The sequence below is a fragment of the Stenella coeruleoalba genome (assembly GCF_951394435.1).
Source record: "Stenella coeruleoalba genome assembly, chromosome: 8".
Lineage (NCBI taxonomy): Eukaryota > Metazoa > Chordata > Mammalia > Artiodactyla > Delphinidae > Stenella > Stenella coeruleoalba.
The window spans coordinates 98,308,308-98,541,316 of NC_137154.1; the positions used below are offsets into that span (position 1 = coordinate 98,308,308).

The 233,009-nt window shown below is 44.4% G+C and overlaps 3 protein-coding genes across 6 annotated transcripts; all 3 read right to left on the bottom strand.

Moving 5' to 3' along the window:
* Positions 1-16,174: 16,174 nt before the first annotated feature.
* On the bottom strand, positions 16,175-19,944 carry BSX (brain specific homeobox; the record flags this gene model as incomplete). Its single annotated transcript, XM_079930247.1, has 3 exons — positions 16,175-16,414; positions 17,505-17,701; positions 19,683-19,944. 3 exons carry the CDS (start codon positions 19,942-19,944, stop codon positions 16,175-16,177), a joined length of 699 nt encoding a protein of 232 aa, XP_079786373.1.
* Positions 19,945-96,210: 76,266 nt separating this feature from the next.
* On the bottom strand, positions 96,211-101,204 carry HSPA8 (heat shock protein family A (Hsp70) member 8). Of its 2 annotated transcripts, none has more exons than XM_079930854.1 (9): positions 101,063-101,204; positions 99,867-100,076; positions 99,390-99,595; positions 99,045-99,197; positions 98,402-98,957; positions 97,989-98,191; positions 97,530-97,728; positions 96,949-97,181; positions 96,211-96,643 (listed from the first exon to the last, which is right to left on the bottom strand). In XM_079930854.1, exons 1-9 carry the CDS (start codon positions 101,082-101,084, stop codon positions 96,446-96,448), a joined length of 1,980 nt encoding a protein of 659 aa, XP_079786980.1. In that variant the 5' UTR covers positions 101,085-101,204; the 3' UTR covers positions 96,211-96,445. The 2 variants fall into 2 exon arrangements, with proteins under 2 accessions (XP_079786980.1, XP_079786981.1); XM_079930855.1 differs by lacking the exon at positions 101,063-101,204 and adding an exon at positions 100,790-100,905.
* Positions 101,205-103,652: 2,448 nt separating this feature from the next.
* CLMP (CXADR like cell adhesion molecule) lies at positions 103,653-228,351 on the bottom strand. Of its 3 annotated transcripts, XM_079930192.1 has the most exons (9): positions 228,160-228,351; positions 194,760-194,971; positions 193,840-194,171; positions 124,306-124,463; positions 109,869-110,070; positions 109,010-109,177; positions 108,415-108,537; positions 107,708-107,849; positions 103,653-107,114 (listed from the first exon to the last, which is right to left on the bottom strand). In XM_079930192.1, the coding sequence occupies exons 3-9, from the start codon at positions 193,865-193,867 to the stop codon at positions 106,814-106,816; spliced, it is 1,122 nt and encodes a 373-aa protein (XP_079786318.1). In that variant the 5' UTR covers positions 193,868-194,171; positions 194,760-194,971; positions 228,160-228,351; the 3' UTR covers positions 103,653-106,813. The 3 variants fall into 3 exon arrangements, with proteins under 3 accessions (XP_079786318.1, XP_079786319.1, XP_079786317.1); XM_079930193.1 differs by lacking the exon at positions 194,760-194,971 and having other exon boundaries at positions 107,708-107,810; XM_079930191.1 differs by lacking the exon at positions 194,760-194,971.
* Between the last annotated feature and the right edge of the window lie 4,658 nt (positions 228,352-233,009).

Sequence of the window (233,009 nt, forward strand, 5' to 3'; positions counted from 1 at the left end):
CAACTTGGACTAAACACCGGTAAATTTTGCAATATCATTTCCAAAATATTTCAGAAATCTCTAAATTTAGCCAAGGGTTTGTATGTAAAATTTAACAAATGAAAGTGCTTCTAGATGTGCTACTCAAGTAAAACAAATCTCAATGTTGTTCTAACAGAGCATCAAGATATTAATTAGAAATCCACCAAGTCCAAAAGCACTCAACTCGGGCACCTCTGAGAGAGACGCTTGCTCAAAGCTGCTGACTCCAAGTACATAAATTTGCTGAACATCTTGCCCTCAAAAATATCTTAAAATATCAAACGTGTGCTTCCACACAAAAACATTAGGTAAGACAAAAACATCCCACAGAAACATCCTACTGAATGTCAATATTAATGAATATTTTTTCCCTTTTAAGGAATCTTTTGAAACCGCATAAACATTGTGAAATTCCCAGGTCTTAAAATAGTCCCTGGGACTATTTTAAATCCTATTAAATTAGGATTTAAATTTTATTTACTTGCTTGTACTAGATGGGCATTGCATTCTTAGATGGCTACATCCAGAAATGGACACATTTAACAATAATTTAGGGAAAATCTGTGTCTCTATACAGGTGGCATAAGGACTGGCTTTGGAGGTTTATTCCTATATTGTATAAATTTTACATATACCACAATGTGGTAGAAAAGCTGCCTGTACAAAACTTTTTCTTAATACTGGAAACAGCCTTGAAAGTCTGGAAAGATAACAAGTATCTGAACATAAACAGTAAACTGGAGAATCATGTTTCAGTAGTATTTGGAAAATCATAGCATATATGAGGAGTTAGTTCAGGAAAATCACAGCCCAAGCTGCTCCTAAAATGTATCTGTAAAAGAAGAGGACCCTTCAAGGTACATGTTTAAAGACTTTTCTAGAAACATGAGATAGAATGATTTTTTTCCCCTATATTTTAAAACTTCCCTATATTTTAAAACTTGCTCTGGAAGCTAAAAATAATGTGTAAGAGACATTACCATATTTTCATTTTTAAAGGGACAGGGTAAATTTTCTAAACATTCCATTTCTACTAAATTATCTTAAAGGAATTTAGAGCTTGGAAGGGGTTTATCTTGTTCAAGTGCAATCTTTCAGAAGAGGAAATGGAGATCAAGAAAGGATAAGGGACTCTGAAGTCCTTCAGTCCTACAGTGGGAGACTAGCCAGGTCTAAACTCCAATCTTTCAACAGCAAGGAGAGCACTGTTTGATTATTTGTTTGTGGGAAGAGAGTTCTTGTTTTTCTGTGTGGGCAAGGAGGATGTAATTATATATTTCAATTTGGGACGTGAACTTCCAACATTTAAGTTCCATTTTTAGAAATACGCATTACTATCTACCTTGCATTTTTAACATGTACAGTCTGGCAACTTTATTACTACATTGATGAAGTTGTAAGAGACATCTACAGTGCAACTCAAATGCTGACCAATAAAAGAGACACTATTTCAATTTTTTTTTTCAGAACATTTAAAAACCTCTCCCTAACCATTTCTCTCAGCCTAAGCACTAAATCCTTCAGGCACTTTCACACCTCCTATTAAGAACCCACACCCAGCTGAAGCAGGTTCAGTGATCCAGTTGATATCAGACAACATTTCACAGGAACTTTACACTCAAGGCAAAGCTTTACCATCCAGTATATACGACCCTAGAGCAATCAAAATTCTTTGTACACAAACACGGAAAGTGACAGGCAGCATCTAAAATGAGTTTGACTAAAGAAATAGAACATACTTGCTGAGAGCTTGGGGTTGAAATCAAAGAATAGATCAAAATAGGCTTCATCTGGCCCCAAGTCATCCCACAATGGTAAGATCCAGCAGAATGTCACTAAGGCACCATGATACTAAGACAGGGTAGAGGTTCTGCAAAAGCAGTAAATGACAAACGCTTGTCTGGCTCCTCTTTTAAAGGCAATTGTACTATCAACAATAACATTGATCTTTTATAGACCTGAGTGGATCAGTGATCAATTTTTATCATATTTCTGTTTCAGATATTTAGGAAATAAAAATAATCTGCCTATTAGAAGACAAGGAACCATGAACTTGAGTGACATAATGATGGAGGGCCTGGATTTGACCAGATGTTATACAAGCCATTGAAAGACATAGTGCCTAACTCCCTAATCTCTATGAACTGGTATAAAGGACCTTTAAATCATGTATTCTCTTATTACAGACTCCTTTTATGATGTTTTTCCATCTTGAGTTTCCAACAAGAGCATCCTCCCAGAGGCAGCTTTTGTACAAGTAGCTGAATTTAATGACAGCTGTCTTCATGATATTGCTTTGTATAGTAAGGAGTCTCTTGGGAGTTATCTAGAAACCAACTGAAGAAAAGACAATATTGAGGAACAAAATAAAAGGTCAGCCTAGCAAAGGCATCGATGTCTAATTGTTCCAATTGGGGCCTTATTATTGGTTAATGAATCATTGTCAAAACATCACAGTAAGCATGAGCGTGCACAGTCTAGTCTAGAGCGAGAAAATGACTCTTCATCCCAACAGTTATTAGCTGGGAGTTGCTTGAAAACACATCCAGTAATTAGAACAACACTGGAGCTAATTGAGAACTTTGAATTGATAGCAAATGGTCTACAATATCAGACTGGATAAACTCAGGAGGGATTCTTTTTTAATTACTTATTGAAAAATTGCATAAAATGAATTGAATTTGGGTGATAGTCTGCACATACCAGGACAAGTTTAACTAACTCTAACATGTGCTTCAAAACAGATATTACCATTATATTAGAAGTTGCACTTGAAAATATAAAGTTCTTAAGGAAAAATTAAGGTTGCTTTCCTAAATGTGCCTTTTTTTTTTTTTTTTTTTTTTTTGCGGTACGCAGGCCTCTCACTGCTGTGGCCTCTCCCGTTGCGGAGCACAGGCTCCGGACGCGCAGGCCCCCCGGCCATGGCTCACGGGCCCAGCCGCTCCGCGGCATGTGGGATCTTCCCGGACCGGGGCACGAATCCGGTCCTGCACGATGCGTTTCCTACATCGGCAGGCGGACTCTCAACCACTGCGCCACCAGGGAAGCCCCTAAATGTGCCTTTTTAAAGATCATCTTTTCCTATCAGAGTAAGAATAGGAATCTTGAATCAGAGTAAGAATAAATCTTGAATAATACACATTTCCTCTAACACGCAAGTATGCTACAGGATGTGACTATAGGGCTTCTCCCTAATGCTAAGTGAGTTTTCATAACTTTTATTCCTAATGGGTAAAAACAGAAAGACGAAAGGACACATAAATGCTGCCTTGCCTCTTTAGTTGTTTTCCCAGTGAGACAGGATTTAAACAGTAGCACAAAGTCAGTTTTTCATTATTGTGGATTTTGTCTATCCAGTATCTCTTCCCTCTGTATCCCTCATTATAAGAAATGGTCTATATTGTCAGACAAAATTTCTATATTATAAAGGCAAAAAAGGAGAATTATGTATTCTAACAAAATTTTATTTAGCTATTTATTCCACTTTTTAAAATATACTGAAGTAGGATCTCAGAATAGCTAAAAATCTGATATTCAGAACTGTCCCCACAACTCACTGCCTCCAGACTAAGTACAGTATTTGTTTCTGCTCCCCCTCTCAACTTCATGAAGCAAAGCCACACATCTTTCTCACAAAGGTACAGAGAAAATACAAAATGTCTCAATTTCCTAAGCAAACATCCATTCAATGGAAAGCAAAAGGTTTTGGATGGTAGGGTTTTTTTTCATTCAGTCAGTCATTCATTTATTCGTTCATTCATTTTATTCTCTCATCTTAAAGATTCCCATTCTTCATGTTTGGTTACTTAATTTTGGTTCAGTGGAATAACTGAAAAGTTGGGACTTTCCCAAAAGGTTATGAAAACATCACAGTGAGAGATGCAATAAGATGCAAAATGAACAGATTTTTCAGCTCTCTCTACCACTCAGTATAGGGCCTCTTTGGGTAAAATGAAGAGAAGAAAAAAGAATTTGGTGGGCAAGGTTTATCTCCCTTGCTGCCTCTCCACTGCCTTTTCATTGTCCCCTTGCAAACCTGGGCAATATAAGTAATTAATTTTCAATAAGCTGAATAAATGGTCTTCCGCTATTAAACAGCTCTAACAGGTCGAGAGGATTACAATGATATGAGCATTTCAGGCAAATAAATTTAGTGCAACCCTGAAAATATCTAGTAAGATTTCACAGACTTTCTTTACTGAGTTGACAGCTCGTAGAGACCAGACCTGATACCGGGGCTGCCAGACTGGCTTTTGAGAGTACCTCTTATGGCTAGAGTCCCAAGCTTTTGCAAGAGATGCTTAAATAGTAGATATGCTTATGGTGCGAATTTGACACTGGGAGAAATAACCTTCCGAAATTTAAAACCCACAAAGTATAATCAGTTATCCTTCGGGAAGCTGTCTATACAGGAGAAGGAAGTAGAGAACAGAATGAATGTCCAGTGAAAAAAACCACTGTAGATCTCTACACCAAATAATTTGGGCCCCAAATGGACTCTTTCCTCTGTGGCAAATTTGTCTCCTAAATTAATCCTTACGCTTTCTTTTTTGTCATGCAGACAGTGATCAAAATCACTATCATGAATCCTGGTTGGCCTTACCTTGTATCTCTAACCTGTCACCTGGCAGTGATGTCTTTTCCCATTTCCCCTGCTTCCACACAATGGTGACACTTTGAATCAGTACCAAGGATGCTGTCTCTACTTAAAATTGATAATCTATCATACAAGCCTCAAGTACCCATTTTTAATGAAACCTTTAGATGAATATCAAAGAACTATTTGCCGTGTCTAATGTTTTAATTAGATTATATTCTCAATTTAACCCATTAAACCTCCTTTGATGAGCCCCATATTTAGTGTTTAGCCTCAGATGCACGCGGTAATGAATACTGGACCTTTTGATTTAATGAGAATTTCGGCTCTTCCAGCCTGCGCCTCTTTGTGTACCTTTTATTTTGCCAGCTATAGAATTCAGTTAATTGAAGGAGTCTCTTACCCTCACACATTAAGGAGTATAAATTAGCATCCCCATTCTGACTGCAAAATGCAAGCAGACAGTTTTGCTTTGATCTGCGGATTGAGCTGAAGAAGGCAGCAGCCCTCTGAAAACGAGCTGATGGCCTGTTATCAGGGCAAAATGCAGACGCGTCCGTGCGTCACAAAACACTTAATGTCTTAACTGATCACCTTCCAATTCTCCTTGTCCTGTTTACATCATTCTCTTTATAAGCGCTTGCGTGCATGTGTGTGTGTATTGCTGTGTGGCTCTGTTTTGCTTTCTCTGTTTATCTTTTCTGATTCTCAGAGAATTACGGACCCAGGTTTTAAATTAATCTGAGACCAAGGAAAATGAAATAACATAAATTCCCTCACCTTGAAATTTCTAGGAATATCCTGCAAAACTATTCAGGACCTTTCACAGACAAAGATTCTTAAGGACTAACTAACCTCCAATGCTTTCAAATGGATAGATCCCAAGCCGTTGGTAGTACATCACTGAATATGAGGTAAGAAGGGCTATCCTGAGCTTTGGTAATGAAGTCAGCCTTTTAATATGTTCTAATGATAATGCAACTCTCTCGAACTTAACAAATTCAGTTACATAAAAGAAACATCAAGGTAAAAGATCAATACCTCCATCACTCATTGTAAAAGGCAGAATAAAATAATCTTAGATTCAAATTATGAGACATCTGGATAAATACGGTAGATTGAGCACCCACACACACATGCACACGCACGCACACATCTGTTTCCCTCCCTTGGCAAGCCCCCGCTAGAATCACAGTAACGGGTTTTTTTTAAGGCATAAACATATAAGAACAGGGAGAATAGGAAGAGGGATACCAGTGGCAACTTTTTAAAAACTGGAAAGCAGATGAATAAATTGCAAAATAATAATAATAATAATTGGAAGCCTCCAAAAACACTAAATTGTAACCAGGCAATGGGGAAATCCAAGAATCAATCTGATATACACTACAGAATGCCCAAAATGCTCTGGAACTGATGGTGTCAATTACTGCTGGAAGTAGGGGGGGAAGAGGGTGAGGGGGTTAAGTGAAGGATGACTTCCCTCCACCACCCTGGTAAAAGGCTGCTTGACCCTCTACAGAGTCTCAGGAGTGAGAAACAACGGGCTGTTAGGAGGCACCATCCTGAGAACAGAGACAACAGTGAGCACAGGTGTTCTAAATACAGAGACCTCTGGTCCTCCTCTGACACGTGGTCCCCAGAATGTTAGGCCTTCATCCTATAAGCAGGAATTTGGAAAACTCTTCTCTGGGGAATCTGACCAGCCTAAAAGAAAAGAGCTAAAAGTTCTGATTTCAGAGGTTCTCCAACTGAAGAACGCAACCATGTTATCCTATAGGAAAGTTCACAGTCAGCAGGTCGCACTGGGTATTCAGAGCTTCCTATGAGCTTTTTATTTCTCCTACTTAAATATGAGCACACAATCAAGGATTTCCAAACATCTGAGGATATTATATGCGATACCATTAAAAAGGAGGAGGAGGAAATTAAAGAGATCTTTGGAATTAGAAACATGATTGCTGAAATAAAAAATCCAAAGGTTAGAAAATAATATTCAGAATTTTTTCAGAAAGCAGAGCGAAAAGGCAAAAATATAGACAATAGGAGAGAAAGGAATAAATTTAGAGGATAAATCCAGGAGGCTGAAAAAAATCAAAATAATAGGAGTTCCGTAAAGAACATAGAAAAAAAGGAACAGAAATCATCAAAGAATTAATTCAAGAAATTTTCCCATAACTGAAAAAAATGAGTTTTCAGACTGAAAGGGTCTATTGAGTATCCAAAAGAGTGGGTGAAAACAGACCTCCAACTCAGGCATATCACTGCAAAATTTCAGTACACTGGCTCCAAAGAGAGTACCCTACAAGCTTCCAAAAAGGAAAACAAATGAATAAATGAAACAGGATATATCAAGAATCAAGAATCAAGAATCAAAATGGCGTTAGACTTCACAGCAGCAATTGGAAGCTAAAAAGCGATTGAAAGATGCCTTCAAAATCATTCAAAAGTATTCAAAAGTATTTCCAATTGAGAATTCTATACTTAGACAAAATACTAATAAAGCATGAAACTAGAATAAAGATGTTTTTATACAAGAATGATCTCAAAACATTGACTTTTCATACACCAATAAGGAAACTACAGGACCGTGTGCTCCACCAAAATGAGAGAGTAAACCAAGAAAAAGGAAGATAGAGGAAACAAGAGTAAAATGAAAGCAATGCCTGAGATGAAGAGGAAGGAAGATGCATTGACCCAGAATCCATAGGGGAGCAGACCAGGGGCCTCTGGGAGAAATCTGTTCAGGAAATCAAAATGTTAAGAGTACATGCACAGCAAAGGAAACCATAAACAAGATGAAAAAACAACCCTCAGAATGGGAGAAAACATTTACAAATGAAGCAACTGACAAAGGATTAACAAAATATACAAGCAGCTCATGCAGCTCGATATCAAAAAAACAAACAACCCAATCCAAAAATGGGCAGAAGACCTAAATAGACATTTCACCAAAGAAGACATACAGATGGTCAACAAACACATGAAAAAATGCTCAACATCATTAATTATTAGAGAAATGCAAGTCAAAACTACAATGAGGTATCACCTCACACCAGCTAGAATGGGCATCATCAGAAAATCTACAAACAACAAATGCTGGAGAGGGTGTGGAGAAAAGGGAACCCTCTTGCACTGTTGGTGGGAATGTGAATTGGTACAGCCACTATGGAGAACAGAACAGAGATTCCTTAAAAAAACTAAACATAGAACTACCATATGACCCAGCAATCCCACTCCTGGGCGTATACCCAGAGAAAACCATAATTCAAAAATACACATGCATGCCAATGTTCATTGCAGCACTATTTACAGTAGCCAGGATAGGGAAGCAACTGAAATGTCCATCAACAGAGGAATGGATAAAGATGTGGTACACATATACAATGGAATATTACTCAGCCATAAAAAGGAACAAAACTGGGTCATTTGTAGAGACATGGATGGACCTAGAGACTGTCATACAGAAGGAAGTAAGTCAGAAAGAGAAAAACAAATATCATATATTAACGTATATATGTGGAATCTGAAAAAAAATGGTATAGACGATCTTATTTACAAAGTAGAAATAGAGACACAGACGTAGAGAACAAACGTATGGATACCAAGGGAGAAGGGGGCGGTGGGATGAATTGGGAGATTGGGATTGACATATACACACTATTGATGCTATGCATAAAATAGATAACTAATGAGAACCTACTGTATAGGACAGGGAACTCTACTCAATGCTCTGTGGTGACCTAAATGAGAAGGAAATCCAAAAGGAGAGGGGATATGTGTATATGTATAGCTGATTCACTTTGCTGTACAGTATAAACTAACACAATATTGTAAAGCAACTCTACTCCAGTAAAAATTTTTTTAAAATACATGAACATTTGGGAGGGAGGTAGTGACAAATGGTGAAGAACTGGAGTTAAATTAGTCACAAGTACACTAAAAATTAAGAATAATACAATGAGCCTTAATTCCAAGAAAAACAAAAAGTCTTGCAGAAAAAGTAAAGTAATCGCAGCTGACTACCTGGCTTAGCTGAGAATTACACATGCACATCATAATAAATTACAGTTTTGAGAGGAGAGATAAGAGAGGGTGCACGTATGTGGTGGGAACAGGCGAGAAAGAGAACTACGCCTTCATCTTTTATAGCATGAAGTACTAGATAATTTCTGAAATAGAAACACCAAAAAGCAGCAATGCAGTGAAGTCATTTAGAAACGTGAAGGTGGATAAGATACCAAAACAATCAGCCCAAAACAGAAACTGGTTGCCTCTGTAGTGAAGAAAATAGGGAAGGGGACAGGGGACCGCTTCCTTTTTAAATAATCCTTGTAGAACTATTTGACTTTTTAAACACTGTGCACAGGTAAATGATAAAGCTCAAATCTTTAAAATTAAAATTAGAGAACTTAGGAACTGGAGGAAAAAAACAGATGAGAAAAGAGCAGAGCAAGCATAAAGTATTCATTATTTTGTTTTTAGCTTGTAAATTATTCCCATCTTAAACTTGGGATAAAGAGCCATCTCCTATCTTTATTCCCATTGCTTTCTATAGTTTGTTTCCCTTCCCAAGTGAAGCACTGAGAGGAATAGATTATTTGGTATGTGTATGTATGTACGTGGGTACTGATTGCCGCCCTGCAGCTTGCGGGATCTTAGTTTCCCCAACCAGAGATGGAACGCACGTCCTTGGCGGGTGAAAGCGCAGAGTCCCAACTACTGGATGGCCAGGGAATTCCCTATTTGGCCATTCTTTAACTTCTGGCTAGAAGTTAAGCTAAGTTAACTTCTGGCTAGAAGGCAAGCACACATGATTACTCCATTATCTGCAGCCCTGGAGGCTAGGGAGGGCACAGATGTTAGAAATGTTCAGCCAATTCCCAGGGACTATATTAGTTAATATTTCTAAACAACTCTTTTATTTATTCTTGTTACAGATATATATGCAAAAGGTGTGCCTTTTTTAAGCTCAAAAAAATTTCTTAAAGGCTTCAGAAGGAAGCTTAAATCCTGGATTTCCATCGTACATTCTGTATTGGAATCATAGGCAATTCTTTCTAAATTGACTCCTTATATAACATCATGTCTGTCACCAAATGGGATAAGAGAAACCTGGGGCAGAATGGGGCTGGGACAGGTAAGGGGGAGAAAAAGGAGCTTTCCAGATAAAGCATCCTCAATGACACTTTCTGACTCCTATTTCATCCAGGGCTGTCTTGTCCCCTCAGTCCACATGGGAGGTCAGTGACAAAGAGAAATTAAGATGAAGTTATAAAAAAATAAAATTCCTTGGAAAGAGACATAATATCCCCTTTGTAATGATAGTGAAGGCACACAAGACTAATACTCATCTTTTAGGTAACCATATTGCTTACAGTTGATGTCCTCTGAAGTTTGGTATCAATGAACAAACTGCTATGTTCAGATGTATACTGTAATTCGTCATCTTTCTCTAGCACTTTTCATCCAAGATATCACAGTATATACTTTTATAACTGTTATCTCACATCCCCTCCCCATTCTTAACTGATTTATAGGGTACTCTCCTCATGTTTTGGATGCCAAGTAAGAGAAATAATGTAATCATTAGCTAATGTAAGATTAGAATTGAAGTCTCTAAGCCATCTAGCCAGTGGCAATGATGCCAAATCAGATGTGGTTCCACAATATTATAAAGAGTAATAAGAGAGAGCTCACAGAATTATTATAAATGAAATCATGGAGGGACGGTTATCTAGTGTCCACACCAGGAATTCTGAGAGGGAAGGAGAAACGTGTCTTTAGGAGGTGGGATTAAAATCAGAAAATACAACAGGGAGAATCTGACTGAAGAGAAAACATGAGGGTCATTTCAAATTTTCATCTCACTTCTGAATACTTATCGGAATTATCTCTGACCTCTGCATGTATTAATTCTGTAACTCACCAAATTAATAGCCTGTATGACATTGGGCAAGTCAGTCTCTGACTCTAAGTTGCTTTGTCTGTAATTAAAGGAGATTAAGCCAAAAATTTTAGAATAGAAAAGTGGGGGGATTTGAAGTAGCTGAGACATCATCTAGCTCATCCTACAAGAGGATATATGAACCTCTTCTAAGACATCCCGGCACTATATGTTAAATGTATCCTATGATCATTCACAACATATATTAACATAGTAAAAGTTTGTAGTTAAGAAAAAAAATAAAACGTAAGCATAATATAGGGATTGGCATAAATTATAATAGTATAAATTTATTTTATGCCTTATTCAAATAAAACATCATTTTCAATTAAAAAAAGAAAAATAAAGAAAACATCCCAGCAAGTGGTTATTCAACTGTGGCTTGGATGAAAACAGGGCTAAGGGATTCAGTACATCCTAGGAATGTCAATTTAAGTTTCAGATTGCTCTTAATTAGAAGGTTTTCCATAAATTGATCTAAGAATTTGCTAGATAATTTCCAGGTAATTTTTAAAAATTTTACAACCAAAATTGCTATGCAAAACCCTCTCCTCCACATAATACAATGACAATAGCCCCACTGCCACCTTTATCACAATATGAATCAGTGGTAAGCTACGATAATTAAAATTGGCTTCTAGTCTTAATTCTGCCACTGTCTTTTTTTTTTTTTTTTGCGGTACGCGGGCCTCTCACCGTTGTGGCCTCTCCCGTTGCAGAGCACGGGCTCCGGACGCGCAGGCTCAGCGGCCATGGCTCATGGGCCCAGCCGCTCCGCGGCATGTGGGATCTTCCCAGACCGGGGCACGAACCGGGCGTCCCCTGCATCGGCAGGCGGACTCTCAACCACTGTGCCACCAGGGAAGTCCCTGCCACTGTCTATTTGACATTGGCCAGACATTCATTATATCTAGATCTTAATGTCTTCGTTTATAAAATGAAGGGCTTAGATTTTTGTCAAATGTCTCTTCTAACACTGACAATTCCTTCCTGACTATAACTTTGTCTTCAACTCAGTGGGATATCACCTTGTTTTCATTTACTTTCTAGAATGAGGTTTTGGGACTTCTTTAATGAATTAAAGTTAATATCCTTTTCTTCTTTTTCTTGTTTCCGTTAACTCTTCTAATTGTGATAGGTCTATTTATTTATTTAAATTTATTTTTGTTGATTTCTAGGTATCTTTTATGGGGGGCGGCCGGGCCACGTGGCATGTGGGATCTTATTTATTTATTTATTTTTGTCTGCGTTGGGTCTTCATTGCTGCATGCAGGCTTTCTCCAGTTGCACCACTCTTCGTTGTGGTGCGCGGGCTTCTCACTTCAGTGGCTACTCCTGTTGTGGAGCACAGGCTCTAGGCGCGCGGGCTTCAGTAGTTGTGGCACGTGGGCTCAGTAGTTGTGGTTCACGGGCTCTAGAGTGCAGGCTCAGTAGCTGTGGTGCACGGGCTTAGTTGCTCCGTGGCATGTGGGATCTTCCTGGACCAGGGCTTGAACCCATGTTCCCTGCATTGGCAGGTGGATCCTTAACCACTGCGCCACCAGGGAAGTCCTGGTCTATTTATTTAAATTAGAGTGTATGAAGTAAAATCTTATTCTTAGTAAGATGACAAATAATTTTAAATGTTTTGCCTTCCAGCTTCTGATCAAACTTTGCTAGTGAAAAGTGCTTAGTGTTTTGTGGACTTAGCCTGTTCTACTGATGGACAACACAGTACCTGGCCTATAGAAATTGCTCAAATATTGTTCCAAAATCTGCTTGCCTGGAACCATCCGTTGGTTCTGGTTCTGCCGTCTCTAGCAGGACAGACTAGACATACCCTCCCGATACGTAATTGCTCTGTAGCCATTGAAATACAGCTAACACAGCCAATCTCCTCTCCCAACCCTCTCTAAAGCCTTGCTTCTCCAAGCTGAAACGCTCATACTCCTCTGTTTCCTATACCTTTTACTATCTAGGTTCCTGTATTCATTCCTGGATGAATTTTAGTTTGTCAATATCCTCTTTAAAATGTGCTGCCAAGAATATAACATAAATATAAAATATTTCATTATTTTTGCACACACACTGAGCCCCATTCAAGAAGACCAGGGAGTCACTGCTTCAACTAAGTTTGTTTATTGCACGATTCTCTTAGCAGAAGAAAGCATTCTGCTTGCTCTGTGCCTTCACACCTCTTTATCTCTAGTTATCAAATCCATCGACAAAAGCCAGTTCTCTGTCTTTTGAAGTGGTGTCATGGATTCCAATTAATCGTTTCTTAGTGCCACTATCAGCTAATACTGGGCTGAATAACGTGTTGTCGATTTATTGTGTTCTTATGTCACGTGAGTAGAAATATTATCGAGTCCCTCTCTGAGACGCTATGAAATGAAGTCCATCAGATACAGCATTGAGAACAAATACCGAACAAATTAGTTACTACATTTGGGATTACATGTAGGATGACTTGTCCACCTTGGCTATTTTAAGATGGTTTTGCCCCTTCAGAATCAGACCTATGTATGTCTTTCTTTACTTTAATGCATCATAATGAACATGGTTTTGCAGATCTTCACCACCAATTGAAACTGAGTGGAGGCAAAAGCCTGGGTAATTCAGACAAAATATCTTTTCAGCCTATGGAGGCCTTGATCAGTATTGAAGGCCGAAACCAAAAAGTGCTATCATGTTACATTAAATTGAGACTAAATTGTGTCTATCCTCTACTATCATCACTAACTCCCTGTGTATTAAAAAAGAAAGAAAGAAAGAAAGGAAGAAAGAAAGGGAAAGAAAAGAAAAACTAGGAGAACTTTGCTATTGAGTTGTTGGCCGCCAATTTCAGGGAATACTGTCTGATGAGAAAATGATGCCACCGTCAGTGTGGCTGGCGCTGTGTATCTGAGCTCTTCCCTTCCTAACTAATCTGTTCAGGAAGAGCCACAGAGGGAGACAAGGCGAGGCAGAATGAGCATCTTTTTGTGTTTGATGCTCATAAATGAAAGACACAGCCATTCCCTGAGCCCTAGGATTCATCCTGCCTCTGATCAAGCAGAGCTGTGCCTATGCTAACAGTGTTTCCTCTTTACCTGCCTTTTCAAGACAGAGAGTCTTAAAATGTTGCTAGTCTGCTACTCTGAGACCTAGAATAAGCCCTGCCATCTTCTTGTGAAGACAAGAGAAGAAAGAAATGCCTGGTGCTTTGGGGTTTGTGTTAACCGTCTAATTTAACCGTTTTCATTTCTCCCAAAACATAGTATTTCTACTCACTTCAAAGATTCTCCCCCAAAATCCCTTTTAGTAGTTGTTCTTCCTGGGATTAGACGTATTTGAGATGTTCCCCTTGCGTAACAGTATCCACTTTCTCTCCCAGGTTACTAGGAACGTTCTTATTCACAAATTGCTTTCTTTATATAACTAAGTCTTTCACAAAGCATTTGCCAAAAACGCCTGCTTTAAAACAGTACTGTCATCATCTGAACAGGGAGAGAGAGGAGAAATCTGAACCTAGACTTGCTTTCGTAGCACATCTACACAATCTAAATAAATACAAGAGGGGTCCTTACAAAGTGTTAGAAGCAAAATGCCAACCATGTTACCAGAAGAAAGCAAAGTGTTTTGGGCAAAGAAGTGATCAAGGAGTCAGAAGAGATATTTTCTGTCCTGCTTTGGCTCTTAGCTAGTCCTGATTTCATGGGTAAATCCTTCCATCTCGCCAAGCCTCTATTTCCTTGTCTATGAAGAGAAAAATAATCCTTGCCATGACTCACAGATTGTTGACTGACAGCACTTTGGCAAACCCAAATAGTATATACAATGCTTGTGTTTTTAAAGCAATAGCTTTGCCTCCTAAATGGTGCAGATTGGATAAAGTTCTCACTCGGACGATTATCTTTGCTTAAGTTAATGTCTCCTCAAACAAGCCTACTGGAAAAAAAAAAAAATCTGCTGCTACATTAATAGAATCACAGAACTTTGACCCAGAAGGATCTTTAGGATTCATCCTCTTATTAGAGAAATAAGGAACGGAAAAGCGTAATTAAATGTAACCCAAGCTCACATCTCTGTTATTTTCATAATTACTATTAGTCATTAGAACCCAAGAGTCAGTCCTCTACCTAGCCACAGACACTCTTTTCTGGCCTTCCTGGTCTCTGTTACCTGAATACACAACCAGGGCGAAAGGAAGATGGGAAACTGAGGTCGCCTCTGGCACGGCTGCTATACTTGATAAGTGTACTGGGTATGTAGTGTCGTCACACAATTCATTACCATAATTTCACACTCCTAATATCAAGAGATCTCTGTCCTTTCAGCACTTCAGAGTCAAAAAATACTATTTGCAGAAACCTTTTTCACGTAGGTGGAACTCTAGACTATTAAACGATTAAAAACAGAAAAATCGGCGACGGGGAGACGGGAATCTGTTAAGGAAAAGTTACTAGCCCTGCTCATTCCTGCGGGGGACAGGAAACTGCCCAGGGCGGAGGGGAGGGAGCGTGCGCGTAGGAGGTCGCGGTAACAAACGATTCCCGGAAACTCGTGTCTGTTCCCAGTTTTGCCCGGCGAGCCCTTTATTATCTAAAGAGAGTGCAAACCCGGGAAAAGAATAGGAGACCTCCCAGGGGGAAAGGGAGGGGGCAACGCGCAGAGCCAATAGGACTCCTGCCGCCCCTCAAGGGTCCCCAAACAGGTGCACGCCTGTAAGGGGATGCGTATTCCCCTTTAGGTTTCATTTTGCTAAAACTCCGAGTTCCCTAAAATGCGATGAGAATGAGCACTTCCACACACAACCCGAGGAACGCTCGCTTTTAAAATATCAGTAACCGGTGGGACATGGAAGAGTTGCTGGACAGGCGCGCAACAAGGCCGGGAAGCAAAATTGCTCGGTGGGTTTGCTCTGCCCAAGTGTCTCGACTCCCGTGAGCGCCGCTCAGAACGGGGGCGGAGGGAGAGGGAACCAGAGTAAAGACGCGGGTGCCTGGGGGACCACAAGCTCAAAAAGGGTTCCTGGGTGCAGAACCACGAGCTCTTGAGGGGAACTGTGACGCTAGAGGATGGAAGCGCCGCCCTGAGAAGGAGGGAGCCGCCTTTGTATTAGTTAGAGATGGGGGGGGGGGCGAGTGGGAGGTTAGTGGCGGGTGGCGCGCGAGTCTGTCCGGGAGTGAATGTGTTAAGGATCAGGTCCGGATCCGGATCCCCGCAGAGCGGAGGGCCCAGACACTCGGTCCCTTACCTGCAGCCCATCGGTCTGCCCAAGGAAGGGCAAGGGGTCCGGTGGAGAGCTTGGCCAACGGAGCGGGGACAGGTGGCTGAGGGGCGAGGGCCGAGGGGTCTGCAGTCGCGGCGGGGAAGAGGTCCCCCACCGAATTAGGGAGCCAAGAGCCCGTGCTCCCGTTTGCGCTGCCGAAGACGCGGGGCGAGCGGACGAGCCAAGCAGGCGCACACTCGCCCCCGCACGGGCGCTGCGAGCTGGCGGTCGGGCGGGGGAGGGGGTCGGGAGGCCGCGCCGCGCAGGCCCCGCAGGTGTTGGAGGGTTAACAGGTGTGTCGTGTTTATCTTCCCGGAGCCGATGTCCGTGGCCCGCCCCTCTGCGTCCTCCCCGCCTTCCCCAGCCCGGCGGCTCAGAGCGCGTGCGGCCCTGAGCCCAGCTCCCCCTCGTCCCCAATGTCCACCTCGTCCTCCGGCTCGGTCAGCACGAAGGGACCCGTGGGCAGGCCCAGCCGAGCCTCGGCGGGTGCGGCCTTGGGGCCATGGGGGCTGCCCTCAGGGCTCTCGGGCCCATCAGGTGCTTTGGGCTCGTCTTGACTTTTCCTCAGCTGCTTTTTATGCTTCATCCGCCGATTCTGGAACCACGTTTTCACCTGATTCCGGGGAGAAACAAAGAAAATCACGTCATTCCTTCAGACCCATGGTTACTGAGCTAAGACAAAAGCGATTGCTGGAGTTTAATAGACCGCAATCCACTGATGAATTATCCAGAAGTTGTGACAGTCCCAACCTTGGGTTAAGTCACACCTGAGTGGCTCACAAGTTATTGTCTTAGCTTGAATGAGAATCAAACATCCTAGCTCTCAGAAGTACTTGTCCTGAAATAACGATGAGGCTCAAAAGGGTGTGTTTAGTAAATACTAATAGTGCTATTAATTAGAATTTCTAATAGTAAGTGCTGCGTGGATAAGTTTCCTTTCTGTTCAGAATACGTTCCTCTGACTGTGACATCTAAATACCGGGTCCAGCAAGACTGCTGGACAGCAAGATGAGAAGCAGACTTGCTGCTTCTCATCAGAGAGAAAAATCACTGGGGCCTGGCAGGGCTATGATTTCACAGCAAGTTGGGTTTCCAGGCACAAAGAATAGGAAAGAGAGTGGAGTGAGGTATTTTGAGGTTGCATGTGAAGAGCATCTGGCAGAAGATGAAAACAGTCCTTCCACTCAGGACAGGGCAATAGAAAGGAGGCTTATATTAGTGTGTGTGTGTGTGTGTGTGTCTGTCTGTCTGTCTGTGTGTCTGTCTGTCTGTGTCTGTGCTGGGAGGGGTGGCTATGAAGACTCGCGGCTGTGAGAGAGGTTAAAGAAGAAAAAAAATCTTATGTGGGCTTCTCTCGGGTCAAGAACCCTCTTATCTCTTACCGATTTACGTGTGACCCGGGTTACTGCCCTGATCAGAAATGGGTGGGGAGGCACAGAAATGCTAGTTCTCAAGCGGGGAGTGAGCATCAGAATCACTCGAGGGGTTTTTCCTCCGTGTCCAGAACCCGCTCGAGAGATTTTGCTTCGGTGAGTCGACAAGAGATTGGAGGTGTCGGTACTTTTACTACGGGTCTTCGGAGAAGCCTAGAATAAAGGGGAGCGGGGTCGTTGCACGCAAGAACTCCGCGGCCGGTCCAGAGGCGTTAGGAGTCGGGGGGAGAGGAGCGAGCGGAGATGGGGCCTCCCCCTCCTCCGGCCCACCTGCGTCTCGGACAGGCTGAGGGCCGTGGCCAGCTCCACCCGCTCGGGCGTGGACAGGTAGCGCTGGATCTCGAATCTCTTCTCCAGGCCGGAGAGCTGCGAGTCCGAGAAAACCGTGCGAGCTTTGCGGCGGCGGCAGTGCTTCCCCGGCAGCTCGGGGTGCTGGGGGTGCGGGAACAGCGCCGGGACAGGCACCCCTGCGGAGAGAAGAGCGGTCAAGTGGGCAGAGCCCGACCTCCCCGGGCGACCCCCGCTCCACTCCCCACCCTCGTCCCCGGCACCCGCTCCACCTCGTGCCCCCGCCGGTCCCCGCCTCGCCCCACGGCTTCTCCAGGGCTTCTCCCAGGAATCGCAGGGCAGGGGGAATAAATCGCAAGAATAGCGCTTGGAGATCTTTATCAGAAAGGCCGTCTACACACACACACAATAAACAGTAAGTAAAACGGAAAAGAAAATTATAAAATAGATCCGGAGGCCTTAAATACTGTCTTCTTGGAGAAACTTCCGGAGAGTCCTCGGCTGCGCCTCCCGAAGTTTTCTTGCAAACGTCGGAGGGTCCAGCAGCTATCCTCCTCCTCACCATCCCCCCTCCCCCCAATCCTCCAGACCCCTGACGACAACCAGTGATGTCCTGGGGCTGAAGCATGAATGTGATCCGGCTTCCCAACCTCACTAAAAAACACCGTTCTCTTCCCTGAGCCGCCTCCACTCTCCCGCCTGCGGCCAAAGGGAACAGGCCAACACTCTCACGTGCGGGGCAGCTCCTGAGCGAGAACGGAAGGGGAATTGCCGCCTCGCACGTTTCCTATCAGTCTCGGCGTCGCGCTGGGGACCCATCTAGTTCTCATTCTTTCCCTCCAACCCCACGCAGAAGGATTGAAACGCTTTTCCCGGGCCGCAGGAGACTTCTCGTGTCTTTCCTGACCTTCGCAAGCTTTACCATGTCTGAGACGTACCAAGCGGACCAACCGCCGCAGACGTAAATATCGGCTGATCCCAGGGGGGGAACAGCAAAAACAGAAAACTAGTAGTTCCGGTATCTCTCGCTTTGGCCACTACTATTTGCCGGGAACATGGGTGCAGCGCAAAAGAGACTGTCTCTGGCCGGCGGTGGAGCCAAAGCAGAGGGGCGGACTTGGACGCAGGCTTCACAATTGCCCCTCCAACCCAGTGCCCCGAAGTCTGGGTTTTACCGCTTCACAAACGCTTTAGCTGTTGTCGTGGATTCCAGCGCCCACCTTTCACAAACTGGCTCACGTCTGTCCAGCCCCCACCCCGACTAGGGTTGTTTTTCCGGCTGCGCTCTGCATCTGGACTCAACGAATTATTCTATTCTGTCTGGAATGAAGATGCCGGAAAAGAAAGCGTGAATGTGGCCTTTCAGAGAGAGGCACAAAAGAAACCTGGGTATTTCCCCGCATCTCCCTGTCCCAACCAGACTTGGCTGGTCCCCGCTCTTTGCCGTGCCTGGGAAATCAAAATACTTTGGCTCTGGGCTCCAGAGAGATCAGCAACAGGGGCAAAGGAGGGCAGCGCAGCCCAAGATTGTGAATTAAATGCTAGATGTTGGGAGTGAAGAGGGTTAATGAGCAGCTGCGTCTCTCCCTCTTTTTTCCTTACCTTCTCTCCCTTATTCGGGCCAGCCCAAACCTTCAGTCCTCAGAATATCCCCAAACCCTCCTTCACTTCCAAACCCCCGCAGTGTCTACCTGCAAATGCTCAGCGCCTGGGAGGAGAGAGCTGGCCCCACTGGAGCCTTTTGAGCTTCTGGGCTGGAAAGTTGAGTTCCTTTCCGTGGGGTGGGATAGTCAGGGGTCTCCCCCAGAGTGGGAGAGGTAGGGATGGGGACCGAGAGATGGACCAGAATGGCCAGGAAGACCAAGAGAAAGGAAACTGAACACTGCCCGTCAAGAATATCGACAAATCTGCAGCTACCTCTTGGCTCGGCACGTCTCCTCCGTTATAGAAAGTGAGGAGTGACCCTGGATTGGCCTCAAGGGAGCTCCCTGTGTTCTCAGCCATATCCCCAACCTTCCACTGTCACTTAGGGAAGGAGGCCCAGCCAAGCCAGGCCCAGCCAGCTCTGGCCTTTCCTCTCATCCGTCACAGGCTTAGGGTCTATGCTGGAAGACGTGCTCTCTCTCTCTCTCCCCATACCTTGAGACCCCTGTTACTTACCCGCCGTGGTGAGGAAATAAGGGTGGTGGTGGTCTCCCTTATGTAGAGGGTGATGGGGGTGAGGGGCCAGGAGGGTGGGTGTGGGCATGAGGGGGTAGCCATAGTCTAGCAGAGGCACCCGGGAGGCCAGAGAGCTGGTGAAGTGGTCAGAGGCCACCTCCCTTAGCGGCTTGGGCTTGTGCAGCAGGATGTCCTCGATGAAGAAGGACGTGGGCCTCTGAGATGACGCCGGGTGTAGAGGGGAGGTGAAGTTGAGATTCATCTTGAACCGAGCGCCTGCCACAGGGCGGGGGCCGGGGACGACGAGTAGGAAGCAGGCAGCGTCTCAGCACGCCTGGTCGAGGGCCAACCACCCTCGAGGCTCGGATCCCTGATGCTCTCTCCTCGGCCTGGGCTACCCCCGGCGCTGGAGAGGCAAGAAGATAAGCTCTTGGGTAGGTTGGGTCTAAGTGTAGGAGAATTGGCAGCTTGGAGAGGGGAGTCGGGACAGCCAATGGCAAGGCTGCCAGAGGCAGAGGGGAGGGTGCGGTGGGCGCGGGGCGGGGCGGGGAGCTGTCCGCGGTGCTGAATACGACCGGCCAGGCCCGGGGAGAGTGCAGCCGAGCGGACCGGGTCCTTGCTCCTACCAGGTTTCTCGACCTCAGTTTCTGCCCGCCACGGCAGGAGCTGCCTAGCTCCCGGCCGTTTTTTAAAGAAAACGAAAGAGATAAAGTCTCTACCCTCGGACAAACTCCTCTTTAGAGAGCAGAAGGCATTTAAAGGGCCCCGAAGCAACAGGAATAAAGCACTTATTTCAGCACTGGGGCCAGGGCTTTAAAACTTTAGAGAAATGATAGCACAGGGGGAAGAGGAGAAGTGAGGAGAGAGTCCATATCCGCTAGACCCACCTTAAGTTGATGACTGAGGGATGACTGGATTGTCGAGGTAAATAAATAAAACGTTGATGATGATCATAACATTCTTTACCTCCGTTTTAGAGGATGGTGTGAGGAAAGTTATACCTACATTAGTCAATTAATTTGATCTGTGTAAATATGTCCAAAACTACCTCTTAAATGCCAGCCTCCACCTCCTCTCAAATTTCCATTACTTTCTCCTCATTCCGCTCACATAGGCTGCTATTTCTGCTATACTATCCTTTTCAGCCCTAGCGCCCCCCCCCCCAAATAATTGTACTGTGTTTTTGTTTCCCATTCCCTTTTGCAGCCTTTCTTTTCATTTTCCTCCCTCCCAATCTTTTGTTTTCTAATGTTTGTCTTTTTCAAATCTGTCACATTTATTTCCCTGGAGTCAATTTGCTAAAATTAAGGTGATCATCTACAGCACAGCAGGGGTAATTTCAGCTCGCATCTCCGAAAATTGCTCTAATTATTGATGTTAAACTCAGGGAAATTAAAAGAAGCCACTTCTCTTCCATCTCCCCATTTTTAAGCTCTAATTTGTTGAAATCTAGTCATCATCACAATTCCAATCACCACTGCTAATAGTAAAAGTGTTTTAATAGAGACTGAGTCCTCACAACCCATGCTATTAGATAATTAGAGGAGGTGTTAGGAAGCCAAGTGCTAATCCTTGGGCGCACGGGTAGGATTTCCATCTGATCTAGCAGGTAGAACAAATTAATTACCAGAATCAATTAGGCCCCAAACTACAGAGCTCCAAGAAGTGGGAGCGTCGTATTCCATACGGATGAACTGGTAAATGGTAAACAGATGAGGAGAGCCAGAAGAAGGAGGACGAAGGGGGAAATAACTTTAAAATAAGCTCTTGGCAAGTAAGCCTCTAAACGAAGTCAGAACTCTTTGTCCTGGAGTGAGAAATGTGATCTTTTTAAAGTTTATAATTGTAAGAACTGAAGACCGGAAAGCAGGTGGCCACGGAGAGGGAACATAGAAGACTTCCAGGGGCGTTGCTTGGTCTTTAGTCCTGGTCCAGTCATCTCCCGCAGGACCAAAGGAAGACCCAGGAGACTCGTGAAGAGGGGACTGTCCACACTTTACCCACATCCACCCTGCTGCCAGCGAGCGCTTACTCTTTCCTGTGAGTGGAAACCGAGGCATCCTGTCTCCTAAGACCCTAAAGGATTAGAGGCTATTGAGGGCGTGGCGGGTTTACAACCAGAAGTAGCCTCTGTAGAGAGCCTTCCCGAGGCGGCGCGCGCTTACACTCCATCCCTACACAGACCGAGCACAGATTTGCACCCAGCCTTGGGGGTGGGATTTTAGCTTCACTCTGGGGGCAGGGACTAACTTCTGTCTCAGAAACAGAAATGACAAGATTACTGAATGTCCCTTGGGACCAGGGGCAGTAAAAAACGCCTTTGGGTAGCAGTTACCTTGGAGCCAAGGCGCTACAAACCCTTTCTCAGAATTCATCCTTACACGTCCCCCGGAGTGTTCGAGGGACCCGAGGAGGGAAGGGAAGGGGCGGGGTAGACAGCCTGCTCAGTCCTTACCCTCCCCCTTATTTCATATACTTTTATTTCACATTCCCTGCTGTCCCCCAAAGCTAAGGCTATCTCCCCAGGCCCTGCTCGCTGGCCAAGACGCGCGGGAGGAGGGGCCGACTGCCCACGCTCCCCTTTCTCTACTTCTGCTCATGCCAGAACCCGCCTGCCCAAGAGCCCAGCACTGCCGAGGGAGACTTTCCCTCGGGAGTCCGGCTCTCCAGCCTCCGCCTCCGCCCCAGTGGGAACCTAGGAAGTGACAGACGGAGGGAGGAAGCTGGACAGCTCTGGGAAGTGGAAGGACTTCCAGGACTGCGGGAGTTTTCCTTCCCTCTCCCCTTTCAACGATGCTGGGAAACCAAGCTCCGTGGCTGAGAGAGTGCGACCCGCCGTCCGCACCAATGCAGGCCCCTGGGGGCGCGGAGGCAGGAACAGGGGGATCGGAAGTGAGGCAGAGACAGGGATTCCTCGGTCGCCACCCTTGTCCGTTAAGGAGAACCCCTTATCCCAGCGCACTCAGATAATCCCAGCTGGGCTCGCCAAGGGGGCTATGGGGCCTGAGCACAGCGCAAGGGGCAGGCTGTGCATGCGGGGCTTGTCCTGGAGAAGTTCCTTTCGGGTCCCGGCCTCACATTCCTCTAAGAGTTACGACCCAGACCCTCGGGGAAATCACGAGGTGAAGAAAGCTGGCACGTTTCTCTCTGATGCTGGCGCTCTGGCCTGGCCCATCCTTCTTCCCCGGTGGGGTGAAGGAGGCCCCCAAGGTGCCCAGCCCCATCTTGAGAATCAATTCGGGTAAGTCTTAGGGTAGAAGGAAGAGGCATTCCAGAGCCAACAGGCCTCCCTCTTCCCTCCACTCCCGCCAGCCCAGGTAAGGAGTAAATGTCATATTTTTATATAGCTTGCAAACAGTTTGCCCCTTAAAAGCAGAAATATTTCATTGCCTAGATTATCTCTAAAGTCTAGACCAACGATGTCTAATAAAAATATAAATCAAGCCACATAAGTCATTTAAATTTTTCTACTAGTCACGTTTAAAAAGTAGGAGGAAACAGGAGAAATAGTAATGTATTTCACTTAACCCCAATATATCAAAAATATTATTATTCAACATATAATCAATATAAGTATCATTGAGATTTTTTTTTGGCATTCCTTTTTTTATACTAAACCTTCAAAATCCACTGTGTATTTTACACTTACTGCACATCTCAGTTCAGGAGTTCAGACTAGCCACATTTCAAGCGCTCAATAACCACATATGGCAAATGGTTACCTATTGGACAGCATGTGTCTAGTAAATTGCCATAATTCCTTTTACCCTTTTCCAATGTAGGTAGACACACATAGAAAACAGAAAGCAGGGCTTCCCTGGTGGCACAGTGGTTAAGAATCCGACTGCCAATGCAGGGGACACGGGTTTGAGCCCTGGTCCGGGAAGATCCCACATGCTGCGGTGCAACTAAGCCCGTGTGCCACAACTACTGAGCCTGCACTCTAGAGCCCGTGAGCCACAACTACTGAGCCCCCGCGCCTAGAGCCCGCAAGCCACAACTACTGAGCCCATGCACCTAGAGCCCGTGCTCCGCAACAAGAGAAGCCACCACAATGAGAAGCACACACACTGCAATGAAGAGTAGCCCCCGCTCGCCGCAACTAGAGAAAGCCAGCGTGCAGCAAGAAGACCCAACGCAGCCAAAAATAAATAAGTAAATTTTTAAAAAATGGAAAGCAGTTGCTGAAGCCAGCCTAGCACATTCTCAATACTTGCCCTTCATCTATCCACTATATTCTATTATTGTGAACATTCATTGAGCATCTACTATCTTCCAGGGTACTCACTACCTGTCTTTGCAAGCTTTCACCAAGCTTTAGGAGATTAAATAAATGCAATCTCGTTACATTTATTTCTCATTCTCATTTGACCGAAATTGATCACCTGGAGCCAGCAGGCTATAACCGTATGCAAGGCAGACACGTAAAACCAGATCCCCTTCACTGCTCTGAGCAAAAGTTAAGGATCAAATAAATCTTCCCCCACCCAACCCACAAGACCCGATCGAGCTCCTGTTTATGGTTTCATCTGAAGAATTATTAATTTAAAGAGAGAAAATACATGTTTTTCAGGGAGCTGATAATTAAACAGGCCTTCTCTCTTTCATGTCAGCCTCATCTAAAACTGTCATCTGAACTGGGACTTAGTTTTCCGAAAAGATAACCCTATTGATGATCAAAGGAAGAAACTGATTCCATTAGCCAAGGTGCCTATACTGTGGCCTTCAAAATAAAGGGAGACATGTATTTTAGAAGGATCTGAGCAACACACTTTACTCATAACATTTTGTATTATACTGCTTGTTGTCTGTTTCAACTTACCTTCTATCTGAGTACTTTATTTTAAGCACTACCAAAGTGGATGACATGCCTAGAAAAAGAACAGGAGTCACTGAATGCTTCCTGCAAATGCATCTTCAAATAGTGCTTTTACAGCGAAAATTAGAATGTGAATTCTATGAGAACACATTCAAGGATAGGGTATTCAAATCACAATGTTCCTAACATAAGGAGGACTAACTCTATCCGGTTTGCTCGTTCAGGACAAGGTCAGTCTGAAGAGTTAAAAAACTTTCATTTTATTTCTTTCTTTAAGTTTTCTATGCTGCTGCCTTTGGCATCTCAATTCAAAACATGCTTCAAAAAGTGACAGAAAAAAAACACCTGAAGTTAAAGGTTTGAAATACGAGAGATTACCTATCATTTCTTAATACTCTAAGAGGCATACAGTGGAATAAGAATGATGTTTGAATAGGTTTCTTATTAGTATTCCACCATTTCCTCACTGAGTCCCTAGAAGAGTAGCCAAGTGTATTACCAGAGGAAAAAACCCAATAAGCTAACAAAATGTCTTTTAAGTATTCTTTTCTCCCATTCCAAACTATTCAAATTCTATGTCAGATTTTAAATTTAGCACCTACTAGCACCATGTACTTTAAACAATACAAAATTAGTATGCATAGTTTTAAAAATAAAAGTTCATGAATTGCTACCATAATACAACGCGAATTTCTAATGTTAGAGATTGTAAGACCCTTTCAAACTCTATTATTGGGTATAGAAATTTGTAAACATTTCCAAAAGGACTATGTACATGGAACTAAATATTTGGTATGTTTTGTTAAAATGCTGGGCCGTTTATATTTTGTTTGAGAATACTGTTCATGAAACAGATTGATATTTATGATATTTATTCTTTAAACTCTCATTGGTAATGCAATCAAGTTAGTGGACCAAAAAAATGGGAGGTACAAATGTTGTCACTGTAAGAGAATAATATTGGGCTTCCCTGGTGGCGCAGTGGTTGGGAGTCTGCCTGCCAATGCAGGGGACACGGTTCGAGCCCTGGTCTGGGGAGATCCCACATGCCGCGGAGCAACTGTGCCCGTGAGCCACAATTACTGAGCCTGCGCATCTGGAGCCTGTGCTCCGCAACGACAGAGGCCGCGATAGTGAGAGGCTTGCGCACCGCGATGAAGAGTGACCCCCGCTTGCCACAACTGGAGACAGCCCATGCACAGAAACGAAGACCCAACACAGCCATAAATAAATAAATACATACATTTAAAAAAAAAAAAAGAGAATAATATTGAATTTGTCTTACAGTGACCAAGATGGTAGATAATCTGTGTATAACATAAAAACCTGGAAGTCAGAGAAGAAAACATTGATTAAAAAATTAACTAATTTTTAAAAATTCTGCATGGCAAAAGTTATCATAAGCAAAGGAAAAAGACAAACAATAAACTGGGAGAAAGTGTTTGCAACTCATATCCCAGACACAAGGATAATTCCTTATATATAAAAAGTTCCTACAAATCAATAAAAAAAAAATCAAGAGTACAATTTAAAAATGGGCAAAGGATTGAAAGAGTTCACCAAAAAGAAAATATAAATAAATGGCTGTTAAGCATTTTAAAAGATGCTAACAATAATACTAAAAATAAGACTAATAATAGATTACACTGAGACATCATTAACCTGTCGAATAAAAAATTTTTTAAATCTAATTGCCCACTCTGTTGGCAAAGCTGCAGGGGAAAGAATCACTCTCATATATTGATGCAAGGAATGCAAATTTGTACAATCTCCATTGAGAACAATTTAGTAATATATATCAAAATTACAAATGCACATTGTAATTTATCCAACAGATATGATTTGCACATCATGGCTAAATTACACAAACCCAGAACAAAAGGGTCTAGGATGTATTTTTAAGTGAAAAGAGCAAAGTATGCTAACATTTGTTTTAAAGGGGGAAGGATGGGGAAAACTACACAAATTTGATTACATATTCTATATATACCTCTGGAAAGATACAAAAGAAACTCATAGCATTAGTTGCCATTAGGGACTGAGGTCCTGGGGACTTGATGGGAAGCAGGTTTTTCCCTAATTGCCCTTTTTGTATCTTTTGAGTAAGAATCATATGAATGTAATATTTATTCAAAAGTCATTTTAAAATTAAAATATAAAAGAAAAAAGAATTATTTTACTTTAACCCCAAAATGTTCAAATCAAAATTCACTACATTATTTTTATTATGATTTTAGCTTTTCTCCATAAGTTACTGGACCCAAATTAGAACATAGTTGTTTTTAATTGATATTTGCCTATAAGGGACATGAAACTTTTATTCCTTAGTAAAAGTTCTGCAAGTCTTTATTTTCATATAAACTATACGTGATTTCAAAGTTGATCACACACCTCACTCTCATCCATAAATTAAGAATAATATCGATTTAATCACTTAAAGAAAGTCTTTGAAGAATGTTTTTTAGCAATTTCAATGATGGCACTATGGATAATGAGGTGAACTTCTTGCATTTATGTTATACATCATATATTTTGCTCTGCCTTCTCATTTGAGTATCACAACTCTTCCTTATTACATACAAAGAAACAGAAGATCACTTAGGTAGAGTCATGAGCTCAAGATCATTCAGCTTTGTACGCTAGGATTTGAACTCAGGTTTATCTGACCCCAGTGTCCATACTCTCTTCATTCCAACCACATTATCTTTGAAAAATAGACAAGTAAAGCAATAATAGGTGCTGCTTATTTCTCATCTGGAATGGAACTTGAAACTATCGCCCTTGATTTAAGAGTGCAATCTCCCCAAATCTTCTCATTGGAGGATTTATAAATTCATACCATGACCTGTAATAACTAGAACCAGAAAGGATGTTTTAAAGTTTTAACTTTGGAATATGAACACACACACACACACACACACACACACACACACACACACATATACACTTCAAGATGTTGAGGGCAGTATACATAACCAGTTGAAAATAGAACAGGGTTTAGAGTCAGACAGACTGAGATTAGAGATCTGGCTCCATCACTGCTGAATACTAGCTGTATGACTGTGGAAATTTTGTTTAATCCCTCGAAGCTCTATTGCTCTCCATTGTAAAATGCGGACAATATTTGTATCTCACAGGGTAGTTTTGGAGAGAATTTAAGGTAATGGGTATGTGTCACTTACGTCTCAATTTTATTTACTTATTTATTTAGGCTGCCGCTGCTGCGTGTGGCTTGTGGGATCTTAGTTCACCGACCAGGGATGGAACTGGGGCCCTAGCAGTGAAAGCGCCAAGTCCTAACCCCAGGACCACCAGGGAATTCCTGCATCTCAATTTTTCAAAGGTAATATATGTAATGCATTTTGCTCAGTGCCTGGCACACAGCTAATGCTTAATAAGTAGCCCTGCTACTGGTGATGATGATGGTGATACTGCAGGTGGTGGTGGTTATGGTGACAGTCGTGCTGATGGAGGTGGTGATGGAGACGGTGGTAGTGGTGATGCTGGTGGTGATAAAAGCAAGCACAGATGATCAATACTGGAACCCTAGGGCTACCACGGACATGAGTGAATAATGAATCCAACACCGTGTCGCTACATAAAAGCAGGCTTATGTAATCTTAGGAAGAGGTTCTTGTCAAGAAAAAAAAACCAATGTATTGGGAAGGTGGTGATGAGTACAAGCTATGAGGGAGTGGTCTCCTAGATACAAATGGGGAACAGCTATTTAGCTCTAGAAGATACCTTGAAGATGATTTTGAGAAAGATGATGTCTTCTTACTGGATGGCTGCACTCTTCATGTTCCTACTTTCCCCCAGACAGGGTTCGAAAACATTAAATTAGAACATGATATCCACACCAGGTCTATTTTCTTCTGGTGGAGGGTGGGGAGAACCAATCATACAAAGACTACTTACTGAGTGTCTACCAGGTACCTTACCTTTGCTAGGCTCCCTGTGAGGTGGTTTGGAGAGATAGGGTAGAGAAGTGCAGGGAACAAAGACATGTCGGAAAAGCGTAAGCCTTATTTCCTCTTGAAATACACACACACCTCAACACATGAAACTAAAAACATGTAAAACGAACAACCAACCGAGAGATTCTCTGTGCATTTTACTTAATTAGCAAAATATTTTCATCACTGAGATGATGCAGGCTCAACTGTAACTAGGAGAGAAAATTATATTGGGAGACAGTGAAGCCAAGAGCTCTGTGATTTATTCCGTTTACATCTGCAAACATTTACTGAACATGTACCTTATAAAAACGTGAGTGTGCATTTGGAGGCTTTTTCTCATACGTATATATCTTGCCTCCACTTTTAAGCCATGGATTTAATTTTATCTACTGTGTCTTTAATATTTTCCAGTATTGGAATCCCCCAAAATTGACACGAAAATATTTCTATAATTGACTGCAGTATTATTTGACAGTTACCAGGTAAGAGAATAATTTAGTGCAGGTTACCAGAGCCCTCCTTATTGGCTGGAAGGTGGGCAGCCCCTCAAGATGGTGTGGTAATACCATGTGCTTTTTAAACAAATACCATGTGATTTTTGGGGGGGGAAAGAAATATGGACTGGCAAGTGTAGGGAAATCTCTTCAAAACTAAACTAAAACACAGCCTCCACTTTGTACTCTGAGGTCTTAGCCTCGCAAAACTTGATTATTAAAAATTGCTTTCATCTGTCTTCTTTTGGGAAGGATCATCCTTATCACCTCCCATCTACATAGATAATTTCCATTCAAATCTAGATCCAGTTCATACCCTTTTCCCTCAGAAAACCACTCTGGTCCACAGTATTTAATCACCATGCAATTAGCAGATATTCTATTCATTGAGCTTTTGGAATAGGCTAAATACTACATTGATATGTTTTATCTCTTTTTACGGCCAGGTTCTGTTTTTCCAACTAGATTACGTATCATTTTTTTTCTATAGGAAATATATTCAAATAATGCAAAGTGAAAAATCATAGAAGTTACAAAGTGAAAATTTTTCCCATCCCATTCTTCCAACCACCCAATACATTATTTTGTGAATTAATAAATAAATGTATAAGTGAAATATAAATATTATGTAATATATATAAATTTTTCCTCTCATATACACACATCCTTTCTCTTTTTTTTTTTTTTTTTTTTTTTGCGGTACATGGGCCTCTCACTGTTGTGGCCTCTCCCGTTGCGGAGCACTGGCTCCGGACACACACGCTCAGCGGCCATGGCTCCCGGGCCCAGCCACTCCGCGGCATGTGGGATCTTCCCGGACCGGGAAGATGTCCCCTGCATCGGCAGGTGGACTCTCAACCACTGCGCCACCAGGGAAGCCCCCTTTCTCTTTTTATACAAATTCTTTTGCATTTTGGTTTTTCTACATAACTTTTTTTTGGTTGCACATTATAACATTTATGGACGACCAGGATTTTATTTAACTAGTCCCCTTCGATGATAATAAGATATTTAGGATGTTTCCAGTCTTTTGCTATTATAAACAATGCTGCAATAAATAACCATACACATATATTATTTTGCACATAGGCAAGTATGTCTATAGGAATTCTTAGATGATAAATTGCTGGATCAAGTTTGTAATTCTCACTGGCTTTGCCAAATTGTACCCCATAAAGATAGTATCAGTGTATACTTTTTTCTGTAGCACATCAGAGAGCCCCAGGTGATTCTCATGCAACTGATCTAAGGAAAATACTCTTGTGTTTACTAGGTCACTTAACCCTTGAAGGCCTTAGTTACTCTATCTGCAAAGTGGGGATAATGTCACCTACCTCGGAGGACTATTGTAGGACTATTTTATGAGGAAAATATGCAAAAGATCTTTCAAAACTGTCAAGCAGGATGAAAATGTTAATTATTATTAAGGATAATAGCTTCTAGCATTTACTCTGTGATTGGCATTGTATTACATGCTTTAATATATTCTCTCCAAGTTATACAGCAAAGTAAACATAATTAGCTTAGTTTTATATTTCACAGGTGGGTTTGCAGAATTTCTCATTATGTCAAGTTTTTCACTTTATTCACTCAGAACCTCACGTGTCCATCCATTCGTTCATTCATACCTTCAACCAGTATTTTTTAATATTACTACATCTCTTCCTATGAGGTGCTGCAGAAAACAGGAAACTCTAATGCACATCCTTGGCTCTCACTTGCTGTGAAATAGGGAAACTGGGTTTTGTTAATGGCACCAAAGTAATACCCTTCCGATTACTTGCTGTTTACAAACAAGGAAATGTAACTTTATATAGTGCCATCAGGCTGTCAACATTACAACCCAGTGATCCACCTTAGCATCCCTAATGGTGGGACAACCAGACATCACACGTGCCCTTGTTGTGATGCTACGTGAAGCACGCGTCATTGCCTGTAAAGTATCCCTGCCACATGTTGAACCTGAACCCAGTCAGGCTTAGATCCAACTTTAAGTTACAGAAAATACGCAGGATACAAAAGCAAGCTAAACTATACTGCATAGAAGCAGTGAGAGAAATCCAGGAGATCCAGGATTCCATGGGACAATTCCCCATTTCATTCAAAAAGGCAATGCCACAAGGAAAATAAAAATAAAGTGAGGACTGGAGACTTAAGACACAAAGTCAAACACTATGTGTGGTCCTTGATTAGATCCTGCTTTGAACGCACCAATCATAAAAAATACTTTTAGAATAATGGAGAAATGTAAGTAAATCTCAGGGGCTGGGTCAAGGGGTATGAAATAAATATGACAAGAGGTTAATAATTGTTAAAATTTAGTGATCAGTACTTGGAAGTTACTTATACTATTTTCTTTGTTTTTCTATTTGTTGAAAATTTCCATAATAAAAAGAAAGAGCAAAAATACCATTCAACCATAAAAAGAAAGTTGGGCAACGGTAAGTTAGTGTATGCTCAGTATCAAGTGTCCAGAAAGCATCACAGAAACATGGACCAAAAGCTTTCTAGGAGTCTAGAAAAAAAAAGATCTCTTGGCCTGAGGTAGGCAAGGAATACTTTATGGGGGAGGTGGGACTTTGGGTGAATGAAACTGAAACATACACGAGGGTCAGTAATCCTAGCAGAGCCAAGACAGTGCCAGTTAAAGACACATTCACCGTAATACTCCTCTCACTGAGGGCTGCAGGAGGGACGCTGGCGGGTCTAACCCTCAGAGATGCCAAGCCCTAGTGCTTAATTTGATGTTAAAAGTCCACTCACTGTTGTTCTATGGAGTGAACCCAGAGCCTGATCTCCCGCACAGCTGCAAGCCCCCAGCCGAATAATCAAAGCTAATTACAAACACAAAGGGATGCTCATTTGCAAAGAAATGACCTCCAGCTACTTGTTGCATCAGCCAGAGGTCAACTCAGTCCAACCCAATTAGTACTTTACCCGAGAGATTCCTGTGACATGCTCTCCCATGCCAACAGCAGGCTCTCGTCTGAGCCCCAGCAAAACCACCCAGAAGCCTTTGAAAGCCAGAGGGGCATGTTTTCTCTGAAGTTCAATGCCGACCAGTTTTACCAACCCTTATCCCTGAAGAACAAACTCAGTGAGCCCGCGTCAAACAAAACAACAGGCGAATGGATAATGTTGCCATTTAAATGCTCTGACTAATGCAGTTCCTGATTTCCCTTCCAAATTAAATGCATTTCGCTTAGTACATTTTCAACAGACGTTACTCATCTGCTCGATTAATGAGTTTGCTGTGAAAGCTACTTCGGTCGCAATTTGAAACAAAAGCATCTCAACGTGACTGAGGCCCCCTTCCCCTTCTCTCTCCATCTTAGCCTCCCTTCCCCCCTCTCCCGCCCCAGCGTAAATGCATCAGCAAACGAGGACGGCGAAGCTGGAGTCCGCGCGGGTTCTGTTCTGTGTCACTACACTACATTAGGAATAAAACCTTCCACTTAAACACTTAAATGAAAACATCGAGAAACTAATTTACTATTTGCAATCACATGATTTAAACCGAAGCTGCCTTCATTTCCTTCCCATTTTGCTTCATATTCAGTGTGAGCACACACTAGATTGGTCTATGAAAAGGCTGTCTTCGAATCACAACACTTAAGACCTCTTTCATTTTCTTTTTGATTAAATAATTGAAATTCCTGTCAGGGCCTGCACTTTACTGACACACAGATTTGGTGTGTGAGGATAAAGACCACTTTTTGTTTGCTGCCTGGGTCTTAAAAGCCAGCGGGCTTTACTTCATTAAGGGGCTGATAAAATGGACCTACGCTATTCACCCATTTCGCAGAAATTTCCTGCGCCCATTAAGTGATTGTTTGAGACAAATTATGAAAAGCGTCTCCTTTCATTTAACCATCCTCATTCATTGGGAGGCTTCTGCCTGCTGCAGAGAGCTCAGCTTCTCCCATGCCAACTTCGTCCATTAGGAAAATAAAAACAAGAACCCATGTGTATGTGCACATATGCACACAAAACACACAAAAACCAAAATGAAATAAGGCACAGAAAACTTCATTTGCTTCAACTGAAGAAACCTGAGGTTATTTCTATTCTGATGGGCCATGGCAGGGAAACCCCAGACCAACATCACGGCCCAGCCTGGCCAGCCCAGCCATGGGCCTTTGGGCTCCTTGAAGTTGAGGTACGCAGATCCTGAAGGAGGTGGGGAGAGCTCATCACTCAGAAGAGAAGCTACACCACCCGCTCTGCAGTCCCGCTGTCCCATGAGCCAATGACTAAATAGGACAACAGCAGGTATGTATGCGGTCTCTGCAATAAATGCACAGCCTCAGAACGTGTGTCTGCGTTGAAATACAAATCACAGATCCTCTTTTTTTTTTTTTTTTTTTTTGCAGTACGCGGGCCTCTCACTGCTGTGGCCTCTCCCGCCGCGGAGCACAGGCTCAGCGGCCATGGCTCACGGGCCCAGCCGCTCCGCGGCACGTGGGATCTTCCCGGACCGGGGCACGAACCCGCGTCCCCTGCATCAGCAGGCGGACTCTCAACCACTGCGCCACCAGGGAAGCCCACAGATCCTCTTTTATGAGGCTGATCATCAGACACTCCTGGATGTTCAACCCAGGTCTACCTGGCTGTGTGCCCTTGGGTATGTTATCTGGGACCTCTCAGAGTCTTTGTCCCATCTGTAAAATGGGGACATAAATAAATGGTCCCACCTCCTCACAGGATGGTTGGGAGCTTTAAATGAGACAGTGCATGGCAAGTGGTTAGTGAGTCCAGCACGTGGTGTTTAATAAAAATTAGGAAACACTGTTATGTGCTTCTGCATCTTTCCATGCATATCTACGTATGACCATACTCACATTCCTTTAAATAGTGTACTTTCAGAGAATAAATGGTCTTACCTACATTTACCCATTAATAAAAATAAACAGGGCTTCCCTGGTGGCGCAGTGGTTGAGAGTCCGCCTGCCGATGCAGGGGACGTGGGTTCGTGCCCCGGTCCGGGAAGATCCCACATGCCGCGGAGCGGCTGGGCCCGTGAGCCATGGCCGCTGAGCCTGCGCGTCCGGAGCCTGTGCTCTGCAACGGGAGAGGTCACAGCAGTGAGAGGGCTGCGTACCGCAAAAACAAAAATAAATAAATAAACAAACAAAAACCTATGTCTGGGTACAGGAGACCCATATGCTACACACACACATATACATATATGTAGTATAATTTTATAACAGGAAAGGGAATTATCAGATATTTTGTCCAACCTCTACCCAAAGTAGGCCTCCCACCTAAAAGATCCGAGACCGTTCGATGACTCCCTCTTATGAAGGCTCAGTTTACTTCCATGTCACCTGTACTACGGATCCCTGTTCTGACCACCAGAATCACAAAGAAGAAAACTCACTGCTACAGAGAAGCATTTCCAATATTAAACAAACAAACAAACATTCCAAAGCTCTACTGTTTTCTCTGAGTATTCTCTTTCCCAGAATAAATATCCCAGAACCTGCACTGCTCCTTGTAACACATCATCTTTTAGCCCTCTCACCACTATGGATCTCTGAACTTTAAAACAGAGCCTGCCTTGAATTGAACATAATATTCCACATGTGGTCTGAATAATGCTGGATAGAAATACAGATTGTATTCACTCATTGATTAACTAATTGATCCAACACTTATTGACAGCAGAAACTAAGCTCATCGCATGTTTGGACATATATATTAAATAGCATAATAAACGCTATATATAAAAGGTGACCTCTTCAGCATGGTGTCTATAGTTAATAACATTGTTTTGTACATTTGAAAGTTGCTAAGAGAGTAGATCTTAAAAGTTCTCATCACAAGAAAAACAATTTGTTACTATGTGTGGTAATGGATGCTAACTAGACCTCTTGTGGTGATCATTTTGCAATATATACAAATATGGAATCATTATGTTGTACACCTGAACTAATATAACGTAACATGTCAGTTATATTTCAATTAAAAATAATAAAATATTCTACCAAAAGAAATCACCTCTTGGTTGTGCATGTTGGAGACCATCCGTGGCCAAGCATTCATTCCAAGGATGTTTCTCCCGTCCCAGCCATGCTTCCTGGTATTCTTCATTTCATTTGCAGTTGTTATGGGCTCAGGAACCACGACTTCATTTTTAGCCTTTGCCTAAAAAACAAAATAAAAAGAGATGCATCTCCCTCAGAAAATTCCTTCACACTTCTCAGCACCAAACAGAAAGATCTTGGTATCAGGCACTGTTTTGTATGGTCACCCAGTCACCCTTCTCCGTGGCAATAGCACCAGTGACTGAGAATGAATTCCATGCAAAGAAGAAAGTAGAATGAGCGTTAACAAGGTTAGGCCTGTGAAGGCCCACGCTCTCATCGGCCAAGGAAGCTTCCCTGGAAGGTCACTGGGAAGAGCAGGAGTTTGCATGGAGGGGGCTGAGGGCGTGCACAGCCCTGGCTGGAGGGAGGGGAGTGCAGTCCAATGGCACTCACCAGGACTGGTGCAACGCAGGCCTGCCTGGAGGCCAGAGGAGAGACAGGATGCTGCTTGAAGATCCCAGCCAGACTTTCCTTTCTCTAAAGCAAACTTAACCAAGCTCACACAGAGTAGGGGAAGCTCAGTGTTTATTTTCCAGCTGTCAAGCTTGGCAAGGACCCCGGCCTTCTCATTTCCACCTTGAGGATTTTGGTGGCCTGGGGAGCTCCTTGAACAGCCTTCCAACCTCAGACTTTCAGGCCTGCTTCTCCTCCTTTGCTCCTACCTCTTCACTGTGCCCTCTCTCAGGGACACTTTTTCAGTGTGTTTGAGTCTTTTTTTTTTTTAATATTTATTTATTGGGATTTCCCTGGTGGTCCAGCGATTAAGAATCTGCCTTCCAATGCAGGGGACACGGGTTCAATCCCTGGTTGGGGAACTGAGATCTCACTTGCCATGGGGTAGCTAAGCCCGTGCACTCTAGAGCCTGCGCGCCACAACTAGAGAGCCCACATGTTCTGGAGCCTGCGCACTGCAACTACTGAGCCTGTGCACCACAACTAGAGAGCCCGTGCTGCAATGAAAGAGCCCACATGCCATAACTAAGACCCGATGCAGCCAAATAAATAAATAAATATTTTAAAAAACCCCACAAAAAACAGGGCTTCCCTGGTGGCACAGTGGTTGAGAGTCTGCCTGCCGATGCAGGGGACATGGGTTCGTGCCTCGGTCCGGGAGGATCCCACATGCTGCGGAGCGGCTGGGGCCATGAGCCATGGCTGCTGGGCCTGCACGTCCGGAGCCTGTGCTCCGCAGAGGGAGAGGCCACAACAGTAAGAGGCCCATGTACCGCAGAAAAAACAAAACAAAACACACACAAAAACCCACAAAAAACAAACAAAAATATTTATTTGGTTGTGCTGAGTCTTAGTTGCAGCAGGAGGGCTCCTTAGTTGTGGCTCACCAGCTCCTTAGTTGTGGCACACATGTGGGATCTAGTTCCCTGACCAGGGATTGAACCCAGGCCCGCTGCATTGGGAGCACGGAGTCTTATCCTCTGCGCCACCACGGATGTCCCAGTATTTGAGTAATTTTATTGCCATTTCCAAGCCTGCTGGATAGCTCAGCAAGTAAGAGATACTAGCCATGCAAACCCATTACCCTGAACTCCTAGGTCACTGCTTCAGGCAGAGTGGGAAGGGTGATTTGGAAGAGGTAGAACCCAAACAATTGGGGGGAAGAAACAAACAAGGCTGTTGGTACAGAGGCCTGGAGATGCTTCTGGCCTTTTCTATTCTGAACAGCGATAACTCTGACTTGTCCCATGAGTAGATCCATGGATGAAAAGCAGAAGAGCTGGGATTGGTCCTAAAGCCATCTCTGCCTTGCCAGGTGACCTCTTCCTGGGGCTCAATTTCCCTGTTTGAGAAATGAACTTAGCCTCCCAGCGCTGTTAATGAGCTTCAATGAACTGGGAGATGGAAAGGCGTTTGGAATGCTTTGGAGGGTTTCCAGAGTTATCCGTGAAGGTGTAGAAAAAGCAGGCAAAGTGAGGCGGACATCGCCACTTTACCCATAAAACCAAAGGGTCAGAAGTTGCACTCATGGAAACCTGGCTCATGCCACCCAGTGGTGTACAAAGCCATGCCCCATTTCCCATTTGAGCCCTGTGAGAATCCAGACAGCATCTAAATTTTGATTTGATTTTCTTCTGTCTGAGGTAACTTCAGGGCTCTGTCCCTGGAAACAGACAAATGCATTAGATGCAGAATTCCCAAATGCTGGTCTGTGGACCAGTGCTGCCACACAAGGATTTTACTGATTAAGATGAAAAGAGAACAATAAGAACACTGGAAGAATCTTCCATAGAGTTAAATTTATTTCACTTAAAGAACGGAGATTGTTATTGCAACGTCAGATCCAAGAGGACAAGGACTTTGCAATTCTCATTCTCTGTTTTTTCACCAACACCCAGAATACCTGTACGTAATGGGCACTTGAAAAATATTTGTTGAATGAATGAAGGAATGAATTATTTCCTTTCTATTCTCCTAGCATTAAAATATCATTTCTTTGCTGAAATGGTATTAGTAGTGTCAGGTTTTGGGGTTTTTTAAAAATATATTTTTCCTTGGAAAAAATCAAAGTATATAATTAAAATGTTCACAGATCTGAGATTGGGAATCTCTGGACCAGATGATCCACCAAAGAACATTCAATCCTATGATCCATCAGACGCTGCATGGAAACATGCTCACAGTCCTTAGGCCACATCCTGGAAGAGATGTTTCCTTTCTGAGATCTTAGAGGCAGAGAGATCTGCGCTCAGACACTGGAAAACATATGAGCCATATGACTTTGGACAAGTGGCTGAGGCGTGTTTTCTCCTCTGTAGAATGGGAGTCATGCTACTTGGTTTTTGTTTTGTTTTGTTTGGGGGAGGGGTGTACCATTTGTGGATTTCCAGCCCTGTGAAGGAAGGATGTCCCAGTGGCCTGGCTGCCTGAAGATTTTCTCAATCTTCTCTGGGAAAGATGGTCCCTTTTCTAGGCTGGTCCTTGGATCCAAGATACCCTTTAAAGAGAAAAAGAGCAACATCTCCTTCTAAATTGGGCACATTCTTGCCAGTATGAGGGGAAACTGGAGCAAATCGTAATGCAATGAGTTGAGGGAAAAAAGTGAGTTTTTTAAAAAGCTGAACATATTTTACTTAAAGGATCATTCTTATTAAATGTATTTGGTATTAAAGGGTCTTTCTTCCCTGGTGGCGCAGTGGTTAAGAATACACCTGCCAATGCAGGGGACACGAGTTCAATCCCTGGTCCAGGAAGATCCCACATGCTGTGGAGCAACTAAGCCCATGCACCACAACTACTGAGCCTGTGCTCTAGAGCCTGCATGCCACAACGACTGAAGCCCACATGCCCTAGAGCATGCACACTGCAACTACTGAGCCCGCATGCTGCAACTACTGAAGCCCACGCACCTAGAGCCCATGCTCCGCAACAAGGGAAGCCACCGCAATGAGAAGCCCGCCCACCGCAACTAGAGAAAGCTTGCGCACAGCAACAAAGACCCAATGCAGCCAAAAAAAAAAAAAAAGTTGGGGGGGAAGAAATGTCTTTGGTATTAAAGATTTTTATTCAGTTACTATATGATGGTGATAGTGGTTGGTAGTTGTTTCTTTTTAAAGGCAGGAATTAACAAAATTTAAAGTTTCCAAAGTAAAAACACCCCTGAGACTCTACATTGTTGTGTCAAACTGACCTAAGACAGCTTGGTCTTGCACAATTTTTAGGTTCTTTTTTTTTCTTTCATAAATTTATTTATTTATTTTTGGCTGTGTCGGGTCTTCATTGCTGTGCTCAGGCTTCTCTAGTTGCGGCGAGCAGGGGCTACTCTTCGTTGCAGTGCGCGGACTTCTCATTGTGGTGGCTTCTCTGGTTGCGGAGCATGGTAGGTAGGTGCCTGGGCTTTAGTAGTTGTGGTATGCGTGCTCGGTAGCTGTGGCTTGCGGGCTCTAGAGCACAGGCTCAGTAGTTGTGATGCACAGGCTCAGTTGTTCCACGACATATGGGATCTTCCTGGACCAGGGCTTGAACCCATGTCCCCTGCACTGGCAGGCGGATTCCCAGCCACTGCACCACCAGGGAAGTCCCTATTAGGTTCTTTTTGACAGACATAGGTAACTTCCCTCCAACTTCACCAGCAGGTCCTAAATTACAGTGAAAGAGAGGCACAGACTAAATCCTGCCACACATGCAAACATTAGCAATTAGCTACGAAAACAGTCGTACAGCCAGCTCTGTGGGCTCAATGAGGTTGAAGCTCTATTCTTTTCCAGGGTTTCTGGGCACTACTGACGTTTGGGGAGGGTCATTCTTTGTTGGGGAAGGGGACTGTCCTGTGCACTGTAGGATGTTTAGCAGCATCTCTGGCCTCTACCCACAAGATGCCAATGGCTCCCCACAAAACACACACACAATTGTGACAAACAAAAATATCTCCAGACATTGTAAATGCCCTGGTCGGGGGCAGGAGGTGCAAAATGGTCCCCAGCTGAGAATCAGTCGCTCCATCAAGCATCTTGCAAGCAAATTTCACTCACAGTAGACTCACATCACTTTTTTTTAAAAAACATCTTTATTGGAGTATAATTGCTTTACATTGTTGTGTTAGTTGCTGCTGTATAACAAAGTGAATCAGCTATACATATACACATATCCCCATATCCCCTCCCTCTTGCGTCTCCCTCCCACCCTCCCTATCCCACCCCTCTAGGTGGTCACAAAGCACCGAGCTGATCTCCCTGTGCTATGCGGCTGCTTCCCACTTGCTATCTATTTTACATTTGGTAGTGTATATATGTCCATGCCACTCTCTCATTTCATGCCAGCTTATCCTTCCCCCTCCCCGTGTCCTAAGGTCCATTCTCTACATCTATGTCTTTATTCCTGTCCTGCCCCTAGGTTCTTCAGAACCTTTTTTTTTTTTTTTTCAGATCACTTTTTAAGCAATGCCAGGCAGCCAGATCCTGTATACGTTTCTTAAAATACGACCAGGCAAAATTCTGGGCCTAGGCACTGTTCTGAAGGGTGCAGGCTACCGGGCTACACAGTTCATTCATGAAAAGTGCCTCGTCAATATTTCTAACCAGCCCACATGTCTTGAACATCATTCCTTTCACCAGTAAAAAAAAAAAAAAACCTTTCTGACACCAACTGTGCGCATTAACAAAGCTCTGATGTTAACAGGAGACAGAGATCATTAAAGCGCTTGTAGCGACCACTTCAAGGGTATGGACTTTTGATTAGAGATTTTCAAATGCTAACTAACCAACTAAAGTGTGAGAGATACACAACGTTCTTCATCCCGAAGTAATTTTCAATAAAGGCAATATAATAGCTCGATATGACAGCTATTTAGATATCCCAAATCTTCATTATTATTACTTTAAAGATATTACTGATCCATGAAATCCAAAAGGCTGAAAACCGCTGCCTCACATCAAACCTCTTCTTTGTGAAAGGCTATTCAGGTGGACACAAGTCCCCCCAAAGGGAAATGGGACTCTGGCACTCAGACTGTTCCTGCATGCAATTTGTAGCCAAATTTTAATGAAAACCAATGTCCCCAGCCACTTTTCCCAACTGACAGAGAGGATGGTTTAGAACAGAAGTCAGCCTAGGGTCCATCCTGCGGGTGAACTGCATGATTGCCAACCGGAGTTTGTTGCTCGGCGAGTTTGTGTGTATAAGAATGCACAAGTTGCAATTAATTCCCAGCGAAGTCACTCCTCAAGTTAATTAGAAATGCAAAGTGTGAGTCTAAATGTTATGAGATTATAAAATGGCTTTAATAATGGGAACAATGAGATTGAAGCATATGCATTCTGGCCATGTGAATATTTCACGACAGTGTCAATCTGATTTCATTTGCCTAATCATGCCATTGCTATGCAGCCACCAGCCTGCAAATAGAAAGGCTGAATTGCAGCAGATCACCCTTCTAATGTCATAATTATTAATACTGGAGGGAAATGGAGCTGCTACACTTCAATGGAAACTGCTGGGCCTTTGGAATTGAGATGGGGATGGCCCAGCTGGGGGAGGAGGAGGGGAGAGGCGCACCGGCCTCAACATCCCCATCCTGCTTCTGGGCCAGAAGTATTTAGGTAATTAGGCAGCTCCACCAATTAAAGTGACGAGAATGCTGGGGAGAAGGGCTTCAGGGCGTAAGTTCTCCAGTCCTCAATCAAAACCACGATGAAACACGCTGGCAACAGGCTCGCGACTCTAAAGGAAAAGGAAGAGCCATTTTGCGGCCATAGAGGATTCTGCGCGTGAGGGTCCAGCTGGCTGCTGGATGACAGGGTTGAGGGCTGACCAGGGCAGCAGGCTCTCTCCCTTTTGGCTTCCTCTAGTCGGTCAGCATGTTCCATATACTTTGTGCACAAATCTCTTTTATAGGCACAGAATCTGACTTCCTCCTTGACATTTGAGAACTGTTTTCCCTTTATTTCCGATTACACTGCTTTGGGACATTTCTCCTACCATTAACTCAGTTCCCCGTGTGTCTTTCCTCTCCATTTGAAGCATAAGGAATGGTTAGTCCAGATGCTCTCTGATTCCTCCATGGCGCTTAGTACAGTGTCACGAATATGGTGGCTTGATTGACTGCACCAGCAGTGTTGCGAACTCTTAGGCAGCACAGTGTAAGGAAAGGCTGCTAGATGGAAATCTGTAAGACGTAGGATTGAATCCTGGCTCTGCACCAAACTTAGGCAAGTCACCTAAGCCCTCTTAGTCTCAGTTTCCCCATTTATAAAATGAGGGTCTCACAGTTGTTGTAGGGGACTCTTCAAGAAAAAGAATGTGACATCACTATTTATTTAGCTACACAATGTCTTGTTTCAAAAAGGATCTGGTGCAACCAGAAAGCACTTAATAAAATGCCAAGTGCTGTGCACATTTTCCCACTTTCACATTTGCACAGTTTAAGATGTACATCTTCAGTCTTGAGTTTCTCTGCTTCCTTTTACTCCAAGAAGTCTCCTCCCAGCCTAACAGGTCATTACCTGGAAATAAGCACTAGAAGGGTTTCCTTTTAAGGAATAGTTCTGGGAATTCCCTAGCAGTCCAGTGGTTAGGCCTGGGTTCAATCCCTGGTTGGGGAGCTAAGATCCTGCAAGCTGTGCAGCGAGGCCAAATAAAAAAAGAATAGTTCTTATACCCAGAATTTCTTGTCCATAATATTCACAGATAATGACATAGGATTATATTAAATCTAGGCAGCACATTTTTTGTGCTTTTTAAAAGTGAACAAATTAGTTAACTTCTCTAAACCTCAGGGACCTTATCTGTAAAATGGAGATAATAATAGTCCTTGTCACAGAAAATTAATGTGAAGACTGAGATGACATATAGAACACATATAGGATGGTGCCCAACTTACAGAAAGCTCTCTCTATATGTAATCTGTTACTATTATTACTTTTAATTACTTTTATTATTATTAAACATTGTATTATATAATAAATAATACTATTATTAATTATTTATTATTAATAATTATAAAATAATATGTAGTGAGATAATGGTGAACTCCAGGGAACCTGGGAAGTTAGAGATATCATGACAAATGTAACTCTTGATTACCTTCTTGCTGTCAGGCTGCATACAGAACTGTAGGTTGTCACTACATGTCCACAGCATCCAGAACTTGTGAAATGTGCACTATAGATATAATAATTGTTAACACTTATATGGCTCTAAATGCGTGTGGGACACTGTTCTAAGCACTTTACATGTAACTCATTTAATTCCTACAACGGCTTTCATGAAGTGGGTGAGTCCTACCATTCTCCCCATCTTACAGATGAAGACACTGAGGCAGAGGGAGGCGTATAACTTGTCCAAGGTCACAGAGGCAATAAATAGCAGAGCCGGGATCAAAATCACGTAACCTGCCTTCGGAGTCCATCCCTGCCTCTACAGTGGGGATGGACCACACTGTGCTGCTTCCTTACTATTAGGAATTCATAGGAAAGGAGAAATTCTAGGTCTACTCCCATCACTCCTCCTCCTGGGGAGCTAAGAGCCTTGCACTGCTCAGCAGTGTTTTTTAAATGTTTTTATCCTGAAAGCCATCAGGCAAAATGCACGCTCTTCAGGTTAAGGCATGCAGCACCACTCACTCACTATTGGATTATACCTCCCTTGTTTCCCGAGGACATGTGAACATGCAGCCCTGTGCTCTAAGAAATAGGATAGGAGCCTGGCATCTGGATTTGAACCCAAGCAATGCTATTGCAGTCGGGGGTGCTGGGCTTTGCCAGTAGGGTGGAAATGAGAAGAAGCTGTGACAGGAGAGAGGGGTTTCCTCTTCTCAGTCTTCATCCAAGGCAAACACCTGAGGCTGGGAGGTTGGCAGAGGCCAAAGGGCGAGGGACCGCTCATGCTTTATTAGGGAGTTTGGGCTTAAGGTTTCAGGCCGTGGCCCAAATGGCAGGTATTCACTTGCCTTTGCTTATCTCAATCCGTTGCATATCCTGTTTCCCCAATAGACCGGGTGTCCCCAAACACTGCGTCTCTTTCCTCTGTACCTCCCGTCTGCAGCCAGGTCAGAGCTCTACATTCAGGGGCCACCCGCTGCCTGGCGCTCATCCAGGCTCTCTCAGCAGATAACTGGGAGACCTCGGAGACCCAGGCTTGGTGATTCTCAGCGGCAGCGCCTACACTTGAGTCTTTGCCCCCATGTTGCCGCTGACTCAGCTCTCCAAGAGCAGCCAAGGGGCAGCGGAGGGGAGCAGCAGTGCAGCACAGTGGGTACAAGCACAGAGGCAGCAGCAGGAATGTCAAGGCCCAAATCTTGGCTTCCCTTCATTTCAGTGGCGTGGCCTTGGGAAAATACTTAACTTTTTAGTGCCCCCATTTTCCTCATTTTTTAAAATGAGAACTAATAACAATACCTAACTTGGAGACTTGTTGTGGTAATCTGTTAATCTGTTAATCCAGACACAGCATGTAGAATAGGGCTTGGTGGAAATTCCCTGGTGGTCCAGTGGTTAGGATTCAGCGCTTTCACTGCCGGGACCCAGGTTCGATCCCTGGTCAGGGAACTAAGATTCCGCAAGCCAAATAATAATAATAATAATAATAATGCCTGGTGCATAATAGGTGCTCAAAAAAGAATCGTTTTTATTCTTTTTCATCACATGTAAATCAGCCACTCAGGCATCTAGGTAGTTCCTCCATCTCTGACCTCTGCCCCTCTGGCCAACCACCCTCTTTCTTGATTGCCTTCTTCTAGGCTGGAGACAAAGGAAGGAGAGAGCCCCTTCCCTTCCACCCTCCCTCCCTCCCTCTTCTCTCTTGGGGCTACAATTAACACATGATAACAGCACAGGTTGGACTCAATTAGGACCAGATCCCAAAGTAGATGCTGCTCATGTGCAGAGGATGGAGTAAAAGAATTGGCTCCAGAAGGCTTGGGACTTGCTCGTAGAAGATACTAATTGGTTTTTTGCTGGTAATTTTTCACCCCTAAGTGAACAGAAAAAGGGCATCTCAGAGGCTCATCTGCTTTGCAGGTGATCGGGCAAATGAATATCTGTGTCCAGGGAGAGGTGAAGATGAGTGTCTTCTTTTTCTCTCCAAAGGGAACATAATCTCATTTGTTCCGGGACTTAATACCTGCAGATCTGCTGAGCTGGAGGGGGATAAAGATCAACTCCAAAACTGTACGGGGGGCTCTGACTCCTGAACATTTGTGGGACGTCCTAGGGTCATGGAGGCTTGGAAAGAGTTATAGTCATTTTATTGCTGAGGAGTTTGGGGAGATATAAAGAGAGCTTGGCTGTCAGTGGCTGGGATAAGGTTGCACAATAGACAGGCATCCATAAGAATCACTCTCCTTTAATTAATCTCAGAAATATACGAACAGGGCTTCCCTGGTGGCGCAGTGGTTAAGAATCTGCCTGACAATGCAGGAGACATGGTTTAGAGCCCTGGTCCGGGAAGATCCCACACGCTGTGGAGCAACTAGGCCCGTGCGCCACAACTACTGAGCCTGCGCTCTAGAGTCCGTGAGCCACAACTACTGAGCCCGTGTGCCACAACTACTGAAGCCCGCGTGCCACGACTACTGAAGCCCGCGTGCCTAGAGCCCATGCTCCGCAACAAGAGAGGCCACCGCAATGAGAAGCCCGCGCACCACAACGAAGAGTAGCCCCTGCTCGATGCAACTGAAGAAAGACTGTGCGCAGCAACGAAGACCCAACATAGCCAAAAATAAACTAATTAATTTTTTTAAAAAGATCCTGCATGCTGCAACTAACAGCCAAAATAAACAAATAAATATTTTTAAAAATATACAAACAGCTCATGCAGTTCAATATCAAAACAAAAACCAAACAACGCAATTCAAAAATGGGCAGAAGATTTAAATAGACATTTCTCCAAAGAAGACATACAGATGGCCAAAAGGCACACGAAAAGATGCTCAACATTGCTAATTATTAGAGAAATGCAAATCAAAACTGGAATGAGGTTATCACCTCATCAGTCAGAATGGCCATCATCAAAAAGTCTACAAATAATAAATGCTGGAGGGGGTGTGGAGAAAGGGGAACCCTCCTACACTGTTGGTGGGAATGTAAATTGATACAGCCACTATGGAGAACAGTATGGAGCTTCCTTAAAAAACTAAAAATAGAGGCACCATATGATCCTGCAATGCCACTCCTGGGCACATATCCAGAGAAAACCATAATTCGAAAAGATACATGCACTCCAATATTCATTGCAGCACTATTTACAATAGCCAAGACATGGAAGGAACCTAAATGTCCATCGACAGATGACTAGATAAAGAAGGGTGTGGGGGACTTCCCTAGCAGTCCAGTGGTTAAAACTCCTCACTTCCATTGTAGGGGGCACGGGTCCAATCCCTGGTCAGGGAATTAAGATCGCGCATGCCCCGCGGCACAACCAAAAAGAAAAAGGGTATGTGAATTATATCTTAATAAAGCTGTAGTTTCCTTCCCTTCTTTAAAATAAAAAAAGAAAAAGATGTGATACACACGCGCACGCACACACACACACACACACACTCACACTGGAATACTACCCAACCATAAAAAAGGATGAAATAATTCCATTTGCAGCAAAATGGATGAACCTAGAGAGTATCATACTAAGTGAAATAATCCAGATAGAGAAAGACAACTATCATATGATATCACTTATATGTGGAATCTTAAAAAAAAAGATACAAATGAACTTATATACAAAACAGAAATAGACCCACAGACATAGAAAACCAAAGGGGAAAGCGGGGGAGAGATAAATTAGAAGTTTGGGGTTAACATATATACACTACTATATATAAAATAGATAATCAACAAGGACCTACTATATAGCACAGGGAACTATACTCAATATTTTTTAATAACCTATAAGGGAAAAGAATCTGAAAAAAAATAGATACGTAGATATAACTGAATCACTTTGCTGTACACCTGAAACTAACACAACATTGTAAATCAACTATACTTAAATAAAATTGTTTTAAAAAAATCACTCCCCTTTAGAACTCTTTCTGTCTCTTGTATATGTATCTGTTATTGCAGTGTCTTGCTGGACTGGATGAATACAGTTACATGATGATGGCCTTGAGGGGAGGGACTTTGTCTTCCACATCATATTAGCAAATACTAATCACTTACTACTGTACATATCAGGCACCGTTCTATTTGCTTAACCTGTATTAGCTCATTGAATCCTCACAGCACTCCTGTAAGATGGGTGCAATTATTATCCCTATTTTACAGCTGAAGAAAGTGAAAGGAGGTGTTATGTACAGATTGAACTAGGAAGCCTGATAGAGTCCCACATGTCTGCTCTCATGAAAGGAGGTGTTATGTACAGATTGAACTAGGAAGCTTGCTAGAGTCCCACATGTCTGCTCTCATTGTATCTCCAAACTCTACCGTAGCACAGCCTTAATGCATGTTATTGACCTAAGCCCAAAGTGCGAAAAAGTGCTGATGCTGAGGCTGTGAACAGATCACACTAAGAGCTCCATAAATATTTGCAAAGGAAATGGCTAGCCATAGGCTCTGCCGAAATGACTGTTTACAGCTGTGGCCCTAAGACAGAGGCTGCCATCCACCTGGAGTCACTCTAGGAAGAGGGAGAAGACCATTCATACCAGCTGCCTCGCCCACTTGTCACTGCAAATCCATCTCTGAGCTTTATCTTGGACCCCTCACTGGGGCATTTGAGTCTGCCCTGACATCATGCTTCCTTCCCATTCCTATTGTCACCATCTCCATTCAATTACTGATTACCTCTCCCTCGATGGGTGAATTAATGACCCCGTTCATCTCCCATCTCTCTAAAAGACAAACCACCCCATGCATTGCTGCTAACCTTTCTAAAACATAATTCCAATCAAGTGGAAATTTGCGTTAGACAGTGCCTTCCCAATCCAGTCAAAGCCCTCTGCCCAGCGCATTGGCCTTCCACACAACACGCGAGGCAGCCTCATCCCCACTCCTCTTCTGACCCTGCGCCCAGGCCACCCCCCCTGCTCCAACCCTTTTTTGCATATTTGTTTCTCATCTCAGGGTTTTCCAACCTAGTGTCCCTCTCTTTAGGCCTCTCTGGCAGAAGACTAGAATGAGAGGAGCACCTTTAAAGTCAGACAGATCTAAGATTTAAACCCCCGCCCTGTCACTGAGAGTTGCGTGAACTTGAGCAACTTATTCAGTCTCTCTGAGTCCTAGATTCCTCAGCAGTGAAAGAACACAAATCACCACTACCTTGCAGGATTGTTGAGAGATTCGAGTTAATTTGGTCACTTTGACTAGTGTTTGCTGAGCACTTAGTATGTGGCAGGCATCACGGTGAGACTGGAGACACAGCAATGAACAAAACATGAAGCTTGCATTCGAGTGTAGGTGGAGGGGAGACACGAATAAATAAAAACACAAAGTGCCCAATGCATGTCGGGCAGATCGCTGTCTCTCAGTAAATGGTAATCATTTTTCTTTTCAAATATTTCAAAAGGCCTAATAACAGATGTACCCAAGATAGTATGGGACAGAGATGTCTAATTTCTTTGGTTTCAACTAAAAATCTCAGTAAGTCCCTTGAAGGAGGGCAGTCTCTTATCTATCAATGTGTTTCAAGTACCAGGCACAGCACTATACACATAGAAGGCGCTAAATACCTGTTTTGTTGAGTAAATGTTGGCTAATAAGTGATGAGCAGGAGCTTTAATCGACAGCTTTATTGCTTTAATTATAAATAGGAAAACGTATTACTTAATAAATCTATTGTACTTTGATAGCACAATCTTTCAAATGTGGGACCATTGCAAAAAGGAAAGTTTAGGCACCACAGCTGTAGTTCCTGGAAAGGCGCTCTCAGCTCTCTTCATTCACTGATATCCTCTCCTCCCTTCAAGACCCAGGTCAAGGGGACTTCCCTGGCAGTCCAGTGGTTAAGACTCTGTGCTTCCACTGCAGGGGGCATGGGTTTGATCCCTGGTTGGGGAACTAAGATCCCATATGCCACGCAAGCAAAAAAGAAGACCCAGGTCAAATACCTCCTTATCCTTTCTGATTCCTTCCACCATATGCATATCTCTTCATGATGAACCTCCAAAGCACCTCTCTTCAACATGTAAGCTTTATAGCCTAATCATCTGTTAGTTTTGTGCCACCTCCAGGCCACAAATACTCTGGAGGCCTATATCATCTTTTCACCCCAAAGAGACTAACAAGATATCTTGCTTTTAGAAGACACACTGTCACTGTCACCAGCTTTCTTTTTCCCTCTCCCTCCTTCTGCCCTCATGCACCATGACCTGCTCAGTCTCTTCTCTACAACCATAATGGTCCTCCCCAACCAGACTTCTCTCCTCTTAGAACAAGAGGAGAGAAGTCCACATAGAATCACTCTTACAGCTTCAACAAAGGAGGTGGCTGCTTTTGCAAAGTAACTGCAAAATATCGTGGGGTTCAGGATGTAGGCTCTGAGTCTGACTAACAAAGTTCCAACTTTAACTCTACAGGCACACCTCAGATATTGTGAGTTTGGTTCCAGACCACTGCAATAAAGAGAATATTGCAATAAAGTGAGTCACATGAATTTTTTGTTTCCCGGTACATATAAAACTTACGTTTATTAACCAAAGAGGTGAAAGACCTATATGATGAAAACTGTAAAACACTGATTAAGGAAGTTGAAGATCATTCCAAGAAATGGAAAGATTTCCTATGCTCTTAGATTGGAAGAATTAATATTGTTAAGATGGCCATACTACCCAAAGCAATCTACAGATTTAATGCAATCCCTATCAAAATACCCATGACCCTTTTCACAGAACGAGAAGAAAGAATCCTAAAATTTATATGGGATTTAAAAAACCACAGAAGAGGGCTTCTCTGGTGGTGCAGTGGTTGAGAGTCTGCCTGCCGATGCAGGGGACAGGGGTTTGTGCCCCAGTATGGGAAGATCCTACATGCCGCGGAGCGGCTGGGCTTGTGAGCCATGGCCGCTGAGCCTGCGCGTCCAGAGCCTGTGCTCCGCAACAGGAGAAGCCACAACAGTGAGAGGCCCGCGTACTGCAAAAAAAACCAAAAAACAAAACAAAAATACCCCACAAAAGACCCAGAATTGTCAAAGCGATCCTGAGGAAAAAAGAACAAAGCTGGAGGTATAACCCTTCCAGACTTCAGACTATACTACAAAGCTACAGTAATCAAAACAGCGTGGTACCTGCACAAAAACAGACATATTGATCAATGGAACAGAATAGAGAGCCCAGAAATAAACCCATGCACCTATCATCAATCAGTTTATGATAAAGGAAGCAAGAACATACAATGGAGGAAAGCCAGTCTCTCCAAGTGGTGTTGGGAAAGCTGGAGAGCTACATGTAAATCAATGAAATTAGAACATTCCCTCACACCATCTACAAAAATAAACTCAAAATGTTTCAAAGATCTAAATGAGGGCTTCCTTGGTGGTGCAGTGGTTAAGAATCCACCTGCCAATGCAGGGGACATGGGTTCGAGCCCTGGTCTGGGAAGATCCCACATGCTGTGGAGGAAGTGAGTCCATGCGCCACAACTACTGAGCCTGCGCTCTAGAGCCCGCATGCCACAACTACTGAAGCCCGTGTGCCTAGAGCCCATGCTCCCCAGCAAGAGAAGTCACCGCAATGAGAAGCCCGCTCACCACAACAGAGTAGCCCCCACTCACCGCAACTAGAGAAAACCTGCGTGCAGCAATGAAGACCCAACGCAGCCAAAAATAAATAATAAAATAAATAAATTTATTTTTTAAATAAATAAAGACGTGATACCATAAAACTCCTAGAAGAGAACATAGGCAAAACATTCTCAGACATAAATCATAACAATATTTTCTTAATCAGTCTCTCAAGGCAAAAGAAATAAAAGCAAAAATAAACAAATGGGATCTAATCAAAAGCTTTTGCACAAGAAAGGAAACTATCAACAAAACAAAAAGACAACCTACAGAATGGGAGAAAATATTTGCAAATAATGTGACCAACAAGGGGTTAATATCCAAAAAGCTAATAAAACAATATCCAGAAAAAACACAACTCAATCAAAACAATTGGCAGGCAGAGGACCTAAACAGACATTTCTCCAAAGACATACAGATTGCCAACAGGAACATGAAAAGATGCTCAACACTGCTAATTATTAGAGAAATGCAAATCAAAACTACAATGAGGTATCACCTCACCCTGGTCAGAAAAGCCATCACCAAAAAGTCTACAAATAATAAATGCTGAAGAGGATGCGGAGAAAAGGGAACCCTCCTACACTGTTGGTGGGAATGTAAATTGGTGCAGCCATTATGAAAAACCGTATGGCAGTTCCTGAAAAAACTAAAAATAGAGCTACCATATGACCCAGCAACCCCACTGCTTGGTATACATCCAGAAAAAACAAAAATTCTGATTCAAAAACATGCATGCACCCCAATGTTCATAGTAGCACTATTTATAATAACCATGACATGGAAGCAATCTAAATGTCCATCAACAGATGAATGGATAAAAAAGATGCGGTAGAGTTATACAATGGAATATTACTCAGCCATAAAGAAGAATGAAGTAATGCCATTTGCAGCAGTATGGATAGACCTACAGAATATTATATTTCATGAAGTAAGTCAGACAAATACTATATTATATCACTTATATGTGGAATCTAAAAAATAATACAAATGAATCTATGTACAAAACAAAAACAGACTCACAGACATAGAAAACAAAGGTTACCAAAAGGGATGGGGGAGGGACAAATTAGGAGTATGTGATTAACAGATACAAACCACTATACATAAAATGGATAAGCAACACAGATTTACTGTATAACACAGGGAATAATATTCAATATCTTGTAATACCATATAATGGAATATAATCAGAAAAAAATAACTGAATCACTATGCTGTACCCCTGGAACTAATACAATATTGTAAATCAACTATACTTCAATTTTTTAAAAAGTTATGTTTACACCATACTGTAGTCTATTAAGTGTGTAATAGCATTATATCTAAAAAAAACTGTATATACCTCAATTTAAAAATGCATTATTGCTGGGCTTCCCTGGTGGTGCAGTGGTTGAGAGTCTGCCTGCCAATGCAGGGGACACGGGTTCGTGCCCCGGTCCAGGAAGATCCCACATGCCGCGGAGCGGCTGGGCCCGTGAGCCATGGCCAATGAGCCTGCGCGTCCAGAGCCTGTGCTCCGCAACGGGAGAGGCCACAACAGTGAGAGGCCCACGTACCACAAAAAAACAAACAAAGAAAAAAAAAATGCATTATTGCTATTAAATGCTAACCATTATCTGAGTCTTCAGTGATTTGTAATTTTTTGCTATAGTAACATCAAAGATTACTCATCACAGATCACCGTAATAAATATAATAATAATGAAAAAGTTTCAGGACTTCCCTGACAGTCCACGGGTTCGATTCCTGGTTGGGGAACTAAGATCCCACAAGCTGTGTGGTACAGCCAAATAAATAAATAAAGGAAAAGTCTGAAATATTGCAAGAATTACCAAAATGTGACACAGAGACACAAAGTGAGCAAACGCTGTTGGAAAAATGGCACCGTTAAACTTGCTTGACACAGGGTTGCCACAAACCTTCAGTTTGTTAAGAAAAAAAAAAAGAAGAAAAACACCGGCTGCAATTGCAATAAAATGAGGTACACCTGTACCTTGATCTCTTACTGTGATCTTGGGTAATTCATTTCACCTCTCTGGGCCTCAGTTTCTTCACCTGTAAAATCAAGAAAATAAACAGTAGCACTTATAGTGTTGTTGGAAGGATTAAAGGAGATAAGATGTAAAAGTCTTAACATGGTACCTGGTGTATTATAATTACTCAGGAAATGTTACCTATAATCCAAGCGCATCAAAAAGGTCACAAACCCCAAATGTAATTCCCATGCTAGCTGGTACCTAAACTCTACATTGTTAAAGAGCGCGGGCTGAGGAGCCAGACTGCCTTGGTTCAAGACCTGCTCCCCTAATTACCAGCTGCGTAGCTTTGGGTAAGTTCCCAAATCTGAGACTCCATTTCTTCATCTTTAAAATGGGGATGATGCTGATAAGGTGCTTCCTCTTAAGGACATTGCGAGGATCAAATAAATAAATACATGTAAACTTAAGATGATGCCTCCTACACAATAAATGCTCAATAAATATTGGAATTCAAGTACAGTCACCAGAGCTCCATCCCATTGCCAGTGGTTCTGTCCATTGTTCACACCAGGGCAGAGAGGACGTATTTGTTCTGGTCTGCTAATGAACCCACAGTGATAATGACTTCAATTCCATTCAATCAGATACCCATAGCTGGAGTCTGAACGCAAAGATGACTCAGACATGATTCTTGTCCTTCAGGAACGTCCAATGTGGTCCAGTTGATATGGTCCATAATAGCTAATAATTATGTAGCAACTTGCAGTTTATGTAGCACTTTCTCGTTTACGATTCTGTGCTTGTTCACAACTCTGGAAGATAGATGTTATCAGTCCATTTTGCAGTGGAGGAAACAGGTTCATTTAGTGTAAGTGGCTTACAAAGGTCACACAGCTAGGGAGTGGCTGAGTCAGGATCAGAATGTGAGCCACCTTCATGAGGCACGCTTGCAGCCCGCAGAATGGATTTAGACGGGTGGGAGGGGACCAAGGACCCAGGATTCCTGAGGGAGCCCAGAGGCAGCTCAGACAGCAGGAAGGAGAGAGCGGATGCAAGTCACAAGTTCCTCTTACTTCATCCACCAGCACTGGAAGGCAAGTGGAATGGCCTCCCGGCAGATGCTGGAGGAACAAGCAGGGAAAGACTTGTCTGCACGATTCCCCCTCCTCTGATTATCGGCCTTGCCCTCCTTCTTGTCTACCCCATCCTGGTTTTCTCAAAGGGTATTTAAGCCCCTCTCTCCTGTCAGGGAGGCTGCGTTTGTCATTCAGGTCTTTTCAGGTCTGGTTCTCCTCCCTGTTTGGCAGCTAATGCGTCCTCATCTAATTAGATTTTTACCGTCACCTATAATTAGGGCCCTTCAGTGCTTCTGAATAGGATACCTTTAACCTATTTTGCCTTGTCATTGGAGGCCTCCATCCAGGTGTACACACATGGGAGCAGGCACAGGTGAGGGCAGCAAGTAAGGGGGCTGGGTCAGAGGCACACATGCAGATATATACATATGCATATACACACATACACATATACATATATGCACATACATAAGTGTACATGAAAGCACACATATTCACACACGGGACTCTTGCTGGGTACATGCATGAGGACTCCTTGCACACCACAGACGCATGGCTGCCTTCGTGTGCCTAGCTGGGCCTGTGGTACAAGGGAGAGCATTTGCTCTACGTTAACTATTCAAATGCACGCGTGGAAGGAAGGGGTGTGTGTGCAGAGAATTCTAGCTGTGAGTGTGTTAAGGGAGGGGAGTAGGGAATAGTATACTGTTGGTGAGCTCCTACCATCTCTTTCCAAGAAAGGAATTTATTTTTAGTAGATAATACAGGGACATGGACTTAAAAAGTACAAAAGATACATAGTAAAAGGAGAGCTCCCTCCCACCCCTGCCCCCAGCCATCCAGTTCTCCTCCCCAAAGTCAGTCTTTGTTACCAGAGATATTCTATGCCTGCACAGTATATATTTACAACAGTGATAGCTAAGTGGACACATTGTTCTGAACCTTGCTCTTTTCCTTTAAAAATAGATCTGTTGCCTGTTACTATTGGTCAGTGTTCCACATCTATATAGAGAGATTTTTTTCCTATCTATTTGATGTCTATATATAGTGTTTTGTTTTCATACTATTATCACTTAATTAACAATATGCTTGTGTAAGGATACAAATGAACTTATTTACAAAACAGAAATAGACTCACAGACATAGAAAACAAATTTATGGTTACCAAAGGGGAAGGGGGGAGAGGAATAAATTAGGAGTTTGGGATTAACAGATACACACTACTATATGTAAAATAGATAACTGACAAGGACCTACTGTATAGCACAGGGAACTATACTCAATATCTTGTAATAACCTATGTAATACCAATAATAATGGAAGAGAATGTAAAAAAAGAATATACATATTTATATATATATAACTGAATCACTTTACTGTTCACCTGAAACTAACACAAGGCAATAACTCAACTACATTTCAATAAAAATAAAATAACCTAAATTGGGCAAAAAGCACGGTCCATATCTAAAACAAACAAACAAACAAAAAAACCAATATGCTTGTGAAGTAAATCTGTTTCTTCCCACTTTAAAAAAAAATAGATTTTTCTCTCATCTTCCTCCTAAGGAAGCTTAGTTTGCTCTTTTTTAAAATTAATTTCTATTGGAGTATAGTTGCTTTACAATGTTGTGTTAGTTTCTACTGTACAGCAAAGTGAATCAGCTATACGTTTACATATATCCCCTCTCTTTTGGATTTCCTTCCCATTCAGGTCACCACAGAACACTGAGTAGAGTTCCCTCAGCTATAGCGTAGGTTCTCATTAGTTATCTGTTTTTATATAAAGTATCAATAGTGTATATGTGTCAATCTCAATCTCCCTAATCCTCCCACCCCTCCCAATCTCAATCTCCTGATTCATCCCACGTCTCTACAAATAACCCAGTTTCATCCCTTTTTATGGCTGAGTAATATTCCATTGTACATATGTACTACATCTTCTTTATCCATTCCTCTGTTGATGGACATTTAGGTTGCTTCCATGTCCTGGCTATTGTAAATAGTGCTGCAATGAACATTGGGGAGCATGTGTCTTTTTTTAAATTTATTTTTGGCTGCATTGGTTCTTCGTTGTTGCGTGTGGGTTTTCTCTAGCTGCAGCGAGTGGGGGCTACTCTTTTTGTGGTGCGCGGGCTTCTCATTGCAGTGGCTTGTCTTTGTTGTGGTGCACGGGCTCTAAGCATGCAGGCTTCAGTAGTTGTGGCACACGGGTTCAGTAGTTATGGCTTGAGAGTGCAGGCTCAGTAGTTGTGGTGCAAGGGCTTAGTTGCTCCACAGCATGTGGTATCTTCCGGGACCAGGGCTCGAACCCATGTGACCTGCATTGGCAGGCAGATTCTTAGCCACTGCGCCACCAGGGAAGTCCAGCATTTTGGATTAAGGTTTTCTCCAGGTATATGCCCAGAAGTGGTATTGCTGGGTCATATGGTAATTCTAATTTTAGTTTTTTAAGGCACCTCCATACTGTTCTCCATAGTGGCTGCATCAATTTACATTCCCACCAGCAGTGCATGAAGGTCCCCTTTTCTCCACACCCTCTCTACCATTTACTGTTTGTAGATTTTTTGATGATGGCCATTCTGACTGGTATGAGGTGATACCACATTGTAGTATTGATTTGCATTTCTCTAATAATTAGTGAGTTGAGCATCTTTTCATGTGTTTGTTGGCCATCTGTATGTCTTCTTTGGAGAAGTTCAATATCAAAAAAACAAACAACCCGGGCTTCCCTGGTGGCACAGTGGTTAAGAATCCGCCTGCCAACGCAGGAGACATGGGTTCGAGCCCTGGTCTGGGAAGATCCCACATGCCACGGAGCAACTAAGCCTGTGTGCCACAACTACCGAGCCTGTGCTCTAGAGCCCGCGAGCCACAACTACTGAAGCCCGCGTGCCTAGAGCCCGTGCTCCGCAACAAGAGAAGTCACCGCAATGAGAAGCCTGCGCACCACAGTGAAGAGTAGCCCCAGCTCAGCGCAGCTAGAGAAAGCCCACACGCAGCAACGAAGACCCAACGCAGCCAAAAATAAAAATAAATAAATTTATTTTGTTAAAAAAACCAAACAACCCAATCAAAAAATTGGCTTAGTTTACTCTTAGGCTCGCTCATCAGAGCGGCTCGGGCAACTCTAGATCCTGAGAATCCAAGGCAGGAATTCCAAGGAGGGGCTGCGGAAGGGCAGGGAATTGGTCAAAAGACCCAGAGGATCTGTCTTTAGAGAGAGTGAGGCTGCCTGCTCGTCTGAACTCCGGGATGCCAGAGAATAAAGGGGCGGAGGTGGCCTGCGTGGTGGCCATTCTTTGGGCGGCCAGGCAGTCCCTAGACATTTGCTGCGCACTTACTCCATTTGCTGTGTAACAAACTACCCCCAAACTCAGTAGCTTACAGCAATGATAATAATTTCTTAGTTCATGATTTCTGTAAGCCCGGAATTCGGGAGCCGCTGGTTGGGTGCTCCTGCTCGGGATCTCCTGTGAGGCCGCAGTCAGGATGTTGGCTGGGGCTGCGCCTGAAGGCTCGTCCCCAGGTGGCAAGTTGACGCTGACGCTGATTGTTACCTGGAGGCCTTAGCTCCACCCCACGAGGGTCTCTCCACAGTGCTGGCTGAGCGTCTGTATTAGGTTTTTATTGCTGCATAGCAAATTACCACACACTTAGGTGGATTAAAACAGCACCCACTTATTATCTCACAGTTCTGTAGTCAAAAATCCAGGCAAGCTCGGCTGGGTTCTCTGCTTAAGGCCTTACAAGGCCAAAATCAAGGTGTCTGCTGGTCTGGGCTCCTATCTGGAGGCTCTGGGGAAGAATCTGCTTCCGATCTCATTCAGGTTGTTGGTAGAATTGTTCCTTGCAGGTATATAGGACTGAGCTCCCCATTTTCTTGCTGGCTCTCAGCTGACGGCTGCTCCCAGCTTCCAGAGGCCAATTCCAGGCCCAGTAAAGTTGCGCCAATGCATCAGGTCCTTCTCATGCTCTGAATCTCTCCGATACCCTCTTCTGCCACCAGCTGAAGAAAACTCTCTGCTTTTAAAGGACTCAAGAGTAAATTGAACCCACTCAGATAATCTTTGTCATAAGGTCAGCTGATTAGTAATCTTAGTTACATCTGCAAAATCCCTCTTGCCCTGCAACGTTAAGATAATGAAGGGAAACTCTAGAGGGCAAAGTCATGGGGCCAGCGCAGCACTGGAGCTGCTCTCTGTCTTCCCCCACATTTGATACTGACTGTCTTTCTTATTTTCATTATTCTGGTTCCTGCTTAATACCAGTCACTCAGCAAACATTTATGGAGTCCCTCAAGGAGCTTAAAAATATATATGTAGGGAAAGATTGGTGACCAGCACATAAATAAACACAACGCAGTAAAAAAGCAATAAGAGTCATGAAGAGGGTATGTCAGAAAGCTAGAAGAATTCAGAGAAGAGAGAAAATGTTTTCCAATTTACAGAGGACAAACCAGGGAAAACTTCCGGGAGTAGGTGGTATTTGACTGGGTTTTGTAAGAAGGAGTTAGGGTTTAGACACGCAGAGGCGATGGAAAAGGATGGCTGTGGCTACCAAGCAGATAGAAGAGTATGAATAAATTATAGAGCAGTCACAGAACCTCAGACCTAAAAGAAACCTTAATGAAAGATTCTCTAGTTCACAAACTGCAAACTGGTGGCTTTCTGGACACATTCAATGTCCAAATGTAATTTTGTTTGGTCTACTGAATGTTCTTTAAAAGTTTAAATATGAATGCATTTTAATAGGGCATGCACTTTCCAATTCAGCTTTACTTAGATTTATGTTATCCCTACCCCCACCCCTGGTTCCTGAGGGATTTGTGTTTAAGACCACGGAGTTCAGTAATCCCTCCGTTTTACACATAAGAAAACTGAAGTCCAGGACAGCCCAGTGACCCCTTGAGGAGACACTGATAGTGGTGGAGTTCCTGCATGAATTCCAGCCTCTTGATGTCCTGGCTACGATTTTTTTGCAGAGAGGCTGACAGACCAAGGCCCTCAGTCACACTTATTGGGAAGGCCCCCGGCAGGTAAACCCATTACAGCTGTTAACTAGAGATAAACGTTTGTTTTTCCTTGGAGGAAGTTTTAATGAAAGGAAAAGGGAAGAAACCCACCGTTTCTAGGCAGAGACAGGACAGAGACTAAATTGTGGTTCTTGTGTTGTTTTGCCAAGAGCTGAGCTGAAGACCTAAACGGAAAGAAATTTTTTAACTAAATTAAAAATACAATGAGAATGTCCCTCCCCCTTCTCAGGAATGCAATCACTTCCTACTGCCAAACTCACCACTCCAGAAGCTGACTCTTAAAATGGGACTGCAGTGGACTCTGAGGCGCCACCTGGTGGCCTCCTTCAACTCAAGAGAAAGGAAAGGGGGGTTGAATTAAGAGGTTGATCCAGGTAGGACTGATACTGGGTGTGGAGAACTCCCCATGGATGAAGGTGGTGTGACAGGTATCAAAAGGTTTTACGTGGGCTGAGGCCAAAGCACTGGGGAGTTCAGTGAAGGTGGGCTGGATTGAAATTCAGGACTTTTAAAGCACTTCTCAGAGCATTAAAGAAACAGGAAATAGGGAATTCCCTGGAGGTCCAGTGGTTAGGGCTCTGCACTCTCACTGCCGAGGACCTGGGTTTGATTCCTCGTCGGGGAACTAAGACCCCACAAGCCGCGTGGCACGGTCAAAAAATAAATTTTAAAAAAAGGCGATACAGGAGCAGAGAAGGGCATTGGTGAAAGGAGTAGGGCAGGAAGTGATCAGGGTTTGACTCTCCCTACAGAATAACCTGCAGGGATCTCCCTAGGAGTACCTAGCCTCGGAATATTTCTCCAGGCCTTCCGGGTTATGAGAGAGAAACAGTCCATATACACTATGTTTTTCAAAATATTTTTACAAATACTATTCATTTTTAAAAACATGTATTGACTTTATTACAAGTTAATAACATAACCACAATAAAGGGTGTGAAGAAAAAAAGAATTAACCTAAGTAACTTTAGACAGTAATTTACAATATATACTCTAAGGCTAAAGAGTACACAGTATTGTACTCTAATTAGTAAGTTTGTTTTTCAAATAGGTTATAGGTTAGCAATTCCGAAACTGCTTTATGTATAATCTAGGGTTGAGCAAATAAGTAAATATATTGTTAAAAATAAGCACCAGGTTTTTGTACTGTGAGTGAAAGTAATCACAAATAAAGGGAAAGGGTAGAATGAACCCTGAGTGTTGGAATGAAACGGGAGGTATCAGTATAAAGTCTTTTATTTATTTATTTATTTTTTGCGGTATGCGGGCCTCTCACTGTTGTGGCCTCTCCCGTTGTGGAGCTCAGGCTCCGGACGCGCAGGCTCAGCGGCCATGGCTCACGGGCCCAGCTGCTCTGCGGCATGTGGGATCTTCCCGGCCCGGGGCATGAACCTGTGTCCCCTACATCGGCAGGCGGACTCTCAACCACTGCGCCACCAGGGAAGCCCAAGGTCATGTTTTTAATAGGTAGACAGATATGAAAATAAGTAGAGGTGTGTATATGTCACACATACATATATTTCCTAGCTCTGCCCACTGAGTGAAGAAACAATGACACCCCAGGAGCCATAAGTACCTCGTGTCCAGATCTTTGTTTCTAAATATTATTCTCCAATAAAAAGGGATCAGGCCAACTTCAAGAGATGGCTGATTACATGACTGGGGCAGGGAAAGTACAGAGTGAACATGGAACATCTTGTGGGACCAGCAAGTAAGGAAGGACTCAAAAAATCATGGGGATGTATTGAAATGACACAAGCTAACTTGATGGGGCTTCGAAATCTGGGATAATTTGGGCAATAAAGTAAGAAGTGATAATAAGGCATTATAATCTACAGAATAAAACAATATTCAAGAGTCTATATTGATATAACTAGATTATTGAATAAATAAATCAATAGACAAATGGAGGAAAAGGGAAAGTTCTTTCTTCCTGTAGCACTCTAATTAATAAACGTAGAAGGGATGATGGAAATGGAGAATCACCAGCCGCAAGCACCACAGTAGTAATTGTTTCAAGGAAGTATCATCACTAGATGCTAAAATTTGTGAAAATATGGCTGGAAACAGGATATTTACATAGTCTCAAAGTATCTCTCCACAAGATGCTTATTAATTACACTGAGAAACGTAATACCTTCACAGTGAAGAAACCCAGCCGATATCTCCTTAAGCAAGTGGTCAAGGTAACGAAACATACAGACACTCTGTTCCTCCTGATGTGACGTGCTAAGAAGGACACAGCATCACTTGGGTGGAATCCTTACCAAAATGCACAACCTGAATTTAATCATGAGGAAACTCAGACAAACACAAATTGAGGAACAGTGTACAATTTAACTGACCAGTGCTCTTCAAAAGTGTCAAGGTCATGAAAGATGAAGAAAAACTGAGACACCTTTCCTTCAAGAAACTAAGGAGATGTGACAAAGAAATGAAATGTATGATTCTAGATTGGATCCTAGACCATAAACAGGACAGTAGTGGAACAGTTAATGAAAATCAAATAAGGTGTATAATTAGTTAATAGTATAGCTGCAATGTCAATTTCCTGGTTTTATCATCGTACTGCGGTTATGTAATATGTTAACATTTGGGGACGTTAGGTAAAGAGTCTATAGGATTTTTTTTACTATTTTTGTAAGTCTTACATTAATTTGACATGAAAAAAAAAACCTTCTAGGGCTTCCCTGGCGGTGCAGTGGTTAAGAATCCACCTGCCAAGGCAGGGGACACGGGTTCGAGCCCTGGTCCGGGAAGATCCCACATGCCGCGGAGCAACTAAGCCCGTGGGCCACAACTACTGAGCCTGAGCTCTAGAGCCCGTGTGCCACAACTACTGAAGCCCACACGCCTAGAACCGGTGCTCTGCAACAAGAGAAGCCACCGCAATGAGAAGCCCCTACTCGCTGCAACTAAAGAAAGCCCGCGTGCAGCAACAAAGACCCAACTCAGCCAAAAAAAAAAAAAAAAAAAAAAAAAAAATTAAAAAAAAAACTTCTAACTAAACAAAGATTATTGATCATCTGATATGTATAAAGTACTTTACCAGAACATAAGTTCTTGAGACATGTAACCAGCAAATTAAAGATCTTTTAACATAATATCAAACAATTATCAGAGCATCACCATTCCACCAGCTAGAAACCCCATGACTCTCTTCTTGTACATCTCACATGTAAGTATCAAAATTAATTAATTGCTTTGTTCATTCATTGATTTTTAAAATTAAAGGACTAGGGACTAAGCCTCACGCTGGGAATACAACCATGAGTAAGCCTGACATAAATCCTTACTTTCAGTGAACTAAACGTCACATGGAGATAAACAGTCAATTACAAATTGTATAATAGGTGCTGTGATGTATTAAGCAATTGTGGCAGTGTAACATCACACACAAACTCTAAGGCTATATTTTCTGGATTGAAATCCTGGTTCTACCACTAGCTGTGTGACTTTGAGAAAGATACTGAGCTTCTCTGTGCCTCTATTTTCTCATCTGTACAATGAAGGTGATAGTACTATATCTGTATCCTATAGTTGTTGTGAAAATTAAATGAGTTAATTTTATAAAGCACTTAGAACCGTGCCTGGCACATAGTAAGCTTTATAAAATAAATGGGAACAATGGGTAGGGGGTATTTAACCCAAACATGTAAAGAAGGGGAGTATTTAAGAAAAAAATGTTCCACAGCAAGTGACATGTAAGCTGAGACCCCAAAAGCAAAATGACTACCAGCCTTTGCAAAGGTAGAGAAATGAGATAGGGCAAAGAGATTCACAAACCTGAAAGAAGATGTAAATGTCTGGAATTATGAGTGGTGAGTAGTGAGAAATGAGGATAGGGAGATAAATAAGCAGGGACTAGATCATGCAGGGCCTTTTATGCTGGGTTAAAGAGTTTGGACTTGATACCTTTAAAACTATGGGAAAGAAAAAAAAAAGAAAATAAATAAATAAAACTATGGGAAGCCAGGACAAGATTGAGGCAAGAGGCAATGTGACCAGTTTGCCCTTTAGAAAGATTTCCAAGGCAGCAGAGTGGAGATTTACAGAGGATCACACTGGAGCCAGGATAGTCAGTAGGTTTTTGTGGTGATCCAAATAGGAGAGGGTGGCAGGCTGGACAGAGAGAAATAGACAGATTTGAAAGATACTTAGTAGGCTGAATTAATTTACTTTTCACTAAGATATGAACACTATGAGAGGAGAATTTTTTAAAAATATTTATTTATTTATTTATTTTTGGCTGCATTGGGTCTTAGTTATGGCACGCAGGATCTTTGTTGCGGCACATGGGCTTCTCTCTAGTTGTGGCGTGCAGGTTTTCTCTCTAGTAGCACGGGAGCCCATGGTTTCTAGTTGTGGCACGTGGGCTGGAAAGCATGTGGGCTCTGTAGTTTGCCGCATGCGGGCTCTCTAGTTGAGGCACGCTGGCTCAGTAGTTGCGGCATGCAGGCTAAGTTGCCCCACGGCATGTGGGATGTTAATTCCCTGACCAGGGATCGAACCTGCGCCCCCTGCATTGGAAGACAGATTCTTTACCACTGGACCACCAGGGAAGTCCTGAGAGGAGAATTTTTTAAACATCTTTATTGAGATATAATTCACATACACACAATTCACCCATTTAAACTGTACAGTTCAATGACTTTTAGAGATGTGCATCCACCACCACCATCAATTTTAGAACATTTTTGTCATCCCATACCCTTTAGCAGTCATTCCACGTTCCTCCCCAAACCTCTTCCCAAAACCCCTCCCTCCCCCAACCCTAGACAACCACCAGTCTTCTTTCTGTCTCTATAGATTTGCCTATTTTGGATATTTCATATTAAAAGAATTATATAATATGTGGTCTTTTGTGACTGGCTTCTTTCACCTAGCACAATGTGTTCAAGGTCCATCGATGTTTTAGCACGTATCAGTACTTCGTTCCTTTTTATGGCTGAATAATATTCCATTTATGGATATATCACATTTTATTTATGCATTATTCATCAGTTGATAGATGTCTGAGTTGTTGACACTTCCTGGCTATTATCGATAATCCTGCTCTGAACATTTGTGTACAGATTTTTGTGTAGACATACGTTTTCATTTCTCTTGAGCATATAAGTAGGAGTGGAATTCCTGAGTCATATAGTAACTCTGTGTTTACCTTTTTGAGGAACTGCTAAACTGTTTTCGAAAGTGGTCACACCATTTTATGGGAGTTCCCTGGCAGTCTAGTGGCTAGGATTTGGCTCTTTCACTGCTGTGGCCCGGGTTTGATCCCTGGCCAGGGAACTGAGATCTCGCAAGCTTCATGGTGTGGCCCCAAACAAACAAACACACACACACAAATGGCTGCACCATTTTACATTCACACCAGTAGTGCATAAGGGTTCCAACTTTTCAACATCCTAGTCAATATGAAATGGTATCTTGTGGACTGGAGGTGCATTTTTCTGATGGCTAATGGTGTTGAACATCTTTCCATGTGCTTCTTGGCCATCTGTATATCTTCTCTGAAGAAATGTCTATTCAGATCTAGTCCCCATATTTAAATTGGGCTATTTTTCTTTTAATCACTGAGCTGTAAAAGCTTTTTATGAGTTCTTGATACAAATCTCTTATCATATGTATGATTTATAAAATCTCTCTCCCATTGTTTTGGTTGTCTTTCACTTTCTTTTTTTTTTTTTTTTTTTTTTGCGGTACATGGGCCTCTCACTGTTGTGGCCTCTCCCGTTGCGGAGCACAGGCTCCAGACGCGCAGGCTCAGCGGCTATGGCTCACGGGCCCAGCCGCTCCGCGGCATGTGGGATCTTCCCAGACCGGGGTACGAACCCGTGTCCCCTGCATCGGCAGGCGGACTCTCAACCACTGCGCCACCAGGGAAGCCCCTTCCCTTTCTTGATGATATATTTTAACATGCAAAAGCTTTTAATTTTGACGATGTCCTGTTTGTCTATATTTCTCTTGCTGCTTTTGTTTTTGGTGTTATATCTAAGAAACCACTGACCAAATCCAAGTTCACAAAGATTTACACCTATGTTTTCTTCTAAGAGTTTTATAGTTTTAGCAGTTGCATTTAGAACTTTGATCAATTTTGAGTTAATTTTTGTATATGGTGTGAAGTAGGGGTCTAAATTCTTTATTTTGTATGGCTATTCAGTTGTCCACCTTGATGAGATTTTGATAGGCATTGTTTTGAAATCACTTCCAAGAAGAGTGGGGAGAGAATTCCCTAGCGGTCCTGTGGTCAGGACTCTGCGCTTTCACTGCTGAGGGCTCAGGTTCGATCCCTGGTCGGGGAACAAAGATCCCACAAGCTGCGCAGTGCGGCCAAAAAAAAAAAAAAGAAGAGTGGGGAATGGAATCTAGGAGCGTTCCTCGAGTAACACTATTGGTTAAGGAACAGCAGAGAAATGCTGGCATTTCTGTTATTCTATAGATAGAATAGAGAAAACCCAGGAGAGCGTGATGTCAGAGAACCCAAGGGCAGAAAAAAGTTCGTAGAGAGACATTAACAATGTCAAAATTCTCAAAGAGTTCAAGCAAAATAAGAACTGAGAATATCCATTGACTTTAGTGACCAGTTGGTCACTGGAAATAAGGAGAGAGCAGTGTTGGTGGAAGGTGGGGTTCACAGCAGAGTCGAGAATGAAGGCGAGGAGGAAGGAGAGATGGCAGAAGGAGACAAGTCTCTGAAGTCGTTTGACAAGGATGGATTGAAAGCCTGAAGTAGAACGACTAGTATTTATCATGCATCTACTATGTGCCAAGAACTTCCATAAGTTTCTGTCATTTATTCTCTTCAACCACCTATTACATCAAGACTCCCTATGTCTAGAGCATGGCCTTGTCAGAATGGAAATTATACCTCATTCTTCTTTCAAAGGTACGTCTCCTTCAAAAATGGCAGAAAACATTTCTTTTTCATGATTTATTCTATAACTTTGCCATGATCAATTTCATTATTGGTCTATAGTTGGCAGAATATATCTTTCCTCTGCCACATTTATCTATTTTTTTGCTTTCTGATATCAATTTTTTTCATAATTCTGTAGCCAGGACTGATATTGTTTCTGTGATTAAGTGGATTCAAGAACATAGCTTCAGAAATACACAAGACCTAGAATAAATAGCCTTATGTCCTGCTTTCTTTGCTTCCCATCCTCCATAACTTCTAACCTGCCTCCCATCAGCTCAAAGAACACAAATGTCACTTCACAGACAGCTCTTATAAAAGCTCCCCAGCTTTCTCCTAACATTAAAATACAGCTTGACATTAAACCCAGACCAGGAGAAACTGGGCAAATTTTGTTACTCAGTTTTATCCACTGCCTGCCTTCCCATTTCCTTGAGCCCTGCTGCCTGGTTTTTAAATGGGGCCCACTCTGATTATTTTTAGGCATATGGGGCCAGGACTGATTTTCTGAACTTGTTTTCAGCACAATAGGGCATTCTCACTTCATACAAAAAAAACCACAAAACCATCATGCTTTCTTCACCTGCTCAAAGATGCAGCCCCACCATCCCCATCTCCCTAAAAGCTTTCTGCAGCCCACTAAAAATATCCAATGTTGACAGATGCAAACTATCAATACAGAGAATCAAGACCCCAGGGTGAGAAGTGGCCAGAGGTGAAGTCTTGATAAACAGCTCAAATTGGCTCTTACTCCACAGGTGATGCCTAGTTTATCTGGGTAATTGTAAAGGGCATTTTACAGCAAATCAATTAAATGAAAATCTTTTAAACCCTTTTTAAATGGGGGAGGAGGGGGAGGGTGGAAAGGGCCAACCTTTGTAAGCTAACAGGTGATTTTAATTGGAACCAGCAGTGTTATACCATGGATTTGACCCATTCGGTAAAGGCAGAAAAAGAAATCAATAAATTTCCATCAGCATTTGCCCTCCTGGAGTCTTATAAGTAGAATGGAGACACGAACCCCAGTTAATGGCTTCATCAAGCACCTCACTGATTCTCTAACAGAATTAAATAGGTTGCAGGTCTCTCACCACTGTCCTCCACCAATGAGACTCAAAAGGCCCCAGGGTGCTGGGTGCTGCTAGGTGACACGTCGGGTACCATCCTCCTGTTTATAAGCACAGGTTCCCCTGCCCTCCACTAGGCCCAGTCATGGCAGAATCTCCTAAAGCAGTCCTGTGTCAGGGATGTGACATCCACATGCTGATCCTTTATTGAAAGCAAAACACTGAAGCTCCAAGTTTCACTCCTGGAAATAGATCCATAGAGAATCCACAGGGCCTAAGTGTCAGGAGTGTGACTTCAGCCGCATATCAGCTGTGTAACCTTGGGTAAATGACTTAACCTCTCTAACCGGCCATTTTCTCATCTTTATAAGGGGAAGTAATGATACCAGCCCCCTACCTCCTTGGTTGTTCTGACATTATTACTGTATGTCAATATAATACTTAAAAGTCCATGCGAAGATCTGAACAGGCAGAAAAATGAACATAGTCATCCAATACATGGGAAGACTCACTACCTCACTCATAATAAGGGCAATGCAAAATAAAACTATATTGAGATACTGCTTTACATCTATCAGATTGGCAAAAATCCCAAAGTTCAAGAGTATATTCTATTGATGAAGTGGTGGGGAAATAGGCACTCATTCGATGTTGGGGACTCAAAAAGGCATCATTCTATTAGAAGGGGATTTGTAAATATCTAGAAAAACATGTGCATTAACCCTTTGATCCAGAAATCTCACTACTAGGAATCTACCCCAAAGATACATTAGCAAACATTCAAAACAACTTATATAAAGTTAATCTTTGCAGCATTATGTGTAATTGCAAATAATCGGAAACAATTCACAATTCAAACGTCCATGGTTGTCTAGTTGAATGTATGGTACATGCATGCAATAGATACAGTGAAGCTGTAAAAAGTAATGAGATAGACCCGTATATGCTGATGTAGAGTGATCTCTAGGATATACTAAGTGAAAAAAGCAAGATGTGGAACATATATGTATATAGAATGTCACCTTTTGTGTAAAAAGGGGGAGGAGGAACCAAGTGCAAACATGCATGTGTATTTGCTTATATTTGCAAAAAGAAACACTGAAAAATAGATCAAAAGCTAATAAAAGTGAGGGAGGATTGGCAGGATGATAGTTGGAAGCAAGATTTCTTTAAATATAACATATCAATTTGACTTTGGAAACATATAAATGGTTTATATATTAAAAAATGACAGTATGTATGTTAAAAAGTAATTTCTAAAAGTTAAAATGAGCAAAATTAACTATAAATCAATTTGATGAATAAACACTCAGAAGAATTAGTCCAAGTGACGTTAGACCACAGTAATAGAGAAATGTATTCTAAAGGCAAATAAAGCTGGAGAGAAACTTTAAACTTCATTTGGTAGTTCAATTGTTAGTAATAATATTAATGCAATTATTTAAAAACTGGTTTATGTATTGTAGAACAATGCTAATAAGTAATTATACTAATGTTGTCAGAAACCAAGATTTTTAATGTAAGAAAAAAGATGTAAAGGGTAAATTTTTAAAAGCTAGTAAAGATCTTGGCAAATAGAGATTATGCAATAAATCCTAATTTCTTCTTCTTCTTTTTTTTTTCTTTTTTTAATTTTGGAAAGAGACCTTCCACCTGGATTGGGTATGGACCAAAGGGTCCAGAATACAGGGAGTTTCTTCCCTTTGCCTGGGGTTCTCTTATACTGAGTATTCATTACAAGCAACAGAAATAGCCTCTGACTCCCTTGAGGGGAAAAAAGACCTATTAGCAGGATAGTCACAGGATCAAATGAAGTGCTGACCAGTCACACTTTGGGGAGAGCCCTTCGAGTAGGACAGGCTGGGAGCTGTTTTATTTTTCTACTGCAGCAGAGCAAACCAGCACAAAACTTAGTGACTTAAAATAATAGCATATTACTTCTCATTCCCCTTATGTGTTGGCTGGAAATAACTTCAGTTGGTTTCTCCTGGACTCACTCATGTGACAACATTTAGCTGGTGGACAGACTGGGGCTGGGCTCAGCTGGGAAGGCTGTGAAGACTGGCCCTCTCTTTCCACTGATCTTTTATCTTCAAGGAGGCTAAACCAGCCTCTTCACATGGTGATGGGAAATGCTTCAAGGGGGTGAGAGTGGAGCTGTAAGGCCTGTAACTTCTCTTATGTTCTGTTGGTCAGAGAACCTCACCAGAATAGCCCAGATTCCAGGGTTGAGGAAACAGACTCCACCCCTTAATGGGAAAGACCACAAAATAATTTGTGTCCATTTTTAATCTGCCACAGTCCATCCTTGGGCCACAATTGTTTGCAGCTCCTCCCATCAAGAAATGGAGTTCAGGGCTTCCCTGGTGGCACTGTGGTTGAGAGTCCGCCTGCTGATGCAGGGGACACGGGTTCATGCCCCGGTACGGGAAGATCCCACATACCGCAGAGCGGCTGGGCCCATGAGCCATGGCCGCTGAGCCTGCGCATCCGCAAAAAAAAAAAAAAGAAATGGAGCTCAGGGACTTCCCTCGTGGCCCAGTGGGTAAGACTCCACACTCCCAATGCAGGGGCCTGGGTTTGATCCCTGGTCAGGGAACTAGATCCCACATGCATGCCACAACTAAGACCCCGTGTGCCGTGAGTAAGACCCGGCACAGCCAAAATAAATAAATATTTTTAAAAAAGAAAAAAAGAAATGGAGTCTATGTCTCCACCCCTTCACTCCAGACTAGCTTGCAGCAGGTTTTGAATGGTAAAACATCGGGGAAGACTTGGGCTGCAGTGTCTTGCCTTTTCCCTCTTGGAACACTGTCTCAGCATGTGAAGAAGCCTGGTCTAGACTTCATGAGGATACAAGACCACATGAAAAGAAAGCCACCCCAGGCTCAGTTCCCAGTCAATCTGCCACCTGGATGCAGCTGCATGAGTGGGCCCAGAAGAAGAGCTTCCCAGCCAATTCACAGAGTTATGGGAAACCATAAATGTCTATTTGAAGCCACTACACTTTGGAGTATTTGTTATGCAGCAATAGGTAACTGCTACAGGGGCTCTCCACAGCAGGAGTTGTGCAAAGTCTGAGTTGTCATTATGTGACTGCTCCAAAACCTGGTGTCCAGGTCTCTTGGCTCCAAGTTTGAGTCAAGAGTCTACCTCTGAATCAACCAGCTGGGAGGTGAGGGGCCAAGTCTCCTGGCACAGACGGGTGCCCAGGAGTCACCCAAGTTGAAAATCTCCCATCACCTCCATGCTGTATCCCAAGGAGGCTGCTATCTCTGCTTTTAACCTTCAAACCCAAGCCCAGGTAGGATGAGTGTCCTTCCTCGCTTCCCTTTAGCACAACTGAAAAATGCTGAAACTTAAAAAAAGAAAAAAAAAATTGCCCAAACTTCAAGAGGAACCAAAGAGACCAAAATAAAGGAAAATGAGAAGTATCTAATAATGTAAATAACAAGGTGTCTGATATGTACAGACTACACATGGCTGTCACGATGAATTCTATCGGTCCTTACATCTCACATGCTGAGAACAGTTCTGTCCCTGTTGCAGATCGGACAGCATATCAATATCTTGACCATGCAATACACGTCTGTAGAACGTGGGTCTATTCCAGAAACTTTTCATTTACAAATTCCACTAGGGGAAGTTTTTTGGGGGGAGACAGTATTGCACAGTGTTTAATATTATGGATTTTAAAGAATTAGACTAGTCTTCTCATTTGTAAAATGGGAATAAAATGTATTACCTAAGATTATGGGGCAGACTAAAAGAAAAAAGCATGTACAGGCATCCCTCGGCATCTGCGGGGGATTTGTTCCAAGACCCCCACAGATACCAAAATTCACAGATGCTCAAGTCCCTTATATAAAATGGCATAGTACAGCTGGCCCTCCACACCTGCGGATGCAGAACCCCCAGCAAGGGAGGGTTGGCTCTTACAGCATAGCTGGCCAACAGTGCTCAATAAATGCTTACTGTTAATAATAAACTGAAAACAGCTTTGAGCACAGGGACTTGCCCCTTCATCTTTGTACCCTCAGATACCCTCAGCATATCCTAGGGGTACAATAAATGTTCACTGAATGAGCCACTATGTCTAGGGGTTGGGGAGCACAAGGACACCCAGCAATAAAGACATTTGCCACTCTGCCACTTCAGAGCAGAGTTTATAAATCTCTCCAGTGTGGGTTTCCCTTTAAGTCTCTTGCTTCCGGCGTGTTTAGATCGTACCTGACTGAGCATAAGTCTTGGGGAGAAAGATTCAATCAAGGTTCCAAGTCTGATTCTATTCCAGCCAGAGCTGAGTGTCTGTCTCTCCTTTTCCCTGGGCCTGCGACAATCTTGACAAATAGGCTTTTAAATTAAGTAGTGATTTGGAATGTAAGTGAGTGCATTTAAGATGATAAGAGACAGATCCTAATGGCTGAAATATTTGTCATATCACAAGTAAACGGAGTGTTTCGGGGAGTCACTAATATAACTAATTTTTTCCAAACCCTCCTGTGTTCTGTGTGAGAAGATGAGGTCAGCACAGGTTGAGCCAGCCTGCAGTGAGCAGCTGTCGGGGGACTGAAGAGAATACTGATGGATGGCCCAGGCACCCGGACTGTTTTCCTAGGGAAACCAGGGCCCAATTGCGCAAATTAAGCTGCGGCTGCCCAACAACCAGCGGCAGGTTGCTGCAAATGAAAAGGTGGGGGAATGAGCGTGCAGCCCAGACGGCCTCCCCCCAGAGAGCAGACATGCTGATGGTTTGGGCTTAGCTCCATGCTGGGGGCTCTGAAGGGAAAGTAGAAATAATCTCACGCAACGCCCTCCTCCTCACTCCCACCCCCTACTCTTGATTCTCCTCTGCAGCAAACCCAAATCATGTTCGGCAAACCTCTTCTTGACTGCTCCCAGAGTCTGGGTTCTCACTACCTCCGAGGCAGCCCACTTCAATCAGCACATTCAGCAGAACCCAGCAGTGTCCTTTACAGCAGCCTTATTAACATTCTGCTTGTGTTGGCAGTGAACCCAAAGGTGGACAGCCCGGTGAGTAGGGCTTGGTGCTTGGAGTGTTTACACTTCCAGCCAAAAACCTGAGTTCAGATCTTGACACCACCACCAAATCTGCTGTCCTATCTTCAACTAGGAACAATGCTTGCTGAGACCCTTCTGGTTTGTAAAAATGGGGATGACATCTACCCCATGGACTTTCCCAATGGGAAGTGTTGATGGAGAGAAAGAGTCATTTCACCTGAGTCTCACATTAATGAAGCTCCCTAAATTTACATTTTGACATTATCTCAAAATGAGTGTACATTCAACTGCAGAGAAATACTGATGAGAGCGAAAGATGTTCATCCTCCACTTTCAAGCTGATGTGTCACACAGCTTCACTACACCTTCTGTGGCACATTCTAAAGGATTTTTAAAAACAATTTTGTCTGGGACAAGCATATGGCATTGTATTTTTTAAAGTATTCATTTATTCCATGTAATAAAAATGTTAATATATCACAATTTTTTAAATTTCACTTTCAGGTTTCTTAATATCTTCAGAGTCTAAAAAAGAAAAATGGAAATGGTCCAGGACTCTAAAAGGCTCTGTCCTACCTGCTTATAAGATTATTGTTGTAGGACTTCCCTGGTGGCGCAGTGGTTAAGAATCTGCCTGCCAATGCAGGGGACAGGGGTTCGATCCCTGGTCCGGGAAGATCCCACATGCCATGGAGCAACTAAGCCCGTAAGCCACACTACTGAGCCTGCATTCTAGAACCCACGAGCCACAACTACTGAGCCCATGCACCTAGAGCCTGAACTCTGAAACAAGAGAAGCCACCACAATAAGAAGCCCGCACACCGCAAGGAAGAGTAGCCCCTGCTCGCCGAAACTAGAGAAAGCCTGCGTGCAGCAACGAAGACGCAATGCTGCCAAAAATAAATAAATAAATTTATTTTAAAAAGAGATTGTTGTAATCAAATAAGATTAAGACGGTAAAAATTAGTTGGCTATAAAAAGGTCTTACATATTATATGAGATTTCTAGAATAGTCACCGTTAGAAAATATAATGGTACTTCTACTTTCCCAGGGGCTGGGGGGAGTGGGAAACGGGGAGTTGTTGCTTCACGGGTGCAGAGATTCAGTTTTATAAGATGGAAAAGTTCTGGAGATTGGGTGTACAACACTGTGAATATACTCAACACTACTGCACTGTACACTTAAAAATGGTTAAGATGGTAACATTTGTTATATGTATTTTACCCCAATTAAAAATATTTTAAATCTTAAAAAAAAACTTTTTTAACATTTAATATAAATATTAGGTGTTGCTGATAATATGAATACTAACAGTAATTATATACCCAGCCTCTCTTTAAATACATCTTTGTGTATCTACTCTGCACAGTGCCGGACACCATGCAAGGCCCTAGGGAACTTTTAACTATAGGTGGTGAACCAATATAACATAGAACTTCTTGAGATATGTGACAGGAAGTTTATAAAAAGGTAATATAAATTAGTATCTGAGTGTTGGAAGGCTCACCAAACGGAATTCCAGCCTAGAGTGGCAACCTGCCCTACCATCAGCATGGCAGCAGGAGAATGCTAGAATGAAGTCAGTTGTCCTAGACTCTAATCTGGGCACTACTGCTAGTTAACAGCAACAGAGAGAAAATGGGTAAAAGTAGGAACTCAAGCCAGAAATCTTTGGTCCAAACCTCGGCTTTGCAATTTATTATCTGTGTGATCTTGGGCAAGTTACTTACCCAGGCTGTATTTTGGTTTCCCACCCTAGGAAAGGGGGATTTATAACAGTACCTACAGGAGAATGTGATTATGGTTTAAATGAGCTATTTATCAAAGTGTTTAGAACAGTGTCTTCTATATAGTAAGTGCTATATATAAGTATTAAATGAAACTTTCTTGACAGTAGTTAAGTCAGGGTCCAGTGAAGAAACCAGAAACCATACTAGTGATTTCAATGGAGAGAATTTCCTGTAAGAAACTAGGTACTGGATAACTGACAAAGCTAAAAGGGGACACTGAGGTAATACAGAGATAATAACTTCAGTCACCTCATCCAAGGCTGGGGCACAAAGGGACGGGGAGAGGCTACTGGAGCCTAGAAGCTTAGATGAGTCCCCAATAAAGCTGGACCCAGACCTCTGAGGAAGGGCACTGCCTCGTTACTGCTGGGACCTCAGGAGGTTGGAGGGGAGCCCAGTGGAGCTGTGACTGAGACCTCTGAGGGGGCAGTTTTACCCAGTGCTGATAACCTCTGAAGGGCCACAATGATATTTGCTCCGGGTGTGCTGAAAAACAGCTGAACACTAGAACAAATTGCCACTGTCATGGCGGAGGGCCACTGCTGAGTAACGCTATCAGTAGCAGCAAACCAGAACATGGACGTCCCTTATCCTTCCTCCTGCTCTCCAGGCTCCCTTTGATGCCCCCTAACTGGCGAACTTAACGATGATCCAGCTGGAAAGGAGAAATATGATTTTCAGAGTCCCAGGCCCTACATCAAAAAGCAGAGTCTTGGGGGCTTCCCTGGTGGCACAGTGGTTGGGAGTCCGCCTGCCGATGCAGGGGACACGGGTTCGTGCCCCGGTCCGGGAAGATCCCACATGCTGCGGAGCGGCTGGGCCCGTGAGCCATGGCCGCTGGGCCTGCGCATCTGGAGCCTGTGCTCCGCAACGGGAGAGGCCACAACAGTGAGAGGTCCATGTACCGCAAAAAAAAAAAAAAAAAAGCAGAGTCTAAAAGAATTGGTTTGGCACTAGAGAAAATAACTTCATAACTGACAGCCCCCAAATTGCTTCCTGTTACTTCAACTCAGCCACAGATGCCGGTTCTGACCTCCAGAGTAACCCTGATATATTCACACTCTTCAACTATGAAGAGTAGGTAGCCCACAGATTCAATGCAATCCCTATCAAATTACCAATGCATTTTCCACAGAACTAGAACAAAATTTTTTTTTAATTTGTATGGAAACACAAAAGACTCTAAATAGACAAAGCAATCTTGAGAAAGAAAAATGGAGCTGGAGGACTGAGGCGCCCTGATTTCAGACTATACTACAAACCTACAGTCATCAAAACAGTATGGTATTGGCACAAAAACAGAAATATAGATCAGTGGAACAGGATAGAATGCCCAGAAATAAACCCACGCACCTTTGGTCAATTAATCTATGAAAAAGGAGGCAAGAATATACAATAGAGAAAGGACAGTCTCTTCAATAAGTGGTGCTGGGAAAACTGGACAGCTACACGTAAAAGAATGAAACTAGGGGGACGAGGGGAAGATGGTGGAAGAGTAAGACACGGAGATCACCTTCCTCCCCACAGATACACCAGAAATACATCTACACATGGAACAACTCCTACAGAACACCTACTGAACGCTGGCAGAAGACCTCAGACCTCCCAAAAGGCAAGAAACTCCCCAGGTACCTGGGTAGGACAAAAGAAATAAGAATAAACAGAGACAAAAGGATAGGGATGGGACCTGCACCAGTGGGAGAGAGCTGTTAAGGAGGAAAGGTTTCCACACACTAGGAAGCCCCTTCGCGGGCGGAGACTGCGGGTGGCGGAGGGGGAAAGCTTCGGAGCCGTGGAGGAGAGCACAGCAACAGAGGTGCGGAGGGCAAAGCGGAGAGATTCCCTAACAGAGGATCGGTGCCGACCAGCACTCACCAGCCCGAGAGGCTTGTCTGCTCACCTGCCGGGGCGGGCGGGGCTGGGAGCTAAGGCTCGGGGCTTCGGTCGGAGCACAGGGAGAGGACTGGGGTTGGCGGCGTGAACACAGCCTGCAGGGAGTTAGTGCACCACGGCTGGCCGGGAGGGAGTCCAGGAAAAGGTCTGGAGCTGCCAAAGAGGCAAGAGACTTCTTCCCTCTTTGTTTCCTGGTGCGGGAGGAGAGGGGATTGAGAGCGCTGCTTAAAGGAGCTCCAGAGACAGGCGCGAGCCGCGGCTAAAAGCACGGACCCCAAAGACGGGTATGAGACGCTAAGGCTGCTGCTGCCACCACTAAGAAGCCTGTGTGCGAGCACAGGTCACTATCCACAACCCCCTTCTGGGGAGTCTGTGCAGCCCGCCACTGCCAGGGTCCCGGGATCCAAGGACAACTTCCCTGGGAGAACGCACGGCGCGCCTCAGGCTGGTGCAACGTCCCGCTGGCCTCTGCCGCTGCAGGCTTGCCCCGCACTCCGTGCCCCCCCTCCCCCCGGCCTGAGTGAGCCAGAGCGCCCGAATCAGCGGCTCCTTTAACCCCGGCCTGTCTGAGCGAAGAGCAGACGCCCTCTGGCGACCTACATGCAGAGGCGGGGCCAAATCCAAAGCTGAGCCCCTGGGAGCTGTGAGAACCAAGAAGAGAAAGGGCAATCTCTCCCAGCAGCCTCAGAAGCAGCGGATTAAAGCTCCACAATCAACTTGATGTACCCTGCATCTGTGGAATACATGAATAGACAACGGATCATCCCAAATTGAGGAGGTGGACTTTGAGAGCAAGATTTATGATTTTTTCCCCTTTTCCTCTTTTTGTGAGTGTGTATGTGTATGCTTATGTGTGAGATTTTGTCTGTATAGCTTTGCTTCCACCATTTGTCCTAGGGTTCTACCCGTCTGTTTTTTTTTTTTCTCTTAATAATTATTTTTTGTTTTAATAACTTTATATTTTATCTTACTTTATTTTATTTTACTTTATCTTCTTTCTTTCTTTCTTTTTTTCCTTCCTTCCCTCCTTCCTCCCTCCCTCCCTCCCTCCTTTCTTTCTTTCTTTCTTCTACAAATTCTTTCTACTTTTTCTCCATTTTATTCTGAGCCATGTGGATGAAAGGCTCTTGTTGCTGCAGCCAGGAGTCAGTGCTGTGTCTCTGAGGTGGGAGAACCAACTTCAGGACACTGGTCCACAAGAGACCTCCCAGCTCCACATAATGTCAAATGGTGAAAATCTCCCAGAGATCTCCATCTCAACACCAGCACCCAGCTTCACTCAATGACCAGCAAGCTACCGTGCTGGACAACCTATGCCAAACAACTAGCAAGACAGGAACACAACCCCACCCATTAGTAGAGAGGCTGCCTAAAATCATAATAAGTTCACAGACACCCCAAAACACACCACCAGACATGGACCTTCCCACCAGAAAGACAAGATCCATCCTCATCCACAAGAACACAGGCACTAGTCCCCTCCACTAGGAAGCCTACACAACCCACTGAACCAACCTTAGCCACTGGGGACAGACACCAAAAACAATGGGAACTACGAACCTGCAGCCTGCAAAAACGAGACCCCAAACACAGTGAGATAAGCAAAATGAGAAGACAGAAAAACACACAGCAGATGAAGGAGCAAGATAAAAACCCACCAGACCTAACAAATGAAGAGGAAATAGGCAGTCTACCTGAAAAAGAATTCAGAATAATGATAGTAAAGATGACCCAAAACCTTGGAAATAGAATAGAGAAAATGCAAGAAACATTTAACAAGGACCTAGAAGAACTAAAGATGAAACAAGCAACAATGAACAACACAATAAATGAAATTAAAAATACTCTAGATGGGATCAATAGCAGAATAACTGAGGCAGAAGAACAGATAAGTGACCTGGAAGATAAAATAGTGGAAATAACTACTGCAGAGCAGAATAAAGAATGAAAAGAACTGAGGACAGTCTCAGAGACCTCTGGGACAACATTAAATGCATCAACATTCAAATTACAGGGGTTCCAGAAGAAGAAGAGAAAAAGAAAGGGACTGAGAAAATATTTGAAGAGATTATAGTTGAAAACTTCCCTAATGCGGGAAAGGAAATAGTTAATCAAGTCCAGGAAGCACAGAGAGTCCCATACAGGATAAATCCAAGGAGAAATACGCCAAGACACATATTAATCAAACTGTCAAAAATTAAATACAAAGAAAACATATTAAAAGCAGCAAGGGAAAAACAACAAATAACAAGGGAATCCTCATAATGTTAACAGCTGATCTTTCAGCAGAAACTCTGCAAGCCAGAAGGGACTGGCAGGACATATTTAAAGTGATGAAGGAGAAAAAGCTACAACCAAGATTACTCTACCCAGCAAGGATCTCATTCAGATTTGATGGAGAAATTAAAACCTTTACAGACAAGCAAAAGCTGAGAGAGTTCAGCACCCCCAAACCAGCTTTACAACAAATGCTAAAGGAACTTCTCTAGGCAAGAAGCACAAGAGGAGGAAAAGACCTACAATAACAAACCCAAAACAATTAAGAAAATGGGAATAGGAACATACATATCAATAATTACCTTAAATGTAAATGGATTAAATGCTCCCACAAAAAGACACAGACTGGCTGAATGGATACAAAAACAAGACCCGTATATATGCTGTCTACAAGAGACCCACTTCAGACCTAGGGACACATACAGACTGAAAGTGAGGGGATGGAAAAAGATATTCCATGCAAATGGAAATCAAAAGAAAGCTGGAGTAGCAATTCTCATATCAGACAAAATAGACTTTAAAATAAAGACTCTTAGAAGAGACAAAGAAGGACACTACATAATGATCAAGTGATCGATCCAAGAAGAAGATATAACAATTGTAAATATTTATGCACCCAACATAGGAGCACCTCAATACATAAGGCAAATACTAACAGCCATAAAAGGGGAAATTGACAGTAACACAATCACAGTAGGGGACTTTAACACCCCAGTTTCACCAATGGACAGATCATCCAAAGTGAAAATAAATAAGGAAACACAAGCTTTAAATGATACATTAAACAAGATGGACTTAATTGATATTTATAGGACATTCCATCCAAAAACAACAGAATACACTTTCTTCTCAAGTGCTCATGGAACATTCTCCAGGATAGATCATATCTTGGGTCACAAATCAAGCCTTGGTAAATTTAAGAAAATTGAAATTGTATCAAGTATCTTTTCCGACCACAACGCTATGAGACTAGATATCAATTACAGGAAAAGATCTGTAAAAAATAAAAACACATAGAGGCTAAACAATATACTACTTAATAATGAAGTGATCACTGAAGAAATCAAAGAGGAAATTAAAAAATACCTAGAAACAAATGACAATGGAGACATGACGACCCAAAACCTATGGGATGCAGCAAAAGCAGTTCTAAGAGGGAAGTTTATAGCAATACAATCCTACCTTAAGAAACAGGAAACATCTCGAATAAACAACCTAACCTTGCACCTAAAGCAATTAGAGAAAGAAGAACAAAGAAACCCCAAAGTTAGCAGAAGGAAAGAAATCATAAAAATCAGATCAGAAATAAATGAAAAAGAAATGAAGGAAATGATAGCAAAGATCAATAAAACTAAAAGCTGGTTCTTTGAGAAGATAAACAAAATTGATAAACCATTAGCCAGACTCATCAAGAAAAAAAGGGAGAAGACTCAAATCAATAGAATTAGAAATGAAAAAGGAGAAGTAACAACTGACACTGCAGAAATACAAAAGATCATGAGAGATTACTACAAGCAACTCTATGCCAATAAAATGGACAACCTGGAAGAAATGGACAAAATCTTAGAAATGCACAACCTGCCAAGACTGAATCAGGAAGAAATAGAAAATATGAACAGACCAGTCACAAGCACTGAAATTGAAACTGTGATTAAAAATCTTCCAACAAAGAAAAGCCCAGGACCAGATGGCTTCACAGGTGAATTCTATCAAACATTTAGAGAAGAGCTAACACCTATCCTTCTCAAACTCTTCCAAAATATAGCAGAGGGAGGAACACTCCCAAACTCATTCTACGAGGCCACCATCACCCTGATACCAAAACCAGACAAGGATGTCACAAAGAAAGAAAACTACAGGCCAATATCACTGATGAACATAGATGCAAAAATCCTCAACAAAATACTAGCAAACAGAATCCAACAGCACATTAAAAGGATCATACACCATGATCAAGTGGGGTTTATTCCAGGAATGCAAGGGTTCTTCAGTATACGCAAATCAATCAATGTGATACGCCATATTAACAGGGGCTTCCCCGGTGGCGCAGTGGTTGAGAATCTGCCTGCCAATGCAGGGAATACGGGTTCGAGCCCTGGTCTGGGAAGATCCCACATGCTGCGGAGCGACTGGGCCCGTGAGCCACGGCTACTGAGCCTGCACGTCTGGAGCCGGTGCTCCGCAACGAGAGGCCGCGACAGTGAGAGGCCCACACACCACGATGAAGAGTGGCCCCCGCTCGCCGCAACTAGAGAAAGCCCTCGCACAGAAATTAAGACCCAACACAGCCAGCATAAATAAATAAATAAATAAATAAATTTATATTAAAAAAAAAGAAAGCCCAGAGATAAACCCACGCACATATGGTCACCTTATCTTTGATAAAGGAGGCAGGAATGGACAGTGGAGAAAGGACAGCCTCTTCAATAAGTGGTGTTGGGAAAACTGGACAGGTACATGTAAAAGTATGAGATTAGACCACTCCCTAACACCATACACAAAAATAAGCTCAAAATGGATTAAAGACCTTAATGTAAGGCCAGAAACTATCAAACTCTTAGAGGAAAACATAGACAGAACACTCTTTCACATAAATCACAGCCAGATCCTTTTTGACTCACCTCCTAGAGAAATGGAAATAAAAATAAAAATAAACAAATGGGACCTAATGAAACTTCAAAGCTTTTGCATAGCAAAGGAAACCATAAACAAGACCAAAAGACAACCCTCAGAATGGGAGAAAATATTTGCAAATGAAGCAACTGACAAAGGATTAATCTCCAAAATTTATAAGTAGCTCAATAACAAAAAAACCAAACAACCCAATCCAAAAATGGGCAGAAGACCTAAATAGACATTTCTCCAAAGAAGATATACAGACTGCCAACAAACACATGAAAGAATAATCAACATCATTAATCATTAGAGAAATGCAAATCAAAACTACAATGAGATATCATCTCACACCAGTCAGAATGGCCATCATCAAAAAATCTAGAAACAATAAATGCTGGAGAGGGTGTGGAGAAAAGGGAACACTCTTGCACTGCTGGTGGGAATGTAAATTGATACAGCCACTATGGAGAACAGTATGGAGGTTCCTTTAAAAACTACAACTAGAACTACCATATGACCCAGCAATCCCACTACTGGGCATACACCCTGAGAAAACCATAATTCAAAAAGAGTCATGTACTAAAATGTTCATTGCAGCTCTATTTATAATAGCCCGGAGATGGAAACAACCTAAGTGTCCATCATTGGATGAATGGATAAAGAAAATGTGGCACAGATATACAATGGAATATTACTCAGCCATAAAAAGAAACGAAATTGAGCTATTTGTAATGAGGTGGATGGACCTAGAGTCTGTCATACAGAGTGAAGTAAGTCAGAAAGAGAAAGACAAATACCGTATGCTAACACATATATATGGAATTTAAGAAAAAAAAATGTCATGAAGAACCTAGGGGTAAGACAGGAATAAAGACACAAACTTACTAGAGAATGGACTTGAGGATGTGGGGAGGGGGAAGGGTAAGCTGTGACAAAGCGAGAGAGAGGCATGGACATATATACACTACCAAACATAAGGTAGATAGCTAGTGGGAAGCAGCCGCATAGCACAGGGATATCAGCTTGGTGCTTTGTGATCACCTGGAGGGGTGAGATAGGGAGGGTGGGAGGGAGGGAGACGCAAGAGAGAAGAGATATGGGAACATATGTATATGTATAACTGATTCACTTTGTTATAAAGCAGAAACTACCACACCATTGTAAAGCAATTATACTGCAATAAAGATGTAAAAAAAAAAAAAGAATGAAACTAGAAGGCTCCCTAACACCATACACAAAAATAAATTCAAAATGGATTAAAGACCTTAATGTAAGACCAGATATTATAAAACTCTTAGAGGAAAACATAGGCAGAACACTCTTAGACATAAATCGCAGCAGCAATATCTTTTTCAATCCGTCTCTTAGGGTAATGGAAATAAAACCCAAAATAATCAAATGGGACCTAATTAAACTCAAAAGCTTTTGCACAGCAAAAGAAACCATAAACAAAACAAAAAGGCAACCCACAGAATGGGAGAAAATATTTGCAAACAATGTGACCAAGAAGGGATTAATCTCCAAAATTTACAAATAGCTCATACAGCTCAATATCAAAAAAACAAAAAAAACCAACCAAAAAATGGGCAGAATGGATGGGAGGGGCGTCTGGGGGAGAATGGATACATGTACATGTATGGTTGAGTCACTCTGTTGTGCACCTGAAACTATCACAACATTGTTAATCAGCTATACTCCAAAATAAAATAAAAAGTTTAGGGCTTCCCTGGTGGCGCAGTGGTTGAGAGTCCGCCTGCCGACGCAGGGGACGCGGGTTCGTGCCCCGGTCCGGGAAGATCCCACATGCCGCAGAGTGGCTGGGCCCGTGAGCCATGGCCGCTGAGCCTGTGCGTCCGGAGCCTGTGCTCCGCAATGGGAGAGACCACAACAGTGAGAGGCCTGCATACCGCAAAAAAAAAAAAAAAAAAAAAAAAAGTTTAAAAAAATGTGCAGAAGACCTAGATATTTCTCCAAAGAAGACATACAGATAGCCAAGAGGCACATGAAAAGATGCTCGACATGGCTAATTATTAGAGAAATGCAAATCAAAACTGCAATGAGGTATCACCTCACACCAGTCAGAATGGCCATCATCAAAAAGTCTACAAATAATAAATGCTGGAGAGGGTGTGGAGAAAAGGGAACCCTCTTACACTGTTGGTGAGAATGTAAACTGGTATAGCCATTATGGAGGACAGTATGGAGGTTCCTTAAAAAACTAAAAATAGAGCTACCATATGATCCAGCAATCCCACTGTTGGGCATATATCCGGTGAATAACATGGTTCCAAAGGATACATGCACTCCAATGTCCATTGCAGCATTGTTTCCTGAAGCCAAGATATGGAAGCAATCTAAATGTCCACTGACAGATGAATGGATAAAGAAGATGTGGTACATATATACAATGGACTATTACTCAGCCATTAAAAGGAATGAAATAATGCCATTTGCAGCAACATGGATGGACCTGGAGATTATCATACTAAGTGAAGTCAGAAAGAGAAAGACAAATATCATATGACATCACTTATATGTGGAATCTAAAAAAAGTGATACAAATGAACTTATTTACAAAATAGAAATAGACTCAGAGACTTAGAAAACAAACTTATGGTTACCTAAAGGGGAAAGGGTGGAGAGGGATAAATTGGGAGTTTGGGATTGACATATACACACTACTATATTTAAAACAGATAAACAAAAAGGACCTATTGTATAGCACAGGGAACTCTGCTCAATATTCTGTAATAATATTCTGTTATTCTTTTCCCTAATTGGGAAAAGAATCTGAAAAAGAATAGATATATATATATGTATAACTGATTCACTCTGCTGTACACCTGAAACTAACACAGCACTGTAAATCAACTATAGTCCAATATAAAATAAAAATTTTTTAAAAATAAAAATTTTGGGACTTCCGTGGCAGCCCAGTGGTTAGGACTCCACGCTTCCACTGCAGGAGGCACAGGTTTGATCCCTGGTTGGGGAACTAAGATCCCGCATGCCACATGGCATGACCAAAAACTAAAAAAAAAAAAAAATTAATTAAATAAAAATTAAAAATAAATTTAATTAAAAAAAAAAGAGTAGGTAGCTCAGCTGCCCCAGGCTTTCCTTTTCCAGCCTAACAGAGACTTATGCTGATTTCTCCACGGTGGGCTCCTAAGACAGAGTCTCTGGGACTCATTTCTGTGCCCCTCTGGAGTCAGCATAACACTACGAACACACCAGGTGCTTTCTCAGCGTTGATGTGAATTGTCAGATGGCTCTAAATGTTGGGAAGTTAGTCTTTATACTCAGCCCAAATCAGCCTGTCCTTAAAGCAAGTGGTCTATTCAATTCAGGACACCACCTCACCCACTTAAGACCCTGGCATGATTACAGTTCAGGACTCCCCAGATGAGAACTCTCTGCGTGCCCTTTGCACCTTCCTCTGTCACTTGGCCTAGCTGCCTTCTCCTCCTCAGATCATGCAAGCACTCTAGAGCATTAGCCAGTGGAGATTCTTTGTAAGAGTGGTGGGCTTTCAGGAGGGATCAATTTTGGCCAATTTCAGGGATAGTCTTGCCTGGCACTGCTCATGGTAGGCTCAGTACAGCGTGGAGGGGAACCAAACAGGCTTGGGAGTCACCTGTGTTCACATTTCTGCTGTGTTCCTTCTTATGTGAACTTAGGCAAGTAACTTGGGCCTCACTTACTCAACTGAAAATTAGAGTCAATAATGGCACTGAACTCAGAGCGTTGTTACTATTCATGACATATAATAAATGCTCAATATATATTAGCTACTTCTGAGCACTGGATACTTGATACTGTACAGAGTGTCCTTTGCTACCCTGTCATTTAAACCTTTGCGTGCCTTGTGACTGGGTATATCACCCACCTTTTACAGATGAAGACACTGAATGTGAAGTGGCCACATAGACAGAAAGAGGCAGTGCCAGGGTTTTTGAACCCAGAGTGATTTCTGAATGTCTTCCAGATATTCATGTAGATGAAAAAGCTTTCTAGGGCTTCCGTGGTGGTGCAGTGGTTGAGAGTCCGCCTGCCAATGCAGGGGATACAGGTTCATGCCCCGGTCCGGGAAGATCCCACATGCCGCGGAGCGGCTGGTCCCGTGAGCCATGGCCGCTGAGCCTGCGCGTCCGGAGCCTGTGCTCCGCAACGGGAGAGGCCACAGCAGTGAGAGGCCCGCGTACCGCAAAAAAAAAAAAAAAAAAAAAGCTTTCTATAAATAATGTTGTATAAAAATAACATGAAGTCTTTTTTGCACAATTGAAAAATACACTGAATTTTTCCAGAAGGTGAATACCATGTAAAATAAGAAATGAATGTCCTTGCTTCATTTGGGACAATACAAAGATTTGGTCAGCATTTCAGAAGAGTGTATCTTGACAGCAGTGCCACTGATGTCTAAGCCACCAAAACAATGGCCTGAATTCTGCTTTCACAAGGATTCTGCAGAAGGGGTGAGCATCCCACTAGTTATGTCTTCCAGTTTAACTGAACTTGAGCGTCTATTGAAACACACGTCATTTTATTGCAAACTTTTTCTTTCACTCTTTTTCAGATTTATAATTAGAACATTAAATGCAATATTTTGATTACCTATGAATTTCATTCCAGAATAGTAAACAGATATTATAAAATATTTGTTATAAAAAAGAAATTCAAGTTCTAATTGGATTGGGAACTCCACTGCATTACAGTATACACTTTCTAAAGCCTGGTAGGATTTAACTAATTAAGTTTCCACTCACCCTGTGTCTGGGACCATGCAAGATTGTCCATTTGTTCATCTCTAAGCCACACCTCTGTTCCAGTAAAAGAAACTGTGTCCCTTGATTCAACACATATGCACTAAGTGTCTACACCCAAAAAAGAGCAGGTAGCAACTACCTCTAAGATAGGTATTATTATTCCTTTCTTTATAAATGAGAAAACGGAATCTCCCACAAGTAAGAAACAACTTAGGTACAACTTCTTAGAAGGAAATCATATTTTAAAGAAAAGCATTTTCAGAGGGAAAACTTGTTGAGGTTTGCACAGCTGGAGGAACATGCTACGCAGACCCCAGAGCTCTGATTCTGCTCCGTGATTCCCAGGGAGGCAAGGCCTCAAAGGGGTAGGGGGAATGTGAAAATGGAGAAGCCTCAGTCCCTACCTCAAAGGATCTCACTGTCCAGGGGGAGAGAGCCAGCCACACAGACAGCTCCAAAATGTGTGAAAAGTGCTCTACTAAAGGTATCAAATGTATAGGGAGAAATGAATGGGGGCGTCACCCACGTTGCCCAGGAAAATCCCGAGAGGGACTATTTCAGCTTTTGAAAAATGAATAGATTGGGACTTTCCTGGTGGCGCAGTGGTAAGAATCCACCTGCCAATGCAGGGGACACAGGTTCGAGCCCTTGTCCAGGAAGATCCCACATGCCGCAGAGCAACTAAGCCCGTGTGCCACAACTACTGAGCCTGTGTGCTAGAGCCCGTGTGCCACAACTGCTGAAGCCCATGCACCTAGTGCCCATGCTCCACAACAGGAGAAGCCACCGCAATGAGAAGCCCATCCATGGCAACGAAGAGTAGCCCCCACTTGCCACAACTAGAGAAAGCCCGCATGCAGCAACGAAGACCCAACGCAGCCAAAAATAAATAAAGTAAAATAAATTTATTAAAAAAAAAAAGAATAGATCAGCAGGTGGAGAGGAAGAAGGAAGCCATTCTAAGCCCACAAGTCCCATCTTGAGGATTTTATTCTCTCTTGGCCCTGCCTATGTCCATTCTTCCCAGGCTGTCTCTGAAAACCACATTTTGCAACACTTCCTGTTTTCAGTTTCAGTCATTTTCTTTAAATTGTGAGCACCTACATTGCTTGCGTTACTCTCCTTCCTCCGTCCTGGTCTTTGCTGGCAGTTTTATCACGGACCGGCTGCCATGCTCATATTTACCTTTAATACAAGCATGATACCAAAACCCAATTTGTTAAAGAATATCTATGAAAAACCCAAAGTTAATATCATACTTAATGGTGAAATATTAAATGCTCTCCTCCTAAGATCAGAAACAAGGCAAAGGATGTCCACTCTCACCATTCTATTCCACATTTTACTGATGGTCTCAGCCAAAGCAATAAGGAAAGAAAAATAAGTAAAATATGTACATATTGGAAAGGAAGAAATAAATCATCTTTCCTTGCAGATAACATGATTGCTTATGGAAAAAATCTTAAGAAACTCTTCAAAACCAGTACTGGAATTAATAAGTGAATTTAGCAAGATCACACAATACATGGTCAACATTTAAGTTCTGCTGTATTCTTACAAAGTAAGAGCAAGTAATTGGAAAATGAAAATTTGAAAACAGTTCTATTTACAATAGCATTAAAAAATGTAAATGAAAAACGATTTAAAAAAAGGCAGAAGCTTTCTTCATTCTAAACTACAAAACATTGCTGACAGAAATTAAAGAAGACCTAAAAAAACGGCAAGCTATGCTACGTTCATGGGTTGGTATTCAATATTGTTAAGGTATCAGCTTTACCCAATTTAATCTATAGTCATTAAAATTCCAATTATAATTCAAGAAGGAAATTTTTTTAAAAGAAATGAGTTGATTTTTTGGGCTTCCCTGGTGGCACAGTGGTTGAGAATCTGCCTGCCAATGCAGGGGACATGGGTTCGAGCCCTGGTCTGGGAATATCCCACATGCCGCGGAGCAACTGGGCCCGTGAGCCACAAGTACTGAGCCTGCGCATCTGGAGCCTGTGCTCCGCAACAAGAGAGGCCATGAGAGTGAGAGGCCCGCGCACCGCGATGAAGAGTGGCCCCCGCTTGCCACAACTAGAGAAAGCCCTCACACAGAAACGAAGACCCAACACAGCCATAAATAAATAAATTAATTTAAAAATTAAAAAAAAAACTCAAAGAAATGAGTTGATTTTTTTAATTTACATGGAAAAGAAAAAGATCTAAGAGTCAAAACAAATTTGAAAAAGAAAAACAAAATTGGGGGACTATGACTGCCTGATTTGAAGACTTACTATCAAGCTATGGTAATCAAACTTAATCAAACACAAACTTTACCAAACTTAACTGTTCCAATTACCTGTCACTGTGTAACAGATCACCCTAAAACAGTAGCTTAAAACAATAACAATCATTTATTTTGCCATAAATCTGGAGGTTGACTAGGCTCAGCTGACCAATTCTCACTCAGGGGCTCTCTGAATGAAGATGTAGTCAGTTGACGGCTGGGGCTGGAGTCAACTCCAAGGTTGCTTCACTCATGTGTCTGGTACCCAGACTAGGACCACTCAACAATGAGGTTCCTCAAGCATCTCTTTCTATGTGGTCTTTCCACATGGGGGACTCAGGGGACCAGACTTCCTACAGGGCAGCTGAAGACTCTACAGTGAATGTCCAGAGAACCAGGTGGCAGCAGTAGGAATTTAATAATCTAGACTTGGAAGTTACCCAGAGTTGCCTGCTCCACCTTCTATCTATTAGAAGTCAGTCCCCGAGGCCAGCCCATATTCATGGGGAGAGGAATTAGACTCCATTCCTTGATGACAGGAGTGCTCAAAAAAATTGCAGACATGTTTTAAAACCACCACATGAACTAAACAAGTGAAGTAAAAATCACTCTTGGCCTAGAAGAAAGTATGGTAGAAACACAAAAGCATCTGACAAAATGATGGGAAATACCATCCGGGACTTTTTGAGCTTCCTGAAGCTCCTGATGAGCTTTATCAGCATGACAGGCAGGTAGAAGACAAGAACCCAGGTTGGGAGAGGGACCTGTCCCCACCTCATACAAAGTATTGGCCTCAACTAGATGAGGTCTCCAAATTTCTTGGGCCTTCTCTTTCATTGCCAGGCCTTTCCAACATGCTGTTCCACTGACTAGCATGCCCTTCCTCTTTCCTATGACTACCTCCTACTCATTCTTCAGGTTCAGTTTAGGAATTTGTCCCTCCAGGAAGCCCTCCTTGACCCCCAAGCCTGGGTCAAGGCCCCTCCCATGGGGTGCCATAATTTCCTATACTTTGCCCCTTCTCAAGGCTCATTAGTGTCTTGTGGCTACTTATTTACTTATTGATCCCTCTACCGCTTACTAGAGTTGAAGTTCCCTGAGGGCACAAGGCAGTACTTTGTACTCTGGGAAGGCTGATGAATGACTTACGTGAGGGTGTGGAATATTCCTGATCTAAAATAGGACTCAAAGCTACACAAGGAAGTGGCTGCGAGATCTCTTGCATCACCTCCCTGCATAGGCAAACTAGAACTGGGCAGAGCAGATCTGACAAGAGTGACTAGCTCCCTCAGTGTGAACAGCTGACACTGCAGTCTGCTCAACCATGGCCTCCCCTCCAGCCTCCCCAAATCAGCAACTCCCCTTCCCAGCTCCTCTCTGAGAGTAGATCGACCTGCTTCCCACTAAAACCATAGATGCGATAATAGGAGGAAAAAAAGAGGGTCGAGGTTAGGACAATTGGTGGCAACGAGATGAACACAGATTAATGACGAGGACCTCGCCCTGGCCACCCACCCCAGCCTGGGCTGGCGAAGGTTCATAGTTGATACCCATTAAAGGGTTTAATTAAATAATTATAATTCACACCCCAGAGCATCAAAGAATCAATACCGGGGAACTTTGGGCCACTCTGGGGGTGGCAGCCCACTGGCTTCACAGTTCAGCACAGCAGGCAGAGCTGGTGGAAGCAAATGCAGTTGACACGGAAGTTGCATTAAAAGAGGGCAATAATAGATTAAAAGCTGCCAAGATCCTGGCGACTGGCCGTCAATATCCTTTATTCCCTACCTCGCCCCAATTCTGCCCCCTCCACACACTATTAGCCCAAATCGATGGGCTGTCAATTGACAACACCATCTCCAGCATTAATGCGAGCTCACAAAAGAAGCCCGGCCCCATATTATCACTTCTCTTGCTTCCAAATTACCACATAATGCAGGCCGCGGGCAGCTTGTGACATATTAACACCATACACGATTTGTTGGGATTGGACTAAATATTTCATGGCTAAAGATTTCATCAGAGACTTGATGACAGAAATAAACTGCTGCCCAGAGGGAAATCACTGGAAATAACAGAATTAGGCATTGTTGGAAAATCCAGAGGGACCAAGGGCTGGTAAAGGGATAGAGAGGAACACTGCCCACAGCTGGTGACCTGCGGTTCAGGGAAAGAGACTGCAATGAAAAAGCCTTTTTATTGGTCCCACAAAAGAACAGGTATTTCGATTTCGTCTCGTTTACTTTCTATTCTTGTGCAAAAGCTGGGGAGGAGATTCCTCTTCTTGATAACAGGGAATGTGATTGTTATGGGTTGAACTATGTACCCCCCCCACCCCGCCCATTAAAAAAAAAAAAGTTAAAGTCTTCATCCCCACAACCTCAGAATGTAACCTTATTTGCAAACAGTCTTTACAGGGTAATCTAGTTAAAATGAGGTCACTAGCGTGGGCCCTAACCTAGTACAACTGGTGTTCTCATAAAAAAAGGAAATTTGGACACAGACGTGCACAGAGGGAAGACAATGTGAAGACACACAGGGAGAAGACAGTCATGTGACTGGAGTGCTGCATCCTTAAGCCCAAGGACACAGGAGGCCACCCGAAGCCAGAAGGGAGGCACAGGACAGCTCCCTCCCTGAGCATGCAGGGAGCATGGCTCTGCCAACACCGTGATTTCCGGCTGCTGGCCTCCAGAACCACAGCACGATACACTTCTGTTGTCTAAGTTTTTGGTACCTTGTTATGGCAGCCTTAGGAAATGTTAATATTATCACTTAATTCATTTAATTAATAGTTAATAACCCTTACTAGCATGTACTCTATGCGTCAGGCACAGAGCTAAACTCTCCACATACCCTGGCTCACTTAATCCTCGTAACACACCTAATGGCTGATTATTATAATCCCCATTTCATAGGTGAAGATAATCAGCTTCAGGAAGAATAATTCACTGAAGGTCACACAGGTAGTAAACAACACAGCAGGTCCCAGACACACGAGAAACACTAAATCAACAAATAAATAAGGTTTCTGATGAATATCTGCAATGTCTGTTTTGGTTTTTTTAATGTGGCTTGATCTAATTTTTTTTAAAATTTAGTTAATTTTGTTTGCGTTGGGTCTTCATTGCTGTGCGCGGGCTTTCTCTAGTTGTGGTGAGCGGGGCCTACTCTTCGTTTCGGTGCGCCTTATTCTCATTGCGGTGGCTTCTCTTGTTGCAGAACACAGGCTCTAGGTGCACAGGCTTCAGTAGTTGTGGTACGCAGGCTCAGTAGTTGTGGCGCACGGGCTTAGTTGCTCTGCGGCATGTGGGATCTTCCCGGACCAGGGCTTGAACCCGTGTCCCTTGTGTTGGCTGGTGGATTCTTAATCACTGTGCCACCAGGGAAGTCCGTTCAAATGTATTTTCAAGTGGTTACTTGCCTGCAGCCTGCTTTCTTTTCAGCCCAATCTAATTTTTTCAACTCTTGGGTTTGGAAGCTGTATCAGCTTGGTTTGAGAGTCCACAGTCTCAAAGGGATGTGTAGACATTAGAGGGCAACAGCATAGGGCAGTGGAGAAATGGGAGGATTTGGTGAAAGGGTACACACTTCCAGTCACAAGATGAGTAAGTTTGGGGGATCTAATAATGTACAGCCTGGTGACTATATTTAACAACACTGCATTATATACTTGGAAGTTGCTGAGAGTAGATTTTAAATGTTCTCACCACAAAAATGAAACAGTAATTATGTGAGATGATGGAGATACTAATTAACCTCATTGTTTTTTTAATTGGAGTATAATTGCTTTACAATGCTGTTACTTTCTGCTGTGCACCGGGAAGTGAATCAGCTCTATGTATACACATATCCCCTCCCTTTTGGATCTCCCTCCCACTCCCCCTCCCCCATCCCACCCATCTAGATCATCACAGAGCACCGAGCTGAGCTCCCTGTGCTATACAGCAGGTTCCCACTAGCTACCTATTTTTTATATGGTAGTGTATATATGTCAATCCTAATCTCCCAATTCATCCCACCCTCCCCTTCCCTCACTGTGTCCACATGTCCGTTCTCTATGTCTGCATCTTTATTCCTGCCCTGGAAATAGGTTCAGCTGCACCATTTTTTCTAGATTCCATATATATGCGTTAATATACGGTATTTGTTAAGTCAGAAAAACTAAACTTATTGTTGTAATCACTTCACAACATGTATCAAATCAACACTTTGTACACCTTAAACTTATACCATGTTATATGACAATTATGTCAATAAAGCTGGGGGATAAAACGGAAAACCACCGCACAGCCAATGTTATTACTTACTTCCTTGAGAGTAAGAATATGGTTTCATATTCACATACATTCTCTCTCCCCCCCACTTTGGGGAAGCCAGCTCTGCAGCCTCCTTCTTTTCTAACTCAAAAAAAATTTTTAAGTGCTTTGTTGAAATACTATTCATATACCACACTATTCATTAATTCATCTATTTAAAGTATGCAATTCAATATTTTTAGTATATTCACAGAACTATGCAACCATTGCCACAACCTATTTAGAATGATTTCACCATCCCAAAATCCCATACCTGTTTGCAATAACTCTGCATTTTCCCCCAACTGTCCTTTCCCCCAGCCCTAGGAAACCACCTCTATCTCAAAGGATGTGCCTACTCTGAACATTCCACATAATCATACAGTATGTGGGCTTTTGTCACTGCCCTGTTTTCAAGGATCATCCATGTTGTAGCATGTATCAGTACTTCATTCCCCTTTACTGCTGAATACTATTCCATTGTATGGACATGCCATGTTTCACTCATCCATTTGCTGATGGACATTTGGGTTATTGCCACTTTCCGGTTATTATAATCCTGCTGTGAACATTTGTGTATAAATGTTTGTGTGGATTTATGTTTTAATTTCTCTTGGGTACATAACTATGAGTAGAATGCCTGGGTCATATGTTAATTCTAACTTTTGAGGAACTGCAGATTGTTTTCCAGACCCGCTGCACCATTTTACATGCGCACCAGCGGTGTATGAGGGTTCCAATTCCTGCACATCCTTGCCAACTTGTTCTTGTCTATGCATTCTAGTGGATATCAAGTTCTGCCTCACTGTGGATTTGATTTGCATTTCTCTGATGGCTACTGATGTTGAGCTTCTTTCCATATGATTATTAGCTATTTCTGTATCTTCTTTTGTCCATTATAAACATTGGTTTCTCTTTTTTGAGTTTTAAGAGTTTTTGTAATACATGCTGGATAGTACTACTTTGTTAGATCTATGACATGCAAATATCTTCCCCAATTCTGTAGGTTGTCTTTCTTCACTTTCTTGATGGTATCCTTTGAAGCACATTTTTAATTTTTATGAAGCCCAATGTTTTCTTTTGCTGCTTGTGTTTTTGGTGTCTAATGCAAGGTCAAGATTGGCAGCCTTTTTCTTAAGGGTCCTGGGGCTGGCTGCATCCTGAGTGTTCTGTGGCCCAGCTTTAGGCTTCAGTTCTCCTGGCAGGCCCTGACTGTCCTCTCATATTGCAGAGACTATGTACACTACTTCTGCTCATCCCACTCATGCCACACACTGCCCAGATCTCAGGGGCAATCTGAAGACTGCAGGTGGTCCTTTAGGTCAAAGACTTGGACAGTTCTGTTACTGCCAACTTTCATTTGGCTAGAGCTGCTCTGGGCTTGATCGTTTCCTCATCTCATGCTGCTCTAATGTTGGCTCCCCCACCCTGCGAGGAGGAACTGTAGTGGAGATCTGCAGGGAGCCTGAACTCAGCCAGCCAGCCAGCCTCTCACCACTCCAAGAGCCATGACCATAGCATCATAAAGCCCAAAGGGAACACATTCTACCACTAACTTCTGGGGTGCCTGCTCCATCCCTTCTCATTCATTCACTTGACATTATGTGTACAATGGGCCAGACACTGGCTGGAACTGTAGGAGTGCGTGGATATTCTTGCACTCATGAGTTTCAGTTTGGTGAGGAATTCAAACATTTCATACAAGTCATGAGTCTCAGGAGTCGGAGTCAAGGGTGATGAGGGAAATAACACAGCGTTTTAAACTAGAAAGAGCGGATCAGGAAAGACTGTTTTCTCTTCCCGGGGAGACTCATCTTTTTTTCCTGCGTATTTCAAAGCTCTGTCTGTATTTAACCTGTCTGTCCCAAGTACCCTAAAAATCTCTCCTCAAACCCATACCCCACAGTCAAGACACTTGCTCAACTTATTCAGCCGGGAATGATTTGCCTGGAACGTGAACATTCGGAGCTTTCTTTCCTCAGCATTTACTGTGCTTCTAGTTAGGCAACTTGTGAAACAAAAAGCACAAACCTTAGTGAAAATGTTCCAGCAGCCTCTCTCAGCGACCCAAGTAGTTTTCTAAATAGCTTACTGCCATCTAGTGGATAAAGATGTCCTTACAGCCATATACACCAAAGAAAAGAAAATCCTCAGCCTTTCCTATTTATGTCCCACCAATCACCCATTTCACCTTAACAGAACCCAAAAGGCTATTATTCCTAAGAATGTATATTGTAGGTACTCAATATTGTTTCAGCAAAGAATTGTTTGCAGGCATCGTTTTCTTTACAGTACAGTTTAAGTACATAAATAACTGCAGTAATGTTACTGGGAGTAAATGTACTGCTGTGGCTTCTAAGACGAAAATTATTCCCTTAGTAGTTTAAAAATTACAATTACTGTTTCTCCATAAAAATACATTTTTAAACATAACCATGTTATTGCTAAGTCCAGCTGAAACCAGCATGTAACTCTTAAAATTGGACATGGAGATTGAGGGCCACTGAACTTTTTTTCTCTCACTTTCTGATCCAATGGTGCCCTGTGCAAAATTTAAATGCCAGGCATCCCAGGGCCATGACCTTAGATTTATAACAATTCATTATAATAATCCACACAAAAGTGAAATTGCTTTTGTCATCATCCTATACAGACTTACGCATGCACAGCCAGACGATCCAACCATCACTCTTAAGGTTGTTAGGATAATCAAATAGAGTAAGACAAGCGAAAACCATTAAACTATCTAGACTGAATGGAGAACTGTAAATGCTGTTCTTATGGCCACCTTCTCCACATCATCTTCTAGGCTGTAATAAACAATCTAACTTACACTTACTGCCATTGTTTCCCCGCAAAAAGAGTGCCATTTTGTAACTGTCTTCATCTTGTGAATGTCAGTCTCTCCTATAAGGCTGGAACACATCTTCCCCAGCTTCTGTATCTACTCCTGCAGTCAGGGCTTAGCCCACAGCAGGAAACTAAAAAATAAGGCAAAGTGAGACAAAAATTGACTTGAGTCATTGGGTTCAAATCCCCAGATTGCTTAGACTTCTTGCAAAAGGTAAGCCTCCAAGTTTGAACACCCAAAGGACTGATGGGGGGAAAGAAAGACAAACGGAATTATCTGAAGGACACTGGGACCAAGTTCTTAAGTACGTAATTCCAAGTGTTTTCAGAAGCAAGATTACAATTCCCTTGGTTTAAAGAAATCCCTTCCAGTACACATGAACCCCAGGCTCTGCATTGAGATGAGCCTGTACTTCATAATTCACTACACTGGGATGCAGGAGGAAACATACAGGTCTTGGAATAAGTCTACCCCAAATTCGAATGCCTGGCTGGCTCCCCCCCTCCACTGTATAATTAAACCTAGCAAATTGTTAACCTAATCCGTAGCTCCTCCCTGACCCCACTTATTTTCTACTACACAGGCCCAGCAATGCATTGTTTCTCCCACCTGTGTAAAGGAAATAGTTTTATTTCACTGATGAAACTTACAACTTATGTAACTGTTGAAATTCAACAACTTCCAGTAATGGCTACTACTGATAACCTTCCACTAGGCCTTGTGCTAATTTTCACTATCACACTTGATCTTCAATTTTCTTACCAAGAACCCATGGTTCATGCACGAGACATGTTACTTCCTTCAGTGGTCTCAAAAAACCACCACACATGGTTTGCTCCAGGTTCACAAACAATGCAGTAAATACTAAAACACAGGTCAGATTCCCACTCACTTGAAAACAGGTGCAAAAAAAGGTATATCAACTATGCTTTCATTTGTAACCCTTGGAGAAAACAAATTGGGTGCAGCGCTATAAACTCCTGGAGAGTTGCCAAACATTAACACACACCTAAGGCACTAAACTTAGTCAATTTGATGTATTTTTAGAAGAAACATCAGCTGTTTTACGAATTATAGCCTTTAGCTATACCCACTAACCTGAACAAGGGAAGGTCAACGCTAGGTAGTTATTGGGGAAACTCTTATGAACTCTTATGAACTGTCATCTGCATTATGCTAGTTGGGTCATCCAAGAACTGCTACAGAAAGGTGAAGGAAAGCTAAAGCAGAAACTAAGATTGGGTCATTCTGCTGAGAATGAACTGTGACCCAAGACATCCCACCATACCAAAACTGAGAATCTTCCCAAGTGACCACTAGGTGGCTGGTTGGCACTAAGCAGGCCCATCTCACACAAACATGACTTTACAGGATTCACTCAGGTGCAATACCTTCTGGCCTGTCAACTCAAGCTAACATACCAATGGCCCAATGAACAAAGAACCAATGAGAAAGCCTTTGCTCCTAAGCAAGCTTACCTAAAGACAGTCCAGTGTAATTAGGCTTGGTAAACACAATTGTTCTGCCTGAAGTTGCTGAGTTACGGTTGGCTATGATTTAAGATGAGATCAGAATTAGACAATTTCCTTAAAGTCTGTTTCAAAGGGGTCAAGGGACATAACTATGCCAACCTTACAGCTAGCTCCATTAATTCCCAGCCCTTAATACTCAGGTGAGAAAACAGAAAAGCCTCTGCCCACGGATTAAAGGATTTCAAATGGACACTACCTGAAGTCACCTGTGTATACCACATGTTATTACTTCTGACAGGATATTTCCTTGTCCTAATTTTGGCCTCAAATTTATCCTCTTTTGAACCCTCAGATGGTTTCAGGTATACCACATGGAATACTCAAAAATATCTGGGATGCCCCTTTCCAGTCTAACAAACACTGGAAAGCACGATGACCTGCAGTTCAAACTACACTAACACTTATGTAGACTTAGTACTAAATGAGCCTAGCTAGCAAAAGGTCTACACATTTTCCCATTTTTTATACCTTAATTTAAAAGGTTCAGGCAGTTGCCTAGACGTAACAATTTGTCATTGACAACCCAGATGCTGTTGTAATACTTATTAGGCCAGAAAGTTGTTCAACCCCCAAACCCGAACACTACCTTACTGCCCTTGTAAACAGAATCAAAACAATTTTATGGTGCCAATTTTAAATACAGTTTTATTTAAGACATTGCATTTTCCACTTACAATACAGTGCTTGTAAAGTGCAATGTTATTTGCTTTCCCTGTGCACACGTTCCATGTTCAAGTATCAAGAATGCCCAGTTTACTACAGCAGCTCAACTTTAAAACTGCCATGGAATTTGCTACAAATTTAGGTCCTTCAATGTTGTGTGGAACAATGCTAAACCTATGCTAAGCTGGCTTAATCAACCTCTTCAATGGTGGGCCCAGAGGAGGCACCACCAGACGGAGGAGCTCCACCACCAGGGAAGCCCCCGGGCATTCCTCCTGGCATTCCTCCTGGCATGCCTCCTGCGCTCTGGTACAGCTTGGTAATGATGGGGTTGCAGACTTTTTCCAGCTCCTTCTGCTGATGTTCAAATTCTTCCTTCTCTGCAGTCTGAGGAAAATAAAAATATTTTATTACAAGTTCTTCAAATAGAAGACTAAGCCTGATGTAATCAATCTGACACACTAGACACACAACAGCACATGAAGTTACGTTTAAGATCTTGGGTCACTCAGACATCCAAGGAAGGAAGTTGCCAACATCTGTAGTTCTGGTGGAAACCGCGAATGTTTTGAACCATTCTCATCATCGTGACCCTACAAATTTGTAAAACCCACCCACCCACCTAAGCTTTTGCTAAAGCCCTTTAGACCCAACCCTGCACTCTTAAATCTTTGGCAACAGAAATTACAAACCTGGTTCTTATCAAGCCAGTTGATTATTTCATTACACTTATCAAGAATCTTCTGTTTGTCCTCATCATTAATCTTGCCTTGAAGTTTCTCATCCTCAACAGTAGCTTTCATGTTGAAAGCATAGGATTCAAGAGAATTCTTCGAAGACACCTTATCCCGCTGCTTCTCATCTTCAGCTTTATACTTCTCTGCTTCCTGAACCATGCGCTCAATGTCTTCCTTGCTCAAACGGCCTGTAAAATTAACCAACCTTTTAGGCAAGACAATCACCTGCAGTTCTGCACCATCATCCTGCAACTCCATTTAGCAGCTAAGTATGATCTCCGCTAAATGCCCTTGGAGTAGGAGTAGAAACACTTGGAAAATAAAACCATTATAAACCAAATTCTGCCTCTAAAAAGCAGGTAAGAGTGCCACAGGGTACAGGGTGCCACAGAACAAGTCAGCATTTGATTCTTCAAATCAGGTATGGATGACAGATACACAAATTGATTCCCTCTACGAAGGAGTCAATCTCAATACTGGCCTGGGTGCTCAAGAGTGCGCACTTAGCACACTCACAAAATACTGCCCAAACTTACCCTTGTCATTAGTGATGGTAATCTTGTTCTCTTTTCCTGTGCTCTTATCCACAGCAGAGACATTGAGGATGCCATTGGCATCAATATCAAAAGTGACTTCAATCTGAGGAACACCACGGGGAGCAGGAGGTATGCCTGTGAGTTCAAACTTGCCAAGCAGGTTGTTATCCTTGGTCATGGCACGCTCACCTTCATAAACCTTGTTATGAAACAGAAATAAATTCAAAATTACAATAAAAACACAAAGACAAGAAAGAAAAATCACAAATATCTGTGCTACTTCAGATTTGTATTAGCTTGATTAGGAAAGACTGATCGCTCAGACATCCAAGGAAGGAATTGGCCAACACAGGATTTCTGGTGGAAACTACGAATGGTTTTGGAATCCATCATCACAGCGGAACAAGTCTTCCCCAGTTTTACAGGACCTCAAGTAATCTAGGCCACAGAGAAACATACCTGAATGAGTACACCAGGCTGGTTGTCCGAGTAGGTTGTGAAGGTCTGCGTCTGCTTGGTGGGAATGGTGGTGTTGCGCTTGATGAGGACAGTCATGACTCCACCAGCAGTTTCAATTCCAAGGGAAAGAGGAGTGACATCCAACAGCAGCAAGTCTTGAACATTTTCAGATTTGTCTCCAGATAAAATGGCTGCCTGGACAGCTATATGATTAAAAAAAAATTTAAATAAAGCACAGTACTACAATAACTCATTATGTAACTAACCATTCTCAATCACTCAGACATCCAACAGTTTTGCCATCATTAGCTACAGCTTTTGGTGGAAACCACAAATGTTTAAAAATCATTCATCAGTTAGCTAAGGCCTAACAGGCTGCCTATTAAACTGTTTAACTAGAATAGAAAGATTACCTGCACCATAAGCAACAGCCTCATCAGGGTTGATGCTCTTATTCAGTTCTTTCCCGTTGAAAAAGTCTTGTAGAAGTTTCTGAATCTTGGGGATGCGGGTTGAACCACCCACCAGGACAATATCATGGATCTGAGACTTGTCTAGCTTGGCATCCCGAAGGGCTTTCTCCACAGGGTCTAGTGTGCCACGGAACAGGTCAGCATTCAGTTCTTCAAATCGGGCACGGGTAATTGAGGTATAGAAGTCGATTCCTTCATAGAGGGAATCAATCTCAATACTGGCCTGGGTGCTGGAAGAGAGAGTGCGCTTAGCACGCTCACAAGCAGTACGAAGGCGACGGACAGCCCTCTTGTTCTCACTGATGTCCTTCTTGTGCTTGCGCTTGAATTCTGCAATAAAATGGTTGACCATCCGGTTGTCAAAGTCTTCTCCACCTAAGTGGGTATCTCCAGCTGTAGATTTGACCTCAAAGATTCCATCCTCAATAGTGAGGATTGACACATCAAAAGTGCCACCACCTAAATCAAAGATCAGCACATTTCTTTCTGCTCCAACCTGCAATTACAACACAAATTATTCTCATATCTATTGTGGTGGCTCAAACTAATCTCAAGTGACGCATACGTAAAACATGGTACTTACCTTTTTGTCTAAGCCATAGGCAATAGCAGCAGCAGTTGGCTCATTGATAATTCTAAGTACATTGAGCCCAGCAATAGTTCCAGCATCTTTGGTAGCCTGACGCTGAGAATCATTAAAGTAAGCGGGTACTGTGACAACAGCATTGGTAACAGTCTAGGAAAAAAAAGATTAAAACTTAACCACTATATCATCTACTTGGACACACAAAGATACATCCTCAAACAACGTTCTGGTTTTACCACCCATTTTGATACATTTATCTACTACTCACTCTTACACCGCCATTATCAGGACACCTGGTAATCCCCATCTATATCCTCCCCTGCAGTACTGTGCACTACTCACCTTCCCAAGATAGGCTTCTGCTATTTCCTTCATCTTTGTCAAAACCATGGATGACACCTCCTCTGGATAAAAACTTTTTGTCTCTCCCTTGTATTCTACTTGAACCTTAGGCCTGCCTGCATCATTCACCACCATGAAAGGCCAATGCTTCATATCAGACTGGACAACAGCATCATCAAATCTTCGTCCAATGAGGCGTTTGGCATCTGCAAAAAGTATCAATACAAACGTTACCTTGAATTTCATTACACTACACCTGTTCCAAGACCAGATGCCTATGGATTCAAATTCCGAATGACCAAGATGCCGCAAACCTTAAGCCTTAAAAGGATAGTCACTGAAGTTCCCTACAGAAAACTTTTCCTATCCTTAGGGCTTTCGTGGCCGCCTCACATTTAACAACCTTCTGAGACAACTTCTCAGATTACACACTGCCGAAATCACTTAAATTCATACCATGAAGATTTGCTGGCTTACCAAAAACCGTGTTGGTGGGATTCATCGCAACTTGGTTCTTTGCAGCATCACCGATCAATCGTTCGGTATCAGTAAAGGCGACATAGCTTGGGGTAGTTCGGTTCCCCTGATCATTGGCAATTATTTCCACCTTTCCGTGCTGGAAGACACCCACACAAGAATAGGTGGTGCCAAGATCAATGCCAACTGCAGGTCCCTTAGACATGGTTGCTGGGAAGAGAAAAAAAGTCCATGGTTTGAAAGGCGGCTCAAGCACTTACAAAACGTTTACCAAGTCAACGCTACCAGATACGACCACTCCGCAAATTATGCTTAGAACCTCGCCCCAGAAACTGCTCTCGTTGGAAATAACCACGCGGGAAGGTCAGAGCAGGCATGGCGTGCTGCAGTAAGGTCGCCGTCCGAACCGCAGAGCCCGCCGCAGACGGAAGCACGCACCTACCAAGAGGGTCTGCGCCACACCTGAGCACGTGGTCCCATGCCCCGGGCTGAACCTTAGCCCTCCCCTCCCCCCCCCGCGCCTTGCTCAACACAGCAAGGCCTGCAAGGGTCCGAAGCCCCCTCCCCCACTTTGGGCGCGTGCCAATTATGACTTCCTCCTTTAAGAAGAATGGGTCCTGAAACAAGGAAATAGGGCACGACAAGCTCTAAGGCGCCGGTTCCACGCCCCGCGAACAGGCGCGGCCTCTTCTCCCTCCGGGCGGCCCGACCTCCGCAGCCCACTCCTCCGTCCCGACTGCACCCCCAAGGAGGCTGCCTCCCCTCGGAAACAAAGGTCCCCAGCCGGGCAAAGGAATCGCCGCACGCACCCTGCCTGACACACTCAGAAGGCCCCCGTCCGCTGCAAACCCATGCAGCCTGAGGAGGGCGGTAGGCTCCCGAAGGGCCGCCAAAAGCCTTGGAAAACAGAAATCTTAACTTACCTGGAGCGCAGGCCCGGGTCCACTGGAGGAGTATACAGCAACCTACAGAGCTGCCGCCGCGTTCAACGAGACCGGTTTCCGTCCTCCGCCCCGTCTCTTATACCCTGCCTCAGAACCTTCCAGAAGGGGCCCGCCCCTGTCAGAGCCCATCACGGCTCTCTCGGCCAATGGGCGCGCGGCCACCTCCGCAAGCCCCAATGACGAACCCGGCTCTACCTTTCGGGCCTCCCCTCTCCCGCCCCAGCCCGCCCCGCCTAGCGATGACGCACTCACCGCAGCGTTCTGGAACTTTCATTCTCGCCCCCGCTGTCCGAAAGGCCCAGGGGAAAGGGAGGGTGGGGCCGACGGAGCCCGCGCGCGGGAGTCCTCAGTCACCCCGGGCGCGGGGGAAGGGCTCGTCTGCCTCTGCGCATGCGCCCCAGAAATCGCAGGCGGGAGGGACGAAGGAGGGGGAGGAAGAGGGGCGGGCCAACTTGGAACCAACCAATGACAGCAGCGCGATCGGCGATCTGGCTCCTGCGGAACCCCCGGAGCGAAGGCGCAGGGCCTGCAGGGAGGGGTCCGGCGCCTGCAGCCCTGGAGAGAAGGCGGAAGTGGAGCGAGGACAAGATGGCCGCGAAGGTGGCTGCGCCCCTCCCCCACCATCCTCTTTCCCCTACTCCCACCCCGGCCTTGTAGATGGTCTTCTAGGCCCTCCGGGATTCCACACACCCACATAGCCAGCGTGGCTCTGTCCTAGGACTGACCCCGAGCGACGGGGCCGAAGTTTCCGACCCCAGGGCGCTGCGAGGGTAACTTGCCCAGTGGCACCCAGATCTGGGGATGGAAGGAGCCGGCCGGCCGCCGCGGCGTCTCGCCTCTGCGCGGAATACGACAGGTTAGCCGGGCAGGCCCCCGGGACCCTCCGTTCATTGTGGTAGCTGGAGGCCGGCTGACCCCGACGCAGAGTGCGGAGAGGCCCAACTTCTCAACCTCCAGGGTCCCGATGCTGTGTCTGTATCCTTAGCGAAATAGATGGCTAAACTCGCTTCTTGGAGCCCGGATGCCTCCGTCACCCCCCCCCCCCCCAGCGCCCACCGAGAACAGACTCGGCTTCTTGGCTCGGCCCCTTCTCCACCCGCCCGGGCCCCCTCACTTCTCAGTTATTTGTTTAAAAAAAAAGAAAAGCTAGGGAGCTCTTTCCTTGTAAGTGAACCGGGCGTAAGGAACCTGGGTTCCGGTAGCCCTGTGTCCTTGATTGAGACTTCCTGAACCTCTTACTTTCAGTAATTTGAGGTAATATCTTTACTGCCTTGACTTTCGGCAAAAACTAAGCGAGAAACCAGGCAGAAGCGCCTTGAGAATATTACTGAACGAGTGGAGTGCACGAAACAGTACCTAGACTTTCAAATTGCGGCGCATGATGCGGTGTTTGGGGCCTTGTCATTCTAAGCCTTTCTCAGCACGTTGAATGCTTTCTAGTGAGCGCTTTCAAACAGGCTGGGCAGGTAGTATTCCTATTGAGTAGATGAGTGGGCACAAATAGGTGAAAAGATTTTTTTTAAGACCACCTAGCAGAACTTTTAGTGGCGTGGCTGGAATTAGAAAGGTCTCCAGACCAAGCCAGTAAAACCTAGAGACAGATTCGAATATTGGATCAAAGGATGTCCTTTCTGTATTTGCCTTCTGGGGGAAAATGTGAGCTTGAGTCCTTGGAGGTATGTACCTAACTTCTCCCCACTTCCCAAGGAGTTCGTTTTATATGATGCTTTCACAGGGTACAAAGTGCTTTCATTTGTTATTTCATTTAATCATCAAAACGATTCTCTGAGAGAGAGATCATTCATTCCTGTGTTAGGAGAGAAATGAAGTTCAGAGATGTTATTTGTGGGAAGTTAAACATCTGGCTGAGCTACAGTAGAACCTAGCTCTGGATTCCAGAATCTTTGGTCTTTTTTTATTAGTAATTTCCTTCCTGAAAACACTGCCGAGAAAGATGTATACTTCTTGCAGTTTTCTTTAGCATCTGCAGACTTCTCTCCCCACCCAATTTATCGAGTACAATCTCTGAACCACACCCTACATTTTGCAGCTTTTTAAACTAACCTCTGAACTACCTACAAGATTTGAACCGGTGGAAAATAGAACGGGTGCCTAAATCCACGGGTTTGGGGTATCCCACCTGGTAGCAGTGATTACAGAAAGCTGAACAGATAACCTTCCCTTCTGGTCATTTTCAAAACGTGTTCTAGGATTTGAACTATCTTCTTATCGACTAGAATGAGAGTTTATGTGTTATGTATAAAGTTCAGATAATGATAAATGTCCTGTCTCCACCTCTTTAAATGCACAGGGTTTCAAACCCACTCAGGATCTAAAGTTAAAGTTTGGGTGCCTGGGGCTCCAGTCTGAGACCTAGAGTTTCTGACTAGGGAAGAGGGTCATGATTAACATTTTTTGAGTGCTTGTCACAGGCCAAGCACTGTTCTAAGTGCTTTGCATATTATTACCTCATTTAATTCTGTGAAATTTTTTTCAGATTTATTTAAATCTCATAGTGTTTACTTTTCAGATTTCTTTGAACCCCTTAGTGTGTACTTTTTTACTGGCACTTCACCTTGATATAAAATACTGGCTTAGTAAATATTTGTTATTTTGATAAAGTCCTTAAGGTCGGAAACGGTCATGAACTTTGTCGTCACTTGGTTTGTCCAGGACTACTTAGTATCTCGCCTTGTGAGAAAAAAGTGCTTGGTATATTTGTGACTGGAATCAATAAATAATAGATCATATTCAGTCTGAGTTCTTCTGTTCTTCAGTTGGCTGCAAGCTAATAAATAAATTTCCAATGCAGGTTATATGAGCTTCAGCCTCTCCTACAGTATCACCTTTACTTATTTATTTTTAAATTGCCGACACAGATGCACCTGTAATAAATACTTGTTTTTTGTGATCAAACACAGTCCCATTTACAAGGCAACTTAGAAGTTAAAATTGAAATATAAACAGCTTAACACGAGAAATGAAGCAGAATTATATATGTCTTTTTCGCAACGGCAGTTTTGAAATTGTTCTTATACAGGGTAACAACAAAGGCATCACTTCATTCTTTTACAGTTCTAAGTTTAGTGTGTGCATTTTATTGAAATGGTTATTTTCTAAACATCCGCATCATTCCATCTGTATCTTCTTCCTACACTTTTTCTTCCACCATCTATTTTATCCTTTTTTGTTTCATATTAAAGAATCAAATTTGTTTGACTTGCAAGGTTAATGGAATATGGTTTGAAACCAGTAGTGGCTCAAACTTTATCTTAAACCCAGAGCCTGTCATATCTGAACCCAAAAGCCTGACTGAAAGAGAAGCACACTATCACTAAGACTTCAGCACCTTATCTCTCAGAATCTTCAATTCTTGGACTTTCTCAGATTTCAGGTAATAATTTGTTTTGTGACATTTTTTGTAGATATCCAGTATGAATGGACTTCCAAAATAATATGGATATTCAACTGGTATTTTAGTCTTCTAATAACTAACCTGTTTAAATAATCAAAACCTTTTCACGCAAAGGGGACTGATTCCTGCTTGCAGAGGCATAGACAGGAAACGTTAGGTTCAAAGGTAATAAATAATGATAAGAGCAAATTCCTAGTGATGGTAGAGCTGCAGCTGCCACAGCATACTCACTTGGCTTAAGTACTCTAGGAATGAGAATTCTCAGAATTACAGAGCAGATGTGTTATGTTGCCTGGACACCACACTACCAGAAGAATAAGGAAGTGGAGTAAGGAGTTTATGTCTTACAATGAGGCAGTGTTAGTATAAGAAGCATTCCAAATGTGCTAGCCCTCTTAAACTAATGGCAGGCATTTTTTACATTACTTCCTCAATGTCTCTTATGTCCCAACTTTTTTTTGGGGGGGGGGTGGGGGGCCGGGGGCCATGCCGCGTGGCTTGCGGGATCTTAGTTTCATGACCAGAGATTGAACCCATGCCCTCAGCAGGGAAAGCATGATGTCCTAACCACTGGACTAACAGGGAATTACCCCCAATTTTTTTTAGAGGAAGACAAAACTCAAGATGAAACTTTCACTCAAGGATAAAACCCTATTTCTTAAAGGATTTTGGAAGGAAATGCATTTGTACTATGTGAGAATTAGATGTAAAAATGAAAATCAGAAATAGGACAAAATCCCAGATCAACTTTTTCCCTTTAAGCGCCTGATTCCCATTTTAGGAACAGGGCTTTTATCACCACATTCAGCACTACTTTTTCTTTCCTATAGCCTGCTGCCTTTTTTTTTAAAGACTTTATTTTATTTTTATTTGTCTATTTATTTGTTTATTTTTACTTTTGCAGGGCCTTAGTTCCCTGACCAGGGCTTGAACCCTCACCCTCGGCAGTGAAAGCGCAGAGTCCTAACCACTGGCCTGCCAGGGAATTCCATGTCCTTTTAATAATAAAAAATATTTTGCTCTACCACTGGTGATCTGTTGACACTTGCTTCAGAGTCTTTGAAGGGCTATTTCAGGTTTAGCATTCTTGCCATAGGATGAATTTGACTAGCAGAGTCATGAAAACTATTAAAAAGGCAAGTTGTATTGGAGGCTGCTTTCTTTTAATTTCTCAGACACCTGTCTTCTCCCATGTGTCAGCTCTTCTGGGAGCTATCCTGGTAAATCATTTCTGCTAATTCTTTCCAAGATGCCAACAGTATTTAACAGGCACTAACCTAGATCCCTCCTGCCACCCACTAGTTATCCTCACCATCTCTTCCCTAAATGTTAATATCCTATCCTTCCAGCCCAGAGCTAGGCTTCCTGAGAGGCTAAACTGGGAAAATACTGAATTTCTCTCTGTCTCCACCTCTCAGGAGGGAATGGTATGATGTCCATGCAGTGCCATCAGGAAAGGCTGTCAGTCCCTGAACTTTTTGATAATTTAAGGCCTAGAATCAACAAAAGTCCCAGGTTCACATCTTTCTCCGAAAATGAAAGCAATGGAGGAAGCTCCAAGTTTGGTGCAATGCTGAACTTCTGATGACACTCCTTGACATATTAAGAGAAAGCTGACCTAATCTCCCTTTTTAGTCTAGTCAGTCTTGAAATCCTGATTTCATATGTTCACTGAAAGAAGAGACTGTGGTTGGATGATCTTCCAGCATTCTGAAAAGATCTCTTTCTCTAGAAGACTTCTTTCTAAGGAGATTGTTAAACGACACCTAATGATTGTTTTCTTGCTCCAGAGATATCCAGCAGGGAAGTCCTTAGAGACATCCAATTTGAGGGAAAATCCACAATTATTCCAGCATTATATTTCTGATATTTGTCAGTGGCCCTCAACATCAAGATGGAAAGCTTTTCACAGTCCCTTGTTACACATTTTGGACTCCCTTTTTTTTTAGTTCAATATAAGTAGGAAGATTAGTAGTGAACAGAGTGGGAAAATCTCAGTCATTCTCCATCTCCCACTATTTCTCAACTCCTCTTGAAATTAATATCCAAACTTTCTGGTAAATAAAGTCAGGTCAGGATGGAAGAGACTTGTTTCCTTTTTTGGAGTTTTTCATGGTGCAGATAGGTGTGATATAAGGCTGTGGGTTCTGCTTGACTCTGAATAATCATAGCAATCCAGTAGGTTTGCAGAAATGCATAGAAAATTTATGAACAACACCTCATTTCTTAACAGTGGTGAGTCAAAGTGTTGACACAAAACAGCCCAAGTGAGGAATTCTAAGTGTGTTCACTTCCCCTCTCCCCAGCCTTTCTCACCACAGGTCCTGGTCCCCAAATGCACAGATTTGGCCCCCGCTCTGGTCTAAAGGCACAGTGAGATGCCTTTTTGGAGACCATCAGCTTACATCCTTTTCCTTGTTTGCTGTCATATGAGGAAAGTGCTCATTTGAATCTCTCCCATGCAATGGTCACTGCTACTTAAATGACCTCTCGTTTGGTCCGAGGCGGTTGTGTGGCTGGTGACTGGGCGTCAATGACGAGAAGAGTCCTGACTCCTGGGAAAGGATGGGAGTCAAGTCCGCTCGAACTCAGACAGTTTGGAAGGCTCTGCTCTGGCTGGGGATCGTGCCAGGAGTGCTCTCTGCTTTGGTCAGGGTAGCGTGGTGGACTTTCTTTGGTTCAGACCCTCTTGCCTCCGGCCCCACAGGACCGTAGGTGTGGGTAGCCAGCCCTGGCCGGGGCGCCGCTTCCGAGGACGGTGTCCGCTGGCTGCGGGAGCCGCTGTTAGCCGTGGAGCGCGTGGAGGAGGAGCCCGACCGTGAGCTCCGAGAGCCCGAGGAGGAGGAGCTGGGTTTCACAAGGCGGGCTTTCGGGGCTTCGGCATCTTCTCTGAAGAGGAAAAAGAGCAAAGATAGATTTTAGGGCCACAGGACTGCGAAAGCTTCCGCTGTGCTGCTGCTTTCTGAGGTTGCCCGATCAGCTCCTCAAGGCGGAAACCTCGAGCTACCACGTAGGGAAACAGGGACTCCCCCTGCGTCCTGCGCCCTTCCGGCGGGCTTGGGCGGGTGTGCGGCCCCTTGGCCGGGAGGTCCACCCTGTTACTCTGGGGGAATGGGCACTCCCTACTGGATGTCTAGACAGCAGTCCCCTTGACTGGGAGTTTGTCTGCAGAAGCCCTTTCATGGCCCGTAGGCTAGGCCCATTCTCTATTGCATGGCCTTTACAAGTGGAAGGCAATGAGAAGGAACGCAGAGTTTAGCTATTACGTCCCTGTTGCATCCCTGTTGCGGATAGTTTCACAAGAAAGCCAAGGTAAACCAGTCCTCCTGCCCCTAGGCTGGAGTTCCTTACCCACCAGAATAATCCTTTTAACAGATTTAAGGTTAAGAGGAAATGGGACATTTTTGTTGTCACTAGGGAGCTGGGGAGCTGGCGGTAGAAAGGCAGCCTAGGTGAGGAAGGGGATTTTGCGGGAGGTTTACCGGATTTCATTCGGTCTCTCTTCCTCCTCGTATCTCTCTTTGTCTTTCCGTCGGATTAGCAGCCACACCAGGAGGAAAATCAGCAGGGCTCCAGCCACCATACCTGTCACCGCTCCTGCAATCATGCCGATGCTTTGTACATCTGTTTTCTCAGAAACAAAAGCAAAAGTAAAACCAAGCATAAGCTAAGCAACACATAGACTTAAAAAACATAAGCTCTGGACAAGATGAGTATTTCCAGATCTTTGTATCTATCTTCCTGAGTTCCCCATATACCCTTTCTTGGTGTATGACTGTCCCTCTTGATATTGAAGGGGAGCAGAATACGACACCCCAAAATATGCCTCGTTGACATTAGGATTATTTTTAGCTGATTATTTTTGAGAAACAGCAGACACAAGAGAAGCTCTGAAAACAGAGTAGAAGTTACCCTTTGTAAGGGTATATCTATAAAGGAAACCTCCATTTGGGTTTGGTCCCCTCCTGGATATAATAAATTTCTTCAGGGGGCTGGAAAATTCACACATACTATAAATACAGAGTTAGCTACAACTGTTGAACAGTCCTTGGTAACTACTGAATTTATTTCAGTGATAGCCATGTTCTTCTGTAGATAAAGATGTTGACCTTACTCTTACCTGTGATTAAAAACATTTTACGCTGAACCACTGCAGAGACAAAACCAAACCAACCCTTTGCGTACTTACACTGAACAGTCACTCGCACCACACAGCTCTCCTTCCCGGCCTCATTGCCCGCTGTGCACTGGTAGAGCCCAGAGGAGGACATGGTGAGATTCTGCAGCAGGACGCGTCCAGGGTGGTTGTAGTCTACACAAGCAGAAAGATGACTGTAATCCCCTAGTGACAAGGTCTATATTTATCGTTTATTATCTCACTGACCTAAGATTCTATCAATATAATACGGTTTGGTAAGGATGAGGTGAGAGAATCGATCCCTTTTTGGAATGTGGGAAGAAAGGTGAACATTCCTTTAAACTGCAGTGCATCCTCAAAAGTTACAAAAGATTCTGAACATTTAAGGGATACTAAACACAATAATTAGATATAATGAATTTATAGAGTACATTTATTCCTAATCTCCTTACCACTTTTATTTTTGCCATTTGAGGAAAGAAAAGACAGATTTTTCTGTCCCCGTTTAGGGATGAAAAACGGAAGTTCAAAGAGGTCCAGCAGTGTGTTCAAAGTCACCTTGTGAGTTGCTGACAAAACCAGATTTAGAATTCATGGAGAGAGTACTGTCCTGCTATCTCAATAGACCGGTAGAAAGATGACTTACCAATCCTAGATTTGGGAGGCAAACGTTCATCCTCTCCCTCCTTCTCCCGGATTCGCTGCCAGTAATACACAATGGGCTTTGTGCCAGAGGATGACTCACACTGTAAAGTCAGGTCACTTCCTTCTGTCAGCTCTCCTTCCAATTCACACTTGGGTTTTGATGGTCTCACTGGCAAAAAAAAAAAAAAAAAAAGATCCCCAAACACCCGATTCAGTGGAAGAACTACATCCTGTTGACTTGTTTTTCCACCCACATGGTCAACTTTTGAGTGTGGATTCAATAGTACTTTGTTACCTCGCCATGCTTTACACCACTCTCCAAAATACACCCACTTCCATCCCCTGCACACATATACACCCAACTCCAGCTGTTTCCAGTGGTGCTGTTGTAACTTTTAGAGGCTGCCTCAGAAACTCTCTCATCACTTCTCAAAGAAGAGAAACTTTTATAATTGGAAATTTTAGGAAAGTTGAGTGTGATTTTACTAATACTGAAACAGGGACAGAAGTTCATTAACTTGTAAGCAATTAAGAACTTAGTAGTTCTTGCTATCACAAAACAGAGAAATGGACTTGAAGCAGATCTGAGAGATTTGTTAAGTATGAGGATACTATTTAAACATTAGAGGATATTTAAATTTTGTAATGGGCTACCGTGGAAAACTGTGATTATTTTTTCTTCTTTCATTACGACTAAAATACAAAACATACACACTTCTTCCCAGGGAACTGGACTAGGTGACGTCTGTATAATACGAAGGATTGAACAAGAAATTTTGTACCAGTGTGACACATTTGCCTATCCGTCACCAAGACCTTATTAATAAGATGTAGGCATTTACGAGGGCACTCTGTCTTACCTAAGACTTTTAAGATGACGTGGCTCCACACATAGCGCCCTGAATTCTTCACCTTGCAGGTGTACCGGCCCTCATCGCTGGGCTTCAGAGGCTCAATCTGCAGGGAAGCATCTCCTGCCAGGAAATTGGAAGCAAAGGCCACTCGGCCCTTCTGTTCCTCAGTCAAGTTATTGTAAACATGACGACTGGAGTAAGTGATCACCTGTGGGACAGACGGAGGCAGACTCAAGTTGTGTGGCTCTCAGCCTTGCCCTCTAGCTGAGGTCAAGGTGAAGAAAGGATGGGAATTCCTGGTTGTCCAGTGGTTGGGGCTCTGTGCTTCCACTGCAGGCGGCGCGGGTTCATTGGGGAACTAAGATCCTGCATGCAGCCACGTGGTGCGGCCAAAAAAAAAAAAGACGAGGAAAGGAAAGGAAATGGAACAAAGCAGTCAAGCCTGGGGGTGATTCTAAGAGTCCAAGAGATCTCTGTTCTAAACAAACCTAAATACACTATGTTTGTCTAGGCCTTCCTTTTTCTAAGAATACGAACACCTCATATTTGTGTAGCATTTTAACTATAAAGTAGTAATTGTTGCATTAAATGCTCAGAACTTTTCTATTTTACAGGTAAGGAATTTTATTTTTATTTAAAAATTTTTTATATGTGTATTTTTTTATTGAAGTATAGTTGATTTAGAATATCATGTTAGTTTCAGGTGCACAGCACAGCAATTCAGTGATATATATATATATGTGTGTGTGTGTGTGTGTGTGTGTGTGTGTGTGTATACACACATATACACATATATACATATATGTGTGTATATATACACATACACACATAAACACACATACGCATATATACACACATATATACATAATACATACATGCATGCATATACACATATATACATATACGCATATACACACACATAGATATATACATATATACACACATATACACATGTACACACATACATGCATGCACACATACATACACATACATATATGAATATACACGTACACATATATACATACATACACATATATACACACATATACATACATATATATATACATATATATATAAAATCTTTTTCAGATTCTCTTGCCTTATAGGTTATTACAAAATAGAGTATAGTTCCCTGTGTTATAAGGAATTTTAAATTTGAGTTACAGACTCAAGTTCTCACAGCTGAGTCCAGGAAAGAAGTAAATGCACAGAACGGTCCCCAGAGTTGACTCTGAGGGGAATTGAGAGAATGGAGGCTAGGAGGGGAGAAGACTTACCTTTCCCCTGCACACCTTCCTCACTTTTGCATTTCCTGCCACTTGCACATGATCTGGTCAGAGTACATACACTCCTTGTGTTAAGTGCTTTTACATCTAGTTTACTTCTCACAGTTTTTCCAAGTAGGCGTTATCTATCCCCATTTCACAGGCACATAGCAGAACCAGGATTTGAACACGGCAGTCTAAAGCCATCCAGTTCATCGTTTTGCTTACCACAGTTACCTCTCCTTGTCCCACCTGCACTCATTTCGCTGCTCAGAAACTGCTGTTCCAGAAAGTTTGGAAATGAAGGAGAAAATGTGAAATGAAAAAATGTGTTTTGTTTTTACAAAAGTTTCGAGCCCAGCTGAAGTTAAGGAGTAGAAGTTTATGGTTAAAATCTAGGTTTGATACTGAGGGATTCATCGTTGGCTTTCCTTCTTTGTCTGGCTTCGCTGTGAAGTAGTAACTTAGGTGGGAAAACATTGTGTCCTTTCCTTCCATAAAATACACGTGAGCTTCATGTCTTTGTTTTCCCTGGTAGGGGGACCAAACTTCAGATTTCCCCAACAGGAAAAAACAATCATGATTTTTACTGGATTTTCATCTGCCTGCAACACCACCTCTAGTTCTTGAACCTTTTCCTGGTTCTCTTAGTCCATCACCTCCTGGTAATCATGAAAACCATGCTGATCTTGTCTACCAAGACCTCAAGCCATATAACTTCAGTTCTGTCCTCCCCGCCACTTAGCAATCATATTCCTAAAATTACTTGATTTAAACATCAGCAAACATTTATGGAATGAGTGCTCCCCATCAGGTCAGGAGGAGGCTATACAGATGAAGTAAAACCCCCTTCTTATCATCAAGTAATTTATAATCTAGCAGGATTAACAAGGAGAGAAATGTAAACATAGAAAAAGGAATGACTAACTTGAAAGAGTATCAAGAGACAATGTCCCAGAAGAGTTGGTGGCATTTGAGTTAGGCTTTGAAAGATGAGTAGACTAAATAAGAGATTAGAGAGGCAGGGAGAAGCCTGCTGGAGGGGGCATGCCAGATACACAGAACAGCACTAAAAAAAGGCCGCAAGCATATGGGAATCCCCCAAGCACATTTCTGGCTGCAGCTGTTCCAAATTGTTTCACTCTACTTTAAGCCCTTAACCCTACTGTCAATCACGTGATGCTCTGCAGCACAGGAAATGCTTTCCTGAAAAGATACGAAGCCATCCAATAAAATGGCCATAAATGCTGTCACCATTGTATCAAAACTTTTCAGTATCATCCATTTTGCCCTTACCACCTCTCTGAAAAAAAGTGCTTTCTCCTTTTTCTGCATGTTCTTTTTCTTCAGCAAATGTTTATTGAACGCATCTGCCGGGTGCTTTGCTGGGCACTGGAAAACAAGCAGGAAGAAGACACAGTTCCTACCCTGGGGCCTCACAGTTTTGTGGGGGAAAAAATTGGGGGAGCAGCAAGTAAGAAAATTAAGGTAAACACTGTAATCGATAATACACTTAAAACGTTTTCAGTATTCAATTTTGTCCCCTCACTTCAACCAACACCACAGTTGTGATAATTCTGACATCTTTGTCACTATCGCCAACATATTTTTGAGCTCCAGTTTTATATTTCCAGCTACCTTGCCCCTACAGATGTCTGTCTTCTCCAGTCTACCTTACATAATAATGTAAGTTAATGCCAAGTTAATATTAATGTAAAACTCATGCTAGCTCTTTCCCAGATCAAAAGCCTTTCATGGCTCCGCACCACCTCTGAATGATGACCAGATTCAGACCAGGGCCATCAAAATGATCTCTGCATTACCTTCCCAACCTCGTTTCCTATTTAGTCCCCCTCACATTCTTGAGTGTAGTCACGGTACATTTCCCTTGCTTTCATGTGAGGTGCGCTTTCTTTATGCTCACATGCCTTTGCCCACTGCACTTTTCCACTTAGAAACTCCCCTTTCTCCATCTCTCCACATAAAGAATCCCTGTTCATTCTTTTAAACCCCAAATCAATGTTAATTCCTTATGAAACCTTCCCTGATAGGACACTCAGACTAAGAATGCTGTCATCCATAGCATGTCTTGGCACCATTTTTTTTTGCGGTACGCAGGCCTCTCACTGTTGTGGCCTCTCCCGTTGCGGAGCACAGGCTCTGGACGCGCAGGCCCAGCGGCCATGGCTCAGGGGCCCAGCCGCTCTGCGGTATGTGGGATCCTCCCGGACCGGGGCACGAACCCGCGTCCCCTGCATCGGCAGGCGGACTCTCAACCGCTGCGCCACCAGGGAAGCCCCCTTGGCAGCACTTTTATGTGAGGAGAAAGTGTGAAAGACAAGACATTGGGCAGACAGGTTGCTGGATCCTCTTTCTATAATTCTGGGCATTGTCTGGGAGATCCTTCAGGCCACTGTGATTTTATGTATGTCTGTTGCCCTCGACTGTCTTTGGCTAGGCAATTTTGCAACCCGGCAATCGTTTATTTAATAAACACTAATTGAAAACATACTCTACACTTGGCACTGTTCTAGAGATGATAACAATACAGGGAAATGAATTTTATAAGTGTTGTCAGGGACCAGGACATGCCACCCCCAAACATGCCACTTTGCATATGCATAAGGATAAGTTTCAGCGGAAGTCACTTGAGCTCCTGAAATCCCTTCTCTGCCCAAAAGCAGAGCCTCGCCAAAGAATTTGTGTCCATAAATCCCCTTTCCCAGGGCAACTCTAACCTTCCCTTCTGGGAGATCAGAAGTGGGCCTCACACCCAGACATTGTCACAAACTACCACATCTCCCATCTATCCTTCTAAGGGCCCATTTATCTTTCCAAAAGGTCATTTGCTTTACCATAGGTGCCCTTTCCACCCCTCCCTTCCCACACTAAATTAGGTATCCTCTAACCACCTCTTTGAGTTACTCATTGCTGGGTACTCCCAGGTGTTACTTACACAATGCATGGGTTAATAAAATGTTTGCTTTTTTTCTTATTAACCTGTCTTTTGTCAATCTAACTGACAGTGCCCCAGCCTGAACACCTAGGAGGGTAGAGGAAAAAATATATTTTTTTCCTCCCTTACAGTTTTAAAGAACAACTTTTTTTTAAAAAAAAAGGTGAAATCGCGACTCTCATATACGTAGAAAATAAACACGTATCAAAGATTTTACTTAACTCGTTAATTAATGATGGAACCAGAAAGCTGTTACCACAGGTTCACAGGAGAATTGGACTAAAGAGTTTATATTCTCCTTTGGACAAAAATTCATTTGCATCTCTATGAACAGGAACCATTTCCATCCTATGGATAGGAAGCTTGGCATCACCATCAGCATTCCCCAAGTTAACTTCCATTTCTGCAGAAGTTAATACGTGAGGAAAATTAGACCCTAATCCATCTCCAGAAAACTTGGACACTAAGCATAAAGCTGATGTTCAGGCGGCACCTCCCTACGGTGTACTGCAGGGAAGGGCCAAGTCTTCAGGCTCGGGTATGGAGAAAGCCACTTTGGTATGACAATGAGGGGAATTAGATCCCTTGAAGGCTGTTTCCCCTGCGTTCCCGCTCCCCTACAGCTGCCTCCCTTAGGGTGTGGTCTCCAGGTTCAACTCGCTGAGTCTTTACATTAGAGAACCTGAAAGGTTACTGGGAACAGCACTATGGGGGTGTCTCCTTCTTACTGGGATGAGGGTGGAGGGGGAATTGGGGCAGCTTCGCTAGGACAGCACCATCAGGCTGCTCCCTAAGACTAAGGTGAACTCTTCAAAGACATCTTAAAGCAAGTTGGGGGAGTCCCCTAACCACGTGGTCCAGTGGTTAGGACTCTGTGCTTCACTGCAGGGGGCACGGGTTTGATCCCTGGACAGGGAACTAAGATCCCACATGCCATGTGGCACGGCCAAAAAAATAAAACAAATTGGCAAGCATGGCCAGTTAGAGAATATTTAGGAGAGCGAAGAGAGGGTAGGAGGGAGAGTCATCCATAGGTAAGGCTGGACATGTGACCAAAGGCTGGACTTGAATCTTAAGCTGAAGAGATCCAAGATGACAGTCATTCATTCAACACATTTTGAGCCTCCACTGTGCCAGCACCTTTTTAGGCACTGGGGAAATATCAGGGAACTCAACATGTAAAAATATGAGAAGCATATATTCTAGTGATGGAAAACAGACATAGAAGAACATTACATGGGAGACCCGACAGCGTGAAATACTATGAAAATACAGAGCGGGGGAGGGGGGTTGTGGGCCAGGAAGACAGACTGCAATTTAAATAAGGTCATCAAGGTAGACCTCACTGGAAGGTGAAATTAGAGCACACAGTTGAAGGAGACACAGACTTAGCCTTGGAGTTATCTCGGGGCAGAGAGGCCTAGGCAGAGGAAAGAGCCAGTGCAAAGGCCCTCAGGTGGGAGGGCGCCTGGCATGTTTGAGGAACAGCAGGGAGGCCAGGTAGCTGGAGGACAGTAGATGGAGTCAGGCACTGGGGCCTCATCATGTAGGGCCTCATGGGCCACTGTAAAGATGGCTTTTACTCTGAGGGAAATGGGGGGCCACTAGAGGGCTCTGAGCAGAGGAGTATCAAGACCGATTAATGTTTTGAGAATAGGCTGTAGGAGGCCAAGGGTGGATACAGGAAAACCAGTCAGGAGGCTATTGTAGTGAAGATCCAGGCAAGAGATATGCTGCCTGGAAGGGAAGCAATGGAAGTGATAAGTCATCAGATTCTGAATGGACTTTGAGATAGAACCTACTAGATTTCCCAATAGACTGACTGAGCAACTTATTGAAATGTTTGTGGCATGAGAGTGTGAACTAAAATTCGTATTTATGGCAAGACAAGAACGATTTAAACATAAAGATTCTTCTTTGCCCTTTACCCCCACCCCCCACCCCGCTCCGCATCGTGTGTCTGCATTTTGCATTGACCACACCCCCCATCAGCAGGAATGCCTGCTCAGCTGTAAAAAGCAATTCTCCTAGCCTCAGCAAGACCGCTCCTTAGAGATAATATTCCTTCTTGATCTTATAAAGGGTCACATGACCCACCACGATGGTGCTTAAATCTGAATTATGTAACCTGTCGATCATATGTCATTTAATGTACAGCCCTCTGGCTCAAAAAACGTATATAGGGCTTCCCTGGTGGCATAGTGGTTAAGAATCCGCCTGCCAATGCAGGGGACGCGGGTTCGAGCCCTGGTCCGGGAGGATCCCACATGCTGCGGAGCAACTAAGCCTGTGCGCCACAACTACTGAGCCTGTGCTCTAGAGCCCGCGAGCCACAACTACTGAGCCCGTGTGCCACAACTACTGAAGCCCGCGTGTCTAGAGGCCGTGCTCCGCAACAAGAGAAGCCAGCGCAATGAGAAGCCCGTGCACCACAAGGAAGAGTAGCCTCCGCTCGCCGCAACTAGAGGAAGCCCGTGTGCAGCAACGAAGACCCAACGCAGACAAAAAATAAATAAAAATAAAATAAATAAATACATAAAAAACATTATAAAATGTGTCTTGACTTCTAAGGGGCAGAACAGTTCTCAGAGCTTTCTGAGATGCTCTTCCTGGGTTACAATCCTCAAACTGGGCTCAAATAAAATTTTCCAATTCTTTCTTAGATTGACTGATTAATTTTTCATCGACAAGAGAAAGAGGAGTCCAGGACTACTCCCAGGTTTTTGGCATGAGTCCATGCAGGGAGAGAACTGCCCTCGACCAAGAGAGGGAAGACTGCACAGAGCAGGTTTGGGGTCAGAGCATGAGGAGTGGGGAGGGGTCAGGAGTTTAGTTTTGGACTTACTCCATTTGAGGTACCTGCTGGACACCCAAAGGAGGTGTGGAGTAAGCAGCTGCATACTTGTGAGTCTTCTGTGCCGGGGTGAGGCCTGGACTGGAAATAGGCATGTAGGAATTACAAGCATGTGGTTGGTGTTTAAAGCCAGGAGGCTGGGTAGGATCGCTGAAAGCATGAATAAGAGACCAGGAACACAGAAGGGAGAATGAGGCTATTCATATAGTGGATATGGAAACACAAGAACGAGAACTCCAGTAAAATACCAACAACCTCAGAGTAAAACGAATGACTGTCATCTTGGATTGCTTAATATACAAGTCCCGCCTCATCTCTGGATGACAGCTTGTCTTCCTCCCACCCTCTCTTCCTAGAGGCTCTCTGAGTCACTGGTGAAGTCTCAGTGAGACCACAGACCAGGAGGAGGCCTTGGAGGCATGGGGGCGGGGAAACAGCCAACTGGAGAGCTAATTCTCCTCATTGTCATACCAGTAGAGGCTCTCTCCCTACTCCAGCCTGAAAACTGCCACCTGCACAACTTACCCTCTAGGGAGGTGCCTCCTGAACACCGTCTTCAAGCTGAGGAACATTCCAGAAAGTACAGGAAATGCATGGGGAGGGGCAGAGGGCTTTAACTCTAGGAATCTTGGGTTCAGATCCGAGCCCTGAAATCTATCGGGCAAGTCCTTCATGTTTGCAAGTCCGAAAGGTTTAGAGTCCAAGTTTTCTGGAGATGAAGTAAGGTCTCATGTTCCTCACATATTAAAAGAAAACTACTGTAACAATCCTTACCCTACCGACTTCACAGGCTTATAGGAAGAATTAAATTTAAGATGGGAGTTCCCTGGTGGCCGAGTGGTTAGGATTCTGGGCTTTCACTGCCATGGCCCAGGTTCAATCCCTAGTCGGGGAACTGAGATCCCGCAAGCCATGTGGTGTGGACAAAAAAAAAAAAAAAAAAAAGTTTAAGAGACGACGTTTGAGAATGGGCACAATTCCTTCCCTCGATAACCATTTAGCAACTCCTCTGCCAGCACAGTGCTTGGCTCTGGGATCAAGCCTGTGAATTAGATGTAGACATGAACATCCACCAACACAATACAATACACCCACTCAGGGTTCTTTGTTTTTATTTAACAAACACGTATGTGGTATTTATTTTGTGCTGGGCACTGTTCTAAACACTTAACAAATATTAACTCCTTGCATTCAAGAAAAAAAAAAAAGGCAGCATCATACAGTGAAAAGTTTAAGACAAGATGAAGGAGATTAAGGAAGTAGGCTCTCCCGTACACTGCTTAGATTTAAGGCCTTTCTTTTGTTTAATAAATATCTGTAGAGTGCCTTCCATGGGGTGGGTACATATATCTTTAACCCGAAACTGGGGCCCTGCAGTTGAATCCTGCTAGAATGGGGTAGTTCTTTCGGGCCCTCCTGTAGTTGCTAATTAATAACTGCATTTCCCACTGAGGCTGGGCATCCCAGGGAGGAGTTCTTAGGACCCGGGAGAGGTTTCTCTCCTATTCTTATCCCTTAAAAGGCAACCAGCCTCATGTGCCAGGAGGTGGCCAGCAACATTTCTGAATAATTTCTTCATCCCACCTCACTACTTTTTGTTTTTCTCCCAATCAGATAAAACCTATGAACTCTGACCCAGAAAAATGTACATGACATCTTATTTTGCAGATAATTCCTTAGGGTTCCTGGTGTTCAACTTAAAGCCCTGTGCCTTAGACCCAGGCCAGGAGGAGCTAGGACCAATCCTCCCGATATTGTACTTGTTCGTTTTAAATGTTTGCAGGGTTTTCTTGCCCCACCTCCTGTTGCGCTCCATGGGAAGAATAGGTTTCTTACAGGGTAGAGGAGCTGCCATAGAAATGCCAAACCAGTGGGACAGTGGGGAGAGGATGAAACACATTAGCAACAGGAAAAAAGTGGAAGCTTTAGCGCTCACCTCCTCTCTAAGAGGGAGTAGCGGGGGCTGATGTTTGGAGATAGAACAAGTACGCGTGGAACACTTACTAGGCACGCGATGTTATTTTCTCTCTTTTTGACTTTTTCATATTTGTGTACATTTATGTAGGTGCACATCACCTATGTGCTTCCTAAGAAGAACAAAGAGACTCTAAACCTAGAAATCAGTACGGAGCTGGGTGATTTTTAGGGACTTTTGGGTTTTGTGGGCTGTGGGAGGTTGGTGACCCCTTTGTGGTCTAGGGAATTTCTTCCTTGTTCATTTTAGTGTCTGGACTAATATCAGGAGATACGTTTGTCTCAAAAGGTACTTTTGACTTCGGAGAGCCTTAGGAGGTGTGGTCCAGAGTTGAATCTGACTGCTTTGGACTGTCAGAAGTTCACTACCGTAGGAGCTTTGTAACGTTCTGAACAGGCGCACACTAAGAAATACATTTTTCTTCCTGACCCAGCACACACAGAGCGTACACACATATAACTGAAACATAAGTTTCATGAAACAGTGTACGTGCCACATGCCCTGATACTTTCTAGTCTGTGTTAAAAACAAAATGTCTTGTTGCTTAGGATCCACTACTGAGTCCTAATTTTGAGAAACGCTACTGGCTGGGAAGTCGGTAGTCCTCTATTCCAATGAGAGTTCCTCCACCTACAGCTGTGTGCCTGGGCTCAACTAATGAACTTCTCTAAACCTTAAGGTCCTCAACGGTCACACAGGGACAAGCCACTTCATAGGACTTTTGTGGGATGAGACAGTAAGCGTTCATGATCACTTTTATTAGGCAGATTCTGGGTTCAAGGAAGCCCCTAAGGTTTCCAAACTGTTCAGCCCATTCATTCCATTCATTTCTATAGTGAAGCTCTCCTGGCTAAAAGCCTCCGTTGTTTCCCATCACCTGTGAATGCTGTGGTCTAGGGTTTGACCCTCTGAATGCGGCCCCTAAGGCTAGTGCAGCCTGGACCACACCTCAGCTTTGACCCCTGCCCTCACATCTCTGAATAGCCTAGTCCCCAAACTTGAGTCCCTTGATTCCGAACAACGTCCTCTGTTGTGTCTTTGTCTTGAAGCATAGTCTTCTCCTTCTGAAATGCCTCTCCTTTTATTTTTACCTAAACAACACCTACACAGGTCTCAGGATCAAGCTGAGGGTCACCTTCTTGTATACAGGCTTTCCCGGTATATTGCTTTTCCCTCCCTTTCCCCCAAATCCCGTCCTAATATTAAATGAAGAAAAAAGAGATAACTACAGGTAAGTATTTAACATCTTTGGGAAGCAGAGATTATGCAACTTCAAAATAATTTTTTTTTTTGGCCACGCCACCCAGCTTGCAGGATCTTAGTTCCCAGATCAGGGATCGAACCGTTTCCTCAGCAGTGAAAGCGCGGAGTCCTAACCACTGGACAGCCAGGGAATTCCCCCAAAATAATATTAATAGGGACTTCCCCGGTGGCTCAGTGGTTAAGAGTCTGCCTGCCAATGCCTGCCTGGTCCGGGAAGATCCCACATGCCGCAGAGCAACTAAACCCATGAGCCACAACTACTGAGCCTGTGTTCTAGAGCCCGCGAGTCACAACTACTAAGCCCGTGTGCCAAGCCCGTGTGCCACAACTACGGAAGCCCGCGTGCCTAGAGCCCGTGCTCTGCAATAAGAGAAGCCACAGCAATGAGAAGCCCACGCACCTCAACGAAGCGTAGCGCCCACTCGCCGCAGCCAGAGAAAGCCCACGTGCAGCAAGGAAGACCCAACGCAGCCAAAAATAAATAAATTTATTAAAAAAATAATCTTAATATAATTAAATAACCCTTATTTAATATGAGAATTTCACAACACTTCTGACATGGGTTGGGGCTCAGTTACAGCCTTGCAATTTGACTCTTTTTTTTTTTGTTCAGACACACACTGAATCTCAGATGCTTGTGTGCCTCTCCGTTTCATTTTGTTTTTTAATTCTAGGGGATGGAGTGCTGAGACTAAGCCATGGATCAATAGGGGTGTGATGGGGGAACAGTGAATAAATTTAATCCTTCTGCAAACAAACAAATTAAATATATGAATCGCAGCTGTTGTAGGGCTGTTTGTCTTATGACATTCCTGGTGGGCCTGCTCCGGATGCATTTTTAGGGAAAGAAGGCAGGACAATTTGTTAGGACTCGAGTGGAACAGCGCAACTTTCTGGCAGTTGCTCTGCTGTGCCAGGCCCTATGTAGCAGCTGTGAAACTGCCTTGAAGGAGATGGACATAGACCCCTCTCTCTATGTTTTAGATCAGGATTTTTCTTGCTTAAAGCCAAAGAGAAAAGGGAAAGGGTGAAAGAGTGGCCAAGAGGGTTGGCATGGGAATTGGAACACTTCTGTCCTGATTTCTCCAACTGAAAAATAGAGGGGAAATGTTGTGAGTTCCTGACGGACCTTGGGGGAGGTGAGCACTCTTACTTTGGAAATTCTACCGTGTTTCCATCCTAGAACCAGGAGGAAAGCTCCAGGTTTCTAGTGGCCACGCTCTCTAGGTTGAAATTCAAATATTCCTAAATGTTCCCTGCACATCTGAGCATCCTAGACAAGAGGGATGAAAGCGTTTCTGCTCAGATTGAAAGGCAAAGCTAAGCTTGGGATACAGGTCATTGGTTAGCCTCACATCCGGGAATTCCCTGGTGGTCCAGTGGTTAGGTCTCTGAACTTCCACTGCAGGGGGCACCGGTTCAATCCCTGGTTGGGGAACTAAGATCCTGCAAGCCGTGCAGTGCGGCCAAAAAAAAAAAAAAGAAAAAGAAGCACTGCGTCTGTTCCAACCCTTCCTGTATTTTCTTCCTTGGTCCCCCTTACTCTCACTCCCAACCCCCTGGCAATTAACCAGCTCTGGCAACGGCACCCACTGCTTGGTATCCCAACTCCCCATGACTGTAGTTTAAGCCCTTATCGTATAGCTGGAAACTGTTCAGCTGACCTTGTTTCTACTGGAGTCCCGCTTAGATCAGCCTCACAGAGCCAGAATGCATACTCTAAAATGCAAAGATGCCCTTTTCACTCTTAAAAGCCTTCAAGAACGCCATGACCTTGTAGGGAAAATTCTCAGCTCCCTGGTATGAGAGACAAGACCTTTCAGTTTCTGGTCCTGCAACCGCACAGGCTCACACTTGCACTCCTTGAGAAGCACACCTTGACCTCTCCCCTCCTTCAAAGGCTCTCAGCCAGCGGCTCCTCCTTTGTTTTCCTCTAGAACACTCTGCTTATCTCTATCATGATATGTATCTCTTGAAGTAGCTCCTTTATGAGAGAGGGTATGTGTGTTTAGTGGGAATCCAATATTTATATTTAACTAAACTGATTTTTGATATTTCAGAACTTCCAATAGTGCTCAGCTTTTTCCAGCAACAGAGTCTCTGCATAATTAATTCTGTCTGGAATAATTTTCTCCCCATATTCTCCTTATTTCCTATATAGCAGCACATTTTCTAATTTCAAATTATTTATGAAGGTGACATAGCTAGTGGTTAATAGCCCAGGTACCACCGATGTCAGCGTGCCCAATTTCAAAAATGGTGACTTTAAGCAATTTTCTCACTTTGTATGTGTATATGCACGTGCCTTAGCTCCTTATTTGTGAAATGGCACCAATAATCCTGGTTATGAGGATTAAGTTAAGTGAGATAGTATGTGCTAAACAGATCTGTGCCTGGCATGTAGCTAATATTTATTGCTCGGTCTTTAAAAAAAATTTCTTGGGGGAGATTGGGATTGACATATATGCACTAATATGTATAAAATAGATAACTAATAAGAACCTGCTGTATAAAAAAATAAAATAAAAAAATTTTTTTTTAAATTATTGAATGACATTTCGCTTTAAGCTCCAAGAAGGCAGGGATGCTGCTATCGTCTTCACTATTGTACCCCAGTGCCTACCGTAGCACACAGTAAGTGCAAAATAAATTCATGCCATGTGAATGACTGAATAAATGGCAATCCTTACTTCAGAGCCTTCACTGAAGATAAGTAGGGAACTGTGCCTGCTTATCAGAGTGATAACAGAAGCCGTATCAGTGGCCTTCTTTAATCAACCCTTATGTTCACTTGGCTACATAACCAAGCAACTCTTTTCTTCTTTAGTTTAAATGAAACCCCTTGGGTGAAAGTTAGATGAGTGGTGTCATTCTTGGATTTTTATTAGAGGAACATGGCCTCTTATTTACTTCCTTCAGAACTGAGAGTATCATGTCTAGGGTTGATTATGAAATTGTTGGAATAAACATGCACAGGTTAAGGTGACCTTGCTCTCGAGAGAACAGAGTGAGTCTTGGGATGATGTACTGTGAGAACAAAATGACAAGCAGTATCAAAATAACAAGGTGATGTAGGCAGCTCTGTAAGCAAGTTAAACTCCAACCGTGATCCTGGATTTTCTTTTCAGCGAAAACCTTTGCTTCTCCCTGCATAAACCACCTTATGAAATTAGTAGCATAGACAGAGGAGAGGAAAGGACAACTTTGCACTTTTTGTAGGGAAAGAAGTAAAGTTCTGAAAACGAAGCAAAGTCTAAAGTCAGCTTCCTAGGTTATAGTTTTTTGTTTGCCTGTTTGTTTTTTTAAAATCACAAGACTTTCAACAAAAAGATTTTTAAAAATAAGCCAATGGGTAAAGGGAGTAAGAATAGTTATGCTAGAAAACCTAGGTTGAGGCAAGGTACAGTGGCTGAGTGCAGCCAAGGCAGAAAGGATGGTAACAACAGGGTACCTACTTCTCATTCTCTAATGAAGACCAGACCAGGGGGTCACCAGGAGCAGAGAGTGACAAGTTCTGTTCACACCACCAGAAGTTTGTAGAAACCAATGGACCACCCTGGTGGTCCTACAGAACCTGAGCACTGCAGACCCAGGGCCAGCTCCTTTGTTTTCCAACTCTAGAACCAGTATCAGTTCTTTTGCTAACCAGTTATACATGTGTTAAACATTTCCATTTATGTCCTGTACTTGTTCCTCTGTATCCTATATTGTTTATCATATTACACAATCTTAGAGTTCAGAAGGCATGAATGCGCAAAGCTTAGGCATCGGCAGGTGGGGACGGTTTCAGAGGAGAAAGAGGAGCAAGATTCCCAGTGCAGGTGTGGCTCTGGCCCATCAACCAGGCAATCAAGCTACTTCATCCTAGCCCCCTTCATAGGAAAGACCCTACTGGGGCAGATTCCCTCCTTTGGCAAATGATAGATGGCTTTCTCGTAGTTCTTGCTTGCCCAGGAAACATAGAATCTCTTATCCTCACAACCCAGTACCCTTTCTTGTTTATAGTTTTGCATCTGGAAGACTCTAGCCTTTTTCTAGCTAGAAAAGCAGTTCTAGCCCTTTCTGACACAAGGAGAAAGGCCAGGGAGGATGGGGGAGAGGAGGCGGGGCTCTAGCCGGCGCACACTCACCACTTTTTGGTTCCCTTCATGATCGGTGAGCAGCCATTCGATATCCAGGGTGTCTTTTTCTGGGAGCCCCAGTTGATGGTGACAGGGCAAAGTGACCTTTTCCTCTGCCACTCTCTTGATCTCAGTGTGAGTCCCCAAGGTTCCAACATAGTAGGAAACTGGAAGAGGAAAACCTCTGATGAATCACGCAGAAACTGGATGGCAACGTGCAGGAAGCAAATATTACAACTAATAGTTATTGGATGTTTCTGTGGGCAAGGGGCGAGTCAAAGTGTTGGAAGAATCCTGGACCAGAAGTAATGGAAGTCCCGGGTCTCACACTGGCTCCTCCATATTAATTGAATTCATCATATCTTCCTTAACCCCCCAAAGTACAGTCCAACTAATGCCCACCTTTCCTACCTTACTGGGTTTTTAGGAACAATGAAATAACTCAGGTCAACAACAGCTTTGTCTTTTGACCTTTCTCTCCTCTACTAGCAAAGGCCTCCAAAAGAACGGAACTTAAAAGGGAAGGCAGGGTTGGCCTCCTCCCAGAACAGGCTCCAGATACCGGTTCACTCCTGAGAATCTTCTTAAGGTCAGGCTGCCCTCACAGAACTCTGAGTAAGTGCAGCATTGCCTCTGGGAACAAGTGGGCTCTTACAGGCAGTCCCTGCTTCCTTTATGGACACACATTCTCCTACCTTGCCACCCCCGCCAACTTCGCTCTTTCATTCTCTGTAGTTTCTTTCTTTTTTTTAAATTGAGTTATAATTGATATAATATTCTATATAAGTTACAGGTGTTCAATATAGTGATTCACAATTTTTAAATGTTATACTTCATTTATAGTTATTATAAAATATTGGCTATATTCCCCACATTGTACAGTATGTCCTTGTAGTTTATTTTATACATGATGGTTTATACCTCTTAGTCCCCTACCCTTTTATTTTCTCTGTAGTTTCGTATCATAGGGCTTCAAAATATCAAGCAGCACTTTCTATCCAAAGCAGAATTCCAAGTTACCACATTTGGATGCTGTCCCTTCATCCATCCAATATTCCTCTGGCCAATAGGAATTCAGTTCCACTTTTGCTTTCTTTAACTGTCATCTTTTTCCAGGAATGGTATGGTGTCAGTAACTTTACATCCCAAGTTCACCTTCTCTCCTTCCCATTCATCTCTTAGTACCTGAGTTTTTCTTTTTCTTTTTTGTAACTTTTTGGCTGCACCACATGGCATGTGGGATCTTAGCTCCCCAACCAGGGATCGAACCTGCGCCCCCCTGCAGTGGAAGCTCGGAGTCTTAACCGCTGGACCTCCAGGGAAGTCTCTCTTAGTACATGACTATTAAATCTACAGTATTGATGACCGATACATTGATATGATGAAACCTCACCTGATTCTAGGTATGTGTCTGGCAGTCAACGTGTGCTTTAGCTCTGATCCTCCTTTATCTCCTTACACAGTGATAAAGAAGCTCAGTGTCAAAAATGACCTCTTTCAAGCCATTCACAATGGAACAGAATCACACAGCCTCTAAGATGGAACAGCCCCAAGTGCCAGGGCTTGTGTGAAGCCCTCTCGCTGGCAGAGAACTCACTTTGTCACTTTAGAAGGGTGTTAAGCACTAAAGACCAAGAGTCGTGACCAACAGAAGCATATAAACTACCTCTCTTATTCCCTGTTCATTTCCCCAAATTGATTAGCAGCAAATCTGTAGGAAGGAGAAGGGCCTGTCTTCTTGCCTGCAGGGAAGTGAAACAAGGAAGAAAGGAGCAGAGGAGACTGTGGTTCTCGCTCGGGGGGCTGACGGGCTGAAATGCAGGGGCCCTCGGAGGTAGACCCCAAGAGAAGCAGCAGGTGGATTCCCAAGCTCCATGGCCAAGAAAGGAGACTAGAGAAATCTGCTGAGCATAAGGAGGGGCCTCAGAACCAAAAGACAAGCCCCTCGTGGGGTCTAACGGACATTCTCAAGAAGCTTTCCGTTATCTGTTTAGAACTTGACACTGCAGTGGGCGTGGCCACCATGTAGTGAGCACTTCCAATGGTGCGGCTCTGCACTGAGCAGCCACTCTATAAAGAAAGGGTTATCATCCAAAATCACTGAGGAAATGTAAAGAGGGGGTTAGCAACTTGCCCAATATCATACAGCTAGCGCAGTGTGGCAGTGCTGGGCTCCACCCAGATCTGTCTCACTGCGAAGCTCACGCTGACAACCATGCTATGCTGCACATGCCCTTTGCCTTTTTTTTTTTTTTTTTACAGTTTGTTGGTATTTTAATCTTCAACATCTGAGTGCTTTTTTGGGTCTCTACACAGGTGACCATTTGTGTTTGATCTCTACACAAATGACCATTTCTCCAGTGCTTTTTCTGGAGAGACGACAGAGACAGCAAGGTCTCAGTTACCTGGCAGACACAGGGCAGTACTTGATGAACTGGGGGAAGAACTCTCCAGGGCTTCTTCATACTCCTCTGTCAGATTTTCATTCTTTTTTTTTATTCTGCTGGTGGTAGAAGACTAGTATCATTGACTTCTTCCCTTTCTTACATTTTTCCACACTCTGCCAAAGGGTTGATCTTACCTTCACGACTATCTTCCGTACCTTCTCACTTTCATAGTCCTGGAGTTGATCTCTGAATCCGAGTTAGGCTCCTGTGGTTTCTCAGTTACCTCTGCCATGGTGTAGCAACAGTGTGATCTCGTGCCCTTTGTTTTATGTGGCTTCCTGGATGTCTGGTTCTCCCGTTAGCCTCTAAGCTCCTTGAGATCAAGTTCTGTTCACCACTGCGTGCCCAGAGCACTCAGCCTGGGTCTCACACGCTGCAGGTGCTCAATAAATATGTGTTGGATGGATTTGAATCTAACCCACACAATGATTTTACCAATGAGCAACCTGAGGTCTGGGAATAAAGGAGTCGGCCCAAGGTCCTACTGTTAGGGGAACCACTGACCAAAAGTGCCCTTCCTGGTCAGGCACGACAGTAACCACTTGCATGAGTTATCTTACAACAGGAGGTCCTGATAAGGAACTCGGAACTGACAAGCTACCACCAGTCGGAATAAGTCAGGAAAGGTCAAAAGGAGAGAGGAGATGCCAGTCCGTATGTCCTACCAACCTCCCAGAATCCTTCTCGCTGGAATCCATCTTGGCTGAGCGATGCACGTGTCACCAGGAAGGACCCTGAGTCAGAATGATTGGCCAGAGACAACCCGGAAACTAAAACCTGAGACTGTGAGCCACGTGGCAGAGCCTTTCTCCAGGGTTCCCTTACCCTGCTGCTCTCCCCCCGGGGACCCCTTCCCCATAAAGTCTCTGGCTTTGTCAGCACGTGTGTCTCCTCAGACAATTCATTTCCTAGTGTTAGACAACAGCCCACTCTCGGGCCCTGGAAGGGGTCCCCCTTCCTGCAACACTACAACTCATTTAGTGGCAGAAATAACCCATATAAAACCCATCCTCCCTCAGTCCCCACAAAGCAGAGGCGGTTTGCACTGTACTAAGCTAAGCCTGTAAGAAGGAGCTCTGGCTTCCATCCCTGATCATTCCACTGGACACGACAATGTTCAAATGAAGCACTCCTGGCAAAGCCAGAGAACCCAGTACCAACTTGGTGCATACAGCAGGCACTCTATACCTTGAATAAATTGCAAAGAATCAGCTACGTAAGTTGCCGATTTTAGCCACTAGAGGGAATCAAAGGCTCAGATTTGGTTGCTGTCCCACAAGGAAAGGAACGTAGTGGTGGGCGTAGTGCTTTGCCAGAGCCCCAAGTTCTATTCATACCGCACCCAGAATTAAACACAGCAGTGCAGGGACTGGCCACTCAGTGAATACAAACGGCTTTACCAAGGCAGGGGGCCTCAAGATCAGGGTGCACGCACCTTCAGTCTTCCCTGAACCTCAGTTCCCCAGGACCCCTGGAGATTTCTCAGGTCCTTCTGTGCTTTTTAACCCACACTCATGTTCTGCAGTCTACACGGACAGGGTCCTGGGCTCTGATTACCACCCCCAGGCTCGGCAGTGCTCATGGGGGATGCCGAGCACGTCGCCGCCTGGCCGGTGAGCAGGAAGGAGCAATCCCAACACCCCGGGGCCATCCTTGGGTTCCCTGGACACTGAACGGTTTGTCTTCATTGAGAAAGACCTTAGGGATCATCAAAAGTTAACTGCAGCTTGGAGAACTGAAGCGTCAAGTCACAAAGCTGGTTGGTGGCAGAACTGCAAGTAAGGGAATTCTCTCTATCGTGTGACTGGGACTTGTGGCGTTTGACAGTGGGGACAGGTGCTGGAAGGCGGCAGTGGTAAGGACCCCCTCCATGTGCAAATGCAGTCATGGACGCTGCGGCCGCTCCCTAAGCTGAAGCCTTTGCCTACAGCTCCAGCACTTAACAAAGGACCCCTGTGAGCTTGGGAGAATTACCCTCTCCGAGCCTTAGTGTTCTCATCTGCAAAATGGGAATTAAGCTGGACGCTGAGGTAAAGCACCTGGTGATGGCACATAGGGGCCTCCCCCTAAAATGTTCTTCTCTAGTACAGAAAGGAGCTTCTCCTCAGAGGACGGCTGCCTACATTCGTTAAGGTTAGTTCAAGGGTTTATTCTCTAAAGGGCATGTACATTTATTAAAGATTCTCTTGAACCTTCAAGACCTCCTTCAAAGAGAAGGGGCAGGGGTAACTTTATTTTTTCAACATGAATACTTGTATATAACTGAGGGAAAATAAGCCACATATTTTGAAGATGAATCCACTGAGGAGATGAGTCAGTTTTTATTAATTAATTTATTTATTTTTGCTGTGTTGGGTCTTCGTTTCTGTGCGAGGGCTTTCTCTAGTTGTGGCAAGTGGGGGCTACTCTTCATCGCGGTGCGCGGGCCTCTTACTATCACGGCCTCTCTTGTTGCGGAGCACAGGCTCCAGATGCGCAGGCTCAGTACTTGTGGCTCACGGGCCCAGTTGTTCCGCGGCATGTGGGATCCTCCCAGACCAGGGCTCGAACCCGTGTCCCCTGCATTAGCAGGCAGACTCTCAACCACTGCGCCACCAGGGAAGCCCGATGAGTCAGTTTTTAAAAGGCGATTTTTATAACCAATTGACTATTCACATTAAAACACTCATAGTTGACTATTCTACTCACATAAAACATTCACTCTCAAATCGCCTTTCTAAAAATGTTATATATGAAGAGCTGGCCTTGTTTCAGTGGTCAGGTAGACGCCTTGGACAACACTTTCAAGGAAGCTCACTTAGGCCAAGTAAGTGAAGCCTATAGTCTTCAAGCCCTGACAAAAACACTGTTTCCCTCGTATACTGAGGCCCTATTTCTGGATCAGACTGTATGGGTTCGAGAGATGTGGCAGGAGTGAGAACCCTGGCTGAATTTTCTCAGATGGCTCTCCTAGGGCTGCCAGTGACCCAGCTTGCTTTCACGGATGCAAAAAGACAAATGGCCAGGGGTAAATTTTAATAGAAACCAGGATGCTGCATATAAAATATCTATTTCTCTTTTCTTTCCCTAACAGAGAAATTTTCTACTTCTCAAATACTTACTGAATGCCTACGGGGTACAAGTTGCCCAGGGTCTGCTTGCTACTCTCTCCAAAGAATGGATCCTCTATGCTGCCCTCATCAACACAGGTCATGCACACTATTTAGTGTACAGCAGGGCACCTGCTAACAGGCTACGGAGGGGTGCAAGCACCCGCTTCCACTCGGTGATTACACTCTTTTCAATGGACCTGTTCTCTTACCTGAAGAGGAGGAGAATTTTCTTGTGTTTTGCTTTACATGGAATATTTGAGAAAGCCTCAAGAAAATCAAAATCATCGAACGTCATTTAGCAAAATTAAAAGGATTTTGGAAATTTAAAAATAGACTTCTCTTAATTTATAGATCAAGAAATCGAGGCTTAGAGAGAAGTGACTCATCCAAATTCCTCCTGATTTCTAAGACTAATATATATATATTATATATATATATATAAATTCTGTAGGGGTGTGTGTGTGTGTGTGTGTGTGTGTGTGTGTGTGTGTGTGTGAAGGCGTGTACCTTCCAGACTGTATGGAACACTGTATGCAATTCAAGTTACAGCAGGATGCAATAGAAAGAGCATGAGTTTGGAGTCAGACAGATGTGGACTTAATTGGCTCTAAGACCAGTTAATTCCCTGACTGCTCTTTTTTCCTTCTCTGTAAAATGAGCATAAAAACATCAACCATGAAAGGTGATTTTAAGGGTTACATGTGATGTATGTAAAGTGTCTGGCACTGGCACATGGTATACAGTACATACTCAACATGTGTTCATTGTTATTATTAATAGTTGTACACGCCATGCTTTGAAAGACAAGGAAAACCAGAAAAACATGCTGAGGAAGTGAAGAAGAATTGTGAGGAGTCTGAAAGTCATTTTGCTAGATAACTCTTAATATTTGGCCATATTTGCTCTCTCTCTCCATATATATATATGTATCTGTATATATATGTATGCATATGTATATATACATACATATATGTATGTATACATGTATATTTTGCTGCATACTTTTGCTGCTATGTTTCAACATCTTGATTACACCTAGGAAAAGTGATCATATTGTATGGAAGATCAATCATTTCCGACAAGAGTGGTTAAGGAAGACGCCAAAAGTAAGTGGGATTAAGCTGGTTCTGGAGAAGACAGGCTTTTCCTGCACAGACCCCAGGGAAGGCAGAGAACATTCCTGGTGGAGAAGCAGCTTGAGCAGAGGCAGCCTCTCTCCTCTCGTCAGCCTCTCAGGCGCCCTTGCTGTGAACCAGGCAAGTTTCTCTTCTCTCTATTTTGCTTTCCCAGTCCAAACCCAGCATCTCTCCAGCCAGCTGCCTTTATGAGGTGTTCGGAAAAGGAAAACCAATTCACTCTGAGCTGCTAGATTCATCTCAATGTCTTCTCAGAGACAAACGTATAATTGATATTTAGAGAAAGCCTGGAGCTGAAGGAACGCAGCTGTGGTTATCAGTGGAATTTCAGGCATCTGGGAATCAGTGTGGTGCCTTGTTTTTTTCCCCCAGGAGGTGAGCATTTGTTCCTGTAATCCTAAAATTAATGTGGGTGCAAGGACCAAGATGGCAGCCTTGGGCTTCAGTGGCGGGGTGGGAGTGTATAGAGCTTCCTCTGGCTTCCCAGCCTGGGGGTTGGTTTCAGAGGAGAAGGAAGGCAGAAGGAAGTGGGGAGGAAGATGGAGTAAAGGAGGAGGGAGGGAGGGAAGGAGCAGGGCTAGATGTAGGGGGGAGAGGAGAGGGGAAAAGGGAGAGCCTTATGCTGATAGAAGATAGTTGAAGAAGTTTCCAGACTAAACACAGGCTGATTAAAAATTATCAACTCATGGGCTTCCCTGGTGGCACAGTGGTTAAGAATCCGCCTGCCAATGCAGGGGACACGGGTTCGAGCCCTGATCCAGGAGGATCCCACATGCCGCGGAGCAACTAAGCCCGTGCACCACAACTACTGAGCTCTGCGCTCTAGAGCCTGCGAGCCACAACTACTGTGCCCGCGTGCCACAACTACTGAAGCCCGTGCGCCTAGAGCCCGTGCTCCACAACAAGAGAAGCCACCGCAATGAGAAGCCAGCGCACTGCAACAAAGAGTAGCCTCCGCTCACTGCAGCTAGAGAAAGCCCACACACAGCAACAAAGACCTAATGCAGCCACAAATAAATAAATTAATTAAAAAAAATTATCAACTCACCTTCCTTCCCCTCTGTGAAAACCTGTCTCAATATGTACTTTGTGTGTATTTATCCACATTAAAAAATTGTACGGAGCTCTTCACCTATCAGATATAAAGGGATCACATAAGATAACAGTTTCTCCTCCCTCCTCAAACCATTTGAAAGCTAATGATTAATAATACTATACATTTATTTAGCAATTAACAATTAACTCAGCCTATTCAAATGCATCATCTCACGTGGCCCTCTGAGCACACGATGAGCTCATGTTATCACCTCTGTTTCAGAGAAGAGAAAACAGAGGACCACACAGCTGAGGCCACACGGCTGATGGTTGGGACTGTGGGGACATGGGCCCACCTCCAGTGTTTATTCTAATCTCTTTCCCACACCAGAGGTCATTGCCTTTGCCTTGAAATTCGTTGGAAACACGGAGGTCGTGTTTATTAAATATGGGTGGCACAGAGCTAGGTAGCTGAGCTAATCTGAGTGAACACATTTAAGATATATAATTATCTTGCTAGCTGGGATTCTGAGCCAAAGGCTAGATGAAATTTAACAGAGACAATTGTTAGAAGTTATAGCTAGGCACAAGTACAGAGTGGGAAAGACCTGGAGGACCTGGGGGGCTACAAGATTTACACTGACCAGTAGTATGATATAACTGCTGAAAAAGCGCATGGAGTTTGGGTTGCAAAACCGCTTTGAGGAATAACTGCTTCATTGTCCTCTATCCTAGACAAATGAGCACACCCAGAACATCTGTGTTCAGTTCTAGAAGCTGCACATGAGAGGGACATTGACAAAAAAGTTGGTATCCAGGGTTGTAACTGGGAGATGATGGGATCTAAAAACATGTCATATGAGGAATAGTTGACACAATTATTGGTGAAAAGGTAGCAAGACGGAAGACTAAGGGACAACATGGTAGTTCCTTTCCAACATTTAAAAGCCTACAAAACAAGTAATAGGCTTATTGAGTGTTGTTCCAGAGAGTAGAATTAGGTCCAGATGGTGTAATAGATTCAATCATAAAAGGATAAACTGGGAGATCTCCAACACCTCTTTCCAGTTCTGAAATGATAATGATTCTCTTACAAAGGATCTATTCCATTTGGGCTTAATATCTTTTTTAACTGAATTATAGTTGAATTACAATGTTGTGTTAATTATTGCTGTACAGCAAAGCGACTCAGTTATACATATATAAATTCTTTTTCAAATTCTTTTCCATTATGGTTTATCACAGGATATTGAATATAGTGCCCTGTGCTATACAGTAGGACCTTGTTGTTTATCCACATCTGGGCTTAATATGTCGATAGACTTCCTAACAGTTAGTCCCTGCCTGATCGGAGAATGCACTGAATCATTTAGTGAATTTTCCATTCCTGGAGTCACTCAAGTGTGGGTATGTCAGGGGCTGTGAAAGGGATCCTTATGTGTGGATGTTAAACTCAATATTTCATGTCCTTCCTAACATTCTATGAAATATTTTTCCAACGCTTGATATAGTCAAGGCATGGTCCTCGCATACAAAGTGTGAGATACAGATGTATACTATTAGCTGTCAATGTATTTTGTCATCACCTATCAGCTCTTACACAATTTATACAAATAGTCTAGTTTTGTTCCATTGTAACATTACTTTTCAAGATTACTGACGGGCTCTTTGATAGAACTAAAAGGAACTGGCCCCATGCAACTGTAGCATTTCTTTCCCAGCTGTGGATATTTTAATCCACAAGGGGGCAGAATTTGCTTAGCGAGATTAGCCGAGCCTCACCTTATGTTTTTATAATAGTAAAAAGGATTAAAATTGACGAAGAATTATAGACGACCTTGGATTTAAGCTTGAAAAGCACTTTGTTGCCATTTGTGGTTATATGCTAAATTTCAAACTGTATGCATTTAGTTTCCAAGGGCGATGGAAAAAATGGAAATCTTAGAAAATATGATCAGGCATCTGAGAATAACGTCATTAAAGAAATAGAAACACACACTTTTAAAAAATAACTTAAGGTCACTGGTTTAACTTTTTCCAACTGAAATAGGTGTTTACTTTGTCTAAGACCAAAAAAACTTATTTTCATTGCAGAACTTTTATGAAACAAATCAATTACTCAGGTTCTGTGAAGTATCATCTTCAGAGAGTCGGGGAGGGAAGGAACAAAACTCCATCCCAGGTGGCTTAGAGGGGAGAAATCAGCAGAAGAACCCTCAGGGTCCTTTACATCTTGATGTTTAGCCTTTGTTTTAGGTTGGTAATTTACTGAATTACAAAACCCTAGAATGCCCTGGTTCTCTGTAATCTAGAATCTCAAGCTTGGGAAGGCCCCGAAGGTCATCTTGGTCATTATCCTGCCTTCAGGTCAATTTCACATTTAAAACTAATCTGCTAAAACATACGAAGTTGTTCATAGTCTCTCATTATCACTGAGAATCTGAAATCACAGGGAAACTTTTATAAGTTCTTGACAGGTCTGTTAGTATCAAATTGTTTATTATTGTATATCATAAGATATTCAGGCATACTGATTTCTATAGCATTTCCTTAAACATCTCATCCACCATGCTTCAGATTCTGGGTGCCACAAACTAACGGGAACATTGACAAAATAGTTGGCAGCCAGAGCTGGGTAACCAGGAGTGCACAGTTGTTCAAGCAATATGAGTAGCACTCCTGTTACCACCCTAGATGGTGCCGGGCTACAGAGATGAACGACATTGTCTTTTGTCTATGAAGACGTCCCAATAATAGAGAAACAAAAGAGGCACCCAACAGATCCAGTTCAAGGCAGTGTGTGTGATAAATATGAATGTGAGGGTCAGAACATGCTCTAGGATTTAGAAGAGGAAGATCACCAAGGCGATCAGGGATGGCTTCATACAAAAGGAAGTATTTAACCTGGGCCTGAAGAATAGGTTGGACTTTTAGCAGCTCTAATTCATAGGTGATGACATTCCAAAGACTGGGAATGGCGGCCTGACTGCTTAGGAAATGAGTTGTCAAGCTGACCTCAGTGTTTGGCAGATTAGAACATCACTGTGGACCCTCGATCCTGGTGAGGTCTCACAGACTGGTCTGTAGTATTACAAAATCAGCATGTAAGCTCTACCTACCACTGTCCTACACCTGGGGGTTGGCCATCTGGGAGCAATGGTGTACCCTGATTTCTCCAGTACTAATTGTCAGGGTAAGGCTACCAATCTAGTCTACAGGGATCACTCTGCTACTAAAAAATATACCAGTTACCCCTCAGAATTCTGTTCGCAGTAGTATGATTGTACATGTTCTGTGCCTGTATTCATGTCCACATATGCAGCACCACACACACACACACACACACACACACACACACCTGTCTAGAGACCCCACAAGCATGCCCGTGTCAGTATGCAGATCAGACAAGAATGTATGCCTTTGATGCTGAGATTCCAAGAGCTAACCTGTTTCATTGACATGCCTATTTATAGCCTCTATCTCATTCCAAATGCTAAGTCGCTTTCTAAATCTAAATCTTTTATTACCTCAGCAGAGATTTGACCAGAGGGAGGAAATTAAAAATAGACACAGACTGGCTACTGAGAAAGCAGTAGTCAATTTTTAGGGATTCACAGCAATGGAGACTTGAGATTATCCTTATAATTAAAATCTATTGATAAGTTAAAGCCTCATTTCAGCCTTTAACTTTATCCTTCCTCCTCCACCTTCCCATCAAAGCTAATTACAAAGAGAAGATGCCCAGTCTGAACTTCATCTGTTTCCCTCTCCATCACCCACTCTAGGGACAGACAAGAGCCAAGAAACAAAATGACAGTACAAATTGGTCACCCAATATATTTTTTAAAAACTCCCGATGGAGGGCTTCTCTGGTGGCACAGTGGTTGAAAGTCCGCCTGCCGATGCAGGGGACACGGGTTCGTGCCCCGGTCCAGGAGGATCCCACGTGCCGCGGAGCGGCTGGGCCCGTGAGCCACGGCCGCTGAGCCTGCGCGTCCGGAGCCTGTGCTCCACAACGGGAGAGGCCACAGCAGTGAGAGGCCAGCGTACCGCAGAACAAACAAACAAACAAAAAACCCAAAAAACTCCCTATGGAAACATTTATCAATAATAGCTAACAATTTTTGAATGCTCATTTTGTGCAAAGCATTGCACTACTCTATTTATATTTATTTATTTTTAATTAAAAAAAATTTTTGGCTCCGTTGAGTCTTCATTGCTGTGCGCGGGCCTTCTCTATTTGCAGTGAGTGGGGGCTTCTCTTCGTTGCGGTGCACGGCACGGGCTTCTCATTGCGGTGGCTTCCCTTGTTGTGGAGCACAGGCTCTAGGTGCACGGGCTTCAGTAGTTGTGGTGCACGGGCTTAGTTGCTCAGTAGTTGTGGCTCAGTAGTTGTGGCTCACGGGCTCTAGAGTGCAGGCTCAGTAGCTGTGGTGCACGGGCTTAGTTGCTCCGTGGCATGTGGGATCTTCCTGGACCAGGGCTTGAACCCGTGTTCCCTACATTGGCAGGCGGATTCTTAACCACTGCACTACCAGGGAAGCCCTCAATTTATATTTATTTCCATTTTTAAACTTCTCAACAATCCTGTGAGGTAATCACTAGTACTATTCTCATTCTATAGACAAAGATGCTGAGGCACAGAGAGATTAATTTGCCCAGATCACACAGTTAGTAAGGAGTAGAGCCATGATTCTAATCCAGGCATGTTATCTGCAACACCCATACTCTTAACAGTGTATTATACTGCCTGTCAGTATATATATATTTAACAAACATTTTATTGCTCTAGAGTTCTGCTGGGATTCTTGTGAATTCCTGCAGACCTTCTCATCATCTTCTTTTCTACTCTTGGTCATATACAGAGATGCTTCTCAATCTTTCTCTATTATGTTCCCATTTTTACATATATATCAACTCACACTCTTCTTTACTACTATTTGGAATAGATTAAATACTGTAATTAAACAATGGCATTTTAGAGCAGGCCTTTAAAAACTAGACAAGAGGAATGTACTGCTGACCCAAAGAAGGTAGACACAAAAGAGTACATGCTACGTGCTTCTGTTTATACAAGGTACAGGAACAGAAAATTCATCTATTCTGTTAGAAGTCCAGATGGTGGTTACCCTTTGAAGGAGGAGGAATGGGTTGATGGGAACATGGGGAGGCATCCAAGGGGCTGACTAAGTTCTATTTCTAGATTTGGGTGCTTGTTAACTTGGGAGTGTTCATTTGTGAAATTCATCAAACTGTACACTTATGATTGTGCATCTTAGGTATGTATCTTATACTTCTTTACTAATTTTACCTCTTTCTGCATACCAAATCGAACTTATTCCAAAACTTAGCAGTTAGAGTTTCAAACTCATTCCAAAATTTAGCAGCTTAAAACAACAAACATATTTCATAGTTTCTGTGGGTCAGGAATCTGGGCACAGCTCGGCTGGGTAGCTTTGGCTTAGGGTCTCCCATGAGGTGCAGTAAAACTGTTGGCTGGGGCTGTGGTCTCATCTGAAGGTTTGACTGAGGTAGGGAGACTCCATTTCTAAGCTTACGCACGTGGCTGTTGGAAGGTCTCAATCCCTCACTAAATGGGCCTCTCCAAAGGGCTGCCTCATCCCATGGCAGCTGGCTTCTCCCAGGGTAAGTGACCCAAAAGAAAGCACAAGAAAGTGTCGAAGATGGAAACGCAGAGGAGACACCTGTTGCCATATTCTTTTGATATTTGTTATAAGTGATTACATTATTCCTGCCCACAATCAGGCAGAAGGAATACTAGGAGGGAGGAAGTCTGGAGACAATCTTAGAGGCTGCCTACCACATCCTTTAATAAATGTTTAAAAAATTATGCATTAGCTTCCTCTACCTCCCCATTGACAATGATAATCACCGTCTCATAGAATTAAAAATGCTTTAACTATTCACAAGTTTTTTGGTAACCCAACAGCCCTAGGAGTAGGTTATGACATGAATTCTTCATTCTGTTTTATAAAAATGTAATGATAAGCTTGATATTTTACCACTTTTATGTCTGCATAGCACTTTTTAGATTTCACAGTTCTTTCCCATATATATTTTGAGTTTTGTTATGCAGAGTAGGTGGGAATTGTAGTTTAGTGTTAGTTTATCTGAAAGTACTCTGCAATCATAAAAATGCTTTATAATATTAACAATATCTAACATTCATTGAGTGCTTACTATATGCCAGTTACCGTATGCTGAGGAATACATACATATATGTACATTTTATATATATAAACTCACTTAATCACTTAACCCTATGAAGCACGGTTTGCCTCATCTTACAGAGCAAAACCTAAGACTCAGAGAGGTTAAGTAATTTGCTAAGATCTCAAAGTTAATAATTTCAACTCAGTCTGACTTCAGACCTCCCATGCTCTACACATGATATAAACTATACTCTTCACATCATTCCGGTAACACATTTTCCTGGAATATGTCATGGGGAGATGTTTACAGAAGCTGTGCCACCCTAATATCATGGGGGCAAAAAGAAATCATCTTCAAAGGTTACAGCAGGCAGAATGTGGAAGACAGTAATTCCCCCAAATGGCCTTTGTATCCAAGATTCAAGAATATAATCCTCCTGCCAATGCAGGGGACATGGGCTTGATCCCTGATCCGAGAAAAGCCTGCGTGCTGCAGAGCAACTAAACCCGTGTGTCACATCTACTGAGCCCATGCACCACAACTACTGAGCCCACGTGCCTAAGGCCCGTGCTTCACAACAAGAGAAGCCACCACAATGAGAAGCCCATGCACCGCAACAAAGAGTAGCCTCTGCTTGCCACAACTAGAGAAAAACCCGAGCGCAGCAACAAAGACCCAACGCAGCCAAAAATAAAATTAATTAATTTTAAAAAAAAGGATATGGTCTTTCTCCAAGAGGCTGATGCTACTGACCTATTATCATTTGGCTAAAGTGCTGGAATATATTCTTACTAATATGCCCATGAAAAGGTGACCATTCATTACCATTTAACACAGATTCTTATTTATTTTTTTTCTTACGTGGCTTAGTGTTATTTTTTTTTAACATCTTTATTGGCATATAATTGCTTTACAATGGTGTGTTAGTTTCTGCTTTATAACAAAGTGAATCAGCTATACATATACATATATCCCCATATCTCCTCCCTCTTGTGTTTGCCTCCCACCCTCCCTATCCCACCCCTCTAGGTGGTCACAAAGCACCGAGCTGATCTCCCTGTGCTATGCGGCTGCTTCCCACTAGCTATGTATTTTACATTTGGTAGTGTATATACGTCCATGCCACTCTCTCACTTTGTCCCAGCTTACCCTTCCCCCTCCCCGTGTCCTCAAGGCCATTCCCTACATGTGTAACACAGACTCTTCTAAAAGGGCTTATAAATCACTACTGAATTAGATAAGTTCTTAAGGACTGCAATAAGCTTTCATATGCTTCCTACAACAAGTATGTGAGCAGAACTATAATCAGGCTTAGCTCTTGCTTCACAAGAAACATCTCAGAGCTTCTCTTCTCCCAGAGACAGAGAATGGCAATTAAAAATCTGGACCTTGATCTGTGTGCTATGTAATGATGGTATACAGCTAAATCAGCTAACCCAGACTTCAGCTTCTCATGTTGAGGTGGCAAGAAGAGACCTAGCGTTGCAGCCTGGCTCCCTACACCCAATATACATCCCTGCAGAAAATGTCAGGTCTCAGCAGGGGAGGATTTACAGTGCCAAACCATTTCCCCTAGCTTTACTTCCTTCCTCTCACTCACCCACACCCAAATGACTCAAATGGCTGCTTCATGCTCATTTATCCTTTCATTCACTCCTGTATTTATTCAAATGACCTAATGATGAGTCTTGGCTTTGGCTCGCCAGAGGACTGACTTCCAGAAGATCTTTGCATTTTCACCAGTGCAGCAAACAGGTTCTGGCTGACCTCCCTTTCTCCCTGCCTACTCCATGCTTACAAGAGAGGAGTGGAGAACTGGTAATCATCCAAGGGCTTTTGATGGCTTCCAAATTTAATTAACTATTGGCATCACTTAAAAGCGATTTCTTGATTCTAAACTTTTTGGAATAATGTGATAAGCATATGGTAAACATTCAAACAGAACAAAATGGTCCACAGTGAAAGGTAAGTCTGTTACCCACACCTAGTCCTCAGTTTCCCTCCTACAGGTGACACTTGTTACCAGTTCCTGTGCATTCAGTGTCTCACACTTGACTCCTGGCTTGGTTGCTATGGAATATTAGGTTGGATACAGTTTTCTCAATTCCGGAAGGCATTGCTCCATTCACTTCTGGCTTCCAGAGTCACTGTTAAGAAGTCTGATGCCAGTTTTAATTCCAATCTTTCATAAGTGACCTCTTTTTTCTCTCTGAAAGTTTTTAGGGTTTTATCTTCATCCTTGGAGTTGTCAAATTTTGCTAAGATGGGTTTTGGATTGTACGTCTTTTTTTTTTTTCCCCATTCATTTATTGTTAGTAATCTGAAAGCTCATTTAAATGTAAGGCAATGTTATTATACTATTTAAAAATAATTCCTTCCATTTTCACTTCTTCCTCTTTGTATACATATGTATTAGATGTTGGACGTCCTGGGTTGATCCTCTCATTTTCTTACCTTTTTCTCATGTTGTTTGAGTTGTTCCGAGAGTTCTTTTCAAAGGATCTCTTAGAGGTCATTAAAATCAGCAACTCAAACACATTTAGTACATACTCCTTTCTGGTTATATAACCTCTGACAAGTTCCTTACCTTCTCTGTGCCTCAGTTTTCTCATCTATAAAATGGGGAAAATAATTGTACCCAACTCATGGGCATTTAATGAGGATTGTTGATTTATACACACTACTATATATAAGATAGATACCTAATAAGAACCTACTGTATAGCACAGGGAACTCCACTCAGTATTCTGTAATGGCCTATATGGGAAAAGAATCTAAGAAGAATAGATATATGTATATGTATAACTGATTCACTTTGCTGTACACCCGAAAGTAACACAACATTGTAAATCAACTATACTCCAATAAATTTTTTTTTAAAAAGATGTGGTATATATATATATACACAATGGAATACTACTCCCTAACTATTAAAAAAAAACATAAAAAAGAATGAAATTTTGCCATCTGCAGCAACATGGATGGACTTGGAGAGCATTATGCTATGTGAAATAAATCAGACAGAGAAAGATAAATACTATATGATACTGCTCATAAATGGAATCTAAAAAATACAACAAACTAGTGAATATAACATAAAAGAAGCAGACTGACAGATATGGAGAACAAATCAGTGGTTACCAGTGGCGGGGGAAGGGCATTATAGAGGTGGGGGAGTGGGAGGTACAAACTGTTGGGTAGAAGATAGGCTCAAGGATGTACTGTACCACAGGGGGAATATAGCCATTATTTTGTAATAACTGTAAATGGAAAGTAACCTTTAAAATTGTATAAAAAATTTTTTAAATTTTAAATTAAAAAAATGAGGATTAAAGCATGTAATGAGGATTAAGTTAGTTTAAATACATGCCTGGTACATAGTAAATGTTCAATAAATATTGTTATTATTAATCTGTTCCTTTTGCATAACATTCTACAATTTCTTCTCTTATGTCCCTTAGGATATTGATCATAGCGCTCCTTGCACAGTCTCTGTTTCTATTTGTTTTCCTCTTACTTTTCTCAAATGTCTCATGTTAGGGAAAGAGACACCAAAAATCTCTTTGGAAGTGCTGTGAGCCAACAGGGCTTTTTGTGCCACGGATTTCTCTGTAGGCTTTTTCACTGCGGGATTCCCAAATGTCAGCATCCGGAGGCTTTTTCTTTGAAGCTGTTCTCTTTCTCCAGAGAATTCTCAAGTCACCCATCTGTCAGTGGGAGGTGAGTAATGGCTGCCAGTGATCTCTGAGCTGGGTGGCCAGGGGGTCGGAGGGAGAGTCCTGTTCAGAAATCCAACAGCCTCAAAGAAAAGGCCTCCAGACCTTGACTTTGGGAAGCACCATGTTTGCAGTTTGGCCCTTTGCTCTTTGCTGTGTCTGATGTCTCTGTTTCTCCAAACTCCCTTCTCCTGTAGGGTGGGGGAGGAGTTGGGGCTTCTCTGTGGAGGGTGCGGAAGGAGAAACTTAGATCTTTTTAAACAGACTGTCACCTGATCCCCCAGCGTTAAGAACATGCCTCAGCTCATCTTTTTGCTCCACGAGCCGGCTGCCCTCTACAAGCAGCAGGTTTCAGCCACGGGGACCTGGTGAGTCAGTTCTTCCCTTCATCCAAATGTTTGCCGACATTTCTCTTTCCCCTCAATTTCCTCCCCTATTCTCTTGACCTGCGTGGATTTACAGCCGTTTTATTCCTTTACTTTCATCTTAATGGGATTTGGGGAGGAAACAGAGAAAAACACCTGTGTTTAACCCAATAGGGGATTGTGGGCGGGGAGCAAGCGTTGTCTTGCCCTAAGATATTTTCTCTGCTCCATGTCTGAGACCAACTAACAACTTGATAACACCTGTGGCTTTTTATTCTCCCACTTCTCCTGTTCAACAGATAGTCATCTTTGCAGGGTGTGTCCCTCGACTGTGACACTGATATCTGACCCTGTGCCCGATGGGACAGTCCTTTGGGAACAGAGCTGCGTGTCCTTTTCCTCAGGCCGCTCACGTTGGTGTTGGCGACAGGATGGTCACACCCCTGCTGGAAAGTATTTCTGCTGCAACCTCCTTTGTTCAGCCTGATAGGAAAGGAGAAAGGACGCTTCTGTCTTCTCCACTGGACCTCGCCTGAAGAGCAGGGTACCAGAATAATGTGAAAGCAAGTCTTATCTTGTTTTTTCTTTCCTCCCTCCCTCCCTCTCTTCCTCCCTTCCTACCTTCCTTCCCTCCTTCCTGTTCACTGGGCATGTTGTATTTCAACTATTTTGGTTCAGAGTGGGGAAAAATGAATCAAGGTTTTCAGAACGCATGGAAGCAGTTCAGAAACCCTGGGGATAAAGCCATCCTGCCCAACATAAAAGCAGCCCTGTTCTGCCCAGCACCCTCCTTCCTCCGCCCTCACCTCTTTTGCTGCGTTTGCAGCTTAGAAACCCTATGAGAGGCTGAGGCCCTCCTAGGAAAAATATTTGTTTAAAGTTCTCATTTTCTCTGTGGTTAAAAGCCACTGTGGTTCTTAGTCCCGGAATCAGCTTTTCTGGGCATATCACACTGGTCTCCATCTGTGACCTTTCTAGGGGCATGAACTCTACAGAACTCTAGCAGAGATCTGAAGATTTTTGTTCAGGAGAAATTGGTGGCAAGCCCTGTAAGGAGCTGCTTGGGACATGCAAGCAGATTTCCTTGACCACTAGCTCCTGTGTCAACCAGGGAACCAACAGCGTGAGCACGTATTATGTCCCCACTGTGCACAGGGATTTTGTGAGAGATAACGAGAGTAGGATTAACACAGGATTCCTGATTCCTGCTCTCAAGGAGCATCCAATATAGTTGTAAGTGGTGTGCAAGAATCAGAATGCCATGAGACAGTACAGAATGGGCAAATCCTGGGAATTCCCTGGCAGTCCAGTGGTTAGGACTCCACATTCTCATTGCTGAGGGCCCAGGTTCAATCCCTGGTTGGGGAACTAGGATCCCACAAGCCGTGCGGCGAGGCCAAAAAGAAAAACCAAAAAACGAAACAAACAAACAAACAAAACCTCCCAAATGGGCAAATCCTGTAATGTCTCAGGAGCTCAGAGGAAATAGTAACCCAGGGATGGTGACAATCAGTAGAGGAAGTAACCCCTGTGGTCTGAAGGATCGCAGCATTTCAGTAGGTAGGACGGGTGACAGGTAGAGGGGAACTTTGCCAGGCAGAGAGTTGGGAGTAGAGTAGTGCTGGATGTTTGGGTGGGAGTGACATGATCACTCAAAGTTGGGTTGCAAGGGAAAGAGAAGAGGAGGGCGCAAGTCATTTGCGGCGAGATTCAGGATACGGAAGCTTCTAGAGAAATACTACTTCAACTGGCCCGCAGAGCACAGCTCTAATTTTTCTTTTGATTGTTGTTAGTTTAACAGTGGTCTCAGGTTTTATCAACAGTCTTCCCGCCTGACCTGGTTTACTGTTCTCTGAGATTAATCCAGAAGCAGATGGAGACTTAATTTCGCCCGCTCTCCACCCCGTGAACCCCTCTTAAATCTCCAGGCTTTTGCTGGGCTGTAGCGTCACAGGTGAGTAAATTGAGATAAAAAGGAATTTAGACATATTTCATTCAGCACCACAGGCCTATCTGGCAGCAGAGGCCTGAAGTGTCCCATCCCCACTTTTCTGGATCGTGCCTCTGAAATAGTCTAGCAGGCATCTGCCCATATCGTTTTTAGGATAGCTGGGGGTCTGAACATGACAAAACCCACCCCTTGCCATGACCCGCAAGAAGTTGCTCACTCTCTATTGCCTCACCTTCCCTGCCTGGAAAATCTCTCTCCCTCTCTCATGGAAACAGCCCAGGTAGGTGGCTTTCCCTAAACAACATGGCTTTCTCTTATCCTCTTTCCCATAGTACTCAACAGACACCTATTAGAGTCTTTATAATTTGTTGTGCCTGAATATTTGTTCGTCTTTTCTCCCACTAGACATTAAGCTTCCCAGGCAGGGACAGTTTTGTACCCATCTTTGTAGTTATACAATGCTTGTCACAAAATAGGCCTTCAGTGAAACGGAGCTAATTTTTCAGAGGGACATGCAAATTCTCTGGGAAGCTCATCTGAAAGCATTAATTTATTCATCATCTCTCCATTCATTCATTAAATACTTGCCAGCTTTCTACAACTGAGCCAGGTTTATGAAGATAATAGTAAGGAAAACAGAATTAGTCTCTTCCCTCATGAAGCTTATATTTGTGTGATAAAGACTCACAGGAATAAAAGAAAAATACTTAATCGTAAGTATTAAGTTATATTAAATGTGATCAATTAAATAGAATTAAATAAAATCTGTAAAAGTAAAAAATGTTTTACTTTTTTACTGGGCCCGTGAGCCATGGCCGCTGAGCCTGCGCGTCCGGAGCCTGTGCTCTGCAATGGGAGAGGCTACAACAGTGACAGGCCCACGTACCTCAAAAAAGAAAAAAAAAAAATCAATCATAGTAATCTCCCATATTTATAGAAAAGGAGAAAAGAAATGTCATTTCAGTAGATGAAGAAAAAGAATTTAACAAGTTCGACACTCACTTATGATAAAAGAAAAAAATTATTGGCAAACCAGGAAAAGAGGAACTTCTTAAAAAACAAAAAAACAAAACAAAAATAGAACTACAGTGGGAAGTCTGCAGCCCGAAAGAGGGTCCTCACCTGACCATGCTGGCACCCTGATATCAGACTTTCAGCCTTCAGAATTGTTAGAAATAAATTTCGGTTGTTTTTTTAAAAAATAGAACTACAAGTAAAAAAGTGAACATTACTTAAAAATGTAATCATCAATGACCTTTTTTGCAAATTGAGTCATAAAATGTAGAGGTGAGAGGAGCCTTGTGGGACTTCTATGCTAATAGCTCTTTTTTTTTCCCCCTGACCAGGGATTGAACCCTCAGGAGTGAAAGCGCAGAGTCCTAGCCACTGGACCCCCAGGGAGTTCCCACTAATAACTCATTTTATTGATCACTTCCTAAGAACCCTACGAACATTATCTTATTTAATCCTTAAAACCAGTCTATAAAATAGTTTCAATTTTTATTCCCATTTTACAGATGATGAAACTGAGGCTTGGAGAAATCAAATAAAGTGCCTAAGGAAATGCAACTAGTAAATGGCACAGCCAGTATTTGAACCATGGGTCTGTCATTTGGCATTCGTGGTCAGCACTCATTTAGCCACTTTACCTTATAAACTAAGCAACTGAGTGTTGGGTCACACTGATGCAGGTTACTGGCAAATTTAGGACTAGAACCCAGGCCTTCTGACTCCAGGGGCACTATGTGTTACTTTCACATCTAATCCTCCCACTCCTTCCTTTTCAACAAAACACACGTTATTCCTCCTTGGAAACTCCAGGCCCAAAATACTAGAGAAATAAATATAATTTAGAGAGCCAAGAATTGCATTTCATCTCCTGCTTTGTTTAGCATTCAAAACCACTAAGCCACATAGAAGACCCTGCCCACGGTCAGAAAAGAGCAACTTAAAGCAGGATCGAGTGGAATCCTCCCTTCATAGGAATGCAGATGGTGAGAAAGGAAATGTATTAAAGGGAAAAGGAGGTAAAGAAAGTTAGGGGTGAGGGTAGAGAATGCTCATGGTTTTCATCTCTCAGAGATTTGAGACTCTGCCCCCCACCCCTGCCCCAAGAACAGAGGAATGTGGACTGTATAAGTGCCCCAGGAGACCTCAAACTGGCCCTTCTGTGACAAAGATCAGTTCCCATCTTCCTACTCACAGCCCCCAGGACTCCTTAGAACCATCTGAGAGGTGCTGGGAAGTGGTCCCAAGGGCATCAAGGCTCTGGAGCTTTGCTCTGCCCTCTGGAAAGGTTTGGCAAAGATAAAAAGAAAGGAAAAATTCTTTGCAATTCAAGAAATGTGAATTAAGAAGAGAAATGGTATGGGCTGGATGGTGTTGAAGCAGATCAGGAGGGAGAAGAACAATGTCAGCATCCTTCCTTTTAGATGGGCTGAAGTTCCCTAAATGATGCTCTCATCTGGACAGAAAGGAGCCCACCTTCCCTGTCTGGCACCACCCATCGTGACCGGCATCATTCCTGTGTCCTGCACTACATAGAGGAATGTGGAGCAAGCATTTTGAATGATGAGCGCTGAGCTGTTGAAAATGGTTGCAGATTTCTTTCCAAATTATAGCATATTTTCAATATAGAGGAAATTAGAATGAAGGAAGTAAAAACCACCCATTTCTTATATCATCCAGAGACAACCACCGAATTCGTCAGGAATTTTATTTTTACTTTTGTTAAAATACTTTTTATTTTTTAACAAAATAATAGTGCATCTACAATGCTCATAAATATAACAGTGATCTCCACACTTTACTTCCCAATTTTTGTTCCCCAAGGGCAATCACTCTGAATTATTCTAGCTATTTCTCTGTCATATCCCTTTATTAAAAAAAAAAAGTTAGATATTATCTGCTGACTTTCTCCTACGGAAGATGAAAGTTTATACTCTTTTTTCCTTCCCACTCCTTGCCTCTCAAATACACACTTCCCCTCCAGCAATGATCACAATGGAGTTATATCACATTTCAATATGTGTATTCAGCATATATATTATTGTGACTGTGCAAATAATACTCACAACTGACCCACGCAATTAATTCTGATTACATTTTCTTTATTGTATGATTTTTTAGTATTGAATGCTGTTAATATTGAAAAAAAGAAAGAAAAGAAAATGGTTGCAGAAAAAAAAAGTAGTTCAGGAGTCAGAAAATATTCACAAATCTAAAACTTGGTTGAAAGTTGTTTCTAAACACATCATGGTACACATGTGCATATGATCTTCACTCAGAGCAGAAAAAGTGTGCCTAAGATCTGCAAAATCTTTGTTATTCTTCCCCAGGTGGATTTCAAAACTAATGTACATCATTCCAAAGTAGGATGGATGTACGAGATTGTTCTTCCTTCCCCCAAAATGGTTTGATCATTTAGTTTTTGTTCCTTGTTCTCCTTCCTCAAATGCAAAGGAAGAGGGGCTTCCCTGGTGGCGCAGTGGTTAAGAATCCGTCTGCTAATGCAGGGGATACGGGTTCGAGCCCTGGTCTGGGAAGATCCCACATGCTGTGGAGCAACTGAGTCCGTGCGCCACAACTACTGAGCCTGCGCTCTAGGGCCCACGAGCCACAACTACTGAGCCCACGTGCCTAGAGCCCCATGCTCTGCAACAAGAGAAGCCCCTGCTCGCCGCAACTAGAGAAAGCTCGCACAAAGAAATGAAGACCCAACACGGCCAAAAATAAATAAGTAAAATATCACTTTAAAAAAACATAAAGGGATAGAAATTTCACTTGCCCATCAGTTGCGTTAAGAAATATTTCCTGGTAGCCACAGAGGTTAGAAAATAAATATGGAAAAGAATATTTTGAGTCTTGGAGGGAATTCTTAACTTCTCTTAATTTTATGTATTTAAGATTAGAAGCAAAACAAAACAAACAAAGGACAGTAACAATAAAACAAGCCCCCACTTACTTCCTCCAAAGTCTTAAAATAGTAATTTTAAACACAGCGTGGAGAGTGGTCACCCAAGCGGGCTTGGGTCAGGCTGAGTCCTGATCCTGCCTTTCACTGGCCAATACTATGTGGCCTTAAGATCCTTAAACTTGTCTAGACCTGATTTTATTATCTGTAAATTATATAGTAGTAGTCCCTTTTCCACAGGGCTTTTGTAAGGATTAAACAAAGGAACGCTTGTTTTAAAGCACATGAATGCTTTAAAATATGAAATATGAAATATGTCTTCGCTGCTATTATAAATAGTACAAAAGTGGAAAGAAAGTAGTCATTCTAGGGAGAGGGAGGACATATATGTAAGAAACTTCTGAGGAAGGAGCAAAATTGACCCTAGGTACTGAGGCAGGGCCTCTGCTAGGACAAACAGCACCTTTTTTGAGCAAATGGCAGAAAGACGATTTATATCTTTCTGTGGGCTGATTTGTTCTGATGCCAGCGCACATGGCTGGTGAGTGGGCAGCAGCTCTTATTAAGGGGCTCAGCAAAGGAATGATTACTCTGGGGAACTGTCGAAGACAAATACATCACGATCCCACTTATTTGTGGAATAGGGAAAGCTTTTTGGAGCGTTGCTGTGGAGAAGGCTATTTCCTAAATAACAGCTTCTCCAATATTTCCTATTTCTCTGTGGGCTCTCAGGTTATAATTGCGGACTAAGGAATTCCAGAGTTGTTGGGATGACCTGGAAATATGTTCAGGGTAGGATGAGAAATTTCCAGGAACTTCAGCATAGAGTTGACAGGACCTAATGACTGGATATGAGCTGCAAAAGCAGGATAGGGCCAGGCCAGGAAAACTTTGCCTGACATACTAAGAAGACTGGAGTTTATCCTTGATGCATAGGTAATGGGAAGCCATGAGAGTTTTTAAGCAGGAGTGTTTCATGCTAAATTTATACTCTAGCATGAGAACTCTGTTTACCTGTGTGACAAATGGACCCTGCACGGGGAGGGCTTGGTTCATGGAGGCTGGGTGCTATAAATCCATGAGCAGCAATAAATAAATTAACAGCTTTTGACCTTGTGAAAATTCTCCTTTCTCCTTATCCGCCTTGAGGACAACAGAATACCTGAGAAACTTGTCAAACATCCTTGTAATGTTTGTACTGACAGTCTCCAGAGTAAAGTATTTCTATGAAAATGGCAATCCTGACTTATAATATCTGTAAACTACATGCATGTTAAGGTCAAGGCTAAGGACTGAAAGTTAATGTCCCAAGAGGGAAGAACAGTGAAAAAAAAAAAACAAAAAACCTGAATGAGGTGTCTGTCATAGATATTTTTCAGGAATGTGGGATGGGTATTGAATTGTTTGAAGCAAGATGATTACCCATAGGTTTTCATTTCCAGTGTAACAGTTCATGGCTGGAACCTAGCTTATTACTTTTAAACAATACATCTGAAATGTAGGCCCGAAATGTAACTTTAATAACTTGCCATAAGTGGAATCTTACTTATGGGCTGGCTAACAGCCTCTGGTTTTAGGTGTTACAGGCTGCCAACACAGACTGACAGGGTTTATCCTCATTCCAAATTGGGTAAGTAGACCTCCGGTGCTCAGTTGCCTGAGCCCCAGAGAAACTTCCAGCCACTCTTCTTTACTAGAGAAGCAAATTAACTTCCCATGTTGGAATTTTCCTTGCAGTCCTCTGTTTTAAAGTTCACCCAGTGGTATCAAATTCAGAGGAAAGCATCTCAGAGGGAGGGAGGGGGAGAAAGTGAGAGAGGAGGAAGGCTGGCCGAGCCCGCAGGGTCCCAGAGGGGAGATGGCCATCTCCTAAGAATAAACTGTTTCACCAGAGGCTGCGCTGGGGACATCTGCTGGCTGTTTGCTTTGGACAGAGCCGGCCAAGAGGTCTCAGGGTTAGTGGTCCCCAGAGATCCCGAGTGGCCCCAACCTAGCAGCCCAGCTCCCTGAGCAGCTGCCCGAGCCTGCAGCCTGTTGCCTGAGGCTGCCCTGCGATTTCCGGAATTTTACAGAAGGGGGAAGGCCGAGCCCCAAGACGGCTCTGAGGGCAGCCACCCTCGCGGGGTCCAGCTCCTAGCAAACAAAGAAGTCAGATGGGCGCCCGGAGCTGGAGCTGCCGGGCTTCTGCTCTGTGATTGAAGCCACGTGGGCTGCAGGTTTTCGCGCCCCGGCCCAGATGCTGGGGAGCCTGCGGCCTCCTTCCCTCTGTTTCCACAGTCAGATGCTCTAAGGGCTCTAGACCCCCAGTATCCCAGCAGAAAGAGCAGTAAGTTGCTTCCTCTTTTTCTTTTTTTTTTCAATGTAATGAACGTAATGTAATTCCACCCCCTTCCCCACCCCCAAATGACTAGAAACCCCCAGGGGCCCACGGGCCTCTGCCTCGAAGCACTCTCCTAGATTTCCCTACCTACAGGAGACCTCAATTCCCTCGCATAACAGCAAGGAGGGGTGGAGTTTTGTTTCTGTTGTTGTTGATGGTGTGGGAGGGGGTGGTGAGGCATATTTATCAAAATAGCATAAGATACACAATAACCTTTTTTTTTTTTTTGCGGTGTGTGGGCCTCTCACTGTTGTGGCCTCTCCCACAATAACCTTTTTTTTTTTTTTTTTTTTGTGGTACACGGGCCTCTCACTGTTGTGGCCTCTCCCGTTGCGGAGCACAGGCTCCGGGCGCGCAGGCTCAGCGGCCATGGCTCACGGGCCCAGCCACTCTGCGGCATGCGGGATCTTCCCGGACCGGGGCACGAACCCGTGTCCCCTGCATCGGCAGGCGGACTCTCAACCACTGCGCCACCAGGGAAGCCCCACAATAACCTTTTTAAAGTTTAAAACTTTATGAAGTTCTAAGACTAATACATAACTGTAGTCTCACTATTAAAAAAAAAAAAAAAGGAAACACTTCAAGGCTTCCCCCGACCCATTCTTTTTAATCCTCCTCCTCTCCCCCAGGTAATTCATAAAAGCTATTACTTTGGGAATTCCCTGGCGGTCCAGTGGTTAAGGCTCCATGCTTCCACTGCAGGGGGCACAGCAGGTTCGAGGCCTGGGTGGGGAACTAAGATCCTGCATGCCATGCGGCGCGGGCAAAAAAATATATATATTACTAATTTTATGAATATTCTAGATTTCTTCTTTCCAGGTTGAAGTCCCACATTTCACCTTTGGGGTCTCCATAGATCCAGGAAGGGGCATGTCAAGAAGCCAGTAGAGGCTCCTGGCAACCTACTTCCTGTGTGGGAGCATGGCTGAGTTCTAGGTGGTCTTATTTCTAGCTCCTACTCCCCAATTTTTTTGCAAGCTGCCTAAATGTTAGGGAACCATTGACTGAAACTGCCTGCCATGGCCAGGCAGGATAATATAGTAACCACTTGCATGAGTTATCTCACAACAGGAGGTCCCTGACAAGCCGGAAGAATTCGGGAGGGGCCAAAAGGAGGCAGGAGATGCCAGCCCATAATATGCCCTGCCAACCTCCCAGAAACCCTTACGATGGAAACCATCTTGACTGAGAGATGCGCACGCCACCAGGAATCGGACCAAATATGGGCACAGGCAAGATGACTGGCCAGAGACAACCCAGAAAGCTAACCCCATTACCATAAAACCTGAGACTGAGAGCCACACAGCTGAGGAGTTCTTCTGGGTTCCCTTACCATGCTGTTCTCCACCTGGGCATCCCTTCCCAATAAAGTCTTTTGCTTTGTCAGTATGTATCTCCTCGGACAATTCATTTCTGAGTGTTAGACAAGAGCCCACTCTTGGATCCTGGAAGGGATCCCCCTTCCAGTAACAAAAGGGCAGGACCCATGTCTCACTGTACCTATGTGGAAGAAGGGATACTGGCCATGGAATCAGAACACATGGACCTTAGTTCCCTACAACCTAGTCATTCTCCCCAACCCTCACTGCCCACCTCTGTGAAATGGGGATAATGCCCCTGTAGTGACAGAGCTGAAGGTGGCCCGCATGCCCCCACCTCCTGGTGTTCATGTTTTTGTGTAATCACCAGCCCTTGAGTGTAAGTGAGACCTGTGACTTGCTTCTAACCAATAAACATGGCCAAGGTGATGATGGGCTGTCACTCATGATTATGTTCAATTACAAAGAACTCCCTCCTAGTGGACTGGAGTTAGAAGCACTCCTGCTGGCCTTGAAGAACAAGCTGCCATGTCGTAAGCTGCCTATGGAGAACGGCCCATGATAGGGACCTGGGGGTGGTCTCTGACCCACAGCCAGTAAAAAATGGAAACTCTCAGTCCTCCAACCACCAATAAACTGCATGCTGCCAACAACCATGTGAACAGGTACATACATCCTTCCCCAGGTGAGCCTTCAGATGAAAACCTAGCCCTGGTTGACACCCTGACTGCAGCCTTGAGAAACTAAGCAGAGGGTCCAGCTAGGATGTGTCTGGCCTCCTGACCTGCAGAAATTGTGAGATAATAAATGTGTGTTCCTGTGAGCAGCTAAGTTTATGCTAATTTGTTACACAGCAATAGATAATAAATACACCTCTCCCTTTGGTTTGTGTGTGAAGAGCTCTGTAATCTGCTGGGCACTGTACGTGCATAAGGCTTTACTGGATCCAATATCTAGCAAGTTTCAGGCACACTGTACTCGCAGTAACTACTTGTGCATGATGACATTAAAATGGAAACCAAGGTGAGCATCATGACAGAAAAGAAGGCGTACAGAGCAACAGACTGAGTTTTTTTCAGGGCAGGGAGTCCTCCACCTTGCAGATTTATGGGCCGATTGCACATGGCCCTGAGGTTACCAGCTGGTGGGTCCCCCTCGACCCCATCTCTCTGGCTGTGTGGGGTCTGTCCCCATTCCACTGCCTGACTGGAGCCTGGAGGGACCCTGAGCGTCTCTGCTGTCCCAGCCCCTCACACTTACAAAGGCTCTAGAGCTATGCCAGCCACCCAACCACACTGGGCACTCGAAATGTGGCTAATTGGAATTGAGAGGCACCTTTGTATAAAATACACACAGATTTTGAAAACTTAGTGCAAATAAAAAGAGTGTAAAATATCTTGCTAGTAATTTTTTATATTGATCACAAGCTGAAATAATCATATTCTATATATTTAGGGCTAAATAGAATATATTATTAAAAGTAATCTCACCTATCTCTCATTGCTTCTTTTTGACGTGACTACTAGAAAATGTTAAATTACAAGTGGGTTTGCGTTTTATTTCTGAATTTTTTATTGGGCAGCGTTGCTCTAGAGCAGGGGTCCCCAGCCCCAGGGCCATGGCCCAGAAGCGGTCCATGGCCTGTTAGGAACTGGGCTGCACAGCGGGAGGTGAGAGGCGGGCCAGCGTGGGAAGCTTCATCTATATTTACAGCCCCAGGTTACCGCCTGAGCTCCGCCTCCTGTCAGTATTATGGTGAGTTGTACAATTATTTCATTATATATTACAATGTAATAATAATAGAAATAAAGTGCACAATAAATGTAATGCGCTTGAATCATCCCCAAACCATCCCCCCCACTGCCGCCCCATCCATGGAAAAATTGTCTTCTGCGAAACCGGTCCCTGGTGCCAAAAAGGTTGGGCACCGCTGCTCTAGGGTAACACTAAAGGTTAACTTTGTGCTCTGATCTAGACTGGCTGGTGGAGAGCTGCTGCCCAAGGTAAGGGCTGTCTTAGGTCTGGGCCAGGGAAACCCAAGTTAGAGGACACCCTTTCCCTTGTGCACCTCGCGCTGCTCCGGGAGTGGGTTCAGCTCCGCTAATGGTGTGAATGTGCTGAGTGAGCTGTGCTCCTGACCGGGTAATGCAGGGACGACACAGCGTTTCCGCCTCCGAGCCCTAGTGAGCCTGATGAATGCACTGAGAAGCAGCAGCTACTGCATCGCCATCGTTACTCGGCATATCCGCTCCTGCCCGTCAACTCACACCTATAGCCCTCCCAGGGGAGAAGATTCACGGCCCCAGCAAGCCCAGTTCTGGGCCAAGCGCAGGGAGCTCCCAGCTGCCTTAGTTTCTCCCACTCGTTAAACGCACGCTCACCACGCCTAGAGGAGGCTCTCGGGCAAAACCCCAGCATTATTTCCTCTCAGTTTTAATAGTGAGGCTTATAATTCTAGCCATTCTTAAAGGTTTAAAGATTTCTTTTCCCCTGGGAGGGGTAATGGGTTCAGCTTTTGTCGATGGGCAGCATCACATAGTGGTTAAAAGCAGGGACACTGGAGTTAGACTGCCTGGGCTTGAAATCAAGCCCCACTGCTTAATAGCTGTGTGACTCTGAACATGTTTCTTAACTTCTCTGTGCTTCACTTTTCTCACCTATAAATGCAGATAAGAAGGTAATGTACCTTTTTTTTTATTGTGGTAAGAACACTTAACATGAGATCTACCCTTTTAAATTTTAAAATGTTAAAAAACAAGGTCCTACTGTATAGCACAGGGAACTATATTCGTTATCCTATAACAGATCATAATGAAAAAGAATATACATATATTCAATTACATATATATATTCAGTTATATATATGTATACATATATATATACATGAATCACTTTGCTGTACACCAGAAACTAACACAATGTTGTAAATCAACTATGCTTCAATTAAAATAAAATAAAACGTACAATAAAGTCCTCAACAATTGGCGCAACGTTGTACAGCAGGTCACCAGGATTTATTCACCTTGCATGACTGAAATGATGACTGTTGATTAGCAACTCCCATCTCTCCCACCCCCAGTCCCTGGCAAGCACCGTCGCACTCTTGGATTCTAGGAATCCGACCATTTGAGATCCTCATGGAAGTGGAATCATGCGGTGTTTGTCCTTCAGTGACTGGCTTATTTCACTTAGTATAATGTCCTCAAGGTTTGTCCATGTTGTCTCACATTGCAGAATTTCCTTCCTTTTTTAAGGCTGAATAATAGCCCATAGTGAGAGAGAGAGAGAGAGGGAGAGACAGAGAGAGAGACAGAGAGAGAGAGAGAAGAGCATGTACCTAACAGCACAGATGTGAGGATTAAATCAGATTATCCAGGCAAAGTGTTTAGTGCTTGGCACATGTGTACACAGCAAGCGCTGGCTCTTCTCACTTCCTTACTCCTCGTGTATTAAGTGCTTGCTATTTTGGGGAAACAGAGATGAATCAGGCCCAACCCTGTTCTCAGGTCACAGCCTTGGTGGGTAGGTGATGTGTAAATAAGAAGTCGGCCCACCCCTCGTGGGTGACGTGTGCTCATTTCTAGAACTCTGCCTTTAGCTTGTGTGACACGCCGTCTCTGGGTTTCCTCCTTCCTTGTCCCATCATTGGGTCTTCCTCTTGGGAATGTCCCATGAATGCAGGCGCTGCCCCAAGGCCCCTCCTTCAGCTCTCTTTCGTCTCTCCCTGTGCGCTCCCCTGGTCTTCGGGGGCTTCCACGCACCTAAGTGCTGATGACTTAACTTCCTATCCAGCCCTACCACCCAGACCTCTTCGCCAGGGCCTGCAGATGCAGGGAAAAGAGCTCTCCTTGCATGTCTCACAGGCTCCTTGAACTCAGAGGGAGGGTCCCAAACTCAGAGGGAGGGTCCCAAACTCAGCGCTGTGCCTCCCATTTTCCTTATTTGATTGAATGGCCCCTTACTTCCAGAGCCAGAACTGGGAGTCACGCTGACCCCTCGCTCCTCCTTTACTTGACGTTCACCCCACGCCCATCCTGTGGATTCTGCCTCCTGACACCTTTGACTCTGACCCCTCTCCATCCTCGCTGCCCTGCTGTAGTGCAGCTGCCCAGGATCTTCACTGAGTTACCTCCAAAATGAACCCCTTGCTTGCAGTTTTATACTTTCCAATTCATTCATTATTGTTTTCTGAAATGCTATTTTTTCTCTCAGGTTCAACCTCAAATTCAGTACAGTAAAAGACCCTTGGAGATCTGACTTTGCTCTCCAACATCCTCCCTTGTAACCGGTCCACCCCCATGCGACGTTCCAGCCACAGCGAACTGCTTCCTATTCTGCACGTGAACTGTTATACCTTGGTCTTTGTTACACCTTTGTCACTGCTTCCTCCATCTAGAGGGCCTTCCCTACCCTTCTAGCCTGCCTGTGGCCTCGTGGTCTACCCTCCACTGGTCCCTTGAGACTTAGGGGGTCACATCTTCCTCTCTTGATTGCTCCTCCTCTGTGTTCCCCTCGTGCTGTCTGCACACCTCTGACCCAGCCCGCTGAGTTATGACATCTCCCCCTCTAGACTGTCAGTGCCTGGAGGGTCAAGGCTGTATCCTTCCTCACTGCATCTTCAACACCTTGTGCAGAGCTGGACAGAGATGGCGCTCAGGAAGTGGCTGCTGAAGAAATAAATGAAGACAATGTACCTGGTGGGAATGTAAACTGGTGCAGCCACTGTGGAAAACAGTACGGAGGCTCCTCAAAAAACTAAAAATAGAGCTGCCACATGATCCAGCAATTCCACTCTTGATTTAGATTACAGTTATACCCCAGGGGAATATAAGAAGGAAGGTCATGTGATTCCAACCCACCTGGGACCTCTCGATAGACGCTGAAAGGAGAAAAAGTCACGCTGATGTATTTGGTTCCTTCCCTCTTATCGCCCCACCTTTTTCTTTTTATCCTTCTTTTTTTTTTTTTTACTGAAATGTAGTTGACATACAATATTATTAGTGTCAGGTTGCTACATAGTGATTTGACATTTGCATGCCTTATGAAATGATCACAAGTCTAGTAACCATCTGTCCCCACACAACGTTATTACAATATTATTGAACCTATTCCTTACACTGCATATTACATCCCTGTGGCTTATTTATTATGTAAATGAAGGTTTGTACCTCTCACCATCTTTCTTTTACAGGTGGACTTGTTCATTCAGCAGGTGTTTTGGGGGCCCCGCTGATACGCAGCAGGGGTGGCAGCAGCAGGGAGGACAGGAGGTCAGCCAGGAGCTTGCGGGGAAGGACCCTGGAGCACTGACGGGCTGAGGCCATGGAGAGGAAACCACTGGCTTCTGCCCATAAATCTGTTCTTTGAAATAAGTTATTTCACGTCATTGGTGCCATCTCCCTAGCAATTCTGTACAATAAAGTCCATATGTGAAAAAGTCTGCTGCCTGCAGTGAGCTGGTGGGCAAAACCACTTCCTTGAAGTTTCTCGGTCTTAAGAGAGATGTCTGTTAGGTCCATTACCTGACTGCAGAGGAGGCTGTCCTGGGGACCCCTGTGAAGTTACTGACACTTGCCCTCAAGGTCCTCTGCCTCTGCTTTTTATGCTCTTTCCCTCCTCTGTGTCGGTGTCCACCTGCTCACTCTCATTCATTCATTCAAAAAGTGTTTATTGAGCTTCTAACTACGGAAATGTTTTACTAGGTACTGGGTATGCAAAGATGAATAAAATACTGTCACCTTCCTAGCGGAACTCATGGGCCGGGGAGGGAGCAGACATATGAATATAATTACAGTGCAATATACTAAGTGCCTGTAAGAGACACACAGGAGCACAGCTGCACTGGCGTCCTCCCTGCCCCTGCTCACCAGTCAGGGAGGAATCTGATCAACTAATTCATGCTGGGAAACAGAAGCCTGATGAAAACCAAATGCGTTACCCTTCCCAGCGGCATTTTTGCTAATCTCGTAGCAGCTTCGTTCTTAGCTTGTTTATTAATCAGAACCAACATAGTATGTCTGTTTAAATTATCCCACTTCTGGTACCAGAATTCCCCTAATTCAGGCTTTCATCACTTCACTCCTGTTCTGATTTCTAACAGCTCTCTGCCCCTGCCTCTTCACACCCCAAAGCCTTCTTCACAGCCTGTCAGATTAATTTGCCGACAGCACAGTTCTGATCGTAGCCCTTACATCTGCTGGTCAAGCAATTTAAACTCTCGCCACCTCAATCTCCTCATTTATAGGATGGTTATAAAGATGCCCTGCTGATTTCGTTAAATATCTGTGGTGAGGAAATGGGATAATGTATATGAAAAATCTTAATAATTGTAAGAGGCTGTTCACATGTGTTATTATTCTTCTCGTTTTACTACCAGTTTAAAAGCCCTCAGTGGGAAACAGTCTCTCTGCAGCCTAGCCCTCCACGCTTGAGTTTCAGCTTATGTCCTCAAGCTCTTCTCCCCTCCTTTCCTATAAAATGGATGCTCCAATCTTACAGGACCAGTGTAGTCAACATCCTCTGAGCACGTCTTCTTAGAGCCCCACCTAGACCATTTCCCATGCTATTCCACCTGGAATGCGCTCTCCTCCATCCAACTCCCTTCCTCCACTCTCATCCAAGCCTTACTTTCCTCTCTAGCTAGTTCAGTCCCATCGACACATGAATGGATAAAAAAGATGTGGCGCGCGCGCACACACACACACACACACACACACACACACACAATGGAATATTACTCAGCCATTAAAAAGGATGAAATAATGCCATTTGCAGCAACGTGGATGGACCTAGAGATTGCCATGCTGAGTGAAGTTAAATACCATATGATATTGCTTATATGAGGAATCTAAAAAAAAAGATACAAATGAACTCATTCACAAAACAGAAGCAGACTCACATAGAGAACAAACTTATGGTTACCGGGGCAGGGGTGGGGGACGGGTTGGGGGGAGGGATAGTTAGGGAGGTTGGGATTGACATGCACACACTGCTATGTTTAAATGTTTAAAATGGATAACCAACAAGGACCTACTGTATAGCACAGGGAACTCTGCTCAATGTTATGTAACAACCTAAATGGGAAAAGAATTTGAAAAAGAATAGCTACATGTATATGTATAACAATCACTTTACTGTACACCTGAAACTAATGCAACATTGTTAATCACCTATGCTCCAGTATAAAATAAAAAGTTAGAAAAAATAAAAATGAAGGCCTCCTCAAACCACTCAGGCTCATGGCAATTCCTCCATCTCCTGAGCTCCTTCGTAGTAGCACACACCTGGCAGGTAGCACAGCCGCCTAATTGATAGATTAACATAACTTTTCACATGGTTATGAGTTGTTTCCTCCTCTAACCTAAACATCCCTTGTTATGGACTGAATTCTGTCCCACCCAATTCATATGTTGAGGCCCTAACCCTCAGTACCTCAGAATGTGAAGGTATTTGGAGAGAGGGTCTTTACAGAGGTAACTGAGTTAAAATGAGGTCATTAGGATGGGCCTTAATCCAATATGACTGATGTCTTTACAAGAAGAGGAGGTTAGGACCTAGACAGGCACAGAGGGAGGACCATGTGAGGACATAGGGAGAAGACAGCCATCTGTAAGTTAAGGAGAGATGCTTCAGAAGAAACCAACCCTGCTGACACCTGAATCCTGGGCTTCTAGTTATCCAGAACTATGAGAAAATCAATTCCTGTTGTTTCCATCACCCAGTCTGTGGTACTTTGTTACGACAGCCCTAGCACACTAGTACTCCCATGAAGGAGCCCCTGAAGGGCAGCCACTTTTGCTTTTCTCCAAAGCTCAAATTAGGGAAATATTTGCCAAGTACCTTGTCATCTTCCTTTGACTCCATCTTTGCCTCTGTATCCTTGCATGTTGTGTATCATGTATGTCCCAACCAGACTGTACATTCCGAAAGCTCGGGGCCACGTCTTTTATTGTACATACTCAGTAGGGCCCAATAAGGGACTTGGAGCACAGAGGTTTTGTAAGAAATGCCTGAAGGGGAAGCATGTTAAAAGTATTTCACCACTGGGCTGATACAGACTGCCCTCAAAGGAAGTTGATTGAGGACATTTGTTCTTTTTTCTAAAGGTTTTCTCTAGGAAACGAAATCTCTTGCCTTGAAACGCATCTGGCTGAGAGAGTCCAGAGCAATGACATTAACCGTAATTGACATTAAAGCATCTCCCTGGACCGCTGTTGATGGGGCTCCCAAGGTTTCAGGGCTCGTGTTGCAGGAAGCACTGACATTCAAGCTTGCCCATCGTCTGGAACACTGAACTCCTCTCCTCTCCCCAGGCACAGAGCAGCCGCCAGGGTTTGAGCAAATAAGAGCTTCAGCTATTTTCTCTTTATGGAGGAAGGCACAACTGAAAACTTTTATCTGATCTTTTTCTCTGAAGTTCCTTTTTTCTCCTGCCAGCTTTTCTCCTTTGAGTCCTATTGCCATGACCACATCTGTCCCCAGAGATTTACCTCTCCCGCTTAAAATTTTGGCCCAAGTATGGAAAATAGAACATCTTCTCTCTTCATGTCCACTAATAAAGCGGAGGCAGGCAGGAACATTCAAAAGGAACTTTACTGTGAACTAACAGGGGAGTGAACATATGTGTTTATATGTAATACATACATGCAACAACATACGTGTGCATATGAGCATAACAACATTTATGAAGTATTTGTTTTTAAACAATTGGCCCACTTAACATGCTCATAGGCATTATTCTTTCCACCCCTAGGCTGAGGAAATTCCTGTGTAATTCTTTGGCTTTTCTTCCTTTGGTTCTTTTCTTTTCCCTTTCAGAGAAGGTACTGGAATTAAACAGTTGTCATATACTGACCTGCTGGTCAAAAAGTGGGTCGCAGGAATTCCCTGGCAGTCCAGTGGTTACAACTCCACGCTTCCACTGCCGAGGGTCCGGGTTCCATCCCTGGTCGGGGAATTAAGATCCTGAAAGCTGCATGGTGTTGTAGTGGGTCGCAGGTCCACCCCAGATGAATGCGGAACCCTCCACTTCTCAGCTCTCATTCTCCACAGCAAGACAGAGGGCATGCAGAACTGCGCCCTCCCACCGCCTCCTCCATGCAGGTATTGTAAGAGATGACGTCATTGCCCCATCCTGACGTCTTTTTTTAAAATATTTTATTTATTTTTTATTATATTTGGCTGCGCGGGGTCTTAGTTGCGGCGCGTGGGCTCTTCGCTGCGGCGTTTGGGCTTCTCTCTAGTTGTGGTGGGCAGGTTTTCTCTCTCTAGTTGTGGTGCGTGGGCTCCAGAGCACGTGGGCTCTATAGCTCGCAGCACGCAGGCTTTCTAGTTGAGGTGCACAGGCTTAGGTGCCCCGCAGCATGTGGGATCTTAGTTCCCCTACCAGGGAATCGAACCCGCGTCCCCTGCATTGGAAGGAGGATTCTTTACCATTGGACCACCAGGAGAGTCCCCCTGACTTGACTTCTATTTGTCAGTGAGAAGCTAGTTTCTCTTTGTGATTGGAGCGTATCAGAAAACTTGAAGACACAAAACTAGCTCCCTATCCAAAAGCTCTGATTAAATAGCCTGAGAACTTACAGGCATATTGGCTAGTGAGGCAGCCTTCCATGGAGGCCACACAGGCAGTAGCCTGTTCTGCGGTATTTACGGGCCCACAGTGGTAGGTTTGGAGGTCTTGTTCATTTGTGCTATTCATTCAGCCTGAGCCCTGAGAAGGATTTTTTATCCTGGATTTTTACGTTAGACTGAAAAACACCATAGATCTCTTATCATGTCAGATATAATGACCTATAGCACAGCACATCAAATAAATAAGGTGACAATTTAGAATTAGGGGACAATCATTGGTTTGGAATTAGGAGGTCCAGGTTTGAGTCCTAGTTATATCATTAACTAATACAAATGACCTTTCATCTCTCTGGGCCTCTAAGATGATAATTGCTTTGCTTTTCACTGAAATTTTATCACAACTCAGTGTGGAAACACTGACGGTCTCTCACTGATCAGAAGTTCTGATGGGCAGTTATATATGCCTTTGATGAATTTAATGGGAAATGAAATGTGTAGTTAATGTAATTTGGGGATCAAAAGTATTTCAAACTATGGGTCTCACTGGGAGAAAAAAAATACAACCTTGGCAGTTAAAAAATTGGGATTATTAGACTAGATTATACAGAAGTCCTTCTAACTCTGAGAATCTAGAATTCTTGTCTGTATCGCCATTGTACAGGAAAAGTATGTGAAGACTGGGCAAGCGCTGGAAGTGGGAAGAGCAAGGTGGTGAGAGACGAGAGAAGGCTGGGGAGGGAAAGAGTATTTACTTGATAACCACAGTTTGTGACTCAGCACATCTATTCTCTCCTTTAAGACAACCATCCTATGGGGAAAGGTATCATTAGCCTATGGTGGAGAAACAGGCTCAGACAGCTTTAGTGTTAGCATAGCCCTCAAGTGGTGGAGCTGGGATTTGACTTCGGCTCCAGGTCTGCTGGCTGTACTTGGAGATGAAACCTAAGGTTAAGTGAGGTCATACAGGCAGGGCCCTGATCTGACACAAGCAGTGTCCTTATAGAAGAGGCACCAGCGCACTCACACCATCTCTCTCTCCCTCTCCCTCCCTCTCCCTCCCTCCCTCTCCCTGTACCCATGAGGTCACAGTAAGGAGGTCCACCTGCAAGCCAGGAAGAGAGCCCGCAGAAGCAACCAATTTGCCGGCACCTTGATCATGAATTTCCAGCCTCCAGAACTGCGAAAAAATATAAGTCTGTTTCTTAAGCCACCCAGTCTGTGACATTTTGCTATCACATTAGCCTGAGCACGCTAATACCAAAGAAACAGATCCTTCGGTCTCAGCCAAGCCTTCAGATGACTGTAGCCCCAACGTGACTGCAAACTCAGGATCCCAGGCCAGAACCACCTGGCCAAGCCTCTTCGGAATTCCTAACCCACAGAAACTGTGAAATAATAAATGCTTCTTGTCTTAAGCCACTTAACTGGAGGGCGGGATAATTTTGTATGCAGCAATAGACAACTGACGCAGAGGTGAGGGAGAGGGCTGTTGATGGCAAGGCAGTACCCGTAGGGCATTTTGCATAGCCAAGGAAGGAAGCATCATTTGTGAGACTTTACCTGTGGGACACAGCCCAGCTATGCTTTGTCCCACAGGCAAAGTCTCAGACGATGCTTCCTCCTGTGGCTATGCAAAGCGGTGGAGAGATGTGGGAGAGAGGTGGCCAGCTATGCACCACCCCACAAATAACATCTCCCAAATGATGCTTCCTTCCTCTCAGAAACATTTGCTGAGCATCCCCAGCAGCAGTGCATACAGCTCCAGGGAAAAATCTCCCCAAATGTCAGTACTTGGACACTTGCTTTCCTGGACACTGTCTTTTATTTTGCTAATAAATTATTTTGGTTAATATTTCTATTGAATGCTGAAGCTTATGACCAAATTCATGTTTAAGAGTTTTAGGAGCAGATACACTGAGGGGATACAGTTACAGTACTTCCAGGAGAACACTGGAATCATGGATGGTAAATACCTGGGAACAAATTAGCAGCTGGCTCTGTATTCCAAAATAAAATTCAGAGGAACTGGGAGAGGAGGTCACAGTGGCGGAATATTCTGAGAAGGTTTAGGATATCAGGCCTAACCTTAAATCATCCCAGTTCAGGAGAATCTGAGAATTTCAGAGCTAAAATATCTTAAAAATCACCCAAGATAAGCTCTCTATTTCACGATAAAGGAGAAATGAAGGCCCAGCAGCTGAGTCACTTGCCCAAGCGTACGTGATATGCGTGTAAATAATGGAGCAGAGCCTGGAGCTCTGGCCTCTGGATTTTAGTGCAGGCTGTGCTGTCCCAGGGCTGGGAGGAGAGCGCCAAACCACTGCTTCTTCTAAGGGGGATCTTGACCACTTCCCTCCCTGCAGCCACTTCCTCATTAGCTGATTTTTTTTCTGCTCCTTCCTGCGTGATCCCTTCTACACAACCCCCCCAGGTCTGCTCTCGCAGGTTTCCACACATAGATCACTCAGCCTACCTGAAAGTACCCTCTGCTGCTTTGCTAGAACTCTGATAGTCAGCAAGCCTTTGTCAGGTAGGAAGGTAGGGGGAAGGGAACGTGCCCCGGACGGCAGGGTGAGGGACTGGGGCTCCAATATCGATCGGCCACCAGAGATCGGCCCTGGAATCGTAGGCAAGTCACGTACTGCTTCTCAGCCTTGAAGTGCCCTTCCCATTATAGCCCGCCGCCCCATCAGTCAGAGAGAGCCATCCTTTTTAATGAGCTAGCTAGCTCTCAGTGCGGCTACATAATGGCATGCTGCAGTCCTGATGAAATGCCTCTCTCCTGGAGAAGACTAAGAGAGAGAACAAAGGTGGAGGATTCAGACATTGTGCAAGCTGCTAGACATCAGCCTCGGGGAACCCAGGGACAGTGCTGCCTCAGCCTGCCTGCTTTGGACGGACCCGGGCACCTAGCTGGGCCTCATCGTCTCCCCCTTGAAAAGGCACTGCTCATTATTTTCTCATACATGTTATGCCGTCGCGTATATGATTCTAGTTTTGCAATAAATCACAAAACCAGTAGCGTAGTTGAATATTTCAGTCCCTAAAATCAGAGTCAGTTCAACTCTAGTCCTCATGTGGTGCGGTATCAAACACACGGGCTTTGGAAATAGACAGACGTGGATTCGAAATTGGCTTTACCACTTCCTGGCTGTTGGACTTGGGCAAGTTACTTCCCCTCTCTGAGCCCCATGCTGTTTCCTTCTACCACCTGTGGGGCTAGTAATCCACAGCCCACCAGGTGGTTGTGAGGGTCACGCTAAGGTCATCACATAAAGGTCTTCACAGTGTGGCACGAAGAAAATGCTCAGTGAGCTTTAGCTATGACGCTTGCTCTTCTGTGCCTAATTCTCTGAGCTCCTTTATGTGCCAGGAATTATACTGATCACTGGGGATTCAAATAAAAAAGACAGTCGTTCCCTCAGGAAGTTCATGAAGTAGCTGCCTTGCGTGCCTGGTTCTAAGACATTTGGAAAATGTGGAAAGCCCAAAGATCTGTCAAAGCATTAAAAAAATGAATGTGCTTAAATATGGATGGGTGTGTGTCATTTAAACAAATGGTTACAACAGTGTCTGGAAAGCCCAGCAAAAACCCAGTCTCTCCAGGGAACCATTTAACCCCTATTTTGAATGAGAAGATAAGTATCAGGCTATGAACCTTCCAGAAAGTGCACCTATCAGATTCCCCATGGGCCACTGTGCAAACAGAGCTGCGTGGCCCCCCATGGGGCGAGCCTGGGCACGGGAGGGAGGTGCAGGGAGACACCAAGACCCAGTGGTGAGACGGGTGAATGGTGTCCCGGGTGTCTCCTTTGGGTCCCCACTCCGCAGGCAACAGATGATATGGGGATCACCTGAGTGTGTGTTGCATCTGGATGAGAACATGAGAACGTGGAGCATGCTGGATGCTGAAAATCTGTGGGCTGCATCAATTTTAATTTACATTAGCTTCTCTACTGCTTCAATCTTGAGATAACTGTCTCAAGCATAACAGAATAGGGGCTGGTCAGCTGACGTGACGAGGCAGTGAGGTAAGTGCTATCATGGTGGCAAGAGGCTGGGCTGTGCTGGGGGCACAAGGTAGGGGGTCACAGCGTGCAGACCCCAGAGGACAGCTGGGAGGCCTGCCCCGAGTCTCCGAGGAGGTGTACCCATAATTCTCCACAAATCCTCTGGATTACGAATTGCTGTTCTAAAAAATTATTTTAAATTTCTAGCCCTAGAGGGAAAAAATGAGGACTTCATCCATTTTTTGCTTAAATTTGCCACGTTTGTTTGTTATTAACACCTCCTGCCTAATGGTGATGATGGTGATTTTATAACAAGTTATTAAATGTTCTGAGAACCACAAGACAGACCCTGGTGATAAGAATTTATCTCAACAATCCAGGTATACCCTCGTGAACTTAATTTTTTTCCCGAGGAAGTAAATAAATACTGACATTTTAGGAAGGACAGTCCTTAGAAGCATGTTTTCCTGAGTGGCTTCTCTACGTGTTTTAATGATTTCCTAAATGCTGGCTCACATGAACAGTTTATTTTAAGGAAAATCAGAAAGCAGATATGCAGCACCACAACCATTGGAAGAGCGGCTGAATCGTGCTGAATTAGTCGGGATGGTCTGGGTTAGAGACATGTCTCTGATGTGCTGATTTCCTCAGACGCAGAGAATGCGTGGGCCTGCTGTAGTTCTCTTGCTTAGAAACCTCCTCCTCTGTAAACATCTTAGGCATGGGCGCTTCAAAGAAGTTGACAAGGAACTTGCCCTCCTCCTATTCATTGATTGAAATGGGGAATTTGAGGTTTCCTTGGCTTTCCTGGGACAGCAATACTGAAAAGGAACAGGAAAGGCCGCTCTTCATTCAAAGGTATGTATTGAGTGCAAACTTGGGGCCTAGCCCTGGGCTCTGCCTGATGGAATTTGCAAGAGAAGTAGTTGAAGACTTGGTCTCTAACTGCAAGTTACTTATATAATCTATTTGGGGAGGTAGGACTAAGGTAGATGGAGCAAAGAATTTGATCCACTAAATAGTTATGAAGTCCCTACCACGTGGTAAGCCCGGCACAGTCAGCCCATGGGAAGCTCTGTGGCTTCTTTTCTTTCTTTCTTTTTTTTTTTTCTTTTGCAGGATCTTAGCTCCCTGACCAGGGATCGAATCTGCACCCCCTGCAGTGGAAGTGCATCTTAACCTCTGGACCGCCAGGGAAGTCCCTGTGGTTTCTTTTCTTTAGATACAGAATGGTTGGGCCTCACCCCCAGAGCAGTGGTCCAAGAGTCATTTTCAGAGCAGCATCAGTCATCTGGGGACTTGTTACAAATGCAAATTCTTGGTCCCATCCCACAGTCTCCAGGGTAGGGCCCAGCCATCGCCGGTTTAACAAGCCCTCCAGGTGCTTATGACACACACACACACACACACACACACACACACACACACACACGTACATCTGAGAACCATCTGATTCAACAGGCTTGGTGTGGGGTGGGGGGCTCTGGGCTCCTGAATATTTCCAAAGCTGCACAGAGATACTGATGTGAGGCCAGGATTGGGAACCACTGGGCTGGTGATATGAGAGACACAGGGATGCTGAGAGCACAGCCCCTGATGTGAAGGAGCTCACAGTTCAGTGGACGGTATTAAACTAGATGCTACTGGAGGCCACGGAACAGCTCCACCTTGGGTCGGGGGGGATTCCTGGAGGAGCTGGAGCTCACGCTGCACCTTAAAGTTGAACAGGATTCCAAAGAGCTGCAGGGGGACCTTTTAGAGGGACAGATGAGCAAAAGGTCCCGAGGCAGGAAGGAGTGGGAAGGGCAGACAGCAACCTGCTCTTTACTCGGCCCTGAAGCAAGCATCCATTTATTCATTTTACAAACATTTCCTGAATGTCTACTCTTACAGCTGATTATTTACGATCTCTAGCTCGCCAGTTTCCAAACAGGATTTGAGGTGATTTACAATGTTAAAACACATCTAACACAGCATCATAAATAAATGCAAACGGAACAGAGTCCCATTAAAAGGAACTGGGAAACAGATCTTTCAGGCACTAGGATGTATGAATCGAGGGCTGGCTGGGAGAAAAGCTCTGTGAGAGGTGCTATGGGGTTTGCTGAGAGAGATGAAGGACCCCACCAGGGAAGATGAAAGTGCACATAAATGACCATATTTTAGCCAAGCGCTGTGGCACTTTCGAGATCATTCTGAGCTGGGGAAGTGGGTGTCCGTGCCTTGAAGGAGGGAGAGGATTTGGGTGCTGAGATTAGGGCCACAGTTGGAAGCGGGAAGGGGCATCAGTGGGAGGAAGAGAATCCACGAAGTCCCTGAGGCAAAGAAGTGCTGGAGAGAAAGAACAGGGTAAATCAATGGGAATCGTGAGACTTCTCACACTACAGAGGCTGAGGCTAAATTCGAGAAGGTCTGAACTGCAGCCGGAGAAATCTGTGTCCCGTGTCCTAGTTAGTGGGGAGTCGCGGAAGGCGTTTTAGAGGGGAGCAACCTGGGGGCACTTATGTAGGATGGAGTGGAAGTAGAATGTATAGGTGGGGAGACCACTGAGGAGGCTGGGTCTAACCTAGAGGAGGGAGGATGGCCTGAGCTGGGGGTGGCAGCAGCAAGAGAAAGGCAGGTCGTTGAAAGAGAGGCTTTGGACTTATAATGGACAGCTCGCTACTCCTGGGACTTGCAGTACCAGCTTCACCAGGGAGCTTGTTAAAAATGCGACCTTAGGCCCCTCGCCCGACCTCTACTGAGTCAGAATCTGCATTTTAACAAGAGCCCCAGGTGATCCGTATGCACAGCAATACTAGAGAAGCAAGGGTTACCAGGACCAGGCAAGTTCCTCAATGCAGGGAGTAGGGGAAGGAGAAGATTCGAAGATATCATCAGATTTTTTTTCCTTTTTTTTTTTTTTTTGCGGTACGCGGGCCTCTCACTGTTGTGGCCTCTCCCGTTGCGGAGCACAGGCTCCGGACGCACAGGCTCAGCGGCCATGGCTCACGGGCCCAGCCACTCCGTGGCATGTGGGATCTTCCAGAACCGTGGCACGAACCCGTGTCCCCTGCATCGGCAGGCGGACTCTCAACCACTGCGCCACCAGGGAAGCCCCATCAGATGTTTTGAGGACTGGACCATAAGGGGTTGGGGGTCGAGTCAGAGTAAGTTTGACTTGAGGCTGAGAGGACCAGACTACTGACTGGCTGTGGGTTCAAGGGCCTGTAGCTGGAGGCATGTGTCGGGAGCCACAGTATTTGCTTAATTTGTTTACTCCAAATCATTGTATGGTGGAGTCACTTGAATCATATTTTGTAAAATTTTCTCTGTAAAATGGAGAAATAACAATATCGTCCAGCTTCTATAAATTATGTAGGAAAAGATCCACATTAATTCGCCAAATGTTTGCTAACAACAGTAATAGTGATGATAATAACAGCAACGTATACTACCATTTATTAAGTGCTTGCTCTGTTCCAGGGAAAATACTAAATCATTTACTACTGTGCAAATCAATAGTAATATGCCTACCAAATGTTGCCCTTGATTGTTATAGATTTTTACCTCCTTTGCTCCATATAATTTATCTATTTATCTATTTATTCATCTGTCTCCCCCATTCAACTCTTCTTAGTTTTTCTAGTACTTAATATAGCGCCTTACAGTGAACTCATTGGGGTTTTTTAATGAATGAAAAACCAGTCGAGTGAGACTAGCTATGTGTACGATGCTTTAAACATCTTGATGTTTAGTCACACATTACATTGCACTTGATAATGCATCTGCCTCATACAGGAAGAGACAAACTTAGTCATTCTCCTGTTCCCAGTATTGAACCACTGTCAGGCACATAGCAAGTACTCGATAAATTTGGATGAATGAATGAATTTGTAGTTTGCACTAAAAGGTTTTTAACATGTGACAACAAACCCCTAAAGTTAATAAAAACAGGACCTCAGAATCCTCGGATGTGAAACTAACCAAAGAATGTTGTAACATAACCAAGTAGGTTTTCATTTAGCCAAGGAAGAAAGGATGTCATCAGAGAAAGGTCATGATCTTTACAAAGTTCTAGAAAAATGAACCAGAAAAATGAGATTGTGACAGTGTCATTCCACACTATGCAGGGGACAGACTGTTCTGATAAAAACAGACACCTCTTCAGACTGGAGACAGTGTCTCAGCTCCTTCAGCCTGATGGAAGGATCCTCGTATCCACTACAGCGACTTCTGGTCTGTCCTCTGGCCTCCCGAGCACATGTAACTCCCACTCCCCCTATGGGAGTGTCCTGAACAAGTAACTAACCTTCAGCTGCTGAAAAGGCCTGACAGAGTAGAAAGAAGTTGGAATCCCAGCTCCATCACAGGCTAAGTCTGAAACCTTGAGCAATTTACTTGGCCTCTATGAGACTTAGTTTCTTCATCTGTAAAATAGATTGAAACTGACCTCTCAAGACAATGAACATTAAAAAATAAATTAGTGTATGTAAAGCGCCCAACCCAGTATCTGGTACCTAGGACAATAATATCAATGCTCCTGTCCATCCCCTGCCTCTGCCCATCCCTCACCCCTGCTCCCCCCATATCCCTATCATGGTGAACAAGGACATTATTACTATTTTGCATTCCTACACATGCACGCAGGCCCGTGGTGACCACCTCAAAGTACTGTTTTCCTGTGGCCTCAGGCCCCAGTTAGCCTTCCCCTTTTATCACCATTACTTGGAGTTTCCCGTCTTGCTAGCAATTCACCCAGCTGGCTTTGAGGACAGTGTCCTTTTTACCCAACCCTGACTCCGCAGGACTGTTTCTAAACGCACCTCTTCATCTTTCATCATCATAGGCACCAAGAGAGCGCAGGGTCTACCTAGGACCCATGTAATCTAGTGCCGTCTCCCGAAGCTGATGCCACAGAAATCACAGTAATAGCAACCACAGCTCACTGTCCAGACTGAACTGTGGATGCCGTCAAGCCGTCTTTCCCTTTCCCAAGCTTCGTTAAAGGTGTGCTACTTCCAGTAAAAGGGTCTTGAATTACATTTAAGGGAAAAATCAAAGAAAATTTCAAGGGGCACAGGGACTGGATTCCCTGCCACAAAACCATACGGGCTTGTCCTGCATTAAAACTCGTGTGGCCACGCTCCTTCGGTCCCTTCCACCGTCCGACCTCCCTTCGGCACTGGCCTGCTCTTACATCTTAGGCCTGAAGAAGGAACAGCAGAGCACGGGTTCTGGGAAACGTGTAGCATGTGGAGGTAGGGAGGTGTTTGTAGTGACCCCCAGCCTCCCCACGGCCAGGTGCCTCTCCTCCAGCTTCATCATTTTCGCCCAAGCCCAGGGCTACATTCGCTTCAGAGGGATTGACTATAAATGGTCATCAGGGGGAAGCGGCCAGTATGCCAAGAGCTACAAGCCTGACAGAACTTGTGTATCAGCCTGACAGCTTCAAAAGCCCAGAGTCTACATGGAATCCCAAACAGCCCTTGTTTCTTCCTCCCCAGCCACAGGCCTCCTGCCTGCCTCCCTGGCTTTATTTAAACAAGATGAGAGCAGGCTGTGTCTGGACCAGAACACCAGGGACCTTCCCCCAGCACCAGAGGGCAGGTCAGCGAGTCAGGGCTCAGACTTTAAGGCGAACTGCTCTCCTGCCTTTAGGTCCTCTGACTCGTATAAACTGGAGACCATAGGAACTCCATCATCTCAGAATCAAAGGTGAGGCATGTCCGTGACCAGTGCCGATGGCTGGGGTCTGCGTGTGGTAACAGTTACGGCGCCGGGCTCAGGGCGGGGTGGGGCAGGGCTGTGGTGATGCCTGTCCAGTGCTCAGCATGGCACATATGGTATACAGTAAGTAGTCAGTAAGTGAGAGCTCTTACTATCAATAATCAATAATCTTATAGATCATCCTACGAAGACGTATTGTTATTCATTATTACCCTTTTTTCTTTGTTTTCTCTTTTGTTTTTTGGCAGCTGAGGAAACAGACCCTCAGAGACGTTCAATAACTTATTCCTGGTTTCATCGCATTCAGGTCAGGGTGTAAAGCCAGACATGGTACTGTAGCCTCTGTTCTGTGTCACTTCTCACCGTGGGGACAAGACGACCACGTATTATACTCCAGCTCTGGAGAAGTCACCTCCTCACTCTGGGCTGGACGTATGAGTTGAAATTAATGACCCCTAAGGATCCTTCCCGTGTTACCTGCTGTGACTTCAAGTTGAAGATCTCAGGGGCAGGGGAACTCCTCCCTAGCTGAGAAGTCTGTCTCCTTCCCCATCCAAGAGAGGCTGCAGTGATGGGAAGGATGACTGCGGTCCATGAGAAGCAGATGCAGAGCCTGGGCTCTTTTAGGCCCAAGGAAGAAAGATGGAGAGGAAACTAGGGTGAAGGATGCTTCAGAAAGCAGGATGCTTGTTCTTAGCCTCACTGAGGGACATCAGGTCAGCAAAGGAAGTGGGACTGGAGAAACCTTGTCCAAAGAATCTGAGCTAAAAATGCTGTCAGAGGTTGGAAATCTGCCACCATAATTTCCTCCTTCCACTTCATCCACTGCCCTCTTCTAGTCCTCTAAGGGATACATGTGTTTTCTTTGCAGAGCAAGCTGTAGAGGGAGAGTCATGTATCTGGCCAGGGCAGAGCTGTGACACCACATCCCACAGCTGGGGCCGGAAAACACCGAGGCACCCACACCGGGCTCTCCCATACATATCGGGATTCCACTGGCTTCATTTCATGGCTTTTCTCTGCAAGCCCTTCTTTCCTTCCAGACTTGGAAACAATTGAGGTAGTTGGGCTAGTTACTTTGGAATGAGACGGGGCTGTTTTGGGGAGTCTGCAAACCTCCGGAGCTGCTGTCTCTCTGCCGATTGCCCTTCCGCACCCCTGGGTGGGTGAAGGGCAGCCGATCAGCTGTCCCTGCCCAGTAGTCGGTACCCTTCCCAACTCCATCCTTTTCCTGTCAAAATTCACCTCCTCCAAGAAGCTCTGAGGTTGGATGGAGCCAGACTTCCTTCCTGCCCTGCCCCCTCCTGGGAATTTACAGGCTTCACACACTGCTGATTACCTTCTCATTTACATCTCCCTGCCGCTGGTACTATGTCTCAGGTTTCCACTTTTTGATTTTCCTTCTCTGTTTTGTATATTCCATTAGACTGCGGGCTGTTTAAGCACAAAAAGCCCAGAGTGTCCTTACGCCCTCAGCTCTGCATCTTACAGCACCAAGTCAGGGCTCTGCCCGGGGCTGTGCTGCACCCATGCTGTGGGTTCACTCTGCCTTCTAGTGTCCAGGATCGGGGCTGTGAGACGGACAGCAGGGAAACCCCTGGTCTTCAGAGACCTTGGACCACCACGAGGGGGGGCGTGCAGAACAGAGCTGGTCTCCCAAAGGGCCAAGTGTCTATTTTTGCACCCCGAAAATGAGCTGTTGGGCCCCTGGGCCAGGGAATAGCCGCACAACACTGGGCTCCCCGGAGGCAACTGGGCTCAGAAAGCCCAGGAGGAGGTGCAAAGCGGGAGAGATGTTACTTTGGCTGTGAGGGCCTCTGGGACTCCTGGGTGAATCCACAGGCCTCATATATATTTATGTGAACTTAAGATGCTAATGAATGGTGTGGAGCCAAGGGCCCTGCTGGGCTCTGTGAGCAACTGCCTTCACTCTTAGCAGTCTTCTTTGTCTGCGGGCCTTTAGGTTCAAATTGCAGATCTGGGTTTGGAAGTACAGCTGACGTGGAAACCTGCCCGGGGCTTAGAGCAGAATCACAGCAGGCTGGGGAGAAGCGGGGAGCCTCCCACCCAGCTTCTTCGGACAATTCGCTGAAGCCTGGGTCTGGCTGAAGTCCCCTTGTCCACCTTGCAATCACAACCCCTCTTACACAGGGAGGTTTCTACCCTCTTCTGAAGGCATCTCCTTACCCCAAACATTCATCTATTCCAGTGATGGCAAACTGTGCAACTTTTTTGGCTAACTTAAATCTGTTTGGCTGCAGTGGAATGAAGGTCAGTTCACCGCCATATTACACAGATGACCTCCTTGGCTTTAGAACCCCCTGCTGCCTCCTCTGGTCCAGCTCAGTCACCGGTTTTCTTACCTATCCATCCCTGGACTCTGTGCCAGTCACCGGGCACACCAAGATGAATGAGTCTCAAAATTGACCCTCACAATCATATGGTCTTACATAGGGAGGAAGTTGAGGGGGAGCAGAATATATTAAAATACATTTATTATGATAAATTATATTTGCTAACACAGAGCTATAGGCAAAGTCTTTGGGGACAGAGCCAATAGCAACCAGCTCTGCTTGGGACTGATGGGTAAGATTTCATAGAGGGGCTCACCTCTGAGCTTGGCCTTCGTGGCAAGTAAGGCTTTCCCAGGTGGAGAAGGAAGGAAAAGGGTGTTCTAAGCAGAGGGAAGACCATGCATGAGGCCAGAAGATCTGAGAGTCTGGTCTGTGTGGTTCAACAGCAAATCACACAAAGGAGTTTGAACCCTACCTTCTAGTCTAAAGGCAACAGGTAGTCAGAGTCTGTATTAGACCAACGGTATTAAACCTGATCAGCTTGGAGTCACAGAAGACGACTCTGGAGACAGTACAGGCTGGGCTGGGAAGCGGGTAGGATGGGAGGAAGGGGTGGCGGTTGGGAGGCTGCCGTACTTATTCAAGCAAAAGAGAAAGCCACTTAAGGACAGCACTTAGAGATTTCAGCAATTCTAAAAATAACATTTAAAAAAACAGAAGTTATGTGTACTTATTATACAAAAACTGGAAAACAGGGACAAAAATAACACAGAAAATAACAAACACCTATAAAATTTCCTTCCAGTCTTTTTTCTATGCATACATACACACACACACACACACACACACACACACACACACACACTACAGATTTTACTATATACATAGTTCTGACGTCTTTTTATTGCTTTTTATATCATGAACATTTATACAAGTCATGAAAGTTCTTTGTTACCTGTTTCACTAACAGCATTATATTCAATTGTATGGATTCACGAATTGTAATTTACTTAGTCACTTTCCTATTCTGGGACACTTAGTTTGTGCCAGTGTTTTTACTGCAGTGCACATTCTATTCAATTATCTCTTTAGCATAGGTTCCTAACAATGGAAGTATTGGTCCAAGGCTATGAATGGCTTTAAAATTCCTGAAGCAGACTTTTAAACTGCTCTTTAAAATGGTTTGTGTTATTAGCACCCCACTAATTATGCATGAGCACTGCACCCTTGGGTGCAGACCAGGAGTTCACTCCCTCTTTATCATTTCCTCAAAGTCCACACTCTTTTTCCCAGACTTCCCCAGAAGAGTGATCAGTCAGAGCAGATATGGTGTTTGCTTTAATCTCTTAGAAAGAGCTCATTTCTGAGGTGGGACGAGGCTCATCCCAGAGCAAGGGGAGTGTCACTCATGCTGGGAAGATCAGAACTGGCATTAGAGCGCGAGCAATCGTCTGTGACCCAGGATTGCTTTTCCTGTGGCTGGAGCCACCGCCAAGCCTGGATTTCTGGGACAGTCCCTGGGTTTGTCCATTTATTCTTAAAGTATATACTCATGCTGGTCAGAGCACAAAATTGCTTCTGTTTGTAAAGCACAGTCTGACATGAATGTCTTCGTGGACACATGTAGAAGTGGGCTGACATGTCTGTTTGCACATGCCAGGTGGAAGTCTGTGTCTAATAGCCACCAGGGATGATTGCACAGTACCTGGCTCATTGCAAACATTTCAGTGCCTATGATCTCATCTTGGTGTGGTTAGGGAAAAGAGCACAGGTTTCGCAATAAGATACCTACTGGGCTGTGACTTTGGCCAAGTTTATGAATCTCTAAGGTCCTTACCTTCCTCCTTTGTGAGATGGGAATGCGTATTCTCATTCTGTAGATAAGGAAACTGAGGCTCAGGGGTAGGTGACTTACCTAAGGTCACAGAGCTGATAGAAAATGGAGCTATCACTATCCAGGGCTATTTCCAGCTCCCACCAGATTTTAAAAATTCCAGCCCTATGAGTCTAAACTTCCGTGACATGGAGGCTAGGACTCGCCCTTCAGATTAAGTTCTTCTTACACTTACTTAAATGTCCTTTCTACTACATTATGCTTCCTCACGTTTCCCTCCAAATCTAGTTCTTCGGGAATAAGAAGCAGTTTGAAAATTTTTTGTTGCGTTCTATCTATAATAGGAAGTGCCAACTGTGTCTTTCTTTCTTATTGGGAAGCAAGATGGTTAAGGGGAAGGGATGAAACAAGCAAAGATCATCTGGACTTAAACCACTTTCTATCCTGAACCTGGCTCCCTTTCCATCTGGATATTAAAGCATTGTCTCCGGAAATGTAATATTTCACATCTAGGTCTGACACTGGGTCTCCTTGAGCTGATTTGTGAAGCACTGGAAAAAAAAATAACAGTGCCTCCCACTTGCTTCCTCCTTTTGAAGGTGTGTCTGGTCTCCGGGGAGACTTAGCAATGGATGACCTTGCTGGCCTGCCCATCTTCTGAAGAAGGCCCTTAAGTCTAGAGGCAGCACCTTAAGGGCCTTTGTATTCTCTTTCTATTTCAGGCCTCCATGAATTTCCTTAGTCCAGAAATTAGGAAACACTTCGGAATTTTTTTTACATGGTTGTTTAAGGGTTATTTAACTCATACCCTGTTACTCAACCTAGCCTTTTTTCCCTTGGCTTTAGCCATCTGGTTTGTATTCACTGTGAAACATGATAGCGGGATATTAAGTTTTTCAAAGTACAGGCAAGGAAAGGGGAAAAAGGCTCTGTCTTGCAAAAGTGGTAGCTTTTCCTCCATCTCTCATGACCCAAAAATGTAGTTGGAAGCATTTTATCTTTGGCTGGATTGTGATTTACTTGGGTCATTGCATTTGTAGATAAAAGCTGCAAGCTTGAGAGTCTCCGTTGCAACTGGGAACGGAACTCGCTGGTCCCACATCTCAAAGAAAACTTCAGAGGAAGATCTTTGTCATCTGGATCCCGCATCAAGCGCTCGCCCTGAAGGGTCATGTCCTGGCCTCTGCATCAGGCGGAAACTTTAAGGTTCATGGGAGTTTGATTCCTAGGGCTGTGAGTTACCTCTAAAAATTCTCTCAGCTAGTGATTCCCGAACTCTCGGGTATAAACTGGTACCATTGGTCCATGATGAAATTTTCATGGTTTCACAGGGAAGGAAAAATGTAGATGATATAATATGTATGGAGTAAGATGATAAAAGTAAAATATTTAGAATGGCGCCTCGCATACTGTTAGCACTCAGTAAATGTTAGCGGAGACAGACAGCTGTCTGTGTACGGCTGTCAACTGCCTTTTTGTTTCTATTATTGTTTTTGTTGTTGAAATGCCGTTTCTTTTTAGGAATAATTGTAACAGGATGGTAGTTTACATTTTTGTCTAACGTCAATAGTCAGCAATATTTAAAAAGTGGGCACCTGATTTCGTATCCAAATTTATTTTTGAACTTTCACTGGTCTCTGAAATCTAAAAGTCTGAGAAACGGTAATCTAGGCGCACCTATACTTCGAATCAAATTTTGTCTAAAACACGAATGGATTCCTTTCCCAGCGACCTAAGGCATCTAATCACTTGGGCCTTGCCCCGTCTGTCCACAAGGAATGGCTGTCTCTGGACGGGGAATTGGACTGGCAGCCCACAGGTACCAGGAAGCTGTAGACTTCTTTCCAAACGGGACCCTAGCTGCTGAGCCCCCCACCCCACCTTGCTCAGAACTACTCTCTCCCGCTTCAACCACCTGCCTTCCCCTGGCTCATCAGTACCAGCTGGAAGCACTGGAGGCGGGAGCCACGTCTCCCTCGGAGACAGCCTCACCAGCAACGGCAGGCTGACCAGTTATCAGCAGCCCATTTCCTTCCGTGAGCCAAGCCTAGCAAGCTAAGCCTCACCTCTGCTGAGAATTAACTGTGTGTGCGAAGATGGTGGATGCATCTTTCTGGCTCTGTTTATGTCACCCGAGTGAGAATCACATTTTGGGTGTAATATACCCCTACTCCATGTGTGACATCTGATGTGCGAGACACTGGGATAATGCTAGGCTCAGCTCTGAGTCCTGCCTAAGCAAAGCGACACGGCTCTTCCCTGAGGTTTAGGACAAGGTGGGTCATTCATTCCTTTGTTCAACGAGTAGCATGTGTACTATGTGTTAGACACTGCAGGGGATGCAAAGACGGATCAAACCAGGATCATGCCTGAGAAAGCGTACAGTCCAGAAAGTGAATAATTATATTCTAAGGGTAGAAGGTGATTGGTGACACAATGATAGTTTTGGGAGTTTAGAGCAGACAAAGATTACTTCAACTGAGGGAAACGAGGACGGCCTTAGAGTGAAGAGGGCATTTAGGCCATTGAGCTATCCCAGAGCAAGCCTCTGTCTTTGCATTCAGAGTCCTTCCCTGGAAGGACTTATGGTGTCTTTGCTCCCTTTAATGCAGTGTGTATTTGGGGACGGGGTTTCAGGAGGCAAGGGTGAGGTAAGAGGGGCAGCAGGGAGATAGGAATTGGACATTGACCCGGTGCCTCCTATCTCCTGGAGACTCGGATGGGCCATCTCATCATTACTGAATCCAGAACCCTGAAAAGACGGGCCCCTGAACTGGAGGACCAGCCCCATTGGGTTCCATTTTACTCAATTTTTCAACCCCAAGAACTTGATAGTTAACTTATTCCTGAAAGGTTCACGGGAATCCAGAGAAGCCAAACAGGGCTGGAGATGTGGGCTCTGGCCTCAAGGTCAAAATAAGTTGGAAGACTGCAAAGTAGTATGAACATCTAGAAGCAAAGGGAGCTGGAGGCTCCTGCAGATCTGGACTACCGCTGACCTCAGGTCTAAACCTTCCACAAGGCTTTCCAGGGATTGGAGATGGTTTGCGTCCTTCCTGGGTCCTTATACTAGACCCTCCATGAAGATCAGAACCCCCCAAATTCATAAGTAGGCATGTCATCCTTCTGGATTTATGACATATATTTAAAATATCTTGATGGTGGTGATGGCTTCATGGGTGTATATATATATATGCCAAAACCTAACAAATTATATACCTTAAATATATGCAGTTTATTGTACATCTCAATAAAGCTGTTGGGTTTTTTTTGAAGTACTTAGAATGGGTGTGAAGTAACCTTCTCAATAACAAAGCCCTCAATAACTCTCAACCTGCACAGATGCGGCTCCCCTGAAGGCCCAATTTAGTACGTGGTTGTTGTGTAAGGGAGGCCATGCCTGCCAACACAATAAAGATAGTTACGATGGGAGAATGTCCAAGTTTGCATCATTTCTCACCCGAATCCCACTGTCCTCATTCCATCCCTTCACCCAGCATTCTTCTCATTTTCACAGCCTACGAGGCCCAGGCTCAAATCCTCGCTTTCTGTCACTTATTAATTAAGTGACATTGGACAAATTACTTTGCTGAGTTTCAGCACTTTGCTCATCTACAAAATGGAGATGTCTTAAGGTTCTTGTGGAGATAGATTCAGTCTACATACTGGGTCCGTGGCTCATAGCATGGCTTCAGTTAATGATGGTTGTAGTAACTGGGGAGAAAGGTTAAAGGAAATAGGAGGGTTTAGTTTGTAAAAGGAGAGAGCAGGATAGGAGACAAACATGAAAGAACGTTCTTCAACTATTTATAAGGAGGATGGGCAGCTATGATGCAGTAGAAATGACATCGGCCATCTGTCTTGAGACGAGTCACTGAATCCCTCCCTCAGTGTCCATATGTCAAAGGGGGATTGATCACTACATACTTCAGGGTGTGCTTGTAGTATTACATGAGGTGACGTGTATATGAAAATGTCTAGCACAGTACCCATCACAGATAAATGCTCTTAAAACATCACTTTACAAATTGGAGGGCCCTTTACTTGTAAGATTATGGCAGTCCTAATCTTTGTAGCCTTGGGAGGTGGCAGTTTCAAGCATCTCCAACTGAGAGCGGAAAGTCCCTCCCAGGGTTAAGAGCTGTCCTGGAGCGGATGGGGCTCTGCAGTTTCTGAGTACCCTGCAGTGTGTTCCACTGGAGGATGGACGGTCATCTTCCAGAGGGACTTCTGCTGGGTGGGAGGGGGAACAGACCGATGTGTAAAAGTGTTCAGAAATTGAATCGTCTGTGTCAGGAAGGCAGGAACTGGGAAGGCTGGGGAAGGGTGGAGGCGGCTCAAATGAGCTGATGCTCCCTGTAATAAATACTATTGACATACGCGCAAACCTTAGAGCAGCCAGTGGGAGCTCGGTAAACTGGAGGTAATGGCACGTTCTGTCCTGGGCGTGACAGCTTTTGTTTTGAGAGACATGAATGGTTCCCCAGAATTTCCAGACCTCCTCCAAGCACACACACTCAGCCGCCAACGTGTGTGATCTCCGCGTACCCCCTCCCATGCCCTCTGCCTCGGGGACGGAAAGAAGCCCAGCAGCAACCAGGTATCCTGGTCATGATGAGCAGGGGGCACGGGCCAGCATCTTGGGCCCCTTTGCAATCTCCAATTCAGGTGGCTGTATTCCTGCAAACGGTCTCTGAAGATGTGTACATGCTTTAAAATCCTTGGGGCTGCTGAGCCATTGAAAGAGCTTTAGGCTAGGAGCCAGGACACCAGGTTGGCCATGAACTAGCTACATGATCTAAGGAAAGCCACCTGGCCTGTCTGAGGCCAGTTTCTCTCCCTCTGTCTCTCCCTTCCCTCCTGAGAGGTATTTTCCATGGACCAGCAGCCATAGCTGGAAACTTGTTGGAAACATGGAATCTCAGGCTCCACCCCAGACCTTCTAAATCAGATCTCGCATTTTAAGAAGGTCCCCAGCTGATTCATAAGCACCTTAAAGTCTGAAAAGCGCTGGCTTAGGTGACCTGAATAGCACATGAACTTACGGCACCAGCTCTGCAGTCAGACTGCCTGGGTTCAAACCCAGACTTCACAGCTCACTAGCTGTGTAACTCTGGCAAGGACTTCACCTCCTCTGTAAAAGGGGATCCTAATAGTACCTACATGGTAGAGTTATGAGGATTAAATGAGATAACATATACAAAGAGCTCTGCACAAAGAAGGCCTCATTAAATAACTTTTTTCATTTATAAAATGTCTCGGTTGCTAGGCACACCATAGAGAAAAAAAGCAGATGTTTATTTGTCGTCTCTTTACTGACTACTTATCTCTGTGTCAAGCACTGTGAGGATACAGAATGATACAGAGTCCAGACTCTTGTAGAAAGAGACAAGAGACAAGTGCATGAGCAGAGGTAAAAAGAAGACTTCAGACTGTGATAAATGTTAGGGGGAAAATAGAGCAGGGTAATGTGAGGTGATCAGGCCAAGGCTCTGGTTAGAGGGGAGGCTGAGTGGAGCTCAGGGAGGGTCTCACGGAGGAAATATTTGCACTGAAACCTGTAAGGTAAGAGCCAGCCTTGCAAAGACCAGGAAGAGAGCGCTCCAGGCGAGGGACAGATGTGCAGAAGCCCTGGGATGCGAGCATTTTCAGAGGCAGAGGCCTGGGCAGGTCAGACTGTATGTGGGTCTATTCTAGTGCCAGCGAAAGCACTGGGGGCAGAGCCAGGGAGCTGGGGGAGCAGGGAGACCTGGTGGGGGCACAGGTGAAGCATCAGCTCACAATGCCTGCATGGGGAGGATGGCGAGGGATCGTTGGGGCCTGAAGCCTCCCGCTAAGGAGTACAGCTGAGTCCTCCTGCTGCAGAGTGGGAAGGACCTAGAAATTCTCCCCTCCGATCTCTCCTGGTGCACGGTGACAACTGAGACCCAGAGAGGGAGTTGCCCAAGGTCCTTCTCCACACTGCCTGAGGTAGGTCCCCAAACTGGCCTGTAAACTATGACTGTGTGTTATTTCCAGAGTGAGGCTGAATAACTGTTTCACAACTACTCCCCACCCCCCGCCGTGTCCTCCCTGCCCCCTCTATGCCCCCAGCTGCGCGTCTCCAGGCTCCTGACCCCTCACCCACCCCCTGACGCAATATCTTCATCTCACATGACACGTACTCTTGCTCCACTGTTTGCTGAAGATCTTACACCTTAATGACTCTGCTTTTCCAAATCCCGCATTTCACTTCCTGTCTGTACCAAACATTCTGGCCTTTAACTACATTCCGTCTGACATCGTTCACCATTTCCTTTTTCCTCTGTCAGTCTGGTCCCCTGATAGGACTTGGATGAGCAAGTATCCAGCACACCACACAGGAGTTGCTTCACAATGGAAATCTGTATCTTCTGATAAAATCCACCCACAGCCAAGCCCTTGGAGCTCCCAGGGAAAACAACATGCACAGACGAAACTGTTACAAAAACCAACCTAGGTCAGAGGCATCTCTCCCTATTATGAGAAAAGCGATGGTTTGATTTCTCGGTGTCAGGGTGGGATTAAAATCACAGCAGAGGGCTTCCCTGGTGACGCAGTGGTTGAGAGTCCGCCTGCCGATGCAGGGGACGCGGGTTCGTGCCCCGGTCCGGCAAGATCCCACATGCCGCGGAGGGGCTGGTCCCGTGAGCCATGGCCGCTGAGCCTGCGTGTCTGGAGCCTGTGCTCCGCAACGGGAGAGGCCACAACAGTGAGAGGCCCGCGTACCGCAAAAAAAAAAAAAAAAAAAAAAAAAAAATCACAGCAGAAATAGGCTTTGTCTGAAATGGCTCTAACTGAGCAGATGAACACATCCATCTCCAGGCCTGCCTGTCGTCCCCTCCCTTGAGCTGCCCTTCTTTCAGAGTCCCTACTGAGCATGTGACTTGGAACAGAGAGAAAGCGGACCAATGTGGGTTATGCTTCATTCAGTATGAGGCTGCTCCGCCACCCCAGCCTTACAAATGTCTTTTCCTACCTTGCCTGGTACCTGTGGTTTTCACATGTGACAGTCAGGTTTGAGAGCAAAGAAACTAACAGAAGATGACACACCACCACCATCACTCGAAGGACAAACACCTGCTTTGACCCAGGTTTACTCTAAGATGAGCCAAGGCCTAGAGGAGCCTGTGAAGCGTGTGAGGAGCTGGCCAACCACCTCCTCGCTGGAGCACAGGTTCAGTGATAACTTCTATTTATGTCCCAGTGAAGTGCTCGCCGTGGGGAAGGAAGGGCCAGGTAACCGCTGCCGGCTTGCTTGCAAAGCTAGGTTAGGATCCTGTGACGAGGAGCCAGGCGTCGCACAGGAAATCCTGTAGGTGTGGAGCGCTGCTTAAATAGCCTACTATTCCTTCCATAACTAACTTGGAGAGTCTGCTCTTCGGCGAGCACGGCTCAATTAGGTGCTTTGCCCTCTGTGCTCTCATTTCCCGTGTCTCCAGGCCCCAGGGGCATAGGCCGCTGCTGGCCCCAGGCAGACCCTGGGTAATTTGCTGTCGGCCACTGCCCGCTCCAGCCTCGCCCCAGTAAAAGGAAAGGAGAATCCAGGAAACTTCAGAACCTTTATAACGTCATCATTCCAAGGACAGACAGAAAAGCTTAACCACGCATCACTCATGCCCACACAGCACCAAGACACCCTCCAGCCTTCTCACCCCCATGCGCTCAACCCTGGGACCTTTAACTCTTTTCCTCTCAGCCTATAAGCCTAAGTCTTGAGTGTCAATGGACATCACCTGAGGTTACAGCAGGTGATGGTCCCAGGTCAGGGAACTCAGGCGCACATCTTCCATTTCCCCAACTCCTGCCAAAGGTGCCCGAGGTCCTGCTCTGGAGCTTCTCAGATGTTTCTTATGTTCTGCAGGGAGCTTGCAGATCCTGGTTCAATGGGTCTGGGTGGGACCCGAGATGCTACATTTCTAGCAAGCTCCCTGAGCTACCCCTGCCACTCATCTGAGGATCACACTTTGAGTGGTCTACTGCTTGGGTGACCAACCAGATGGTTTTCTCAGGACTGTCCTTGTTTTATCATTGCAAGTCCTGTGTTCCACGTCCTGAGAAACCTCCCAGTCCTGGGCAGATCAGAACGGTTGATCACTCGAGACAAATCTCAAGCCTTCCCAGAGTTGAAGGCAGCCATATCTGGCGACAAAGCTTATGCACTGCCCCCTCCGTGAGCTGGTAATCAGACACTGCAGGATGAGAGCCAGTGAGGCGTCCTGCTGTGGGGTGTTGCTGCCATGCATAGGGAGGCTCATGGTCCAGTGGAGGAAGGGGATGAGCAATGGTTTGGGAGCCAGAAGACCTGACTTCTCCTTTTGATTCTGCTACTAATTAGCTGTATAACACCAGGAAAATGTCTTAACCTCTCTGATCCTTTTCGATAAAATGGAGGCTGACAATACCTGTCTCACAAAGCTGTCGTGAAGATTAAATGCGCTAACATACACATAAGCACTGAGCTGGGAAATAATATTTTTTGAATCCCACCAACACTTCCTGTAATCATTGACTTGTGTTTCCTCTGTTTGCCCTACCTCGGATACCCTAGTGGAGTTAGTGATGTGCAGGGTGAATCCACCAAGACAAAGGAGAAAGAGGGAGGAAGAGGACCTTTGACTCCACGTGCCGGGCAACACAGGAAAGACGAGGTGTACAGAGTTCACACTTGCCTGTGCTGCATGTATGTGTGTGTGTGTGTGTCTCACTCTGTCCCCCTCTCTCTGTTTCTCTCTCTCTCTGTCTCTATCTCTTTGTGTGTCTTTGTCTCTGTGTGTGCATGTCTGTTTCTCTGTCTTTGTCTCTTTCTGTCTCTTTCTCTGTTTTTTCTGTCTCTCTCTGTCTTGCTCTCTTATCTCTCTCTCTCTCTCTGCTTCTCTGTCTCTCTCTCATTAAGTACCAGATCCGAGAGCAGCCACACTGGGTCCAGAGAGAGAGAGGGGAAGAACAAGGGGAAGGTCAGGCTCAGGTGCCAGGCATGTGAGGACGGTCACCTGGATTCCTCAGGGCTTGGGAAGCTACAGGACTCCGGGAACAGGGAGGGAGAGGCAGTGGAGCAGAGACGGTGGCTACGGAGAGGTGGCCCCATTTCCGGCTCACCTCCTTTGAGGATGGAGAGGCCGCAAGGCGGGAGCCTGAACTTTGCTATTGGCTGGAGGGATGGGGGATGGACCTCCAGCCAAGGAAAGCAGATGGAGACCAGGCCTCAGCTAGAAACCCAGACTCTACCCGCCTGGGCCAGGAATCCATTCTAAGTGGGAATTCTAGGTCTGCGGAAATCTGGGACACCCAGTTTAGCCCACACTCTTTGTTGTTCAGGTCAGTGGAAAAAATCAGACATTTTTCTTCCCACCTTGAGGTTTGCCTTTCCTCCCAAATTGAAACAGGAAATACAATTCAACATGTCTCGAATGTGGGTATTGGGCTCACTGGATCTAATCTTGGTCAGGACAAAAGTAGAGGATGCAGAGCCTTGTAGCTCCATCTTGGGCCAAATCCTCAAGGACCACATGGTGGCCTCCCATCCATGTGTCCCCATAGGTACGTCATCCATCTGTCTCTCCACTCCTGTCTTCCCCAGATCATTACTGAAGCAGAAAGCAAGCTCAGCTCCAGTCTGTACAGCTGTACAGCCTACGACAGAACACCTGACCTCTTCAGCCTGACTTTTCTGACCCAAAATAGGGATGACAATAATACTGGCCTTGCAGTGGACTTCCCTGGTGGCGCAGTGGTTAAGACTCCACGTTCCCAATGCAGGGGGCCCGGGTTCGATCTCTGGTCAGGTAACTAGATCCCATATGCATGCCACAACTAAGAGTTTGCATGCCACAACTGGGGAGCCGGCGAGCCACAACTAAAGAGCCGCAACTAAGACCAGTGCAACCAAATAAATAAAATAAATATTAAAAAAAAATAATACCGGCCTCACAGATTGTTGTGAGGATACCAGAAATTTCTGGTATGAAAGTCCCTAGGATGATGCCTGCTACATAACAGGTGCTCAATAAAACATTACCTGACAGCGAAGGCAGAAATTAACCAGCCTGTGTTTGCCCAGGCTGGACAGCCCAAGCGGGCACAGGCCTTGGGGAGCATGTGATGGAGAGGGCAGAGTGGGGAACATAAGTCTGGCCCCCTGTGATTCAGCTTCAGCAACCTGCAGACAGTATGCAGGGCAGCATAAGGAAGGGCGCCTCTTGCCTGGAGCTGAATAACACAAAAAGTTACTCTCCTAGAGCAGTTACAGACAACTGGGGCACAGACAGGGTTTATGCACCTCTTGGGATCCTGGAGCAGGGTGACATTCCCCGAAGGACATATGGGAACTCATCTGCAGGATGGAGGGGCAGTGGTGACCGGAGCCCCGAAGGCTGGCCCTGCTGGCCTGGTATCTGCTGGCTTCAAGCAGACCCTCCAAATACCTCTGGGCTGAGCCTCTCCCAGCAAGGACAGTCACGGGAATCAGGACAGCCATTTATTAGCTTATTATGTACCAAGCAGGATGCTAAAATTCTTTGTATGCATTGCCTCATTTAATTCTCACAACAAACCTGTGAATTGTTAATAGATGTGAGTACTGGTGAGAAAACTAAGGTCAGGAAGGTGAAGTGCCCAAGGTCACACGGTTATAAAGTGGCCCAGCCAGGAGCCCGGGGCTGAGCTCTTACAGAAGTGGCTACGCGGCACATCCACATGGCCGCCTATGTGCCTTCCCCCACTCTTCCCTTGAAGAGTGATTGGAAATAAGTGGAACTGTCACTGGAAGTAATGAGAAGTGACAGAGGCTGGGTTGGAAGGCTCATTGCTCCAAGTCAAAATGATCTCCACAAACCCAAGCCTAAATTTAAACAGTGAAGTCGCAAAGCACTTTCCCTCTCCAGGAGTTGACACCCTCTCACCCCCAACCCTCCCAACAAGAGAAGAAGTAAGGTTATGTCAGGGGCTGAGTCTGTTCAATACACCAGATTTCTTCTGGAGCAAAACATTCCTTTTCGGCTTGATCCTATTCACTTTCCACATGGACAAATATTACGAAAACCTCAGGTGACCAGACCACCGTTCTTAATTAAGAGATCCAAATTCACTAATGTATTTCTTCCCCTTTTTCTTTTCTTTTCTTTTTTTAAACATCCCATGAGGGACGAGGAACCAGAGGCAGCTATGTGACTGGCAGGTTGTGAGGCAGAACGAACCATAACTTTCAACAGGCAAGGATGTCGGGAGGTCCGATCCTTCCAGAAAGCACCTGGCTGAACGCCAGGACACACAGCACTGCATCCGTCCCTTCTGATGATGACGGGGGGGATCCATCAAGCCACCAGCTGTTTATTTAGCACCGGCCCCACTAATGTGCAAGTGCTGTGGATGACAGGGGAACATCAGCCACCGTCCTGAAGACGCACGTGGGAAGACACAGCCCATCTCCGTAAGACGGCACAGAATTGAGTTGCTACCCCCCCAGGACTCCTAAAAGCCCTGGTACTTGCCTTGATGACAGCGCTCTCATATGTCTGCAATTCCCTGTTTATGACTATGTCGCCCCACTGGGCTGAGTTCTTAGACGGTGGAAACTGTGTTCCATATCAGTGGCACCTGAGAGCCTAGCCCAGGGCCTGAACTACAGAAGGAGCCCCCCCTCCTCTAGTTGTTTTGTGAGTGAGGGTGCATGAATGATGTCGAAAATGTTATGGGACACACATGAGAGTCCCTGGAAGCTCCTGAAAGCTGCTGCCACTCTCCGTGAAACAGAAAGAGCTCAGAGAAGCTGCTCTGTAAATGCCAGCAGGGCCGAGCTTTCAGCTTTTGCGTCCTCGCTCTCTGTTTCTGTGTCTTCCTCTCTTCCTCCCTCTCCTCTTTCTTCTCCCCCGTCGCCTTTCGTGACCTCAACTCTCCAGATCCCCTTGCTGCCTCGCTTCAGAAAAACCTCCCATATTCCACACCGACCTCGGAAGACAGCTGCCCATGTTCCCTTCTCAGTGTGGGCACAAAGGCAGCGGCTTTCTCCCCTGTGTCCCGTGGAAACAAAGTAGCCTTCAGTCTTATCACCAGCAGACTCTGGCCGAGGCTCCACACACAGTGATCCAACCACTGTCACTAACAAAATAAAGGTTGTCGGACTTCAGCATTCTTCCCCATTCTGGTCTATGCGTTGCCAAAGGAAATAAACTTATTTTCCCAGACTCTAGACAGTTAGGAAGCGCAGATAACCAGATTTTTTTTTTTTTTTTTTGGTACCGAATGCATTCTTCTTTGGGAAGAAGTCAAAACTGCTGAAAAGAGGAATTTAACTACAAAAGGCAACATATAGGGTGAGTTGTAGCCAATACACTCGCCACCCATAGCCTCAGGACAAATAAGGAGTTCACGCAACCAACCCCAAAGCAAGGCGAGGTCTCCACGACTACGAGAGTCTTCCGATTCGTTAGAAGGAACTAGTAACCCATGTACGACATCCATAGTAATTCTGGGTTATAAACAATAGACATTAACCCAAACGAACCATTTCTTAACAATTTGAATGGAGTGGGGGGGAGGGGGTGATAAATGTTCTAACCGAACTTTCCACTGTGGGATTTATTGTTTGGAATCCTGTAAATGAAGCCTTGCTTCAGCCTGATCCTCTCTTCTTGGTAACACAGAAGCCTTGATTTCAGAATAACTATGTGCCTCCTGATAATTGGAAAGCAAACAGTTTCTGGAATCCAAAATGTTGGGTCGGTGTCCTGGCTCAGCTATGTACTGAGAGGGTCATCTTGAGAAACTCACTTTATTTCTCTAGGCCTCAGTTTATTTACCTGTAAAGTGGCATAATGATGACATTTACTCTCAAAGAGTGATTTGAGAACGAGATAAGGTGTGTTAATATATTTTGTAAACTGTGAAACTGTACAAACGTTAGCAATAAATTCTACTGCCGTCATAATCCTACCCACATCGTTCTCTCTCAGGTACTACGAGTGAGCTCATAATACACAATTCATATTTCAAAACCCAACCACAAGTTCAAATCCACGCAGGGAAATCATTAAGCTACATACTTAGTGGGTGCACTTTACTGTATGTAAATTATGCCTTAATTTTAAAAACTGAAGGAAATGCTAATGCCTGCAAACAGTTTCATGCAACAGACCCTCTACTCAGAAGTCTACCCTGGGTGCCCATGCTTGGGGTTGTTCTGTAGGTAACTCTGCTCGGGATGAGGTCCTTTTGGTGAGTATTTCAGGTACTAAACTTCTAGGGCAGAGGTCTCCGGCCATCTACCCTGACCTTGAATGATGCTGCCTGGCTAACAGTGCCCCAGTGCAGACCCAGGATGGAGTCACTACTGCTCTCTTCACATTAGGCAGCCAGCCGTTCTGGATTCATAATCATATGCTACCTATTGCCATGAGGGCTCCGTGCCTGAAAAAAATCAGATGAGCGTGGTAACACCCATGTGTTCTGATCACAGCCACATCAGGCAGGACCAGCCGGAAAATTCTCAAAATTATAAAAAAAACAGAGAATGTTAATGGTATAAGGAAACACAGAGATCACCTGAGTCTAGCAATCTCGTTTCACAGAGAAAGAAACTGAGGCTCAGAATAGTAATGACTTGCCGAGAATAACCCAGCAAAATTGTGAAGAAGCTAGAGCTGTTGATTTCCCTTTCTATTCCTGTAGGCACACCTGCATCTTTAGGACTTTGCGTATAATCCCTTTTTCCTGAATATACCAGACATTATACAAGGCACTGCAGAAGTTTCCAGGATTTCTAGTTATGATGGCTAAACTGAAATGTTATGACATCGGCCCTATTTTTCAGACAATTTCTCAACATAAAACCGATGGCAATTATTCAGCACTGACTACATTTAACTGAAGCATCTGAAGAGCTTAACTACATGAGCTGAAAAGGAGGGAGAGAGATTTTCCACTTCGAGAAGGTGTGACAGGACAGACTATGGAGTTAGGGGGTCTTGTCTTGGCCCTTCTACTAAGCTACCTGTTTAACTTTAGCCAAATCTCTCTGAACTTTGGTTCTTTCTTCATCATAAAAGAAGGGGTAGGTTTAGATCAAGGATTTACTTGGGTTCCAAGGAACGGTATCAGGAGGTCAATGAACCCCTAGAAGTTATAGGAAAATCTGATGTATATGTGTCTTTTTCTAAGAAGTGGATTCAGGGTTTTCACTGGATTCTCAGAGGGGTCTGGGATTCAAAATTTTAAGAACCACTGATTTAGATTGTGTCTTAGCCTTTCCCCATGTCTGCTAATCTTTGATTCTACCTTTTAAAAATGTCTGTCTAGTTCATCATCATTAGGTACATTTATGAAATAGACTCATGTGTACTTTGCCCAGCTGAGCAAAAGATAAAAATTGAATGAGACAAGATATGAGCCTACCGGGAATGTATCTATATTATAACCATCACCGTTAATGTGGGAAGACGAGGGAAGGACATGGAATCCTGCTGAGACCCGTCATTAAACCACAGGCCAGTGGACCAAGCATTCAAGCACTCCTCAAACTCATTTTTTGGAAACAAAGCTCCTTCCCCATCCTGGCAAAAGTTTCCATGAATTCTATTGTTAATGTCTGGTACTAACCTACTTGATATATTAAGTTTGTATAACAAATGTATTATCTGGTCCTTGTCCATGTAATGTTCTATGTATAATTATTTTGAAAACAGTACTCATTGTGTTTGCATTAATGGACAAGGCAGCACAAAAGCAAACAGTTAAAACTGGGCTCCTCGCAATTGCGTTGTTCCACAGTCAAAGAGTAATAATACTCCAGATCTTTCACCTCTCTTGACCTTAAATGTTCCAAATGTTTCAAATATCCAATTATTTTAACAGATACTTTGCAAGCTTTTAGTTTCTGCTAGGTACTAAAAGTGGTACCCCGATGAATGAGGCATGGACCTTACACTCTAACTGGAGTGTTAGGTAAGTATTCAGATCGCTGTAATACAAAGGAGCATAATAGAACGGCTACTGGGATTCAAAGGAAGGAAAAGAGTATATTCTGCTGGTGAGATCATGGACAGGTGTATGGAGGAAGTGGTATTTGAGGTGAGACTTGGAGAGTGAACATGATTTTGATCTGGAGGGCCAACGATCTGTAAGGGCCAACGATCTGTAAGAGGGCATTTTTGGTGGAGGGATTATCATAAACAAAAACATAGAGCCAGAAAGAAGCATGGGGCATGGTTTGAGTACAGGAAGTAATCCAGGTTTCTTGGAGAGTTGTTGGGCGGTGAGTTGTGAATGATATTGTGTAAAATCCTTAATATGAGAATGAAGTGTATATACTTGACATTATAGGCAATGGAGACTACTAAAAGTTTATGTAAGAGCAGAGTAAGATCATGGAATCAGACAGAATGCGAATTCAAAATCCCTCCACCCCCATTCTGCAGTCAAGGAACCCAGAGAGCTTGCCAGATTCCTAATCCAAATTCTTTGCCTTCTACCAGCTGTTTCGCGAGGTTACTCGGGTAGCAGTATGTAGGAAGGGAAGAGAGAGCTTGGGCAGGAGACCACGTGGCAGCTATTACAGAAGTCCAGGAAGAAGTTCAGGTAGGATAATGAGACCTGAGTAACAGGGGAAGGGGAGAGGTGGTGGTCAGAGGAGGTGCTGGGGGAACCCATGAAGTCCCCCTTGTTTCTCCTCCGTGGGGCTCAGAGCATTCCTTTTCATTCACATCAGAAAGGCAGGACATTTGATTTCACTCACTGGCGGGTCCAGAAAGCAAGGAGTCAACTGGCCCATCCTTGTTCAGACTATGAACTCTTAGCCCTCCTGATTCCCCTTCAATACTGTGCTTTCTCTAGAAAAAAGAGGCCAGAAATCACGCTAGCAGTGGCCAGAAGCCACGCGGGATCTGTTCCTTTCAGGGAGCAGGAGATGATTTTAGGATTCAGGCAACACTGAGGGCTTTCTTTCTGGCTTTCCTAAAGAGTGCCCGTCCAGGCATCCCAGGGCTCAAAACCACTTTGCAAATAAGGCTAATCCAGCCCACAGGAGTGGTTCCCCAGGGGCTGCTGACCCATGCAGGGATTTCAGTTCCTTCAGTGTTGCTCCCCTCAAATGCTGGTCTCTGGCTCTCCAACCTCATCTCAGGTTTTCTGCCCTGTCCCTTGTCCTGACCCTTCAACTCATCTCCTCTGTGACTTCTTACTTGAACAGTTTATTCAATTCAGAGCTGGGATGTCATATGTCATGACAAGGGCACTGATGTGGCAAAAGCTTAATGGTAGGTGAACATCCTATTATTAGGCGAATAGTAGATGAACATCCAGTTATGAAGAATTTCTAAGTCAGTGGTCCACTTTTTCTCTTCTACATGGCATTTGGTTTGTAACAATTTTATAAAGACAGAACCCTCCCAAAAAAGATATCATGAGAGACAACTTCTATGAGAAAGACATCAACCCAACAGATGATATTCTCACCAGAGGAATGATACACATAGTAGGCACTCAATAAAAAATGGCTAAGGAACCAATGACATCTTTTGATCCATGCCTTGGTCTGTTCCTCTTTCTCATGAACTAAGACGTTGACCATCATCAAAGCCAGCTGATTTCAACTGACCATGCGGGCCAAAGTCACTTTCCACCAGAAACTGTGCCCAAATGGGGCTGGTGTAGAGCAGGTACTCAAACACTCTTAGCTTTTTTCCCTTTCCCAGGCTCCTCCCATGGGGCAGGATCTCGCTGATGTCTCCTGCTCCATGAATAGGACTGAACTGGATCTCAATGCAGAGAACATCTTTAAGAGTCCTTCTGTGGTGCCGGAAGCCTATAACATGGCGGTTTAGCAAGCAAACAACGTGCATTCAAATCCTATCTCTGCCAACGAGGAGCCTACGGCTTTGAGCGAGTTACCTGACCTCTTTACATCTTGTTTTCTTCACCTGTAAAATCGGGGTAATAATAGCGGGTGGCCAATAGGGTTGGCGTGAAGAATAAATGAGTCAACAAGATAACCCACATAACATGCTCAGCATAGTAAGTACTCAGTGAGTTCCAGCTGCTTTTAATAAGGCTGCTCTGCCGTTCGAGCCTACTGACATCGGGTGGTTGGTGGCTTAGGGGTAAGGCCAGCAGAAGTACCATCCAGACACGCCATGTGCTCAGGAGCGGCGCTGCCATACTCGGCTGGTATTTACAAGAGCCTAGAAAATCGTGGCTCCTCACCTGCCCTACCTGAGCAATAGTTTAGGTTAATCCACCTCTTTTATTCCTCTAACCCGGGTGAAGAGTTATTGTTGGCCTGAGGCTGGCCTAGGCAGGCATGCATACGGCCTAGTTGGTTTGTAAGGTTTCAAAAAGAGAGACAGAGAGCTCTAGACATCTAATTCAGAGGGAGTTTTTAGTGCCTCTTCACTTTTGTTTGGGGACTTTTCCATCCATTAGGTCCCTGACAAACGCCTGGTGTTTAAGGCTGTCAGAGCCACAAGGGACTTAGGAACCATCTCCTTTGCTTGTTTGGGAGCGAAGGGAGCTGAAGGCCTGGTAGTGGGTAAGTGGTCCAAGGTCACCCAGCGAGTCAGTTCGAAACTGGGGCCAGTTCTCACCTGGCCTGGTCTCCAGGGCAGCGCTCACTTTACCACGCCTGCTGGCTCTTTGGTTTTCTGAACTCAGGCTCACATTTGGTCCTGGCTCTAGGTGTAGCCCTCGTTTCCCTGGTTCCTATCATGACTTTCCTTCAGCTCCCCAGTCAGCCTTCCCTGACCTGGTGCATCTCCCTCCTGTCAGCTCTTGCCCACACATCCTTGATGGGCACTGTCCTGCCCTGTCCTGTAAACTTGCCTGCTTCCAGCCCGGGTGAGTCTATGCCTTAGGGCCTCTGAGGCCTCAGAAGTCCCCAGAAGGGACACGCGGGGCAGCACTTCTCTTGGCCCCAGAGCCTGTTTCCCTCTATTCTCTCCTCCGCTCCATTTTTCTCTGTCTTGATCAGTCTCTCTCAGGCTTGCTGTTCTGCCTCACATCCCTCCTCCTCTTTCCTCTCTCCCTCCCAGCCCTTTCCCTTCCCCTCTTCGTCCCTCCCAGTCTGTCCGCACCTTCCTGGTCCTCCTGGGGCTCTGCCCTTTCCCCTCTCCTGCTTTCCTCTCCCCCTCTCTTCTCCCACTCCCTTTCGCTTACCCTCCAACACATCTGTTTCTAATCTGCGCCCTCCAGGCGCCTGTTTGAAACGAAAAAGCTCCCCCCACCCTCAGGAACCTGGCACAAAAATTCCTGAATAATACCTTCCCTCTCCCAATTCTCCAGTTTCCCCAGATACTCCTGAAACTAAACACCACCCCCAAAAGCACCCGCCACACCATGCGGTTCTCGGCCAAACTTAACCAGGAAACACCCCAACGCCCAAGGCTGCTCCAGGGCCCAGATGTGCGAGACGTTTTCGATGGCCGACTGGGCGGCCCTCCGCTGCCAGATGTGTTCCTCCCTGGCCGGGAGGCAGGGACACTGGCGTCCGGCTCACTCCGGGGGCCGCGGGGACAACCGTTCGGAGCCCGTATCGCGGCCCGGGTGCGGGACAGTGTGTGCCCGGGGCCACCCGCCCTCCCCAGGCACTCACCTAGCCCGAGCAGGACGAGGAGGATCATCCCGATGCCCCGGCGCGGGCTCCTCCCCGCTCAGTCGCTGCTTGGCTCCGGGGCGGGCGGGCTCAGCCGACGGACCTCGGGCGAGCTGGGCGCGGCGCCTCGGGGTGCGCGCGGGGCGGCTGCAGCCATGTGCCGGCGCGGGAGCGGCCCCACGCCTCGCGCCCCTCTCCGGGATCCCCGCAATGGGCGCAGAAGGGCTTCCAGCGCTCGCCCTGCCAGCTGGCACTCGGACGGGAGCGGGGACCCGGGTCAGCGAGGAAAAGGCGAGGCAGAAAGACCCTACCGCTTCGTGGAACACTTTTCCCTGTTTGGAAAGAAAAAGGAGTGAAGAAAGAGAGGGGGGGGAAAATAGAGTGAGCTGGAACCACATGGTTGCCTCCCACCGGCAGCCCCTCCCTCCCTCCCTTGCTCGCTCGCTCGCTCGCTGCTCCCTCCCTCCCAGCGCTCGGGGCGCGCAGGGCGCCGGCCGGGCAGCCGCGGGGGTCGGGCCCGCGGGGCTCCGCCGGCGGCGGGAGGGAGGAGAGGGGATGCGGCCGCTCGGAGGCCGGTGGTCGCGCCCGGCGCTCGGTGTGGGGTCGACCCTGTAGGAGAGAGCCGGGGACACTTGGCCACGAGCGAGGATGAGGCCTTGTCAGCCTCCTCGGTCTCCGTCCTCACTGCGTCCTTCTCTCCACTTCTCTCTCGCATCCTTTTCTCGCTCACACACACTCTGCTTCCGCACAAATCTGCGCTTTCTCCTCTTCCATCTCCTCTCTCCATTTCTCTCGCGTTTGCATTCTCCTTGCCTCTCCTCTCTCACCTCCTCCCTCCTCTCCTTTCCTTCCTCATTCCTCTTTTCTCCTCTCCTCCTCCCTCTCTGCCACGTTTAGTCGGGGTGAAACTCCAGACCCACCGTGCAGACAGCCCAGCCTGAAAGTGACAGTGGACTGTCAAGCAACGGGTCTGGTCGGGCGCTCCTGACTCCACGGCCTGTTTGGGCTCCACAGCCTTTCCGTCGGCCTTTCGCCCTCGCTGTTTCTCCCTCGGCGGTAATCACAGCAGCCCCCGCTCGGATCCGGCCGAGCTAAGCGAGCCATCCCCCCGGGGGGAGTGAGGTTCACAACTCTGTGGAAAGGAGTCCGTTAGGAAGCCCTGGAGCTGACCTCCCTGCACGTGGCCCTGGACAAAACAGGCATCACCTCCTTTCAGAAAAGAAGGCAGAGGGCACGGATTCCCTCCTCCGTGCGAGGGACCCCGCCCAGGAGGCCCGCGGAGGGCTGCCCGCGAGCTCCCGGGCCGGCGCCTGGGGTTGTGTCTACCAGGACCCTGCTGCTCGGCGGTGGCGGGAGGGGACTAGAGAAGGAAAGGGCAGCGACGGCCACGCTCAGGTCTCAACTGTCCTGAGGCTCCGAGAAAGCCTGGACCTGCACTCTCTGGTGCCCGGGCTCTGGACGTCCCTGGAGCGGGGGCTGCTGCTTCAGCCAGACGGAGGCACGACCTGACCCGTGCCCGCGAGGGGAGCTGGGGCCGGCCTTCAGCGGCGGGGCAGGCTGCTCTATCACACTTTCAAGCCCGTTTGCCCAGTCCTCGCTCCAGGGGCCTTAGATGCCGGAGCTGTACGGTCCTTTCTAATTAGCTAGTCTTTTCCGGTGGAATGAAACCAACCCCATCTCATAAGTGAGGAAAGCACAGGCCTGGAGAGGTGACGGCGCTCTCACCAGGTCCTTCAGAGGGGTAACAAAAGCAAGGGCTGCTCTTGGGGCTTTGGGATCAGCTGTGAGAGTCGCTTGAGTAGAATTCGGGCATTTTTCCCCTCTTTCCTCGCCCCCCACCCCTTTTTCAATAGCTGTTTATTATGCATCTACTCTGTGCCAGATGCTTTTGTAGGTGTTGAGGACACAAAGTGAGTAGAACTTGGTTACTGACATTTCTTAAACATTTGGAACTAGGATATCTTGGCATCACCTATGGACCAGGAAGTGTATTAATTATTTAATATTTATCGTTTTATTAATTCTTATGATAATGCTAAGGGATAGGCAGTTTTGATTCCATTTTAAAGATGAGGAAACTATAACCTAGAGAGGTTAAATATCATGCCCCAGATCACAAAATATTAAAACTCTTCTATTCCAATATTAATATTCTAATGTATTCGTATTAATATTAAAACATTTTAAAAGTCTGACTACTTTTTTCCATTTTATACTTCTTGTGTAATAGGAGAAATAGAAATATTCATAACTATAATTCACATATGAATGTGCTGAAAAAATGTCAATTCTCTTAGGCTGAGGAAGGTAGGAGGGAAACTACAGAGAAAGTGACTTTTTGTCATTTCTGTCTTAAAATTTTATTTAATATTGATATATTTTCAGACTTAGAGAAAAGTTGCAAAAATAGTACAAAAAATCCTTGTATACACTTCACCCCAGATTTCTACTTTTTATTTCTTTCTAAAAGAGATATTTCTGTAAACGTTTTAAAGCCCCATCTCTACTCCTCCATCGCTGGTGGCCTTTCTCATGAACCTGGTGACACCATGTATTGAGTGAGGGCTGGTGTGCACATGAAGACAGATGTATGCAGGTGTAAACAGACATGTGTTTAAACCCACGTTGCTCAGGCTGAAGATAACAAGATAGCTTCAGCTCCAAGTTGTTAGTCAGTCACCAGCATAGGAAATGCCAATTTCATATGATTTTTGCTGAGATTGGGTCATAAACACTCGGTTTCCCCAGGTCTGAAGTCTTATAGCCAGTATATATTGCGCATAGACTCCTTGGGGAGAGTCCTTGGGTCTCTGGAGATGACTGTCCCTGAATCTGAAGCCCCCTTTCTGTTACTAGGCATCTGTGAGCCAGAAGAGTGCCCCAGAGCCCCTGGGGATGGCTCACAACTCAGAAACACATCGCCTACCTACGCTGTGTCCCACACTGATTGGGCTGGGATCCAAAAAGGTACCGGCAGTCTTTACCCTAAATGGACCTCTCAGTCCAGTGAGAGAGAAAACATCAACATTCGAAATCCTTCCACAACAAACACGAAAAGTTACGTAATTAAGTGACAGAATAAATTATCCTGACAGTAAGAAACACTGGGAATTCCAGGAAGGGAGGGAGAACTGTAGGCTGGCGCGGCTGTGAAGGTTCTTTGGGAGAACACTTCTTGAGCCAGGCTTTGGGGCATGGAGAGAACTTCACTAGATGGGAGGACCTGGGGAGGACCACTGGAGGGGGGGCACTCCTGGACAAAGACATGGAGTTAGCAGTAGCTGTGGTGTATACAGGGGGTGTTGAATGGAATGAAATCCATGAAATGAAAAATTGGTGTTGGTGCAAAATGCCTTGTAACAGTTAGCCTGCAGCAAAATTGTGGAGAGTCCTGAATGTGAGGCAAAGGATTCTGGAACTTGTTCCACACCTTCTGCAGACCCACTGAAAAAATTTTCACAAAATGGACCTTGATGAGAACCATACTTTAAGAGATATAAATTGGCAGTGCCCAGAGGTGACTGCAAGGGCTGGCCAAGGGTGGAGAGCTTTAGTACACTTTCTTACCCATCAAGCTCCCCGGCCCCATGCTTTAATAGAAACAATTACATTTCCTCAACATTTTGTAAAGTGATATGAATATGCAGCTTCGAGACAAGTCCCTGATCCTCCCCACTCTGTGTGGAGTCAGAGAGCCACCCTAAACCTCTTCTCTATAGGAATTCCAGAGCCACCACGGGGTATGCGTGAAGCATGGGAAGAAAAAGCTGAAGCAGAGAAACTGGCTAGAACCTACTGTGTTAAATGGGGAGATGAGGTGAGGGCGGTAAATCAAACACAGAAGATATCTGGGAGAAAGTTAAGCCAGGTTAAACATCCAGTGGTCATTGTGAGCGGAAGAGGGAGTGGAAGACAAGCGGCACCGAAGATAAGGATAAGTGATCTAATCTATTGTTATATATGCTAAGATTAAAGCTACAATTTATAGACCTTCTAGTATATTCCAGGGATTATAAGTGTCATCAATAAGCCTCGCTATACGACATTACAATGAGGACACTAAGGTTCAGAGAGTAAATAAATTGCGTATCATTCCATGGTTAGTAAGTGATTGAGCCAAGATTTAAAGTTAGAAGATTGAAAGCCCTCACTGTCTTTTGACAGTAATGCTTCCTAGGAAGTCAAGTAAGTTAACTTGTCAGGAAGGGAAAGATCAATTTCATTTGAGACACGGTAACTCGGAGACGATGATAAACCACATCTATCCATTCTCCATCCATCTATCCATTCACTTTTTTATTTTTAGTTTGAATCAATAATTCAGTAAATCTTGGTTAAGTACCTATGAGGTGCCCAGCACTGGAAGTCAATGATGAACAAAGCAAAAGTTGTCCTTGCTCTCTAGAAGCGTATGGTGGGTTAAGGAAGATGGACAGCAAAGAAGCAATCACAAAGCAGAGTGAGAAATAGTCCGTAAGGGAAAGTGCAGAGCGCTACGGAGCTGACGGCAGGACCCTGTACTCAGCGCAGGGGACGTCAAGGAAGCTGCCCTGAGCAGGAGGGGAAGGAGATGTCTCATCTTACAGGACACCTGGGAACCACGGCCCACTTCTTTTCATCTCTTTGCATTCCGGTATCCACCTGTGCTCCATTCTCAGAGGAAGACACATTCCTGAGGGCATTTAGGACAAGAAGCTGTGGGATAATGGAAGGAGCTGTGGGCTGCGAGGCAGACAGTTTGGGTTCTGAGTGGCTTTGAATAGGTCACTTGACGTCACGGGGCCTTTTCCTCTTTTCCTGACGCTGTTATGAGGCAGAAATGAGATTCTGGTGAAGGTGCCTAGCACAGCGTGTAACATATAGGAGACTCAGTAAATACTTGTTCCAACTAAAACTTAAGTCTACAGGACTACTTCCCTGCAGTAAAAAAAGAGCCAACTTCTGTCTCATTTCCTTTTTCTATTAAAACAAGGTTATCTTTACATATTCTCTCGTGTCCCACAAGGACGTCACTTCTCGCCTTGGCTGTTCAGCGCGCTGGTTCTGTGTATGGCTGGACAGTAAGAGGCTCCAGCCGGCTATCGGGGTCTTGACTGGACAACCCTTCCTGAGGCTGTGTCTGAGGAGCCCTGTGTGTTGATGGAGGCTAAGGAATGAGGGGTTCTCACCGAGGAAGAGGAAGCAGCTGTTCTCCCCACCGACGGCCTGGGGGGTGGGTGGGGCAGAGGTGAGACCGGCTGGCCCTGCTCTACCCCAAACTGCGAGATGACAGTCCCCAGCTTTGATCTGTGTGGTCAGCTGAGGAGGCAGGGATTTGGTGGGGCTCAGGTTTCCTGTAGGACATTTGTCAGTGAAGAAGGGACCTATGCTTCCCTCTGCCTGCCAGGACGCAGGATGCATAGGTCTGTCCTTCGACCCCAGTCCGCTTTTCAGGTGCCAGTGGGAGAGTCAAGAGGCGAGATGAAAAACAGAGAAGGTTTATGGAGCTGCTGAGCCTAAGGTACAGTCTGAGCTTCTGCCCTACACACCGCCTTCTTCCCCGAGGTCAGCTAGGTCTGGGGTTTCCCAGCTCCTCCCCACGTCCTACTTTCAATTCCTGCTAAAGTGATGCCCTCAGAGACGTAGTTCAAGCTTTGGAGAAAGACAGGCTGATTTTGAATTCGCGTGGCTCTCCCTGCCGTGTCTAACTTGGGCTCCCTCAGCCTCCGTTACTTCCGGTCATCTCTAAGAGTTCTCACGGGTTTTTGAGACGATTACCTGAAACTATATAGAGAAAGCACCTAGCACAGGCCCCCTGCTACTCAGCACACAGCAGCTCCCTCTGTTCCCCCTTAACTAATGCAACAGTGCATGCCTCCAGGATACCTTGTAACCAGGTCTGCAGAGGGTGCTTTCACCTCTCAGAGAAGGGGAGAGAGAGCATCTCCTTCCTCTAAGGGTGAATTGAAGTCTGGTGACTTCCTTAGAAACACACAGCAAAAGGAGTAGCGAAAGTATCCCTGTGCCATCTCCCTTTCTCATTCCCCATCTCTAAGTTAAGATGAAAATCAGAAGGTTTTTCCTTGGCTAATAATACTCAGAATGCCCACAAGACAAGCTGTCCTAAGGAAGCCTGTGAGAGAGGAAGAAGATGAAGCACTAAATTTCAGATCATTTGATTGAAAAGACTATCAGAGGCATCTAACATCCTTATTTCACTGAAAACAACTCAAGCTCAGAGAGGAGCAACGACTTGCCTAAAGCCACACAGCCAGCTGGTGGCACAGAACTGATCAGAGCCTTAGTCTGATGCCTAGTTCAGTGCTCTTGCCACCACCTCCTACGGGCCTGCTCTGATCACCAGCTAGGCAGGTGAGCAGACCCACGTCTGGCTTCATTCTGCAGCCGGACAGACCTAAGTGATTTTCCTGAGAATCCAGCAGCATGTCTTCCTCTGTAACACATAAGCACATGGCAGAGAACACAAACGGCCAAAACAGAAGACAGAAATCATTCCTATCTTCCCAGCTTGGGATCAGCCACTTGCTGTCCCCAGCTGCATGAGTTCTCCTGTGCTTTCCATTCATTCAGCCTTAACAGAAGTGTTCCAGCCATGAGCCCCGCATTAGTTCCACCTCTGTGCAGCTGCTGTCTCCACTATCAAGCTGGATGGGTCTTAAGAGTTCCTTTTGGTCGAACTTCCTCACTTTGTTGACTGAGACCCAGCCAGGGAAGAGCTATCTCAGGGCCACACTCAAGTTAGAGGCAGAGCCAAGCTTGAGACCAGTTGCCTAGAGGCCAGCCCATTCTCTTTCCAGCAGGGTGGATGATTATCACAGAGAGTGGCTCTCCCTCTTCCGAAAAGGTTAAGAATGAGAACGGAAAACTACATGGTGTCTGCTGGCAGAAACAGGTGTGACAGGGCCCCAGGAAGAGCTGGGATTTTTTTTTTTTTCCTAATAATGGTTGAGGCCGTCAAGCCATTGAATAAAACTGAGGACAATATATCCAAAACCTGAACATGCCACTGGTGTCCTGTGAGGAGCTCATATTTTTGTAGGCTGAGATACGGGGAGCTGTCAACAGCTGCTTGCAGCTGCTCAGTGACAAGACTGGTGTCTGCAGTGGGCAGGCTGAGGAGCTGGCAGGGGACAAGAACCATCCCCCACCTTCCCGACCACAATACACGCACAACGGCGTGACACAAACTCGGACCACTGTCTTGTGTTGTCTTGCATCTCCCCTGACTACACTGTCCCCAGGAGGCGGGGTGAGGTACAAGACAGCTATGGCCTGAAACCACTGTCTGAGAGGCACTGGAGAGTGGTGGACAGAGCATGAAATGTGACATCAGGAGACCAGGACTGAGCACTTCCTGGCACTGTCATTTCCTGAGTTATCTTGAACAAATGATTTAATGTCTCTGAGTCTCAGTTTTTCATCTGAAGAAAATAGGGATGCTACAACATTGTAAATTTTTAAGCTCTTTATGAATGTGAGGGCAGTATTATTAGGAGTATAAATTGCAGGAATTGACACAACCTGATTAGAGCTGGTCATTCTTTTCTGTTCCCCTGTTTCTCAGTTGGAATAGAGAATCTATGAATCTAGGAGTGTTTATAGTGTGTACCCATGGTAGACACAGCACAGCATGCAGAAGAAACAGACCGGGCATAGGACTCAGGGTGGGGCCCTCCCCTCTGACTTCCCAGAAGATGTGTTAAACTCAAAGACAGGGCTGGCAGCCCCCGTTCACTGGCTGCCCAGCCCATTCCCTACACACCTCCACCGAGGAGGCTAAAATATTAAAGCACCTGCCCAGCGCCCCTTGCCCCAAGGAAGGCCAGGTGACACAGGTCTAGCCAATGAGTCAGGCATAAGAGAAGTTTGCTGGGGAGCTTTTGGTAAACATTTGCTTTATACGATGTGCAACCCAGAATTGGATTTTCCCCCTAAGGGGCATCTAGTTTAAAGAGGGATATGTAATTTGCTCTTACATATCTTACATATCTTACATTTATGGTAAGTAACCATAAACCTAAGATAAAGCATAGCCATTGGCCTAAGAAAGGCACAGGTGAAGTGCTATTGAATTTAAAATATCCCTTCCTAATACAGTGATCGGGGACTGCTTCATGGAGAAGGTGGCACTTGAGGTGGGCAGGGCTTGAACAACACGAGGACGGGACATTGAGAAATAGACCCCAGTCCCAACACACCAGTCCTGAGCTTCCCCACTATCCTGAGCCATGTTACAGGGAAGCCAACAGTTCTTTCTAGGTGAGGTAAATATAACTCTGGACATGATCAGATATAATTGCATCTTGTACACACAGAGCATTTCCTCTAAAGTCCTTTAAAGATACAATCTAACTCATCCCTCTGACATGGGCAGGGGTGGATAAAGAATAAAGAAGGACGCTCACAGACACGGAGTGACGTCCTAAGATTCTAGAGTTGTTTGGGAAGAGAGCCTGCCAATCCCTTTGGCCATCCCATCCTTCTTGGAACTCTGCACCTTCCCTTTCATCCATGTAGAGGCACACCCTTGCCTACGTGTGCACACACACATCCTCTAGTCATGCAGGGAGGTGCCTTTGTCTAATGTGCATCATAGAAAAAATTCTCACTCATAGTGAAGATATAGGAAATCTCTATGAGGAGGGTCAGTATTTCAGTTCATTACCCTTAAGAGCATGGATTTGCTCGTTATTCAAGCGCTTTCCCTGGTGTCCAGTGGAATCAATGCTTCTGTGAATGCCCCTGGCTGGGCTCGGGGCTGGCATGTCAAGTGGAAGCTAGCCTGGTTTCACTAGGACCATTCTTTAACTCCTCTGAATAAACTGCCCTGACAGCCACATGTTTAAAAATTATCCATCTACACACTCATTAAGATGACTAATACCAAAAAACCCAGAAAATACCAAGTGTTGGTAAAGACGTGGAGAGAGAAAAACCCTTGTGCACTATTGCTGAGAATGTAAAATGGTACAGCCACTATGGAAAACAATATGACGACTCCTCAAAAAATTAAACATAGAATTGCCATATGACCCAGCAATTCCACTTCTAGGTATATACTCAAAGGAACTGAAGGCAGGGACTCAAAGGGATATCTGTACACCCATATTTATAGCAGCATCATTTACAGTAGCCAAAAGGTAGAAACAACACAAATGTCCATCCACAGATGAATAGATAAACAAAATATGACATATACATACATGGAATATTATTTGGCCTTAAAATGGAAGGAAATTCTGACACGTGTTACAACATGGATAAACCTTGAAGACATTATGCTGAGTGACATAAACCAATCACAAAGGGATAAATACTGTTTGATTACAGTTGCATGAAGTATATATAGACGTCAAAGTCATAGAGACTAAAAGTAACAGAATGGTGATTTCTGGGGGCAGGGGGAATGAGGAGTTGGTGTCTGATGGATACAGAGTTTGTTTTGCGAGATGAAGAGTTCTAGAGATGGATGGTGGTGATGGCTGTACAGCAATATGAATGCACTTAATGCCACTGGACTGTACGCTTCAAAATGGTTAAGTTGATAAATTTCATGTTGTGTGTATTTTACCACAATTAAAAAAATCACTCATCTACAACATCACTTACTTAAAATAAATCTGGTCCTAAGCTGTCCAGATCAAACATGACCTAGTTTACCTTTTGGAGATCATCGTGGTCTAATTCAAAGAGCTACATCTCGAACCAGAAAACTTAGATTCAAATCTCAATTCTGCTGCTTGTTAGCTGTTTGACCTTATACTTACTGAGCCTTAATTTCCTTATCTTTGGTCAAATATAATAACATCAGCTTTGACTCCTTCGCTGGGTAGACGTGAAGATGCAATGAGGTAATTTATGTGAACGTGCTTAGCAAACCACAGAACACTAAACAAATAACAAAAGATTTTTTGAGAGAGTAATGAGGTTTTCTCTGGGACCTATTGTAATATTTTCCAACTTTTCTTGCCAAGAAGTTTCTTCAATCAGACCTAAATTCCTTCCAACAACAGCTTCGGCCAGGTTGGAAATAGCCTTTCCGTTAGGACATTTCCAAATTCCCGGTTTAGAGATCCTTCCATCTGGTAGGTGTCAAAGGGGACAGCAGGAACCACAAGCAGAACCACGTGGAACCACTAGCTCTTTGGGCCAAGGACAGAATTCTTCTTTAGGTCTGGTCTGGTTTGCAAATTCCTGGCTGTCATAGTAACCCCCAAAGTAAAGGAGGACTGTTCAGCGTCATCTTTGACTGCAGGCCGGGCTGGGAATGCACTCAGGTTGGCCCGAGTAAACAGTGTTCGCTGCTAACCACTCTGTGCCTCCCTCTCTGGGCCCAGGGATGGGCGAGGCAGGGAGCTCGCCAACCTCAAGCCCTTTGGCTGCAGAGCTTCCTGCTGGTGTCCTGCTGGTGTCCCGCATAAGCGCTGCCAGGTCCAAAGTGGGGAGGGAGTTTCCAGAAGAGGGGAGGCCCCTGGGAGATGGAATGAACGCCACCATGGAAGCAAAAGTCTGCAGCCTGTGAAGATGTATGTAGATGCCTTGGGGAGAGGACGACTGTTGGCACTTCCGTAGTACTTCAAGTGTCCCTGTTAAGTTCACAGTTGACCTCTGCTGACCCCTTCAGTCAGGGCTGTTTATCCCAATGCTAGTGCTGGAGACCTAAAAATGTTGAAGATCTAACAAATGTTGAAGATCTAACAAATGTAGTCGGCTTCACAACACAAAAAGAAAACAGCGAAAATGAAATTATTAGGCACCTCACTAAATCTATAAAGATGCTATGATGCCATTTTCTTCGTTACATTTATTATCATAAGATTTTTACCTATTTGAAAATAACTTGCTGGCTAGTTTTTCGTCATTGGCAGAATTCCTGATTATGTGCAGTGATCGCCAAGAAATCATTGCTAGGCCCAATTTCAAAAGTAAAATTATAAAAAAATATTGCGATATTTTCATAGTTTAAAAAGTTAGAGTTTGAGTATATTTTAATATGGTGCGGTGTGGGGCCAAAAGGCCTGGGAAGGCCCCCAAATGTTTCTGCTTCTCAGTTTGTCTCTCTCACTCTTTTTCTTTCCTCTTTCCTTCTTTCTTCTTCTCTCCCTCTCTCCTTCATCTCTCTCCCCCCTTCCTCCTGTCTTCCTTCCTTTTTTCCCTCCGCTCTCCTTCCCTCTTTCTCCCTTTCTTTCTTTCTTCCTTTCTTTCCTTCCTCTCTCTCTCTTTTTCTATTTCTCTCTCTCAAGGGCGTAGGATCATTGGTGCCCGATGCGGAAGCAGCATAGAACAGTGCAGAAGCTCCGTGCACTCAGACGGCATGTATTCTCACTACAGGAACACAGGCACGCTGCTATCTCTCTGGTCCTCTGGGACTATCTGTGGTAATACCAGTTGCTTCCAGGAGTTCTGGTGAAAATTAAATTAGGTTAGTAAAAGTGTTTTGCTGAATCTGGTGGTTGTTATTACTGATAGTAATAGCCACCTGCGCTTCACTAGTCATCACACACACATTAACATGCCCTCTATCCACGACAGAACATTACTACTCTAAGGTGTGCGGAAACCGTGTCTGTGTTTCTAGTTCTTCCTGTGCCCAGATGAGAACAGTATCCTGTCTGAAAGTCAATTTCGTTAACCCCGTTAGATTACACTGTTGCTCCACCTCCCTGGGTGATATTCAAAATTACTGTGGAGGCATCAACTAACTCTGGAGACCTTCTGCTGTGTCGTGTCCCTTCTTTAGTTGCTGAGTCATACAGTGGGTTTAGAGACTCTTGGAGGAGGATTCAGGGCAGTTGGGGGGCAACTAGGGGCCCAGAGCTTAAACTCACTTAAACTCACCAGCCAGAATGGAAACATTGCAACATTTAATACTGCACGTGTAATAATGAGCGTACCACCTGAATATGCCTTCTTTGCTCCGATGTAATGTTATTAATTTCTTCATTTATTCAGTCTGTCAATACTTAGAGTTTTTGAGCAGCTTTTTTGTGCAAAGTATTAGGTTAGACACAGGGGAGGAGATTAAAAAGAGTGAAGAAACGTACCCCAAAGAAACACATGGTCTCCTAAGAAAGCTATGGCAATAATCAAGTAAGCTCAGTAAGAACAGTGCACGAAAACTGTCCTAAGGAAAGTGTACTCGTCTTGGGAGTCAGGAGCATGATGTCGCATCTGGCTGGTGATCATGGAAGTCTTCGTGGAGAAGGTGACTTCTGAGGTCAGGCCTTGAAGGATGGGTAACATTTCAATACATGAGTAAGAAGTGGGTGGAAGCCCAGATAGAGGAAATGGCAAGGGCAGAGGCTCAGAGGTTAGGAATGGGAGTGATTTTGAAGGATCCATGAGTGGTAACATTTTGTGGGAGCATAAGAAACATGCGGTCGGATAAGGGTGGAGTTGGGCCAAATCACGGAAAAAATGTCTAGGCTATTCAGTAAGCAAAAGAAACTGTTGAAGGTTTTTGATCTGGAGAGCAACACAGTCTTTATGAAGAGTGGTCGGATTTTCTTGTGAACACCTTAAAGGAAGGACATGAGACTGGAAGTGGTGGAGGTGAGGGAGGGCATTGGGACCAACTAGAGGTGGAAAGTTAACCTGTAAGGCATTCAGTGTTCCAAGTGAGAGGTAAAGAGGGCTGAGCTGGGACAGAGGCCATGTGCCCTCAAGGAAGAGATGATGAATGTAAATTTTTGAATAGAGTAATGAGACTTGGTGACTGATTAGAGAGAGTATGGAGGACGGGGAGGGATGGAAAGAAGTTAGTCATAGTGTGGATTTTGAGTCTGGGAGACAAGAAGAATTATGGTTCTAAGCCTAGAGAGAAACACAGAAGCCAGGAGAGGGAGCTGGTTGAGAAAAGAGAACCCAGTGAATTCATTTACGTTGTTTTCAAAAAACACATTCATTTATTTATTTGGTTGCGCCAGGTCTTAGTTGCGGCAAGCGGCTCCTTAGTTGCAGCTCGCCAGCTCCGTAGTTGTGGCATGCAAACTCTTGGTTGTGGCATGCATGGGGGATCTAGTTCCCTGACCAGGGATCAAATCCGGGCCCCCTGCATTTGGAGTGCAGAGTCTTAACCACTGCGCCACCAGGGAAGTCCCCATCTATGTTGAGTTTGAGGAACCTACAGGACACCTCGTGAGATGGTCACTGGTGCTCTAGCTTGAATTTGGATTGTTATTTACATCAGGAAAGGGCCGCCAGGCAGAACCAGAGCTGCCCACTGGGAAAAGACTGCTAAAGACAGTGAAAACGAACGAGCAAACAGCGTGGTTAAGGGGGTACTGAGATCTCCAGGTACCATCAGGGCAAACAGTAGGGCAACAGAGCGGTCCACAGTGCAACAGCAGGTTGAATCAAACTTTTAGAGCTATCATCTTCTGGGTCACACTGGCAGCCCCACCAACCTGATGCTAAGTGCTGGCCTGGTGCACGGGTTCCCACATCTGGCGATGCAGAGTCACAGGGGAGCTTTTAAAATGACATATTCCTGCCTCCCCAACCCCAAGGTGCCCGGAGGTGGTGCCTGGAAGTCTGTATTTTTAAGTTTCACTTTGGATTCTGGTTCTCAGGCATTAGTCTAGTGAGGAGTAGTAGCTCTCATCTCAGAATTGGTCTTAGTTGCTCACTGGCGGGGGGTGGGGGAGGGCTGATCCTGTAGGTGAGAACCTAGGGGTCCTAGTCTTCCCTCCCCCACCCCCTCCCCCTTCCTTTTTCCCTGCCCCTCTCCTCCTCCTCCGCTCCCCATGTCAGGGAGAAGAGAGCTACTGGGAGAGGCTGCTCCTCAGACTGGCAAGAGTTCTGCAGAGAGGTGCAGGCAGACCCCTGCCAGGGAGCCCCTGCAGAGAAGGGCATCAGCCACCAAAGGATGGAGCAGAGAGTAGAACAAGCCAATATAAGCTCCACGAGGTCAGGGATTTCTTAAGGAAAATCTCCAACCTAAAAAGAAGGAGACAGGATAGTGTAAAGAACCCCCATGTTCCTGACACCCCACTCCAACAATTAGCCACAGCAGCTAATCCGTTTCACCTATTTCGTCTACACCCAGCATTCCCTCCCCACCCTCCACCATCTTGAAACGAATAAGGAAAGATATTTTACGTGCTCTTCTGATCTCCTATTTTGCAGTCCACCAGCCCCTTTGCTGGTAATAAAAACAAGCTCTGAGGGAAGAAGGGATCAAGGAAGAATCATCAGCTAACCCCTAATTCCTCTTTGAGACACAAAGAGGCACTCATTAATTTTGTCACCAAGTCGCTGAACAAAATATGCAGCCTCTAGCAAAGGGAAACACACAACACAGTAGCCAGTTAGAAAAGCTACAGTCTGGGGACTTTTCTGGTGGCGCAGTGTTTAAGAATCCGCCTGCTAATGCAGGGGACAGGGGTTCGAGCCCTGGTCCGGGAAGATCCCACATGCCGCGGGGCAACTAAGCCCGTGCACCACACTACTGAGCCTGCATTCTAGAACCCGCGAGCCACAACTACTGAAGCCCGCGCACCGAGAGCCCGAACTCTTAAGCAAGAGAAGCCACCACAATGAGAAGCCCACACACCGCAAGGAAGAGTTGGCCCCGCTCGCCGCAACTAGAGAAAGCCCGTGCACAGCAACGAAGACCCAACGCAGCCTAAATAAATAAATTTATTAAAAAAGAAGAAGAAGGGCTGTGGTCTGAATTTACTAGAGTCCTTTCTGTGTTCAGCAGTCTGGTCCTAATCATCAACAAATAATAATTCTGCCCCAGGGGGTGAGGCTCCAGAGAGCAGAAATGTGTGCGTGGTTCAAGGGGCCCTATGCAGTAGGTAGGAGCTGTGGAGTCTGGGTGGTCTCCACGTCGCAGGTTTCAGACTGCTCTTCCCTCTCAGGGAAATAAATCTCTGTTCTGAGTCTACAGCACCGCCCTTCCCTGCCTTGCCCCCTTCTAGGGCTCCACTTCCACACCCAATAATGGAGCAGAGAAACTAAAGGAGGCAAAAGAATGAGGAATTTGGACCAATTCAAGTAGTCATAAATCTCCCTAAAGAGTCAATCCTCCAAGAATCAAGAAGGGCTTAGGCGGGGCTCATGGGTCACGGAAGTCTTTGCAAAGAGGAGGGCCTACAGAGAAGGCTGGAAGGAAGCATGGTTGTGGAGTGGAATTACTGCCTAGGGCAGGCCCTCTTTTTGGCCCCTTTCCAAGTTCTGGCTCCTTGAGGGCTAAGAGGTCCTCAGTCAAGTGTGGACTCTTCTGTGTGGTAGCCTTTATCACTGAGACGTCATGAACAATATCATAGTAAGGTGCTAACAGTACAGTGCTTTTCAGAGTAGGATACTTAAGCCTCTTGGGTTATGGGAACCTCAGAATAAATATGGAACATCTTGGTGGAATTCGGTTTTACCAAAGATTTTTATTTCTCGGCGGGGGGACTCTTATTCTTAATATTAAAATAATCTTGGGGGACTTCCCTGGTGGCACAGTGGTTAAGAATCCACCTGCCAATGCAGGGGACACAGGTTCGAGCCCTGGTCCGGGAAGATCCCACGTGCCGTGGAGCAACTAAGCCTGTGTGCCACAACTACTGACCCTGTGCTCTGGAGCCCGTGAGCCACAATTACTGAAGCCCATGTGCCTAGAGCCCGTGCTCTGCAAGGAGAAGCCACTGCAATGAGAGGCCCACACACCCCCAACGAAGAGTAGCCCCCGCTCGCTGCAACTAGAGAAAGCCTGCAAGCAGCAACGAAGACCCAACACAGCCAATAATAAATAAATAAATGTATTTATTTTAAAAAATAAAGTAAAATAATCTTGGGAATGTGATGGACTAGAACGTAAAATTTTCATGAATTTATGAAGAAAACACAGGAATTTTAAAGAAGTGTCCCAACTGCACTGGCCTATTTGGAGAGTTATTTTCTTTCTTCTCTTTTTAGAGGTGTTTAGGAAATTTTGACAGGCGCCACCCTGATGTTTCTCGGGATAGGTAAGTTATTATGATGTTGCGGTGTCTGCCCATCAGACACGTCAGCTCGCATCTCCCATCAGCCTGTGAGGCTGGCAGTTTTGTGGTCTCTCGGGATAGGCTCACCCTTTCCTTCCTCTAAGTCTTTGTCCAAACTGTCACTTATGTCTGGGACAACCTCCCACCTCCTGACAGCCACATCACATCTCTTCCTCTCCTTATAATGCTGGTCAAGGTCATTTTTTCCAGAAAGCTTTCCCTAAGTTAAGAGAACTGACTCCCAAAACAGAACCTGAAAGAAGTCCAAGGTTGGGATGCCACAACCCCATCCTGATACTAAATATTTGTATAGTTTTGTATAGGACTTAGTGTATAAAACTGACACACACACATCTTACTTAGTCATCATCACAACCCTATTTTGTACGAGAACTGTGTTTTTAGAAGTTATACTTTGACAGCTCCATACTCCAAGCTCTTTCCATCAGAGGCCACCAAGGTCGCTCTGCTCCCCAGTCTGCAGCTGAGAACGCCCACTAGGTCTGTTTGTGCACTGACATTTATGCCTTAGAGGCACATCTGTTAGTTTTTGTTTGTCTTGTTTTTCTTTGTATCCAGTAAATTCTTTTAAAATTGTATTTCCTGATTTTTAAAAATAGACAATACATCTACTTGGTTCAAATTCAAAAAGTTAAAAGGGTATATATATCCTGAAGATTTTACTTCTCACCACTATCCCAGACACCAGGTTTTCCTCCCCAAAGTCAACTTGTGTAACTTCCAGTGTTATTCTCTCCATATACTATCAAGTACGTTTACATATCCTTTTTTTTTCAATAAATGGTAGAATATTCTACACCGTCTTGCAACTTGCTTTAAGGGCTCCCCACTGTTGTTTATGGCTATATACTATTCCACTGGATAAATCTACCATAATGATTTAACCATTCTATTAATAGATATTTAGATCGTTTCCAATCATTTGTTATAACAGGCAATGACGCGTTGAATAACTATGTGCATATATAATTTTGTACGACTATGAAGGATAAATTCCCAGAAGTGAAACTGGTTGGTCACAGGACATATGTATTTATAATTTTTGAAGTTTCTGAGGAATTGCTCTCCTTATGGAGAGTTGTATCAATTTACACTCCTGCCAATGAGAGTGCTTGCCAACGTGAAAGCAGGCTGTGAAAATTTTGAACTTTGATAGGAGAGATAGTATCTCATTGTAGTTTTTACTTGTATTTCTTTTATTAATAATGAGGTGAAGCATTTTTTTCATATATTTGACAATAATGTATATACCTTTTGGGGGAACTGTGTGTTCATACCCTCTGTCAATTTTTTTATTGGTTTGTTAGTTTAATATATGTTATAAATATTTTCCCTAGGTTATCTTTTTTTAAACTTTGTTTATGGTGATTTTTCATACATGGACTTTTTATTTGATGCTATTGAATTTGTCAATATTTTATTCTATAGCTTCTAGTGTTGTATCATAGTCAGAAAGGTCTTCCCCAGTTGGGATTATAAAAGAACTCTCCAACGTTTCTTTTGGTAAGTTTACAGTCCCACGTTTCACATATAAATCTCTGATTCATTTGGAGTTTTCTCTGGTGTTAGGTATGAAGTATGGTTTCAGCTTAATCTTTTCCCCAAAAAGGTTGTCATATCATCCCTAAGTCAGCTATTCAATAATCTCTTTCTCTACATAAACATCAGTGGACCCTAGAATCCCAGCTTGATTATATACCAATTTGCCATATGTATTTGTGGTTTTTAAAAAAATTTTCTATTTCATGATCTGTCTATTCATTGCATGAGTAGACAGATTAATTGTGCAATAAACGAGTAGACAGATTTATATTAATTGTGCATTAATATAAATTGTACAATTTATATTAATGTAACTTTAGAATACATATAGTATCTGTTAAAGCTTGCACTCCCATGATATTTCGTTGAAAACATTTTAAGGATATCCTTGTATATTTATTTTTGCATATCAAGTCTAGATTCAGTTTGACTGGTTAGAAAAAAAACTTGGTATTTCTTGAAAGCACATTAAATTTATAGATACATAAGGGAGAATTGACTTCTTAATAATGCTCTGTCTCACTGCCAAAGAGTACAGTAAGCCTTTTCACTTGACAAGTTTCCCAGTTTAGTTTCAGAATTTTGATGTTGTATTCATTTTGCATATTAAGTTTATTCTCAGGTATTTTATTTTTTTTAATCATTATAAAATAGGTCTCTTCTTTCATCATATCTTATGTTTGTTATTTGTATAGATGAAAGTTACTGACTTCTGTGTATAATTGTGTATGAGCCTGCCTGCTGAATTCCCTTAACTCTAACTCCTCACACCATGCTCCTAAGGTAGCTAGTTGCTGTCTGAGTGAACCCTCCTGTGCCTTCTTGGAAGTTGGGGCTTCTTAGGGTTTAGTGACAGTTGGTACTAGGAGAGAAAGAGAGTTGATTTCGTTTATCTTTCCAGGATGAACAGTGGATTGTTACTATTGGGTTGACCAAAAAGTTCGTTCGGGTTTTTCGTAAGATCTTAATGGAAAAACCCAAATGAACTTTTTGGCCAACCCAATAATTTCTTCACAGACTGTTTCATTCTCAGGGACCTTTTTGAAAAAATGATGGTTAAAAGATTGAACGTTCGGGCTTCCCTGGTGGCGCAGTGGTTGAGAGTCCGCCTGCCGATGCAGGGACACGGGTTTGTGTACCGGTCTGGGAAGATCCCATATGTCGCGGAGCGGCTGGGCCTGTGAGCCATGGCCGCTGAGCCTGCGCGTTTGGAGCCTGTGCTGCGCAATGGGAGAGGCCACAACAGTGAGAGGCCCGCATACCGCAAAAAAAAAAAAAAAAAGATTGCCGCCGCCACCAGGCTGCTGTCACACACAGTGCACACCTTCTATCATGCGTCAGGCTCAGCCACTTCCCAGGTAAAATGTCCCTGTGATTAATAACGTATTTTCCTAGAAGCCAGGGGTTCCCCTTGAACCATCTTGCTTTGTATATTTTAATTACAATTTAAGTGATTTCTCTCCACTGACCATCCTTAGGAAGAAACCCCAGGAATTATCATCAACCACTTAACTTTGTTTCAATTCTGGTCTGCATTTTGTTTGTGTTTGTTTCCAGCTTTACTGAGACATTATTGACATACAACAATGCTCATTTAAGGCGCACAGTGTGATGATTAGGTACACGTATATATTGCAAAATGACGACCACAATAAGGTTAGTTAACACCTCCATCCCCTCATGTAATTAAGATCTGAGTGTGCAGGTGTGGGGATAACATTTAAGATCTACTCTTTTAACAACTTTTATATATATAATACAATAATGTTAATTACAATCACCATGCAGTGCATTAGATCCCCAGACCTTATCTTGTAGCTGGGAATTTGTATCCTTTGACCAACTTCTCCCCAATTCCCCCACCGTCCAGCTACTGGCAACCACCATTCTACTCTGCTTCTGAGTTTGGTTTCTCTGAAAGTTGTCTTTTAGTGCCCGGTTTAGGGCTTCCCAATGGCCTGCGGAGACCTGCCTGGGTAAAAAAGCTTGGAAGAGATGACTTTTCCTTTGTCTTAAACCCAGAAATAATTCTCTGGGGAGTAACCAAGCAAGGAAGGGAATCCTCCCCCATCAGGGAGCCAGCCTGGATTTAACCACAAATGGGAATGGAAGGAGTGGGGAGGGACGGGCCACTGCACAACATGACAGAAGTTTCCCACAGGGATCATTTTAGGAGGACACAAAGAGACACTGCAGCTCTAAGATCAGGTGGCTTTTAAAAAACCCACAATATTAGCGATTACTCTGTTAAGGTTCTAGTTTTAGGATCTCAATTTAGAATCTCTGGAATTTGGCTGGAATTCTAAAGGGTTAAAAAAAATCCTAGCATTTGACCTAAATACCCATAGGAACCTCTCTCTCTGGCATTGTTTAACACCTCAAAATGAAAATACATAAGCTCATTGGGGTTGCTAGAAAAGGGCACAGCAGTTTTTCACACTTCCTTTGCCAGCAAGATAACACTTTAATTTGAGCCCCTTTTTCTTGCCCTAGAGGCAGAGGTGGGGTTACTTGCTGGGGCTCTAGGGCCTCCATTCTTCCTGCTTCTTTGGTGGATTTTAGCATGAGAAAACACAGGAGTGCTTTGACTTCCTATTCTTTTTTCTTTTTTAAAAATATTTATTTATTTATTTTTGCTGTTGTTGGGTCTTTGTTGCTGCACCCGGGCTTTCTCTAGTTACAGTGAACGGGGGCTACTCTTTGTTGCGGTGCATGGGCTTCTCATTGTGGTGGCTTCTCTTGTTGTGGAGCACCAGCTCTAGGTGCACGGGCTTCAGTAGTTGTGGCTCGTAGGCTCAGTAGTTGTGGCTCGTGGGCTTCAGTAGTTGTGGCTCACGGGCTCTAGAGCGCAGGTTCAGCAGTTGTGGCACATGGGCTTAGTTGCTCCGCAGCATGTGGGATCTTCCCGGACCAGGGATCGAACCCATGTCCCCTGCATTGGCAGGCAGATTCTTAACCACTGCGCCACCAGGCAAGTCCCTATTCTTTTCTCAATGATGCTTTTAGAATCTGGGGTTCACACTGCAGCATCGGGGAGCAAAGTTGGATACAAGGTCTCAAGGCCTCTATCACTTTCTCTTACGTCCTACTCTTTGTTACAAGTCTAAGAGAAAAAAAAAAATCTAAGTTTAAAAGTTCAAGTAAAACTCCCTTAAGTCTGTGACCTGATTTTCTTCAGCTTGAATCTTGTTAGCTCCTGGATATGGAGTTTTTAGTTCTTCTTTATGCTTTCTTGAACCACGGTGCTGTGACACGCCCAGGTGGGAACGTGTTTGCATCCACTGACTGCTGCAAAAAAACCCCATGCCAACTAGTCCACCTGGCACCCTCGCACTTACTGTCGCAGCATAATCCCGGTCAAATTACCTAACAAAGGATTTCTGGCCCTCTCTTTTTTTCTGGGTTTATTTGCCTCAGCGCTCTGAGACATCCAAGTCACGCCTTTCCGTTTATATTCTTCTGGACCAAAACGTTAGAATATGAAGTAAGAGGGAAGAAAGCCAGCTGGAGCAGCGGGAGCTCTGCAGTGTCTCTGGCCTGGAGCATCGGCACCCCTGTTCTTACTGCTTCTCAGGCCTGAGCCTGAGCCTCTTTGCTTTCCTGGCCACTCCTCTGGGTCAGCTTTGCTTAATCCACTTCCTCCTTGCCTGCCTGCTGCCCCACCCTCTGACCTTGTTGCCCGGCTTTGACCTCCAGCCAATCGGTATCACCGGACCTGTGGACCTTGATACTTAAAACTAGACTCACGACAGCTCTTCAAGGTGCCCTGAGAATACACAGCCACGAGGTGCAGGGTGCTGGGGAGACAGAGATGAAATGTGCACCCTGGCCACGAAAAACTCAGAGCGCCTCTGCCCTCAGCTCAGTCTGGTCTTTATTGAAAGAGTAAACTCAAGTTGGGGCTCCTGTCTCTGAAGGAACCTCACCAAGAATTTAAAGAAACCCCAGAAGAGAGGAGAGGAAGATGACTGACAGCTTATAAAGTGGCCTCTATGTAGAAGATGCAGAAAAACTAGATATACTTTGTCAAAAAACAGCAACCTGAAGGAGAATTGACAGTTTCCTTCCCCTGACTTCTCTGGTTATAGAATCCTCTCAGCTCATTTCCTGATTCTCATTTACAGTTATACAGAGGTGGTCTTGAAGTGCATTTGGGCACCATGCTGTGCAGAAAAGAGCCTGGTCCTAGGAAAAGGGAGCCTTGGGTTCTGACCCAAGCCATCTTCTCATTGTGTGACCTCATACAAATGCCTCACCTGTCCTATGGGATTCATTGCTTTGGGAAATTTCCCCCCCATCTCATCAGGATACTGTGAAAACTCGCTGTGCATCTATATGTATATGTGTAGATATATGTATATGAAAACACACACATACAATAAAATATAAGCAGCTTTAAAATTTTAAGCAATACATCCTTAGTTACTATTTACTGAGCACCCCTTATATATTAGCAACTGTTAAGTCTTTTATATATATTACCTTGTAGATCTTCACAGTATTCTTGCAAGGCGGCAACCTCTCCTAGGAAGGCAAGGTCACAGAGAATGTTTCCTGTGTATAGCAGCCAGCTCTGTGCCATGTCCAACAGGCTCTGGATCATCTAATGATGACTTCAACAGCAGTAATGATGCTTTCCTATCTGGGTATGTCCTTCCTATATCCGGAATATTGTCTCCAATTGCAACACAGGGGGTCAAGTCCCTGGATATCTTGAATCTACTGTGTGCTGCTCAAATTGCCTTGGGCTTCATTCCTATCTTGTAATGGGGGTGAGTGACGGGAAGGATCGCTGGTGGGAAGGAGGATCAGGGGGCAGTCTCCTCCCAAGGTGTTATGGACGCTCCTAATACTGTGTTAATGGAATCCTTGCCTGCACCAGGCTAAGTAAGTGCAAAAGCCACTTATAATTATGATGTGGATTATATTTCCAGAAGTGAAAATCTGCTACAAGGTAGAAGTATCTGTTAGGAGGTGACTGTTAGAAAATACGCACCAGCCAATCCTCTGTTGCCAAGGGTCCTGTGAGGCCTTCATTGGTTGGTCCAGAGATGGCACCCATGGGCTATGCCAATTAGGGGAAGTCTTCCAGTGGCTTGATGTCTTGAGCCTCTTTTGGACTGCTTCATCACCTGGCATTCACAAACATTTCCATCTCCACTTCTTACCCTTCCTTTCTCCCCACTCCATGCCCCAGCAAGTGAAATTTACTCTGTTCCAAGTACATGCCCCGGGCTTTCCCACTTTTTCACTTTTGCTCAAATTCTTTGCTCCATCTGGAATGCCCATCTGTCTCTTTCTTTGCCAAATTTCTAAATATTACTGACCCTTAAGGCCTTGTGCAAAGTCCTTTTTCTCCATGAAGTCTTCTCTACTCTGTTTGGCTGGGAATGGTCATAGTACATTCTCTGCTTCTTTTTGGTGGAACATTCCTTCTTTCTTCCCGTAGACATACTTCCTGAAAGCTAAGTTCCTATCGGTCTCATCTTTGTATTCTCAGTCTATAACATGTGACTTTGTATGTAATAGCCATTTATTCATTTACTCAATGAATGAATGAATGAACAAATCTTGAGAGAATGTTGAATTGCGTGTGGTGCTACACTGAAAGATGTGCCAGGGGAATTATATTCATTAATTTATTAAACACCTACTAGATTTAAGGTCCTCTTCCAAGATTTATTACAAAATTTATTCTGTCTTAGAATTTGTAGTCTCTAACAAAGAAATATGAATAACAAAGAAAAGAGCTCATCGTCTCCCAAGAGAAACATATTAAACCAAAGTCAAAAATAAATGCATGCTATGTGTTGGATGGAGGAAAGGGTAACTGTGATAGAGTTGCAATTAGGGGGAGAAGTTCCAAGGTCTAACAAAAAGGAGGGAAGAAGGAATGAGTAAAAGAAAGGTGAGTTGTGAGAATACAAATTGGCACCATACAGAACATACACATGCTCTCTAAGACCCTTCCTGGTAACAGGATGCATTTCATAGACCATCCACTGCAGCCTACAAACATCTACTGAGAAAATACCTTGAGCTACATGTTGGGATTACAAAGATCAAAATGGCATTTCTCCTGACCTTGGGGAGCCACAGTACAAATAAGAGCTGTGATGAGCGTTCTACAAAAGTTTGGAGATGCTCTGGGAGGAGACAGGAAGGACAGGGAGGCAGGTGGGCAGGGGGGCTTCACGGAGGAGACAGCCCTCCAACAAGGTCTGAGGAAGCAGCATGTGAGGGTTCAGGATACAAACTCACAAGTTAGCCTGCCCAGGCAGGAATCAGACTGCTCCAACTGGAATCTGATCTCACCATGAACCACTTGTGTAATTTTGATATGTAACCAAGCCTCCGTTTCCCCATCTGTAAAATGGGATAATTATATTTCCTGTACCATCAGAGTCATGATGAAGATTAAATAAGAAAGATCCCTAGGCCCAGACTGATTCTTTATTCAAGATTTAAGTGAAAATGTCTTCTGGTTCACTAAGGAGTTGATTTTTGCTCGGTTGTTTCTTAAACTTGTAGCCCCAGAAGTCAGCGTCCAATGGAAAGGTTGGCTGGTTAAGCACATAACTTTTCTCTAAAGAATATCAAAATTGGGTTAAGTGATTTTACAGCCTGCTAATCACAGATTCCCAAATTGGCACTTACATGAAACGAAAGCTTATAGATGTATAAAGCAGCCCATGCCTTGAAATGAACAGGCTTATTTTCTAGCATGCTGTTGGATGAGGGAGGAGAGAGAGTGAGGGCCTTTATCCAGCTATAGGGACTCTGTCAATTTGGCAGGATGGTTCTGTGTTTGGAAGATAAGGGACTCCTGAGAGCATTCCTACCCTATGGCATTGTTTATCCGAGAGTGGGTGATTTTTTTCCTTGTATTGTTTTCTTTATAGAACTCACTGGCATCCTACTGCAATGAAAGTGTCTGACTGTTTATTGCAGCCCTGACTCTGGGTTAAGTGAGCAGTGGACCATTAAAACTCGGGAGAATGCACGTACGTCTCTAATTGCTGCCTTCAGCAAAATTTCTTTGATGTAGACTTTATGATAGCAATTATGTCAAATTATGCCTGTGTAAACAGTGGGATTGAAAGTAGCTAGAGATTAGAGATTATTAAAGTTGTTTCTTAAAGGGGTGAGAATTGTCTTTTCGTCTAGTAATAAACTCTTGTCGCAAATGAACATTCTGTATTTCGTTGCTAAGTTTTTCTTCTTTCATCAAGATAAGAGGAAAGAGAAGTGGTGAGAAAAGAGCAAGAAAAGAAGGAAGTGGGAAAAAGACAGGAGGGGCAGATTGGAAGGGAGGAGTGGAGAGAGAAAAAAAACATTCAGAAAGAGGGGCTGGGCCTCAAAGTAGCTATGATATCTGAACAATGTTAAGCAGGGCCAAAACATAAGATGTCCATTCAAAAGTTTCCCTCAGTCATTTTGGGAGACCCTTCTGGAAGAGCATTTGGGAGATCTTTATTTAGGTCAGGCATTCTTTACACTTAACCCAGTCTATCCATCGCATATACAATCAGTACCAGACACCGTAGTCTGTGAGTTTTCACTAACTTTTTGCATTAAGTAAATCTCAGCTCTCACGTAGACTGCGGTATCCTGCAGGCAAGGTCCAGGACCCTACATTGCGCTTGTATTCCCTCTGCAGTGCTTCACAACTCTGTCCACATGCGCTCAGACAATGGGGTAAATAGAGGAGGCATCACCTCAGCTGAAGGCGCCGCCCTCTGTACCCCACCCGCCACACCGGCCACACCACTCCCAGGGAAGCTCTCTGCCCATGATGCCCAGCATCCCGAGGGAATATTCAGCAAACGCTTTGCCTGGCTTCACCTTCCCATTTCCTGCCAAGCTGTGGCCCTTATCTTCTTCCAAATGTGTAAAGCACTTTCTCTTGGAAACCCTCCCAGACATCGATATATATTAATAAAAATTCTATAGACTGTAATTAGCTTATTTTTAATTATATCTGCATGTTCTTACTGAATTGTCTGTGTTCCAAAGAAATTTTATTTATGGACACTGAAATCTGAATCTTATATAACTTTCACATGTCACAAAATACTCATTTGATTTTTCCCAACTATTTAAAAATATAAAAACCATCCTTAATCCTCAGGCTCAACAAAAATAGGTGATGAGCAGAATTTGTCCTGTAGCCTTAATTTGCTGAACCCTGGATTAAGTTATCAATCATGTTTACATTTCCTTCAAAGAAAGGATTAAATTTTATATTGTTTCAGAGCTACTGGAAGAACTCAGCATTGATTATTACTATTTTTCCTTTTTTGAGTTAATATTGTTTAAAGAGCTCAAAATCCCATGTAACTTGAAAGTCAAGGGTGTAAAATATTGAAATGAGTCTGTCTACATCAAGCAGTCAAGCATTACCAGCAGGATGAAGAGTAAGTGGTGTCTGGTGCCTATTCAATTTTGAGTTGGCACTCTCTCATAAGGCTGCTTGCTCCCCTTACAGGTTGTATCTTCCATGCTTCTTAACCTCTCCGCTTCTGGCATGGGTATCGTCACAAAGACACAGGATCAGAACTCCCTCCACTTCACCTTGCATGTGTCCAGTTCTCCTTCCCCCATCTTGGGAGGAGGGCTCCTTTTCTCTGCCTCTACCTCTGCTCCTGGGCACCCCTTTCCTTGGGGACCTTGCTTTATGTGTTGTCTCCGCCTCTTCTACCTTCTACAGTCCCTCCTCCACTGGATCCTTCCCTCAGCATAGGTTTGTGCTGCTTTTGCTTCTCTTTTTTAGAAGAATTCCTCCCTCCCTCCCCAGAAAGCTCACCACTTCCTCCCCTTCTCTTCACATCCAAGCGTTTTGGAAGAAGTCGGCCCATCCTCAGTGGTTTGCTTCTCTGCTTCTGTAACTAGGGATCTTATTTGTCCTTGTTTTCATTTATTTATTTCAAGGTAAAAATTGTCTTATTGATTTTTCTTTGCTCATAAAAAAAGCAGTATATTTTCATTTAAAAGTTCATACAATATATAAAGAAACTCAAAAATAACAATAACCAATAACTCCAGAATTCAGAAACAGTGGCTGTATGCACTGCTGGGTTCTTCACCAACAGCTGTTTCCCTACATCTTCCTTCCTGGCAAAGTTTGGTGTCTACTTCACCCCACACCAGACCAGTGACATATCTGGTCTTGTTTAAACTTTTTGGTCTCAGGACTCCTTCACACTCTTAAAGATTATTGAAAACCCAAAGAGCTTTGGTTTGTGTAGGTTATGTCTGTTAATTTTACTGTATTAGATGTTAAAACAAATTTTTAAATATTTACTAATTCTCTTAAAAAAACAATAATAAATCTGTTGCATATAACTTTTTTTATGAAAAGTAATATATTTTCCAAAACAAAAAAATATTTGGTGAGAAATGTGGCATTATTTTACATTTTCGCAAATCTTTTTAATGTCTGGTTTAATAGACACCTGAACTTTCATATCTGTTTCTGCATTCAATCTGTTGTGATATGTTGTTTTGGTTAAAAAATGTATGAGAAAATGTGGTCTCACAGACAGGTGGTTAGAAAAAGGAAGGGTATTTTAATACTTTTTTTAGGTAATTGTTGATATTCTGATTTGGTACTATATCAAAACTCAAAAAGTGGGATATAGAGAACAAAATACTGGTTACCAATGGTGAGGGGGAAGGAGGAAGGATAAGGGTAGGGAATTAAGAGGTACAAACTACTATGTATAAAATAAGCTACGAGGATATATTGTACAGCAGAGGGAATATAGCCAACATTTTATAATGACTATAAATGGAGTATAACATTTCAGAACTGTGAATCACTATGTTGTACACCTGAAACATATTATACTGAACATCAACTATACCACAATTAAAAAAGAAAAAAAAACAGGAATAGAAAAAATACCCTCAAAAAGTGGTAGTTTCATATCTATAAACCTTTTGCATTTTCTGTACACTTGTGAGAGAATGAGAATGAAAAAGGAAAAAAAATCTTAGTATTATAATGAACATAGTTTTGACCTAGAGAGGCCTCTGATACGGATCAGGGTCCCACAGGGGTCCCTGGAGCACACTTTGAGAATCGCTGGTCTAAACCAGTAATACTGTTCCCTTTACCAGTGGTTTAGGATGGACATGTGACCTGATTCAGACAAACGAGAAATGAAAGGAACTCTTCAATCACTTTGGAAAAGTTTCCTCAAAGATAAAAACGGTCCCCCAAGAAGACAGAGCTATGCTGCTTCTGCTGGTCAATGTCACGTTTTTGTGTTTGTCTTGGCTTTGCAAGGGGAGGTGCCTAAGGATGGCAGCACAGACACCACACAGCCAGAACTAGCCTTGACTTACTTTGACTCCGGTCTGAGAGTTTTGTGAAATTAATTTTACTTAAGGAAGGAAAACAGGAAGGAAGCTTTGGGGGACATCCTTCCAGACTTTTTTCTAAATGTTTATACACGTACATTGATATTAATCTCTGTATTCCTAGCACTTAACTCAGTGTATTGCCTGCTACATCTCAGTGCTTAGTAAATGTCCTTTGAAGGAATAAATAAATGAGCATGTGGTGTTTATTGACTGACAATTACCTCTCACTCTGTTCTTTGTGAGGATGAAGAAAAGCAGATCCCTCTAAGAATGACATGTTTCCTGGGTGCAATGAGACATATTTAAACAGATATCTGCAAAGAAGGCTATTTTCTCCATTTCTGGATACTAAACACCCCACCTCCCCAGCATTCTGTATCCTGAAGGAATTCAGGCATTTGCCTAACACAGCCTGAAGATTTGGAACTTTGTGCTCATGTAGTGATTTATAGTTTACAAAGTGCTTTCATGGTTATTTCAGTTAGTCCTCAAAAGTCAGGTTATGATGGAGTGCTATTAACCCTCATGCACTGTTGGTGGGAATGTAAATTGGTACAATCACTATGGAGAACAGTATGGAGGGTCCTTAAAAAACTAAAAATAGAACTACCATATGATGCAGCAATCCCACTCCTGGGCACATATCCAGAGAAAACCATAATTCGAAAAGATACATGCACCCCAATGTTCATTGCAGCACTATTTACAATAGCCAAGACATGGAAGCAACCTAAGTGTCCACCAACAGAGGAGTGGATAAAGAAGATGTGGTATATATACACAATGGAATATTACTCAGCCATAAAAAAGAAAGAAATAATGCCATTTGCAGCAACATGGATGAACCTTGAGATCATCATACTAAGTGAAATAAATCAGAAAAGACAAAAATCATGTTATTACTCATATGCAAAATCTAATTTTTTAAAAAAATGATACAAGTGAACTTATTTACAGAATAGAAAGAGACTCACAGATTTTGAAAACAAACTTATGGTTACCAGAGGGGAAACGTGGCGGGGAGGAAGGAAGGGATAAATTACGAACTTGGGATTAACATACACACACTACTATATATAAAACAGATAACCAGCAAGGACCCACCGTAGAGCACAGGGAACTCTACTCAACACTCTGTAATAAGCTATATGGGTAAAGAATCTGAAAAAGGATGAATATATGTATATGTATAACTGAATCACTTTGCTGTACACCTGAAACTAACACAACACTGTAAATCAACTCGACTCCAATAAAATTTTTAACAAAAAAATTTTAAAAAGTGGAAACTGGCAATTTACTATTTATATGAATAATGGTAAAGTGAAGAACGTACTAATTCTCTTCTCCCTCCTTCCTTATTAACAAAAGAGAATACATACAAAATTTATGTGAGGGTGGGAGGGAGGCGCAAGAGGGAGGGGATATGGGGATGTATGTAGACGTATACCTGATTCACTTTGTTATACAGCAGAAACTAACACAATATTGTAAAGCAATTATACTCCGATAAAGATGTTAAAAAATTTTTATGTGATATAAAAAGACCAGCTTATAAGCAAAAAGAAAAAAAGAAAAAGATGAGGAAAGAGGGGCCAAGAGAGGTTGAATGGTTCAAAGTCAGACTAGAATTGCAAGTCTAGTGTGCTTAGAGGTTGAGCTCCCAGAAACTCTGTCAATGGCTTTGTCATCATGGGCATCTGTCTGACCACCCCGGGGTGGGAAGGGAAGAGGTACAGAGAAAACTGGCCTTTGTCCCAAGCCCCACACCCTGGGAAGTTCAGTGAGGTGAGCGAGAGTGGCTCTGGGATCTGCCTCAGCTGAATGGCACTAAAATGACAAACCTTTGTTTTGAATGTCTTTACCTGGAGGTGAAATCTTCCACTGGCTGACTGGGATATTAAATATGGACGAGGCCAGGGACATTTCTCACCCGGAGCTCAATGGGAACTGGCAAGTGTCAGACTTGAAATTTATCACTGCAACTCCCAGGCCTCTGCTGACCTGGACTTGAAGGCTCCAGCCTGGAAACAATCCAGAATTAAATGCTGACGACTAACTCAGGGAGAGAAAGTATATAAACCGCCTGAGCAGTAGCAAAGGGACTACGGTCTTTACCTCCACTGTGGGCAAGTAGAAGATAGCCCAGCCGGCGCCCAAGACTGGCCTTCTCATCCTGCCCTGCCACTATTTTGTTATGCAGCTCTAGGCAGATGGCTAACCCTCTCCAGAACTAGGCTTCTGTATTTTTAAGAAGAATTAGATGGTCTCAAAGAACATAGCATCTGAAAGCATATAAACTACATAAACTTAAGTCCATTTCTTTAAACAGAAAGACATTTACTCATATAGTAAAAAATGAACTGTGGGTTACACACATATATTCAAAAAGTTTATAATCTCACAGATGAGATGTGTAGGTGTTGAAAACAGTCATTCATACCTGCTGCCTTGGTTCTTACCTAAGCCCTGGATCACTTGGCTGGCCCCACACTAGGCTCTCAGCATCATGCCTGGGCCTGATCTACACACATAAATGCTTCTGAATGAATGAGCATGAATAAGAGTGCTCAGGCTTTATGTCTTGTGGGATAGCCTGATGTAACAGAACAAGACCCAGAGTCCAGTACACCTGGTTTCAATTCCCAGCTGTGTGACCTTGGGCATGATCTCTGCTACTTCTCCTGTCAAATGGGATCGGTGTGGAGCGAACATCACTTGTGTGAGCTGTCTGCAGCAGCCCTGAGCCTGAGGCAGGTGCCCGCCATGTGGTAGCTGCTGTCTGTAACACGGGACTGCATAAGGTAAGCACATCAGAGCTTTGGATAGCAGTGAAGATGTAATTATTTCATGTTGGGGTAATCAGGTCAGATTGCTAGGGAGGAGTATTTAAGTAGGGCCTAGAAAGAGGGTCCCCAGTTAGGTCAAGATGGAGAAAGGGATACAAGTAAAGGACAGCAAAGGCAGGAGGCAGGAAGGTGCAGTGAACGCTGAGGCAGTAGAAGGGAGGATGGTTTGTCTGGACAGAGATGCTACTGAAAAGGGAAAGTGGGGCAGCTTTTTCAGGATTCCAAGTGACAGAGCATTTGGACTTTATCCTATGGAAAATGGGGAGCCTTTGGAGGTTTTGGGCAGAGATGTGATGGGTTTAAGAAGCTACATTTCTATAGGATGAGTAACAGAAGTTACCAGGAGCTACAACTCAGAGAAAAGATGGGTACAAATTTCAAAGATGGACTTTGAAGCAGGCGTCACTGAAATCATTCTACGCAGCTGCTATGGCTGATACACTCAGTAACACTAACCTCTAATAAAAGGCTTGGAAGATGGAAATTGGAGTCATCTCGGGTTAGGTGGGGTAGGACAAGATGACTTCGGATACATTTTTCGGGAGGAGGGAAATTCATGGAAGGATTTCTGGCTTTCACTGCTGTGGAGTTGAAATGGATTAGTCATGTTAAGATCCTGAATGTGGACCTACACTCAGAGTCTTCTGGGACCCCAGGTGACAAGACAACTTTCCGTGAAAAAGCAGCATGTTCTTTACCCCTGAGTAACACTGATGTTGAATTACAATCCCTGAGCACAGGTAAAGAAAGATGAGAAAGAAAAGGAAAATGAAGGCACAAGGAAAGAGGGGGGAAAGGGAGAAAAAAGAGGAAGGTGCTGGAGAGAAGAGATAAGAAAGAAAAAAAAGTGGGTCAGATCTGGGACAGAGACAGCTCTGCTCACAGTGGTCATGCCCAGCACTGCCCAAGGCGCCTGAGCTGACAGAGCGGAGACGGGAGGCTAAAAGACTATATAGTCAGTTTCATCTTTTTGGCTGTAAACAATTCAAATGGAAAATGTTGGATGAGACTCCACTGGCTCAGTTTGGAGGGAGGAGGTTTATTCATCAGTCTTGGAGCTTTTTCACTTCTGGGGACTGTCACCCATGTCAGATCCATCTGGACATTTCTGAGGTTTTTTTGTTTGTTTCCTTTTTTTTTTTTCCCCAAATGCCTTTGCCAGGAAGAATATTTAACACATTTCGATGTAAGAAAGTAGGACACAGAGGAAGAAATTGGGTGTTAGCATCAATTTCTTCCTTTTTCACAAAGCCCAAGTGTTCTTATGGGATCATTAGGTCTGTTAAATAATTTATGTCTCATTCATTCATTCTTTTATTCAACGACTATTCAACAAGGACTTGGTATGTACTAGGCACCATACAGGTTACTGTTTGTTGGGCTTCCAGCAGGATCACCTATGCCATAAAGATGAGATCAAGCACTGGACCAAAGACCTGAGAAGATACTGCAAGACATTCCCTTAGTTACGTTTCTGGTAACAAAACAAAATGCAAGCAAGACACAAAGCTCACCATCACCAGTTCCCCCTTACAGGGCTCGACAATTCTGCCTTCTCTGTTTTCTCCCGGTACCACCCATCCTCTTAAGAAGTACTTAAAAGTACTTCTGGGGCCTCCCTGGTGGCGCAGTGGTTGAGAGTCTGCCTGCCAGTGCGGGGGACACGGGTTCGAGCCCTGGTCTGGGAAGATCCCACATGCCGCGGAGCAACTAGGCCCGTGAGCCACAACTACTGAGCCTGCGCATCTGGAGCCTGTGCTCCGCAACAAGAGAAGCCGCGATAGTCAGAGACCCGCGCACCGCAATGAAGAGTGGACCCTGCTTGCCACAACTAGAGAAAGCCCTCGCACAGAAACGAAGACCCAATACAGCCAAAAATAAATAAATAAATATTTAAAAAAAAAAAGTACTTCTGCTCAAAAGCAGCTGCTGGGTTAAATAATCCCACTTCTTTAGTAGTCAACCTTAAATCATGATTTTCTTTTTGTTTCACTCCACTTTCCATCTTTATAACTCTCTCATTTACAATGGTTGCTTGTTATTAAGTCCTTCCTAGGCATCAGGCCTTTTGTTTTCATTACCTTTAAGACTCACAACAACCTCTTGAAAGAAATGGAGACTCAGCTGGGTTTCATTACTTGCCTAGAACACACAGCTAAAAAGCAGCAGAGTCGGGCTTTGAACCTTCCTCTGTCTGACTTCCCAGAGTGGACTCTTTGCCAGACACAACATGGCCTCCCCCAACTCCGACCTGCGAGTTATTCACCCCCTGCTCTTGCCCTTGCCAAGAAACTAGAGAATTTCAATCAAGAGACTGTACCCCTTGGTTTTCTATTAATAAATGTTTGATTGATTCTAAATGAGCTGTCACTATGCTTTGGAGTGAGAATTACAAGTGGCTCGGCTCCATAAGCAGATTGTAAATCGACAACCACGTGCCTCAAGCTGTTACTGTCACAACAGCTGAGGACGAAGAATATTTAATTATGGAGATGGGGAGGAAGGGGACCAGAGGGTCTCCGGAGGGAGCGTCAGGCGTTCCCGGCCTTACCTAGGCTTCAGGATCGAGAAGCAGTCTTTGTTCTGTCTCTCCAGGTTTTTTTGATTTTTTAAATAAAATCTCCTTAAGCCAAACCTCCTTATTGCATTGAAAAATGGTACGAGTTTGGTTTCTCTAGTTTTCGTGGGAAACAGGAACATTAAAGTGTGAACTCCAATCATCTATGAAAAACACTTGCCGGAGGACCTTGGCTCAGATCTGCAAGCATAACGCATTTCAATAGTTTTTTTCTTATGAGTAGCTTGAGGTTGTCTCCCTGAATTAAGTTCCTGAAGCTCACTGGCAGTGGCACCTTGCCCGTGTGAGCATGGTCCTGACACGCCGCAGGTGCGAGAGAGGCGGACGGGCATCCTGTGGGCGGTGGCGCCAGTGCATGGTCGTCCTCACGGGACTCGGCAAGGGGTTCCAGCCATGAGGCTTCGGTCATATCACTTAACTTCTTTACGCTTTGCCGACCTCACCTGTAAGAGGACCACGATGGTGTCCTCTACCCCTGGGGTCCTGGTACCCGTGACAGCACGGGTGTCGCACCAGTGGACGCCGGCCATAAGGGCGCCTGGTGTGAAGGAGGAAGAAGCCCCTCGGCCAACGCTACCTTTCAGGGGCCCGCGGGCGGGGCGGGGGGGTGGATGTGCAGGATCATAAACTGGTGCCCCTTCTCACTGGAACACACCCTGTGGGGGGAGGGGTGCGGCTGGGGGAGGGGACGCAGGCCGACCTCCACTCCCACTGGCGCCCTCGGCAGAGCCCAGCCCCCACCCGCACCGCTGACCCCTTGAGCGGGCACGACCCATCCAGTTAGGGTTCCTGCGCTGTTCTTAGAACTTTTTCTTACCACATTTCGTCAGCCAGTACTTACTGTTCCCAGTATTATTTACCATATGTTCATCGCTACCCAGGGAAACAGATGAGACTGAAAGGACTTTAAACTTCATATTGTCACCAGCAAACCCATTCACAATTCCCGGGAAGCAAAAATAGAATCTGGGTAATAAAGTCTAACCTTTTCCTTTCCTTTGTGCTCAGTCTAGTTCCGCCTGCTCATAGGGCGCCGCGTGCAGAGGCCGGCCCCCAACACTTCAGAGTTCCTCGTGGGCAATGCTGACGCCCACGCGCCAGCTCCCTGGGCCGTGTGCGAAAGGGCTGCGTGAGACACCACGATTCAAGATGGTGGCGGAGCGCCGAGTGCAGAGACGCTGCCCGCGCCCCCGCTCCCATCTGGAGTCTGCGCAGCAGAGCTGCCCGACCCTACAAGAACCCCGCCCCTCCCGCTCCCGCACGGGACGCTATAAATCAGCCCCGCCCATCACCTGTCCCGGATGCGTGTGCTCTAGAGCCCAAGCTGATACCTCTCCATTCTCTGATCAAAGAATAAAGCTTTCCTTTGTTTCTCAGCAGAACTCAGTGTCACTCTACTGGCTTGGATGACACAGGGTTGGAGAGCCCTTGTTGGGGCCCAACTCAAGAAGGTAGGTAACAAAGTCATTACCAACGAAAGGAACGTGTTGTCCCACCTGTTTGCATCCGGTGTTTGAGAAGATCGTAGCCACTGATGCGAAGTTCCTTATGGCTGGTTTGGGAACAAGAGTGTGCTGGGGGCAGGGGGAGGGTAGACAAGTGGCTGGGGTCCGTGAAACATCACTCAGAGGTCAAGGTTTCGAATGTTTCAGATCTGCCTGAAGAAGCAGATGTGGTGGCAGAGCTCAAGGTCTGGAGTCAGGAAAACCAGGTTCCAGCCCTCATGCTTCCGTGATCATGGGCCAAGTCTTCAATGTCCTGTTTCCTCATTTAAAACATCTGGGTTATGCTCTCTCTCTTATGTATGTTACAGGGCTTTGAGTTTCAAACAAGATAATTCAAGGAAAAGTGCTGTAAATTCTGCAAGGCACAATTTCTGGGGAAATTGCCCTTTCTCCTCTCAGTGGATTTGTTAGGTTTGCAGAGCAAGAAAGCAGGCTTTCGGGCTGCAAGTGTCATGGGGGCAGGGGCCCGAGCTTCACCTCATCTCTTCAACTTCACGTCATAGCTTCTGTATGGACGTGGGCCTGGCTGGGTGTCACGTGCTGTTGGGCAGCACCCGCTGGACCTCGATGGACCCATGAGGTGAGGGCACACTTTGGGGTGGTCACCCTGCATTGCAGGTAATGCTTAGCTGCCTCTGGTGAAGGCTGGAGAACCCTTGGAGGCAATCTTTGCATTTCTTGTTCTGCCAAAAGAGTGATCGTCGTTGAAACTTATGGTGAATGGGTCATACCTAATACCTAGATTCATGCAAATTCCCAAAAACAACCTTAGGGGAACCTCACCTGAACTCTCAAACCCTCTTCTGTCTTCATGCCAATATGCTCATGTGTTCACAAAGCTGAACCATCACCACAAACCCCTGCAGGAAAAGTATAACAGTCGGGTTACAAAGAAAGTGATTAATAGTTCATTTTCATAAAGTCTGTCTGCGTCCAACACTGAGATGCCAAGAATCTATGACTTCACCTTTTTTTTCCTGATGCATGCCTAAAATGCATGACTGGGCGCAGTTCCACTGGGAAACTAAATAAATCAGGAAGACAGTTGCCTGTGAGATGCTGAGAATTTAGAATTCAAGATAGCTCCAACTTTGATTTGCCCTTCTTTTTCTTAATGGATGTTCTCTTTAGTTTCCATGGATTTGTGAAATATATATCATTTGTAGTTGAATCTACCAGTTTTTCCTGTAAAGCAAGAAAAGGTTATTATTATTTTTTATTGTAGTAAAAGAGAAGCCCGGAGAAGGTAAGCAATTTGCTTGAGGCCCCCCTCCAACACGTCTGTTTAATCAATGAAACGTGCGGGCCAACAGTGAGGTAGAAGTTGGCAAATGCTTGGCCACCTTCTTTCACTGCCTTCCATCTTCTGGAACCAGTGAATAGGCTGATTAAGCTGTGATGTTAAGAAAAGCCTGGATCAGGCATTCTCTCATGAGGGCGACTTAGCTCCTGGGAAGTGCAATTATGAGTAGAGATGTCGGTTTAAACGTTAGCTTTGGAATAAGAGAAATGCAAACCATTTTTCTTAACTCCAAATTAAGAAACTCTCTGATGATATAGGAACCCTCATGTAGAATATCCAAGTATGAATGGCAATGCAATGATGAATTGCTCTTTTTCACAATGGTCTAAGAGTGAGAAACAATGCACTAGGAACAAAAGCTTAAGTAAGAGGGGACCAGGAAGAAATCCTTGGACACAAGTGGTCTGATCTACGTGGTGGCTTGTAAGTCCTGCCTTTTGTCCTGAATTTTAATTTTTCTTTTCTTTTGAATTTCACTGTATAGGCCACACACTGCGCTGAGCAAGTGCCTCTACTGCCCAGAGCAAGCTTTCACCTGAGCTGGAGCAGCTCGGACTGTTAACTCCCCCTGGCTCTGACCACTCCAGCACCACACGTTCCCACGGAAGGTGCTTGTGTTCACACGGGGCCTGAGCTTGATCTACCCGTGGAACCATCTTGCAGGAAAGATTGCCCAGTTGGGAGGACTTTGGGTGTTTGGTAACTGACCTTCTTTGCATTGGCTTCTGTACCAATGTTTCTCGACTGGGAGCGATTTTGCCCCCCTAGAGGACATTTGGCAATGTCTGGAGACATTTTAGTTGTCACAACTGGAGTTGTTACTGGCGTCTAGTGGGTAGAGGCCAGGGATGCTGCTAAACATACTATGATGCACAGAACAGTCCCCCACAGGAATGATTGGGCCCCAAATGTCAATAGTGTCAAGTTTGAGCAACCCTGTCCTGGACCAATGGAATCTTACATTCTTTTCTAAAACAAGCAAAGTGTAGTAGGGTTACAGCGCAGTCCGTACCACACTGGTTTTAGTCTTGTAAAAGAAGACCTGCCTACCTCTATTTTGATAATCCTGCTGTATAAAAAACAACCAGAGAACCTCAGTGACATAACACAATAAACTTTGACTTTTGCTCCTGAGGCTAGAGGTCAGCTGGGCAATTCTGCTAATCTGGGCCTGGCCTGGCTGACCTTAATGAGCCCACTCAGGTCTCTGCAGTCAGCTGCTGGTTTGGCTGGGAGCTGGCTGGTTTAGGATGGGTTCACTCTTATGCCTGATGGTTGGTGAACTGTCGGCTGCGGTGACAAGGGTGACTGGACCACGTGGCATGTCGTCATCCAGGGAGCTAGCCCAGACTTTTCACATGTCGGTGGCAAAGTTCAAGAGAGAGAGAGAAAACACGCGAGGCCTCTTGAGGTCAAGGCTTGGAACGAGCACATCACTCCTGATGACTCTATTAGCCAAAGCGAGTTCCAAGATTCAAGGCACGAGAAACAGACTCTACCTTCTCATGGGAAGAGCTGCAAAGTCAGTTGCAAAGGGCAGGGATGCAGGGAGGAGTGAAAAATTGCAGACATTTTTGCAACCAATCTACCTTACGCTTCTTCTCCAATTCTAATTTACACGTATCCTTCAAAATCTGGTCGAGCAGTGCCTTCCCCAGGAAACTTTATCTAACCCCTCCTCTGTCCTCGCATGGAATCCGGGCTGACAGCTCTCACAGCTCTCTTCATACTGTGCCACCGTCACGGCATGGCCACTGGCCGGCCCCCACTCCACCCAAAGCCATCTTGTGCTCCGTGCCTTCAAAGGACCATGAATGAGCGAGTCGTTTTCTTTCTCTGTATGTGGCCTAAATGTTTGGTAAACCTGGCTGTAGAGCATGAGAGCTTGAATTGTGGAGTGAGAATGCCTCTGTTCCAGTCCTATCTTTGCCTCTTACTACGTCCAGCCAAGCAACTAATTAATCTATTTCTCTGTACAGTATGAAACAGCACATCCTCCAGGGGCTTGGGAGGACGAAATGAGAGAATACAGGACAAGTGCTTGGAAGAGTGGCTGGCCCACCGCAATCCTCAGTAACGGTAGCTTTTGTTATTTGGGATGCCTCTTCCACCATTTCAACCCGGCCCCTAGTGCATTAATTAATTCACCACTACCTGCAGATGCCGCACTCCCGTGCTCCTCCTTGCACAGGAAGTGGACAACATATGTCACCGGCCAAGTGACTCCTCGGTGGTTGAGTTCATTTTGTTTCTATGGTTGGTGCTGCATTCCCTTCAGTCGCTGGAAGAGATTATTATTTCCTCCTTCAGAGGTCACTGGAGCTGAGAAAGTCAACTCGCCACCAGGGATATGCTGTGCTCCCAGGGGGCAGGAGTCCCACGTGTCCGGTTCCTACGTCGCCTGACTCATCCTGGGGACGTTGGCGGCTGCTGGATTCCTCTAGATCACAGGGATAATGAAGAGAGCCACGTGGACAAGCTCAAGGGCTGAATTTGGTGTTGCTGTAACGCTTTGGGAACTGTTAAAATAAGACCCGTACAATTTCAGACAGACTTTTAAATGACAGCTTAAAAACAGCTTCTTCTGCCATGGGCTGGCTCTGTGGATTTTATAACCGTAAAAAATTAGAAGCAGCCTCATGAATAATTCAGTGACTCAGTTCTGGGAGTTGCAACGCCCCTCACTGGGTGACTATGTCTATCGCTTTTAATACCTGGCGAATTGGCCCTGGTGTCTCTCACTTGGTGGATCTCTGCAGAAACGGAATCGGGTAGGAGAACCGCATCACCAGCTTCTGCCCCCTCCCAAGCTGCCGCGTCAGGTGGCTCCTGCCTGGCCTTGAAATTGTTCTCCTTTGTAAAGCCTTCAGGTTAGAACTGAACCCTTCTAAAACACTCGCAAGAGATTCTCCGTGGCTGGAAGAAGCCTAATTGTGAAAGGAGAAATCGGGGCAAAGCCAGCCGAAAATAAAGTTTGCATCTTGACGGGCCGTCTCAGGGAATTTACTGAAACATTACCTCTACTAA

Excerpts from the sequence above, each read along its gene's own strand:
- HSPA8 (XM_079930854.1), bottom strand. The coding sequence starts at position 101,084 with ATGAAAGTTCCAGAACGCTGCG. Across the intron at positions 97,182-97,529 it reads TACCATCACTAATGACAAGG|GCCGTTTGAGCAAGGAAGAC; the intron begins GTAAGTTTGGGC and ends TTAATTTTACAG. Across the intron at positions 96,644-96,948 it reads ACTGGCTTGATAAGAACCAG|ACTGCAGAGAAGGAAGAATT; the intron begins GTTTGTAATTTC and ends TATTTTCCTCAG.
- CLMP (XM_079930191.1), bottom strand. The coding sequence starts at position 193,867 with ATGATCCTCCTCGTCCTGCTCGGGCTAG. Across the intron at positions 109,178-109,868 it reads CGTCATCTTAAAAGTCTTAG|TGAGACCATCAAAACCCAAG; the intron begins GTAAGACAGAGT and ends TTTTTTTGCCAG. Across the intron at positions 107,850-108,414 it reads GGTGCGAGTGACTGTTCAGT|ATGTACAAAGCATCGGCATG; the intron begins GTAAGTACGCAA and ends CTGAGAAAACAG.